The sequence below is a fragment of the Clavelina lepadiformis genome, chromosome 5, assembly GCF_947623445.1.
Source record: "Clavelina lepadiformis chromosome 5, kaClaLepa1.1, whole genome shotgun sequence".
In the NCBI taxonomy this organism is placed as follows: Eukaryota; Metazoa; Chordata; class Ascidiacea; order Aplousobranchia; family Clavelinidae; genus Clavelina; species Clavelina lepadiformis.
The window spans coordinates 13,569,457-13,853,994 of record NC_135244.1 but is presented as its reverse complement, the minus strand read 5'-3'; the positions used below and the strand labels follow the sequence as shown (position 1 = coordinate 13,853,994).

At 35.6% G+C, this 284,538-nt stretch overlaps 25 protein-coding genes and 2 long non-coding RNA genes across 42 annotated transcripts; 14 read left to right on the top strand and 13 right to left on the bottom strand.

Annotated features, from left to right (window-relative positions):
- Positions 1-897: 897 nt before the first annotated feature.
- On the top strand, positions 898-11,235 carry LOC143460757 (uncharacterized). Of its 2 annotated transcripts, none has more exons than XM_076958374.1 (8): positions 898-1,103; positions 3,818-3,950; positions 5,971-6,137; positions 7,790-7,935; positions 8,064-8,141; positions 8,505-8,612; positions 9,118-9,210; positions 9,460-11,235. In XM_076958374.1, the coding sequence occupies exons 1-8, from the start codon at positions 1,058-1,060 to the stop codon at positions 9,877-9,879; spliced, it is 1,191 nt and encodes a 396-aa protein (XP_076814489.1). In that variant the 5' UTR covers positions 898-1,057; the 3' UTR covers positions 9,880-11,235. The 2 variants fall into 2 exon arrangements, with proteins under 2 accessions (XP_076814489.1, XP_076814490.1); XM_076958375.1 differs by having other exon boundaries at positions 952-2,646.
- Positions 11,236-19,845: 8,610 nt separating this feature from the next.
- On the top strand, positions 19,846-23,410 carry LOC143459208 (transcription factor Jun-like). Its single transcript, XM_076956249.1, has one exon. The coding sequence runs from the start codon at positions 21,472-21,474 to the stop codon at positions 22,684-22,686; it is 1,215 nt and encodes a 404-aa protein (XP_076812364.1). The 5' UTR covers positions 19,846-21,471; the 3' UTR covers positions 22,687-23,410.
- A 3,555-nt stretch (positions 23,411-26,965) lies between these two features.
- On the top strand, positions 26,966-27,997 carry LOC143460703 (uncharacterized). The gene is made up of 3 exons (XR_013117938.1): positions 26,966-27,101; positions 27,321-27,422; positions 27,591-27,997. It is a non-coding gene; the product is annotated as an uncharacterized LOC143460703 (long non-coding RNA).
- A 3,455-nt stretch (positions 27,998-31,452) lies between these two features.
- Positions 31,453-43,301, top strand: LOC143460149 (acyl-coenzyme A thioesterase 11-like). 4 transcript variants are annotated; one of them, XM_076957552.1, is made up of 15 exons: positions 31,453-31,495; positions 36,011-36,103; positions 36,411-36,498; positions 37,996-38,126; positions 38,204-38,308; positions 38,715-38,789; positions 38,895-39,022; positions 39,094-39,201; positions 39,310-39,429; positions 39,556-39,694; positions 40,034-40,237; positions 40,929-41,068; positions 41,219-41,353; positions 41,432-41,558; positions 41,935-43,301. In XM_076957552.1, the coding sequence occupies exons 2-15, from the start codon at positions 36,095-36,097 to the stop codon at positions 42,070-42,072; spliced, it is 1,647 nt and encodes a 548-aa protein (XP_076813667.1). In that variant the 5' UTR covers positions 31,453-31,495; positions 36,011-36,094; the 3' UTR covers positions 42,073-43,301. The 4 variants fall into 4 exon arrangements, with proteins under 4 accessions (XP_076813667.1, XP_076813664.1, XP_076813663.1 ...); XM_076957549.1 differs by lacking the exon at positions 31,453-31,495 and adding an exon at positions 32,667-32,820 and having other exon boundaries at positions 41,219-41,349; positions 41,428-41,558; XM_076957548.1 differs by lacking the exon at positions 31,453-31,495 and adding an exon at positions 32,667-32,820.
- A 380-nt stretch (positions 43,302-43,681) lies between these two features.
- On the bottom strand, positions 43,682-49,420 carry LOC143461126 (uncharacterized). 2 transcript variants are annotated; one of them, XM_076958918.1, is made up of 12 exons: positions 49,057-49,420; positions 48,697-48,846; positions 48,300-48,460; positions 48,025-48,204; positions 47,785-47,894; positions 47,209-47,624; positions 47,038-47,112; positions 45,950-46,149; positions 45,767-45,872; positions 45,384-45,620; positions 45,082-45,260; positions 43,682-45,002 (listed from the first exon to the last, which is right to left on the bottom strand). In XM_076958918.1, the coding sequence occupies exons 1-12, from the start codon at positions 49,192-49,194 to the stop codon at positions 44,327-44,329; spliced, it is 2,628 nt and encodes an 875-aa protein (XP_076815033.1). In that variant the 5' UTR covers positions 49,195-49,420; the 3' UTR covers positions 43,682-44,326. The 2 variants fall into 2 exon arrangements, with proteins under 2 accessions (XP_076815033.1, XP_076815032.1); XM_076958917.1 differs by having other exon boundaries at positions 48,025-48,216; positions 49,057-49,419.
- A 2,469-nt stretch (positions 49,421-51,889) lies between these two features.
- LOC143461325 (uncharacterized) lies at positions 51,890-64,022 on the bottom strand. Its single transcript, XM_076959214.1, has 12 exons — positions 63,514-64,022; positions 62,919-63,008; positions 62,778-62,836; positions 62,411-62,508; positions 62,061-62,134; positions 59,948-60,100; positions 55,420-55,509; positions 55,289-55,347; positions 54,991-55,091; positions 54,787-54,860; positions 53,469-53,621; positions 51,890-53,182 (listed from the first exon to the last, which is right to left on the bottom strand). Exons 1-12 carry the CDS (start codon positions 63,648-63,650, stop codon positions 52,951-52,953), a joined length of 1,320 nt encoding a protein of 439 aa, XP_076815329.1. The 5' UTR covers positions 63,651-64,022; the 3' UTR covers positions 51,890-52,950.
- A 2,116-nt stretch (positions 64,023-66,138) lies between these two features.
- On the top strand, positions 66,139-76,455 carry LOC143461326 (trafficking protein particle complex subunit 5-like). The gene is made up of 5 exons (XM_076959215.1): positions 66,139-66,414; positions 67,342-67,458; positions 74,291-74,422; positions 75,624-75,698; positions 75,917-76,455. Exons 1-5 carry the CDS (start codon positions 66,265-66,267, stop codon positions 75,998-76,000), a joined length of 558 nt encoding a protein of 185 aa, XP_076815330.1. The 5' UTR covers positions 66,139-66,264; the 3' UTR covers positions 76,001-76,455.
- Positions 76,456-78,450: 1,995 nt separating this feature from the next.
- On the top strand, positions 78,451-80,809 carry LOC143460089 (calreticulin-like). The gene is made up of 8 exons (XM_076957472.1): positions 78,451-78,612; positions 78,718-78,844; positions 79,095-79,273; positions 79,343-79,437; positions 79,517-79,726; positions 79,808-80,065; positions 80,150-80,377; positions 80,451-80,809. The coding sequence occupies exons 1-8, from the start codon at positions 78,525-78,527 to the stop codon at positions 80,538-80,540; spliced, it is 1,275 nt and encodes a 424-aa protein (XP_076813587.1). The 5' UTR covers positions 78,451-78,524; the 3' UTR covers positions 80,541-80,809.
- Positions 80,810-82,673: 1,864 nt separating this feature from the next.
- LOC143459102 (exosome RNA helicase MTR4-like) lies at positions 82,674-91,006 on the top strand. The gene is made up of 19 exons (XM_076956075.1): positions 82,674-82,883; positions 83,423-83,514; positions 83,636-83,708; positions 83,806-84,051; positions 84,149-84,323; positions 84,400-84,714; positions 84,787-84,894; positions 84,954-85,086; positions 85,183-85,475; positions 85,550-85,675; positions 85,766-85,916; positions 86,050-86,222; positions 86,312-86,632; positions 86,763-86,951; positions 87,099-87,237; positions 87,301-87,431; positions 90,421-90,501; positions 90,575-90,713; positions 90,804-91,006. Exons 1-19 carry the CDS (start codon positions 82,810-82,812, stop codon positions 90,959-90,961), a joined length of 3,117 nt encoding a protein of 1,038 aa, XP_076812190.1. The 5' UTR covers positions 82,674-82,809; the 3' UTR covers positions 90,962-91,006.
- Positions 90,707-94,522, bottom strand: LOC143459103 (pre-mRNA-splicing factor 38A-like). The gene is made up of 8 exons (XM_076956076.1): positions 92,539-94,522; positions 92,217-92,376; positions 91,973-92,094; positions 91,774-91,859; positions 91,516-91,682; positions 91,372-91,446; positions 91,189-91,293; positions 90,707-91,118 (listed from the first exon to the last, which is right to left on the bottom strand). Exons 1-8 carry the CDS (start codon positions 92,666-92,668, stop codon positions 91,004-91,006), a joined length of 960 nt encoding a protein of 319 aa, XP_076812191.1. The 5' UTR covers positions 92,669-94,522; the 3' UTR covers positions 90,707-91,003.
- Positions 94,523-103,358: 8,836 nt separating this feature from the next.
- On the bottom strand, positions 103,359-105,897 carry LOC143460810 (uncharacterized). The gene is made up of 6 exons (XM_076958444.1): positions 105,580-105,897; positions 105,381-105,466; positions 105,200-105,281; positions 104,956-105,098; positions 104,754-104,866; positions 103,359-104,566 (listed from the first exon to the last, which is right to left on the bottom strand). Exons 1-6 carry the CDS (start codon positions 105,749-105,751, stop codon positions 103,528-103,530), a joined length of 1,635 nt encoding a protein of 544 aa, XP_076814559.1. The 5' UTR covers positions 105,752-105,897; the 3' UTR covers positions 103,359-103,527.
- A 1,994-nt stretch (positions 105,898-107,891) lies between these two features.
- LOC143460932 (3-oxoacyl-[acyl-carrier-protein] reductase FabG-like) lies at positions 107,892-113,800 on the bottom strand. The gene is made up of 9 exons (XM_076958625.1): positions 111,270-113,800; positions 111,097-111,130; positions 110,769-110,899; positions 109,659-109,837; positions 109,322-109,415; positions 108,891-108,960; positions 108,764-108,800; positions 108,537-108,600; positions 107,892-108,380 (listed from the first exon to the last, which is right to left on the bottom strand). The coding sequence occupies exons 1-9, from the start codon at positions 111,276-111,278 to the stop codon at positions 108,222-108,224; spliced, it is 777 nt and encodes a 258-aa protein (XP_076814740.1). The 5' UTR covers positions 111,279-113,800; the 3' UTR covers positions 107,892-108,221.
- Positions 113,801-115,784: 1,984 nt separating this feature from the next.
- LOC143459708 (DNA excision repair protein ERCC-8-like) lies at positions 115,785-126,568 on the bottom strand. Its single transcript, XM_076956952.1, has 11 exons — positions 126,404-126,568; positions 126,228-126,311; positions 122,581-122,682; positions 122,303-122,426; positions 121,932-122,013; positions 121,793-121,858; positions 120,411-120,477; positions 117,253-117,353; positions 116,791-116,901; positions 116,475-116,692; positions 115,785-116,322 (listed from the first exon to the last, which is right to left on the bottom strand). Exons 1-11 carry the CDS (start codon positions 126,493-126,495, stop codon positions 116,152-116,154), a joined length of 1,218 nt encoding a protein of 405 aa, XP_076813067.1. The 5' UTR covers positions 126,496-126,568; the 3' UTR covers positions 115,785-116,151.
- Positions 126,569-130,343: 3,775 nt separating this feature from the next.
- On the top strand, positions 130,344-133,503 carry LOC143460871 (uncharacterized). The gene is made up of 4 exons (XM_076958533.1): positions 130,344-130,716; positions 131,000-131,483; positions 132,226-132,344; positions 132,482-133,503. Exons 1-4 carry the CDS (start codon positions 130,491-130,493, stop codon positions 133,153-133,155), a joined length of 1,503 nt encoding a protein of 500 aa, XP_076814648.1. The 5' UTR covers positions 130,344-130,490; the 3' UTR covers positions 133,156-133,503.
- Positions 133,410-134,083, bottom strand: LOC143460872 (uncharacterized). Its single transcript, XR_013117969.1, has 3 exons — positions 133,736-134,083; positions 133,585-133,652; positions 133,410-133,481 (listed from the first exon to the last, which is right to left on the bottom strand). It is a non-coding gene; the product is annotated as an uncharacterized LOC143460872 (long non-coding RNA).
- A 1,560-nt stretch (positions 134,084-135,643) lies between these two features.
- Positions 135,644-145,298, top strand: LOC143459674 (TLC domain-containing protein 4-like). Of its 2 annotated transcripts, XM_076956903.1 has the most exons (8): positions 135,644-137,594; positions 137,851-139,092; positions 139,308-139,397; positions 140,860-140,918; positions 141,004-141,104; positions 142,649-142,722; positions 142,801-142,959; positions 143,167-145,298. In XM_076956903.1, the coding sequence occupies exons 2-8, from the start codon at positions 138,944-138,946 to the stop codon at positions 143,297-143,299; spliced, it is 765 nt and encodes a 254-aa protein (XP_076813018.1). In that variant the 5' UTR covers positions 135,644-137,594; positions 137,851-138,943; the 3' UTR covers positions 143,300-145,298. The 2 variants fall into 2 exon arrangements, with proteins under 2 accessions (XP_076813018.1, XP_076813017.1); XM_076956902.1 differs by having other exon boundaries at positions 135,644-139,092.
- A 6,307-nt stretch (positions 145,299-151,605) lies between these two features.
- On the top strand, positions 151,606-155,247 carry LOC143460861 (dnaJ homolog subfamily C member 25-like). The gene is made up of 4 exons (XM_076958518.1): positions 151,606-152,935; positions 154,138-154,311; positions 154,521-154,707; positions 154,928-155,247. Exons 1-4 carry the CDS (start codon positions 152,394-152,396, stop codon positions 155,045-155,047), a joined length of 1,023 nt encoding a protein of 340 aa, XP_076814633.1. The 5' UTR covers positions 151,606-152,393; the 3' UTR covers positions 155,048-155,247.
- Positions 155,248-161,591: 6,344 nt separating this feature from the next.
- LOC143459484 (FAS-associated factor 1-like) lies at positions 161,592-171,716 on the top strand. Its single transcript, XM_076956669.1, has 13 exons — positions 161,592-163,899; positions 164,947-165,178; positions 165,458-165,695; positions 165,994-166,195; positions 168,599-168,830; positions 169,052-169,207; positions 169,347-169,488; positions 169,609-169,745; positions 169,887-169,975; positions 170,079-170,159; positions 170,424-170,564; positions 170,824-170,976; positions 171,090-171,716. The coding sequence occupies exons 1-13, from the start codon at positions 163,867-163,869 to the stop codon at positions 171,183-171,185; spliced, it is 1,932 nt and encodes a 643-aa protein (XP_076812784.1). The 5' UTR covers positions 161,592-163,866; the 3' UTR covers positions 171,186-171,716.
- Positions 171,717-174,620: 2,904 nt separating this feature from the next.
- LOC143460090 (uncharacterized) lies at positions 174,621-195,301 on the top strand. 2 transcript variants are annotated; one of them, XM_076957474.1, is made up of 31 exons: positions 174,621-174,731; positions 175,139-175,280; positions 175,550-175,721; positions 175,859-176,046; positions 176,222-176,374; positions 176,498-176,644; positions 176,797-176,974; positions 177,130-177,253; positions 177,325-177,517; positions 177,728-177,970; positions 178,078-178,252; positions 179,162-179,315; positions 179,443-179,539; positions 179,731-179,936; positions 180,622-180,785; positions 181,281-181,371; positions 181,479-181,585; positions 181,756-181,895; positions 182,269-182,404; positions 182,681-182,848; positions 190,469-190,583; positions 191,196-191,291; positions 191,400-191,500; positions 191,578-191,735; positions 192,039-192,170; positions 192,299-192,407; positions 192,966-193,088; positions 193,270-193,559; positions 193,912-194,100; positions 194,174-194,617; positions 194,870-195,301. In XM_076957474.1, the coding sequence occupies exons 2-30, from the start codon at positions 175,141-175,143 to the stop codon at positions 194,583-194,585; spliced, it is 4,701 nt and encodes a 1,566-aa protein (XP_076813589.1). In that variant the 5' UTR covers positions 174,621-174,731; positions 175,139-175,140; the 3' UTR covers positions 194,586-194,617; positions 194,870-195,301. The 2 variants fall into 2 exon arrangements, with proteins under 2 accessions (XP_076813589.1, XP_076813588.1); XM_076957473.1 differs by having other exon boundaries at positions 194,174-195,301.
- Positions 186,449-189,121, bottom strand: LOC143460091 (free fatty acid receptor 4-like). Its single transcript, XM_076957475.1, has 6 exons — positions 188,872-189,121; positions 188,192-188,363; positions 187,427-187,628; positions 187,168-187,348; positions 186,865-186,983; positions 186,449-186,759 (listed from the first exon to the last, which is right to left on the bottom strand). The coding sequence occupies exons 1-6, from the start codon at positions 189,092-189,094 to the stop codon at positions 186,478-186,480; spliced, it is 1,179 nt and encodes a 392-aa protein (XP_076813590.1). The 5' UTR covers positions 189,095-189,121; the 3' UTR covers positions 186,449-186,477.
- A 4,378-nt stretch (positions 195,302-199,679) lies between the features above and the next one.
- On the top strand, positions 199,680-205,940 carry LOC143460997 (coatomer subunit gamma-2-like). 2 transcript variants are annotated; one of them, XM_076958720.1, is made up of 20 exons: positions 199,680-199,838; positions 199,970-200,172; positions 200,381-200,460; positions 201,004-201,133; positions 201,243-201,368; positions 201,490-201,647; positions 201,733-201,866; positions 202,232-202,299; positions 202,554-202,664; positions 202,766-202,939; positions 203,046-203,153; positions 203,628-203,763; positions 203,861-204,040; positions 204,185-204,316; positions 204,395-204,454; positions 204,546-204,685; positions 204,757-204,880; positions 204,996-205,141; positions 205,303-205,441; positions 205,570-205,940. In XM_076958720.1, the coding sequence occupies exons 1-20, from the start codon at positions 199,805-199,807 to the stop codon at positions 205,797-205,799; spliced, it is 2,613 nt and encodes an 870-aa protein (XP_076814835.1). In that variant the 5' UTR covers positions 199,680-199,804; the 3' UTR covers positions 205,800-205,940. The 2 variants fall into 2 exon arrangements, with proteins under 2 accessions (XP_076814835.1, XP_076814836.1); XM_076958721.1 differs by lacking the exon at positions 202,232-202,299 and adding an exon at positions 201,944-202,011.
- Positions 205,941-206,739: 799 nt separating this feature from the next.
- Positions 206,740-223,259, bottom strand: LOC143461000 (B-cell linker protein-like). 6 transcript variants are annotated; one of them, XM_076958723.1, is made up of 16 exons: positions 223,226-223,259; positions 214,057-214,185; positions 213,763-213,890; positions 212,580-212,628; positions 210,582-210,641; positions 210,384-210,428; positions 210,228-210,307; positions 209,989-210,113; positions 209,823-209,848; positions 209,476-209,595; positions 209,268-209,391; positions 209,102-209,160; positions 208,667-208,957; positions 208,172-208,266; positions 207,952-208,080; positions 206,740-207,847 (listed from the first exon to the last, which is right to left on the bottom strand). In XM_076958723.1, the coding sequence occupies exons 1-16, from the start codon at positions 223,242-223,244 to the stop codon at positions 207,740-207,742; spliced, it is 1,587 nt and encodes a 528-aa protein (XP_076814838.1). In that variant the 5' UTR covers positions 223,245-223,259; the 3' UTR covers positions 206,740-207,739. The 6 variants fall into 6 exon arrangements, with proteins under 6 accessions (XP_076814838.1, XP_076814839.1, XP_076814840.1 ...); XM_076958724.1 differs by having other exon boundaries at positions 210,384-210,425; XM_076958725.1 differs by lacking the exon at positions 223,226-223,259 and adding an exon at positions 214,546-215,094.
- Positions 223,260-224,101: 842 nt separating this feature from the next.
- On the bottom strand, positions 224,102-230,572 carry LOC143460999 (proline-, glutamic acid- and leucine-rich protein 1-like). Its single transcript, XM_076958722.1, has 17 exons — positions 230,470-230,572; positions 230,213-230,371; positions 229,958-230,107; positions 229,376-229,518; positions 229,153-229,295; positions 228,921-229,011; positions 228,640-228,769; positions 227,825-227,913; positions 227,390-227,546; positions 227,202-227,306; positions 226,281-226,425; positions 225,904-226,033; positions 225,589-225,798; positions 225,281-225,459; positions 224,603-224,716; positions 224,249-224,415; positions 224,102-224,178 (listed from the first exon to the last, which is right to left on the bottom strand). Exons 1-17 carry the CDS (start codon positions 230,521-230,523, stop codon positions 224,113-224,115), a joined length of 2,232 nt encoding a protein of 743 aa, XP_076814837.1. The 5' UTR covers positions 230,524-230,572; the 3' UTR covers positions 224,102-224,112.
- Positions 230,573-233,984: 3,412 nt separating this feature from the next.
- LOC143459041 (uncharacterized) lies at positions 233,985-240,083 on the top strand. The gene is made up of 18 exons (XM_076956002.1): positions 233,985-234,164; positions 234,502-234,675; positions 235,099-235,190; positions 235,714-235,916; positions 236,040-236,265; positions 236,423-236,620; positions 236,806-237,046; positions 237,453-237,587; positions 237,859-238,048; positions 238,121-238,206; positions 238,283-238,496; positions 238,592-238,700; positions 238,770-238,922; positions 238,995-239,117; positions 239,201-239,381; positions 239,564-239,659; positions 239,817-239,884; positions 239,944-240,083. Exons 1-18 carry the CDS (start codon positions 234,113-234,115, stop codon positions 240,064-240,066), a joined length of 2,664 nt encoding a protein of 887 aa, XP_076812117.1. The 5' UTR covers positions 233,985-234,112; the 3' UTR covers positions 240,067-240,083.
- Positions 240,075-263,877, bottom strand: LOC143459040 (mediator of RNA polymerase II transcription subunit 12-like protein). Of its 3 annotated transcripts, none has more exons than XM_076956001.1 (45): positions 263,859-263,877; positions 261,257-262,401; positions 257,719-257,838; positions 257,491-257,595; positions 255,360-255,488; positions 255,078-255,201; positions 254,676-254,905; positions 254,427-254,543; positions 253,222-253,340; positions 252,857-253,144; positions 252,653-252,747; positions 252,337-252,467; positions 251,705-251,821; positions 251,342-251,543; positions 250,418-250,552; positions 250,055-250,194; positions 249,784-249,920; positions 249,348-249,519; positions 248,821-248,968; positions 248,342-248,519; positions 247,871-248,104; positions 247,639-247,746; positions 247,407-247,559; positions 247,123-247,287; positions 246,899-247,043; positions 246,583-246,733; positions 246,309-246,491; positions 245,981-246,129; positions 245,824-245,912; positions 245,611-245,716; positions 245,386-245,540; positions 244,403-244,535; positions 243,916-244,104; positions 243,659-243,835; positions 243,446-243,547; positions 243,244-243,375; positions 242,968-243,132; positions 242,685-242,848; positions 242,405-242,615; positions 241,432-241,672; positions 241,242-241,336; positions 241,013-241,151; positions 240,647-240,920; positions 240,383-240,494; positions 240,075-240,312 (listed from the first exon to the last, which is right to left on the bottom strand). In XM_076956001.1, exons 2-45 carry the CDS (start codon positions 261,329-261,331, stop codon positions 240,223-240,225), a joined length of 6,624 nt encoding a protein of 2,207 aa, XP_076812116.1. In that variant the 5' UTR covers positions 261,332-262,401; positions 263,859-263,877; the 3' UTR covers positions 240,075-240,222. The 3 variants fall into 3 exon arrangements, with proteins under 3 accessions (XP_076812116.1, XP_076812115.1, XP_076812114.1); XM_076956000.1 differs by lacking the exon at positions 263,859-263,877 and adding an exon at positions 262,689-263,852; XM_076955999.1 differs by lacking the exon at positions 263,859-263,877 and having other exon boundaries at positions 261,257-263,852.
- Positions 263,878-269,124: 5,247 nt separating this feature from the next.
- On the bottom strand, positions 269,125-273,325 carry LOC143460489 (uncharacterized). Its single transcript, XM_076957998.1, has 6 exons — positions 272,804-273,325; positions 271,117-271,236; positions 270,688-270,880; positions 270,318-270,500; positions 269,900-270,010; positions 269,125-269,810 (listed from the first exon to the last, which is right to left on the bottom strand). The coding sequence occupies exons 1-6, from the start codon at positions 272,950-272,952 to the stop codon at positions 269,586-269,588; spliced, it is 981 nt and encodes a 326-aa protein (XP_076814113.1). The 5' UTR covers positions 272,953-273,325; the 3' UTR covers positions 269,125-269,585.
- A 5,272-nt stretch (positions 273,326-278,597) lies between these two features.
- Positions 278,598-284,222, bottom strand: LOC143458799 (uncharacterized). The gene is made up of 2 exons (XM_076955670.1): positions 283,089-284,222; positions 278,598-280,214 (listed from the first exon to the last, which is right to left on the bottom strand). Exons 1-2 carry the CDS (start codon positions 284,173-284,175, stop codon positions 279,403-279,405), a joined length of 1,899 nt encoding a protein of 632 aa, XP_076811785.1. The 5' UTR covers positions 284,176-284,222; the 3' UTR covers positions 278,598-279,402.
- Positions 284,223-284,538: the final 316 nt, after the last annotated feature.

The window sequence follows — 284,538 nt, the reverse complement described above, 5'->3', positions numbered from 1 at the left end:
GAGAGTTTATTTCACCATTCAAAACAAACTAAAAAGGATTATAACATAATTCCAACATAATTGATTGGTGTGGGGCAGCGGAAAGACCTCACGGTAATCTAGGTTATCTGCCCCAGATTCTATTGTAAAGAAAAATAATTAAAACGGATAGAAAAAAAACATTTTGTACTTATTTCTAAGATTTGTGCATATTTTCAAATACGTCTTAAAAAATACTAATATGCTTATTTTCACTTGTGAGCTTATTTTTGTCTTATTTTAAGGGCAGAGGTTCCTACTTTGGGCATTTCAACCCCTTTAGTATACCATTTTGTACCAAAGAGATACAAAAATTACGAACATGCAAATAATGTCTCGCTTCGTTTTTTAGGAACATTGGTTGTCTCCTCCTGTTGTGCCCTGTTTAAAGTGGTACAGTATTCTTCTTTTGTTTCCTAGTCGTGCTTATTTTTGAGTCAAGACCGATGGCAACCCTGACCATAGGTTATACTTACAGATATAAAATAACAACCATAACCTAGTCCTAGAGCTTTAAAAGTTTTTCAAGTTGTTCATAAATAAGAAGGGAAGGTGCCTTCACTGGGCTGTATGCACCCATAGGCAGTAGTAACATTAAGGCAAAAGAAGCACTTGCTTTCATAATTTGTAAAAATCTGGCACTAAACAATCCTGAGTGCCAAACTTCATTTAACAACATACCTAATCGGGGACTAAATAACATATTTGCCTCCGAAAAAGTTCAACCTGGCTATTTCCAAATTGTGGAAAACGGAAAAACATATACTGTATGTACTGTTTTTAGAAATCAAGTGCACTACATGAAAGTCTTAAGATATCTTTGCTTTTTGCCCGAGATGTCTTATTTACAAGATATCTAAGTCTATGCTGACATTGATATATTTAGGTCTTGTGCTCTTGTACCTCTGTATCTCAAGTATTGTCTTGATCTTGAGTATAATCCGATATAATCCTGATTCGGATCTGGTAGGCTATTCAAGTGCGGCAAATGTTTCGCAATTAAACTGAGCTGTGTTTTTTTAATGATGACGGCGAAAATATGTGTGTTAAGCTTACCTTGGCGCGGATTGACTTTGGATCTCGAGGTAACTATATACGGAAATACCGCAGCAGGCATCATCAGACAGTATACCCTGAAATGTGTGTAGGCTATAAGGACATGTTGCAGTACGATCAATATGGAATTAAAGTTTTTGTGTACCGAAAAACATACTTTTGAAAGACTGGTGTAGCCTACACGAGTAAGCAACAAAAAGTGTGCACCGGTATGGCGGTGCCGGTGTGTGCGAAATATGACTGTTGGGGAAATACTTATAGCCTAGCTTATAAAATAGCTTTTTTGACCCATTTTGTGCTCCAAATAGCTACGTTGTGCACCAGGTGGTTACGTTGTGTATCGGACATCGGTGCACAACGCTTTCCCCCCATACTTGCAGTACGTTATGACGGTATGATGTTTTGTGGGTTTGGACACATAATTTGGACAATTTCAATGCAAATAACGGCTTGCGAGCAGTGAGAACCAAAGACAAAACGGCAATTAGTTTGAATATGAAATCAAAAGTAATACCAGCAAATATAGGCTAACAATTTTTAATCTCTGCTTCGCTTAAAGTCAAGCCGCTTAATTTGATGTGTGCTTTGACCCTTTTCAATGCAAGTGATCGTTTGCAAGAGTGGTGAGGACCAAAGTTAAGTCGCTAAGAGTATTAAATGAAAAATAATGCCTGCAAATTTTCTATTTTTCTCTTTTAGAATGATGGAGAAGCATGTGGAAAAATTTTATGTTTGGTCAATGCGGAATCGTATTTAATTAGCAATTAAATTTAGCGGAATACTGAACATACTATGCGAAATATTTTTATAAAATTGAAGAATAACTGGCAAGATAAGCCGTATATGTTTGATTTAAGATGTTTTGTTGCCATTTGATGCATATTTTACCGTTTTTTTTTCATTTCCAACTTTGTTTGAAGTAATTTTGCTACACGCCAAAAATTGTAGATGCCACAAACGAAAAAAAGCTTTGTCTTCTTTGCCATATGTTCATGCACTTGTATACTAGACCCAAAAATGAAAGATACAATCTGTGGCGATTGATGCATGCAATTAGCCACTTACTGAATTAGGGACATGACGAGAATTAGTTACAAACCTTCCACATTTGCTGCCGGTATTTGTTTTATGTTTTTGAGCAATTCAAGCATTAAAAGTTAAAGTTGTAAAATATATTGATTGTAGCTTGCAGGCCAAATTAGAAAGTTTACTGTTTTTTGGGTGAAAAATCCCTCGTGCAAAAAGATGAAACAATAGCCAATATATGCGCAATTAATTTTAATTCCCTGCACACTTAGCAAACTTTCCAATCTGGCTTGTATGCAGTCTAGTCTAGCTTATAGTCTTCGCTCATTTGCGTGTCCATTTTTGTAAGTTTACTGCACTTGAGGTACAGTATAAATTAAATGTAACTTAAAGTTAATTAAAAATAAGAACACCAGAGTCATATTTTTTGGTTTGAATTGAAAGTTATTGCAATCCTGGATCAAACACGATCAAACGCTCCAAATGTTCGAGTTTATCATCAGGGAAAACGGATGAAAAAACGCAAAGAATTAGATGCATTATTGGGTTAGAATATATGTAATTTATCAATTTTAGTGAATAAGAGATAACTCAAAGTATTTTGATGATTGTTTTTAAACCTGTAAACAGTGTGTATGACATATCTATATATTGTACAACCTCTTAAGTGTTATTATTCTTTACCAGCAACATTTACGTTATTTCATAATAGAAAAATTTTGTATATTTTCAACACTTTTTCTTGGCTAATTGTTAACCCAACCTGAAAATTGATCAATTATATTAACCTTAATTCAACCCTAATCTTTTAACTAAACGTTAGGTGGGATTCCTAAACTAATTCAAACCTTGGTTCGATTGATAATAACAAAATTTGACTACTTGCATGTTTTTTTCTTCAAGCATAACTGTCTATCTCTAACTATGCATCCTGTTTTCAAAACAGTCACACTGTTTTGCACGTATTATAATCTTAAATTTACTTGTTCAAGTGTCGAAAATTGTTAAAGCTGCTTATCTTATGAGAAGATACTTTAGAGCAGTGGTTCTCAACCTTCTGATCTTGGCGGACCCCTTTTGCTGCTGTCAAAGCAGTGGCGGACCCCTGAAGTTTAAGCAAACTAAGGGTTCTGAGACTGCACTTAAATGTTTCTTTGCTTAGTTTTACTTAATAGTCTTGGTGCACAACTGCGCTATTCATTCAAAATAACATCAAACTATGCGGATATTTTTACTTAAAATCACTGTATCCAGCTGTCTTCTCGTATAATCCGCAATCTAGTGCATCACAATAGGCCTTCCCTGCGGGTGATAAATCTCAATAAGCTTTTGTATTGTCCCATCACAATAGGCAATTAAGCAAATGTTCAAGCCTATTTCAAAAAGCAATGATAAACAGCAAAAAATTTTTAAAAACTCGTACTTTATGTTGCAAATTTCGAAGTTCTCACGGACCAACTGAAAACGTTTCGCGGACCACCGGTTGAGAACCACTGCTTTAGAGCATACTTTAGAACTTCCTTTCCACAAAGTTTTCAAGTTAATTCTGCATTAATTTTGTGTATGTGTATACTTCATAATTTATATAATTAAGTCAAAAATTATTGTGATACCCCCCTCCCAGAAAATTCGTCATGGCCCCAAAGACGGTCATAAGCCCTAGCTGTTGAAAAACAATGGTTTTTAGAAGTTAATTTTCCATTTCCTATTTTCACAGGGAGACGTGATCGTGTGGATTACGAGAAGATTAAACAGCAATCGCAAAATTCTGACATCATTTATAGTACTTCTTCTCGTGATGGTGAAAAGTACTTTACATCTGGAATAATGTTGAAGAAGAATACAAAAAGGTTTTGAAGCGAATTTATTTTGTAAATTGAGCAAAAATTGAAGTGAATGAGTATTAAGTTCTAAAAGTTTTGAAATCTTTGTAAAGCAGAGGTACCCAGACTTTTTTGTCTCAAGATCTACTTTTCAAGTAACCTACCTCTTGTAGTCTACCAGTTCAGTTTCAACATTTAGCAAATCCACACACATTGTTTCCAGTAGTTTTTCATATTTCTCCCTTACTAATCGCATTGTTATAACATGAGCTTAACATTGTGATGTCACATTGACACAATTCATAAAGTAAACTTAACTAGGATGCAAAACGCAAATGATTGAAAATGCATTCGAAACCCGAAGGAAAAATTTAAACTGTTTCACCTGGTAAAAATATTTGTTTATTTGTTAATAAAATGATATTGGAGCCGAAACAATAAAATCGGAATCCACTCATTTCCGTCCTTGCATAAATTCCTTCTCAAAATTTAAGATTCCTCCCTTGATGAGGGTAAACATCACAAAACAAAGTTTTATAAGTTGTTTTAGAGTTGGAAATATCGCTTTATGATTATAACTCAGCCCTTAAAAAAAGAAAAGAAAGCAATCCATTTCATCATTCCAAGCGCTTGGTTTATTTGAGTCTACAGACCAACAACATAGAAAAAATAGATTATTCAAACAACTAATGCAAGAGTGTCCAACCAGTAAATCACGGTCTACCAGTAGTCCGCAGACAGATCCCAAGTTGACCGCTAGGCCATTAGAAAAAAATGAAGTTTTTTTATGTGTAACTGTTAGTTTTGTGGCTTGGGGCAACTATATGCCTACCAAATAATCGAGTAAATGTCAAATAAATTGTTTTATTCAATTTAGTGCTTTGTGGACTAGTGTTTTGTTACTTTGACGACGTTACGTTACTGTTGTTACTTTGATGGTATGACCAACACAACTATCTATTATTTGCTGTGTCAAACAGAAGAGTAGTAAAACTTAAAAATTGAATAATAATTAATCAACCAATTACTTTGTCTTTGGTACCTAAACAATCCATTTATCAATCGAGTACCAATTGCAAATCCTGATTAATTTATTCGAATAAAATTTGGTTACCAAAAAATGCTAACAATTGACTATACTTAACGAAACCTTTACTCTGTGTATGTATGTGCTTGAGAGAAGGTGGGTTTGTGATGTGATGTCTACCTACACCAACGGAGAAATATAGAAATTTTGGGAAAAAGTTCAACGCAAATGTGCAATAAAGAAAATGGGGAGGATTTCAGTTTTATTGCTTCTGCGTTTATGCCATTTTAACAATAAAATTTGTTTACTCGATAAGCCACTTACGCAGTGATTACATTTTTAAATAGGCTGATTGTCTCTTTGTTTCGTGAAGAAATATAAACCTTTCTTTAGGGCATTTTTATTCATTTGATTTTTGTGCCAGAGTTAAGTTTGCTAGACAAATTTCATTGTGACATCACAATGTATTTTACATTATGTGCAAAGTTATGTTGGGGAAACCTGAAAATGTTTGAGATTAGCAAGTAAGAAATATGAAGATACACCGGAAATGATGTGTGTAGATTTTTGATGTTGACATTGGACTGGTAGACTGCAGGAGGTTGGTTACTTGAAAAGTAGACCTTGGGTTAAAAAATGTTATGCATAGTATAATGTTGAAATGTTAGCATAGTATACGATTTATTCCCAACAATAGTCCTAAAAGCTGGTTAAAAATTTAATAAAACCATTTAAGTTAACATTTACTTGCTTACTTGGTAGCTGGTAGACGTAACTACCCAAACTCTACTCACAAAACAAACAGTTATGCTATATGCGCATTCAATAACTTTACATTTTCTAATGCTCTCGCCGTTGACTTAAGGTTTGTCTGTGCTAAACTGGTAGACCGCGATTGACGGGCGAGGCACTCCTTTCATAAAGTGATGAAACAAATCACATACCATTACTTGCAATGATAAGACCAATTTTAACGATGCTGCATTCTTTACATATTGCTTCAAGTATGGTTATCTGCAGGTTTGAAAAAAAGAAAAGTTGCACTGCAAGGCGGATATTTTTTATATGTATACCAGCTTGTCTTCTTGCTTTGGTTGCTGCTTGTGTAACTAGTTCAATTGGAATAGTCTGGATGCAAGTACAACTTAAGCGTGACATGGATGATGTGAAAGATCGTCTTACAAAATGTTAGTAATGTACTTTTCTTAGATAGTGATTTGAATGTCAAGATAGAGTCACATTTTAAATGTACTTAACTGAATCAGACTTATAATTTCTAAGTATTGTATTTATTACTGGCACACTTAAGTGTTCTTTGCAACTTGAATATATTGAAGGAAGTACCGACAGCAGTGAAGGAAACAATAAATTATTACTGCTGTCGGATGAGTAGTATGAATAAAATGCTTCGAAAATCAATGGAAAAAGTTCTGCCGAATTAAAAAACAGCCCAAACCCCTTGCATCATGTATTTATTTACATAGGTGGGCAGTATCGCAGTACTATAGTACCGAATTACTGTACCGTGATACTTTTTCAGTACCGAGACCGTCGGTACTTTTGAAAAAAAGTAACGAATCCCTGTACCAAATTACTGTTTTCAAGACATTTCATTCAGTCCCGGTACTCGGTACTTTTCACCTGATAATTTCAAAATTTTAACAAGTATGTTTTCAAAAATACATGTTCCTTAATACTAATTTTACCATCTGTTGATCTTATTTAATCTAGAAATTTCAAGGAAAATCGCAAGCGATTAACGTCACATATGTTTTGACCTGGAGTAACCTTTAACAAAGGCATAATAGTGGCAAAAATTGCAATTATAGCAGTATCTTTTACACAAAAAGTACCGACAAAGTACCGACCTACTTTTTAAAAATAGTACGAAATACCAGACCTGTCAGTACATTTTTTGCCAAGTACCGGTACCGTTACCGACGCCACTTCATAGTTCCGACTGCCCACCTTTGTTTATTTATCAAATGACAATGATATTATTCATCTGAAACCACACGTTTTCATTATACAGCCAAACCACATATCCCATGCATTGATGCAAACATGTATTTGAGTAAACAATATTAATGACCATAAGTTTTATGAAGAAAACTAGGATTAAAATCATTAAATTATGTTGCTTTGACAATTTCTATGCAATCTACTCAAATGAAGGGGGGTGTACATGTATGAGTAACACATATGGGTTGCAACGAAAAGATTAAGCGACCCAACAGATAATGCCCGGTGACCCAATTTCGGGTTGTGGCCCATAGATTGAGAGCCTATGCACTAAGTGATCATTACCTGGATAAACTTCTTCAGCCATATCGCTTAAGATATGTGTAGTGTGACTTGGCTTAATTCAGTCTTTTCGGGGATTTTCAATATTCTAGTTGTTTAGGTTTTGGTATCTCTTGCTTTCGACATAAAAATTGAAAAAAATATTTTGAAACTGAGCTCTCTAAGCAGTTAGCTAGCAAATACTAATCAATACTTTAAGTTCCAGTCTAGTCCCGGTTGCCACTTTAACTGAACAATCTGTCATGTCAGTTTTAAATGTCATGGATTGGTAATTTGCATGTAAAACATCAAGTAAAATGGTGAACAATACCTTTTTGCCAAAATGCCAGAATGACTACAGTTGTTGTTAGCAGTAGAAGCAAATCTGTTTTTTAAAGTTGGTGGATAATATGCTAAGGCAGTGCTGCTCAAATTGGGGCTTATATCCCAATGGAAATGTGAATGAACAAACAAAGAATTAAAAAGTTGGTGTGCAAGGAATGAAAAATTAACTGGGAATTTATTGTTATATAACCTATTTTGTTAAATCATTCAGTAGAGCAATGGAAAGCTGACGAACCCGCGTCTCTTGCAAATGTGCAAGAGCTTGTCACTTCACTGGAAAAGGAAATGATGCAGATGCGAGAAGGAGATATGGGCATCCGAACATTGAATACTAAAATAGCCAAAGTGCAGCATCAGGTACAATACATATTTTTCCATGCTTTCGATTGCTGGAAATGGAAAGTGTTTTGACATGGGGATTTCATGTTTAAGCTTCGTATCAATAGAGTCCATTTAATCTCATCCTTGAGTTGCTTGTTTTTTAGCTTGACAGTGATCAAGGAAAGGAAGATGCCACTATAAAGTTCGCTGCAGCACTCGATGATATAGGAACACTGCAGCAGGTATTCTTTTCAACTGCCAGTTGACTGACGAGCAATAGTTTTAGTTGCTTTTATAAACACTGTCGTTTCTAAATTTGATAAGCAGATACTTTTTATGCATGTGTTAACAATTATGCATGTATGTATGCAATGTGCATGTGGTCAACTGGTCATCTATTACACCGCTGAGCATTTGCCCTCTAATGGCATGAGATGCCTATGTGAACTGTGTTTAATGTTTGAAGTTAAACCTTACATTTTTTGCATAGTTTTGTTATTCATTGTTTTCCTACATAAACATTTGAAAAGCATAAAGCAGTTACAGTACCATCACTTTTGTTGAACATAAACAGTTTAAAAACTTCCAATTTGCCGAACCTTCAGAAACTAAAAGACAACAACGAACGTCAAGAGATCTTTGAGGCGGCTTCGAAGAAACATGACCATGACTTCAACTCTAGATTGGAAGACATTCAACAAAAAGTATCTGAGGTGACTAAAACAAAATATGTAATTTGGGCACTTGCGGATTTAGGGGAGAGGCCATTGAGCCATAACCCGCTCACAAACCCAATTTCTTGGGTGATAGGCCGTTTTTCATCTTCATTCTGTATTATCGCATTTCCTTGTTTGTGACTACTTACCAGCTATAACCTATAGGAAAACATAAGTGGGTATACGGCATTTCAAAATCTTTGTAAATATCCTTACAAAATCAATGTGTACTGCATTTCAAAAGTGTACACCCTAAATTGGCAGCTGTTATGCGAATAAGTATAAAATTTCATTTCAATTCAGTTCATTTTAAAGTGTTTTTTGAAGTGTGAAAGCCAAAAAAATTTTGAAATTTGAAATGAAATTTTAGATACACCTTTTAAAAACTTTGCCCCCCCCCCCTCCCCCCGTCCTCAACGCAATCCTAAATAGGCCACTGAACTTGGGGATAGTTAATTGAACATTTGAACGCTATTTGTGAAAATAAAATTTATTTTTGTAGGTTGATGCAAAATCCAGTATCATATCATTGCAAGTGAATCCATTAGTAGAAAAATATCCAACTTTTGGAAAAGATATCGTTGATCTCATAGAGGTAATTTTACTTGCGTTTAACCCATGATTCATGAATATTATTGATTAGACTTGGGAAGTAATTTACTTTGTTCAAATATGCAATATGATGTACAGTTAGTGGAATGCACAACCATGATGACAACATTCTCAAATCATGAAAAAATTAAATATTATCAACTTAGATGACAATTCTCATATCAGTCACATACAATACACCAATTTATACATCTTTCGTTAAGCTAATCTAGCCTTGTTCTTAATTTCACAGAAAATGAATATTTTGAACAAAACCATTAGTGCAATGCAAGAAGAGCATTTGTCTTCAGAAACAAAATCCCTTTCACAAAACCAGAATTTAATAGATCAAAACGGCAAAAATCTTCGTCCCGTAGACTTACCAGTTCCATCTGACATGAGACTTGATTCAACGCCAATTCCGGAAAGCGGTAAAGATGAAATAATTAATAGCAAACCCTTTGAAGGCAACATTGCAAAACAAAGAGTACCCTCGGTAGGCACTGATTCAGCAAACGTTGCTCTTAACGTGGACAATAAAAGTGCCAATCACGTAAGTGATGATGAGGAAGAAGTTTTATCGACATCACACGACACAGACCGACAAGTTGGCGACACCACAACCTCGTTTACTCAAATTCCAAAAGAAAAAGAATCATACATCGAAGACTAATCGCAAATAACGAACTACATGAACAAGTTTTGTAGGGCGTATAGTTCATTGTTTTCTTGTTGGCAAGACATCTGCCGCATTACGTGATCATATTGTGTTTTTATTTTACCTGTGCAGCATTTCCGTTATGAGTTGTTAGTGTTTTGTTGTCCTTTGAAAAGGTGTAAGTGATGAATTACAGTGTCCTACGTTGTATGCATATCACTGCGTATTCCAGTTCACAATTTGAATTGAAGCAGTCAGCATATGTGCTAGGTATGTGAAACATTTGAACAAAACTGTACATTGCTTTTCTTGTTTAATTCATAGTCACACGGTGGCGCTATGCAGTCGTTAAATGTAATTTCTTTCCAAGTTTTGTGTCGGTTTGTCCTGCATAGTGCACACTTTACGTAATCATCGTGATTGCGGATATTTTTACTTGTTTGAAAACAGTAATTTTCACAAAACGATCGATTTTTTTCCGCTTGCTATCGAAGTATGTAAATAATAACTCGTAATAGTACAGCATAATTCTGCTATGCTATCGGTGATGTACTAAATCCAACATAATATCACTTTCATATTTCTTCAGAATTTTCAAACAGTAAAGCAACTATGTTAAAATAAAGGCAAAAGTGTTTTGTTTTTAAATTTTGTGATTTTCATCTGGCTTCGCAGAACGACATTTAAGTTGAACGACATCTTGGTGTTAATTTCACAATTCCTATTTCTTGGAAGAGATTAGTATTGTTTACCGGCTTTGCTTTCTATCTGTAAATCTGCCATTTGGGATTCTGTGTAAATACAGTCGTAACAGTTTTTACTCGATAGGTTTGATGATAGCATCTTATTGTTTTAAAATCTCCACTGGGAATAAGTATTTCAGTGTTTATATCTTGCATAGCAAAGTAGGCAATTTGTTGTAATCAACCTTATCCGAGTTTTATCACGAACCGTTTTGATATTTGTTATCTGTTAAGTACAATGCCGCTTGAAGTAGCCCGTTAGGAGTGGATGTTTATGCCATATCAGTATTATCTGCACTCATGTTTGTCCCCACTGATTATTATCATTTTTTATCTGCGACCATGTCTGCCTACTTTATTTTCCCATTTAGACTCTTTTCTCACTGCAAATCGTACTAAAGTCCAATCGTTTGTTTATGTTTGCAACTTTTTACAATTGGCGCACTTTTCTCACCGGTCCACTCATTGTACTGTAATCAAGCGGTTGTCGGTATACGTGTGGTATTTTTACTAAGACATTTTAAGGTTTCCCAAAACCGTGTCGTACCAGTTTGTTTTTATGGCGTTTTTCTCTTGGGTGATGTTTTTCACCTGTCGGAATAAATATGCCGAGTTGTTTGTACCTGTACCTGCTCGTGTGTTCTTGATACCAGCAGCAAAAACCGTAATTCGCTTGTGAAATTCGTTTGCACATATGACTGCTCGTACACATGTAATTACAAGCTCTTCACATCCTTCAGCAAATATTTGGTCAACAACATTGCGCACCAACCGGGCTGTCTCGTCGGAGGAGACCTAATATTTTCTCCTGTACTATGTTGTACGATGTAGAATTCAAAGTCACATGGCGCAAAATTTTATTGCTCGAAGCAGTTATTACGGTTACGTAATGGTAACAGATGCGATTTCGTAATATTCGGTCAAGTAGTATTAAGATTGCTTCCTGCATTTCACCTCAGGTTACTTTGAACGACACAGAAGTAGTAAGTGCGAAAGTAGCTCGTGCCACGCACACCGTTGTCCGAAATTGGCGCCATCGATTGAGCTTTAGTTAATGTCGTAATGATTACGATTTAATGTTGCTGACTCTATAACGCATTTTTAGTTTGCTTCAAAACAAATTTTCAACCGAACATAATTGGGCTATCGACTTTTTAGTCTAACCTCGGGTAACAACCTTTACAAGCCATCAACTTATCTTGTCACTCAAAGAACCAAGCTTTATCATCTTCATGCTTGACTGGTCAGTGGTAGTCGGGTGTGTCGAACGTTCGACAACAAACAAGTGGGTTTGGCAGCCAGTGGACTCCAAGTCAACAACATGTTGTTTTGAACGCTTTCTTTGAACCTGTTTAAACGAGTTTTCGCCGGCAAACGATCTTTGGCAATTTTTTCATTTGGAAAATAAGACGAAATTATCGCCGTTAACTCAAAAACAACGCCGTAAAACTTTGAAATCGTCATTATATCAACAAAGCGACACTAAACCTATAACTTGGGTTGTATACATAAACCAATGGAAAAAAAATAAAAATGTTTTCTGTGTAAGTTTCTACAAAATTTAAGCTTTGCTGAGCTCGGGTTTGTAAATCTGTTTTCTTGTTCATGAACGTCATCGTTGTGTGGTATGGCGTACTTATATTATTATCAAACAATATTCGATATGATAAATTGTACGTCGCTGGTTTAGCTTCGAGCTAATGTTTAACAAGCGAAAGACGCGCCAACTATAATACTATACAATGCGCACTGGTAAACAGTTGCGCAATTGAAGTGGGTGAGGAGAAATTTCCATTCCTTTCAACTTTGTCCACAGCTTTGTCGCGTTTTATCGAAAACGTCGTAAAAAGTACCCATATTTGTCCTGGTCCACTTAAAAGGGAGTTTTGTGACAAGATAAATGCTTCGGGAAAATATACAGAAGCTTTGGAAATGCTGTTGGATAATATTATATTGCATTGACGCGATACGTTTACCAAGCTTTCAAAGACATTGATGAATTATTTACAGCGCTTTACTGGAAATGGTGCTACTGAGGGTAGATATAAAAACGTGAAGTAAACATCCGTTCCCCAAGATCACGACTTTTAATGAAAATAAGTTTTCTGAAAAAAACTTTCCAGAAAAAGTCAACGTGAAATTATTCACAGCATGCATTTTTCAGAGAGACCCTTTCTAAAATATCACTGTAGATAACAAAAAAACAAAAACTCCAATCACAGTAGGGATGTTGACGTCAAGGAATACTACCCTCTCCCTGTTATATTCTTTATGAATATAAGTGACGTTTAAACAACATAAGATCCATTTCCGCTTTTCCTAAAAGTCGTAGTAGTGCCACCTTTTCTAAGTGTAAACAGATGGGAGTATAGTAAGTGATGAAAGGGCACAATGTGAATCACCACAAGCCGAAAGCCTCCGTCTGACTAATGATGATACCCCCAATGGTGTCAAACGCGGTTCCGGCTTGTCTATTCTCATGCAAATTGTTGTGTATCCAAACAACAGTATTATTTGTCTTTGGTAATCATACACGCGGTTTCAAATGCGTGAAATGCCCAACTGAATATCGGATTAGGATCGTTTGTGTGAAATGTTACCCAAACGCTCTTGCCCTTATCGGAAGCGTGACGAATAACATCCGCTTTTGAAGTGCTATAAACTGGTTTGGTGGTTTTTACTGACCGGAATCGTCTAGACTGACTCTTGGCTAAGACTGTCCATTAGCTTTTTGCCGTGGTACTACGTCGGAAAGCCCCGCTGAAAACAATGTTTGTTACGACATAATGCACGAACTTTGCAACTGCAACCCCTACCAGGCATGTAGTTTTTTAAACATGCTCCTTTTGTGACATTTCTGGGAGCGTGTCATGAGTGTGTTGGGTTTTGGACTAAGTTTTTTTTTAACTCAAGATCGTCCTTTTATAATATATGGAAATATTTTTTCGGTCTTCCTTTCAAAGCTTGCTGTCATATTTCCGTTTTCTGAAAATAGCATATCGACTTTTTTCTCCTTTTTTGTACATAAAGTTTTACATGCATTACGTACGTTGAGAATTTTTGAGTGACGTTCAGCTGTACTTAGTTTGTAATGATGTCAACATGGTGCAACAAATGTTTACTTGCATTTTCGTATTTTTGTGGGTTTTGGATTCATGGCCTTTCAAAATATATTTTACTTAAAAAGTTGTTTAAATATTTTGGCGTCACTGCTCGATAAAACAAAATTTAAAAAATAGCCCCTACTTAATGTGTTATATGATTTAAAATTGTTTAAATCTGTGACTCCAGCTATTTGACGATTTTATCGTAACATTCTTTAGGTAGTCGAAGTACAGTATGTACTGTTACACGTGAAACTCTCTAAACATTGTTATACACCTGGTCAGTTTCGATGTGACTTCTTCTCGACAAATTAAAAAACTTACGCAACTTTTCGCAATTTTATAGGATATAGGTTATTATTTTCATTAACAATACTTTTATGTATAACCTGAAATGAACCTCGTATGAAGATTGACCATGAAATAATTATTTAATATTGAAGCAACTCATCATAAATATAATTGAGGCTTCAACAGCGTTAATAAATTATTTGTGTTTAGCTCATGAGAAATAGAAATTTTATTTTTCAATTTTAATTTTGTTTTTCTACCAGGGTTTAAGGTCATTGACGTTGTTTTCGAAGAAGTATGATTCACAGTTGGATTAGTACCAGCTTCTAACTTGTCTTTTTGCATCTGTTTTACCTGTTTTGCAAGCTCCGTAGACCGGTACCTACTTGCATTTGGTTATGGGAAACTACCACGCAACCTTCACTGCCAAGCACAGATATAGAGTAAGATGATAAATTTAGCGATACATATAAAAGTAACACTTACTTATAAACATCTTAGAAAATTTACAAAACTCGAAACTCGTCGGAAAAAAGCCAATTGGTATAGTATTTGTGTCACAGAGCACGTATACGCTGGAATCGGCGTAGTTTACGTCGCAATGACTACATACGTCAAAGACTTTAGTGCTGAGACGCAAGGTGTTTTTGCTTTGCGTCATTTGACGTTGTGGGAGATCGCTTTTCTCTGCTGGATGGTGTGCATAGCGATCGACTTACTTCGTAGAGCTATTCTCTCGTCTGCTTTGCACATTCCGTACAAGGTAAAATAGCGTACATTGGCTTCAAGAGCAAGCTACGGTTGCTACACTTAGAATGTTTGATTGATTTTCATACAACTAGTCTATAGTAAATGCTGTCAAATAAACGTGCTATACGTGTTTATAGGGACGTTGTTTTTGACAAATAGATAGATCCTGCTAGACACAATCGCTTTAGTGGGCAACCGTACAACTATAAATCAATACTGTCGTCTGGTGCCTTAGCACGGTGGAAAAACATGACCATATAAGGAGAATTCAGGCCAGGGTTGGGCCATAATCCTGTATCGGCTGACTACTTTTACGGTATCGTGGAAAAATAGGCGTGGGGCCGATGACATGTATATGTTGCAAACCACAAAGTAAGTGCAAAAATATACAAGAAAGAAATACTTTTGGCAATGAATTTTTGCATTTCTTAAAATAACAAGAACCCGCTCTCAATTCCAAAAGTAAAACAATCATTCCTTGCGTCAAAGCGATATTTTTTGACGTAAAAAGTTTTACAAGTCAGATCAGTGTTGTAATTTTGCCAGAAATAGCGTGATGGCTATAAGCAGTTGGTCAAGTACGTCATATGCCCCCAAGCTAAGCTTAAGATATCGAAACATGCGTTTAGGAAACGTCAAGCCGTGCGCAGCTTAAAACACAAAAATTATCAGAAACTTCGAGATGACTGCAAACATTCATAACTTCGAAGGTCAAAGATTAATTATTTGTGTTGTGCTCAATGTCTTGCGTCTTGAAAAAACAACTGCGTAAGCTCAAGTTGCCGTCCGGGTTTCTTCGGGGTCAAATGAGTGCCCTTCCAGGTCGTACTGGCAACCTCACTCATGATCAATATTAATGAATTTGTATTGTTCCCCAAGAATGCATTAAACAGATGATTCACCAGTTTTAGTTCAGATATAAGAAAAAATGCCGGCGCAACACATATCGCAATCCCCATGCCGTTTTCTAAATGAAATTATGTGTTTTTAATGGTTGACTTAGACTTTCTGGAAAATAAGCAGTGGCGCCTTGATCCTAGCTTGTAACAACTACTAATCGTTATCACATATTACACACATCGCCCCTATCAATTTTGCAAAAGAAATTCGCAATTGTTTGGATCGCTGAATCCGCAAATGACTAAGATTTTATTCCCAAAAGTCACTGGGTTTACGCCGCCTCTGCTGATCAAAAAGCCACTTATGTGTATCTTGTTTATGCAACGTGTGTAGCTGTGCATATTCGTTGTGTGTATTTTGCTTAATGTGGATCGCAAGCCGTTTAATAAGCGGAATGGCTAATTGCAGTTATTTAGGCAATTGCTGTTTTTCTTGACATTTTTGTAATTTTATGTAACAGTTTTAGAGAAAATCGTACGGTTTAGCTCAAAAAAGCTGTAAACAGCTTCTTTTTGCTGGATTTTTGAACCACTAATCGATATATTTTTCAAAAACACAAACCTTTCATTTTTCTTGTCTTCAATAAGCGCATTGTCCACAATGTGTGGTCATAATAAACGTGATTACCAACATAAGAAAGGCCTCTATAGAACAACAAGATAATTGGAGAGCATAATTGAATTATTGGTCGGCCGGTTTGATGTAGGAAACAAGATAAAAGATGGAAACTTTAACGCTGCGGGGTTTACAGAACCAGTGGGAAGTACGTATAAAGGCTGTTTACGTCATTTTATGAAAACTAAAAGGTTGTTTTCACAAAATTATTTTCTAACTTCTAACGATCCATTTAACGTTAGGCTCTAAAAAACTTATGGACCGCTTAGCTCAAAAAGTCAACTGTGGTCAAACGATCTCACCGGGTTAGCAAAAATGTTTGAACAAACAGAATAAAGTGTAACACAATACGAAGAGGGGAGATAAATGAAAGAAACAAGCCGGAGAGAGCGTTAAAGCTTTGACGCGAAAGGTCACGTGATCGGGAAGTCCCATAATTGTGTTTTCGAGGCACTTGTCTCTGTTCAATAATACGTCAGTGGAAAGGAGGTCGAAATGACATGCCTTGAGCACCCCTAGCTCTTACCACAACGTTTGGGAAAGGCACAATAAAATCCACATCCGGTAATAAGAACAAAAACCCGGTAAAACGACGCAGAAAACAGTATGTGAGCTTGCCGCTCTCGGTGAAATGATAAACCGAGCCATAAAAACAGAAAAGCTATTTTCTGAGAAAACTTGCATAACAACGCCCGATATCAGGGCCTTCGTTTACACAATAGCTCCCGACTCTCGTAAACAGATTTTAAGGGCAGGAAACCGAAGGCGTGCTTACCGCATCCAAGCTAAAGTTAACAAAAGATTTCAAACCTATGCCAACTACTTCGAAGTCTTGTGCCATGCTCGATGCATTAACAATCAGCTCTCGAGTGCATGAAGTGTGGCTCGCAAACAACAAGGGAAACAATTATCCACTACGTGAACAGTTATAGTATACGTGGGTGTTATTCTGAAAAAAACTGTAATCTTTTACAATCAGACTATCCGAGCCACAGTAAAAATGAGATATTTTTTGCATATCAGTTTACCTCTTTATTCATACAGTAAACAACCTATTGCTAGAAGCTCAAACATGCGTTCGCAAGCATCAGTCAAATACAAAGGTATTTCACCAACTCGTCTGATAGGTAAAGGTTAGGAATACGAATAGTAGCGAAGGAGTATCGAATATAGACATACGATGTCTAAATATAGGTGCAGTACTGCAGTTTGAAGAACATGCCAGTCGTCAAGACCTTGTTTTTCGTCAGCGGTTGCGACATAGCACCGCATTTCTTCTCACCACGTTCTTGGCAATTCATCCGTAGTCTGTTTGCGTATCTGGCGTTTCGCCGGCCGCCAAAATATTTACGGAATTTCTTCTGTCAATTTGCCAATGGATATTTTCCCTTCGTTTCCGCTTTTCTCCTTATTTTTATGGCGTGGTTAGAGTTTAACAGCCGAAGTGTATTTCAGGAGAATATTTTGACATTGACAATGCATCAACGCTAAATTTTGTTTGCAGTCTAAAATAAGCCACGTAAAAATAAAGGCAGTTTCAACATAAAAGAGCAACGAACTCTCTTTGTAATATTATTCATGACAGCTACAAAATGTTCCGGTCAGTGAAATTAAAGTCATAATGACCGCTCTTAAACGATCAACTTTGTGGTGTGAGTAAATCTTCACACAAGTTAATATGTTATTCTAGTCATGTTATTTTAACGCACAGGCCATCTAAGGGCGTGTATAAGTGGAGTGAAGAAAAATGAGCGGTGTGTATAGGATGTTGTTTACGACTTCTTAAAACCTGAGCCGGTGTACAGGTCAGCTATCGGTTTACGTGTTTGTTTCAACTGTTCGCCGCAAACTTTGTGCGCCCTCGTAGAATTCTCCGGTTACCGGTTTGTTCCGCGGCGCAGTTAACGGTATTGGCAGTGAAGGCAAGTCGTGGCAACCTTGTTTTTTCCCTTTGCCAAGCGGCGAGTGTCTCCTTTTTATGAGTCATAGTCTCACAAACTAAACTCTAATCGACATCAAACGGGCCCCTTGTCGCAATATTTGTCTTTTAAGTCGTTCGCGGCTTTCCCTTACGATTGTGTCCCGCATACGATACCGCGCTAATTGTACTATACGCTCTAACGTGTCTCGGTGCCAGACCGCCGGAAATCGTCAGTTTATTTTGCTTGACCACCGACATCGACAATGCGCCATCAGTTGTTTACTCGTGGTAGATAAACGAAATGGACAAGTGATATCGAGGTATTTACCTATCTTCATTGGTTGTATAATTTTGCGATTAGATTTTACAAGAAATGTGTGAAAGTTCCCCAAATATTTATTCAACAGCAAAATTTCACATTCCAACGCTGTGATAGCCTGTTGGAATTGCGCTGGTGTGCATGGGAATGAACCTGAAATATATGGACAGTTGTTTGCGCCGTTTTACTCAAATATCTCTACCGTAAATGGAAACCCCCAGCTTTTTGGTTATCAATCATCCATTGAAACCTCGTAGGTATTGTGTTTGGGTCACCTGGGTTCGGGTATACTTGATGACTTCATCTATGTGGAATCTGTGCGTGGAATAAAATGTGTTGTTTTTCTGTCAATTCAGGAAATACGGGGTTTAAATATTACTTGACCGCCTTGGGCTTTACGCTGTGGTGGCTGAAAGGTAAAACCAGATCGAGCTTAAATCATTATTTTTGGGGTCATGACAAATTTGTTGACTGTTACTCTGAACTTTACATTGTGGCAATAGTTGTAGGTAGGGCATACTCTGCATAAAAATTGTTTATTTTATTGAAAGGGAAAGTCCACACGGATGATGCTATGTAAGGTGCTACGCCCATGTAAGATCATCAATGAAATGGTGACTAATAAAATTTTCATCAAGCGGCTCTAATCAAACCAGCAAATTTTACAAGGGAAACATTTTTTCCAATTTCCCTGGTGCGTGGGGAAACCAAAGCAATGAAGCCGTGTCATTTAGGGTTATGAACTTTAGACAAAAGAATTGCACGTTGTTTACACGGAAATGTAGTGGTAGTCCAAACTGTTGCTGTTAAATTTGTGTATGTCTGTAAATAACACTATATAGTAACCATACATACGGAAATAAAACAAAAAAAATATCAGACAATTGTACAATAAAAAAGAATAACGTAACATCGTTCTAAGCAAATGTATAGTATATGAACGTTAATGAGAGAGCTTTATTAGAGGTTCTTTAGATTAGTAAAAAAAGGAATGCCTAAAATTACTGTTCTTGTTAGTTGTATGACGGGACAATTTTTACAATTGTAAAATACTTCCAAAAATAATTTTCTACCACCTCGCAGTAAAGCGCGTATGTTTCAAACGCGGTCAACCTTATGATTTAGACAAGTACGGTTTTGCGCACGTGTCGTGCGGAAAAAAACGAAAATAGTTACGTGAAACCAGACGAAGCGTACTTTTTGCCCAGGGCTCAATAGCCTGCCTGCGCAAACAAGATGGCAATCGAAGCCTTCTCCTAAAATACGAGACAGGTGCTTTTTTTCGTTCACGTATATAAACTGATTCCGACCTCTCACCAACATGTTCGTCTGTTGCAGCCAAACAGAGCGGAATGTTTTCGAATGAAAGTTAAGTTATTTTTCAAGAATTTTAGTAACATAACTAGCAGTAGCAGCAAAAAAGTAAGACTAAGAAGCACAGTTTTGGATATGACATATGCCTAGTTTTGAACTATCCTTATTCAGATAAACACGAAAGATTTTATTTCATTAAACTACAGTTTTATTTATAAGATATAGTTAGAAAAGCGAAGGTTGAATGCATGCATTTAACTCAAAGAGATGTAAGCTTAAAACGCATTTCTAATAAGCGTCAATTAAATATAAAAATTTAGATTTGAGATACAGTAACCAGAAACCTATGGAAAATTCCCCCGATTTATTGTATACAGTAACTAAACAGTTGTAAGGACAATGCCGTTCAAAATAATCTATTAATAAATTATTTGCGAAGTACAACTCTATTTAAAGGTGTATGTATAGTATTTGTGGATCTTTGATCGTCCTTAGTTACTTCGGTTTCCACAATACTCAGACTTAGGGTAGCATATTTCATTCGAGCACTTGTTTGTCAAGCATCGTGTTCAATGGAGCCGATTCTCCTAACGCAGCCTGACGTAGGTTGAAGAAAAAGGTTTGTCACCACTCGTCCTAGTTTCTCTTATGCGCCCGGAGCCCATCATATGACTTAAATGACGTAATCTGTAACCAATAACAGGGCGCTACGGAGACGTCACTCTTCAAAAATAATTTCGTTTTTTTCTTCGCGCATGATATTCAAGGCCGAAAAAGGCCCGTGTACTAATTCTCGTAGCACTATGGACGTGTTGATCAGAGTCGGTAAGGACATTGTACGTGACGTATCAAAGAGCATGTTTATCCCTTTTTGAAGGCAGACCACAAAGGGGTTAGAATTGCGAACGTTTATGGAAAATGAGAAAGTGTTTACAGTGTTGCAGAGAAACTGGAAAAACCTTAAAATTAAAAGATAGTTTTTGATATGACGTGGTATTGTTAGAGAGTTTTTAACTTACCAAGGTTAAGGGAAAGTGACGTTATTGATGTGTTGTGTCTACATAACAATACTTAAGGTTAATTTTTATCTTTTTATGTTCAGAACATTACTAGTGATTTAAAAAGCTTGTGCTTTAAGCGGAAGTTGCTTCAGTGACTCAACCATCAAAGCAGTTTGTGACAAGCCACGAGTCTGAACGTTTTGGACCGAAGTTATAATTCGTGTTTCCGTGTCGTGATAACGGACATTTACCCAACCCAAGCTATCTATCTATTCACGTTAGTAGAAGATCAGTGCAATACTTGGTGGAAATTCTACATTTCTGTGTTTCACAAAGACCTTTTGAAAGTTTCAACCCACTGCTTGGATCTTGTTTTGGTTGGCGGAGAAAAGTAGCCGTTTGTTCCTCCAATACACCCACGACTGTTACCAGTGTTGATATCTGCTAAAACTGAGTCATAACTCACAACCAACCGTTCTGTAAAGAATAAACGCAAACACATAGGAAGAGAGCCCGTCATTGCCCACTTTTTGCCTCCTCTCTCCTCTTTGTTTGTTTCTTCTAATACTCTGCGCCGTGCGAACAAAGTCCCGCTATTGTTTAGTACATCGTTGTATACCTATAGAGCTGTGCACGCTGTGACGCCGTTATGGAAGTGGCGTTTTATCACGACGACCCAAGCAACAGAATATCTGCCGCATACGACTCGCAGTCATCTCCTGGCTCAGTGGACAGCATTAATAGCACGGACGCAGGTCCAGTAACAGCTATACCACCGTACAGAGATCAGAGATTTGGTCAGGACTACGACAAGACAGCTGCCCTTAAGGGTATGAACTTGCAAGTTCATAGTAACCCAGCGTTTTCACCCCCACAGCACCCAGGTTGTAATTCGGATTCAAGATTTAACAACGTACTTTTAAACAGTGTTACCCGACCAAACTCAGTCCCTGGCAGTGGATATAACCCGAGCAACGTTTACGCTCCTGTGAGTCAACCAACGCCCCCTGCTAACTGCGTCGTTTCTACAAATAATCTGTCTTTAGCTATCCCCGAGAGCAGTGCCGCCAACACGTCTACATTGTCAACACCAGATATCGTCAACATGATGAAAGGAGCGTCAGAATTCGACCAGATGCTGCCACATTACAGTCAGAACAATCCACATTTAGCTCCCCACATTTATTCAAGGGAGCCGGAGATGTACGGGCAAGTTTATCACCGTGATCTTCTACGACAGAAGACTCACAACGGCAGTAACTCTGATCTTGCTACATCCAGTGGCCTTCCCACGGGAGCTCCTGGACTGGAAGGATCGCCATGTTCTGCGGTTACCTCAGGGACTAATGTTGTTCATCAACAGCCTCACCACTTTGCCTCGCCGGATCCTTATTTCGCCAGAGAAGGCCATCTCGAAGGACCCTCGACTAGCGTGTATGGAGCAGCTGTTGGATCAACTATCCATCACATGGGTAACCCTGCAGCTTTGCACCCGGGTCACCCTCTACTCATGTCTCCCCACAGTTCGGTTGTCGGTCATCTGAAAGAAGAGATGCCTCAGACTGTGCCGGTTATTTCGAAAACGCCCCCTTTGTCACCGATTGACATGGAGCACCAAGAGCTGATAAAAACCGAACGGAAGCGCATGCGCAACCGACTTGCCGCCAGCAAGTGCCGCAAACGTAAACTGGAGAGAATTTCCCGACTGGAAGAGAAAGTGAACAATTTAAAAACGCAAAATCTTGAACTGTCCACGAATGCCAATTTACTTCGTCAACAAGTCGCCGACCTTAAGTCTAAAGTAATGACCCATGTCAATTCAGGGTGCCAGTTAATGATGTCGCAGCAGCAGGTGACGTTCTGAGTGGCGCATAACAATGACAAGTTGCCTGTTAAGATTAAAAGCCATTCGAGGCGTGAAATTGCATTTGTGGCGGGGCGAGCGGTTGATGTGGTGAAAAGTGGCACGAAGAACACTGTTTTACTCCTTTATTTCAAATCCTGTGAGCAAACTAAAGTAACAATATGTGTTAATCTTTTCTACGTAAGTTATTTTTTTGCAATTTACAAAACGCACGTCATGACTAAAAATTCTATAGTAAACCATTTTCTCTGTCAAAAAATGGGTTATGCGATTTTTCCTCAGATTAATATCAGCCACTATTAAGTTATTTGCACGATATTCTTTGTTATCGTTATCTGTATGTTCATGTCTATGCTGTACCCCCTATTTTATTTATTTTACGTGCCTTTGTAATGCTACTCCAACTGAATATTCTTCTGTTGAATTCTCTTAAAATTGTACTCATTACTCAAGAGCCATGATTTATTTATTAATGTTTTAGCGTTATTATCTGGTTCCTTCTATTATGAATAGTATCTTCGATATACCTATTTATGGCTATTGTGTACACTACATTGTTATTAGTCGTATAATCATTGCCCTTTCTGGAGGTATAATTAAAACTGACATTCATTTTATGATTGGATGAAGTGCACTACTATTGCTTCGCTGTTGCTTTATTTGTTTCTCGTTCCGTTCCTTCTTTTTCTAAAAAAAAACACGAATGAAAAACATTTTGCTAAAACATTTGTTCTGTACTCTCAGTAGAGACTTTCAGCTCTTCCGAGCATTTCAGGTCACTGAACTGAAGAAAATCAGGTTAAAAACTAGGTCAATAAGAAACTAAAACTATAGCTTTATGACGTCAGTTTATCTTGCATGATGGGGTCACGAAAGGCCAAAACTGCGATGACGAATTACCAGTGCACAACACAAGAGCCCCTGTTTTGAACTATGACAATTTGCATTAAGTTTGCGTCATAAAAGTGATCCTTTGTGTGGGTCTTGTTTTGGCCGTCAAGCGACTTACATGCGTTGGAAATTTATAAGCAAGCATAAGCTGAACAAATGCAAATCATTGTACAGACATAATCGAGCAAATACAAATCAGCTCTACATCGAACAATGCAATCTTTTATAACATAATTAAGCTGGTTGGCTGCTTGGAACTATCACTACTAAACGAAAAGAATTATTAAAAGTAAGCAGACCTTAAGACTTGTCAATACACGGCCAGGATGGTTACAGATCGATGTAAAGTAGATCAGGTTTCTAGCAAATTCAAACGAATTGCTAAAGTTTATTTTGCAATTGCAATTGGTGATGCCCACACACACATTGGAAATCAATTCAAATTTTGCGTCTGTTCTTTTGCCCTTTATCAACTGCAAAGCAACGTTATGAAATCAATGACGAGTTAACATTCGAAAGATAAGTTATGCAATGCTGGTATACAAGTAGAATAGCGTTTCTCAACCAAATTCAACAGGATTATGTGCGACATCAAAGATAATAACAGGTGTATACTACAGCCCATAGCTATACTACAATAGCTCAGTCTGCTTGTAGACAAAACATAATCGCGATCCATCACCACAATGCTACCGAAGCGTACTGTGAGAAATGCTGTTTTACAATGTAACTGACAATACGATGTTGACATTGATATAAGTATAGCTTATTCATTCAATATATTTTTCGATACTGGCGCGATGGGGGCAAAAAACAGCGCTAGTTAATAATAACATGCGCTATTGAACGGATATGGGAAACACCGAGAATGCCGAGAAGGCTTAAAACGTGCATCAAAATGATGGTGGTATTAACTTGTTGTTGACAACTTTAGCACGGCCTCCAAATCCAAACACGCTGAAAGTTTGCTTTAATTTTCAGTAAAACTAACCAGCCAGACAGACTTTGTGAGAACCATTTTCATTAATAATAAATGAACTTCAAACACCAGTTGTAAAACCGCTGGGAGTTTACTTACATGATGGCAGGCAATTGAATTCTTTACTGTGGCCCTCGCTTATCGAATTATCGCCATGTGTAAGGCGGGTTAGTGTTGAGACATATGCTTTGGCATATGGATCATTCAAGCTGATAGAAAGGGAATGTAAGCTTGCATGTCAGGAGTAATGGACACTGGCTAGTTATATACAATACATACAAATTCGCTTTACCGTTAGAAGACAATACATCCAGGTTGTGTTTTAACTATATACCTGCAAACTGTCGCGCTTAGGATAACAACCAGCTGCGATTTTCTAGCGGAAGTGTTTGAAACTCTGTTGTCTTGTTTACAGTTTACCATAAAAAACGTGACAGGCTGCGATCACCATCCTTTAAAGCATTCCTTAAGTGGATAAGGTGTTTGCGACGGCTTTCAACTCTGGCAACACGTTTTCGATTCTTTTACGCTGAAATGCGGATGTAGCTGGTCTGAGCGTGCCGGAGCCGTATTATTTGTAAACAATTTTGAAGTAAATCTGACAGAAAAGCATCGCAGGTAAGGCACGATCATCACAGCACCGCAATATCGGTGTGACATAACATTAACACAAATTGCTCGCTGTGACGTAAAGATCAGAAAATGTGCTCTACTTCCGCAAAAATCCAACGCTTGAGAGAATAGTATAATGCAAGTTTTTCCTCAACGGGTTATAAAGATGTAATTTTTTTAAATGTATTTCCAGCTTGACAATTTTTGCCTTTAGCAACGCAAGGAATTTTATGCTGGTAGTTTTCCATACTTTTTTTTATATATTATTCACTCTTTTCTTTGCTTGCTTGATTGCTTCCCTTCGCATTACATACAGCAGCATAACTAAATGCCTTTTTTGTCGATAATAGCGCTTATCCGTCATTTTCTTAGCATAAAGAGGTATTGCGCGTATCATCGAATGACCACGAAAGCGATGCACAAAAAATCATTGGTATCATGCTTGGTTTGCTTATTGTGGTTTGTACACTCACCAATAAAAGAACATCGAAATTCAACGTTATAGCATTTTTGAGTAAATCTTGTACAGCACGAGCAAGCTGTTTTAGCATATATACGAGCTTAGTTTTTATAGCTTGAACACCAAGCCATATACTACGATATCAAAAACGATAGTTCTTACGTTGTTAGGCGATTGTCAAAGCATACAGTTTTGTTTTATGTGAAACAAAATTTTGAAGCCTTTTGCTCGCTTTGTGGGGGAAAATTTTCAATATTAGTTAGTTCAAGTTTTTTCTGGCCTACTGTAAATTAGAATATGTATTTTACCGATACTGTAAACCAAACTTGAAAATCTGGAATGGTTTTCACAAAAGCGATACTCAAGACGCGCAAATTTTACTGACATAAGCTCAGTTATATTTACGTAATAAAACTTGGTGCCGCGGGCTTAATAAAAGAAACTTTAATTTGTAAGGTTGTTGGAATTTTCCAAAATATATCGGTTTCAATATCTTTTTAGAATATCTTCAAACCGAACGAAGATATAGTAATACCTCCTTCATATGTTAACCTCAAACGAAAAGCGGTAAACAAGTCAAAAAGTAATTCTAACGAATTTAAAGACGCTCCAGTAATAAAACTGTTGTTAAGATCAAAAACATCAAACGTTTGGCCGTGGTAGAAATGTCAAACAAACACGAATCACGCTTAACTTAGGATTGTGTTACTGAAAAAAATATTAAAATTGCCAAAAGCGTCCCACGTATAAAACGCTCGCCAAATGAAGCAAAGGAAGTAAGACAAATAGATATCTAAGGTATTTTTGTAAACAAATACCGATTTTAAATGACTAATTTTTTTCAAAGAAAGCAACCCTTAAATTTTGCACAAAGTAAAGGAGCTCGTCTTCGTATATGCGATGAAATCGTCACAGTTCGCTTGTGTAGATCTTAAACTGTTTTTGTAACGCAAGTTCCTACGTAAAGAGAACACGTGTGTGTGGCAACCGTTGCGATCACGTAAGCAACAGACCTGGTAAACACCACGAAAAAAGCTGTCAATTTGGAGAATTACGAACAACTTGAAATAAATAATTTAAGCCCCTTCTTGTCGTTTTGAAAAACAGGGTGTGGTAAAAAGAATTTATAGTCAAAAAGTTTTAATAAAAATCAGCATATTCATTACATCCACTATCTGATCGTATGTGACAAATGACTTAAAATTTAATTGAAGTTTAAAAAGTTAAAAACAAACTTATACTGTAATTAAGTTTTCTAATAAGATAAATGGACGCTTGAAAGACTATAAAAATACGTTTTTGATCAACTAAATACAGTATATCTATCACGTCATGCTCTTGAATTTCGTAAAAGTTAGTAAGTACATTTCACTTTAAAAGGGAAAATGGAAGCACGTTAATCTATGAGTGTAATTTTAAAGTGATAGTTTTTATGAAGCATCTCCTTGAAGATGTTGTAAATCTGTTGTTATGGTAAGAAAATATTGCAATTCTCGAATTTTGTAGGGAATTTAATTAAAATTTAAATCTCTATCTAAACGCTCCTTACATTGATAACAATCACCAGATCAATGATTGGCAAGCTGGAAACTGATCAAGGTCACGAAAAACGAGATATATTAAAAACTGGTTATAAAGTGTGTGCCCAATATACGGTTCAAAAAAACAGCTCTTTGAAAATTGTTTTCGCAGAAACCTATAAGCTCGAACGAAAGATCAGTTAAGCATAAAATGTTTCAAAACATCTCTCTGAAAGAGTGCGAAATTGGTAAACAGGACGGATAAAGCCATTAGGTAACTTGTCTTTGTCTTGTCTTGAAAGCATCTGTTGGAAAACTAGTAATTATGATGGACTAAAATCTGGTGCACTTAAATAGCATTTAAACGTATAAAAGCGTTTTATCACAACAGCAATAAACAAACATATTTTCAAATGAATATTCACTAAATCGGTATTTGCAGTGTGGAAAAAAACCCAAATATCTTAATCAAGAACGTTAAAGTGACAACAAATGAAAAGTTTTCAGTAAATCCAAAAATTGCATTAAGTTTTGCGATAATTTTGCTCTTCGTAATATGACACATTTGTCAGCAAATTTTTGTTGATTACGTAGAGCGTGCAGTTGTTGCTGTTGACATAGGATGGCTGTGTTAATGTTTGTTCATGCAAAATATTTTTTGTGTTATTTGCTCGCATATCGGCCACTTTAATGGGCCCTTATGAAAGCTGCAGCGCCTTAAATTTTTACTGTTGTGGTGTTAGCGGTATACTTACGGAGCCAAACTGCGCCAACCAAACAATCTTTGGTTTCTATTTCTGACTTTTTCGTGGCCGGTTACGTTGTACTCTAAATAAAAGATACCTCTTTATCTCACAGGTTAAAAATTAATTTATCAAGAAAAGTTAAAATTATGTGTAATCAAGTATATAATTAATATTTATTTTCTGATGGCAAAAAGAGCTAAGTTTAAATGATAGCTTCAGATCTTTCTTCAAAATCGATATACTTATAGGAATGCTCCAAACTCTTGGCAGGAGTATGTAATAATTTACTCGAAATGTAATTTTGAAAGACATACGAGATCCAGCTCGCCTACTAAAGGCAAAAACCGCATTTCTTGTTTAAGTCATTCCTTATTATAAATCAAAATCAGTCGGGAGAAAAGAAACTTAAAATTTACATGGTGTTTCGTCATCATTAATAGCAGAAATGTAGGCCTAAGCCAATAAATCAAAGATAAGTTTAGCTTGTTTAAATGCAATTATCCAGAATTAAAGCTCGTTGAGGTTTAATGATTTTTTTGTTTAAATCATAAGATGGAACGGGGAAAATGACTTATAAATTAATTATGAATTACTGGATATACTATTTTATATAATTCTATTTAAGGCAAACAGCAAGCTGAAAGTGTCGTAGCAGAAGTTACTTTAACTAATGTAGTTAATTGTCAACTTTTAGTTTTGTTTGAAAAGCAAATGCTAAAACCAGCAAAATTACAGCAGTTTGATAATTCACATGCAGATTTCAATTCTAACTAGACTTTAAGACTTTGAACAACTCAAATTCGATTCCTGCAGAAGTTTGTATAACTTTTTTCATTTGTTCGTTAGCGTCGTTTAGTGATAAGTTTCATTTCTAACAAGCCAGTAGCTTTTTATCGCTTTGTACAAGAGCAGAAGACATTGGTGGACAGATGTTTGTTTGTGCGACCCAAGCATATTACTTATACTGTAAATATTGGCAAAAATACGCTTTATTTTTTACCGAAGTTACGATATATCCTGTATCCGTAGTTGCAGAACCGAGGTTAACAAAATAGACAACGACGAAAATTAAAATTACGCCAAACGATTATGACAGGAGAAGTAATGATGCTCCTTTAATTATCCTACTCTAAATAAATATGATTATGAGCCTGTATAACATTCGATGATTTATAGCCTATGCTACTTTTAGGAACTGCAGTGAAATGTTTGTTTGCTCCATAACATATTCGTTTTGTATAGGCTATATAACTGTCACTACAGGCACACAACGCCACAGTAAGGCCCAAGCACACCTTTGCTTAAATCATTTACCGTTTATGCAGTAGCATACTTATGGTAATATTTGCATTAAACAACTGTTAAGAATTGTGCGGGTGATAGTCATGTTTAGAGCGTCAATGACAGAAATACTTCAACATGTATTATTCAATCAAGTAGAAAAGAAATAAAATTTTATTGAGCTTTCTCTAGGAAGCTTATGTGAGCCCACTTGGGATATTACCATCAGTCTTACCAGTAACGTGTAACATAAAATAAATGCAATAAAGTTTCAGTGCGCTGATTGCAAAAAACGCACTCGTTAACCTACTCTCCAAAACGCCGAACGTTTCCAGAGCTTCGTTGATTATTTCTACCATGGGATTAATTTTATTTGAAAAAGACCAGAGTTAGGATTCAATGGTACATCGGTAAGTTTCCAAGTAGGCTCCACACCTTTCCTATAGTAGTTAAAATACTCTGATTAGCGAAAGTCAAGAAAGTATGTTTCGACATAGCTCATGTAATAGACAGTTTGTTATCTCTCGCGCCCCCCTTATGAATGTTACACGCCCCCCAGTTTAAGAACCACTGCGAATTATACACAAACTACAAAGTTGCTTAAGAGCGCCAACCAGCGACAAAATATTAATACTTTTTAGGCCGCTACAAGTCTACTATCATTTGCATTGCAAAGGTTTGCAAGTGCCGTGATTTTACTTCTCCCCAATTTATCATGGAATTAGCATGGGTAACAAAACAATCATACAAAATGAAGATGTTGCAACCGCATAATATCATGTTTTACTAAAATAATTGATTTTCCAATAGCAATTTCTATTATGTATACCTATTCCTATCGGATGTCAAAGTTGAACACAGTTGGCTAAGGAATAAGGTACCTGTACCGAATAAGGCCCGGTCCCTAATAAGGCCCATTGCTCATATTTCGCAAACCCGTGCAAATAAATGAAAGATTTTGTCCCTACATAAAAACTAATATAAATTCATGATGGTTTACCAGATTTCATCCTTGTCACGTGATCAACCGATTCGCTAGAGCACAACAAAAATTTGATATTTGCAGTTAAGGTGGTTTTGTTAATTTAGAAAAAAAGTAAGTGAGAATTTGGCCGGTTAAATGAACTGTTGTCAGCCGGCTGAAGTTTTCATGTAACAACCAACTTAGTATTGAAAAGGATAATGCACTTTTTTTTGCTGAAATTTTTCTGATGATAAAAATGTGACATTTTTTTCGTGGATGCCACATGCGCCTAATAAGGCCCATACAAGATGCTTGGCTAATTGATGTCCAGACTTCAAGAGTGGTTCCAGTCATCAGTTGGCAAATTGTTGCAGTTACTTTGATGCGCCTAGTGGAATCTTTTTAAATGTTTGTACAACTTAAAATGTGAAATTTCTAATAATGTTATATGTTGTCTATTACTATGTTTTGAATCAAAATACTCACAAAATTGGTGGGCCTTATTAGGAGCCTATGCTCCTAATAAGGCCCATTTTTTGGAATTTTTAATTTCTTTATAAAAATTTTTTGGGGGGTTGTCAGGTATTGTGGTTTTAATATGTTGTAGTCATATACCCTCACTAATAGAATACGATTTTTCAGTCTATTCTCATTTATGGTTGTTGAGTTATTTTCAAAAAAGTGTTAGGTGGGCCTTATTCGGTACAGGTACCTTACTACGGATTTAACGCAACACACTGTTTACCTTTGTCTTTGATCACCAAGCATGTTGATGCATTTGCTTGATATTTTCTTGATCGCTTGCTGGGAAAGACATAGGCCTACAAGCTTAAGAAGCAAATTCTACAGCGGACATGTATGATCGTTATTCCGCGCGCCCCAAACTTATCCATAGGCTACCAGCAGCATTAAACTTGGTTCGTGGCATGAACTCTGATCCCCAATTTTTTTTTAAAGTTTTACATATATAGCCTACTAAAAACCTATAGCGCAACGAAAGACATTACCCTATATATATATGTGTTTGTTTTTAAGCTGCTCCTAATCTACGACTGCGGCTAACTTGATATTATTTTATTGGCAAATAACATGTGCCGAAGCACAGTCATAACTTGAATCGGAGAGACGTCTCAAAAAAGGGCATCTGTGTGTCTCCTTGTCGTAAAGACGAATTGCAGGAGATGCGAAATGCGAACAGGGAATAAAGAGAAAAACAACAATTCTTTGGGCAATTGAATGTGGTATCCAGCCGCTATCTAGCGGAGAGGGTGGTGAACGCTACAAGCCAATCGAAATATACACATCAGCAACAGATTGGAGTTTAACATAATAATTTAAGAATGCTGCACGCGTTTGGTAAGCTAAAACTACTTATTTCTATAAACACTGATAGAGATTAGTGGCTAAAGCAAGGAAAAATTAAAAAAAAAACTTCCAAAAAAATAAGTAAAGATCTAGGGGAGACCCCCATACTGAATAATTGAACTTAAATTATTTTCTTATTTACTTAAGCTATCTGCCCATTTAAGCTAAGCTGTTTATGTGTGCAATTAAGTGCAGATATGTGTGGCTATCTACTGACTACTATATGTATAGACAAGATAACAGAAGGTTATTGCTCATTGGCATAGCCGCATTACGTTGTTAGAGCGCTTGATCCTAAAAATACGACCAGTATTCTGATTTTCAACCCCGTTGTAATAGGCCTAGCCCTAGCCTACCCCAAAAATCTTGTTGTTTGAACGCCAATTTATAATAAATAAACTAAGAACTAAGGCTTCAGTGAACGCATTCACGCCAAAGTTTGCGTCTTTGCACAATTTCTTATCGAAAACTGCCGTATACTTTCCAGTAAGGGATACATCTTTTTGGGTGCATGTAGCAAGCGGCAGACCTCATTCGCTACATCACCAGACAGAGAAAATTAGCACTTGTACAATACATCATGTAAAAGTAGAATAGCGCAGTTCGAATATTTGGGTCTAGTATACAAGTGCACAACTAGATGACGTCACAATTTTAGTAGCTGGGATCTAGTAAGTTACAAAGGCATGCTGTGGTTGTGCACTTGTATACTAGTCCCAAACCCGGAAAAATATTGAGGACTATGAGAATATGTGCAAATTAAAAGGTTAGATAAAAATATCTTTCAGATGTAATGTATCACACTTCTTTTAAAGTCCAGATGTACCACACTAAGTCTTGTACCCCAGTTTGGAAACCCTGCGCTAGCTAGAGCAAGGTATGTTTCAACAGTTCCAAATTCAGGCAATAGGAAAAGAAAAGAAAACAATTGTGCACATGGCTTTTGGAACTAGCAAAAAAATAAACTTTTGAATCCTCTCTTGAGTCCTCTCCTCTTTTGATTCATGCAAAATCTTTCTTCAGCGGCTCAACATGAGGAAAAAATCTAAAAAAATTAATACAAATACATAATTATGTGTTATTTTCTCCGTTTTATTTTAACATATTGCTTATGGCTATATAAGCTGCAGTTTTCTAATTAGGCTACAATGTAAGTCTATTATTTTGTTATGTGTGTTTTCATCAGATTGTATGGAGTTTTTAAGAGCATGTTGCTTAACTGCTTCTAAATAGCAAGGATGTTAACTTTAGCATCCCTAAAGGAGGCTTTTAAAAAGCTTTTTAATTTTGTCAAATTTTATATTAAACTACTTTTGGTAAGTTAGTGTTGAGTTATGATTTATTTACCGAATATTGTTAATTTAATTATATCTTTAGTATATAAGTTGAAGATGAAAATAAAAGAATTCATTGACAAACTATACTTCATATGAAGAGCTACCATATTTGGAGTATAGTATCAATTCTACATGCATATAAATCATACGTGTCAAACTCCCGGCCCGCTTTACAATAAAACGTGGCCCGCAATGCTATTTTATACATTGAACTATTTTCGGCCCGTGAGCTCATTGTACAGTATAACTTACTTTTTTCAAGCAAGAAACAAGATTATAACAAATCGCACAATACAGCATTTGCCCCATTATACAATAGAATAAATCGATTTGTTCTAATGCTTGTAATCTGGGCTGCTTTTTTGTATTGTTTGTTAATTCTTTAATGCTTTTGCAAGGAGATGAATGAAACATAATGATGTAAGAGAAGAATAATCAAAAATAGCCCAGTCAAAAATCGTCAAAAACATCAAAAATTTGGTGTTGTTTTGCTGCCTGTTCCAATTCATGTACTCGTGTCATGAAACGTTAAATCAAGTTTTATCCTTACGGCCCGCGGCGTTAAATAAGTTTTGAGTTTTGGCCCCTGGTGCGATCGAGTTTGACACCACTGATATAAATGGATGTATTCTATTGTATATACCAGGGATGGGTAGAATTTTTGACACACAGTGTATATTGAATTCTCACAGGTGGGCCAAGTCATAAGCATTTATTACCACTGGCTCTAACTTTGTGATAAATTAAAGTTCCATGGGTTCTGAATCTGAAAGATTACTTTTTTAGTTATATATTCTTGTATATATCCGGCCATGGTACGCAAGGCAGGCTAGAAACTTTGACTGAGAACAGTGAGAAATTATCGCTAACTTTAAGTTATGCAACTTGGAATTTTTTCAGTTTATATATTCTGAAAAATTTAGGTTCTGGATCAGAAACACTGTTTTTTGAGTTGTCATTTTTTGTTGATAATATGGTAGGGATCCCTGTTGTAACTTACTAGGCTTACCAGACACTACCTTTTACTCGATAGCACATAACTGCACAAATGCGATAAAGGCTTTTACACGAACATGGCTACTACACGAACATAGATATCATATTTTATCAACAAAAAGCATCTTGCTTATGCTTAACAATTTCGCCTATCACTGATCTACACACCCAAAACTACAATGCATAACTTATGTAAAAACAGTGTTTGTTCATATACAAGAAAAATGTGAATTGATGTCTTGTCAGTGGTACTAGTACCTTAAAATCTGGACATATCTGCGAGTTGGTTCAGGTATATTCCTGATGATTTAAATGTCTTGTTCTAGTTTGGTCAACATTCTTTTAACAAATTGAGAAGTCATCACTTATTCTAAGTTGTGCAACTTATGACTTTTGTCAGCTCATATGTACACATGTGACAATGTTCGAATGAAGTTATTATTTTAGTCATGAAATTGTTGACCAATGAAACGGTTAGTTCATTCATGTTATTTTATTAGAATTGTTATTTCCTTCATTCCTAACCGGCACACCACCTAATAGGGAAACAGTATGCTTTACTTTAATTGCCGTTAATTACTATTATTTAATTTAATTACTATTCCCTTTAATTTTTTGTCGTTTCGTGTTATTCTGATTACCTTACGAGGTCATTCGATTGTACTAGCTGTTGTGTTTGCATACTCTGTGTGAGCGCTTGTTAAATCACATACTTGCAAGGAACATCAGTTTATTACAACACATAATGATTTATATATATCAGGGGTGGCCAGACCTGCTTCATGTTCGAGCCGCATATAACAAAATCCAGTTTTAAAAGAGCCACAAGACAAACACAATAAAAAACACGAATTTATTCACTCACAACGAAGTGTAGCTATTGTTTAATATTAGTGCTGCATGGTGATACTATGAGTCTCCACCTGGGCTGTAAGATGTTTGAAATTAGGCTGATATGATGTTAAAGCAGTTCGGAGCAGTTCCTTCAAGTGTTGATTTGTCAAAACTGAGTGGTATTTTGACTTTACAAATTACAAACATCAGTAATATGACCCACAACAGTATGTTGTGCTGAAAATAGAAATCAGCCGGATAGCTGTTTTCTTTAGGTTCGGATATTTTGCTTCTGGGACTTGTTTCCAGAACTCAACTGTACTCAGAGATTTATGGACCATTTTCAAAGCGAGATCTTCCTGCAGTTCCATTTCATTTCATTTTAGAATTTTATTTCCCATTCTGTTTCAAAAGTTCTATTCTGCTCTTCATACTTTCCCTTTTTGCAATTATTCCTCAACGACATTTCTTGGCTAAACTCTTTTTGCAATTATTAATATAACCGTAACCAAGACTTAAAACTAGGTCATCCCTGACGTACAGCTTCAATCTGACAGTTTACTTAACTACAGTGTACAAGTTAGCACACTTCTGTACAATAATGTGCTTTTCGGAGTGTAGTTTGATTATTACTAACAATCAGCCCATTGTTACTACCTGTGATACAACGTATTGTTTCATAATCTGATCAAACAACTCGTCTAGACAGGAAAAATGCATGTCTAATTCATCAATGCTAATTCATTAAAGAGCCACAATCAAAGGCTCGAAGAGCCACAATCAAAGGCTCGAAGAGCCGCAGTTTGGCCACCCCTGATATATATGAATCAAACTTGATGAGACTAATACCTTAACCTTTTTCTTAACCTCTGCGTTGACTTTAAATTTAGTTGTTGCAAATATTGGAAAGAGGTACACACTGTGTAACAATTGGAGATGTCATAAGAGGTAATACATTACTTTCAAGTTGATTGCTGCCATGGTGTGTGAACAAATACTTTGAAGTATTTCTTTTCCGCTTGCTCCCTGTTGTCTTTCAATGAAAGAATTAATGAATTGGCACTGCCCAAAGTCCCATACACATTGAAAAAATAAAGTAAGCAAATTAAAATTATACAATATTCAAAGATTAAATAAAACACTTTGTGCTTAAAAATATTCTTGAAACTCAACAAGCGGCTCCAAAAGATTTGACATGATGCCCACAGGCCTTAGTTTGCCCACCTCTGGTATATACATTTATATGAAAGTTTCATAGAGCAGAATAATTATAATGCTTTGGTAAAGAAAAACATATATATATATATATAAATTTTTATACTTTTTACCATTTGTACAGGGCGTAACCTCAGGCAGCATTGTCAATAGTAAGACCACATGTGAACCAAGTGATGCGATAACCGCTTCTTCTACTCTCATTCAAATGAATCAGGTAATAGATCAACATCCCGTTAACTGGAAAATTTTAATCTGTTTTGACATCTTTAAAAACCTGGTGGAGAGGATAAAATCAGTAACGCAACTATATTAACTTTTACATGTCTAAAATACAAGAATAAGCTTATAAGTTATAATACTTAATTTAGATGCTTTTTCCTGGTATGTTACCAGTAGCAGTTATGTGTGGAATGTCTTGTATTGCTTGACTGATTTAGTGTAGTTAACAATTATTATAAAATTCATTACTAAAACTTTTATTCATTACTGCTTTCAATACACTTCTGTTAATTTCTTTTGAGGTCATTCATTCGGAGCATGTGAACAAATGCAGTGTTTTAGATGGAGGTCAATTGCTGAAATGGGTAGATATATGTGCTTGCTTATCAGGTATGACATCATACCACTGCCAGGTTTTATTTTGTGGGTTACATGTTTGTTTTGTCATTTTATCATTATGCCAGTGCCGCTCACAGCATTATTAGTTATTCATTATACAATATATAAACATAAAATGCTAGTACTGTACTTAGTTAGTGGAAGGGAGTTACCACAGTATAATAATAAAACTTGATGATTTTAATATATGACATGGATGCTCATCCTGCAGATGACGACCCAAAGTTGGATTTGTACTGTAGCTGCGGATAAACATGTTTTAGTCATCAAAAAAGCAATTCTTTATTGACCAATATAATTAAAAAATTGACATTATTTTAACCAAATTTGACTTTATCCAACAAAATATAAAAGAATAACCAGAAATAACTTAAATTTCTACACCTTAAATGTGATGTAGAAACAATTGCCAAAAATCATCCATTATATTATTACAATCATTATTTTTTGTGTTAAAATAGGCTGTTTGAGGCTTAGGTTGCGAGATGTTCACCAAACTCAGATTTTGGTCGCGCTAGAAAAAGTTTGAGAACCGCTGCATTAATGTGTAATAAATACACGATAGCAAATATTCTGTAGTGGACATTAATGCATATTGTTCTGTCCAATCAGCTGCAATATAAACCTTGCCTTAACTTTACTTCCATGAGAACAGAAAAGTGTAGGAAAGTAATCTGTAACTAAATATGCGGGAACATTAATTAACGTAACAAAATAAAATTGACGTGAAAACAGGAATATGAACTTTTAAAAAAATAATTGACTTTATTGACCATAAATTGCTCTAGTAATCAATCTTGATAAAGCAATAACCTTTACGTAGTGGGTATGAATATAGGTAGAATGTTGATTATTGTTTTAGAATGCTTAGTGAGTGTTTGATGTTTCATTTGCAATACATTTTAGAATCATGTTATATGGTTTATAGCTTTTTAGGGCTAGAAGACTACCACTTTATTTTCTGTATATTTGGAGAAATGTGATTACTTATACCAGGGTTTCTCAACCAGGGACCATGGAGGCGTTCTCTAGGGGCCACGAGCAGATGCCTCAATAGTGAGCTATGGTGTAGTAGTAGGGGAAGACAAGGCCATGCGGGACATAACTTTCTCACGTTTTTGTGGTTACTGTGCAAAATTAGTGGCGCGAAGGTTACTGCACATGCAGTAGTGAAGTAAAAAGTGCTTTGCCATCAACAATCTACATTTTTTATTGATGAGGCCACAGATTTTGTGGGTCACTGTAAGGGGGACACGAACCATAAAAGGTTGAGAACCACTGACTTGTATACTATACATGGTTCATTATTTACTAATATGTCATGATAAAATATTGGGTCACCACTCACAAGCATCTAAAATGATTAGTAATTTGGTCATCTTTAAACTGATTAAGAACCTCCGCTATATGGCATTAGTTTTATTTTATCTACTTCATAGATGAAACAAATCTTTGTCATGTCACATGATAACTATTGTTTTTATTAAGCGGAAAGGCTGGCCGGTCGCCCTTGTGTCACCGTATCCGTAGATGATTTGCATTTTGAATGCGAAGTCAATATTGGTCAGGTTATAACATTAAAAGCACTCGTGAACCGAACATTCAATACCAGCATGGAGGTGGGTATGACCTATTAATGTGACAAATTCTTAGACTAAAAGCATTTTCAAGATTCTGCTATTAAAATTAATTCTAGGTTGGCGTCAAAGTGATATGTGGAGATCTTGACAAAGCCACAGGGCAGAAGACAGTCTGTGATGCATTTATGACCTTTGTTGCACTTGATACAAGCGGTAAGAAGGTGAGTGAGGTAGTCTTGTGTGTTTTATGTTGACCAATATTTTCTTGACAAACTATCCACATTTTTTGAAGTCATGCTGGCAATCTATTTATTCCATGTAATGATGCATCTTGTTGCAGTGAAATATTTGTCTCTTTTTGATGATTATGTCATTGTAGCTTTGTTTATATTTCCCAACCAGTCTGTACTGGCTCAACTGGCTGGTTATGTAATTACGCATTTAGTCATTAGTGCAATTTCTACAGCTTTACACATCCAACCACTTTCCACAAAAACTTTCATTTCTCAGTTATTATTTTATGAGTCTTTGGAAGCTTGAAGCAGCTCAGTTATGTTTGTGTGAGCATTTAAAAGTTTAAACCATCATGTCACAAACTTGTCCATGTGATAAAATGATTGTTGGCAGATCCGACTTCCACAGCTTCTATGCAGCTCGAGTGAACAAAATCTTTGCTACTCACTCGCAAGTGAAAGAAGAAAGGTAAGATATGTTATAACGATTGAAATATAGGTTTTATAATGGTGTAGTATTCAGTCCACTCAGTTGTGTTATTGTTGATAATTCATGATTGCCAACTTATTGTAGGTTCGCATCAGCTATTCCAAAACATTAAAATCCTTGCTCAGCAATTACAAGTTAAATTCACTTCTCTCTCCTTCTGAAAAGACCCAAGACGATTTTTTTCAGGAGATTGTGGACGGTGAAGCAACTAGGTTAGTGATAGAAAGCTAATCTTCTGGTTTCAGTTCTCTCTTGGAAGCTGAAATCGAATTTCTTTCAACAGAGTGCAAAGTGTTGAGCTTGTTCTTCCATCTCATGCAAATCACCATGGTAACACATTTGGAGGACAAATCATGGCTTGGATGGAAAACGTCGCCTCCATTTCTGCAGGGTAAATGTTTTTGTTATTTCTTTTCCAAGATTGTGCACTAATATTTTGTGATCTGGGCCATGTGGTTAGTTTTACTTCATTTTTTGGCTGTTGTTTTACACTTTCTAGGCGATTGCTCCTTGGTGTTGCATCTTTACGTTCGGTTGACATGGTATATTTCCGGGGTCCAAGTACAGTTGGAGATCGAGTGGTGTTGAATTCCATTGTCAACAATGTCTTTCGTGATAGGTACACTGGCACACCTATGGATTTCTGGCCATAATAGTTTAGGCAGAGCATTTATGACTGTGATTAATGATTTGTTATGAGCTGTTCAAAGTAGGGTCGTAAAGGTTTAATTGCTACTATTAATAGTTTGGAGGTTGGTGTGCGGGTTGAGGCTTATCGATATGAAAATGGGTTCATTGGTTCATCTCGCCATATCAACAGTGCATTTTTTACTTACGACATACCCAGTGACGCTCATGTGCCAGAATATATTCCAGAAGCCATGGTTGGTATTTTTTCAATATTAGACGTGTTCTGGCTATCCACTTTGAAGTTTGTGTGTTGGACAACCGTCACTGATTGCTTAATTGTTTTTACAAACACGAAAAACTTTGGCATTTACTTGCAACCGTACACAACAAAATTATCATGTTACTTTTATAAAAACTTACGGAATTAATAGCAGCTTATACCTTACAATCACCGTGAATTTTAGTCTCCTAAGTATTGTTTGTGGTCCGATGTCGTCCGACGTCCAATACTATAAACAGCGAATACGTAAGTCTTCATTTAAATTCTAAAATGCAGTATACAAAATTGAGATTACCTGATCGTGTTTCTTCAGGATGGAGAACGGAGACAGAGAGAAGCTGCAGCCAGGAGGAAGATGCGTCTCGATCGACGCTACATCTTATCAAAACGACGTCAGGATCGGTTATCGGTCACTTGGAACGATGTCAACGCTGTATTTCTTTGCTACGGCAATATTCAGTATTTGCAACGCCTCGCCGCATTTAACGATTGGCAGACTGTGTCCACTACAGACACTGTGAGTTGGTCATCTTGTTAATATTGATCGTGTAATTAAAAGACGTTACTTTGTAAAGTTGAAAACCTTGGTTATATGTTTTCATACATTAATTGTTTGGAACGGTAATAATTTACTTGGTACTTATCTGGTAAAGAGGTGGCAAAGACGGAGACATATATAGAGCTTTCTCGCAGTACCTCTATGTTGATATCATCGATAACGTAGCAACGTATGGAAATTATTTCCTTAATTGCCTTGGTTTGCATGACAAGTATACATGACGTGTTATGATTTATCACTGGAAGTGTAAGACAAGACAACCACTCATTAGACTGTATAGGCGTGAAATGAATCATTGATAACTGTGAGCGCTATCGTATCGTCAATTTAAGTGTAAACCGACTGTACGTATGACACCGCGCCCTGTAGGCCTATATTGACCTGTCGTAATATTTCCGATTGAAATATTCACCTTTAGGATACTTGGACCACCCCATAGTAAGTAGTCTGTAACATTGCTGAATCTATTTAAAAGCTTCCCTCTGTTTATAAATCGTGTGAGATCATTCAACCTAGAGCATATACTTTGCTTTACGGTCTTTTTTGCAGTTGAATTTACCGCTGTGCCTTGAATACATTCCAAATCATTGCGTCACGCATGTGAATGTTCCTGCTTTGCATCCACGAAATTAATTTAATTCCTCTTCAGATGCTGCTCTGCATTCGTGAAGAGGATGATGTGCTGTCGTTTAAAGCTACTTTAAAAATGGCAGAAAAATACAAAGCCGAGAAGATTTTTGAAATTTTGAAAGATCCGCGAAAACGCGCGAAATGGGACCCTATTATGATGTAATTTTATGATTTTGAAAAATTTTTAATGTTTAAATTTGAAGTAAAGTTTGTAAATTTTACTCTTTATTGCCAAACTTAGATACCCATGTTCATTAATTGTAGAAAAGAAGTTATTACAAGTAATAAAGTATTTATGTCTTTTTGCAGCTCCTGCAGGCTCGTCAAGAAAGTTAGTGATGAGGATTCATTATATCACAGTGTCATGCATTCCAAAGCTGAAGCATCTGCTCTTCCTAATGATTTTGTTCTTCTCGTTTCCGACAGGCGGCCTTCCTCAGATAAGTAAATTAATTGTCTTGTATCATGTCCTGTGACCTGAATGGTCGTCCCGAAGTAACCTTAATTTACGTTTTTACGCAGTGAACCGTATCGTGTTGCCATCCGTTCCGTCACGCTTGATCAAATTCCGCCGACAGATTTATGCTCTCGGACTGAGGTTGCGTGCGCGGGATTCATGATTCTTCAGGAAGATGGAATATGCACAGAGGTAAGAGCTTGAAATCTTAGTCTTAATCTTAGTCTTTGTCTTAATCTTTATCTAATCTTGAAATCTTGGCTTGAAGCCGCGCTTTATCGGCTTTCAGTTGAAATTCATTTTCTCCCTAATGCTTTTAAAACATGTGCTACCAAAATACTCATGTTAGCTCAGATCGCTTAAACTTAATGGGCCGCAGAAAGGCAAAGTCTTCGTAAATTAGCAATCGAGATTGCCACCGATGTTATCCCAAACGATTCTTGCGGTGATTCAAGTGAACCTGAATATTTTGGTGACACCCAGTTATTATTTGCCTGTTTTCTGCGAATACCCCAATAAATGAAACCAAGTCGATATAGATATTATTTAATTAGATTTGTTATTATAGGTTGTTTACTACAACGAAACCAATCCCAAATTGGTTAGTTACGTCACTTGTGACGTGGCCGGGTTGAGTGGCCTCTATTCTCATGTGTTGGGGTGCATGCAAAATTATTTTAACAAAAGATCAGCAGAATTAAAGTGATGTTTGCAAGACAATATATCCGCGTTGAAACGCCTATTACAGTGTTGTGATTAGTATTTTTTGTATAATTAATTTTTAATCTGTATATTTAATATAATTTTCTGTACATGTATATTGGTTCATATATTTGTACCATGTTTATCTTTTTGTACGGTTAGACATTTTTATGTAGGCACGAAATTCTAATCTGTCTATTTCACATCTATTGCTCTTGCTTTATGTCGTTTTAAAATGCATTTTAGTATTTATACTTTTCCTTCCACTTCCATTTGGATCAATTTTTTTTAAATTGTTTGTATTCTTTGGAAACGTTCTGCATTATAGACGTAACTTTTACATATACTTCACTTAGTATCAAAACACACAAAATAGTAAATTTTAAATTACTACCGATTGGTTTTGCTTAATTTATTTCCTTAAACTAATTTAATTTTGGTACTCTGCAATCCTGGAAGTTCTTTGTGTTAAGGTTAGTTCTGGCAAAATTGTATTTGTTGATTGTTTTTTATTATATCTCATTACTTTTGAACTTAAGCGTCGCGAACACAATCCACTTCAAATATTTCACTTATGCAATGTTCATAATACGTGATATCCATTGCCATGTTAAGTTTTTATCAATAACAGCTCAACGATATTTCTCTACCAGCGTATTTTAACTTTATTGTTTGATTTCTCTTCTCTGCAATTTATACACACTGCAAATTGATTTCCTCTTACGAACAACGATTCTATTGATGATTTTATAGCAGAGGTATGGTAATTACCCGAAATCGAAGATCAATGTTGCCTTTTTCACAAATATTGTTTACATTAAGACAAAGCATTAAACGTAACAAATCTATAATAACGGTTATGCCGCTTTCATGAAGCAATCTTTCTCCATATGAGAGCTTTTCTAAAACTAGAACTTTACCCTCACCACCGATCATGACCAGCATGGCAGGCTACGACGCTTCAAAAACGGCGCTGAGCAAAGATTAGCCGTGGTGTCCCTCCTCTTCAACATCTACATCCATGACCTATACCGAATACGACTACGCTGAAGACCTGGCCATCATATGCTTGGGACGGATATGAAAAGCAGTGTAGGAGGTTTTTAGTCTGGATAGGACTGTGACGTACAGTGTCACCGCTTGGAAGTTTTTATTGTAGCAATTTCTGTTGTAATCATGTGACGTATTTTCGGTATGCGCGTTTTCGCGGATTCTATGTACCGACTCAAGTGCTGTTGAATTTTGGTTAATCGCGCCTGTAGCATTTTAGCCGCCTGTGAGACTGGGGTAGACACTCCCTTCAAGGATTTAGATCATATCAGAGTTATAGAAGATACATCAGATTCAGAAAAGAACATCGAAATTTTGAAAAAATAGAAAGGTATCGACAGCCTTCTACCTTAACAACGAAGAAGCACATCTTGAGCTAAAGGTTTCCGTTAATAGAGCGCTTTTGTCCTTTACCCAAATATGTTGGGGTAATCTTTGTCAGGCCGCTCACGTACACCGACACTTGAAGTCATTTGGCAAGAAAGTTTCATTCACTGACTCGCGCCGCGCTGATAAGGCGACCTATCGGCTCAGACTGGCAAAAATTACACTTCATGACATTCTATTAGAGGTACTAAAACATTATACACGATTAAAATTAAAGTTTTTGCGTACAAATATGTCACGGTTTCTTACGATACTACTTGATATTTTAAGTCGTAAATTGTGATTTGGGTAAATTGTGGTCATTTCTGGAATGCACGAAGAAAGTAGACAATGACACCACTACTTTGCTTGTGGCGAGGAAAACTATAGGCGCTTGCAACAACAATCGGAGTCAATAGAAGAACTAGGCCTATAAGCCTTGGGTCTTAGCTGATTCCAATAAATAATTTATAGCGCCCACACCACGCCATACAGTAAAAGCTAACTTTCGTAACCAGCTTTCTTGATTTAACTGTACTTTTTTAGAAGTAGGCCTATAGGCCTACATCCTTAATTGACCGTTATAAAGTCGCCGTCATTCGGGTCTGTATTTGTTAATTACAACTGCTTTGAATTCTGTTGCAGTATGTTTATGATGGTAGACTCTCCAGAACTAAAAGAGCAGCGGTCAACAAACAGCTTTTTGACGCTGAGTCATTAAACGTATTTATGGATATTTTTGTGATGAAATTGTATAACTGTTTACCACAAATAAAAGAGTCACAAAATATGGCGCAAAAAGTTAAAGAAATTCCTAATTAACTTCCACAAATTTAGCCTTACTACTTTGTCCCTTGGGAGAAAGCATTCACTTCCTTTTCAACAGATTTACGAGTTTTCGAATCTGATGACGACTTTTTACCAGCTTTGCTTGAGGAACTCTGAGTCTGATCACCAGAAGTTTTGTTACAATTACCGTCATTACTGGATTGTTTACTGACACTTGATTGCTCTTTTGAGTCATTTGTGACACTACCATTAATTTTTGTAGAAGTAGATTGAGAAGAGCTTAACTTAATTGAAGCAATTTTTGTGTTTGTGGATGAAGAATTGCTCGTGGAGGATTTTGTATTAGTTGCACCCTGGGATTTGGAGGAAGAGTCTGATTTGGTACCTTCACTGGCAGATTTATCATTCTTCATGTCTGTACCTGCCCCACTTCCACTGTTGCCATTAGGCTTGCCGGTACTGAAAGTAACGGTTTTCTTTCCCAACGAAGCTGTTGATTTATCAGTGGGCTGCTGTCGTGCTTTGGTTTGTTTCACAGTACTTGACCTGCTGGCACGTGACTGGGAACGTCCGCTTTCGTCTAGATCTGTTCCCACATCTTTATCATGGTGATGACTACCTCCACCAGATGTCGCCACTGATTTTACGAGAACGTGTCTTCCGCTGGCACATCTCTGAACTTTTATTTCTTTCTTTTCTTGAGAATGTCTTTTCGAAGACCCCTTGCCCCTGTAACCATATAATTTGTTTCAAAGAAGTTAAAATTACAATTGGTTACACACCCGGATTCTTGGTTAAGAGATCTCACTTTGGATCTATTAATCCTTTATAATATTCCATTTGTTCAGTGATTTTTTTCAGTTTAACTTCCATGGCATCACGTTCACGGGATACAATCCTCATCTGATCTTCATCCTTTTTGCTCTTTCGTTCTCGTTTGTTGATTTCTCGACCCTTTATATTCACTTGTTTCTTCAATTCCTCGACCTTTAATAATTCAACTAGGCTAAATCAGTGAAAGAGGTTTGGCATTTATGACCCATAATGGATCCAGGAGAAGTGATGCGCTCATGAACAGCATTGCATACAGCTTTGATTATGCCGAAATACCTCCTGTTGAGCTGTCTTCAGTTTAGCTGAAGATGTGCTGAGTTCTGATTGTGTAACAGACAATGATTCTTCCGCAATTCTTAGCGCTACGTGCACGTCCTTGTCCATGTGATCATCGGTCTGAGTGCCTCTGCGGATAGTAACCTTGTCCATTGATTTTATTTTTGACTCAAGTTTGGCGATTTTTTTCTTCATTTCTTGGTGAAGTTTGTTGTTTTTCTTGTTATTTAGCTGAATCTGTAACATATATTTCATAGATAATGTTGTTAAACCTTTCTTGGGTATTGGGTCATATTCATGGTTAGGAACACAAAGTTGTTGAACATTTTTTTGGACATTAGTTTACTAAGAAAAAAAAAACAAAGAAGAGAAAAAAGGCTAACCTGATGATTGCCCTGCTTTAGTGCTTCGTGATCTTCTCGAAGATTTCGATGCTTTTGAGTTAAATCTTGCAGCTTCTGTTGCAATTCAAATTCCTTGAAGACGAACCTGAGGAGACCGAAAAATTAATTTATGGAAGTCTGTTTGTTTGTCAAACAAACAAACACACAGTTCACTCAGTTCACTTGTCTTTTTCTTTTTGCATCAGTTCCCTTTCTTCGGAAATAGCTTTTGTTTCCTCTTTTAACTGAAGAATTATGGAATCTTTGCCATTGCAATCTTGCCTTTGTTCTTCCTTCTCTTTTCGAAGAATTCTCCACTCGCTGATCACTTCGTCGATGGAACTTTGCTTCAATGATCTGGCATCAATTTCGCTTAGATAAAGCTGTTAAAAAATATATGGTATCAGATCTAATTGCAAGTTGTACTTGCTATTATTGTCTATAACGTAACTGCACCATAATACAGTACATGTTATAGACTAGTGGTTAGAATATAGTATCACAGCGGACACAGCGACACTATACTGGGGTACTACACTATACCTTACAGGTGGGGTTCGCTAACTCCTATTTTGGCGTATAAAAAGTTAGTTACATATTTGCTTAGTAATATGAGGTCGTATTTGGCACATTCTTAGTGTCACTCAGGACTAGTTCTATTGAAATAGTATGATGTTTAACGATCATGAAACCTGTTACCGATTCCTTAGTTACTTATTCAACACGTGAATTTTGGTACCCGCTTTGTTGCTGCTCACGATGCTCTTTTATTCTCACATGAAGCCAACAGCTTGCTACAATTCGTTACTTATTCATATACTTATTCGTAGATGAAGTTATTTACAGATAATAAATAAGCAAATAGGAACGCGGTATTGTGGCGCTTAGCGCTTGTATGAATGCTTGATTCTCCGGAGATTCGCCCGAAATCCGATCAAGCGTGGCAACAGATTGATTCATTCTTACATGTGGTGTTCTGCGGAGCAGTTTTTCATTTTATACACTAGCTTATTCTATTTGAATGAGGCGACTGATTGATTGATCCGACAGGGTTTTAAGAACCTGAGCAAACGTAACAGCATAACCAACACCACGCCGGTTAGTTGCTATTCCGGATGTACGGGCAGAACAGTGATATATCATCCATGCACAAGACAGCTTAGTTAGTTTTTTTACCACATAAAAGTACATGTACAGATTTACTTTAAAATAAATTCATAAATTTCATTTAAAATTTGCTGTAACTTTATATTTTCTTAATTGTTACTTACTTGAAGCAGCACACTCTCAACGGATGAGCTCTGAACTTTATGCAAATCAGGTGAACTTGACATTTCCAAACTTTTCTGAATTGAAATTCTCAAAGTTGTTTCGCGATGGATATTTTAGGATAAATTTAATCTATTTTACACAAAATTGAAAATTTTAGTAGTTTTAAATACCGTAGACACGGGGGAACTCGGATTGAATTCTGTTTGAATATTAGTCGAATCTTGCTTCTTCAAAGATTGTGATAACGGTATTTCAGGGATATCTGGAATACGAGGGCTAAAAGGATCAATCTCGCTGCTGTCGACAACGTTGTCTGCACTGTCCACATTTTGTGGAAGACCTTTTTCTGGTGCCTCTATTACAAGTTCTTCCTTTCCTTTACAGTCTCCATCATCGATATCAAGTGAATCTTCTCTGAGAAAACTGCTCCGTTTGTTGGCCCCTTCTTTATGACGGGTAAAGTCGTTTAAGGCTTTTGGGACAGGGGCTGCTTCCCCTTTCGATGGGTTTTGTTTCATCACCAATTTGTTTGTTTCCTTGTCTGCAGTTTCATCAGATACTGACGTTGGTTTTTCGGTTATAGTTTCTAGAAAAAGTAATAGGTTTCACGGCTACTGCGAGGTGGTTAGGCTTATACACGATGATAGCCAGATTGATTGTTTACAAAAGGCATCATAAATTTAATGTAACACTATATCATTGTTAGTTCACGTTATGCTTACAAACAGAACAAAAATGTGCCTTACCTGTGCTTTTTGGTGCTTTTCTGTTTGATGATTCAGTTTTTGAAGATGTAGCTGTTTCAGGTTTTCCTGCTGGCGAAGGCGTGGTTCTAGGGCTTCCACTAGATCGTGCACTGGAAATCAAATTAAAAGAATTTCAATTTTATGAATTCCTCGAGGTTAGAGTATTTGTGTGTTGCGTTTTGCTTAAAGTCGATAGATACCTAATTCGCTTTAGTCTTTATTGCTGAGTTGTAAAAATACCTGCGGCCTGAGAGATTTCCTCCAGATTCAATTCCTTCCCTTGCAGCAAGTTGATGTCTAAAAGCGTTGATTCTTTTCTTCTCTTTTACTTGACGTTCCGCCTCCTCTAAAGTCCGTGCTGCCTCCGCCAACAAAGGATCATCTTTATCTTCACTCTTGGCGGTGGATAAAGACGATCTTCTGTTTTTACCACTTAATTAAAAAAGTGAATTGTACTTACAAGCTTTCCGCGACTCAAATTATTAAGATTTTATGGAGGAAATTAGAATCAGTACCTCGACGTGCTGCTGTGATGCTGCGGTGCGGGAGGTTGCTGAGCACGCTTCTTGTTCATCTGGGCGCGTAATTTATTTTTCATACTAGAACCCGCGGCACTTGCACGCTGTTGATTAGTGCTTCGTTTTGTTTCTACTGGTTGTTGTTGAGCCAATTGCTCCTACCAAAAATAAATTAATATTTCTGGACATCTGGTAGATGCTGCGTAGAGTCAAACTTTTTAGTACAAAGTACAAACTTTAGTACAAACTTTTTAGAGTACAAAATTCAACGTTTTGTAACCACAGTATATAGATACAGTATATAGATGTCCCTTTGATTCAAATACAAAGTTGATAATAAAAAGCAAACAAGCAAATCACAGTGGTAAATATACATTTTTGGAATAAGTGTTACCTGTCTTAATTTTTCCTGTTCTTCTTGCATTTTGATTTGTTCTTCGTGAACCTTGGCAAGTTCATAGAGGGCTCCGAACGCCCGTTTTCCTTCTGGGGAAACGAGAAAACCCAAAAGTGCTACTCGCTTTTCGTAATCTGTTTCCCATTCCTGTAGATTGTGGAAAAATGTAAACATCAGTAACACGCTTTGGGTAAACAACCAGCAAGTGTTTTTCTATATCCGTCCCGTTATAATTCCGTTAAATCAACATAAAATTGTAAAGTAACACACAAAACCCATAAATTCGGCTCTTATATTGTATGGAGATAATGATGACTATGTACGAAAGGGTATTTTATGATATGAAGGTTGCCAAACCTTCATATCATCTAGAACTTCCTTGCTCATCATCTTCGTTTGTCGAAGGCGAGAAAGCACCCTGTCTACTCCGAGCTGCTCCACTAGGTTCATGATGTTTTCCAATTTTTCCTGTTTTTGCTTTGAAAGGCGAACCATGACTTATACCTGGTGTCTACTCATCTATCATATAAATTCTTTCAATATAAGCTGGAGTGAAGTTTCTAAAATCTTAACGAAAATCCAATAAGCTATTGATTTAGGTTATACTGTAGCTGTTTAATCATTTTTTCATTCTCTTCATTAAACACTATAAGTTGCCCTGAAGGAAATTACTAATCAAAATCTTCAAAACACGGTATTTTACCATTTTGTTATATTGGTATTACTACACACCAGTAAAGTATAGGCGACTGAAAGAAATAGAATCAAGTTGTGTTTTACAGAACCTGGAACTCGATATGTAAATGTACACTTCAGTGAATCGCACAAACATCATGTATAGGGGTAGGGTATCACTGCTGTGTCAATTATCTGTATTCTTTCGCAGTATGGAGGAACAGTCACTGGCGTTTATTGTTCGAAGCAAAATGCTTTGTTTCGAGGTTTTAACTTTTCCTATTGTCTCCTTACCGATTGAAATGTTATGTATCTATCTGCGGGCATTGTCATTCTGACGTAATGGGCGTAAAGTTTTCTCGTATTGCAGAATCGTATTCTTATTGTGGCAATACAGTGGATTCGTTTGTGATATGGTCAACATTTTTTGTTCTAATATTTAAACCACGCTATAGAAATACCCGCATATATACAGTCAAGAATGCTAGCAATGTTTCATAACTATATATACACGAAGTGTTTTCTAAGATAAAAGCACGTATTTAATTAAATGAATGTTGTTGTTGGAGAAAACGGAGGGGAGGGGAAGGTCGAATGTTATTATCTTTTGCCATTCTCTCGTTGTTTCTCCTGATCAAGCAACGAATGAATTATTTACAACGAAAACATAGAAGAATTTCGATGATATAGATCAGCGTGGTCCAACTGCAGGCCCGCGGGCCAAAGTTGGCCCGCGAGCACCGATTTTTTGGCCCGCGAACTGATAGTCAGCTTTGATAGTCGCTATTGTTGAGGATCGAAGAACCTCGATCGCAGATGTCACATTGATCAGTATTTAATAGCTAAATTTTGAACTATTCTAATTTCAGTTTTAATAAAAAAAGAGAACTTTTTTCAGTTCTAATTTCAGTTCTAATATCAATGTCACATTGTTTTTCAGTTCTAATTTCAGTTCTAATATCAATGTCACATTGTTTTTCAGTTCTAATTTCACATTTCTTCAGTTCTAATTTAAAAAAAATGGCCCGCAATATAAAAAAATTTTCTGATTTTGGCCCGCGATGAAAAGAAGTTGGACCACGCTGATATAGATCATAATGAAAATTGAAATTTACCTAAATCTAAAGTTGCTTACACGTTGTGAACCGCAATAGTTTTAACAAAGTCATTGAATGATGCACAACTCTTTCATTATTTCAACATGTACAGGGAATGTGAGCCTATAAAACTGAACGTCCCACTTTCTAGAATTTTCTATTCTTCAAGCATAACTTTTCCATTCAGCTCTATTGGTTTTATTATTGAATTTATAGGGATAAAAGTCAATTTTTTCCTCGGGGCAATAAATTTTTATTAATTATTTTCAATATTTAACTATCACTATCCTTGACCATGTAACCACAACAGCAACAACCTCCGCTTCTGCATTAACTTGGTTCCTCCTTTTTTAACGGAAAGCGCAAAGTTACTCTCCGCTAAAAGGCAATGTAGCCTATGACAAAGTTACTCGTAGTTGGGGAAACCGCAGAAATCAGCCCAATGAAGGCTCAGGAAGAGATCCCGCTCTGAGTCCACCACCAACGTAATCGTGGTGGAGACATTTGTCAGAAAGTATTTGCTTCGTTCTTTCCACAAAGTAACCGAAATTTGTTTTTTTCCCTGTTGTTGACATCGTTTTGATTTGGTTAATTAGCAGATGTTATTACACACAAGCACTGTTGTTTATATACTACAACTGTGTGAACTTAGTTGAGCTGATTACCATCACCACTTTACCTCACAAAGGTACAACTTTCAGTGTAATCGGAAAAAATTGCGACCCCTGCCGAGAAACTGATTGTGAGCGATAGCGATTGTGGGTGTAATTTCGATTATTACATTAATGAGACAGAGACAAACAGGTCATGTATGTTTGCTTAAGTTTAACTTAAGTTTAGTTACTTAATTCATCAGCTTTAAGTAAATTTAAGTTTATGTTTTGCAGATTGTATACTTTCAACTGTATAACTTCATGCTTTAAACTTATTTTCGTTGTACGCCTATATAAGTAGAAATACAAAATAAATGACTTTAATTTTGGGTTTCTAGGCTGAGTTTTACGCACACTGTATCATCAATCATCATCATCATCATTAAGTCCTTGTGTAGTCTTTTGGATACATAGGGCAGTAAAAGATTTTTTACGCAGTTCAATTCAATGCGACATCTTTCGCTTAATGGGCGAACCGTCATAATTGTGCCGAGTTTGTTTGGTTTCTTTTACTGTTTCTGTTAGCAGTTAGGTATTTTGACAGGGTCGCAGTGCTAAACCGACGCCAAACCCTCCTGTTACAGTCGGAGTTTGGCATACTGTGTAGCACACAGAAATTAATTTCTCAACCCAACTTTACCGGTACGATTTGTTACATTGATTAATTATCATAATATATTATGTTTACCGTTACGATTTACACAGCTGTATGCTCCTTAAAGCTGGAAAACAATGCTTTCATTTTCATGAACAGTAACAATGAAATGACAACTATATGCAAAATACTTTTATATAATAGCTGATTTACAGTACATATTACAGCTGATTTACAGTACAACTCGGTGAAAAGTTTTGGTTTGCTCGGGCGCAAGTCGTCAAATTGAAAAAATATATTCATCACAATTATATTTTATAGAACTGCACAAAGAATGATTGCACACCCATACAATATACAGGCAGTGCATAGAAAAATACCACTTAAAATGAACGTAAATTAAATTTATAAATAACACTGCTTATTAGTAAGTAAATATAAATATAGGCAAATCAGATTAATAGCAGTTAGGTGATTTACACATATAAATGGTATTTTGCTTCAAACTGTATTTATGTATATTGGAAAAACTACAAAAACTGCTCTAAATCTAGAATCGTTATTGCGAAAGAGGGTACAGTTAGCACTTGTAGAGCCAGCATGCACATCGCACAGCTGAAAACGTAAGCAAATTACTAAAAATGTAATGGAAATCAAGTAGAACATATACAAAAGTAAAAATCGGCCAAATTAACGGTTAAATAAAAATATGCTTTAGATAAAATCAATTTACTTGACTACAACATGCATTATAGGCTGGTTGTAGTACTGGGCAACTCACAATGAAGACAGGGAAATTAATTTACCAGCTTGCTTACGAGGTTAACTTATACTAACGACAAATAACTTCACTAAATGAGATTGCACTGGCGTTTTGCAACTAGAAGCACAATTAATCATTAAACTCAGTGACTTTATGTCGCTAAAGAGAGGTGTAGGTGCACGAACTATCGATAAAATGCAATCTTTAGTGTTCGTTAACATAGAAAATGTATTGAGGTAGACTACTGGTAACTGAAACCTTTATATCACATTCTTACAGCGGTTGAGATACTTTTGTCTGAAGCCACACTAAAAACCATAAACTATATTCAAACAATCGTTTCCATCTGCCATTAAATTTTACTTAAATATAAATTCAACCTCCATATCACATTGCAAACGTAGAAACCTACTGACGTAGCACTTTAATCGGTACGGCTGCTGGAGTCGAAAGGCAGAAAAGCAGTTTTCAATCATTTTTGCTGTCGTCGTGTTGACTTGTTTTGCCCAGTCCTTTGACTTTTGCGCCATTCACAACACTGTACACGTCATTTGCCGCGACTTTGGAAGGCGTGGAATGACTTTCTGCATAGTTCATGTGCTTGAACGCACCTCTAATCATTTTTACAAACCATATGCAGTTGAAAACGTCCAACATAAGGCACACGCCAATCCATGAAACGTGCAATAGAAAACTGACACTGCGGAAACAGTAACACAGATTCAGAAATTAGTTTGAATCGGATTTAGCTTTCCATGATCACGCAATTGATGAACGCTGAAACTCATTTTAAAGTAAATAACTACGGCGTAGGTTATTTATGTTTACAGTATTATAGGCTAATGGCAATATAAACTACATTAGCCTACGGCGTGTCCCATCACTCTCATGGCATTATTATTATTACCTTATTTAAGTTATATGTAGTGTGATAGTAAATTGTTGCAACAATCAATTGTTTGCAAGAGACGAATGCAGTTATATACCTTTCATACGATTTGCTGTTTATCACTTGCCAAGCCATGTAATAAAAATATGGCATGATCGCAATTCGACATAAAAAAAATGCAAAGGTCATCAATACTCCATTTATAAAGTAAAGCTTATTATCCTTCAAGTCGAGGCTGGCAAGACACCACCTGAAAGTAACAAAGAAGTAAGTTACGCTCCGAAGGTAAATAAGTATGGTCAGCAATTTTGCTGAGCATAGTGAAGGTTGTGAACCATTTTACCTGCGACCATACGGCGTTTTGAATTTCTATTTGTGCTGTTTGTTTTGTTACTTTAACGATTCTTATAATATTTATGGCCTATATAATATGGCCTATAAAAAAAACAAGAAATGAGCATTTGTTACGGAAAGATCTAAACAGGTACGGGTTTGCTTTAATGAAAGCTGATGAAAAACTTGTCTGCCTTGCACAGCAGTGCGTTTGCTTTTTAAACAAAGTGGTTTTCAAGTCAACAAAATACTTCACATCTACGACCTTTGTACCGTTGTTTGATGTAAATCAGGCTTAACGAGGAAATTCATAATACGCGTTAACTTCATCAGTTGCCACGACGTTAAATATACCACCTACAGGTTGTAAACTGTTGAAATCATAGCGCTCTGAGTCTGATGGGATCAGTTGCGTTATATTTCAAGGTCTAAACTTAAAATCACCCAATCAGTGTTTATCGTATGTTGGATTTCGATGCAGTCAAGAAATCAATACATCTACATGTATAATTCCCACATGTTGCATTTTACTTGTACAAGTTTTGAACCTCTTATTCTCTTCGGGCCTACAAATTACCCTGAGGAACAACTGTCAAAATAGCACCAAATGCACTGTTGTATCACCCAACAAGAAAAACGTTTTTAGCAGATGGAAAAAGTACGCCTTTTTATGAAAAATCTGTTGAACCTGACGCAGATACATCAACTGACATACATCAGCAGATACACTTTAGGACGGACACTAACCTTGTCTAGGTTGGGGTTTATCAGACCTGAATGATCATTGATGATGCTTTTGGCATTAAACCGAAGAGAATAAAAAGGGATAAACAATTGCCAAAATCTTAGGGAGCTATTTTGAGGTTACTGTTGTCTTATAAAAATAAATATAAAAATTTATAAATAAAGAAACCTTAGAGAAATGAGATTAAATTGTTTGCAAAGTATGTAATATGTACTTACTTATGTAAAGTCTATTTATAAGAAGCGTGCTTTTAAAATTAAATTGCGAGGTCACATATAAACTGACGAAAATGCATGCATTAACACGCGTCTTATACTACAATAACACGATGATATACCTTGCATTAACAAACAGTGTTGAGAACTCTGCTAGAAGTCGAATATTGGCAACACGCAGCAAGAAACTATGGCTCTGGAAAAATCCATAAGGCTATGTTTTAATTTTAGATGAACCACTTGCTTATGGAACTCGTAATGTAATGAAACTTTACACGACTTAATGAACTCCTTTAATGAACAATTAACAGTCAAACAAAGCTTACAATTGCAAGATAATAGGCATAAAATGAACCAATGTGATGAAAGCAATACGCCCATGACCCGCCGCTTACTTCGAAGCCGAACCACATCATCAAGCAAAAATCTGATTCGTTTTAAAAGTATAAAACATGTCATTATATACATTGTGTCACTTGCCCTAACTTACCCACAAATGTTCTCGTGACTTTCACAAAGTAAATCGATAAAGGTGTTTCGAATAACAACTGCATGGCGTATGACAAATGCCATGTGACATATGGTCTGAAGCGGTGCTTCTGGGTTAATTATAATTATAATTACCTGCAAGGAGATAACCCATTGTATTTGCTAAACTGTTTCCGGCTGCTTCTGAATAACCCCTGTGAATTAACCAGATCAGAAATATTGAAAACTATTGCGCAAACGAAATCATAAATATTGTTAGTGCGTACCACACAAAATCTTTGCAAATTTCTGTATCAAACAGAACAACATAAATGGAAAAAATCGACGCTATGACTCCATGAACAGTTGAGGCCATCCTGCAAAATACAGAAAAATTTAAAATCCAGTAAACAACTGGGACAAAGCAAATGTACAAAGGCTTGCTGACCTATTGGTAATTGTATATCATATACGGAACAAAACGTAAGGCAAGTATGTTGTTCACAATTTAACCAGAATTTACAACGCAATACCTCACAGCAGCTTCAATCTTTTTGTTTTCAGACAATTTTTTAAACACTGGATACAACTGAAAGATTTTGGGGGTGATGACTTGCACCAGAATCAGAAAACTACACGCACTTAAAATAACGCAGGTCACCGGGTCCATTTTGTTCAAAACAATTAACATTTGCTTGTGATTCTAAAGTGCTGAAAACTGGGAATATAAACACATTTTTCATTCAGCACATTCATAAATAAACCTATGCTATACTATAGGGCGTATAGGCAGTCTAAACCCCGAATGTCCATATTCACTTTTTAAATTGCTTTGCTTGAATTACACGAATTAACCAAAAAGTGAAAAAATTGCTAGTTTGCTGTAATAAGACCAACAAAAACCCAAAATCCTTAAACTTGTATACCTGGAATCAAACTAAACAAAATACTAAAAGTTTACGATATTGGTTGGCTTTTTCCACAACGTTCTACAAGAAGTTAGAGAATTTTGAAAAAAATTACAGTTTATTTTTTAATTAATTTTTTAAGTAAGCATTTCCAATGAAAGCTAAGTATATGTACGTAGCGTGTATAAGTCTATACGGTATAAATTTTATCGAGGTGAAAATTGAACAAAACTTGAGAAAAGCCTACTATATGAGCGTTGAGTATATTTTTATTACACTAATCTAAGTGCATATGTTTTAGGCTACATTGGGTATCCACCCCATCTACTGTAAACCAGCTAGAGTTCTCCTTCTAAACTTTAAATCCGTCTTTGAGTGAGAACTACTTAAATTCTGTATCCAGCATATCCTATTATTCTATTCTCACAAGCAATCCCACTACGAATCACAGTGCAATTGTCTTGCTATATAGGCTATCCGTCAGACAAAAAGCAAACAAAGCAGATTTTGTTTGTCTAACCACAGTTCTCCCTTTCAGCAAAGAAGGGTGACTTGGTTCCCAAGCACCTTTAGTGACAAACTCTATACGAAATGTTGTTCTGCGTGATGGCGCTATATATACAGTAAGATTACACAGAAACGTATTTTGGTATCCCTTACATGTAATATGAATGCGACATAGACGGGTGCATCGCCATTACACGCAACAGAATTTTCGTTGTAACTTAACCTCATCAAAATATGAATGGCTTGTGTTTTGGCTGCCACTATTTTATTGGAAAAAATTGTGCGTTTGAAGCTATTTTTTACGGTTTATAGCTAAAATCAACTCTTCACAAACCCATTCTCCTAATCTAATCGCGTATCTTTAAGGACAGGCTGCGTGACCTACACAAGGTGAAATAGTCTCTTTGTAGTGTTTAACGGTTGCCAACGTTGAAGTTCCTCAGGGACTATATTTATCATTTTGTGGATCACTGGTATGAATTTCAGAATGAGAAACAATGTTTGAAAGCTTTAATAGGCATTTAAAACATTGATACTACATTAACACATTGTTAACGTATAATAATTATGCAAAAAGTTGACTTAAAACAAAACACAGTATGTAAAATTTTGAAAGTTCAATACAATAAAGCGACTTCTTCACTTCCAGAACATTTGTTTACTTACTGTAGAAAACACATAAAAAGTATGGGATTTTTAGGGCAGCATGAAATATTTTAGTCATCACGAGCAGATGGTCACAATTGGCGAACGCTGGTTTGAAAGCGTGTGATTGGCACCGTGTTGAAAGCGATTGCTCTTTGGTTGGAGTAATAGGAAATATAGAGCGAATACAATCGCTTGGCTACACAACAACACAACCCTCATACAGAAAAATCTTTTCAATCGCATTATACTACATATGGCCTACACTTGCGGCACAGAATTTTGAGTCAATTGAAAAATTAATTTTTTTTAAATAATTGGGCACCATCAGTTAGCGCAATTATAACTTATCAGGATCTTTTTTAGGCAAAGCTACATTTTCAGATAAACTCGTTTTACGATTTTTGAAACATTAAACGTAAAATGCGCCGCAATTTAGTTACCCAGTATTCCGTCAAAGTATAACTTATTAAAAAGCCTTTTCATCAAGTCTTTTCTCTATCAGCCTACCTACTATACAACTAGGTGAAAGACTATTTCTTGCATATAGTTGATCGTAACTTGGCAGTCTTGACACACTGGAAAGACATAATGAGCTCACAACGTACATATAGGCCTAGTTACAAATATTTTTGTTATATTTTAAATTATAACTAAGATCAACAAAAAGCAACATAGCGAACTAACCAAAAACGCCAAAGTAACAAACGTAAAACGGACACTATATTGACACCAAAACTGACATTTTGAAATCATATCTTAGTTGCATCAATATTTGATGGAAATTACGACATCAATTTCATGATTTACAGAATTGTCCTCAAGCAGAAAATGCAATACACAGTGTTTCTAAGCATGACAGCATGTCACCAATTCTTTGCATTATATCATTGATTTTTGGGATTCCGGTCATTTGGATTAAATTTTGTGTTCTGTAGTCAGAATTGACCGACTGTAACCTTGAAACAGACTAAAACTGCCAAAAAACAAATGAAAAGCTGTTATTAAACCTCAAGAAAAATAACGTCTTTCTTCAGATGTTTTAGGTTTCGAACAAACAAAACTTAAGGCAAAATATTGAAACTGTAAAGGTTGTTTGCAATATTGAAAAATAAATCACAGGTTGAAATACAGAATTTCCTACACAGTGGTTGATGAAAATGTCAGTGTATTCGCATTCCAATATCAAACAAAAAAGCTTTTAACAAAATTTTGATGCTCTTAAATAAGAATTCACAATAATAGCATGACGTAAGAAGTAAGGGTGTTTGCTGTAACTTTACTTAATATCCGAATCTATGGAACTTGCATTCGTACAGCAAAGATGGGTTCTATCTAACCTTTGCAGACCTACATGTTCCAGAAAAAAGGACTGTATGCAAAGGACAAAAGGCTTATCGCCACAAATGCCATGCAAACATAAACCGCTTGCATAAACATCAAATCTATGCTGAGGCAGTAGAAATACTATAAATAATATTATAAACAAAGGTAAAATAATATTATTAAAAGGGAAAGTAACAAAAGCCCGAAATGCTACACGGGCAATCAACAACTAATATACTCTAAACGTTGTAAAAGTAATTGTGTGAAAAACTTAACTTAAAAACAGTATCAAACTACGAAAAACGCAGAAATTTTACGCAAGCATTTAGTACGTCAAATAATACAATTATATTAGACAGCTATGCGCATACGAACACTAACTTTTTATTCGCTTTTTATACCACTATGTTGAAAAGCACCATTCAGTCCCTTAGCTTGCTCGCCATTCCGATTGCAATGCACATCTCTTCCATTTGTCACTAAACTCATTGACGTGGAACGACCTTTTACATAGTTTAAGTGCTTGAGTGCGCCTCTAACCATTTTATCAAACCATATGCAGTTGAAAACGTCCAACATAAGGCAGATGCCAAGCCATGAAACATGAATCGGAAAACTGACACTGTCAAAAAAGTAATATGCATATTACTTATGAAGGCATCTACACCAATATGTTATAATCGCACGAAACACAACTTGGTAATGATTGTATAAGAATCGCTGTAATATAAAAATGACACTGGGGTATCAGCACTTATTTCATAAGTAGATTCAAAATAAATCTGATGTTGAATAGTTATTGAGGCTCCACTCATAAACGTTCTGAAAAGCTTGCGATTATATTTAACTTTGTTTCTTTCCTTATTTCTGTACCTACATATGTTTTAACTGTTAACTAGACACAATATTCAAAGCAGGTCAAAAATAATCAATAGACTTAGAAATCAATAAACTAATCAATAGTCTAGAATAACATTCAATCAAGAACTGTTCGTCAAACACTTATTTGTTGGATGCTGTTATATCTGATAAATGTTATGCCTGCGAAGTGGTCATTATGATTACTGCCAAGAGGACTAATGCGCAATGCGCTACCCAATCTTTTTCACCACAAATTGATAAATGGCGTAATCCGTTTAAAACGTAAAGATACAGAAACTGCAAATATAATCGTTATTAATTATATTGTGTATGATCGATTTTGAAGGGAAAGATATATCAGAAATAGCCACAAACATTACAGAATGGATATGTTTAAGCTTGTAGTAATGATTCAACATCAAATTCGCTTTGAATTCACTTTTTACAACAACTAGAGATTTAAACTAATAAGTACAACGTCTAGACTCTAGAATGATGTAGAAGCTTGTACTTGTGGCGACACATAAAAAGTAAAGTGTAAATAAACCTTCCGTTATGGTGAGCTTACCGTTGATACGATTCTGTGCTTATCACTTGCCAAGCCATGTAGTAAAAGAACGGCATGATCGCAATTCGACATAAGAAGAAAACAGCGGCCATCAACACTCCGTTAATAAAGTAAAGTTTGTTGTCCTTCATGTTTAGAGTCGCTAGGCACCACCTGAAAACAAAAACAGCTTTAAAATGTGCTAATTAAGAGATGCCAAGTTCAAGGCTGTTGTTGGTTCTTTTTCATTTAATTCTTTAACTGGAGCTATTTGAAGTGCTGCATTTCGTCATTAGTTTTTCCAGACTTCCATTCTCAATGGCGGCCTTTACGCAAAAATGTATTTTTTGTTGGTAAAATCTTTGGGTTGTGAACTTGAGCAAAATTCAGCATTTACAGTCAACAGATTTAGGCAATCCTCTGAATTGAAGTGAATTCGGTTCGATAGACGTAAATTAAAACTTCTTTCGACACCGGAATCAATATTAACAAACCATTATTTACAAACGGGTAAAACAAAATAGTTTGTAAAATCTTGCCGCCTTTGCCGCAAGCTTTGTAAATCTTGCCGCAAGCAGGGGAAGCAACCGCAAGGGTGCCTTTAATGTGGTGACGATATCGCGTGTCAATGTCACTAGGTATTGCATGCTTCGGAAATGATACTGAGCATCTCTGCATTGCTGAAAAGATCGCTCAGGTATGTGACTATCGACGAAGCCTACCGTATTATTCACATCACTTAAAAGGACACGTCCCGTTGTCAAACGCTTGCAGCATTAATTGCCTGAAAAACGTATGATGCAGTTGTTCACTAGGCAAAGGAATAAATGTGTCATCGTAATTACAAAATGGTTTTAAATCCTTGCCTAAAAGGTTACGTCTTCACCAACGATAGTTCGTGTTTTGTCTGAATTACTTAAAGTAAAATTTTCATAATTGTTTTTGAAAAAATTGAAAATAACTCAAGAAACACCTAATTAAATTTAGGAATTGAATAACTCCCAACCGCCATGCAAGTCGAGACAAGCCGTTTTATCCTTTACTGCAAAAGAAACTGGATAAAGAAAGTGTATATAAATGACAGCATCCTGTTTTCTGAACACAGATTACCTAAGTCATGGTTTAAAATTTCCAACACAGCAAAATATTCAAACTTTTTATTTGACAATTTGCTTTTCTTAGAACCACAGCAGTAATTTAAAAAAAAGTTTATCTGGGTATATCTTCCAAAACTACCGCATCAAGCAAGCATCGTCAGATCTTTTGGAAAAACTTTTGTAAAAAAAGTGTTAGTGACAACTGACAACACAATGCCATCTTTATGATAACATAAATATCACATGCTAGAACAGGGGTGTCAAACTCAATCGCACCAGGGGCCAAAACTCAAAACTTATTTAACGCCGCGGGCCGTAAGGATAAAACTTGATTGAACGTTTCGTGACACGAGTATATGAATTGGAACAGTCAGCGAAACAGCACCAAATTTTTTTTTTTTTTTACGGTTTTGGCTGGGAATAAATCGATTTATGCTATCGTATGATGAGGCAACTGTTGTGCTGCTGTATTGTGCGATTTGTTATAATCTTGTTTCTTGCTTGAAAAAAGTAAGTTATACTGCACAATGATCTCGCGGGCCGGAAATAGTTCAATGTATAAAATAGCATTGCGGGCCAAGTTTTATTGTAAAGCGGGCCGGATGTGGCCCGCGGGCCGGGAGTTTGACACCTATGTGCTAGAATGATAAAAATCACTGCTTTGGTGCAGTGATGCAGTTAATGGTTTAAATTTAAAATCTAAACACTTTTTCGCTTCAACATAACATAGACGTAAAATGCATATAAAACAATACGCAACTTAAATCATTGACCAATTTTATTTTAAAAAACCTAAAAAGGAAGACATTATAGGATTTTAATGCATCTTCTGAAGACAATTTATTTATTATGAAAAAGGAGGGTGTATCTATACCAGTAGCAGCCCTTCTACAAACCACCAAAATATCTTCACCGTCTAACGACAATTAGTGATTCATTACACCAATGATGAAATTAAGAATTTAAATTTTTTTATTGCACTAAAAATAAATTTTCCAATGGATAATAATAATCAATATGTATAAAATTTCATTTACCTTGCATTGACAAAAGGTGTGGAAATCTCTGCAAGAAGTCGAAAATTGGCAAAATACAATAAAACTCCATTTCTCTGGGAAATCAAGAAACGTTTAGGGCGATTGCAATAAAGCTGGATAAGCTATAAACAAACTAAATACCAACTAACAAACATTTAACACAGAGCGTCAAAAGGAAAATGGATAAAGTCAACTGCTCTTTGACAAGCTACATTTTTCCGGTTTCAGAAATCCAATAAGTCAACTGGCATATATAATACAAAAGAATTTGGAAAATAAAGATATCGCTTTAAAGAAAGATTTTTGATTTTACACAATTTGGAGTTAATTATTGTAAACTGGCAACTTACAATTGCAAGGCTATAAGCGTAAATGGAACCAACATGATGAAAGCACAGTGTCCATGACCCACCAGCTGCTTCGAAGCTTGAACTCATCACCAAAAGATCTAATTATTTTTCACAAAATAGTAAAGCAACTTCCTCACAAAAAACAACACAATGAAAGTTAAACCAAGAAAACACATATGATAAACACATAGCGTGTTTATCACATAGAAAACACATAGCGTGTTTATCACATAGAAAACACATATGATAAACAAATATGTCACAGTTTATACACAGTACTGTGTATAGTAAGTAATAGCCATACCACAATAAGCCTGTAGCCATTTAACCAGCCACTACAGCTTGTATCAAATCAACAGTGCACTACCTGCCAGAAGAAATCCCACTGTAATTGTCAAATTGGTTGCGACAAGTTCAGAATAGCCCCTGCATATTTTCAAAACAAGCAACTTTAACATTGCTTTGCAAACAAAATGCAGCATTGTGTTATGTTTACCAAAGCACTTACCACACAGGATCCGTCCGAATTGTTTCATCAAATAAAATCAGGTAAAGGCAAATGCAAGATACAAGGATTGCATGAAAATTCGAAGACATCCTGCATAAATATAAGACAAATTCGCACTGAAAACCAGTTATATATATTCATTTGGTTGTTCCACATGATGTAACTTTATGCTGGAGCTCATGGTATTGCATAATTTCTTTTGTGGTTATGATTTCTAACCATTTTAGTTGTAATTACTACCTTATAAGGTTGATTATTTTCATCAAAATAAAGGTTTTTGAGTCTCTTTTACTTATACACTCCAATATCAGGATAGGATATTTGCGAGGAATTAGGTTCTAGTGTACAACCACATAATGTCACAATTTGAGTAGCAGGGGTCTAGTTGACAAATTCATCACGCGGTTGTACACTTCTGCACTAGACCCAGGAATTTTATAATTACAAAATTATTTTTTCTCTATTTTTCCTCATAACTCCTGAATTCAATATTCTCATGTGGAAGTGCAGAAGTGGGAGAGAAATATGTTTCTTTAACTAAGTTATATAACTTACAACTGGTGCAACTGTGTGTGAGTGTCTTACAAAGTCTTACCTCAAAGCAAATTCTGATTTTTGGTTTTCTGAAAGTTTTTCATGTTTTAAATACTGTGAACAAGTTTTTGGTATGATAACTTTCGTCAGCAAAATAAAAAAGGATTTACTTGCAATAACATAAAATAATAGGTTCATTTTTGAAACAAATTAACCCAATGAAAATGCTTTAACATGCTAGTCCCAGAAAGCCTTGAAACAGAGAACAACGTTTAAATACAGAAAACAATTATAATACGGTACAATACAAATACGCTAATTGCAAATACCAACACACTAGAAAGCAATATAGGAAGTTAAACCAGGCAGTGAATGATGACCTTGACCCTATTTCTACTATCGACCAAACTCTGCTGAATTAGCTTGTCAGTAGAACGCTGAGACTAGAAATTCAGTATAAAAACCTTAACATCCTGCTCGCAGACCGGGAATTCAGTATGAAAGTATTTACAAGATACAACCAAAATAAAGACACCAGAAAGCTGGCGAAGCGCCAACAGCTGAACACGCTTCACCCTGGCAGCAAATGAGGTCAAATGAGTTAATCCATAGCTTCATTATGGTTCCATACCGCCGTCGGCGGCAATTTAGATGTTTTTGTGATATGCTGTTGGGCTGTAGGCTATTGTGTTTCTGTTGGAGACGAGATCATATTTTTAAACGGAATAATGTCACCAACAGAATATAATTCAAATAAACGCTTTCACTTTTAAGCATATACGTTGCAGAGTAAAGACTGTTGTTTAATATTCCAATATAAATGGTTTTCTTTCTATTATTCTATTATCTTATTCTTTAATAGTTTTAATATGGGCAACCATATGTTGTTGTTTTGATGTAATGATTGCAATGCATGTTGATTACGCTCTAACCTAGATATACGAAAGAAAGGTCGAAATTATAAGGCACGGTGGTCAAACTCAAATTGCAGCTTCGACTGCATTGAAAATTACTAGTAGGCTAAATCAAAGATTAGCTTGGCCTAGTTATTTTACAAAAATATACAAAATGTAGTGTTTTACAAATAATGTCGTCGTCAGCGACCTGTACTCGTAGCACTTTTTCTGCTTTTCTTTACCAAATATGACGTAATATTACTGCACTTGCTGAGCATCAGGTAAACTCATTTAACATCAAACTAATGTTACGTCTATTTAGGTGTGCTAACTCAACAGGTTTTTGGGGTTGATTAATTAATTATCTGAGGTGGGCAGTCGGTACTTTGAAAGTACCGTAAGTAATGGTACCGAGACTAGGCAAAAAATGTACCTGCGGTTTCGATATTCGATACTATTTTAAAAAAGTAGTACGGTACTTTGTCGGTACTCGGTACCGGTACTTTTTGTGTAAAAGATGCTGCTACAAATGCAATGTTTGCCGCAATTATGCTCCCGGTAAAGGCTACTCCATCAGGTCAAAACATATATAACGTTACTCGTTTGCAATTTAACCTGACATTTCTAGATTAAAAAAGATCAACAGATGCTAAAATTGGTATTAAGGATTAATTAACAAGCATTTTTGAAAACATTCTTGTTAAAATTCACGTGAAAAGTACCGAGTACCGGGACCGACTGAAATTTCTTGAAAAAAGTAATTCCTTACCATTCAAATGGGAAAATATTACCGCACTCTGGCCCATTCTAATGGGCGAAAAGTAGACGAATGGGGTGCGGCATCGGTACTGAAAAAGTATCGCGGTACTGCCCACCTATGTTGATTGCTTGATCGATTGTTCGCTAATCTAACTCCATTGGTAGCGCGTTCAATAACCCCTGATAGCCTAGTTAAGCATCACAGTACAGTACTAGTAAAAACCAAACTGACAATGTCTTGAATATTGATATATTATGTAATATATGTACATAATTATATATGTATGTATAATATAATTCACCATGTAACAAAAATATAGTTGTAACGATTTTGGAATATTTTCTAAAATATTCACACTGCAGCTTACTAATAGTTACGACTATTTCAAAATAAAACGATAGTGGTGGTTATTAATAATGGTTTATATGATTTTAAACACTGAGAGTTGGATTAATTATTAATATTGATTTTAATATTCTTCATTATTACTTCAAACAACACTAAAATTTACAACAATATTATTATTCACCCCATTATATAAAAAGAATGTAAACAGTGTTTAAATCTCTTTGCTCCCTTAAAGTAAAATGTTTACTGCCCAAACTTTTAGAATTATGTTGCACAATGACAGTTTTAAGAAAACAATAAGTTTTACTCTAATTTAAAACAGATAAAGTATGTACAAAACACATTAACAAAACAAGCAAAATTGTTCTTGTTAATTGCACTGAAATGCGTACTGTGCTAAACATTAAAAGTATTCAAAGGAACAAATTTTTAAGCGCTATAAACTGTCAAACAGCAAATGGCAACGCCACTAACATTGTCCACATAGGGACTAATGCATATAGACTAGACTACTAGAGCACACAGTGCACAAACACGAATTAGATTAGAGGAATCCTTGCAGAAACGCAAGCTTTCTATATATAGGTAATGTTCTAACATACGATTTTTACCAGAGAAAAATCGGTAGTGACAGCTGCCATTCAGCCTATATTAAACGAGGCTAATGTTTGTCGTATTTTAACAATTCCTATTAATACACAGAGCAATTCTATTCATAAGGCACACGTAGGTACGGTACCGGTAGTACATAAATAAGAGGTCATCAAGATTTACAAACAAGCAAGTGAGCTAATAAAAGCAGAAAGACATGGAGATCAGTAAAAGATCAAGAATTACCATCTTAGATAAACCCTTAAGCCGTGGGAAGCAAGAGGTTTCCTTGAGTGCATTTTCACTTTTATTCAGTGAGATGATACAATATTCACAGAACAGAGTGAAATCAGTTGCGGAATTGCAGGTATGCTTTGTTTATGAACCAATTGTGGTAGCTTTCATAGTTTCCTCGAATTGCTTAAAACTAATACAGTATTTGCGTTCGGTATATGTCTGTATATCATTTACAGATTTTAAATACCTAATGTAAAATCCAAAACATTTCAAGCAAATTTATTAGCCTAGCACATTCACAACATATTTTAAGTGTATTTCACATTTGCACGTTTGAATTAAACTGGTCTCGGCATTTCTAAGTTTGTTTGTATGCTTATGTTGGAAATAGACTATATATATTTCAAAGGTGTAAAGTGAGCTAAATATTTGAACTTTTGTGACCTACATAATTAAATGTTATGAAATATCACACTTTTTTAAGTTAGTCTGTTCATTGAAAGGTGATTTTAAACATTACGTATATGTTAAAAATTAAATTAAAACATACAAAAACTGCTTGTAATTTTATATGAAGTTGTTCTGTAAAATCAAGCTGTAGTCATTGGCAAATTAGAGAACTTGATCAGTTTTAAACCAAAAAATATGTTACTAAACCAGAAAAAAATTCATGTATACTTTTCAAAAGTCTGTGCACAAAGGATTTTATGGACAATATTAATGTAATACAGATAGTTCTATCTGAATGATAATTTATTTGCAATTTGTTCTTAAACTTTGTGTTACACATAGCATTTCATTTGTTGAAGTATGAAGATTTTTTTTACCTTGAAAATCTTGCCCCAATTCATTTCTAGCTTCCTATTAATCTAACTTTCCTAAATTTAATTATTTATGCAATATAATAGACTGTTTAAACTTTTGCCATTTACAGTATAATACTGAGCCATGGCTTGAAACTTTTACTGGCAGCATTTTAGTTTTCAGCAGACCAGTGTGGTCATTTAAGATAAGATAGTTTGTTTATATATATAAGTAAGAACCCTTTTGTGTTTAGACCAAGTTATCTGACTTTGGCTACAGTGTTGGATCAAGGCTGGTGGATCTATTGTTTGTGAGAGAGAAAGGTGGTAAAAGAGAAATCAAAGTATTAAATATTCTTCTTTTTGTGAAGGTATGTACAGTAACTTGTAAGCCACTCATGAAATTTATAGCATAGTCTACGCCTAACTGCATATTGTAACCTAAATAAGAGACTTATCTGCATTGAAAACTGGAAAGTCTGATACATGTGTATGCATGTTAAGGCGCCATCCAACACCAAAAAATAACATAAGAGTTTTGTTTGTTTTATTATACGATGAATTTGCTAAACAACTGATTACTCGAAAAATCCTTCATGGGGTTCTCCGAAATTTTGCATGACACTTTAGTATACTTTGGAATAACATTCCATAAAATGCCAACAAAAAACATGATTCAAACTTTCTTAACATAGGTGCAAAACCAACACCAAGATTTTTGCCCTAAACAAACAATTTTTGCTACTTTAATGACAATTTTTAGCCTAAATCTGCACACAACCTAGGACATTCAAGCACGCCAACTGGCAAGATAATTCCCAGGCTAAAAAACAACACCAACCATACTGCCATAAGTGAACAATACCAATACCGGTACCATTGTTACTTTTGAAAAAAGTACCGAATCTCTGTACCGAATTACTTTTTTCAAGAAATTTCAGTCGGTCCCGGTACTCGGTACTTTTCACCTGATAATTTCAAAAGGTTTAACAATTATGTTTTCAAAAATACATGCTAATTAAGTCTTAATACCAATTTTAGCATCTGTTGATCTTTTTTCATCTAGAAATATCAAGTAAAATTGCAAGTGAGTAATGTCACATATGTTTTGACCTGGAGTAACTTTTCCGGGGGCATAATAGCAGCAAACATTGCACAGCAGCATCTTTTACACAAAAAGTACCGGTACCCACAAAGTACCGAACTGCTTTTTTAAAATAGTACTGAATACTTACCATAACATCAAAAAATGATCATAATATCAGAAGACTGGTCATAGTAAATTGAAAATATTATATGGCAAAAAACGGGTCTGTACCAAAATGGTCAAGTAAAGCAGGTGGTCATATTAAGCAGATTGTACTATATTGTGATAATGTTCAAATGAAATTGTTTTTATATTCATGAAATTGTTGACCAATGATTTAACTGTTAGTTCATTCATTTCATTTTATGTGATTTCCTTCTTTCCTAACTGGCACATCACCTAATGGGGAAACAGTATACTTAACTTTAATTTCCGATAATTGCTATTGTTTCCATTTAATTACTATTCCCTTTAAGTTTGTGTTGTACCGATGTCATTCGCGTTACCAGACGAGGTCATTCGATTGTACTAGCCGTCGTGTGTGCACGCTCTGTGTGAGCAGATATAGAATCGCATCAATCTATTACATGGTGTCAGAATAAACCTTCTTCTTCATGGAGAAAAGTATACCTACGCGAGCGCCAATGAGATGGAGTGGAAACGTCCATGAGAACTGGATTCGATTCATCCAAAGCTTCAAGCTTTACATGACAGCTATAGGACACGACTCAAAAGCGGACAAAGCCAAGTCCTCTCTGCTGCTTTGTGTCATGGGGGAAGAAGTTCTCCAAGTCTATAACTCTTTCAAGTTTGAAACCGGACATGAGCTTAAGTTTGACAACGTTGTAGCGAAATTCGAAGCTTACTGCTGTCCGAAAAAGAACATAACATTTGAACGCTACAAGTTTCACACTTGCACTCAGAAAGAAGACCAAAGCATTGACGAGTATTTAACTCAGTTAAAAGTCATTGCAAAAAACTGTGAATTTGCAGACCTCGTCGAATCTCTTATTCGTGACCGAGTAATATGCGGTATTTTCGACCACAATCTTCAAGAAGCTCTGTTACGAGAAAATACATTGACCCTTGACAAGGCCATGTCAATCTGCCGAGCAAAGGAACTAAGCAAGTCACAGGCTTCTGCTATCGGCGAGAACTCAACAACGTCGATGTCCATCGACATGGTGGCGTCAAAGAGCGCAAATGGTCAGCGTCGACGCAACTCCAACTGTGCAAAGTGTGGCAGAAATAATCAACTTGGACGATGTCTGGCTTTCGGAAAATCATGCTACCACTGCGGAGGGCGAAACCACTTTGCAAGGTTCTGCAAATCGTCTCGAACGAGTCAAATTGTAACTAACCGCAGACCAAGAACTGTCCGCGAGGTCCGAGTAGACGATATACAAGAAGATATTCCACTGCATATCGACTCAGTGAGTGAAAATAGTTGGTGTATTAATGTAATAGCTAACGAGACCCCTCTTTGTCTAAAGATAGATACGGGTGCAGAGGTGAACTTAATAACCGTTTCCGACTATAAAAAATTACGTTATGCATTACGTTATGCATTACGTTATAAAAATTACGTTATACACCTAAAGTTAAGAAAACCTCTATTGCACTTACGGGCTATGGAAACCACAAAATTCCTGTCCTGGGTACGTGTACGGTACAAATGAATGTTGGTCCCAAGTCAGAACACGTAGAGTTTGTTATTGTTAACTGCAAAGACTCACAATCGATTATAGGATTGAAATCTTCTAAGCTTCTTGGCCTGATACAGCGGGTGTCCTCCGTCCACAAGACAAGTCCCTATTCCACTCTCCTGCACGAATTCAAAGATCTTTTTAATTGTCTTGGTTGTCTTCCAGGTGAGCATGTCATAAGAGTCGACGCAGAAGCTGTTCCGGTAGTCCACCCCTCAAGAAAAGTTTCATTTGCCATGAGAGAAAAACTAAGAAACGAGTTAATACGTCTCAAAGAGCTCAATGTAATTGCAAAAGTAAACGAACCTACTTCTTGGGTTAACTCGTTAGTAGTGGTAAATAAAAAGAATGGCAACTTACGCCTGTGTCTTGATCCGCGCAATTTAAACAGGGCAATATTGAGAGAACATTTCAACCTGCCAACAAGAGAGGAATTGACGTCCTAGTTTGCCAATGCAAAATACTTCTCTAAGTTAGATGCTTTGTCAGGATTTTGGAAAATGAAGCTAGATGAAAGTAGTTCGAAGCTGTGTACGTTTAACGTTTGGGCGATATCGCTTTTTAAGACTGCCATTTGGCATTTCTTCAGCTCCTGAAGTGTTTCACAAAGCCGTCCACCTAATATATGCACATCTGCCTGGTGTCGACACTTCAATGGACGACATTATTGTATGGGGTGCTACCAAAGAAGAAAATGACAAGCGACTTCGAAACGTACTGCAAGCAACACGTGATGCCAATCTTAGACTAAAAAAAGACAAATGCATACTAGGAGTTCAGCAATTGACTTTTATGGGTGATGTGTTAAGTAAGGAAGGCCTGAAACCTGATCCACTAAAGGTTGATGCTGTCAACAACATGCAAAGGCCTTCTAACAAAAAGGATGTACAACGATTCTTGGGTATGATAAATTATCTCGGAAGATTCTTACCCTCACTCTCAATCAAAACTGCATCTTTGCGCGCATTGACCCACTCCAAAAGTGATTGGAACTGGGACTCCACACATAAAAGTGCATGGAATGAGCTCAAACGATTAGTCTCGGAAGCACCTGTCTTGAAGTTCTTTGATCCCAAGGTACCAATCAAAATATCTGCAGATGCGTCCAAGGAGGGCATCGGAGCAGTACTCCTGCAGTGGCATGATTCGGATTGGCATCCAGTCGCGTATGCTGCAAGAGCAATGGTACCTGCAGAAACAAGATACGCACAAATTGAAAAAGAACTCTTAGCAACTGTATATGCCTGTGAGCGCTTTCATCAGTATATCTATGGACAGTCCATTGAAGTTGAAAGTGACCATAAGCCATTAATGCACTTGTTCAAAAAGCAACTGAACAACTGCCCCTTAAGAGTGCGACGACTAATGATTAGGTTGCAAATTTATGACATAACACTAGTCTTTAAACCTGGAAAGTTCATGCACACAGCTGACGCGCTATCAAGAAGTGCCACCAAGCTACAGACATCTTCCACAGTCTCGTTGGTTGAAGCTCATGAAGATATGGTAATAAGAACTCTACCAGTAACCGACAAATTCCGAATTCAACTGAGAGAAGAAACAGCCAAAGATGAACAGCTGACAACCCTGATCCAATACGTACAGCAAGGTTGGCCATCTTGCAAGGCAAGCTGTAAAACATTAATTTCAGAGTATTGGAATTACTGAGATGAGCTTGCAGTAAAGGATGGCATCATTCTGCAGGGTGACCGTCTTGTAATGCCAAAAATACTAAGGAAATCCATTCTTGATATAATACATGAAGGACACCTGGGTGAGGAGAAATGCAAGAGGCGAGCAAGAGAAGCGGTGTTTTGGCCAAGGATCAACAAGGACATAGTCAACAAGGTCTCCGGCTGCGCAACTTGCGTAGTATACAGAAACCAGCACCAGAAGGAGCCTCTTTTACCACATGAACCAACAATGCTACCGTTTTAAAGGGTTGGAATCGACCTCTTTCAATGGTGTAACACTACGTACCTGGTTGTTGGTGACTATTATTCAAATTACCCGGAAGTATGTGCATTACCGTCAACTTGTTCAAAACAAGTTATAATGAGTTTAAAACAAATCTTCTCCCGCCACGGAATACAACAAGTCGTCTTCAGCGATAACGGTCCCCCTTTTAACTCCAACGAATTCAAAGTGTTTGCAGAAACCTGGCGTTTCCATTACAAAACATCAAGCCCTCACTATCCTAAGTCAAATGGCCTGGCTGAGAAAATTGTACACACAGTAAAAGACCTACTGAGAAAAAGCCATGCCTCAGGACAAGACTTCAATCTAGCGCTGCTGGTGTATAGGAGTACACCATTGAAATGCGGTTACTCTCCAGCACAACTCTTGATGGGCCGTCGTATTAGAAACAATCTCTCTCTGTAACACGTTGTACAATCCTGAACCAGGTGATGAACAGCCAGTTCGTACAGAAAAGCTGGAACAAAAACACTATTATGACAAAGGAGTAAAAAGTCTTTGTGAGCTGCACGTAAATGATGTCTTATACACATATGACCATAAGTACAAGCTCTGGGGAGAAAAAGGAAAAATATTGCGAAAGGTCGGTTTAAGGTCTTACCTCGTTCAGTTGGACAACGGGGCAATACTTCGTCGAAACAGGTCCCACCTGCATAAAAGTAGGAATGTCATGGTTACCTGCAAGGAAGCTCCTACAACAGAGAAAGCATCACCACCAGTGGTCAGTAGTGAACTGAATACCATAGTTCCCTTCACTTCAAACAATTTTGTGGGTGGATCGCCGCCTACTAACGTGGTGTTGCCTCGACGGTCTCGGCGAACTCCAAAACATTCTCATCGACTCATTGAAGAAATATAGTTTTAGTTGTGTTGCAATTACTCCCAGTAGTGTGACGGCAGCTTGCATAAGGCTTTTCTGTTCCTTGTGTGAGGGGAGATGTGATAATGTTCAAATGAAATTGTTTTTATATTCATGAAATTGTTGACCAATGAAACTGTTAGTTCATTCATTTCATTTTATGTGATTTCCTTCTTTCCTAACTGGCACACCACCTAATGGGGAAACAGTATACTAAACTTTAATTTCCTTTAATTGCTATTGTTTCCATTTAATTACTATTCCCTTTAAGTTTGTGTTGTACCGATGTCATTCGCATTACCAGACGAGGTCATTCGATTGTACTAGCCGTCGTGTGTGCACGCTCTGTGTGAGCGGATATAGAATCGCATCAATCTATTACATATATAAAGATATTATAATAATTTTGCTGCTTATGATTTGCACAAATACTTTATAGTTGTGTACACATAATTATGTTGGTATGCAGTATTTGCTCAATTAAAAAGTTGTTTCTAGAGCCAACATTTTACACAAATCATGCTATTGAAAAAAACTTACTACAAACCCACATCAGTTAAAAACTAAAACCTGCTTGACTGAAGGCATTACAGTCAATCAAGCTTCATTTGTTCGAACCCATAAAAACGTAATCCCTGTTCCTGTTATCTGAGATGAAACTGCTTAGCACAGATTTCTTCATATGCATTTCATCCCTTTAATCCAGAAACGTCGCTGTCCGACGTTGGCATAAGAATTTGGAAGCAGTTATGCCAAATCAATAAAGAAGCACATCTGCTAATTTGTAATTTGTATTACAATAAGTGTCACATATTTATAAATTAAAGTTTCATAATTGTCTTACTTCAATATTTGTTTCAGGTGCAGTCGTTGGCTAATTTTCCTTTAAGACTTAAATCATTTATTTTGGACTCAATTAGATCTTCAATACAGTTCTCTTTTCGCATCTTAATCTAGCGTAGTCTTAAATGCATGCTATCTGACGGAATACAGTAAACAAACAAGCAAAAACTATGAATGCTTCAATCAATGCAATTGAGACAGAACACAATTGCAATCCAAGTCAGCAATTTTATCTGTTCCTTTCTGGGTGTCAGCTGAGTCAAGTTCTACTTAATTCTGCTCATCGTTACACTCTCTAAGAATGTCACTAATATTCTTTCAATTATCTGGATACCTCGCTAAACCGACATTTTTTGACAAAACAAAGTGGTTTGAATTTACGAGGTTTGACTGTATTGGGAAAGTTTATCAAGTAAAAAACCAAAACTCTGATCAAGTTCAAGTACATTTGTACTGTCATTTTTGGCTATTAATATAACAATTTGCAATGCGGACAGCTACACTAAGGTCATAGGTGGGTAGTACCACGTTACTATAGTACCGAATTACTGTACTGCAGTACTTCTTCAGTACCGGTACCAACTGCCTACCTATGACTAAGATACCTATTATATAATTATAATTTATAAAATTTTTACATTTTTTGAAATACATTACGTTCACTTTTATTTTTTGGGAATTTTTAGGTAACACTTTCATAAATACTCAAACCCTTATAAATCCTAAAACAGGTAAATCTTTGGAAAGCATTGTTCGGGAAAGAAGCAGATAAACTGGAACAAGCCAGCGATGATGAAAAGATTTACTACATTATTGAAAAAGAACCTATTATTAGCACATTTATTTGTGTTCCAAAAGACAAGGTTTGTGACGCATGTGAACTAATCTATGGAAAATCTTTTAGGTTCGATTCCTTGCTGAATAATTTTCAAATTTAATTTGGAATGTTGCAGTAATAGCCTATAAGACAAGTGCGTATGTAATTACCAATTAATTATTATTTGCAACTATTATGTGTTGCAATAAATTACTGATGCTGAATGGTCAAGAAAGGACATGACGAGGAAGATCCATATAAACTTCTAATTAATTTCGTGCATGTAACAAACAAAGTTACTAGAAACTTTATCATAAATTTAATTACTGTAGAACAGATTATGTGATACTCAAAGCAGGTTAAGTTACTTTGAACGAAACTTTGTTTCTGCCAATGACAAATGAACAGACTTATCCTCTGGTAAACATGCTTCAAAATTATTTTATTTGTAGAAAGCAGTTATTGCGCTTGATATGAAGAATCTAATCCATGTATTGCTTTTAGCATCTTTCTGAATATTATGATAGCAGATTACAGTCGCAATAAACATGTCAAAGCAACCCATACAAATATTTTTATCCAAACATTTAATAGAAGCCTTTGTTTGTGGATGTACCAATACACCAGTATGGTTCACTTTGTTATTGTTTGACCAGTTTATGGCATACTTTCCTACCTTGAAGTCCCTTTAAAGCAGTGGTTTTTGACATTTTTCATCGCACGTATCCTTCTTGTGAATTGTATTGAAGTTTAGTATTTCTTCACTAAATCGGTGATAGGTTGTGGACATATTTTGGCTATTCCAGTCCAGGTTTTAAAAGTAAACAAAGATGCAATGCCTTGGCAAGCGTTGTACTTAAACAATTACTATACTGGTGTACTTTTAACATTTCCATAATTGGAGCTTTTCTTAGCTACGATCCGAACAATGTTTTGACTGGATAGCCCTGCGAAGAAACGCTTTCCTCGGCCCAAGTTAAAACATTATGTTGCTATACCAACTATAATTTTGTTATGGTGCACAAGCACAAGTATTTTTCCTGAAATAAAAATTTTTTGCGTTACACTGTATAACTATATGTTATAACTATATGTTTCTTTAGTCACTGCAAATAAGCACTGATCGAAAAGATTTCCCTCTGTCATAGTTATTTATGATATTTAATTTTATAGCCAATATTATTTTACTGTTAATTTGGTGCATTTTGCAAGTTTTATTGAAAATACTAATATAAACAATTTTACAGGGGTCATTAAACTGTGCAGCATTTGCAGCTGGTATTGTGGAAGCTGTCCTTAATTCGTCAAACTTTCCAGCCAAAGTATGTTCTTGGAGTTTTTGACAGTACTAATCATGTATAAAAATTTACTTCTTAAACTTAGGCATTGCACTATGTTAAGTGAGTATGTACAAAATCCACATTATTTATTATTTGCTCCATTATGAAGTCATGTCAGTGTTGTAATGAAGCAGTGAAATATGTTATCAGAAAAATGCAGAATACGTGATGTTAATTTTACGTTTTGTGCTTTGCTTTAGGTTTCTTCACACTGGCACAAAGGAACAACTTTAATGATAAAATTTGATGAATCTGTGATTACCCGCGATAAGTCCTTAACATAAAGACGCCGAGTTTACAGCCTTGCTTGAACATGAAGTGCAATAGTTTTGGTGCAACTGATATCACATTAATAGCAATCGATGTATGTTGCCGTGTTATATCAACTCCTTGGCGGAGAAAAACCACAGTTCTTATTTAATGCATGGCAATGATGTAATTCCTGCCACCATTACTGTGCGCTATGTCTCCACTCTTTGTATGTTATTTGAACTAGCCCGGGTGTATTCAAATTCTTTCTGTCAGACGTAGAGGAGAGAAAGACGAAGTGCTGGCCGCATAACCCTTTTCCGTATTTATATGCTTCAGTAAAAAACTTTACATTATATAGTCGAGTGTAATAACTTACAAAGTTTTATCCTAAAAAGCGACGTTTCAGCAAAAAAAGTTGCCGTAAAATCAAAAATTACTCTGAGACGCGTTTCTAGCAACATTTCTGAAATAAAATTCCTGGCTTTGATGACTTTCACGTTAATCACACATGTCTTAGTTCGAAGTGAGGCACAATATTTTCAGAAAACGTGAATTTCAACGATAAGCATATACAGTAGGCCTACTTCAATTACTTTTCCATTTGAATAAAACTAAGCATTATAATGTTCGATATGATGTCACCGCAACAACCGAAGTAGCCCATTCTGTTTTTTTTTTGCCCCAAAAATAACTTTGCTTGACTTACGGGCCTGTATCCAGCTTGACTCAGATTTGAGTTAGTATGGATCTAGTAGACCCTAGTTCAGGGGCGGGCCTGATATGAGAAAATGAAGTACTTGGCGGGCCGGATTCCTGAATAGATTGGAACGCAGCTTTGTCTTATTAATGTTCATGGTCGAAAATGTTTGCTCATAAATGTATGTAGACCCGAACAGAACAAGTAGATTTATGGCCATCTTTCTCAGGTTGGCAAACATGGACTTATTCAGTGACGCAATACAGGGATTGCGGCAGAATGTGGCCGCAGGCCACATTATCATGTAAGACCGGAAACTGTCTGCGGGCCGCTCAAAATCCCGTCGCGGGCCGTATGTTGCCCACCCCTGCCCTAGTTGAAAGCTTTCGTTTTTAAATGTACAAATTTTTAAATTGAAACAGGAATAGAACAGTAGTGGTTTTAGGGTGAGGCCCCTCTTGTTTGAGTAGACGCGCTTTAAAAGAACAAACGTTGCATACGAGTACTATTCTTAGCTATTCGCAATTTTTCATGACAGCAGTCATTCTCTGGTTAATGCTAATTAACTGTATTTAGAATAGCGGGAAACTTGTATAAATTGGCCCCTCCTGCTTTGAGATTACTTCCATATAGCTTGGTGCTTAAACGTTCACCTGATTTAAAACATTATGCCAAGACGAAAAGAAGTGTTATGAGCTGGCAAATCTCTGAGGAATTAGGCGCCCAATAGCAACAAAGAAATGAAGGGTGTGAGATCTTGGGGGCGATAAAGCGAAAAACTGAGAAAGAATAAATGCACAAAAAATTATTCTTGGACACTTTTTTTTTGAAAGAAAAGCAAAGTTTTATGTATTTTGGACATAAATTCAAAACTTGTGGGGGAGCATGCCCTCGTATCCCTGGGATAGATTGCTACGTCTCCCAAAAGTTACGCCATACCTCACCAAACAATGTTAACACAGATTTAAAAACCTGCGCTGAAAACAAAACATTTCTATTTCTATTCAAATAGCGCTTGTTCATTTAAACAACACGGATTCTGTTTGCGGAATTAGTTGACACAGAATTCGGCCAAGCATGTCCTTTTGTGGCGCGATCTGATTGGTCTATTATTTGGCAGCACGACCAACCAGGTGAAGCCAACAAAGCATGACACCACTGCAGCGGGTAACGTGGAAAATGTGGATTTGTACTAGCCTACAAGAAAATCGAGCAACGCAGTTCTACTTGTTACAAAGCTTTGACGGGTGTGCTGGCTGGCTGGCGTTACTAAGCATAACGATTGTCGCTTATTATCACAACTTAAAAGCTTCGGCGTTGGTCGGGTATTTTTGGTAATTGTTTGGTATCGGAATAGCCTAGACCGGTTGTCATCAGTTCGTTTTTAATTTGCAACTGTCAGACTGTACTTCAGGTATGGTGAAACTTTGGTTCAAACCAAAACATTAAAAACATTCAATCGTTTGTTAAAACGTTATTAGGTGTAAATACAATGATTTCGTGAACAAAACATAATATGTTAAATCAGAACTGGAAGCCGTACCATTTTTTGGATCATACTGCGCCAGGCAAGCCTGCTTGCAATGTGAAGTTCTTACATTGGCCTACTGTAGCCTAGTAGTGTACATTAACCAACCAGATAACCGGCTACAGACAGAATTCAAAAGTATTTAATGTTAATTCAAATAAATTGTTGGACAAAACAATTCTAAAGATAGCATTGTTCTGACTAAAAATATGAATTTTATATGAATTAGTATTGGCCTTATTCGTAAACTATAATATTTCTTAAAAAACTTATTTTTCCAGAATTCGTGGAAGAGTCTTTTTATCTTGACTAAGTTGTAAAATTGCCAGCAATGCTAAAGTTATTATTACTAGGTTGTTTAGCTGCCTACACTGTAGCAGAGCCAACAGTTTATTTCAAGGAATATTTTACTGATGGAGGTGAGTTGCATGTAGGGTGTTGCAAATGATAAGATTTCCTTGCTTTCGCATTTTTTCTTCTGTTTATGATTGACAGTTCATCATTTCACAAAATTTCATTTTTAGACGAATGGGAATCAAGATGGTCAAATTCAAAAAGCAAAAATGACTTCGGTAAATTTGTTTTAACTGCTGGCAAATTCTACAACGACCCTGAACAAGACAAGGGCCTGCAAACTAGTCAAGATGCCAGGTTAATACAAAGAAATAAGTTACTGAAGGCGGAGTGTTATGTGAGATTTGTCCACGTATGATTAATATATATACAGTAGTTTAAGTTCTAATATTTATGCATTACAAAAACTATTTATTTCACTTTCTCAGCTGTTTTTTGCTGAAATGTTAAATGCATAGTGCAGTGTTATCTTGTATGTATGTGTTCTTGGTGGTCTAGGGTTATTTAGCTTGTAGCTATGCATTCTAAGAATTACATTCTGTGGCAGGTTTTATGCTCTTTCTACGAGTTTCGACAAATTCTCTAACAAAGATAAGACGTTGGTGGTACAGTTCTCTATCAAACACGAGCAATCAATAGATTGTGGTGGTGGCTACGTAAAGCTGTTCCCATCAACAGTAGAACCAGAAAAGATGACAGGAGATTCAGAATATAACATCATGTTTGGTGCGAATTGAATATCAAAATATCTTCGATTTTAAGCTTTTAAATTTTATTGACATTTTTTTATCACAGGCCCAGATATTTGTGGACCAGGTACCAAGAAGGTGCATGTTATTTTCCAATACAAGGGGAAAAACTTGCTTATTAATAAGGACATTCGATGCAAGGTATGCTGTCTTTGGTTTAATGAGGGTGCTGTCTTATTCTACCAGGTGTTTCTGTTTTTACCTACTATTTCTTGCTCAGGATGATGAAGCAACGCATGTGTACACCCTCATTGTTAAACCTGATAATACCTATGAGGTGTTAATTGACAACACAAAAGCTCAGTCTGGCTCACTCGAGGAAGATTGGGATTTCCTGCCAGCAAAGGAAATTAAAGACCCAGATGCGAAAAAACCAGAAGACTGGGATGAGCGTGAAAAAATTCCCGACCCAGAAGACGAAAAGCCAGAAGTATGTCATACTGGTTTAGATATATACACATTACTTTCCACATAAATAGACCAGTTTGACCTATTATAAATCATTTCAAAGGGTTGGGACAAGCCAGAACATATTCCAGATCCAGATGCCAGTCAACCAGAAGATTGGGATCCAGAGATGGATGGGGAGTGGGAACCACCAATGATTGACAATCCTGAATATCAAGGTGAATGGACCCCCAAACAGATTGACAACCCTAATTATAGCGGGAAATGGGTCCATCCTATGATTGCAAACCCAGAATATTCTGCGGATGATCAACTTTACGCATATGAAGATTTTGGTCTACTTGGTCTTGACCTGTGGCAGGTAACTTTCCTTACAAATTTTGATGTCATTGTTGACATGTATTTATCTTTGTGTACGCTGTTATAACCATTTTCCATGTAATAGGTGAAGTCTGGCAGCATTTTTGATAACTTCTTGATCACCGATGATCCTGAACTTGCCAAAACTGAATGTGAGAACATTTTATCAACCACTGTGAAAGGAGAGAAGAAAATGCGCGATGAACATGAGGAAGAAGAGAAGAAAAAACGTGAAGCAGAAGCCAAGGAAAATGACGACAATGATGAAGACGACGATGATGAGGATGATGATGATATGGGAGAGCTAGAAGATGTAAATTTTATTTATATTAGTGCGTTCAACTGTCGGTGAAGCGATATCTTTATGAGTATTCTTTTTAACCCAGGAGGATATGCCAGAATTGGATGGCGATGGTGTTGAAGACGATGATGATGATGATGAAGCAGAACCTGATATTGTCAAGGATGAGCTATGAAGAGGATGCTGCAGTTGTTTTCGCAAAGAGTTATTGGTCTTCAATCCCATTTAAACGAATGTTCCGATCCGCTATGTCAATAGATCTTCTATGCTCCAAGTAATATCCTAATGTTTATAGGTCATGCAGTATATCTTGTTGCCTGTATTTGATTGAAGGTTTGAAGCTCTAAGTATTTATTGCGGTCATAATGAAGCAACAAAATCGTGATCCTATTTCCTGATGTTTACGTTATACGTGCTTAAAACAATAAATAAGAGTTTATGTTAGCTTTACTTTGATCTGCAAAGTACAGTTAGATACAGTAGACAAAGGGGGCTGTTTCATATATTCGTTGAAGTGAAATAGAACTAGTTATTTTAGCATGAACAAGCTATGATTCTGTTGATGGAAGGCGGGAGTGTTAAAAGCATACGTAGTAGTTATCCTTTCGAAATTGTTAAGGTCAGTTTCAGTTACCAATCGCGGACAACTCGTGAGAACTAAAAGCAATTATTCAGTTAACGTTGTAACGACTAACGAACGTATCCGCAATACGGATCATCAGATCCATCCTTGATCAGTAGTGGCTTTAGGGTGATGCGGTCGCCTAAGCCCGTTCCTGCAAGGGGCCCCCTATTTTTGTATACGCGCTCAAATAAACAAACATTGCATACGAATATTATTGCTATCTGGTCGAACTGCTTCAGGACAGTAACCATTCACTGATTCATGCTAATTGGCTGTATGAACTGTATTCAGAATATGGGAAAGTTGTGTAAATGAACCTCCGTGTGAATTGTTCACTTCGAGGTTACTTTAATATAGCTTGATGGTCAAGCGCTCACATGATTAAAGACGAAGAAAAAGTTGTTCTGCTAGCAAACCTCTGAGGTATTACGCGCTCGCTACATTTTTAGGGAGCAAAAACTTTAAAAAAATGCACAAACAAATCTTAGGCAGTTTGATTTTTGAAAAAATCTAAATAAATTTTAGGTCATGTAAATTCACAATTAAGTCATAGTACACCTAAAGAAGCAAGGTTAAGCTTGCAAAAGCTCGTGTCGAAAAATGTAAAGTTAACCTTAAGAGTGCCAAAGTATATCTTGTTTTTTATTTTACATCACATACCCAGTTATTAAGCCTATTATTCTCACATTGTGACGTCATTATGACCGGATCCTTCATCATCATAGGGAGCCAATTTTGCTAAACAATTTCGGCAATTACTGCTTAACCACTACATGTTATTAAAAATCTTTTCACCAGTACATTTACTGGCAACTGCTCTTTAATTTAAGGCCAACTTGTTTTTGGGCTTGCCTCTAACTTTAATGATGAAAATTTTCCTAAAATTTTTGAAAGTTTTGATTCAAATTGTTTAAAACTATTGTATTATTCACTTATTCAAAATACGATTTACCTATAACTTGTCGACAGCTACAGGCGCGGTAAGATCCCTGGCCTTGCAATAATAGGCCCCATGTGTTTGATATCCAGTGGCGCTACTACCGTAACCTGGACACGAGCGATGAGGAATCATCGCCGAGTTTAAGTTGAGTTTAAGGACTTTCTGCCCTCCGGGACTAAAAGTAAAAACTATGAGACCAAATAAAATTTTGATAAACCCTACACTTACCAAAACAGGGTTCGAATGATTTTAACCAAAAATATTGAAATTTCTCTTTTTACATACCTAAAAGCTGATTTAGCAAATAAAAATAGCAGAAGATTACGCCAAAATGTGACATATTTATTTTTGTGGGCGTTATATCACATAGCCATAAGATTCCTTAAAAATTAACGTAAAACACGTTCTTTGCATCTATATTAATGTTTATAACGCATTTATAAACGATTGTAAATATATTTGTTGCTTATAAACGTTTAATTATAGTGTTGTAATTTCCAAACAAACAGATTTTTACTAAACCCCGGCTTTTGATATATATGATTATGTATTTTTTGTATTATGATCATAGAAATGTTATACAGTTAATAGAGAAACTTTGACTACAAGCATGCAAAAAACAGATGAATGTGGGAAATGGGATGTAGGAGATGTAACCTCCTCGCCCTCCTGTTGGTGTTGTTAGTTATCTAGCCTATGTGTTGCTTCCTGTCAACAGTATCGTTGCACAGTTAGATTTTTTACTTTTGTTGTATTTCCTAGAACTAGAAGGCTAATGTACTGTACTGTGCTCAGCTGGTCTGACTAAAAGGTGCTGAAAACATAAATAGATTGATTTGAGACTTATCAACAACCTGGATAAACCCATCCATCACTGCAATGACCGATTTCAGAGATGACTTGTTTAATGTTTTTGAAGAAGAAACTGAACAACTTTCAAAGAAAAATACAAGGTTCGCATAGCATACATGTATTTCTAAACTAGTTATCAATGTGTATAGCTGCAACAATTTTTAAACTGCAGCTTAGCCTAACAGTACGTCATAATGGACCATTGTCAAAGTTGTTGCGCTTGCACACAGGAGCTTAATCAGTGTGGACGCTAAACTTTTTTATCTTAACATCAAGTTATAATAAATAAACTGGTCTAGTGCAGAAGTGCACAAGCACAACCAGATGATATCACAATTTGATTAGCTGGGGTCTAGTATACAATTGCATCCTGTGAAAGACATTCAATCTTGAAGTAATAAAAGTTATGGTGTTGGTTTTTTCAAATAATTTTGAAACATTATTGTAGAAAGTAGAATGTCTCAAAATTTGTAATGTTGTAAAGTTTACGAAATCTGCTAAACCAAAACGGAGATAAAGTTGTTGAAAGTTGCGTGAAAATGTTGATATTGCAATTTATTGCAAATGATTATTTACAAGAATATTTATATTGAGTGTTTGTTACATGTATATATAATTGCACGATGCACATTACTTTTAGTAAATTGTCAAAGCGTGGAAAAACTCCAGACGCATCAGAGAGCTCAAAGAAACAAAAACTTGATAGCCATGAAAATGTTAAAGATTTTCCTAGTGAGTTTGAACTGCATGCCATGTGATTTTTATTCTAAGACATTGTTAAACCCTATAAGCAGAAGAAGGAATCCTATATACCTTGAGTTATATTTGGAAAGTTGATTGTTTTTTATTACAGGTAATAAAATAAAATCACAAGAAAACAATGAAGGTCTTCAGTTGCAGAAAGAAGAGCATGAGGATTTGTCAAAGTATGGTTTCTTTTCAGAGAGCAATTTTATACAATTACTTGCATATTTTCTATTGTCATTTACAATTTCACCAGTTCTGCATTTTTATGTATTGCAGTGTTTTGGAGTCTTTGCCAAAGGTTCAAACTTCGTCAATGGATTCTTTGATATCTGGTTGTACTCATGAAGTGGCATATGTAACCGGAACTGATTTGCCCCAACTACGCCCGCGTATCGGAAAACAAGCAAAAGAGTATAAATTTATTCTTGATCCCTTTCAGCAAGAAGCTCTCCTCTGTTTGGACAATCAGCAGTCAGTCTTGGTATCTGCTCACACATCTGCTGGCAAAACAGTTGTTGCAGAGTAAGTTAGTCAGGGTTGGAGATGTGAGCATTTTACTGCTGTTCCATATGTATACACATATGCAAACTGTACGATGTATATGTTTGAACGGTTACAGATATGCAATTGCAATGTCACTTCGAGACAAACAAAGAGTGATATACACAACTCCAATCAAGGCTTTGAGTAATCAAAAATATCGTGATTTATATGAAGAGTTTTCAGACGTTGGTTTGATGACTGGTGACGTCACTATAAATCCAACAGCTTCCTGTCTTGTTATGACAACAGAGGTATGACCTTTTTTCAAACATTATCCTACAATTTTATGTGCATACATATGCAAACCTGATGGAGCTTTTATCTTAGATTTTGAGGAGCATGTTGTATCGTGGATCAGAAGTAATGCGTGAAGTTGCTTGGGTCGTTTTTGATGAGATACATTACATGAGAAACAAAGAACGTGGTGTAGTATGGGAGGAGACAATTATTTTGTTGCCTGACAATGTCCACTATGTTTTTCTTTCTGCTACAATACCAAATGCTCGGCAGTTTGCATCGTGGATTTGTCATCTGCACAAGCAGCCCTGCCATGTTGTTTACACAGATTACAGGCCAGTGCCTTTAGAGCATTACATATTTCCCACAGGCGGTAATGGATTACATCTGGTGGTGGATGATCATGTATGTGTTTTTGATCAATTTTGCAAAATCCTTCTTTGAACACTTGCCAAACTTAATTGTTTGTGTTTTCAGGGCGACTTTCGGGAAGATAACTTCAATATGGCCATGGCTGTGTTAAGAGATGCGGGGGACAACGCCAAAAGTGATTTTTCGAGGAAAGGAAAGAAAGGAGGAATGCAGGTATTAACTAAGAATAATCTTACCATGTACTATGAATCATCTAAGTTATTTTTGTTTAGGGAAAAAGTGCTTGCGTCCAAATTGTTGAGCTGGTAATGGAAAGAAAATTTCTCCCAGCCATCGTATTTTCATTTAGTAAAAAGGAATGTGAATTTTATGCTAAACAAGTCTCAAAGTTGGCCTTCAACTCTGGTATAGTATTCAGCAAATGTGTTGATGTTATTAGAAATTTTTTTCCTATTGTTGTTGTGAGCCAATTAGTTCACTTCATTCTCTTTGCATTCCCAGGAGAAGAGAGGAAGCTGGTTCAAGAAGTTTTCAACAACGCAATGGATTCGTTATCAGATGAAGATAGACTTCTACCTCAAGTTGAAGCCGTGCTCCCATTTTTGTTGAACGGCATTGGTATTCACCATGGTGGCCTTCTCCCAATAATCAAAGAAACCATCGAAATTCTATTCTCAGAAGGTTTAATAAAAGTCTTGTTTGCCACTGAAACATTTTCCATGGGAGTAAATATGCCAGCCCACACTGTTGTCTTTACAAGTATAAGGAAATTTGACGGAAAAGATTTTCGATGGGTATGTGAATTGCCTGATAGGTTTTAACATTTTGTTTTACTTTCGTCAATATAGTGTAATCTTTTATTTGTTAGATTACTGGTGGGGAGTACATACAGATGAGTGGCAGAGCAGGCCGTAGAGGTATGGATGAAAGAGGTATTGTCATCATGATGGTTGATGAAAAACTATCTCCCAGTGTTGGAAAAGCACTTGTTAAAGTAAGAACCAAATCTGAAACAGACAAAGTTTTCTTCTATGATTGAGTGACTTTTAAAGATCTTGTCTTTTATACTTTTGTTGTTGTTTAGGGTTCATCAGATCCGTTGGATTCAGCTTTCCGTTTAACGTACAACATGGTGCTGAACCTGCTTCGTGTGGAAGAAATAAATCCAGAGTATATGTTAGAAAAGTCTTTCTATCAGTTTCAGCATTACACTGCTATTCCAGAAATGATGAAAAGTATGTAGTTTTTGGTATTATTGTTGTCCAATTCAATAATCGCAATTTAACCTGCACAACTTGCAGTGCATGTTGTGCATTTAATGTAGTATTCCAATTCATTTGTGTGTGCCCTTATTATTTTCACGAAAAGATATCGCAAAATTGGAGAAAGAACACACTGAAGTGAAAATTAAAGATGAGGAAGATTGTATGACATACTATCGTATTCGTCAGCAGCTTGATAAACTTGCCAAGCAACTGGAAGACTTTGTGCACATGCCGAAGTACTGTCTATCTTTTCTTCAACCTGGTAGACTTGTCAAGGTATAACACTCTACACATTATGACATTACAGTTACATAATTGAATATATGTTGTCCATTGGCAGAGTTGTTAACAATCACCTTTTGCAGGTTAGAAATTCTGATCAGGAGTTTGGCTGGGGTATTGTGGTTAACTTTCAGAAGAAACAACCTAAACCCGTTGGACTTAAAAAAGCTGAAGACATTGAACCAGAATTCATTGTTGATGTTTTGCTCAATTGTGACAAGGATAGCATACATTCCACTGCCATCAGACTGCCGAGACCTGCCAAAGGCAATCCTAGACAAAATGAGATGGCAGTCATACCCGTGATGATTCAGCTCATAACGGCCATTAGTAGTGTTCGTCTCTTCCTACCAAAAGACCTTCGACCTCTAGATAACCGACAATCTCTCCTCCTTTCACTTGAGGTAACGCTTTGGTTTTAGAGCCAGTTCTACTGATGTTGTTCTCTTAAAACTGAGTAGTTTTGAAAATATGTCTTTGCCGTGAATATTTCTGTTAAATATTATTATCAACAATGTATTTATGAAAATATAGGAAGTTAATAAGCGCTTCCCTGATGGAATTCCTCTGCTTGATCCAGTTGAAGATATGAACATAAAAGATGAACGCATGAAGTCGATCGTTCGAAAGATTGAGGCGTTTGAGAAGAGGATGTACAAACATTCTTTGCATAAACGTGACGACATGTCAGATGTGTATAAGCTGTGTGAAAAGAAAATGAAGGTGTTGATATTGAATAAATGTTATTGATTGTTACGAGTTATACTTGTTGATTTTGTTTGTGGTGTTTGATGTAGTTAATGTCAATGCTTGATTTAATTCTTTTTTTTTTAAATTGATACTTGTAAAACTTGTAGTTGATGTTTTTAGTTGGCCAATGATGTGAAGGAAGCTAAACGTGCCCTGAAAAGGGCCAGGACAATTTTGCAGATGGATGAACTAAAATGTAGGAAAAGAGTTTTGAGGAGACTGGGTTATGCAACTGTAGCAGATGTGATTGAAACAAAAGGTAAAACAGTTACCACTTAAAAAACTTTCCTACCGCTTTCAATGAAATCTGTCTTTTTTGCAGGTCGTGTGGCGTGTGAGATAAGTGCTGCTGACGAACTATTGCTCACAGAGCTTGTGTTTAATGGTGTTTTCAATCCGTTAACGCCCGGCCAGTGCGCAGCATTATTGTCATGTTTTGTCTTTGATGAAAAGGTTGGTAAATTTTCTTGGGATGTGCTGAACTAAAATATTTATAGGATTTTGGTTGCACAAATGTTTTGATTTAGTACATACAACATGCACAGTTGCACACATTTGCATACTTTTTCGTTTTGTTTTAATTCCGGCTGTTTCCCTTAATTCTGCTTATTTTGTCAAGTTTAGAATTGTCATATGTCAATTTCGCCACAAGTTTTTTACCCTTAGACTAGAAGAAAAAATAAATAACTTTTAAATAAATAATAAAAAACTTTGTATTATCGTATAAATCCAAGACTAGATTGAGCCAAGTATAAAAAAGATGCTATTCATGCAGTTTTGAACTTAATCTTTTAATGGTATGAGATGAAAACGAGGCCCATTACAACGATGTAATGATAACAACGGATAGGTTTACATATGAAAGTTTTAATAAAATAAGTTCATGTCTTATCCGCATAGTTTGACCTGAAAAACTCATCTTTTAACAATTATTTGATAATTCACTATGTAACAAAAAAAAAAAAATTCTTTGTCCTTGGGAAATAATTGCTATATTCTATTTGCTTATGCCGAAAAAACATGAAAAATCTTAGTTATACCACCATAACTTCGGTTGTTGAATCTTTACAGATTTTTTAATTCTATCGCCATTATTAAAAGTGTGGTATGGCTTGCCGTGGTTGCAAGTACTCAGCAGATTCCTTCTGCTATGTGTGTGGTGAGTTCTTTGCAAAAAAAGCAAAAAAGCACTGTCTGGAGAGTTGCAGGCGTGCGAAAGAAGCCTATCATGCATACTTTCGCATGCCAGTCGGTGACCAAGATAAACATTGGGCACCACACGTCATATGCGAATACTGCCGTCGTACTCTAGAAGGTTGGTTTAGGGGAGAGAAGAGGGCAATGCGTTTTGCTATCCCCCGTGTCTGGCGTGAGCCTACAAACCATCTCACAGATTGTTACTTCTGTATGGTGGATCCAAGCAAACGACGGAAGGGAAAGAATGCACCTTCCATCAATTACCCTGACATTCCATCATCTATTGCACCAGTACCCCATAACACGACTGACATGCCTGTGCCACAACCACCCTTGAGAGATGAACATTTCGTAGCAGATGCACTCTCTACAGATTCAGAAACGGATACATCAGTTGCTTATCTTCAACACCGAGTTGGCGGTGAAAGGTGTCCCTACTACCCCAACCAAGAAGACATGAACGATCTTGTCAGGGAACTGTCATTGACAAAGTCGAATGCTGAGCTACTCATTTCCAGACTAAAGCAATGGGACTTACTGGATGACAGTGTTCGAATTACTTCACAGAGAAAGCGACATCGTGGCTTCTCAGTGTTCTACATGTTTAAAGATGATTTATGCTACTGCCATGATATAGAAGGACTCTTTCAGGCTATGGGAATTTCTTGCAATCCTTCTGAGTGGAGGCTCTTTATCGACAGCTCATCTAGAAGCCTCAAAGCCGTTTTGCTGCACAACACAAACAAGTGTCCCTCCATTCCTCTGGCTCACTCAGTTTACATGAAAGAAGAGTATCAGAACATCAAAATCCTGATGAGTGCATTAAAGTATGACCACTACAATTGGGAGGTTATTGGTGATTTCAAGATGGTGGCTTTCTTGATGGGCCTTCAGGGTGGCTATATTAAATTTCAATGCTATCTTTGTCTCTGGGACAGCAGAAATAAAGCTTTCCACTACAAGAAGAGGAATTGGCCTCTAAGAACCAGCTATGAGATTGGAACTTATAATGTGAAGCAACAACCACTGGTAGATGCAGCGAAAATACTGATGCCACCTCTGCACATAAAACTAGGTCTAATTAAGCAGTTTGTTAAGCAACTCGACACAGAGGGTGACGCATTCAAGCACATTGAAGAGCAGTTTCCAAAATTGTCAGAAGCAAAAATCAAAGCTGGAGTATTTGTGGGACCTGAAGTGAAGCGACTGATAAATTCCATCAATTTTCCAGAGATGCTGTCTGAGGTTGAACGGAGAGCTTGGACTTCTTTCGTTTCTGTAGTTAACAGGTTCCTGGGCAATCACAAGGCAGAGAATTACAGGGAACTTGTCGATGAACTTGTGGATGCGTATTGGAAGATGGGATGCAGGATGTCGCTGAAACTACACGTACTACATGCTCATCTTGATGAATTTAAGGGTAACATGGGGGACTACTCAGAAGAACAAGGTGAAAGATTTCATCAAGATATCAGGTCTTTTGAGGAACGCTATCAAGGACAGTACAACGAAAATATGATGGGGGACTATATATGGAACCTTTTACGTGAAAGTGAACTCACATATCGTCGCCAATCTCGAAAAAATGTTTCTTTGTGATTAAGTTATAAGTTTTGAGTGCTTTAAGTGACAGCGTAGGTTTGCTCTGTAACAGTTTTGAATAAATACCTATAGCACCAGGCCTTAAGGCTTTTGTCTCGTGTTTGTGTAGCAAAATCGCCTTGCATACATGTGTTTTTCTTCTTTACGTAATTTTTTAGAAATAGATTCTGGAAACAACATTTTCCGTTATTATTTCATTATGACAAAGCCAACAACAACAACTAAAATTAGATTTAACTCCATTCTATTGATTCAAAAAAATATAGTGGGAGCAAAGGCATTAAAAAAGCAAAACTAGTCAAAAAATTCCAATAAATTAATCTCATAAAGTCAGAACCAAAGTTTGAACTTTTTGAATGCTCATTTTTATTGATTTAGACCATACTAAATCAGAAAATAATAGTTTTAACCCATGGACAAATTTTGTGTTACATGGTGATAATAATTAATTAATCATTCAGTAATGATTTTCACAAGCGAATATTGCATGTTATACATAACAGTTAGAATTACCGATAATTTACTTACATTTCTTGAATATATTCAGAACACTTGCTAGTGTCTGTCCACTGTTGTGATCATACAGAATCTTAACACGTAACCTTATTTAAAATTGTTGAAGTATGGTTGTTTATGTATATAGTCTAAAAGCGTACCAAAGTTGAGCGAAGCACTGGCTGGACCGTTGAGACAAATGCACAAAGCCGCAAGAAGGATAGCAAAGGTACTCGGTGTTGATCACTATCTTTCTTTTGCTCATGATGTTTTGTTTTCACTGTCTCATTTAATCACTTAAGGTTTCAACTGAAGCAAAATTACCATTGGATGAGGAAGAATATGTTCAATCTTTTAAAACAATGTTGATGGATGTGGTGCATGCTTGGTGCAATGGGTCAACATTCTCCCAGATTGCAGAAATGACAGAAGCATACGAGGGTAAAAATGTTTTATTACGAGAAAAACACGACTTCATACAAATGAAAGTGACAGGCTTTCAAAATGTAATTTATGTTTTCTCTCCTGCAGGGAGTATAATTCGATGCATGCGAAGACTAGAAGAGCTTCTTCGTGAAATGTGTCATGCAGCAAAAGCAATTGGAAACACGGAACTGGAGAATAAGTTTGCCGAGGGAATTCGTTTAATAAAAAGGGACATTATATTTGCTGCCAGCTTATATCTTTGAGTTGTATTTTCTTATTTCTCTGCGCAATACATGAGGATTTGGTTACTTTAGTGGTTTTAATCCAAGTTTAGCCCTCAGTTCATTGGCTTCTTTTATTTCAAAGTCTCTTGCTTTATCTCCTTTGTCTTTCTTGCTACGTTTGCTCTTTTTACTTGACCTAAAAAAATTAAAGCATGAGGCAAAAGTATCACAACAGTTAACACCCCTAAAGTGGGGCATCTACTTACCTGCTGTCATCATCGTGATGTTTGGAATGATGGTGGTGATGCGATCTTGGAGGCGAACGCGGCCGATCTCGCTCACGTGATCGGTGTCTTCGCGGGGGTGTGCGGCTATAACAAGATTGCAAACAAAAAAATCTGTTAACATGGATATCCCAAATCTTGAGGATGAAGTGCTCATTAAACAACCTTCGCCTTCTTCTTTTAGGTGATCGACTTCGAGATCGTCTGTACTTAGGTGAAGGAGAACGACGATACCTGTCACTAGACATTCACAGAAACATCATATTAGATTTTCACTGGAAGTGTGTTTAATCAGTCACCATCACAGACCGTATAGGAGAGGGACTCCTCCTTCTATGAGATGATGAGTAGCGACTTGGTACTTCCACAGGCATGGGCTCCTCTTCATCTGAAGATTCACCCAAGTCATCTAAATCATCATCCAATGCAGATATTCTAGGTTCCAGCTGTTCTATTTCTTCTAGAACTTGCCGTTTCTTCAATTAAATTGAAAAAAGAAAATATGCAGCTATAGATGAAATGCCAATCAATGATGTCTGCACAGCAAATATTAATTATTAACAAAACCTGTATGCGAGGTAAAATGACATCGCAGTAACGTTCTTCTCTTAAAAGATCATCCACGTATTCATCCATGTGTTTGATGAAAAATGCTGTTTACATAATTAGATAAGTCATTTAGAATCAATTCTAGCCACTGATATCAAAAGAAAAAACAGCCTTTCATTAGCGTTTGCTAACGGCAATAAATAATATATATACTTACAACCATCTCTGTTTTGCAGTTTTATTTTTCGAAAATCATTTAGTAAAGGTTCAAGATATTTATAGCTGTCCAGAGAAGTTCCAGTTAATCGCATATAAAATGCACCCAAACATCGAACATACCTGAAATACAAATAGTAAACTGCTTATAAATAACAGTACTTTGATTTCCATCGTTACAAAATTGTACCGTAAGACTGTGGGTACGTGGTCACCTCCATACAAAACAAAAACGTGGTTCATACTTAAAATCTTCATTTCGTATAAATTCTACAATAATGTCTTTGTCTGGTTGAATCTGTAACATCTTCAGGATGAGACAGAGAAAAGGTGTTGGCTTTATATTCCCACCATAAACTCCTCCAGCATACTTCAGTTCCATAGCCTTATCTACCAACAGCTCCGCTACAAAATTGATCCAAAATTATTTTAACTTCTAAAGTTTCCACACAGTTTCTGTCACACCAAAGTTGAACTGACAGGCTATTTACATAAAATGGGTAATTGCCTGGAGTTTAATGTAATTATCATGAAGCATAATAATACATTAAACATAACAATACTTACCAGAAAGGGCAAAACATTCCTCTTTCCAGTAGCGACTATCATAAATTCGTGAACGAATAATTTTTTCCACAAGATATTGGGGATTGGTTCCCTTTATAGTGTGCGCATCCTTTACTGTTCGATTTGCCATAGTTATCAAGCAAACGGGAAGAACCACTAAGTAAGTATAGTATGCTAGCCTATCGGAAACACATCAGGTCTCTGTAGTTAAACATTACACTTCACGAAGAACTGAAAAAGTAAGGCAACGTCAATGTAATTATGCAATGACAGCATTTCGAGTTTCAAGTTCTGCAAAAACTACTTTGTAGTGTATTTTCAATCTAGAATATTTTGCTTTCTTGTAGTTTACACAAAGCATTGATAAAAACTGCACTGAAGTGCTGTACTGCAATGAATAGTTATGAGAACAGTACCATAATTAGTCTCATACACATGAATATTGTGTTGCTAGCGAAGTTAAGGGAGCTCTGCTTTAAATGTAACAGAAATAAGTAAAACCTAACTTTAGGGCCATTACTTTATCACAACAGCAATTTTAACGTCACAATGGCATCAAAGAAACATGGTCATCACTTGCACTCTGGCATTCAGTTTCTGTGGCCAGGGTGTGGGCATGATATTTGAGCTCTCAGTCGCACCCTTACTGGAAATTTTCCTTTCAGTGCGCCAGATTAATGCGCCAATAAATATATACTAAAATTTCAGCCTTACCAATGTAATACTTATAATATAAAAGATAAGGTAAAACTGTAATTCTGTGCCGGAGAAATCCAGCACATCATAATCATACAGACTCTCCAGAAGGGAGTTGTACAAGAACATTTTTCAATTGAATAAAACTCTCTAAAACGGCACACCTGAATGTTTCCATAAAACAGCTGCAATTAATAAACAAAGACAATATGCTGACTGACAAGATTAAAACTGTGATTAAAACACATGCAACTGAGAACTATGCTGCAATAATATTGAAAATTAGGGCCTCTTTTACTTTTGCACTCCCATATCAAGATCAAGTGTCGAGGAATTGTCAGGTCATAATTTATTTTCTATTACCTCATACCTCCTTCCATTCATGCGTTCAATTCGAAGTGAAAGAGTATTAGACACCCGAAAATTAGAGTTAGTCATCAAAAAGCTGTTGACGTTATCATATGCCCAGCGAACGTCCTATGCGAGTGGAAGTAATAATCCAATACTGACGAATACTTCTGCAGTTCAGTTGTCCTGGTGGATAGTTCCAAATTCATGCAATTCGATACACAAACAAATCAAAAAACTGCTGAAAATTGTACACGTTGTATGTCAATATCAATAGGCTAGGAACCTGCACAATGTCTAAAAGACGAGTCTCTGACTCTTCTTTACTTTTGCACTGCTATGCCAAGGCCAGAGTTGAAATTATTTCATGATAATAGACCCTTTCCAAGTTATTGCCGCAATTCTTTCGGTAGCAAAATTTTTTCAATCGCCTATAGCCTACTAAACAATGGAAATTGTTGACCTACTTTGATTCTTTTTGCAAATTACAAGCATTCTGGGTATTCGATTGCAAGGATTTCAACCAGATGATTAGAACATGAATTTGAGATAAAAAAATTGAAAATATGTTGCTATGTTATTTTGCAGTGGTTTGAATCCTTCGATCTGTACTTGGGCGATATGACGTCTGTAGGCCTAGATTCGAGGGCAACGAAGCATGCGACGTAAAATATGCAAGAGTATGCTTGTTATCTGCGTCGATTTATAATAAACAAACAAAGAAAACTTTGGTTGTTTGAACGCTAATTTATTATAAGTAAACAAAGAATTGACAATTGAGGTTTCAGTAAACGCCAAAATTTGCGTCTCTGAACGCACGATTTCTTGTCAAAAACTGCCGCACTTTCCAGTCGGGCTGTTAGGTTGGTGAGCAAAAGCACAACGGATCCTAAAACACTAAGGTTTTAGCAATGAGATTTGAGAAACAAGTTAAATAAACGCCGAATGGAAGCTTAGAAATCTAACAGCAGTTATGACCACACGTCACATACTTACATGGCGTGTAAAAATTATTTACTTCGTATAAAGGTATCAGTGTTGCCACTCAAAAAAAGAAATTAACCCTACCAGCACACCTAAAAAAACCTACATCTCCCTACGCAGTTTGAACAAAAAAAAAAGAAATTTTGGCAGTTTTATGGCACTTTATAACTAATTTAGTTTCAGTTCAAAAGCACCAGAACTAAAGTAGTTCAACATTTACTGACGTTTGTGTTTCCACTAATTGTGTTTCCCTTTTTAGCCTAATGAGTTGGTATAACTGTAATTGATATATCTGATGCTTTATCACAGAGAATTGAAAAGCCTTTAGCTTCTTGTAGCTCTTGAATTAACCTTTCATGAGCATCAACAGCTAGACATTCTGTTAGTAGATATGTTGTTTTTGTCCGACCAGAGGTCATATCTTTTATTGCTTTGGAATCACTAGCAATATGCTTCAGGGTTGGTACCATGTATGACATGAAATTGAAAGAAATATTGCGTCTTGCAATTAAGGCCACAGTATTTAATTCAGCTTTGATGCAGCCTTGACTACTTGTGACATATTGCTCCATCGATGTGCTTCCAAGAACTTGTGCAGCATTTTGACAATGTTGAGCAGTTTTTACATGCCTCATTAGTTCTGATTTCCCAGCAAGAATGTTCTTGTCACAAAATTGACAAAATGCTTTTGATGCTCCCTGAGACGAAACTTTTAACCATCCTTGTGCCCAGTTTTCCTTTTCCCATTCTTTTCTGTAGCTTAGCGACCGAAACCTAGAATTTTTGGATCTCACCTCTTTGGGCATTACCGTTGTCAACTTGTCAACAACCAGAATAATTGTAATTTAATGATAAAAGTATCATATTCAAGATCACTTGACTTGATTAAAACAAGATCACTTGATTCCTGTAATCCTGTCTGTTCAATCTGCTGATTCTGCTCATCTGCTGTCTCACAGTCTCACTCTCCAGTCTCCACCTGCTGGGCTTCTCCAACTCTTTTTGCAATTTACAATTATTAGTATAACCATAACCAAGACTTAAAACTAGGTCATCCCTGACGTACAGCTTCAATCTGACAATTTACTTAACTAAAGTGTCCATTGTTACAACAATGAGTCCATTGTTACTACATGAGGTAGAACGCATTGTTTCATAATCTGATCAAACAACTCGTCTAGACCGGGAAAATGCATGTCTAATTCAACAATGCTAATTCATTAAAGAGCCGCAGTTTGGCCACCCCTGGCTTAGACTATGTTTTTGTCATTATTCAGTAAATTTATTATTTGAATTAATTTTTATTTTACTTTAAACAAAAGGAAATCTATGAATAAAGGTGAAAAACCCGTAGGGTCACCCTACACCCTACAAGGGGCCAAAAAACCCTACCGTAGGGTAAAATCCCTACGAGTGGCAGCCTTGAAAGGTATATTTAGTAACATATGGTTCATTTTTCGTTATCAACTTTGGAAGCTAAGTTATGTAGACCCACCCTGGTCGAAGCTTTGTTGCAGCAAAATTAAACGGAAGTATCTCATATGATGATATTTTAACCCTCTAAGACAGGGGTGGGCAAACTTTTTGTACTGAGGGCCACATTTGAAAAAATGTTGCAGCCGGCGGGCCGCACACTCTCATTACAAAGTAGGAAAATTTACCCGGTGTGTAAATAAACGCATATTCATATTAAACACAATTTTTGCATTTCACACTCAGTTACGTTTAAAGCTACGCAATCTTCATCACAAAGGCCTACGGTAGCCGCCGCTACCGTATTTGTATTTTATGATCAAACAATTGAATCAAACAATGCGTGAGAAGTGTACGGCTAGTTGCTGAAAGCATGTTGCAATACATGCGCGACTGACGTGTGTGTGTTTAACGCACTGAAAGTGAAGAGAAAAACACACTCGTAAAGGGAATAATATTTTGTCATGTAACCTGTTTAATTAAAACAATAAGTGATGAGTAGGGCAACCAGTTTTTTGACCTTAAAATTTGCAAATTTTGACCTCATTTTGACCTAAAAAGTTTACATTTTGACCTTATTTTGACCTAAAAAGTTTACATTTTGACCTTATTTTGACCTAAAACGTTTAAATTTTTACCTTATTTTGAAAAACGCTATACTGATAGTCTCTACACTGTCTACAGCAACTTTCTAATCTAAAGCTGCATTTAAAAATGACAAAATGCTTTTCTAGTGTTGACTTTTTTTTCGTTTCTGCGTATTAAGATTGACAACTTGCAGTTTCAAATGCAATGCTGTCACATCGTGACGTCACCAAACGCGCTGAAAAGCCTTCCCTCTCTTTGTGTCTTTGGTTCTAAGTAAAATTTGCGGGACTGGAATTGTTTGCGGTACAAGAAAAGAGAAAAACGGAAGAATAATATTACAAAATGGTTACAAAATTACAAGTTTAATAGATTTTGACCTAAAAAAAAGACCTAACGAAACAATTTGACCGTATTTTGACCTAACGTAACATTTTGACTTTATCTGACCTAATAACTTCTATACCACACGTCGTAGAAAGCTGAAATTTGTTTTGTGCTTGTTTCATAGCATTCTGAGCAGGTAAAAAAAAATTGACCATATTGACTTTTGGTTGCCCTAGTGATGAGTAGGAGTTTCTGCAAGTGCCGGCGGGCCGCATAAAATGGGACCGCGGGCCGTAGTTTGCCCACCCCTGCTCTAAGAGTCTGAGGTGTTTGGCGCCGTTAGGCAAAAAATAAGTTTTCGTCAGAACATGTTTTCCTGTAGGCCAATATTTGTTAAGTCAGGATGATTTACATTAAATCGAACTTATTTAGTTATATCGGAATCTTTTCTTTTCGATTCAAAAAAATCGCCCTGATTTAAACAAAATTGTATCGAAAGGATTTATGTTAAATCAAAACGATTTAATTATATTGGAACGATTTATTTTAAATCAAATCAATTCAATGTAAATCATGCTGATTTGAAAACTGTTGGCTTAGGAAAACGTGCTTTAACAAAAAATTCTTCTTTATTTAACGGCGCCTCATAGTCGGGACCAAATTAACTTTCAGCGGTAGGAAAAATCTAATATATTAAAAATATTATCACTCTGTGTGATAATATTATAAATTAATGTAACATAAGATTGTGTAAGACATAGAATTCTCGTCTATCGAATCAGCGAAGCATAACACTTTGTGACGTAATCGATTACTTCCTGCTTAATGTGCGTGCATTATGAGTTATCACTTATCAGTCTTCTTGTTATTACGATCAACGCCGCAACATGTACGTCTTTATGCTGTTGCTGTCACAATGTTTTATCTAAATGTATTCGTTCAAAGAAGCTTCAATATAATCAGTATATACAGTTGTCATTCCTGTGTAACCATTCTTGAATTCAATTTGAAGAAGTTCAGTGTCTAGTTAGACAAATTTGTTGTCACCTTCACAAGACAATAATTCGTTAAGGTGAACAATTAATTATAAGATTGAGAAAAGCAGACAACGACCTTATGACACTCATATACCATCGAGCGCAATAAACAATTCTACTAACAAACATTGTAGTGAAGTGGTGAACCTTACAGGTTAAGGCGCCATTTCATTTCATTTCATTACACTCTGGATGGTTATAAAGGAATTTTGGGCAGGAGGTCATAGAATGTTGCAAATTTGCAACATAGCCCCTCAAAGCATAGATACTATATTAAAAATTAACGTGTTAATATAGCGGGACCGGGTTTAGGGCCCACAATTTTGGGACTTCCACCAATTTTCTGGCAGGCTACATTGTGCCACAAATGACCATAAATGCTTTTTTTAAACTAAAACTAATCAAAAGTCGCCTCCACACGTCGATGACCCAAAAAGGACTTGCTAAGGCTAACTTATTTACGGAGGAGACCAAAATTGGGACAATGCTCCTCTATGACGAAGTCAATTTTTGGGGACCATAGGTGTTTCCACGTCTCTTTCTTCATTCCATCTTTATAACCTTTGCGACTCCTCATCGCCTATGTTGTTACAATAACCACTGCAATACTGCCTATTAATTATCTATACGATGTTATGACGTGAACGCTCCAGACAGCCAGTTAAATACCAATGATCAAAGTCAAGAACATAATTGTCTGATCGTGAAACACGACAGGTTGCTTGTCGTTCTCGTGGTTATAAAGCATCGAGTGAAAGATTCTAAAGATCCTACTGCCAACAATAAAAATTAAGCACTGCAGTTGCTGATACAGAGTTGTTCACTTCTTGTTTGAGTTATAAAAGCAAAATAAGGTTATCCACGTTGTCTAAAGTAGATGTTCAAAGTAAATAGGCCTAGTATTACAAAGCTCATTGTGAAGTGAGTAAGGGCCACGGTTCCTAAGACAAGCATTAGAATTTCGTTGATGTCACTAATCGTAGTGTAGCCTACTATTGCATTGTATAGATTTTTTCTGCATATTTTTGGGACAAATCTATTTCAGCAATTGACGTAAAAATGCTGTTCAGAAAAACGTTGAAGTCTTAAAACATTTTCAGAGATTCTGTCGTTTACCCTCTTAAATACTATTTCATCCTCACACTAGCGTATTCGTTTGGGAGGGGGCATTGGGCCATAACCCTCACGAGCCTAACGTTTTCTTTTTCATTTGTTGCATTTCCTTGTTTGCTACTACTTATCATCTACATTCTACAACTTACACAGAAAAATGCAAAAGATTAAAAGATGGGTTTATGGTGTTTCAAATTCAATGTATACGACCTTACAAGTTGTACAAGGTGTGTCAAATGTGAAAACTATTATTCGGCTGCTGTGTTGTCCACATAAACATGAATATACATTTCGTTTAAGGCGTTTTAAAACGATATTTGAGGGGCAGAAATATTAAATTTTTGCGTTTGGCGCATTTTGGGTAGCGTAGACAAGGTCGGGAATTTTAAAACCAAGTTTTAAAGCTTTTTGGCTCCCCTCAACGCAACCCTAAACAAAATAGTGTTGGAGTTCATAAAGCTAAATTTGGCACATATGCGCTTAAAATACAATATTATTAATAAAATAACCCCCGCAAGTACTGGACCGCAGAGTACTCTACCATGTAAATATGGCAGTGTAGTGTAGTGTCTATGCCCAAAGAATGAAGAATACATCAAAATATCACAGCTTTAACGAACTAAACTACTAAAGAATATGTATATTACGAACGATAACTGTATCGAATGGTCGTTCATGCAAATGTTTGCACCATCTTTACTCTGCCATAAAAGTCAAGTCATAAAAGTCAGTTTCTTATTATTTTGGAATTTATTTTGATTACTGAAGCTTAGTTGCTACAACGATGAAAATGACGATGTTCCATATTATAACCTATAACACTGTAGCGTTCGCCAACCTGTCCGCTATGATGCGGTAGAACACAACGCTAATTCCTAAAATGTCATCATCATTGTGTTTTTTTCCTTTCATTTGCATTCATTAACACTTGTAAAAGTCTTGCAAACTGCTTTCTTCTTGTTTTCTTTTGTATACAGATGAAGTTTGCAAATCAATAGTCTCCATTTACAAGTGTGGAGGGGCTTCTTCGGGATCTATTGCAAATGGGTTTTCGATGATATTTAGCTGTAGTTTTTCTTCATTAGAAAGAGAAAGCCTGTTGTTAAAATCTTCAGTAAGGTGTTAAATTTGTTCAGGGTATTTAATTCCTGCTGATGCCTCTCTTGCGAAATACGCTTTGAACATTTTAGGAAATGTACCAATGTTCCTTTTAGAAGTTTACTTTTGAAAAGTCTTAACTTTGCTTTGAATCCATTTATTGCAGCAAGAAGATCGAAAATAAGATCCTTTTTCTTGAAGCTTAATATTGAGGTGGCTTAATTGTGAATTAATGTCACAAAGAAAAATAAATCTTCATTCCAAGATGAATCATCTAGCTCGGAAAACTTTTGTGGCTCTGTTGCCAAAAAATATATTATTTCGTCTTTTTAAGTAATAAATCAATCGTTTTAGTACTTTTGCTCGACTTAACCATTTTACATCGGTATGGTACACTACCTCTATTCTGCACTATGGTATACTACTACTATTCTGCACCCGCTTCTTCAAGAAACGATTTGAATAGGTGATACTTGGTTTCTTAGACCTGTGAATGATGAATGTAGTTTACAATCGAAACGACATAACATGGTCATATTTTATCACCTTGCTGCATAAAACCTGTTGGTGTATAATGTAGTGATGAGTGATTACTTTTTTGCCGGTTAACTCCTGTAGCAAACACATTGCTCCATTCCTTTTTTCGCCCATAGCTGGAGCACCGTCAGTACATAGTCCAACTAAATTACTGAAATCACTGAATAGTTTTGTAGTGACACAATCAACAATTGCGCTGCAGATATCTTTTCCAGTTATCCGACCTTTCATAGATTGCATACCAGTAAGCTCTTCAGTTGCGTTAAAATTATCATCCATGCTCTTTATAAACGCCAAAAGCTGTGATGTATCAGTTCAATCTGTACTTTCGTCGACTGCCCAAAAATAAAACGAAAATTCCTTTAATTTTTGATGTAGCTGAATGGTTAATTTCTCTGCAATATTTTCAACACTTCGTTGTACAGTTGCAAGTGAAAGGCTGACGTTTTTAAAATTTTCCATTTCTCTTGGGAAAATGAAAGAAACTACACGCAACATGCATTTCTTAATGAACTCTCCCTCAGTAAAACTTTTTCCAGCAGCAAAAATTTCCCTTGGTAGTTCGAAACTAGCGAAATCGTTACAATCCAATGCCTAAAGCGTTTGCAATTTCGAAATGGATCGACAATTTCCATTGTTAAGTATAGGTGATCGAAAAAATCCTGCCACCCAGACTGTAGACCTAACTAGGAAAGGAACTATAAGTTGCGTCACTAAGCAATGATTGCTTCATTAGCAACGCCTTCCCTTGCTTGTTGCTTACTGTTGAGTGACTGACAGACTTCTGTTGGTGACGTACAACCAGACCACCGGTTCGTGTGTAGTGTAAGTTTGGTAATTTGGTGGTGGTGATATAGCCTACTTTGAGGGTTTAGTTGCCGTGCATAACCTACGATCTTATAGCACACTTGTATTGTGTGGATGGCGATGTTGATTGTTTTAGGTTGGCCTAAAGCCAAATGCTTTAGGTCTTTCTTTTAGAACTCCTTGACTATTTTATCTTTGACTCCGGTGCATATGCTATCTCTGATTGTTTCTTTAAGTCAACACAACATTTATAAAGTCTAAATTGTTATATTTTCCAAAATATAGTCACATCAGAAACAATTTCGTATCCATTATCTCATCCGAATAGAGCTATCAATTGAATTGAATGATGAATAAGCGAGAAGGTAAAAACCGAGAGGAAGAGGAACCAAAGCGATTTTAACCAAGCCTAATCTTTTATATCCTATATGAGCCAATCAGCGAAAGACATGTTATTTGCATAGCTATGTATAGAATATGTAACATATTCTACGCCACCGAGGTTTTTGGCCACAAACACTATCTAACTTCATACACTCTAAAATGCGAAGCTACTTGAAAACACTCATGTACTAGGTTAGTATGTCGGTTTAGGGATTCAATGTTTGAATAACAGGATTAACCAAGGATCATACACCTGTCTAACTATTACATTTCATCTAACTGGAGAACACACAATCGCTTATTAAAATGCCAATTATATGACTTTGTGATAATTATATCAATTAATGTAATATAAAATTGTGTAAAACATAGAATTCTCGTCTATCGAATCAGCGAAGCATAACACTTTGTGACGTAATGGATTGCTTCCCTGTTACTGTGCGTGCATTATGAGTTATCACTTATCAGTGTCTTTTTGCTATTACATTCAACGCCGCAACATGTCTTTATGCTGTTGCTGTCACAATGTTTTATCTTGATGTATTCGTTCAATGAAGCTTCAATATAATCAGAATATACAGTTGTCGAGGTGTACAATTAATTCTAAGATTAAGAAAAGCAGAACAACGACCTTGAGACTCATTTACATCGAGGACAATAAACTATTCAACAGACAAACGTTGTAGTGATTTGGTCGCCCTTACAGACTAAGGAACGATAAACAACCATTTCATTACAACTTATTACAATACATTGTTACAATCGCCATAGTAGGCTATTATGCCATCTTGCATGTTTTAGGCCCTTGAGGCTTTGCCACTTTTTCCTGTTAATTAATTGTTCGTGAGCATACTTAATTTTTTATTGTGCTACAAATATAACTGTTAGCATCGCAATTTTCGCTACGCCAGTTAATGACGGAAAATAAACGATACGATCAAAAAGTTTTTTATTTTGTAACCTTTTGGCTATTTGTTATGTGAACCTCCCCTTCGAAATAACTTATATAAGAAGAGAAAATGTTCTCGTGTTTCTGTTCAGGAATCATAGTTTATACTTTCAGGTATAGTCCCTCATTGCCCTTGCCTTTTTATTATGACAAGCATTTAGGCCTATTGCGGCAAGATTGACAATAACTCATGTCACATATATCATCATATGTATAGCAAGAGGACAGCATACATAATAGCTAATAGACATTAGTTGTTTGAAAATTGTTGAAATATTTATCCATGTCAAGTTTTATCTTGCTCCGAACAGAGTCAGTACGTTTAGCCTATCCAGCATGCCCATGCATGCAGCAGCATACCCACCCAATTATATACAGTACAGCAAATCTGATGTTTTCAATATTTTAATCTTTTCTGTTACAGTATTTGCCAAATCCGCTTTTTATAATTTATTAGCCTATGCTAACCATGAAAAATCAGACGAGTTAGACATAACTTTTATATATCACATAAAAATCATAAAAAAACAAATGAAGCAAAGCAATGCAAGGTAGTGGGTTAAACTTTAGCTAAACCAAGAACAAACCTTCAGAAAAAGTGGACGCAATAAAAAGTTAAATGATAGTAAGTATACCCAGCATATCATTATGTTAATTCCACGATAAGATGTGCTTTACAGCTGGAGTGACTACAAAGGGTTTGTGAGCATTTGGAGATCTAGCGTTCATGATGGTCGTTTGGCGAGGAATAGCAATAATGTCTGCACTGTCACTTTCAGAGTCATTGGCATTTCCAGATGAAGCTTTATGTGCCGTGGACATTTTCTCAGAGAAGTTATCAGTTTGATGACCATCTTCTGAAAAGTTATTTTTATTCGGTTTGTTTTTTTGATCTTGAGATTTCTTTGCTTTAGAAGAAAGTTTCGTTTTTGGTGCCACAGGGGGCGGCAGCACTTTTTCATTTTTTCTATTGGAATGACGATCCTTTGCAACTAATCCAGCAATTTTGATTTGATTTCCGTTGTTCAAGTGGTTCCGGTTTGTTACATTTTCCCAAAACGCCCGACTGTTCTTTGCCGTTATTTGGTTATCATCAGTTTTGTCTTTTTTTATCAACTTATCCGGCTTGGGTTCCTCCTGTGGATTAAAATTCTTGCCTCTCTTGTTAGGCTTCTTAACAACAGCATATGTTGCCTCGGGCGCTATTGATTGATCTACGGCATTGTTTGGTTGGTTAAAATCTTGTAACGGTTTTTTGTCGAACATCTGAGTGTCTTTAAAATCATTGCTAGATTCCCGAGGAGAATGGTCCTCTCGATCAACTTGTTGCGTGACATTGTACTTGCCATAAAAATGTTTGAAATCAGGCTGCTTAAGATAATCGTCTTCTGGTATTGACCCTATTTCGTCATAAACTGTGCTCCGTGAAACGTACTTAGGGTAATTTACCTCGCCTTTTCCACATATTTCCGTGTTAGACCCTGCATGAATAAGCTCCAATTCTTTATAATTTTGCGGGAAAGGCTGGGTGCTTTTTGGTGATGTTGTTGACGACGAAGAAAAGTCGGACAAGTTTCCAACCATATCGATGATACTTTCAACATCGCTTTCATCATCATTCTGTGCAATATCTTTCTGAACAGCAGGTTTTTCGGTGCCAAATACTTCATCATCGCAATCTTCCTTGTCACTGTACAATATGTACATTTCAATGTTTATCAAAATGTGTCATGAATCGACTAGGCAATAAACTAGACACACTTGGTTTGAAATACTTATAGAATTTTACGCAATTTAGCCTACAATAAAAGTTAGTAAACGACGAATCGATGCTAACTTTGAAGCTGCATTAGAACCAACGAAAAACGAAAGAGTACCTGGCATTGTTTGCTGCGTGGTGTTTGAGCACTTCTTCTAAGCACATTATGCTTTCTCGTTCTCGTGGAGTAAGTGCGCGCATGCTTTTGGTAATATCGCTTTCTCGATGTGCCTAAGAGTGAACTTTTAGGTTGTTCGGCCGTCTCTACACCACTGCAGTGTAGTGACTATACACTATATTTACAAACATTGTAAACTTGCCTTTCTTTGTTCTTTTATGTTATGCAAGTTTCGTCCTTTATTTTTGTCCCCCCTGGGTTGTACGCGAGGTTTTGGCTTGGTATGGTTTGGATTCTGACAGGAGCTACTGTTCCTGCTAAGGATGTCGGAGATAACATCACTGCCTATACGAAATGCAAAAAAGTTAGTCATGAAATTGATTACACCGAGTTAGCTTTATTTCCTAATTAGAATGAATTTTAGGTGTGGTTTTCTCTGCACATACCTATTTCCTCTTTCTCTTTGTTTAGTTCCGGTTCCCTTGATCCAGTGTCAAGTTGTGCTGACGCCAACACATCGGGCGTATTCTGTATATATAATTGAATGTAAATACAGTATATTATGTAAATGCATGTACAAGTGCATGCCGCTCATTATCCTGTATGCCCTTCTGCTGTAATTCGTACTTGTTTCGTCATTTGCAGTAAATCGGGCTGTTCTCCAATGTACTTCATTTCTTTGACGTTAGAGAACACCCCAGTTCTTTCAAATTCTAAAACAATGATACATTTAGATAACAATAGGATGCGAAGATTTTCTTTTCAAATTAGCAACTCAAACATATCCCTTCAACTAACTCTATTCAATGTTTGATGAATCTCTCACCATTCAACGGAGGTGGAGGGTTTTCAAATTTTGGAAGGTGCACCCAAATGTTGTTTTCCTGCTGCTGTCTTTTCGAAGATCTCATTTGCTTTAAAGCCGGCATACCCCGAAGCACGCCCACCTTCGATCTGTCGTATGTCTCAGATTGACTCCTTCTCAGTTTTGACAACATACTGTTTGGTTTGTAAGTCAACACAATAGTCGAAATTAATGGCCTGCGGTTATATTATTATTTTGCATATGTATAAGGTTATAATTCAACTAATAACCTGCGTTGCCAAAATACGGTAAGTCAGAAACTATATCTACTAAAGTAGTATTAGTGCTATAAAGTGCTCTTAGTCAAAGTGGTTCTTATACATAGATTTTTTTCTTTATTCGACTTTTCATCATTTAAATCACTTCACAAATAATGATTAAACTATTACCAGGCAATTTTAGCTAAGTTTATATTGCTTGAAACATGAAAGAGATTTTGAGTAAAAATACTGTAAACTCAAAACAAACGATCAAACGCCCGAGGCATGTTAACCGGCACTTGTAAAGCAACTTTCTAATCTCGCAAAACATGCAGTAAACCAGAGTTTGATAAATAAGTAAATTTTTGACCTTTAAAAGTTAATTGATTTTTAAAGACTCTCCGTAAATGCCATCACTATATCGACTGCCCTAAAGCGAATTACTACCAAGTTACCACTACTGCAAGCACCTTCGCGTGCTTGTTGCTCGCGTTCAGGTTATTGCCAAAGTAGCCTTGTTGTCATTTCTCACAGTACACGTCAAGTAATCAAATTTGTCATTTAAAAGCTGGTTAGCTAGTTTCAGATGTGTGTGTCTGCTGTAACCCTGTAACGCAATAATTAATTCCCTGCCTGACATAGCAACTCTTGTTTTCCAAGCGCTTCTTCAAGGTGATTGACCGTTCCGCATTCAACCGCCCGCTAAAATGATGCTGACGTCACCTAACATAATACACCTTTGAGTGACAATTATTTGAATTTCGTAGCGTAGAGTAAATGTGGAACGAGATACAAAAGCAGCAAAACCGACTAAAAATTTTATTTTTATTGAATAATTATGTTAAAAGCTAATACCATTTCGCATGAACTTACAAAAATAATATTAAAAGTAGCGAAACAAAATTCTGCTTTACTAACTCAACTCTGTTTGCTCTGAAACTATACGAAATGCTTTTTATCGGTTTCACTTTTTAAATAACGATGTCTACGTTCGTATTTGTTAACCACAATCGCCAGAATGTCTTTTTTCTGAACAAGCGATTAAAATCTGTTGAACGATTTTCGTGCGGGTATTAGCATCATCACTTTTGAAATTACCTTACCAGAATCACGTAAACTAGCTAACACAAAGACACTCTGCAAAAATCCACAACTGTAAATAACAACGCTTTCTTTCATCGTCATGGCCGCGGTCTGCTGCTCACGCGTAGAATGCACTGACTGCGTTTAGCCACATCAGAGTCATGGGTACCTATTTAGAGACTACAATTTTCACCGAAGTCACGTTATCTCTATTTTACAAAGGGTCAGTGTTACGCTTACGGAACTTGACAATCCGTTGAATATCTAGCTTCATAAGAACGCATACTTTGAGCATGACAATGATCCGATAGTTAACTTCTTATAACTCTAAACCTAAAATGTAGGTTTTACACTGTAATATTGCTGGCACAGTGCAGGCTTGCGTATTTGTAGCAAAAGCTACACAGATCAAGAACGTGCAGCGAATATACATTTGTGAGCTTTAAATAGCATGTTTAAAGAAGTTTTCAGAGCTCATTCACGAAAACGGAAATTTCCTGTTCTGGCATATTACTATAATTATAGAAACGTTAAATATGACAAATTGCAATTAGAACGCGCTTTCTAAAACAGCCTAACACAGTTTTAAACCAGCGATATAACACGTTACCAACTATTTCATCATTTCAGTTTAAATTCAAGGCATTTTGCATCGAAATACCACCTGTAAGCTTCGTCATATTGCATAATGCAAGATCAACGTTAAAAGGTTTTGAAAGTTCCAAGATGTTTGTTATTCCTAAAATGTGATTTTAGAAATCCAACAGTGGCAAAAAGGTAAAAATTTGTCATCAACTTCTCGCAAACGCATGAAATAATTTTGATTTTTTAACGGAAAAAGCTCACATGAAAATCTATTTTAGTTCATCCTCGAAATCGTTACTGATCAAATTTACACACTTCTACGTAACCTACATTGATAAGTTTTAAAGTAAATTTCGGGAACTTGTCTTCTAACTTAGGACGTGTGCTGTTGTGAACAAACATTACTGTTGATGTTGAAGGTTTATTTGTTAGATTGCGATGTTGAACTTACCTCATTATTACAAGCACAGTAAATAATTCCTTAAGTTTAAAATTGAAAAAGTGACGTTTGGTTCTCACTAACTAAATGAAAATCGTTTGCATAGACGCAAATAAAAGTTTGCTGTAACGTGATTATTGATATTCCAAAGAAACCGAGCAAAATCACTCAATGCGTAATTCACATAAATTTATACGTAAAGGCTCAAGTGAATGAATTTGTAGCGAAAAAAATGATTATAGGTCACAACAATCATATTACTGTAATGTGAAAACTTTGACACAACAGTTAACTGCTTATCTGGGAGACACAGCATGGCGACCTCCATCAACGGGAACGGTTACTCCGGTTATAAATGACGACGCATCTGACGCCAGAAACGCAATGGTTTGGGCAATCTCGTCCGCCATTCCTGGACGACCAAGTGGATGGGCTAATTTTGCTTTTTCCAGGAACTAAAAATTGAACGTTTAAGCGCTTTTTATAGCAGTATCAAAAGAAATGCATCAAAGTAGCCAATGTTTATAAACTTATACTGTAATCACAGTTTTATTCTTAAGCCAAAAACAGACATCTTTAGATCTTAAAATCGTTCTCACTATCATGGCTACCTCACGATAAGCTTGCTCATTTAGACCACCGCGTTTATGGAGCTCAGTTACAATTGTACCAGGACTAAACAGAAAATACTGATGTTAGCAAAGCAACACTCATTGTAAACATGAAATATATCTGTAGCCACGTTTTAATTATAGTTGTTCAAATTAAACATTTTCCCCAAGTACCAAGTATTGTGTTTAAGGCGTAAATATTTTAAGTCCATGTAACGCTCACTCACTTGACACAATTTACTCTTATTTTCTTTTCAGCCAGTTCTGCAATTTAAAAACAAGGTATCGATGACCAGGTATAAGTAAACTCAGCGCAGTTAGCCAGAATAAATGCATTGGACATGATAGCCTTACCTAACGCAACACATTTTGTAAACTGGTCAACCGCAGCTTTTGACACACAATAGGCTAAAACCCCCGGAAACTAGGAAAGAAGCAAGATAATGAGTTAGTTTTAGTAACAAGAACATAGTAAAAACAGTTGTAATCCGATATCAGGCTTTCGTTAGTCGTCATTGTAAAGATATCTAAAATTAATGCCACTTGGTGCAAAAGAAATCAAAAGTGTGTTATATTTCTTCTTCATTGAGTCAAAGTAAACATTATTTATAAACACGACATGCTAATTAGGAGATTTTTGGATGAAATGACAGTTAAGAGCGGACTTAGATTGTGAATAAAACATTTTTTTCTGTGGGGCATTTCAACCAAGGAAAAGAGTAAAGGCTTGCTCATATAACATTGTAGTATATCGCCAGTAATCATCACCACAAGTCACAACTTACTGATTTTGAACCACATATACTTGATATATTCACAACATTTCCTTGTGTTTTAGTAAGGTGTGGCACTGCAAGTTGGGTAAGTTGAAACAGTGACCTAAAATACCAAAAAATAGAAGTTTCTGTAGGCTTCAATAAAATCAAACGTGATTTTTTAGTTTTTCCAGCTCACATATACTATCTGTCACTAAAGCAATAGTACTAATATAAATAAACTGCAACAGTAAGAGTAGACACTGGAGCCCAGTGACACAAGCATACCATGCTCTTGGTCTTTAACTGCAAGTGACGTTGAAATAAACTTCAATGACTTGGTCATTAGAAATCTTTAAAAACCTACCTTAAATTAATATCCATCATATCATCAAGGTCACAGAGTTTTGTTGTCTCAATAGTTCCTGTTGCAATTCTTCCTGCATTATTTACTAAAGAATCAAGACGGTTGAATTTATTCAAAGTCTTATCCATGAACATGTTTATGGAATCTGTGTTTGTCACATCTCCTTGTAAAGTTAACACCTAAAAGCAGTACAAAATTTCAGATTTAAGCATAGGCCGATAGAATATTTTAGATTTCAGAATATATAGTGGCAATTCACTTGTATCAACACGATCGTGTTGGATCTTGACATTCTCGTTTGTTTCACAACCATTTAATGTAAGGTTGCTTACATCAGCATCTTACAGAGTAGTCATTTGCTTATATCAACATCATTCTGTCTCTTCCTATGTTATTCTGTTAGTTTACGGTGGCACTTGCAGACAAAATAGTACAGTCATTTTAATGTAGTGCTAACCAAATAGTTGAACATGAGCAAAAATTCCAGAAAAAAAGAAAAATATTAAATTATTTACAAGTTCAAACACGATTGTTCTGGAGTACTTCATTGCCATGGTAGCCGAATGGTTCGAGCACTGGCCACGCAATAAATGCAGTGAGTTCCGTGTTCAATACCCAGCGGCGCTATACTGTTGCAATGCGCTTGGGCAAGGCATTAATGACGCTTGTTCCTGTTCAGTGAACAGTTCTAAATTCTAGCAAGACTATATAAAAAAGTCAAAAAAACATGTGACAATCGAAACTTGAACAAAGGTTAGCTCGGTAATCGGGGCTTGAGCTGGAATCATCACCGGATTTAAGTCGTACAAAGACTTTACTCAGTCCGAGGATAAAGATTATCATACCATATCATATTTACCATTATGTTTGACTACTTTTTTAATGCCACACGAAATGAAGCACCCTAGCCATTCAACTTTAATAAAAGTTCACACATATTGGCACTTATTCAAATACCCATAGAGGCAAATTTTGCTGAACCTATTGACTAACAAGTTCAAATATAAATATTATCAATGTTTCGACATGATTGTCTTCAAAAATAGGACATCTATAAACTAGAAAAGAAGGGCAAGTAAAGTTAAATTTCTAAAATTCATTAATAAATACCTGAACATCATTTTGTCTACACTGCTCAGCTGTTTCATTCAAGTTTTCTGCATTCCTCCCACAGAGAGCCAAGTTTGCACCAAGATTTGAAAACAAAATGCTAGTAGCCCGGCCGATCCCTGAACTTGCCCCTAAAGTAAATTTTTCTAAAAATTTTTATTTCGCTTAAGTTTTTAGTTGTCTCATGAATAAAAACATAGATTTAAATTTTTAACATGTATACGCCATATACTTTATCAAAAACTACCAATCAACGGCTCTAAATAGTATATAACATATTTACCACTAGCTCACACAAATTATATACAACACGAAGTAGGTACCTAACCTGTTATAAGCGCCACCTTTCCTAACAAAGAAATCTGGAAAAAAACAAACGAAGTATAACCAGTTTATGATGAAAATTTTTTAACAGAAATAATAATAAGTATTTACAGTTCAAAATCCAGATTGCAATGCATGCAAGTACAGATGTCAAAATAGTTTATTTTACCGATTTACCTTTGTCATTACGAAGGGTTACTTTCAGAAAAAAGAATTATGATAAATGTTATGTCAAGTTTTATCTTATTTTAAAAACTTATGCACAATTTCTACAAAAATAAGGCCTTACAATTTCAACTATAAATAGGAACTACCAGTATGAAAAAACATCTCACATATTACAAAGTTAAAAGCTGAATATCATGACACAAAAAATTAATTTGGAACATAGCCTTAGAATTTCCACAAAATAGATTCCTGAAGATTGATTCCTAAAAAGTACATTAAAATGTTGTAAACAAGTACTACAAAACTTTCATATCCACGCAGTTGAGTAGGTTTTGTACATTTAATGCATTTCTAGAAAAAGTTTGTAAGTTAGAAACATAACTTATCCTAAAACTAATACTTCAACAGCACTAAATGTAAATAAACATATATCACATAGAAATCTTTTATCATATTTTGAAATCTCCAGACTTCCCTGGCTTGCTACGCTTTTTTACTTTCTGGTGTTGCAAATGCTTTAGTTTTTCAGACATTTTCTAAATCCAGACACACCCAAAATATTGAGTTAAGTAATTATCATGAAGGAGCATCTTACATATCGACGCTTTACTGAATACCTTTCAACGTCATGTTGCAATTTACTAGTCACAGTTAGACTCTCCTAACCTTATTCAAATAATGACTGAGAACTAAAATGTTTTATCACAAAACATGCAAAGAGATTAAAAATGTTCCATATACTATCCTATATTGTTTAACAGTGTTGAATGTATATTTGCACTTTAGAAGTTCAGTGTTATCTGTAATGATTGAGGTTCCTATCTTTAGTAGCATCCACTTAATATGACCATGGATAATAACACCACATGCTTTATATAACCATTTTGGTACGATCCCGATTTTTGCTATATAAAATTCTTCATTTACTATGACCAGCAGTCTTCAGATATTCTGACCACTTTTTCCATCTCTTTCAAGATTTTCTCTCAATTTTTCATGTCAAGTATGCAACGTGACAGTTACAACTGTGCTAAATGTATTCCCACATGTGCAATGTAACAATTGCCATCATAATCCACTTGTTTTATTTTGTTTTAAGTCAATTAAACATTCATTTTAGGAAATTTCTTTTCCAAAACTGACTGACTGGCAATACCTTTAATGTTGTTGTGTAATATTAATGAAATAAATGATAAGAATTCGATGTGTTTTGTCATTTTGTGCTTAACTGCATCAAACCTGGTGTGATGATATGATACTCTAGCACAGGGTGGTCCACGACTGCGAGCATGAAGACCACATTATGGTTTGAGGAGAACATTGGGGAAACTCCAGTGTTAGCAAAGGACTGAGTTTACTGTTATAATCGACCTGATGTTTTGCTGCATGACTAATAACGCACTCCTTGATACTTTCTACTTGTTTGCGATTGTGCTTGGAACAAAAAGCTAAAATCGTCGCACGTATGTATCGCCACACAATATTGTGTCAGCCATAAAAAGGCTTTATCACCCCATAATAATCATATATTCACATATGCCTTGCACCTCAATGATGTGCGACTTATCTTAAGCTGTTGCTAATGCAACCTATTTCAATAAAACGTAGAAGTATTTTAACAACTGAAACGGATTTTGCACTGAAAAATAAAGCATACTAAAACTCCGAAAGTATTTTCAGGCCACACAAAATCTGTCCATGGGACACATGCGGCCCGTGTGCCAGGGTTTGGGCCATCCTGCTCTAGCAGCTTCAGCTATAGTAACCATTTGTATGTTGTGACCAAAATGGTCTGGTGCCAAGGTGATCATAATAAGCACAGTTCACTATTTTAACCGCCAATAATGTCTATAACATCGTATATCATGATACATGTTTAAAAGCAATCATGAGAATATGATTGTTTTGTAACCCTTGGTAGTGTAATTGTTGTGCCAGTTATTCATGTACACCAATGTTGATATTCAATGGTGCAATGTTATTATTCTAAGGTCCTTAGGTAAAGCAATAATAAGAAAATCTTGGTAACTTGGGCTTGAGCACTGATAAATTTTCACCCACTTTAAGTTGTGCAAAGGCTTTCCTCAATTTCTGCAAACGTAGCAAATCATAGCCTATGTGATATGTGATAATAAATGATGTTTTATTCGAACTGTTGGAAGTTAATTTTTTGTACATGGCTCAGTTGGAAAGTTTGCTTTTTGTCCTGCTAACCCCGTGGTAATACCTCTAACAAAGATAATGTGGCATAAAGGCAAATTTGCCTAAGTAAGTTGCCTTAACAAGTCAGCATCATGCAATTTTCCAGGACATGGCGTTTCTAGGACTTAAAACTCGGCACAAAGTACTGTAAGGAAATCAATATGAGTAGCCTAACCGGAAGTTTTTAATAGAACTAAGGTCCATTTAGACAGTAAGACTTTGATATAACTCACTTTATTGTCATGGTTTACTTTTAGTAAAACTATCAATTCTAAATTTTAGCTCTGAGTAAACACGACCGGGCCAATTACTTCAAGTATATTTTAAGCACGTTTTCACTTGCAAAACGATCCATTACCTAATGCATGCACTCCAAACGTGCAACGTGCAACACCACTTTCAAAATGATCGTTTTTGTCAGGGATTCCGTTGTTGGGAAATTCCCCCATAGGCTTATGTTGGGCAAAACATGTTTCTCAGTTTTCGAGGCAAAAGGTTTTGATATTAGGCCTAGAGGCAACTGATTAACTGAGCAATAACTAATAAAAGGATAAGTAAAAGTGAAGTACAACTAGCAATTGAACTATTTGTAGGTTTCTATGAAATTTCGATCAAATATTCCAAAGATATGTAGGGAAAATATAAGAGCTTTGAGACCATGTGATCTATCGAAAAATGCAAATTATAATGTTCGTAAAGCATATTTTAAAGCACAAGAATGAGTGAATGAAAGCGAACTTTTAGCAAACAGCAATTGCAACAACGAATCCACAAATATGGTAAGTCTACTGCAAAATTTAGCTTTGAACTCAGTCTATCAGCGCCGTAGGTTTTTGCTATGGCGATTCTCGCAAGGTGTCTTGTTGTGATATAGAATCTATCACGTCAGGGAAAATGAATCCATTTTTTATTGATTAATCGAGGGTTGATTTTAATTTGAATGCAAAAAAGAATGAATGAATGAATGAATGAATGAATGAATAGATTAGAATTTTCCATTAATTGTGTTAGGAATAACCCATGCACAGAACGGTGTTGTCTCATTGCTCCCGTATGTCTATTTTTTAGAAATGACTATGAAGTTTTGTTAAAGTTCAAGTTAAACTGGTATTTAATTAGACCGTAGAAATCTAACAACTACAAAAAAACAGTTGTAAGTATTCTATGATTAGACCTATTGCGCAGTTTTAGTCTGGAAGCAGTAGATTTATTTTTACAGAGTTTAAAATTACGTTCTTAACTTTAGTGTTCCATTGTATCGCAGATCGAAGAGACAAAAAACAAAATTTTAATTTTTTAAAAATTTTTTAAGGGTTTTTTTATTAAGTGTTGAGACAAAAAAATGAGCCCGCTAATATACTCCTAACCAAGTGGTCTACACATTTTAACAAAACAAAACTAAATATTGAAAAGTTTTTCAAAATTGGTTTAGCAATTTGTTAGGAAATGAAAAGAAAGTTATTTGTTTCGTATGTCCCACACTTGCCCCAGGGAACATGCATTTTTACATTAGGTATCGGCCTTTCGTACACCATATCCATATCATATCAAATTAGTGCTAATGCCGTTTACAAAACCACAACGTTTTCTATACGCATCATTTTGCTGAATTATCAAAAGGAAAGTATGAACTTTGGGACCAGACTATTAATTGCATCGTCAACCTTATGAATTTAATTAGGCCTGCCTTTATCAGCGCCAAATTTCATAAGCTAATGTTAAATGTTTGTGGTTGTTTCATCGACAGGTGTTGCTTTCAATATTCATTGTTTTTTCAATTCCTTGGGAAATCAATATTTTGAAAGTAGTTCGACGAACGGCGACCGAAATAAAACGTTTTAGCCCTAAAATCTTTGACAAACCAGTTTCACTACCATTGGCAGATTTATACAGTGCTCATGCAACTTTTAAGCTAGTTTAAATTTAATTTCAACTTTTAAATTGAGTTGTCACTTTACTCACAATAACTTCGTTTGTAAGTTAGTTGAACTACAGGTTATCCTGCATCTATACATCTACGCATATTGGTTTTGAAGACAGACGTTGATCAGGTTATGAAAACGTAGCTCTTATAGGTTCAATTGATTTTTGATATAGCTATTAACAGCACGTTTTCAGCTTTAGAAAGTCTATGTTGACGAAAGCAATGAATTAACCTTAGTCAGCTTTATATTACAACAACAGAATCCGACCATTTTTGTTGAATCATCACTACAACAAAGCTGCCACCAAATTGCATCATTGCAAGTAAGGAATTAATTCAAGCAGAATACTAGCCCTTGCATTCTATCCATATTTTGCTGGCATTTATAGGATGCTCACTTGGCGAAAAACAACTGTTTTATTACTAGTTCTACACTTCATTATTTCATACTTTCACCATTATATTTCTATTTTTGACAACATGTTTCTGAACAAAAAATGATCTAAGTATAAATCAATCCAATAGAACAATGCACAGATATAACTGAATGGTCAATATGTGGGGTCATGAACCAAAAGACGCGATCATTACTGTAAATAAGGAAACTTTCGCTTTAAGGACGATGTTCGCGTCCTTATTAGGACATTTGGGGTTAAATGATCATCTGCGCCAATTTCGATGCTGGTCACCATTGGACAAGACGGCATCAATCAATCAGCATAGCAGAGTTGGTAGAACATGACGTCATCACTGTTGCAAGGCTGGTTAGTCACTGTCACTCCACGTGTCTTGCAATAATCGCGAGACACGATCGGTTTCCGACGTGCCATTTCGACCAGTTTCGAATTTGGCCTCGTCGATTCCGGAATTGTCAGCAATGGCGATCTCAGGCGACCAAATAAGGATTTTGGACTTTTCGGCGGCGGTAAATAGATCCTAAATTACCATGAGGATAAAAATTAAAAATTTGGCCCAAAAGCAACACAAAGTAATGTAATTGTTACACGCTGAATATAAGTATAGCAATTCAAAACCAATTTTTTCAATGAAAATTAATAAATTGTCTACCAGGAAGCATAACAGCTCACCAGGGTATTCTTGTTGTGTTCACAGCAGCGGACCTGGCTGAAATGTTCGCTTAAACGTCCCAAACAAGAACCGGTGTACAGATCGCAAAGAAAAACCTGGCGACCAGCAGGAACGAAAACTACGGAAGCGGAAGCACCAGAATGATGGATTGCCATGTGCAGAGGTCGGTGTATTGAGTTGTTATCGATGCGACCGTAATTAACTAACGTGTTCGCGCCTGAAAAGTGAGCATTCAGGCATTAAGCATTGGCTGACATTTTTCGACTTCAAGTAATAATTATAACAAACAGGAAGAATAAAAGTGGTAGCTTCTACCGCTTTCGCAGTTCCATAATCTCATCCGTTCATCACTGCCAAATGATAGTAAATAGCGACCATCTTCATTAAAAAGAAGGCTGTTTACCGACCCGCTGTGAGCCTTGGTGCCTGAGCAAAAATAAGATACGCGGCTTTCCGTGTCAGCTAGATAATGCTTAGACGAAGCAAACGATGAACGCATAAAAATGCACGTATAAGAATTTTCACAGGTGTTTGTAAGTTTGACTGGTAATAGCAACAATCCTAATCCTTCATATGGCGCATTTTTAACAAAGTTTGAGTTTAAAATTAATACAGCATCAGTCTAATGCGTTTTTGCAAACCGCGCACTATTTAATTTGGTAATCTATACGAGAATTAACGCAGTAGTTTCCTAAACTAAGCACCGGATGAAATAAATCATCGATCTAATAAATCGTCCTTAAATATCCGTAAGAGCATATACAGATAAGGAGGTACCTCTCGCATCGTTGCCGCCGATATCTCCGTTGTGTTGATCAAGACTTAGTAAAATCGCCTTAGCTTGTCTCACATCCCACATTAGGAGCCTGCCATCCTCGCTGTGATTCAATAAAAAGCACAAAAATAAAATTTGATTTTGGGTGCCTTTGTTGCTTCACTTACGAGTGATGTAGGTTTCTCGCCAACCTTGAGGCAAAACCCACAGCTTCTAGCATACAAAGCTCATACACTACTGGATGAGCCGCAACAAGCTGAAAGATTTACCTGCGGGATGACGCGACAGAGTACGACCGCTACAAGGGAGTTAAGTAACAGAAAAAAGTGACTAGTATTCACAGCACGACATAATGACACGCGTTTTGACTCATATAGATAACAATACTCGTGTCGGACGACTGCGACGTGGCCCGTAAAGTCAATCATTGACCAAGTCTTATGACCAACTATTTACGGTCGACCTTTACGAGAGCTGGCTTTACCAGGTTATGGAAGATGATAAAAGCGAAGGCAAAGATAAGCGCCTCGCCTTAGTTACACAAAACTGACCTACATGGAAACGAGGGAAATGTGGAAAAATATATCACTAAACTCGATCACCGCCTACACATGTTTGAATTCAAACAGACCAATGGCAAAGAAAAATGACTTGGGCCAAAAAGCCAAATAAAGATTTCTTCAAAATACACAAAGAATTTATCCATTTGCCTAGTCATGTTTGAAGAACACTATATCAAAGTAGGCAAATACAAAAAGAGAAAGTATTCCTGAACATCTAGCAGGTTGGAGAAGCTGAAAGTTCGCTTTACGAAGCGAAACTTGTCGAGAACCCCTGCAATATTAATCTAGGCACTGAGCATTTGATATAATAGTGAACTCATATCCTGAATAGCTTGCGCTGCGCGGTCTCAAATTGCGCAAGGAGTGTGTGCATAGCGGAAGCGCTATATGGGCCGCTTTACTTCCTTGTATGCGGGAAATATTAAAACTAATCTCCTTTCGCGACCACGTCTTAGAGCAAGTTAGCAAACAAAATTTACACGTCGCATCAACTAGGCGATTTTGCACCTGCATGTCAATTATTATCATCATATCGATCAGACACAAGGGATATATTACAAATCGTGTATTTATTCTAAAGCCGTTGTGTTCAATAGTGTACTTCGTTTAAGCGCCGTCGCAAATAATTTTCTTGTGTGGAAAGAACTCCACGTATCTTAAGAAATGTTATAATTAACTAATTCACAACCACTTTGTCTTTTTAAACGTTTAGAAGGTTATAATTCAAAGCATTTCAATACTTTCCATATGACCATTCATTGCTGCTTGCTGGTAGTGGTAACTGCGGGCTGGAAGTTTTTCGAGCAAGCAATGAATGCGTTCCAATGACTTCCCTTTTAAAACTAGCCTGCCTTTGTATGTGACGATTGTGGATAAACCAAACGCAGGTAACAAATTCAAGCTGTTAGAGCATAAACAGCCTGAAATTTGATTTACCTAATACTGGTCATCCATTTCTACCCACCTCTTAACTAGAAAGTAAGAACTACCCAGTTACCTACAGCAGTTTGAGCTTCCGCATTGCATGTGGTTATCTCTATACAAATTTGCCTTTATAAAACAATGGTTCCGCTGGTATGCAAACAGGCTTCCGCTATAAAGCTTACAATGGTTTCTGATCAATTCCTTCACTCTCATACCATACCTAAAGACAAAGAAGCGGCAGGCAACAGAGAGACAATGCGATAAAAACTCTAAAATGCTAATGATGCAATTCTTAAGCCTTGCGCAACTTCAAGCTTTCTGGCCTACGAAAAACATAACGACACTTGCAAACTAAGCCCGCGCTCGTCAGACTCTGTTAAAAAACAACCAGACTAATGCCAAACACGGTTTCATTTCCTTGAGAATGAAGGCGGCTGATACACTACATGATTTCTCCAAGTGAAGTTTGCCTATTCTCAACTCGAACAGCACCATCCCACGAGGGCGGTATACATCGCGGCAACTAAACGCAACCGATATATTCAGCAAGACAGGAAGTGCGTAACTTTAGAAATACCTTATTCAGCTCGCCTTAGTTTTCATAGTTCATCTATAACACACTTTTCACCAAGTTATTTCACTGCTAACGCCGCCCAGCGGCAAGACTGAAATTAATTATAGAAATAACAACAGCGTAATCAATAAACTTGAGCTTCTACTCTTTCCAACTTACGTTGACTTTATATTGCCCCATAAACGCATAAAATGGTTAAGAGCCGCTCCACATTACAGTGATACATTCAGCTGGCAGGAAAGCACGCACACGGCACTGCCCTCATTGCGCCAGGCTGCACCGCAATTGTTCCTGCTTATACTGTTGGTCCATCTATAAATGGCGACGATAAGGGAATGAGGAAAAGGTCCGTGAGCAAACACACCGGCAAGCCTAGCGTTTAGTAGGAGAAAACGAGACCTGTTCGTTAACGGTTTAGCGCGAGCGAGCAAGTTAACTATTAACATGGAACGATTTGCAGCCGGATAGGACAATATGTAGTGTACTTAGAATAAGTACACACTGCTAAAGCGAATAAGGCAAACAACAAGTCTATGGAATCACTCAACCGTTTGTAACTTTGACTAACTAACTTTTTACTTTGTTGGTGAAAAATCACTGCTTTCGTTGTCATCCTCAGAACTTCCTTGCAATTAAAAGCGGTTAACTAAAAATACTGACGAAGTTGGTGAGCAACTGGCAGAAGTGTTTTATTTCCCTGGTTCCCACATTGAAGTAAGCCGCATGAGTAAGGGTGAGGTCCTTATCGCTTACCGGTTATTGCAAGTACGATTAGAGCTTTCGAAATTTATACGCACTTGTTCATTTAAAGTGACAGCTACGGTCGAGTCACTAACACATCACAACAAAAATATAGAAAAAATTGGAGTAATGTGCGATAAATGTCATTTCGCTAGTATGTATTATCGTGACGTTACGCTTAATTTGCTTGTGGCGTTATCAACAGTAAAACTTTCCCATGCTTTATCATTTGACAAAAGACTATCAAGACAAACTGGCATCACTAGAAGTGAAAAGCAATTGTCACACAGAACCAAAGTTTTGTTGAGCAAATGCAACCGATGTCATTACTAATATAATCTACTGTCACTAAACGTACCTACCAGTGGCGAGAAGAAATTCATCTTTTGGCGACCACTTCACATACAAGACGTTGTCTCGATGGCCTACACATTTAAATAAAAATTTGGCATTACACAATAGCCCTTCTATACATATTAAAAAGAAAATTGGGCCAGCTTCGAAATCACAGTTAATCGCAACAAGATATTGGAAAATGCAGCCGCAAAACAAGAAATCAAATAATGCCAAATAGCAGTTTTCTGAAACTTCTGGGCGGAAAAATGTCGCTGCTGGTAGCAAGCCACACCCATGTTTACTTTGCGATGCGCGGATTCATGTTAGCCAGATAGAGCATATTTTGTCACTCTAACAAGACGAGATCGAAGGCTGCCAGGACAACGCAGTTTTTACGAGGTGATTCACAGCAATGTAAACAGCCTGGTCAAGCATTTCTTTACATAGCGGTCACATGCCTTCTTTGAAAAAAGCAGTTAGCAACGACTAACATGCCAATGTGAGCCATAAGACGAACATTAAAGTCATAAAACGAAGCGCTGTAACCGTAAAACCCTGAGCGTTATGAATGTTTGATCAGTTACCATAAAGTCTTTTATTTTACTTTGTTGCTATCTTGTCCGTTGGTTTGAAAAAGTTCCATTGTTAATGATTAGCGCGTACAAGGCGGTACTGGCATACCAATTGGCTATTTCTAAATGCTGAAAAATTTTATGACACACAGTCAAGCAGAATGTTTGCATACTTCCACCAAACTGGAAGTGAATACGATGATATACAACTCAGAAACTACCATGACACAAGAGGGCTTCTAACGGGTGTTTTGCCAGTAAATTTTGCATGACCCCAACAGGTATTGTTCATTCATTTGTGCTAATCAATGGTGTCTATAACCATAAGAATGAAAGTGGCTGCACAAATCGAAACTTTGCATAGGTTCAGCTTAAACTAACATGCAAAATGTAAATATTTTTTTACATTATGACTACTTATTAGTTCGCCTGCATTAACTGTAGTTTCGTTTCCATTTTAAACAAACATTTAACTTGTCTAAATCATGCAAACGGCTGCCTCTGTCTCTCTCAGATTTGCTGCTACAGCCAAATGCACAAGCAACGATATGTTTTAACACATTGTGTTTGGTAAAACGTTAAAAAGCATGTCTCATCTTGCCAAAGTATTGATTGATCTCTGAACCGCCGCGCACAGACAAAAAAGTAATTGAAAACGTTACAGAATAGTTGTTCATTTTTGTGCTACATTGGCTAAGCTATTTTCCAATTACAAAACTCAAATCATCAAACGAAGTCCTTCGCAAAACAAGGAAAATACCAGGTACCATAAAAAGTAATACCAAAGCAACCATGTGCACAATCTACATAGTACTCATGTAACACACAGCACCTTTCAGGAGATGGGCAGTAGAGCCAGTCCTCATGTCTGCTAGCCTGACATGAACTGAAGATGCAGCTTAAAAAAAATACGGAATGTCAGTGTTGAAATGACTTTTAAGTCGTGTTAACAAATTATTTTTTCAGCTTACCTGCAATAAGTGAATGGCTTGCTGATATTGGAGAAATATGGTGGTTATACACAGCATGTTTGATGTCCATAGTTTCAACTGGCTGAAAAAAAAATTGTTTTAATTTGATATCACTATTTATTGCTTTACATTGATTTATTGCTAAAAGCAACTAGCAAACATAACCTTAGAGGCGTGAGTACAACAAAATGTTAACTCTAATATAAAAACAACATCCCTTCTGTGCTGATGACTCGATTCAAAATCATAGTATTCTGACAAAGTATAGCGGTTGACAAGCTATTACAAATTGAGATCAACTTAAATTTTCGTTTCAAGCACTACACCGAAACAGTATGCAGGCTCAGGCTGAGGTAGATCCTTGACCTTACTTTCATATGATTTGTATCCCATATCTTTATTGTCCCGTCAAAAGCGCTGGTCACAAACATCCCAGTATCATGTGGATACCATTGAACATAATTGATTGTTTTCTTATGCTGATGCTTTCGTTGCCTACAAACAAATAATTCAGACAACAGAGGCAGGAGAAACATAAGAATAAAATACCAAAATTAGGGCATTAATGAAAACATGATGGTAAAAACATGTCAGTTGGCTTGACACAAAATACATCTTAAAAATTTTGCATTAAAAACATCCAACCAACCCATCAACAGATGCTACTTCTGGCAAACAGCTAATAGAACAATCCGATGAAGTCCATGTGTTATGAATTGTTATTTTCCTCTGAGCACCAACTGCAATCAAACTAAAATTTAAAATTATAGATGGAAAAAAATAAGTGCATAAAAATGATAATAACAAAACACGGTGAACATCAACCTGTTTTTCGCTTATAATACAAAATTACTAAACATTTTCGAAAACATTCCATCATCTTTAAGGTCATTTACCAACAGAAAATGTTAAATTTTCACCGACTTTTTACTTCATGTTCATGCAACATAAAGTCCACCTAACAGATTTAGGTTTGTGAGAATAACAAACTGGTTGATAATTGTGCGTAATATTCACATTCATGTTTAATTCAATCCATCCCTTATATTTCGTAACAGCTGGAGCAGAGCTACAGGCTAATTTTTATACTTACTAATTGCTTTTTGCAAACTTTGTTTTTTAAACCAGGCTGCATAGAGCTATAAGACGCTAGAATAGGGTTGCCATACGTCCGGATTTCCCCGGACATGTCCGGAATTTTAGTGTTCAAACTGCGTCCGGGGGGAAATGCTAAAATATGCTTAAATGTCCGGAATTTTTTTAAATTGTTTCTTGCGTTACGGGTAATAATTTCATTGTTACGTCATAAACGACAATACAGCGCTCTATTTGGGATACAATGATGCATGGATGAGTTGAGCTGGGCTAGTAGCTGAAGGCCTTCTATCTTGGTCGATATTGCAAAATTTAGAACATGTCTGAAACGATAAGAGCGTATATTCACTGAAGAAAATTATAAAGCAGTGAAAGCAGTAGAAAATTAGCGCAACAAGAAGTCTGTTGCAGACCAAATGAGAATACCAAGGAAATTGTCGTTTGTTTAATGCTTAATGATTTCGAAGTGGGGCGCAGGTTTTGTTCGCACCGTCAAGGTGGGGCGCCTCTCCATAAGTTTTAGAACCCCTGTTCTAGTTGAAGATGCGAGCCGAATATGTTAAGTGCTAAAATTTAATTTTGTTATTGTTTTACTGTAGAATATGGCTAAGCGAAAATGTAAATTCACGGATGAAATGCAAGCAAAACATCCATGCTTCAGAAAGGGTAGAAATGAATGGGAAGCAGAGTGTTTATTTTGCAAACCGGGAACATACATCTCAGTTTCACACAAAGGTAGTGGAGATTTAAAATTACATCTCAGTTCTGATAAACAAGGCAAAGCAGTAAGAGAAGCTTCAGGATCAACTCAAGTGACAAACTATTTTGCCACAACAGGAAGTAAAGCGGAAGATCAAGTCACTTCTGCCGAGAGTACATATGCTTTTCACACAGTTAAGCATCACAATAGCTTTTTATCAACTTGCACCGTATTCGATAGATTCTGCCTTGAAAAGTTTTGAAGAAAATGATATTGCATATTGTGCAGTTGCTACAGACAGCAGCAATCACGATGGATCAAAGTTATTTCCAGTACTTGTGCAGTACTTTGACTGGAAGAATGGTGGTATACAACCTAAACTGATCGAATTTAAGAACAGGCATAATGAGACCGCTGATACAATTGCTGGATATGTAAAAGAAACTTTGGAAAAAAGTGGACTCTCTGAAAAGTGTGTGGCGTTCACAGGGGACAATTGCAATACAATGTTTGGAGGATTGAGGCGTAATGAGCTTGGTAACAATGTGTTTGCGAAATTAAAGAAAACATTAAGCGCATCGTTAATTGGAGTAGGCTGTCCAGCGCATGTTTTTAACAACTGTATCCATTATGGTGCATAACGAATGAGCATCGATATTGAAACTATAATCAACAAAATATATCAATATTTTTCCATTTACACAGTCAGAACTGATAAGCTGAAAGGATACTGTGTATTTGCAGAAGTCGAATACAGAAAACTTCTTTCTCAAAGCAAGACTCGCTGGCTCTCTATCTCCTGGAATCACAAGATTGATAGAAATGTTTTTACCGTTAAGATCCTTCTTTTTGTCACAAGAACATCCACCTACAATCATCAAACAATTCTTTGAGAATAAAATGAGTGAGATATACATGTGGCATCTGCACACACTAATGTCTGTTTTTCACACACATATTCAAACCGTGGAAAGGGCAAGCAACTCTGTTGTAGAAGTGTTGACAAGTTTGGAATCAATTCAAAAACTACTTGAAGAAAGGAAAAATCAAAACTTAAAGTTAAAGAGCTTCTTTCTCAAAAACGCACAGAGGGATACGAAATTGAAGGTAAAAACTTCCTTTCCGAAGTTGCAAATCTTTATGAAAGATGCTTGAAATATTTGAACAAGTGGACGAAACCATTAGAAGAGTTTACTTGTTTCAAGTGGATGTCCTTGAGGGAGACACCAAGTTGGGATGCCGTTGAAGTTTGTCTAAAATATCTGATAACCAAAGGAATACTTGTGGATGATGCAAAATGTTTTGACCAAGTTTGCAATTTGAAGTCGTTTATGGAATTTTGCATCAGTGATGAACAATTTACTGCACTGCCAGCACATAAAAAATGGTGCAGGTATTTTCAAAAGTCAAAAAACGCTGAATGTCACTCAGAATTACTAAGGGTTGCCCAGTTTTTCTTTGCTATAGCGCCACACAACGCAAATGTTGAGCGGGTGTTTTCACTGATGCAGAGTCAGTGGGCAAAAGATAGAAATAAGATGACCGTGGAGACAAGTATTGAGAGTAGAGTATTGTTTATACGTTTATTACTTTTAATTACCTTGGAGCGTATTTTGTAAAAAATTCTATGCTAATTTTCGTTTTCATAAATGTTACTGTTTAGAAGAGAACTTGCATTCGTGTATTGCAATACAACCTTTCTTTGCTGTTTGTGTATAGTTTCGTGTTTATCCTTCTTTCACAAAAAAGCAGTGGCGGCAATGTACTTTGGTAATATTCTAAAGTTGGTCAATGCAACTGAGGTAATTTGTTATGGATTGCGCATTATCAAATATAGTAACCCTAGCCTAGAGATCACCAGAGGTCAAATCAGAGATGGCCCAATAGCCTAGTGAATTCATGACACTATGTTCAAAAATCCACTCCGGTATACAATGGATAGGCAAAGCATTGCTAGTGTGACGTCATATTGACAGACAATGTGTTCATACCTCGTTTTAAAAACCGCTAGTGGGCACTAAAGAGTGTCCGGATTTTAGACCACGAAAATATGGTAACCCTATGCTAGAACAGCAGTAATAATGATAATTTTCCTATTTTTTTCACTTACTTACCAAGCACATTTTGGGAAGCAAACAAGTTTAGAAATAATAGGTGTATAATTTTCATGTCAATAACTTTATGTGAAAGCAAACTTAAGAGCTGTTTTATCAATTCAGAAAGTGCATAGCCTTGTTCCAGTTCAGTCAAAAGTAGAGTATTCTAGCCGCTAAACTTGCTTAGTTTCTTCAATAATTATCAAGTTGGTGTGTAATGTGTATAGGAAAAATGCAGAGTGCATATTAAGGTTTCTGAAACGATCGGGTGCGTGTCAGTGAAATGTCAACGGTGATTTATGAATTATATTTACTTATCCATTGTTTTGATCAATGTTGCAGATTTTGTGGAAATATAAATTAATTCATATACACAATCACTGTTAAATTGATATATTAACTTACTATCGAAAATCTACTGGATCCAACTCCATGGCAGAAGTACTAGCAACATTGTTATGTTGAATTTCTTTATCAGTTGCGACAAGACTAAAAAGTAAATAAATAACTCCAGTAAGTGTAAAACTTTTATAATTCCTTTAAATAAACATAACACGTATGCTACAATTATTTTAACTTACCTCAAAATTTGTTTATGTTCAATCACAGTCCTAAAAAATCTTGGATGACATTCTCCAATTTGACATGCTTGCAGCAATGGCAAGAAAGACATATCTTAATGATATTTAATTGGAAAAGTTTGCAGGAACATGTGTGTATAGTTATACATTGCATATACTGATCTATAGGGCATAAAAATTGCATGTTATCTTTAAATTATTTGAAAAATGATTCATTGTAATTTGTAATGTAATGTAATACAATTTGTAATGTAAACAGCAGTTTCGAGCTTTAGCAAGTACCCAAATGCCATGGCACATAGCTGCAAAATTCCACTGGATGCAGACAATAACATTCAGATAAAACATAACTCAGTAAATAGACAGCAATTAAAAACTAACATGCTTCACCACAAACTGTTTATAATAGAGGTACCAAATAAATTCGACTTAATTGATAAAAAGCCTAAATTTTTTTTTCGTCCAAATTTATTTTCAAATTTTTCTTTCAGGTTCCTTTTTCTGAAACAACATATTCGGCGGTTTCCAAAAAACACATGTCGTCATAGCTGGGCAACATTCATTAAAAATTTTGATGCTTACGCTCTTCAAGCAAAAACCAAACGCCACTTCCACTCAAGCTCTTGAATATAAAATCAGTGCACTCATTGTACACATCATTGTAGTTGAAACAAAGCTAATGTTGTCATTTCTAAGCATTTTCAAAAAACAATGGCATTTGCATGCTGTAATGCAAAACTTGTTTTCCATTGTACATCATGGTCATCATTTCCTAAAGGTTTAAGATTTTCAGGGACAGCGCAAGCAGATTAATAGAAGCAAAAAGTGAGCTAGCTGATGCAATAAAGAATTGTCCTACGTCCGGGAGGTTTTACTTGAAATATAATTCTGGTATCACACAATAGATGCTAAAGTTAATCATTAATCATCATGCTTATGCATTCACAGATTCTACTTTTGTTGAAGTACCGAACTTTTTCTCAGCCCTTACAGATGGGAGGTAAGCAGCGAATGCCACTAGCAGTATGTTACGACCTATCCTACTAATGGTGAATTACGCCAGGCCTCTACTTTCTACACCACCACAACATAATAACTAATCTCAAAACAGACAAACTCTTATGATTTATCAAAACAAAGCATGTTCAGAGTGTTTTTTGTCAGTGATATTGAACGGAAAACAAAAATCACCGGTGTTGTATCGGTATGCAAGGACAGCACGTGGTAGTGGACTTTTGCAACAGACGATGCCAACAATTAATAATGTACAACTTAGTTACATTAGGCATTCCAACATACCATAAACTTAGACTGCAGAGTTCGGCATAGGCACACTCAATACTGCTATTCACGAGCCTCAGTGCTGCACTTAAGGTGCGTTATTTTGCATTTAACGATTTGGACAGAACTTATTGTGCACTCAATTTTCAATTGATTTAAAAATTCAATCAGTCAAACTGTGTACAAGCTGTATTACAGCATAATTGCCTCCAAAATACACAGGTTCACTTGGACTGTAAAACTGAATTAAAAGTTTTTTCAAGTTGTGCATCTACTTAGGTGATAGTATTTCAAACATATTTTTTAAAAATTGCTGCAAATAAATCACAAATTTTCACATTAATCTTCAATGGGCAGATGGTTTTATTTTACATTATTATGGACATTGTCATGTGATAATAAAGTAAAACATACTCTCTACATATCCACTGGGTATCGAACATAAAACTTGCATTATTGTGTGTCCAAAACTCTTACCATTCGGCTACCGAACCGACGAATACCGGTATGTCAGACATTGCAACAAAATGTCATAGAAATGTCCTACATTATAAAAAGTTTAGTCAATTTCTGCTAAATGGTATCCTGTCGTTTATAGGCTATTTTGCAATTGCTTGTGGAGGAATAAAAAATGAAATGTTTACTGTTTATATAATTGTCGATGGAGGCTGAAACACGTAAAGCAAAAACAACACACAATGCCAAGCTTTTTTGTCTTCACGCCGATTTATAATAAATAAATAAACAAAGAAAAGTTGGCTGTTTTGAAACCAATTCATAATAAATAAAAAAACAGTTGAGGCTGCAGTAGTTTAGTGCATGCCATCACGGTCTGTATTTCATGGCAGGATTCGCCGAGATCTCGGTTGTGCAGACGCACTAACACAATTGTGCAGATATGCGACGGCTAGCTAAGTGTTCACCTATTCAAAGAGATTTAAACACATAAGTAGAAACTTCTCTTTTGCGCATGACGTCATGTTTGTTTCTTTTATTCTCTTGGAGCATATTCTACTTTCTCCACGGTCACGGTTCACTACATAACAATAAACATGCAGACGACGACAATGATTTTCAGATCTGTTTGCTGCTGGAACAGATTAGTCTTATTATTACGGTGCAGTTGTTGGGATCCAATAGGTGTTAATTTTAATTGAAATTAATTAATGAAATCAGGTGAGAGTTTTAGGTTCAGCAATTAACTTAGTTTCAGTTCCTTGAACTGATAATGCTGCTGTTTTGTATCAAGGCATGGCTTAGCCTACTTGAGTTGCGCGGAAAGATTTTTTCGTTCACCACATTTAACACTAGAAGGACGGGGCGCGTCAATTGACGCATTTTCAACCTAAGTTCATCTGTAACTTTTAAGTGGTGCGTCGCACAACCGTGATATTTCCTGACTTTTCCTACATTAGTGTTAGGTAACTAACCCATGAATATGAAGTTTTTATTTTACCGGTAGATATAATTAACGTGGTCACTACCTAGAAGGACGGGGTGCGTCAATTGACGCATTGTTACTTCACACTACAAAAACCAGTTCTCGCAATAGAGAGCATTGTTTTCTTTCTGCTGATAATTACAGGTTTATCGAATTAGGTCACAGTTGCCAGCACAGGGGTGAAACAAACGTGTTGACAAACTATGCAAGTCGACTTTTCCGCAAAACAGAGTAGTTTCGTCACAAGCGCAGCCTAATATCGGAATTTTTGAAGTTTATCGAAGCGTAAGTGTAGTAAGAGTTTCTTAGTTAGATAAATTCGTCGGGTCGGTGGTTGCTCGTGGCGTGACAGGAGGGCGCAATTTCCCTGTGAAGAGTTTGTGGGGGAATTCGTGGGGATGTCCGATGTTTTCCCAAACCATGGCAAGAGACAGGTTTCTGGAGCTCATACGATTCCTTCGCTTCGATCTGAAGACGGAAAGGCGTAGGAATCTATTGCATGATAAATTTGCACTCGCTTCACAACTTTGGAACAGTTTTATATCAATCTGCCAAAAAGCACTCATTCCACAGTGGAAGATAACTTTGGATGAGCAACTATTGCCGTGTAAGGCACGCTACAAGTTCATCCAATATATGGCCAATAAACCAGACAAGTTTGGTCTAAAGTTCTGGCTGGCTGGCTGGCTGGTCGGTGGCTGACGTCGAAAACAAATATTTATTCAACGGTTTTCCTTACGTTGGAAAATATGACGCAAGGAGCCCCCAAGGGAGTGTGCCCACCGACGTTGTACTAAAACTCATGGCTCCGCTTTTTCAAGGAGGTTACAACGTCACTTGCGATAATTTTTTCACCTCACTTGACCTGGCGTTGCGACTTGCGGAAAAGAAGTGCAGCCTCGTAGGGACAATGCGCCAGAACAGGAGAGAAGTCCCGAAAGAGTGCAAGAAGAAAAAGGAGTTATGTGAAACAGAAGTGTTTAGGCACAACGGCTTGTATTTTCAATGCGATTGCTTTTGTTAATTAAAATGGACATAGCGGACATGCGATAGAAGTAGTTTTTTCGGAGCAACAGCACAGTTTTCTCAACAAAAAACGTTAGATTTGCGCCGTTTTGACCTTTTGCGTCAATTGACGCACTCCGTCCTTCTAGGTATACGAAAATTGCCGTCCTTCTAGTGTTAAGGTAAAAATAAAATGAATGGATGAAAAATTTAGATAGACCGAGTCATATTGTATTGTTTCATCTGCGCATAAAATTACGCTCCACGCGCAGAATAAAAACTTTACAGATTAAGACTCAATAGTACAGGTCTTATGTTGCAGGCTTTGAGTTATTGAAATAAGCTAAATAGTCTGAAATAATGGCAAACTTGTGCTGTTTACCAATGTGCAACAACAGGTCACCTGCCGTGACTCTGTTTAAGATACCTTCGAGAAAATTTGTAAAAAAGGAGAAGGAAAGCTGGGCAGAAAGGTTGGAGTGTATCGTGCTGGCTTGCAGAAGCGACGAGCACATAAAAAATCTATTTGCTCGAGATGCTGTGAAAATGTGTGAAGTGCATTTTGAAAGATCTGACATTGTTTTAAGTAAAATTTGTTTTACATACACTTACATGTAGTGTAACTAGTGTATTGAGGAAAGATATTTAATGTAATGGCATATCTAGCGTTTGATGCAGTGTTTGTTTTCCATGAGATGGTTTGATGCAGAACTTCATTAAATTTACTAGCGAGTGAGCACAGCATAACACTGCATCTGTAACAAGCTATTAGTGCAAACCTTCACTGTGGTTTCAGATTAATATATGTACCATTGCAAGTATCAAAATTGAAAATGTTCATGTATGCACAAATAAGAGTTTTTTTGCAGAGGGTTCCCGTAAAGAATTACGTGAAGGAGCAGTACCCACTTTGTCTTTGCCTAAGCTGACTTTAGCGCAGGTACATTCAAGAAAGCCGCTGAAGAAGCGTATCTTTGAAACAAAAGTACATTTCAAATCTGTTGCGTCCTTGAAATCTGCTCGCTTGCCGGAAGGTTGGCAGAGGTCATTTGAAAACAAAAATCTTGTTTTTTCTTTTTATGATGGCTGTGATCAACCTAAATACTCGATTGGAGTATTATATGACATGTCATTAAGGATATGCTATTATGGCTGGAAAGCACCTCGCTCAAGTTGTATTTACTCCCTGGACATAACTACTCAAACACTACACGGCACCATAAAAGATATTGAATCGTTTTCAATATGTTCTGGATTGTATAATTCTGGAAGTGGCCTGCCACACATGACCACCAAATCTATGACACCATTCAGTTCTGAAAATGCACCAACAGTTAGGAAACTTGCATACAGGTGAAACTAGTTTTTCAATTGTGCCTATTGCATTTGTTACATAAATGAAATTCATCATTATTTAACATTGAATGAATCATATAGAGTGGTGGGATTCAGCCGGTTCGTGCGAACCGGTTCTTGGAATTTTAATGACATCTGCGAACTGGTTGTTAACAAGCATATGTATAAGCTTATGTGTATGTCGGTAACGGGTCAATATGGCATGCTGCTAGTGAGAAAAGGAAATTTTAACATATTTCAATCCCACCGCTGACCATATACTTATTTTTGGTAACACTGATAATGCATTGCACTTAAAGTGTACAATGTATCTTAGGCATATTTTGTGACTTTTCTTGTTAAATAAACCAAATTTCTTGTTGTTAGAAATGCAAGTTGTGAACTTTTTCTCAAGGAAAGTGGTCAGTGCAGGAGTTGTTGTAATGTAGATGAAAAGGAGGGACGGCTCAACCAGAAAAGGCTAAATTATTACCATATGGTTAAAGATCAACCTTTAAAACGATCAGCACAGCCAACATTTAACCTACCATCTCGAATTACCTCCACCTTTACTGCTAATGAAATTTGGTGATATTGCAAGCGCCTATGAAGAATTACGACAAAGTGGCATTTTACGACTACCAAGCTCACGCACCCTAAATGACTATCGGTAGCGTATGGGTTCTGTTCTCTGCAATTTGGCTACTACTAGCTACCTACGAGCAATTGTTTTACTTGCTCACTTTTGTACTGTTTTCAGAAACGTTTACTGCACTGCACCTGGCATTCAAGATAATGTTTTAGAAGAACTGAAATCCAAAAGTCTCAGTCTAGCATCACATGAACGATTTCTTGTTATATCAATCGATGAAATGAAAGGTGAAACTTTTCTTGGTATTTTTAACACTATTAATCACACTGTGTAAGATTCTTATTCATGCTTTATGACAAAACAATGACACAAGTTATTAACTGTATATGCACGAGATATAGCCTGTTGCTTATTTTGTTTACAGTGAAAGAAAATATTGTGTATAATGCAGCAACAGACCGAATAATAGGATTTGTTGATCTGGGTGTCGACAGACAATACAATAATGAAGCTCCTGCCACACATGCCCTACAATTTTATGGTAGGAGTATCCTCAGCAATTTTTCCCGGCCTATTGTCTTTTATGCCACCAAGAATACAAAGGCATTTCACTTGGTTAGCATGTTCTGGGAAGTGGTTGAATCCTTGGCCGGATGTGGTTTTACAGTCTTAGCACTTGTTGCTGATGGTGCATCCTGCAATCGAAAATTGTTCCAATTGCTCAATAATTCCAATTTGACCGTCCCCTACAAGTGCATTAATATTTATCAGCCAGAAATGCCTATTTATTTGATTGGTGACCCTCCACACTTGCTTAAGACAGCCTGTAACTGTGTGAGATCCAGCCGTCCAGGTGGAGCTAGAATGATGAAGTACAATCAACATTTCATTTTGTGGGAGCATTTTTGCCATGTTCCCTACCTATTTGAAAGTTCAGAGTTGAGAAGTTGCAAGTTGACTGATGGCCATTTTTCCCATAAGAGTTACGCAAAAATGCGGGTTTGCTATGCCGCACAATTGCTCTCTGGAACTGTCTCCAGTTTAATGAAGAGTCGTGGTGGAGAAGAAATGAAGATGAGTGCGTGGTTTGATGAATAAGATGAATTCTTCGTCTCGGGTTAACTTGTGTAATGTCAAGTGTTTCCCCTTTTTGTTGTGTGCAACAGTGGTAACGTGTGATAAAAATACATCAAACAATTTTCGTGTTAAACATAGTGACAATTTTCTTGGCAAGAAAAATAGTGATGGGATGCACGTAATTCCATCACAGGAGAATTTATGAAACAGTTCATCCGGTGAACTGTACGAAGAAAATAGCTTCATAAAATAGTTAACCGCATCTGCAGTTAGATCTGTTTTAACGCCACCCACTGTTTCCCACCATTCCATCAGCTTTTCTCTTGTAACATTATTGCAAGAAGATTCTGCAAGACAAGTGTAAAATTAAGTTTGTTTGATTTTTTTAATCGGAATCTGCCAATGATAGAGCTCCAAATGAAATAAGTTTCAAACAAAAAACAAATATACCGTGAGCAGTTTTTTGATGAGCCAGCAAAGTTTCATTACTTGTGCAGTTATGCAAACATTGTCCACATCTGCAAATAAATATTTTCATTATCAGATTAAATGACATCAATATATCAGTACAGCATTTCTTCAAATATTCATTACGACTTACATTAATTTGTTGTTTTGCTTGGCTGTTTATTATAAATTGGCGAGAACGTACGCTCTGGGTGACCGCCATACAGGACAAGCTCAACAGCAGTTGGCTAATTGATTAATAGGCATATCGTATCTTACATGAAGTTTGCTGCATCGTCTTCTGGGTCACAATCTATTTCAATAATTAACTTCAAATTGACATCCATTAGATCTCAACAACTGCACCACAATAACAAGATCTGAAATCAGACTTCCAGTAGCCTATTTTAATGACACAACACCTGCAACATAAGGCCTATGCTAATGAGTTTAGTTGCTAATTGCCTGGTCGAAGAGAAATGTGGGGAACGAAAAAATCTTCCCGCGCAACTAGTAGGCTAAGCCATGCCTTGATACAAAACAGCAGCATTATCAGTTCAAGGAACTGAAACTAAGTTAATTGCTGAACCTAAAACTCTCACCTGATTTCATTAATTAATTTCAATTAAATTTAACACCCAATGGATCCCAATAACTGCACCGTAATAATAAGACTAATCTGTTCCAGCAGCAAACAGATCTGAAAATCATTGTCGTCGTCTGCATGTTTATTGTTATGTAGTGAACCGTGACCGTGGAGAAAGTAGAATATGCTCCAAGAGAATAAAAGAAACAAACATGACGTCATGCGCAAAAGAGAAGTTTCTACTCATGTGTTTAAATCTCTTTGACCTATTCAACCTTTCTTCGGTGCATTTCTTAGCTAACACAGTTTGTAAGTAGGCTAGGCTTTACAGATTTTATAATCCATCTATATAGGATCTGGCTATATAGGCCGGATAAATTTTCCTAATCGGAATCCAGATATGGGCAATCGTTAAAGCTTGGTTGAATCCAGCTTTAGTTATTCGTCACGCTTCGATTATTTTAAACATATTCACATTTGTGCTTGTGACCTTTTCACTGCTATGATAATGTCCTTACTTTACTTTGCGTCTTTTGTGCAAAGCGTTGTAGCAATTGGACTAGCCGGCCACTTGATAATATCCAAAGAGTTGTGACTCAATAACACCGCCTTGAAAGAAACTTAATCTAACCATTGTTCATTTTTATCATATGGATAGGCCTACATTATTCTTGCACGTTTTAAGCCTTTGGACCTTGATTGCTTTTTCCAGCTCATTGTTTGCGAGTGGAATTAATAATTGTTATTTTATGTTATTTAATGTTAGCATTTTTTCGTTCTTCCACAGACAACGACAAAAAATAAAAATACAATACAGCACGAACCTGCCTCTCTTAATCACTAGACTGGACAAGACGAACGTAGATTGCGAAGTTTCTTTTTGCTTTCTTTTGTCAAATGTCTTTCATCGAACCTGCTAAGAATTCATTTGGGATGACATCACTTGTGTTCTCAAGCTGGCACGGCATTTTCGCTATCATCAGTATAATTTAACATGACCATCATATCGGGTCTTTCTCATTAATGTTAGCATTGCACGTTCCCAATTGCACTAAAAAACAACAGGCTATAATAATTGGTGATGTCACGAGAAAGTGTTAGCAGGTGCTTAGTTAATATTGCCCTTGAAAAGTCTGCTGCTATTTTGTTGTGGACTAAACAAGAAATACGCTAACAAACAATCAATGAACGTGATCTGTGATTGTTTTCCTTGAATTGTATATATTGTGTGTCTGTTCGGAAAAGAGAAAATGAAAGTAGTTCAAACAAAAATTTTTTATAAGATATAGGGAGAATCTTTGTTAAACCACAACACCATTATGTGAATAATAGCTTTAGTAATAATAGCATAGCAGCATTGTACAATATACATCTGTGAAAGTAATAAAATTGTGGTTTTGTATTAGGGGATTTATCCGTTAAGGTAAACGTTGCTGGTTCCTTGTCAATTCAGTAGTTACTGAATTTAGTATGGAATATGTTATTTTACAGGTTGTCACAATTTCACCGGAAAAAATCGTATGTCAAAGATATTTTTCAGGGTTTGTTGTAAACTTAACTTAACTTAAATTTTATAACATAGTAACCTAAACCTAACGTAAATTTTTCTTTTAATCTAAATTTAACATTATTTGAACTTAACCCTATATAAATACTGAACTAAATTAAATCAAATTTTTGCATACCCATTCTCCTAACCTAACCGCCTATCTTTTTAAAGTGAGTATTTCATCGTAAGTAGGTCGCACAGCTCATAGCTAAAAAAATTAAATCCTTGCGACATGGAGGTCAAACATAGAACAATCTTGAAAGTTGTTTTTACCAAGGGCACCTTCTATTTCACTTTCAGCCGGTTACCGAATTTGGAAAAACGCTATTTTGGTAAACGGCTAACCAGCTACACAATTGGTATTTTCTTACTTAAACTAAACACTTAATTTAACGACGTTGTTTAATGAAGTAGGTAAAAGGAATACGATAAACAGCAATTATGCTATTCTGCAAATTGAAATGTATGCTAATTTCAACTTAGAACCACATACTAATTTTCCCAAAGTGTAAATTACCCTAAAACTAATCCCCTCTGACGCAAACTCTCATTTCTCTTCTTTAAATGACTAAGCTAGTTTTCGAATTGAAATAAATGCTAGTTTACAATTAAAAATCACAGCTTTTTCCAAAGTCTAAATTAATTTAAAACTTATCCCCTCAGACCCAAAATCTCACTTCTCATGACTCAAGTAATTAAAAAAAACTTTGGAAAAACAATAATAAAATAACGGCAAGAATCAAACCTGAAACCTCTAGCATACAAGCCCCAACATTAACCACTACTCCACCGCAATACCTACCACATTACTGAAAATCTGCCGGTCACCATATTGTGATTCTGCAACTTTGGTGAATGGATGCCGGTGAAATAGCCACTTCTTTCACTAAATTGTGAACGTTAAATTGTTGAAAACGCAAACACCTGTCGCTAAATTGTGTACACTGTTGAAAAAGCCTTGTAATGCCTTTGGCAACTTTCTGCTGTACCGTAGTGTGCCGCGGGGAACCATTTGGGAACCACTATACTAGACAACATATTTTTGAATTAGCTTGTATTATAGTATTATCGTTTGCTTGTCAGATAATTTTTGCTGGTAATTGCAAATAAGTAAATAGGGTATTGGTGGGTCAGCTAGCTGATTAGTTACAATTAGAAGTATGTTAGCCAACTCAAACCTCAACAGCTGTATAGAGACCTGAAAAGTGATTTTAAAAAGTTAAATTGAAAAGTAATTCTCATTTACAGTAGCAATCGAAGTTGCAGCACAAGTGGGTTACTACTTGCTACTCTGTACAAATTCAAAATACTGAATATAAATAAATAATTAAAGTTGTTTGTTCAAAAATAACATGTGTTCAAAACAAAGAAAACGTTAATTTGAATGATAAAATATGCGATAGCAAGGAAAGAAATCGTTAAATGTGGTTTTATAGATATATTTCTGCTCAGATTGTCTAATTTGTTTCAATAGACCATTGCTTGTTTGTGGGTTGCTTGGTTTTTGCAGTTCTATACTTTTTCTAGACTTACGTTATTATTTTGGTGAGCTGAGGGCTGCAGGTCCCACCTTAATCCACTACGGCTCACATAAAGTATTTATTACTGGTATTGCAAAAATCATGAGTTGACTTGACCGAATTTCCCAAACTTTGGAATTCCTTGCCATCGATAATATTTCATAGAAAAATTTGCTGATTGCCGGAGTACTTTTTCAGAATCTTTTTTTGGCTAAATTGCTTTTTCTGATTATTGCTTTTTATTTTGCAGAGCTGTATGCAAGTACTAATTTTATTACTCCAGTACAAGTACTTAGTTTAAAAAAACATTCAAGTAAAAGCACCAGGCCAGGTTGCAAGTACGAAGTACTCAGCATAGGTACTCAAATACTTTATTGTAATATAAAAGCTACAGAAGACTTGTTTAATTCCTTCATTTTTAGACATAGTTGCCTAATATAATGATCAAAAGGGTAACAGTGTAAAAAATTTCGGATAGATGACTATGTGATGAGAACTGCACAGTGTTTATTAAAAACCTTTTTAACTAAAAAACTGTTAAGTAAAATTTAAATAACACAAGTTTCAAGCATTTCATTCTCGGTTGTAAACTGTATGTTCTTGCTCATATTCAGTGTTTAGGAAAAAAGAATTGGTCAGATTTTGACTGTTTTACTTTTTTGCGTGATTCACCGTGCAATCAAGCTCAGCCAACAAGGACCACTCTTTGACTTTGATTAATCCCTTCCTCAAGTTTCTATGGCCATCAGCATATTGTGGCTAGTTTGGTCTGCCACCTAGTCCTCCATAACAGTGTATTGCCATGTGTCAAGCTGTTGCAATAATTTGGGTGCATTTATAGAGAGAAAAGTGTTATTTTTTTGTTTCAATCAATATGCTCTAATAAGCTGTTTCATCTTTAAACTAATATACTACTAAACAAAATTGATTGTATTTAACTTTCTTTTTTGAGTAATTTGCTTTATTTAGCTTGTTACATATCCATTGATTTCCTCACTCTCAGAGACCTACAAAAGTTGTAATTGTACAAAAAATATTAAAATAAATCCCCACTGGCGTCATACAACACGATTTTAAAAGCTATCTAAATAATGTATAATATTATTTCATCATAAAAAGTTGCAAATTCGCACTGGTGCCAAGCTGTGGTTCTATATTATATAATTAGTAAGCAACTTGTTGCTTGTTAACTGTGAATTAAATGATTATGAAAATATGGGCCTACGCCCTACAGTAAAATGTTTATTTGAGTATCAATTTATGAAGCAAACCGCATATTGTACATGGACATGGACCATGCAACCAAAAGTCAAAAAGACAAGTGTCCAAAAATTGACCATTGCTTTTTTCTTGAAAACTGTATAAGGCAGGAGTATTCAGTAAAGGAGAATAAATGTCTATACTTGCATGACTTACCTATAACGCACCCAATTCAGTAGTATAAACATATCTCATCGCACAATAGAGAAACTGCTCTTGTGTTGGAGTTTGCCATTCTCGAGGGTGCTCTACTAAACGGTTTTTACTGTATACTGTAACTCAGTGTAGATCTGTTTTTGGCTTAATTTGTTGTATTAATTTTACTTGTATTATTACTTCAGTTTGCTGAGCTTTGATTTAACTTGATTTGATTTGTACAGCCTTAAATGATGTATGAACAAAGACAATAGGTGTATTTTTTGAGATCACATTCAGCTTAGACTGAAAATGATTGACAAATATTCTGCTAGCTTAGTATTTGCAAGTTTCGTTGTTTTCTTTGTTGTTTTTCGAAAAATAAGTGCAGTCTTATCACAACGGTACTTTCCAACATACAAAAGATTCACTGACATTGAAAAATTGGAGTGGAATGACAGGTTAGTAAGTTGGATCTGATACGTGCAAAATTTTACCTCCATAGTAAAAGGTCAATGTGCCTTGCGTTATTTTATATGAAATGCTTATACACTGTTTAAAATTTTAAATTATCTATGCTATATGAATAACAATCAAACTAAAAATAAAAATTGTTAATTAAGTTTGATTGATTAGTTAATTAAGTTTGTTTAATGTATAAATTTCTTGTTTGCAGGAATAATTCAACAGCACACGCAATTATTTCATTTACCCTCAGCAGTGCAGCTTTTATTTATGATGAGGAAGCTTACAATGACCCCTTGTGGTAATATAATTTGTAGATAACTTTATATCTAGCTAAGCTAGGGCCATTGAATTAAAGTGATGTTGGGTTGTATGCACAACTAGAATATCCTTAATTTGATTTCAGAAGTACAGTACAAAAAATGTCATTGATGTTAAAGCAGTAGAGATTTTTGATGTTTAGCAGTATTGATAATGTATAGATGTTTTAAAATCAGGACTTTGACTTGCTTTAACAGATATTTGGCAATTCTTAATCTTAGAATAATCTGATTTTACCATAGAATGTGATGAACTAGGACTTCTTGAGGGGGTATTCCCTAATAAACAACCAAAATAAACCGTTGAATATTAGGTATGTGCTAAATCACATTTGAATCCAATTACAAAATATGTCTATCAATCATTTTTGTTATTTTCTTGAATCCAAATTGTGCAAGCAGCTTTTAGCAGAGTCATTTATTTTGTATGCAGTAAGAAATCAAAAGTAAAATGTTCAAGATTTTGGTTGCATGTTTAACGGTTGAGAAAATTTTTAACAATTTGGTTTAAACTAAAAGTGGGTTGATTAATTACTTTCCATCATCAGCAAGGAAACATTCATACCAAGCATGTTTCTTTGGCTCGTGAGGAAATTTGATAAAATGAAATGAGCATAGTTTGTTAATTTTGACTGTATTTGGTTTTGCACGAATATCAAAAAAATGTTTGATTTAATTTTCACATATTGAAATCTTTTTCAACTTGGCAGCATCTATTGAACACCGCGCATGCATTAATAAAATGTTAGACAATGATTAAGTGTTGAAGAAAAACAATGTTGTTTAGTTCACACTTCACAGACTTTGTTTGAAATTTTCTGCATACACTTTTTATCTTGTATCCCTGGAACTGTCAAAGATAATATCGCACCCTCTGTTTCGTATAGATGACTAGTTTTAGATGGGTTACCTGAACCTCATATAATCTTTGACTCGGTAACATCGGAAACTTTATGTGTCTTATTTATTTTTATAATAATTTAATTAGTGCATGTGTTTTCTGATTAAAAATAATTTATTTTTACCATCTATATCAGGGGTGGCCAAACTGCGGCTCTCGAGCCGCATGCGGCTCTTTGAGCCTTTGATTGCGGCTCTTTAATGAATTATCATTGTTGAATTAGACATGCATTTTCCCGGTCAAGACGAGTTGTTTGATCAGATTATGGAACAATACGTTCTGTCACACGTAGTAACAATGGACTCATTGTTAGTAATAAACAAATTACACACCAAAAAGTACATTATTGTACAGAAGTGTGCTAACTTGTACACTGTAGTTAAGTAAACTGTCAGATTGAATCTGTATGTCAAATTCGTGTTTTTTATTGTGTTTGTGTTGTGGCTCTTTTAAAACTGGAATTTGTTATATGCGGCTCGAGCATGAAGCAGGTCTGGCCACCCCTGATCTATATACTTCTATAATCTGGGTATTTTTTTTAGGTCAAAATCGTGGCAAAGTCATGCAGTTTTGTCCATAAGTGTTGGTTATTGTTTAGCAGGTAGCATGATAATTGATACAATTTGATTTCCTGGTGGTTGCAAATGATTCACATATGTTATCTTATTTTATTTCCCTAATTACAGATGCAGTTTTCATGCTATTGTATTTACCTACAACGCTGGATGGATATTGGGGTTCTCTTTTACATCATTTCTGCATGCTTGTGACTTATGGCACTGCTTTGGTATGTTGCTGTGGTCAATGTATATCACTGCCCTAGTACTGTTTAAAATATTTTACTGACCAATGGACACAAAACTATTACATTAAAAATGCTTACTACGTTATATACGTACAAATTACGCATCACTACCACAACAAAACTTTAATATTTTAATATCAATATTATCCCAGTTTACTAATTTTACCTAATATTTTTCTTGTGTATGTCAGTAATTGCCAAGGTAAGTTTCTCAGAACCCTTCGCCAAAAGTTCTGCGTGACAGAGACAAATCTTGGGGTAATCATGCTTTAGTAAAAATCCCATTAATTAGCCAAGTTATGTGGTTTTATACAAATTGTATTAGATCTCATAAACTTGGCCAGGTTGTATTATAGCTGTCACTTATTATTATATTTTTAGTAAATTTCATTTGCTAAATGTTTAATTGTCCGTTTTGGCGGGTTCGTTGAATGCCCAAAGTATCTTGGGGAGTTCTGTAAATGAAAACGTTTGAGAAACTCTGGCATATACAATTGGTTTTAGGTGCAAGTTTAGATTGATAACAATATGAAATAGAGATCTGGAAATAAGTTTACTATCTTGTCCCTGCCCATACGATTTACTATGAATAAAACCTGAATTTATAAAAGTGTGTAGCTCAGGGGTGTCCAACCTTTTTGGCCAAAGGGCCACATGCGATTTACGAATGATTGCGCGGGGCCACTTGAGTGTTTACTGCTAATTTCTAATTAAAACCCTTACACCAAAATTCTAATATTAGTAATACGTATTATCCTCTTTTACAATTATAAGAACAATAAACATACCAAGATATAGTAAATTCAATAAAGTTTTTACTACACGTCGACATTTCAATGTGAAGTTTAGCACTGTTTTTCTCTAACAAATTTGGCAATATTCGGTGAGATGGACGATGTAGCATTGCGAAGCGAGTTTTCCATATGGCTGTTAGAAGTTAGTAAACAAACAATAAATGCAAATTTCTCGGAATGTAAGTTCGCCATAAATTACGTAGGCGATTCAGTTGATAATAATATAAGTCATTTCGACAAATAACTGCGCGGGCCACTCACAACCTTCCCACGGGCCAAATGTGGCCCGCGAGCCACGGGTTGGACACCCCTGGTGTAGCTAATGCCCAAAATTGGCACTTTTAATTTGTGGTTTGCAAACAATCTTGCCCAAAATTTAAAAGTAACCGCCTTGAAATTTGAAATTCACCCTTTTTGTCTTTGTTCGGCGTTTTTTTGTTGTTAGTGTTCAATATTGTCACATTTGAGCAGCAGTGTTTGTGTTGGAGCGAGGATTTGTAATTCTGAAGAGCTGTTTGATATTATTTTCAAACTTTTACTATGTTTTATTTGCATATTACTATTAATTTCTTTCATTTTTCTTTCATTATGAAGACATTTAAAGAACATTAAGTTTTACAACTTACTTCCCTGTTTATGCTGAGTTTATATTAGTATTAGATATATGCTAAACTTACAAGTTATCTTTATACAGATTTATAAAATGTTAAAATTTTTTATTATTTCTGTTAGGTATATAGTGTGTATGTTCATTTTTGCATTGCAAGAACTATAGCAGAGTTTTCTACTCCATTTGTAAATACCCGGTAAGTTTTTAAGCTGCAAAATCATACTGCAAATCTTCGACCCTTATTAACAGATAATTTTATTTTTGTTTGACGTAGATGGATGCTTTATATGTGTAAACAACAAAATTCTAAGGTTTACCTTGTCAATGGCATTATGATGGCTCTAGCTTTCCTGATTTTTCGAATTTTGGCAATGCCATATTGTTATGGGAGAATGTATGAACAGTACTATTACCACCCTATTGATTTTGCAAGGTAAAGTTAATCAACATCTCTTGCTTTAAATCTTTCTTTAGCATAGAACTTACTGAAAAACTTAGCAATATTCATCGTCATGAACGAGCAATTAATTAATAAATTACTTTTTGTTTTCTACTGCAATATTACAGTTATTGAGTCAATTCTAGATCTAGTTAAATTTGATTGGCCTTTAGCTGTTTACTAAACATATTTTCTTTTTAGGCTTGGTATCTTTCCACTGTTGCTGGTTTTTGCAATCATTGTGGATTTCTTAAACATTTTCTGGTTTAAAAAAATTATGAAGGGAATTATGAAATATATGATGGTACCCAATTTAAAATCAAAGGAAACTTAGTGAAGAATGTTATTTTTTTTCCATGTTCAACCAGCCATTGACTTGTATTGATAACTACAGTAATTAGAAAAAAGTAGTTCATATGTCTTGGAATGTGGATATAATCTTTTCCCTTTATCTAATCTTTGTAGGACAATTGAATAATGCAGCCTACATTGTCAATTTCCAGGTCGCTAATTTCTTTAGCCGATACATAAGATTTAACATGTAAAAGCATTTTAGGATTATTGTTTTCATTAGCTTGACATCAGCGAAACGAAAGTCATGTAATGCGCCAAGTGCTTTGTGTGCGCCCTTATTAAACCATAGGCCATTCTTATCATCTTTTTAGGTTTCAAAATGTTTTTTACGGATTAATTATGCACTACTGTGTAAAACGGTTAAAATTAGTTTTTATGCCGCTAAACATTTCTTCTCTCAAGAGAAAAAACGTAAGTGTGCATGCATACCGTATTTTACAGAGCTGCATACAAATACTAATTTTAGTACTCGAGTAAGTACTGTTAAACAAACATTCGAGTGCAAGTACTAGGCTAGATGGCAACTACCAAGTACTCAACATAAGTACTCGAGTACTTTACTGTAATTTCTTAAAATATTCATTTTTGAACATAGTAGGCGAATACAATGATTAAAGTGTAACAGTATAAAACAAAACTTTGGATATATGACCGTACATAACAGACTATAACTTAAGCTTATATATTGATAAACCTGTTTAAGAAAGATCATTACGCAATAACCAATTAACTTCAAAAATTAACGAACAAGTGCCAATTCAAGTATATTAAAAAGAATCAAGTACATCCGCTGGTAGATTTGTATTAGAGTACCACAAAAATGGTGCTACATCCGAGTCAAGCAAAGCAGCTCTGCTATTGTATTCTTTATCTTAGAAGATACATAACGATAATCAGGATAAAGTAATCAAGTAATAGTAATTTTCAATCCTACATAGCTCGAAAGCTTGCCGTTTTGTTAATCTATGGAATGAATCATAATTTTGCTGTTGATGTCTATTGTTCAAATGTGCAATTTTACTTCATTATCTTAGTTTAGTGTATGGTTTATGGCCTCTCTTTAGAATGATATCCTTTAGAAAAATATGATTTGTTACTTTAAAATAGCTGTGATTTTCTTCATTTACTCGTATTGATAAATCATCTTGTGTATGTTCTATCTTTTATTTTAACCTAGTAAAATCACTCTTGAAAACAACTGTGATAAAGCAGGCTTTCAAAACAAGTATTCAATAGTGGTTGTTTCGCCAAAAACCTTTGCTTCAAATGTTTGTGAAATCGTATTAGTATATTCTCGAATGTAACCCATTCTATCATACATGTGTGATTGTGGTGAAGTTTACACATGCTTGTCAATATGCAGTGGCGAAGAAGTGACAGTCGGACAAGACTTTTCTGGTTTAAATTTGTGAAAATCCTACCAGGCCTTAACTTTTAAAAAAGTTAATGCAATATTACACTATACTGTTATCAGTATCAACAGTCAATTAATTATTATTATTTACTCGTGTTTATTGTGTTGCGCTTGTACTTCATACCTTTGAATCATTCCGTAAATTTAACGTTCGGGCCTAAATCGGAATTCAAAAATTATTGTTAGTTTCGTGCCATAGATAAATGTTTTTGTCCCTATTCCATCTTTACAGTGATGTATTTCAGCGAAATTAGAAAATAGCAAGGGCTTTTTTTCACTTTGCTTTTGGAATTTACGGTGTAACTATCACCTCAGTACTATCTCTGTAATTTATAATGTCACAGGTTATATTTTTCAAAACAGAGTTTTGTGAAATATTTAAGATGTATTTTTCCCAGCTCTGCTTGCAAGACCATATGCTTCGATGACCAAATTTAAAAGCGAAATATCAATTTCGTATAAGCAAAAGAACTTCCGGATTGAGTTTTAATTTATTGTTATATTCAGAGCCATTCCTGACCAGGAAGATTCTCGCCATACCTATAAATTATTATTGCACAATTTATTAGTCAAAACTGTGCTACTTTTCGTGCAAACCCAAGTTAGGCCTATTTCATAGAAATTTGTCAGCTTATCGAGCTCATTTCGACAGTCGATCTACTGCAAACTGTCGCTTCAAAAAACTCAAAACATGGTCATTGTATATACAGAGCAAATTTAAAATGATGAACTAATCGAAACAGATACAACAGATTGAAAGACCTACTTAAATGTGTACAAATATTACGAGGTGTTAGTTAAACAAGCACAGCAAATTTGTGTTACGTGCTTTGTGCATCTTGGTTTCAAAATTTTGGTCACGATTTCCAAAGCAGGTAACTTTATGCGTAGTCGGTCGGTTTTGGCATGGCAAATATTGCGTTCTCATTTCTAGCAATGTTTTTACTTTAGTTTGCTACCCTTTTTTATTTATTTGCAGTGGTCGTCGTACTATTTTAATATTTTGTATAAGGAGCCTCCAAGCTAAAGAAATACTGGTGAAAAACTGGTCGTACGTAATATTTAGGCCCCTCAGTGAGGTTTCTTTTGTTAGTTTGTTACCGAAGGTTTCACTATAGACGATTTTCTCTTCCAAAGGTATATAGCCGACTGTTTGTTAGATTAAAAATTCGGCGGAGGTCCAACCTAGTAAAATCGGTTACGCAATTTGTATTTTCCTACTTCGGTAAATGGTGACCTGTGAAGAAGACACTTATTTTACCGGTCGCCGTTTAGCAAAGTAGGTAGCCTAATTACGAATACCGTAAACGGTAACTACGCTATTCAGTGAATTGAAATGTATAACTTATAAATTTTCAACTTAGACCGATGTAGGATATTAATTTTTTCAAAGCGTAGGTGAACCTAAAACTACCCAAACTTTCACTTCTGTTGATTAAATAACTAAGTTAGGCTGTGAATTCAAACACACGCTATTTTCAACTTAAAAAAATATTTTTCCCCTAAGCCCAAACAAAATTAAAAATAATCGCCTCCAGCCCAAACTCTCACCTGTCATGACTAAATTAGGTCAAAAAGAAAATTTAAACAAAAAAGAAGTCAAACAGTAGCAAGATGCAAAACCAAGACCCCCAGCATACGAGCAGATTGTTAACCGCAACGCTTTCTTCTCTCATCTAAAACGAGAGCCATAAACCCATCAAAGAAAATCTGCTGTTCACCATATTGTGATTCAGCAACTTCGGAGGTTCCATGACATTTGACCGCGGGAAATCGACCGCGAACAAACTCACCGGGGACAACTGAACGTGACGTAAATTGACCGCGAACAAACTGACCGTGATGTAAATTGACCGCGAACAAACTAACCGGGAACAGACTGACCGGAATGAAAATTGACCGGGAGGTAAATTGACCGTGCAAGTGCTGAATTGTTTCATAATTTCATCAAACAACTCGTCTAGACCGGGAAAATGCATGTAACAATAGGAAATCTATGAATAAAGGTGAAAAACCCGTAGGGTCACCCTACACCCTACAAGGGGCCAACAAACCCTACGAGTGGCAACCTTGACTGCAATACACATACTAAATTGGCTGGGATTAAAGCTGATGCGCGACTAGATAGTGAATTAGAATTTTGACCTTTTGACGGCCAATTTGTCGCCGGTTAATTTGATCGACGGTTAATTTGATCGCCGGCCAATTTGTTGCCGGTCAGTTGACCACTACCAGTTGTTGCCGGTGAATTTGTTCACGGTCAATTCACGTGATCCCAACTTCGGACGGCAGTGAAATAGTTACTTAAAATTTTTTATGGTAAACTTTTCCTTTAGCCTATCATGTTTGAGTAATTCGGTCTAGTGCAGAAGTATGCTAATGTCACAGTTTTTATCCTCTCACTTTGGAAAGCTTTTGCATGACTTTAACTTTAAAATGATTCTTCAACGCACGAGTCCTTCGTCTGGAAAGTAGGGCAGTTCCAACCAGAGATCGTGCGTGCAAAGACTCAAAATTTGTTATGCATTGAAGCTTCAAGTTTTTATTTGTTTGGTTTAAATCCTAATTGGAAAGTTTTTTTTATTGTGCCGGATAAATCCGCCAATAAATGTAATAGTGAAACCTACAAAACTTAGGTTAAAAAAACGAATTTAAGCAGACGAACAGGTGGTGTGTTCCAGCAACAGATGGTTGAAAGTTGCTTCAATGCTGTCCATCAGTGGATGGAAAAAGCCAACCCACCGTAAAGAAACTTCATCCCAGACAGGAGCCCGTTTTCTGGTGGCCTTAACACTATTGAATTGCGTTGTTGATGAGCCGGAGTTTGTACAGCAAACATCTACAGTAATGATGATTTTTGGAAGATGTGATGACAATGCTACTCGTTGAAAGATGGAATGGAACATCGACAGTGATATACGAAGATAGATACCAATTTACTTATTTTGTTCCGTAGTCTGATAAAATCACATTTACGGTATTATATTTCTGTCTGGTGTCATTGGCAAATTACTTTGATAAATCATATGCAAAAGATATGTTATTATAACAAAATATCGAGTTATAATTGTTTTAATTCACAATTGAGAATGCTTCATAGAAAGCGTATTATCTTGAGCTATATTAATCAAGACTGTTTTTGGGAACGTTGAGATAGCCTATTCTGTTTTAGCTGGTTTCTTTCGTTTTAATGTTATTGTGCTGATAAAGTGTAGATTAGATCACAAAATAATGCTCTCAACCAGGCAACAGAAACGGGATTTTGATAGGCCTACTTGGAATGGTGTTTCTTTTTGTGGGGTTTTATTTTTCCCATCCAATGTGCACAATAACAACTCCTAACTATGCCCTCGACGTTTCCCTTAATTTAGCGTTTTGATGTAAATACTTATAGCTTGTGTGTTTTCTGGTTTAATGTGGTTTCGTTTAATTTTGATATAATTACATTCTGAGTTTGGTGGTCTCCTTTCATCGTTTTAGCACCACTATTAATCACACGTATTGCACGTTTTAAAAGTTTAGGGTTTTTCCGCTTTTTCCCGCTTTTGTGACTGTGTGTGTAGTGTACACTACTTACTGTTTGACCATTCTACAACGAGGTTGGAAATACAATTACAATACTGTATAATAGACCTACCGCATTTTATTCTACAGTTATTTTATCTGATCTGCAGGAGAAAATTCCTACGGCTAATTAATTGCTTCAGAATAAAAATAAAACGTTGGTGTGCGAACTGGTGTCTACAACGGTTTTTCTAAGGTTGCATTGTGATAAATCTGATAATTTGCGTTGGCCAACTTTTTGTCAAATGTTTCGCATAAGCTGGAACCTGTTCTTTGCGCAAGCCAAACTTTACAATCAGCTGTAATGAATCGTGAATGTATACTACAGGTATGCTACTTGACACATAACAGTAACACCCATTAATGTTGCATGCCGGCTTTGTGGCTATCAACCCAAAAGCTTAGCAAGGTGACTGGAGAAGTTGATGCTGTTTTGCGGCTATTCCTCGATACTGACGAATCATATCTTAACGGGTGAATAATTGCTGGTTAATAATTGTGCTATGAAGTATGAATGACTTTCATAGGGTCAGATAAACACAAATTAAATTCCGGTTGTTTTATTAATTCAACCGTCTGGGGTTAAAACCCGATATCTACGTGGTCACTACGAACTAACTTACTACATCTTTCACTGTATAAAAAAATAAATAACGACGAATTTTTCGTTAACAACTTGGTACAGTACAATGACAAAACTTGGTAGGCCTAATTATAATTATAACTGGCATTGACACACTAGTGACTAGTCCCTTGACATACAAAACAAGTGAGACAAGAGTATTCGGACGTGTCGCAATCATACGTTTCTTTTTCAGCCATAGACCAAGGTAAAAAAAGTAACGACCGTTCTGCCCTTTCCCGTGGTGACAGCACGACTTTGATGCCCCCGAAAAGTTAAATGAGTTTGGAAGTCTGTCGGCTATAGTTGCTGCTATATTGAATGTCATGTTTGCTCATGCTCGTGTAAATGCATAGCAATAGCGATCAGAATTCTATTACAACACCTAGCTGTCAACGTTGGTACATTCTTGTTGTCTTTTAGATCAATCCAGCTTAGATTTTGTCGTTAATTTCGGCACAAAGTCGGCTGTTCTTACTATCTTGATGTTGATGTCGGCATTAGAACTTCAAAAACACTTGGTAACTTCCTTTCTCGCTCAAAAATCTCAGCGATTCCGATCGATCCTCACTCGGGGCACTTTTTATAATGAATCTTAATGTATAGCCTACTGCATTACTTGACATATAATAATAACAGCCATCAATGTTAGATGCCGGCTTTGCGGCTGTCATTCCAAAAGCTGAGCGAAATGGATGGTGAAGTTGATGCTGTTTCGCGGATATTCACCCTTACTGACGAATGCCGCCTAGGACAACCGCATTGGTGGATGGCACTGTAATATTTCAAGTGGCACAGTCTACATTCACGATGCGTTACATAATAATTGCTAATTAGTAGTTGTCCTAGAATGGACTTATACATGGTCAGATAAACATATATTAATTTCTAGTTGTTTTATTAGCTCAACCGTCTGGGCTAAAAACCCGACATATACAAGGTCACCAACAATTACTACATCCTTCACTGTTGAAAATTTAGGTATCTAAGACGAAGATAAAATACCTCTTAAATATCGAGGGTAAACAGTTATGTGAGTAACTTAATAACTGTGACCGTTACGTCACACAGCCTAGTCAGTTGGGAAATACTGGCTTTACTTTTGCACTCTCACGGTTTGACTGGGAAAGAATTATAACTTAAGGCAGGGCTTCTCAAATTTTTTTCGCAAAATGTAATTTTGAGGTTGTGAAACAAATTCAATTTTAATAAATTGAATTGTTTTTTGTTAATTTTTGATTCGCTTTGTTTTTTTCATTATGCGGTTCTTTTATTACTGCAGGCTACATCTACTGTACTTTGATGGATTGTATGCATTTGTAGGATTTTGCCAGAGATAAAAACACCACTTCTGGTTTTTAATTAGAAGTTTATTATTTTATTGTCTTTAAAGTGTAGTCTACCCATTAAGGGGTCGCATAGAAATTTCTTTTCTAGAATGGGATCGCAGAACTAAAACGTTTGAGAAACCCTGGCTTAACCCTATCCATACCGGGCTCGCGACTTTGCCATTTTCACTAGGTGTGGCCGACACCGCACACACATTTTCAATCGTTAGTTACTCGAAAACTATACGTCGTAAACTGATCGAATTTTGACAGGTTTGTAGCAAAAACATCTGGCTTCCTGTATACATCATAATTGTAAAGTAAAAGAAAGTGAATTTAGTGTAAATTAAGTATTTCCACAAGTGATACATTTCTAGAAATGTTTCTTGTTACGCCGCCCCACCGCTGTGCGGAAAACCAGCTGACCGCGAGAAGAGAACGCAAGAGAATAGTTAGTCGAGTTAGTGGTGATTAAATGAGTTAACGAAAACGATTCGCTTCAATGCGGAAAGAGAGAAAATTTATGAAAATATGACAATATCTCAAAAATTACAAACTCAAACTTTATAAAACAAACATGGACAGATAGCTGAACATTTTTTAGGAAAAGTCACCAAATTTCAAGTTTCTACGGCAAACAATGCAACTGTACGCCACGTTTTTCTGTGACTGTGTGCGGGAGAAGCCAAGTCTAGTGTAAATAGGGTTAAAGTATCACTGAATAACTCTGTGCACGACTTAATCTAGACCTACAGCAGTTCAGCCTAGTGTGCAGAAGGAACGATGGCTCAGCATCGCTCAATATCTGAATTATTATTAAGCCAGGCTCGTCTTCTTGCAGGTTTTGCTTAACGATAATGGTGTCATATGTTAAAGACCTAACACAAAACAACATTGCTAATAGACCTAGCTGAGTACTGTCCTCCATAATCGAATTCAACAAGCTGACCTGACGTAACCTATCAAAAACTTAATAGAAAAGAGGTGTTTTCTATTAACTTTGGCCTACTCAGTCTCCTGTCATCGCAGAATCGCGCTCTTTTGAAGAGACCCTTTTTGACATATGAAAGCATCTTTACTTAATTTATCTGTTGAATTATTTGACTCTATTTTTGTGTGCAGTTGGAATACACTAACCTTTTCTCTGTTGTAAGATTTTAATATTTCAACAGAAATAGTTTGCAAGAAAAGGTTTTATTTTAGACGCTTCACACTTTCTCAATACCTGTAATGCGATAAACTAAAAACAATAATACTGTTTATAAGATGTCTTCTGAATTGCAATCACCATGTCTAGCTTAGACAACTCATCTGTTGGTTTTTTTCAGTTTTCAGTTTATTTTTCGTCAAAAGCGCGGTAGGGACGAAAAATCAAGCCGGTTGTTACTAATACGCGCCAATGTACAGGAAAAAGTGAAAAAGCCGAAAAGGCTTAAAACGTGCTCAAGAAAAATAACGTTAATCATCATCATCGTCGTATGGTCTTCACAGGTTCACCGTCATATTGTCAATCCAGTTTTTGAAGTTATGGCCGCATTGCTTGACGGAGCTGTAGCCTCCAGTCAATTTTGTATTGGGGCATTTTAATACGCATTTTAAAAATTAAGCAGACAATCAGGTGGTGTGTTCAAGCAACTGATGATTGAAAATGGCTTCAACGCTGTACATCAGTGGATAGGAAAAGAAATCCACCATAAAAGAAACCCCATCCCGGCAAGAACCCAGTTTCTGGTGGTCATAGTACTAAAGAAAGAAGTTGTTGGTTAGCCCGAGTTTGTACAGCAAGAATGCACACCAATGATAAATAATCTTTGCAAGATGTGATGATAATACTGCTTGTTGCAAGATGGAATTTTCTCTGGTACGTCGACAGTGATGTACGGATTTTTGGTGACTCACTCACTCACTCACTAGAATTATTTAGTTGTCCAAATCTGATTGAGACATGAATAAATAAACGGTATTAAGATAAAGAAGCAGGCATTTCCAATGACGACTTCTAATCACAATAGATGCTGGAAAAAGGAACACGAAAAAGCTATCATAGTTTCTTTTTGACTTTCTTACATTCAGTAATAATTCAGTGCATGAGTTATATACTAGCTAGTTTAATAACATTTGAATTCTTTAAATATCTCATTCTAGTATGTGGAAAAAATGGACCATAGGATGGTTTATTGCTGCAATGCTCTGCACCTGCATTGCAGGTCAACAGCTTGTTCCAGGCATGTACTGTGGACTAGAAAACTGCTATGATGTGCTTGGTGTTGTTTCGTCTTCAAGCAAGTCAGAGATTTCTAGAGTTTACAGAAAACTTGCTAGAAACAGCCATCCAGATTATTTGAGATCTCATGGAGCAAGCAAACAAGAGATAGAAGCTGGTGTGGAAAAATTTCATCGTTTATCTGCAGCTTATGAAACTTTAAAAGACTCCAGAGAAGAGTATGATTATTACCTTCAGCATCCAGAGGAATATTATTATAACTATTACCGCTATTATAAACATAAAATGCCAAACGTTGATGTTCGAGTTGTACTTTTCGGAACAATTACTGCAATTTCAATTTTTCAATACATAAGCTGGATGACTTCTTACAATACTGCAATCACCTACATGATGCATCAATCAAAATATAGAAATGCTGCTAAGGAAGAAGCAAAAGCTCGAGGCTTGTGGATTGACAAAAGGTACTTACTTACTTACTTACTACTCTTACTTACTTTCTCTTGTTATGAATACATGAATACTTACTCTTTGTTATTTCCAATTGTTTAGCTTTCCCACTTTTTAGGACAAACTCATTTGTTTTCGACTAGTATTTATTACACAGTTATAATTAATAGAAAGCATTTTTTGTCTTTAAATAGGCTACAATTGCCCATTTTAAGCATGATGTGTGAGGAATTAGGATTTTAATGCAAGATTTAGAATCATCCAGTTTTGAAATTGTATGATATATATGTAAGTGTAATTTATATCTGACGTGATATATGTACAGTAAAAACAGGAAATGAAGTTTTTAAGATTTATTTAATTTTGGAAGCTTTGTAAATGCATTAAGGAGGTGTATGGGTTTCAAAATGGGTCAATTTCTTTGTTTATTTCTATATGTAGTAAAATAATTAAAAATGTAAATACCGGTACTTGAAAATTGCTGCATGTAGATTCTTGAAATTTTGCATGTGAACTAGGCTTGCCTAATACCATCTCATACTAGGATTTGGCGAAAATCACGTATATCTACATAGGCGCAAAGTCAGAAGTGGATTTTTGGCCAAAGAACATACATTTCCCACTTTTTCATTCGAATTTCTATTCGTTTTCTGCGCAACCGTACCAAATGCTAGGGTAATTCCCAGGCTACAAAATAACACCAACCATGCTGCCTTCTGATTGGTCCAAACAGGTTTTTTAACGCCGTACGTAAGAGTCTGATAAAATCAGAGAAATATTATTTTTTTGAGCCATTTACCTTCATAAAAAAACTGGTAAAAACATCACCACAGATTTTTTATTCACAATGACCAAGCCTTGTTTTTCAGCCGTACAAGCAATAAAGCATGAGAATTGCATATACTGTTACAAGGATATAACAAATGCACTCTTAGAATTTCACTGTACAATTTACTCGAACTACTCTTCAGGCATAGATGGGTTTCACTTCAGAGTTCAGACATAAACTAAGAACCTTTTCGCACAGCTGAAGGATAGGCCAGTTTCTTCTCCTTTGTGGAAAGATGATAGAAAAGTGTTATTTTACTGTTTTTTTTATACACTTGGGTGTAATTTTTAGATATCTTTTTCGTTTTTACATGTCAGTGTATATGATGTTCTACAAACAAGAATTGCTTTCTTCCGCTTTAAAAAAGTTCTCTGATTTTATTTGCAGCGAACAAAAGAAGCAAAAGCGGTTTAAATCAAAAGAGGAGTTAAAGCAAGATGAAGATAATTTATTACGAAATATAATTGAGGAAAAAATGGACATTCGTGGTGGTTACCAAAAACCACAATATACAGATGTTCTTTGGATGCAGTTGTTTTTGTTTCCCTATTACCTATTTAAGTAATAATTTGTTGTTATAGTTTAAGTAAAAGTGTTCACACAGTAACATAATTAGCATTAATTTCTGACAACAATAAAGAAAACCTCAGGATAATCTGTTACTTAACATGCAGTTTTTACAATGGTTTACTACTACTGTGCTAGTAACAATTTGAAATGTGCTAGGGAAGAAGACATTGCATGTAACTGATTTGTATTTGATTTTGCAGGTTTATGTCTTTTCATTCTCTTTGGATTTACAACTACACACTGATGAAAAAAGATTATTCAGACGACGCCAAAATTTACTTGATATGTAAAAATATTGGCATAAAAAGCGTGCAGTGGGATATCCATACAGATGCCGAAAAACGAGTTTATATGCAACGAAAATTGTGGGTGAAAGCAAATGCTCAGGTATTCATTATTGCTGCTGTGGGTATCCATCCAGTTTTATTTGATAGGAACTGTTTCATTTGAACACATTTTCGCTTGGTATTTGTATGTTATGCAAGCTAAACTGATGTAATTTTTGTGACGCTCTAAGTTTAACTTCAATGGGTGATGGTTATAAAGAATTATATAAAGTCACTTGCAAGCTCGAGATTGGCATTTTATGACCCGAAAATTTCTTTAGGAGTACATTCACGAAAAGCAGGAAGAAGCAAAAGTTAAAATGGCTGAAGACCCAAAGATGAAAAGGTACAGAAGATGGATGAACAAAGGGGGTCCAGGTCGAATGACTTTCGAAGACTGATTGCTTTTAATTAATTTTTAGTTCAATTATATCACCGGCATAAACGTGTACTTGAAATGGTACACGTTTTCCAGATATGGAGCTTGTGGTTATAAAAATACATTTATAGGCAAGATGAAATATTATGTACCGTAACTGCCAGAAATTGTTTTTTGAATTGTATTAAATCATAATGAAATAAAAACTTATTCACAATGGTATATTATTATTGTATGGGGCAAAGAAAAATGTTTGTACAAAGCAACTTAAATTTCTTTAGTAATTGCGTCACACGCGAACGACGTGCTACCGCTTATACATGTAAGCAACGAATATTATTTCACTTGAGTCCAATCAATAGGATACAGTAGGCTAAGTTATGATTCAAAATGAAATGAAACCAATGTTTTTCATTAATATAGTTTGCTGACGTCAGTGATTGCGACAATTTGCTAACCGACAAGAGTATCGGTATACATTTCATCCCAAGGCGTTTGAAAAGAATTTTTGAGGCATATTAGGCCAAAAACCCAATATTTTTGCGTTACGTGTATTTCACTCTGCGTAGTCGGAATGCGGGAGTTACAGCCTATAAGACCAGCCATTAAAGATTTTAGGTTTTCTAAAAAACTATAAACGGCACATAATAAAGTGTAACGCAATAAGCAAGTTCTTGACGTTAGCTGCTCCAACGCTTATAGCAGAAATTCACCCATGACGGGACATTGCCAAAGATAGGACAGCGCAATTATTTCGTTACACCACTAAGAAGCATATAATGATTTTTGTTTTAGTCTATTACCTTACCGCATTGTTTTTACATTTTAACAAAAAAAATGGATTATTTTGTGTTTAAAGGCCATGTTTGTCGATGGGAGTTTGGAGGAAAGTCACCCAAGATGGGATAGCGAGATAATTTATTTCAGTCACAATATGGCTCAAACTTTTTTTTCAAGTCCATTACATTGCCGCGTTCTATTTAACATATTGAAAAAAACTAGCTTACTTTGCGTTTTAAGCAATTTTTACCTAAAGAAAAAGAAGCAAAATTTTAAATTTTTTCCTTTATTTTGTTGTTCTATATAACTATGTGTTAGTTTGACGTTGCAATTGATTTTTTGTTCCTCGGCCAATCAAAAGACATGAGTTACTATGCGATGAGTTAAAGCTGGTAAACTTTGCGTTTTGTCATTCAGAAACGATTTATTGACTGTTGAATGGTTACTCCAAGATAGCCTGATAGGACATATTGCCCCGACCAAACTTTCGTTTCAATGGTAAACTTTCTTACATTATTATTGCTTAACTAAGCAAAGTTTTACTGCTAAGGATTATATGTAGGCCTACTGTCCCATCCTGGTTTACCATGGTTATCTAAGACGGGACAAAAGTGTCATTTTTGTTTTGTAAATCGCTCAATAGCTAACAAGGAAATTTTTGTTTAATTTATGCGCTTAATTTTAAGCTATGCCATATCTTAATATCTAACATAGGCCTAGTCCATAAAAAGATGAAACAAAGAAAATCGCGTTTTGGGGTGAAAGCACTTTTTCCCTAAAGTGTCTCATCATCGGTGGCTTTCCCCTATAGGAGCCTAAATTTTAAACTCATTGCACCGATTTTGTTGTTCCATAACTAACTTTAAGTTTGATATTAGTAGGCCTATTACATTTATTTTCTGCTAGTGTGTGTATACGCTATGCAGTAATAAGTAAAAATCAAATTACGAGGGTTATAATACGTGATAATGCAAAAATTCACAGATATAGAGCTGGTTTTCATCCTGAATCTGCATATCGACGAAGAGTGCAATACAGCTATTCCAAAACAGGACACATTGTCCCGACTTTGCGTCACTAACAACATTTCGTGTATAATAAGTTTGACTTAATTTATGAACCAGAAAGTTTGCATGATATATTTGTAATACCTGTAGGCTTAAATTGAACTTTCGTGATATGGATTACATGCGCTAATGCCTAATGAGTATATAAAAACGTGCTGTTTTTGTCATGGGAAGTAAACTTGTTGAAAAGAGTTTATGTGTGAACCTCCTGAATTTATAATATTGTATATCCTTTGTTTTAAATATCTTATTTATCGTATAGCATATTTTTTCACCAGCCTCACAACTCCTATGAAATTTTCTGGCGCCGCCATATTTTGGCAAGCCAAGTTTGAGAGACCAATCCGTATTTATTTTAATTGCTAAGCCTTTCTATTAGATCGTCGGTTCTACCAAGTGCTGAGATATTGGGTTTATTGCGCAGTCACAAAATGTAACAACATACCTACGTTCAATACGAAGCTTATTTTAAGGAGATATCTCACAAAGCACACAAGAGTCCCAGATAATCCAAGTGCCTTCGTGCTTTAACAACATTGTTACCAACGATTATAATAACAATATCTATTTTGGTTTGGAAGCTATAAATTGTGGGCATACTTGGTTTGTAGGCCCGGCGTAGCCATCTAGACCAAATGAATAACGGCAACAACAGAAAAAAGGAAGACTAATTATATTGCAATGAACAGCTGCGCCGTAAAATAAATTTAGTTTAGTCCTGTAGTAGAATTACCACTATTTTCCAGCGTTTGATGCCTTCGAAGCAATTGTCACAACTTGTGCTGACCCATAAAAAGATCACCCAGCAAACATGGTTACGTGAATTGTTACAAGATAGGTCATGCGAACAAAGAATTGTTGGAAGAGGAAAATCAGTTGAAGATTTTTTGCTGAATTAACATAGCGATAAATTGACTGCGCTATCGCACTGTATATAGATTATGCCTACGTTCCCTACATTAGTAGGTTGTAGCCCGTTCTTGGCAATGTTGTAAACTAAAGAAGAATCAAAATAGATTTATGTCGTAGACGAAACTGGATTAGAACCCGCATGCTCGCGATGATCTTCTGCTAATTTAGCGAAAATGATTTAATGTTGGTGTTTACCGTTTAGAAAACCTTGCACACATAACCTACACAAGCATGAAAACATGTTATTTTATACGTCAATGTCATTATCGTCGGTTTGGGATATGCTTTGTTAACCTGTCTGCGTGCGTAGGTCTTTAAAGGGGAAATTATAGCAATTGCAAGGCGACAGATTAAACTTCTTCAAACTGTTAGTCTGCTTTTAGCCTACCTTATTGACTCTTGAAAAACAGCTTGGAAAGAAACATTTTTCTGTGTCCAAAAATATTTATTTTTTTGTTTGTTTATACTATAGTATGGCTATACTATACTATTATAATACCTGGTTTGGTAAAACAAAGCATTACTATAGCATTAACTATTGAGTGTTACTCACAACTATCGTTGGCAAGTTTTGGAGCGTAAAGCTTTAAATGTGAAAAACCAGACGCTTAAAAATGACTAATTGTTTATTTTAATGTAAGCTACTGGTCATGGAAGAAGCAATTGAAAACTTACAATCTACCAAAATCGGTTGGCTCCAAGCGCTTGCTATCTTATCTGAATTGGGAGGAAGATCATTGATGGCGATAGAGCTTAATTGCTTCGGCTTGCTTATATGCTGCTGGTGAATAAGTCACCCCTTATATGCTGCTGGTGAATACCAAAGCTGGTGCTATCACCGGCTTTGTGTCAATCCAGACCATTTGAGTTTGGAGTCAGCCGAAATGAACAACGTTTGAAAGCATTGCAGGCAAAATCAGTTTTGTTTTGGCCATGGAATTTTTAAAAGCTGCATATTCTGGCCTTAGTTTTCGTTACTGCACTCAGCTCATGTTCTTTGAATCTTCTACCTTTGCAGAATTTCCGTTGCCTACGAACCGCCGCAGATTTTCTCTTCAAATCAGCATGACTTGTTCCGCTTGCAGACCAGCTAAACGTTTTGTTTCTGGAGAACCCTGTTGCAAATCAATGCCGGAAACAGTATAAGCCGTACCTATACTAAATTACTGCCTAGTTCATTATTTCCGAACATCAGAGGCGCTTGCCCAGAGATTGTTCTTTGAAAATGTCCGCCTTTTGGCAAGGTCTTTGACAACGTTGCACTGACATTTTCAACTTTATTTGTATTTCTACCAAGACTTATTCTTGACAGAAGTGTTCTATTGAAGTGTTTGGGTATTTCCCGCTTACGTGTTCTTTGTGCTTGCTTATCAAGCACAACTTGCACCCTGCGGCTGTCCCAGGTTACTGGCTGCTCCTTATCGCGACTGACGAATGACAACCGCTTGCAGTCGCTGTGGTCACCTTGTAGAGTAGACAGTCTAGCATAGCGTCAGAATAGCGTAGAGAAAACGAAGTTTTTTTCATTTTTACATTTGAATTCTGACTAGTTTATTTCTCGAAATGTGCAAGTTTTATAAAGAATTGAAGGTAAACTATCCATTTTTGCAAAACATTAAAAGCCCCCCTTACCAGATGGACTATTCCATTTCAGTGTCCATTCCGCTGAGCTGCTTTCAACTGGTCCTTTCTTTGTTAAAAACAATTTCCCTTGGAAAAATCTATGTCGCCTAGGACAATCTTTAAATGGTACTTTTAACGCTCGTAAATGCAAGTTTGATATGAAACATTTTGTGTAAAGTTGTTGTTTTATGAAGGACGCACTTTTACCACCATGGCAACAATTGCTTGTGTTTGATTCCATGGCTATCAGCCGGTGTGCAGTCGATGTCTGTAGCAATGCCTTTATTCCGGTTAACACCAACTTAGCGTGAAGTTATTTCTTTTGTGGTAAGCGTAATTTCTCACAAGAATTTCTTACCGTTGCCAGAAGATTTCTTTGTTGGCGTTTGTCTCGTGTCTGTATTCTTGCAACTTTTTTGTTAGGTTGTCGCCAATATCTTTGCGAAAGTTCCTTTCCAATTGTTTCAATTTTCGGCTTGTCGAGCATTTCGGCAGAGCTCCTGTATGGCCTGACACAATAAGTTTTTAAAACGTAAACAGCGGGTGCTGCAGCTTGCTATATTTCAATAGCACCCCGCCAATGCTTTGCTGCTCAGTGACTGAGAACTTGCTGTTGATGACGTAACACCAGGCTGCTGTTGGTTACGTAATTAATAACAATTTAGTTTTTCAGCAAACTGAGCTGTTGATGTGGATTTTTTCGAAGAAAAGTGTGCATTGAGTTTTAGTAAAGAATATATTTAAAGATAGGTTGTGTAGGTGAGCATAGCAAAAGTTACGTATAATTTCGCGTTGAACACCTTTGATGTAGGCTAACTGATGTCCAGTTTTCAGCAGGAAACTAACAGCAGGGTGCTATTCGAGCAATCACCGTCTGCTGTTCATTACGTCACCAACAGCCGTCGGATTGACCATTGACGTCGCGTGTTTCCATTAAAAATACATAATTTAAAGGGACAGAAATAGTCTAGAAATTATCCAGTTTTTCTTGTTGATTGATCTGGGTTGATCAGGTTTAAAAACGTATGCGTTTGTTTTTGAACGTAGTTTGTTTCCTGTTTATTCACTAAAATCCCATCATTATTTCAAATCTGTTTTGTTAGTCTTGTCCAGTATATTATAGCCTATATTTATTTCGGCTCATATGCATTTATTTAATAGTTGAAATAAATATAAGTTGAACGAATCTTATGCCACGACTAACCACACAGTAGTTTAAATCAAACTAATAAAATTACTTTCACATAAAGTTTAATATTGTCAATGTTTGTAGGCCTATTGGATTTTACTGAGTAAGCACGAATGTGGTATCCAAGGCGGATTGTCAATTTTACATAGTTTGCCACAGATGAGCTTTTCATTCAATCGAATGTAGTCTTGTCCCTATATAGCCTTAATCAGATCGTTATTTGCTGCGAGGCGTTAATCATCATAATCATTTCTTTCCTTATTTGCGCTTTGTGGACGTAAAAACAATGCCTGTTGCTGCTAAGTTTGGTTACCTTCGATAACAAATTCGCATCCTAAAATCAACCCAAAATAAATGATGTAGGCTATTAATTATTAATGAAAACACTGGTTACCGTTAATTTCCATTATCAATTCCATTATTGCAATGTATGCATATTCAAGCAAACTGATCAAACCATCTGGCTAGACATGAGTGACGTAGCTGACCATCTTCTACTTACACTCATTACCGACCTGTGTAAAAGATTCTTACCGCGTATGTCTACATAGGCCACCTGAACGGGACTCCCATTGATGGAGTTTATTTCAGTACGGTTTTTCTTTCATCCAGACACTCAGGTTGGTTCCATCTTGATGGTGACAAAAAGCTTATGTCCTACCAAATTATCAGTGTAAATTTTTTTATATTAAATGTTTTTAAATAGGCCTAACGTGTTTTTGTGTTAAATTGTGTGTCTGAAATTGCATCTCTCTAAACCGCTAATAAAAAACTGCATGCTATCACCAATAGTGGGGTGCTATACCGATCAGATCAGTCACTACAGTATGTGAAGTAACTACAAGTAATTGTATAGGTCGCTGTTCAAAAACAGCAGGCTGCCATCAGTGGGAGAACACTTTGACATGTGCTCAGTTAAAACTATTATTATATTTCATGACAATGACAGTTCGTTTTATGGGAAAGGTTTCTTTGATACTGTCGTTATGATTTTACTTAGAACAAAGAGCTAGCTCACGAATCATGATACTAATGATCGTCTGGCTAAGGACCGTGCGGTATTCCTACCTGGACAATTTCTGACATCTTTTTCGTTAACCCGTTTCCATGTCCACTTTTCAAGCGTAGTACTAGACTTCACTTTCCAAAACCTATGCCTATACCTACACGGAAGTGACTCAACTTAGGCTACGCAATACGCATAGGCCACCTAATAGGCTATAGAAGCGAGTTGCGCCCGTCATCTCCAATCGGGCGTTATACAAAAATCGGTGGCCCAACGGTAAGACCTACTGACCCAGTATTCGCCGCTAAGCCGTAGAGAAATTTCAGATCAATAGACTTAAGTCATCTATGTTACTAGGTATCCATAGTTTCCGTACACTGGGAAGTGTATAGCCTATAGGACCTAGGTCAACTGCTGTGCATAGCAGTGAGTTATTGTGGTCTTGTGCTGTGAGTGTGAGATATTCCGGGCAAGTAAACTAAATTAGTACGTTAAACGGTACTCTAACAATTGACTCATTAATCCTGGTTGGTGAATCTTAGCTTGACCCACATCAATTGCACTGTGACGTTTGGCGTTACAATGGGTGACAACAGTTTTTTTTCTCTAACTTTTTATGCTTGGCCAATCTCAAAATGACTATAGAAATGCATGCCTCACTAAGTCTTGAACTACCGAACTACAAGTTAGCCTATCTGCTTATGCTTGCATGTCGTGAGTCGGCTATAAGCCATTTCTTGGACATGGTAACAGAGTGAAATAACCCAAACATATTTCGGCTTTTAATGATTGGGTACAGACTGTACAGCTAGGCCTACTATATAAATTGGAAATGGAAGTGAAATGAGCTGCCAGATGGATGATATCTTGAACTCTTAGCCTATATGCAGTAGCGTACTGCCATAGACCGCAGGGTAAAGCAGGAGCACACCTGAGATTTTTTGCTCAAAACGGCATTGCAAGCCGGCACACCATTAGGTTTTGCCGAGGAAGGACGGTCTCTAAAAAAAAGGCAGTGCTTTTTCTCCAATTCTTTTTTTCTGATATAAAAGGCCGCAGTTACCATTCGACGGCTGCCAGTCACGCTTCGGTCACAAGCTGAATTTGCATATTGGTATTTTGCTTCTGCATCCCCAAAATCTTGGCGAAAACTACCATGTACTCTGCAGACAGGTCAGACAGTATGTGGATTTATGCAGAGCAAAAAATTTTAAGTTTATTGACAGCTGAAAGACTAATTTTATGTCAATAAAAAGTGCCTACTTTGAGACTGATTTCGCCCACAATTTTCGCTCCGCAAAATGAATGGCGAAAATTTAACAACACAACATGCAACACTAAGCATGTCAGAACCATGTGATGGCAGTTCGGAATAAATGTTTATTTTTTTAAGCATTTTGTTTTTACATTGTGACATCATTCACATCATTGACCCTCTCTGTCATATTAGGAACCCAAATTTTCAATACAATTTTAGCTATAACTTCTTAGCCACTATGTTTTATTAGAAATACTTTCTCCAGTATATTTACAGGCAAGTACTCTTTGAGTTAAGGCTAACTTATTTTTAGACTTGCATCTCACTTCATTGTTTTGTTCTTATGATAAAGCATGAATCACCATTAAAACATTAAATTTTGTGTTTAGCATGTTATCTTGTGGTGTATGGCACACTTATGCAACAGTTGCATCTGTACATTGTAGGTTGGCAGTAATAAACTATTTTAAAAGGAGAATTAAGTTCCGTTATTCTGCGAAAGTTTGCAATCGTGTGACCGCAAAGTTAAAATGTTCTTCATCAATGGAAAAATATTTTGCATGTATGGCTTACCCATACCTAAATACATTACGTTAAATAACATGTTGGTAGCCCGTTGATCACCCTACAAAAGCACCATTATAACTTACATACCGTAGTTAACAATTCTTTGCCAATTGTTATGTTATGTCCCACTTTGTTTTGTATTTAGTGCTTTCACGTTTTGTGCATGTAGCATACAGTGTTGTTTTATCAGAAAAATAAAACATTATCCTAAGTATTATTGTTTAATTATGACATCTTTCAGTAAACTTTTAAATAGACAGGCCTGTGTGTATTTCCTGTTTCAGCGGATATGTCTTAGTTTCCTGTTATATGTTTTGTAGTTCTTTGTGTATGTCTGCTCATTTATAATAAAGCGTCTTTGTACCAAGTGAATTGCTGCTATATATGAACTGCATTTGTCTGTATTGCATAACTTTGAAATATAGTCTTGAAGCAAAAAATGGACAAAAATGAAATTTTGGCCAATTTTCAGGTATGATTTACACAATATCATAGTTGTGTTAATTTATATTATGCTACAATGACGATACAACAGGTAATGTACAATCCAAGTTTTTACACAGTATGGTAACACATATGTGTAATTTATAGAATATCAATAAAGTCATTTTACGCTTTACACCTGGCTAAAAACCAAAATATAAATTAATTTTTACAGAAATGCTAATTACGTTTATACTAGTACTGGTTTTGTGTAAAATGTTTTGTCAAGTTTTTTTTTACATCAGTACAGTATCTATTCATGTAATGTTATAAATAACTGGTGTATTAACTGCCAAGTATAAAAGTAACCATTTTAGTTGAATTTTGTTGTTGTGTTATTGCAAGCAGGACCTAACCTCTATTTCACTCAATAGTTTATGCGTGAATTTGCAATTCCAGGTAGCTAAAATAGAAACTAAAAATGAAGCTGGCATTCTAGATACAAGCCTAAAATTTAGTTGGGCCCTAATTCAGAGCTGCAACAGTTTTTCGTCAAAAATGCAAACATTGATAATTAGTAGGGAGGTGCCGCGAAGAAGATTATTTGGGTTCGTGCGAACCCGAATATCATGAAGGTCGACACGAACGAATCCCGAATCTATTCGTATTAGAACCAAACAATAAAATTTCATCCAAAATTTGTCAAGTCTTGCTTGTAACATGATGTAATCGATAAACAAATCGCTTTCTTTCGAAAATTAGCGTGTAAAAAACGATTGAAAAATCAAAATCGTTAGGAAAACGACCTTCATTATAAGTACTGCTGACTCTAGTTTAGCTTTGTCGGGAAACTAGATCATCAATTTTTACGAAAGTCAGTAAATTTATAAGTAATATTGTATTTGGGTTCGCCATTGTTGGTACAGTATTCGTGTTCGCCCGAATCTTCCATAAAGGTGATATTCGGCGAATCTATTCGGGTTTGAGTTCGTATCGGCCCATCCCTAATAATTAGTATTGTCTTAAGCAAGATTGGCAATCAACAATTCAACCTCCAACATTCGATATATATAGTAAATGCTTAACTTTATTTTAGGCCTGCACTGGTATCGATGACATTGGACAGTGCTTAGTCATTCTAGAAGAGTATGAATGGAACTTGCAAAAGGCTGTATCAGCATCACTTGCTCAAGGTAGTAATGGAGGTGCTGTTGCAAATGGTAGACTTCAAGAACGTGGACAAGCTTCAGCACCAATCATGCTAACCTTTTCATGTAAACTTGGAGGAATAGCAAAAAATATTACCTTGGACGACTCTAGCACTATTGGTAAGTTATATCTTAACATAAGGTTACTCATTTACTATGTTTGTTACCAGGTATATTCTCAAATAACAAAGCATGCTCTTTTGCTGCTAGTACTTTCTTTCATTTGATCATAAATTGAAAAAGCCATACACCACAAGAGCAGCCTTTGTTCAAAAGATTAGACATTTCAAAATGAAAGCATTCAAATAAGAAAAGTCTTTTCGGTACAAACCATTAAAATCAGAAGTTCAAAATTAATTTTGAATGTTACTATCTAACTGTTGTTAATGTTAACTTTAGGTGACTTGAAGGAAATAGCTTCTATCGAGCTGGGTATTCCATTGTCTGAAACAAAGTTTGAGGACTGGCCTGAAGAATGCTCTGTTTCTGATCCGCCCAATAACGCTGTGTTGTCGTCACTTAACCTGCCACATTTTGTTTCCCTCCATGTCAAAGCTCAAACTTCAGTTCCTGGTATAACTGTCGGATTAGACGCCCCAGATGCTGCTGATTTTGCAGTCTCATGTTCTGCTTTAAAGTAAGTCAGCATAAAAAATAATTGTACTGACTGTAGTTTGTTGATTGCGATAGGTTAAGACTTTAAATTTATGGCTTGTAAAGCTCACAGGATGCATTGATCACATAATTTTTCTGTGAAACCTCTTTTACTTTACCAATGCTTAGAACTGTCATGATTTAATTTTTTTCTGCAATTTCTTTTCAGGGTACCAGTGTAGCCTTTATTTAGCTTGCTGTTAGTTCATCTAAAAGGGATTGCTGTACATAGTGAAGTATGTATGTTTAGCTATAGGACTAAACACTTCGTTTTTTAACAGGTGGTCTTCTGAAGTTGAAAATTTGACAAAGATGTTTGAACTACAAATAACAAATAAAGATAACAACCATGTACAAGTTCTATCCTGTGAAGGATCAAAGACTGTTCTCGAACTAAGGCAAGAAATAATAGGACTTTTTGATATACCGTACAGAAAGCAGGAATGGAATGGGTTTCCTGGTACCAACCCACCTGATGATGACGTAAGTGCGCTTTTAAATGATGAGTATGACTTTGGAACTATCCCAGTAATGGGATTAATAAAAGCAAAGGCAGAGTAAGGTAGCACCTCAAAGCCAACTTAGGTTCTTTTTAGTTTATTAAATACGAGCTTTCACAAGATTGAACTTGGTTTTTCAGGTATATATGTTGTTGGTTTAAAATAACTGTTTTATCTCATGTGTTAACTATTCATACCAATTGCTGATAGTTACATCTGAAAAAGCAAGCTCAAGTTTGTGTTAATAAGTGAAAGTTAGTTTTTGAGGTGTTATCATCTTCTGCTTTTGCATTTAATATGCTACTAACTATTGAAGTTATTAGGGTTTTATCACTATCAGTATTAAAATTAGTATATAGTAAAATAAAAAAGCAGGATATTGGATGGCACTCTAGTGTTAACTTTTATTTTTAATTTCTCTACACAAGATTTAGAGGCATCAACTTGCTTCATCAGGTGTGCAAAGAGGTTCAGGTGTTTTCTTAGTATACCTGATGAAGCAAGTTGATGCTTACGAAAGCTTGTGTAGAGAAATTAAAAATAAAAGTTAATCCTAAAGTGCCATCCCATGTCCTACTTTTTTGTTTTCTTATATACTGATTATACTGGGTTCGCAGGGTTTAGTCACCAGAAACATTGAAATTTTAATGCTTTATTAAACTTTATAAAAGCAACAATCATAACTGTTGTATAATAGGCTTATTGTTACATCACACTGATTTTTTATAACTTGTGATCAGTTTTATAAAATGTTGAAGTTAATGGTTTTTGTGAATCAATTTTATGACCTGAAAATAAATATGAAAACTTCACAAAAAAGGCATGGCAGGGATACTGACTTTAAGGGTAATACAAGTAAAAAAATTCCTAAAAAACAAACTGCATTACACTGCAGTAGAAACTTGAGAGGTGAAAGCAATGTGATGTGTAAAAGGCAAAGTTATCGTATCCAACTCCAGAAAAGAAAAGGAATAAGTAAGTTGTTTGTACATAACCATTGTTTTGAAAGGTAAAAAATTATGAAATTGTTGCCAACTTTGCTGCTGTGTGATCAGTCATTTTGACAATAATTTTAGGCATGTAATCTTTAAACTTGCAGGTTGAAGTCACTTTCCAGGGCTTTTATTATATACAGCAGCGTGGTCCAACTACAGGCCCGCGGCCCACCGATAAAATTTTTGCGGCCCGCGAGCTTTCACAGTATTGATTTAATTTATTTCAATTAGAACAAGTATAGCATTTGGATAAAAAGTGTCAAAATATTAATTCAAAATTGTAGACAGCAGGGCCTATACTGTTTCAACCTATCAGGTCTCGTTAGTACAGCTGGGCTTCTTAAAGGCTGATATGCACCAAGTGTTCCGGACGTTTTTGTTTCCTTTAAATATTCCACAGTTTTCATGTTAAATGTATCTTTTAAATTGGAACCCTAATACTGGCTATTGCGCAACAGTCAGAAATTTGGCATAATCCAATAATTGCGACAGCATCATTGCATCGCATCTTCCATTTGTTTGTTACGTCATAATAGTCTGTTACGTCATGTAATAGTATTGGAAATGGCCCGCAAGTTGTCACGTTTTTGTAAAGTGGCCCGTAAGTCAAAAGTAGTTGGACCACGCTGATATACAGTACAGTACCTGGTCATCTTTAAACTTTTAAAATGATTATCAGCATTTGTTTGGTGTGCTTCATGTTGATTCACCGGATTCAATTTCAATATAAGTGTTGATTTATATATCTGTTTTAAATTTTCAAAATTCAGTGATCATCGAGAAGATAAATTGTAGTAAAAATTTATAACTCTTTTCAACTGCTATAAAATCTCTTTCAGGGAGCTGCTTTTACTCACCCGACACACTTTGGGCACCCTAAGCAACTGTCGGTTCTAACTTGGGTTTTTAGCAACTGTTCCTACTACCCAATAATATTTTACATTTTTACAATAATTTCACCTGCAATGTTATGATCATATCACTATTGACAGTCGGACATGTCTACAAAAAATCTATATAATTATTGCTTGTAACTGAACGCAGTGATTGTTTCATTGTAAGACACAAATGAAACAAAACTAGTTGGCTACAGTTGTTTGATTGATCGGCCATCATGCTATATTTTAGCACAAAGGTTTATAGTGCAATCCTAGGCCTGCAAAATGTAGTCATGCAGCTGTTTTTGTTAGTATGCAATGTCTCTTCACTATGTGCAGTGAAAAGTGTGTCAGTTAAAATACTGCGCATTTGCATATTATGATATGTTTTCAAATGCAGCAACCTATGAGGCTGCAAGTTCACATCCCTAACACTTCAACATTTCATAAAACGGTTATTTTTGTTTGAACTTACGCATTTGTTGTCATTCTTTCATCCTTTTCCTATTCCAGCAAACAATGGCAAGTTTAAACCTTTGTCAGCCTGTGCACAAGTTAATAGTTAGCACGACTGATATCAGTTTACCCCAACCATCCAGCCCGACCGATTCAAAACCCACTAGCTCACTGTCTAAATATACTAGTGATGATAGCAGTGTGGATGGTGATGAGCCAATGGATGTGGATGATGATGATGATATCTTTAATAATAAACACTTTTCTACTAAGTCTAGGAGTGACCTGAGTAAGTCATAGATTACTGCAGGATACTGACTGCTGTTTAGGCTGTATGCAGAATCATTTTGAATTCTTTGTTATGATACCTAATTAGCCCAAGTGATTTTAAGTATATTATGGTTCAAGTGCAACTATGAAGATAAATATCTTGAAATTGGTTTTATTTGCATAGTGCCGTTAAGTTAAGAATTATCAAGTATGTTTAGCTCCGCTTGTATGAATATTTAGTGCCGGAACAAGTCGACGATGTCGGCGGTGCTCTGCTGCAGTTTCAATCCGAATTTTCTGCACGGTATGGCGCAGGACCAAATTTTGTTGCCTCCCCTTTGCAAACTGCTGTTCAGGCAGCCTTTGGTCCAGATGCAAGAAAGCGAAAATTGCTTGGTAAGATATTCTTATGAAGTAGAAGTCTCATCCGTGGTGGAAAGGAATAAGTTTGATGTTGGTATTTTAAAAATATCTGGGTTAAAATATTTTCGAATCTGCGCCTAAACGAGGACTTCAATTTTGTGTTATGTTTCAGCTGTTTATATTCACCATGATAAGAGCATTCAAAGCAACGTCTTCTGCAGTCAGCTGCTATCAAGAGAATCCATTATATCGTATTTAAATGAACATTACATCTGCTGGCCGTGGGATGTAACTTCAAACTCGAATCGAGAAAGGTTTGCAAGCCGACAGATGGTCTAACTCTAAATGCTAACAAGCATTCACTTCGAATTCTTTTTTAGTAGATCTTGATCGAATATTAAGTTATTACTTTTGTTACTAACAATAACTTGCAGGTTTCTTCAAGAATGTAAACAATATATGGGTTCTGGCATTACGGATACATTACGAAAATTAAAAAAAGATGAATTTCCTGTTCTTATTCTTGCTCAAGGGAGAGGTCGATCATGTGACGTTACTGCTATTATTCAGGGTTAGTAGCGCACAAGTTCAATCATATTTAGCCCTTTCTTGAACTATTGCCTTGGCAAATCTATGGTTGTGGTTTGTTATGACTTTTCATTATAGACTTCTATCTTTGTATATTGTTTCTAGTTAGCTTTTTTCAATTTAGGTAATTCTGAGGTAAATGAGCTAATGGCTAAGCTGATTCATGCTGTTGAAGCTGCAGAAGAGCAAAAGCAACTTGACATAAAAGAAGAGGTAACGTGATCGTATGGGTATAATTTTTCATTTTCTGTTGTTTTATCAATGGAAGTTGGAAAATTGAGATAACATTATCTATAGATTCATTATTTCTCTTAAGGATGCTCGAAAAGCCAGGGAGGGGATAAAGCTGGAGCAGGAGGAAGCATACCGGCAGTCTTTGGAAGCTGACAGGGCAAAAGTATGACTCTTATATCTATAGTCTTAAATTCCATGTACAAAGATAAGCAGCTATTGCCAATTTTCCTTTTTGTATTTTCTTGCTTTGGGGTATTAAACTTAAGGTTCTACTTTAAATATCAATCTTGACTCCTGGATCCCTGGTACTATTTGAGTTTATCAGCATATATTTCAAGAAGACTACTACACCACAAGATAAAGTTTTTCTTCTGTAACTCCAGTCCTGGGTAAGATTGCACAGAGTTTATTTTTTCTTCATTTTTAGATGCTTGTGGAACAAGAAGCAATTTTGAAACAAGAAGAAGAAGAACGCCAGAAGAAGAAAGAAGAAGATGAAAAACATGAAGCTGCTGAACAATTAAAGAATCAGCTACCCGCTGAACCAAAGCCAGACTGTGGTTCACCAGTAAGATACCTACCTCATTTTCATTCTGCCGTTTTTACGTGATGCACTGCAAATAACTAGCTTGAGTGCTTCATGTCTAATAACGATTTCATTAATTTTGCGTTGTGTTTTTATTTGAAAGCCCTAAACGCTGTTCATTGTCATAAGTAATTAAGTCCAGTAATTGTATTGTCCGAAGCTTGTTTGGATAGAGTTTTGTTTATTAATATTGAAATAGAATATAATGTTTGTATAGTTAAAAGAAACTTTTGTAAAACAGATAAGTCAAGTGAGATTTCGAGCTCCAGATGGTTCAACATTTATGCGTTCTTTTCTTGCATCCGAATCCCTTCAAACACTTGTAAATTTTGTTGGGTCAAAAGGTTTTTCTTCAAATGAGTATCGAATATTAAAACCTTGGCCAAAAACGAATGTAAGCCTCAATTCAATATTTCCACATAAATATTATTGTTAATATTTCTGTATATTACTAATTCTTTGTTGGTTAGTATTATGGATCGCATTTTATGACATTTTCTTTTACAGCTCCTGGCTTTAGATCTCAGCGCCTCACTTGAAAGTCACAAAATTTTTCCTCAAGAAACATTAATCATTGAAGAAAAACCTGACTTTGATTCCTAGTGACTTTTATTACTTTGAAATTTTGGATGTTGCCTATGGTGGGCGTTCTTTTGTCTATTTAAGCATTGTTTTAAAGTGTTTTCACACTGCAAAGTATTAGGCAATTATTGTTTTGTGATATTGTGTTGTTTGCGTATTTTGTAAAATATGAATCGTTTTTCTGATCTATGGTATATTTTTAAAAAGCTAACAGTGTAAAAATACGATCTTAAACAAAATACTTGACGACGGTGAGTTCGTATGTAGTCAACTGGTAACTTATTACTTAAATTCCTATAAGTTACCATCTGTGGAAGAATGGATTTGAGAGTGAAATCACAAGCTACCTAAACCACAATTTTCCGAAAATTGTTTCAAGCTTTTCCTATGAAAATGGCTGTGAATGGCCCGAATGTTATGCTGACTGGTGTCTTAGGATACTTTTTCATGTTCTTGTGTCAAATGTAAACTTTCTGTGTGCAGTTTTATTTCGGGATTCATCGCCGTGTATCATCAACATTGTTGGCTTATTAAAAGATGTCATTACCATAATATCGATTTGCGAAGCGTGCAAGCTCCGGCATGTAGGTGTTCTGACATTCCGGAGTCGAATTCAATTTTTTTGCCCCCCCCCCTCGTTAATATAAACGATAAGAGCGAATCACGGGGGTGAGTGCTATAGTGAAGTTTTTTCCTTAATTCACCACCCAAGCCAAAATGCGCCAATATTTTTGGTTTCTGCGCCTCAAAAACGCTCTCAATGAAATATCTACTAATATTTTTACGTACAATAGCTGGTAATGTTTGGTATACAATTTTGAAACGCAGCGGAAAGCGATTTTGTAACGCCAACGTCATATAACCTACCTATTATATATACTGTAGAATCCGCCCGTTGGTATAACGACCGCTGGGCGAATTATACTGGAGCTATATGATTTTTGCCACTACCGCTTATGAGTCCCTGAGCTCATCAACTTGTTTTTACCCAATCTATTTTTCGACACAAGGTTACTTCACGAACGAAACTCTGACAGGCTTTGAACAATGCCTACTCCATCGAAAACATCAGTAGAATGAACTAAGGATTTCTACAAACAAAAAACACTGACCAGTTGCATACATCTTTTATTAACAGGTTCGCCGCACACGCAGCGTCTTTGAGGGAAAATGACCATAAAGAAATTCATAACCATAAACACGCAAGCAAGCATTGCACAATGCACACTAGACCCGGAAGCTAAGGAATCGGATAGCATTTAACTTATATGTTTTCCTAGGTTATAGCTGAAAACAACAACCTATAAATCAATTCCTTTCAGTCTAAATCTAACTTCAATTAAACCGTAATTAATTAAAACCAACTATTGGCTCAATGGGCTGCGTGACCTACTTTCGGTGAAATAATTACTCTCTAATAAAATTAAACCCAACGAAGAGAAACACCATCTCAAGAATCGAAGTTTTGTTTCTAAAGGCAGGTAGAGGGGACTGTATCAGAACCCTCAGGTGAAAAAAACAACATGTCAATGGATGCGATACTTTAAATTAGAAAAACTCAATGTTACCATTAAAAAAATTATATAGGTATAATGACAAACATAACTATGCTGACCTTAACGGATATAGCTTTAGGCCCACTTTACTATAATACTAAACGAGAAAATCATTCTTCAATTCACATTTATAACTATTGCAACGAATCGCTTACCGTTAAAACTCTCAAAAGTACCACAAGAGTAAAATTTACCCAGGTCAGTAATATATGACCTACAGTAAGACTCGAATGCTACTATTATCATTTGGTGCCTCCGTATATACTGTAGCTGCGCCGCGGGGACAGATGCTCTTGTAGCTAATTGATTGATGTAAACGTGTCTTCAGAAACGTTTGGCCAGGGGGGCAAAATATGAAATTAATCATTTTGCAATTACAGTACTTCAGTAAAATTGCGTAAAATAAATGGAACGATAGAATATTTTACGACTTGCAACCCTATCCGCGAGGTAGTGGCAGGGCATAATGTTTTTATGGCAAAAACAGTTTTTCGTTTTTATTGTGCCTGTCGTTTTTCGGTTTGAATTTCAGGCAGGTTTTAGAACTATCATAACGAATTTGGACATTTTTACTGTACTCAGTCCAATTAATTTGGCCTGCTGAATATTCTGTGCACCACTAATTTTTACCAACAAGGACCTCGATTTGGTTACAACTTACAACTTCCTGGTAAGCAATTTAACTTATGCATATGCAATTTTTACCCACGCCCTCATAATCGCAATTTTTGAGCTCCATAATCAAAAAATCAATCATAATCAAAGTAACGAAAGTGGTCAAATCAAATACCTAATTTATTAGATTAACGTAAATCGTTACTGGCGGAGATCAGATAGCCTATATAGGCTACGCCATACTGCACTACAAGTAGAAAAACTATTATTCAAAAATCAAAAATAATTGAGTAAAAAGTCGCCTAGGAAGTAAAGAATTTTTTGAATTACTCGAGCAACTCAATTAGTTTGAAAAGCAATTATTCCGAAGTATGTCGTGTAGGACTGTAGGCTACACACAAATACAAGATCAGGTTGAAGCAATCGCTGGTTGGTAGGTCACATGTCTTTCTACGCCAATTAAAACTCCCCTGGATCTGGCTTCCATGAAAGCAGCGTGTCATTTACTGCAAGCACAAATTGCAGACAAAACACATCGACATTTTGCCTTTTCCGGTACAGCACAAAGGGCTTATAAAACACACTAACGTTATAAAATTTGAGGATTGCACCCACAACTGCGAAAATTTAAAGAGAAAGTGTCATGTGGCATATAACTGTGCAGCGGTAAACGTAACAAGGTTACAGAAAATCGTTTTACGTGCCCGTTCAGAGGGTGATAAAAAGGGTCTTTTATTCCGAATTATGGAGAAGCTCTACCATATTTTTGAGACTATAGGCCTAAAAGTTAAAAATTACTCCAGCAAAACGATTTTATTTTAGTCTTCTCAGTAGGCCTAATAAGAAACTTCATCAGAAAACTTGATAGCGTCACAACAAAATTCTCATACCAATAACTTTGGATTTATTTCAAATTTCATTTCAAAAACTTGCTATTCTAACCAAAGTTTCTGAGCGAACTTTTAAAAACCTTCAAATCAACTTGATTGGACTAAAATATTAAAACTACTTTGATGCAGTTACTGATTAGTGATTACCACTTGGCAGCAGAAATTGAACGCTTCAGCCATCATTTTAACTTGTGATAAGATTTCTTAATAATCCATGCTTTAGTTGTTTTCACTATTAGAAAACTTTATCTAATCTCAGTTTGACAACATAACCAGAAATTCTTTGCCGTAAATCGTAAGCTTCATCCTGCTTTGTATGATAGTAAATTGACTTGACCGCACGGGAGCGCTCGTTATTTGGTATCTTAGATACAATGAAGCGTAAAAACGTGTCAGGCCAGTAGGACTACGCAACAACTCCAACAAGTTTCAACAACGTGCTAAATTTTAAAATTCCTGCCGATTTTCACAAGGCGATAGCCTTTCTCAGGCTTTATTTTGTTTAGGTAGTTCAAATTCTTGATTAGTGTTAAAAATAATCTCATAAGTTATTGGTTCTTCTTACTATTAATAATTATTACTGGCCATCTTTTAGTATTCACCTGATGAAGCAAAGTTTGTGTGGAGAAATTAAAAATGAAACTTAACTTTAGAGTGCTATCTTATATCTTGCTTTTTTATTTTACTGCATACTGATTGTATTTGGTTAAAATGGATCAGCCACCATCAACTTTGTAATTATTACTGGTTAGCTTACCTAGCATTTTACCTTCTTGATGTGTGAATAGCTATAAGTTACTTTGTTTTCTCTGAACTTGTTTTGATCGTTTTCATATTTGCGAAAATCTTCATTTTAGTGGATCTTTGAATATTTTCTTATGTAATTTAACATCACACTTATACATACTATCAGAAATGGAGTCGTTTATAGAGGAAGAACATACTTTTCAAAATTGCAAGAGTTTCACCTTTGGATTTCAATTGCAAAACCAATATGACCATCACAGAAAGCTTACAGATATGATTCACATAACTTATAATTCCAGATTACACAAGTAAGCAGGATATAATGAAGTAAAACTTTATACAGAAAATGTTCTTCGTATTTTTATTTAAACTACCTTGAACTTATAAAAACTTCATCACATAACTTGTTAACGATCGGGACAGTGCGATGAATATGTCTGTTTGATTAAGGGTATATAGGTCTATTTAGTGGTTAAAAATTAACTTACTTGTTGTTTTAGTTATCTTTCCACATGTAGGGATATATAAAATATTGTTTTATTTCAGTTTTACCAATCAATTTTTATTTTATTGATAGATTTATTATTTTGGACTCAAGAGGAATACTATCTTGGAGTTTTGAAAATGCAGCATTGACTACATCTAGAGAACTGAACTTCCCAAAATACCAGAATCGTTTGCTACGCACTATATTGTATTGTGATAAATATAATGTATACTTTTCTATATGCCAAGATTTTACGCTTGAGGCAAGTTTTAAAAGAATTTGGTTATATTTACATTTTTTTCAGAACGTAAATTATAATATATAATAATTTATTACATCGACTTATAAGAATAACTTATCACATTTCAATAAATCCATGCCTTATTATTGAAATTATAGGTTTTCAACAAGGACTTTAAGCGAACATGCAAAGCCGAAAACCCAAACATGCGATCTGTGTTGCATTTAGTATTTAATCCAGTGACAGATGAATTAATAACCGCTGGAATGTCAGGAACTGTTGTTTGGAAATACCAGCATCTTAAAAGTAGCAAATTCGATGAGATAAAGTCAATGGCCAACTATAGGTGTGTTTTATCATTAGTGTCAACTGTCTAGATTTTTGTATATTGTTATTGGTATATTTTGCTTTATAACAAGCATGCAATTTTTACCTCACCTTGGATATCGAGCATACCCTAAATAGCATTATAAACTTTAGTTGTTTGCAGTTTTTTATAATATATTATTAATTTTTTTCAGTTTGGTGCAGTTGGCTCAATACAAAAACATGGGTGGAAGCTGGTGTACAAAAGTTGATTTGATAGTAACTTTGCAGCAATTTTTTTATTGTTCAAATAATGATCTTTATGTGTATAATGCAGATGGAATGAAGCTTTTATTTAAAATTAACAAGTATTATCATCTTTTCTTTTTTTTGGTTTCTTTTATCATTTTTGGATTCATGAAAGAATTTATGTATTACTATAGATATTTTCTTACAATTTTGCAAAAAAATCTTTTTGTCTAATATAACAGTGCCCATTCTAGCACTCTTACTTGTACTGGATGTTGGACTGCTCAAAAATTAATCATAACAGGAGGCATGGACACTGAAGTAAAAGTTTGGGGCTCAAATGGTGCCCACATTCATACTTTTCGTGGCCATTCAAGACCAATTACATGGTGAATATATATTTGAAATTTTATTGCTTATAAAAATCACATTATTTTCAAATGGTACCTTGGAACATAGAAGTTAGCTAGACTACTGCTAACTTTATTTGCACTTATAACAACCGACTACTATCATTATTAACATTTACTTGAACACTCAGCTTGGCCCTACACCCTGACCACAATGGGATAGTGATGACATCGTCTTTAGATGGTTCCATCAAGGTATGGTCATTGCATGTAATGGAGATGCTGTTGAGTTTGAATGTGTTTTCTGATGGAATTGATTGGATGAATATTACTGATGATGGTTCGATTTGGTGTGCTACTATTAGAGAGGTAAAAGAAATAGCTTTCAATTTTTTTTTAAATTACCAAGTCGATTAAAACAAGAATATTGTGCTTGAAAGCAAAGGAATTAAAGAAACTGAGACTATCGTACAAATAAAGTTTCATTATAGTATTAATTTCTATTTAGCAATTATGTTTTCCAGATTATGGTGTATAAATTTCATTCTCTTGCCACATTTTGGGGACATGCCCAATGTAAAATACGATCACTATACATGCTTGATGATCCAGCGAAATCAAGACGAGTTATGGCTGTAGGCAATGACAGTAAGTAAAGCCTGGAACCTGACATTGAGTGAAAAGTTACTAATTTACTGCATTTGCAATTGTTTATCCAGATTGTGTGCGCTTTTTCAGTCCATCTAACATTAGCAGTGTTGCAATGTGCACTGTTCTTCCTCCTCCAATTATATCTTTGAATACTGATACTGTGATGAAAGTAGCTTATAGTCGGCATACAAATCTAATTTATCTGTCAATCGATCCTTGTGTACTATGGGTATACACTGCAAAAACAGATCCTGCATGTCGGTAAGAGTCTTATTGTTAGAGTGGTACCACCAAATTTAGCCAGGTAATGCCTATTTCTTTTGCCAAATATTTATTATTGTCAGATCAGCAAATTTTTATGTGTATCTGTCTGTCATGTGCATCTGTCAGATCAGCCCAATTTTTATGTGTAATACTATGTTATAATGTGACATGAAAAATATTTATTTTTATGTGAACTAACTTTTATAGAATAGCAGAGTTGAATATTTTGGACTTTCTTAAGCCCAAAGTTCTGCGTGAAGTTGAAGAAAAAAGTGAATCAAAACTTCAGATAAGACATAAGTCTCTACCTTCTAAATTTATCATGCACCAAGCTATTTTCTCTTTGTCTGATTCTATTCAAGTGAGCAGTTGTTCTTCTATTGCAACTGCATATTCTGCAGCTGGATTTCAATTTTTAGGTGAAAATGGTCTCTGTTCAGCTGCTTCCAGGTATCCTACATCTGACCAAGTCTTTTCATAAGAAATGGTTATTTCTATAAATTTGTTTGTTGTAATTTGCATGTTAATTTAAATCATAAATATAGAGTAAATTTCAGACATATGCTGTTATTGGGACTTGAAGATGGGAGAATTATTTTTTCTGACCAGAAAGTTGAAATTTCAAAATTGTTTGAGCTTGCCGTCTCAAAGGATGTTATATGTGACATAAAATTCTCATCTGAAGATCAACGGATAATTACTCAATCAGGGTTTTCACATTCTGTTGTTCAGGTATACAAATTTAGGGTTTCAAAACAACTACTTTTTAGATCTCTCATATTTCTTTATATATATTCACTTTTGTAAATTTATGTTGCTTTGTCATATTTGTAACAGAACTTGATACAAAATTTTGCTGAAAAGTAGCTTTATACTAGATAATCTATTGAGTAAAAACCAGGTCAAATTTTGGTTAAAGAATATCTTTACCTGTACAGGCAATTTTTGCATGTTTAGATCATACGGTATTTTTCTTCCAAGCCTTATATTGTTATGAGTTATTAATTATTATTATATGTTCACATGTAATGCAAGATATGTTACATTAACTTTTTCTTAATACATCCTGACTAATACAAATTTTTCTACCACTTATCAGAGATGGAAAGACTCAAGTCAGGTTTTTGGAAAGACTGGACTTGTGTTTTATTCCTTAAAAGACTCGGCTTGACTTGTGTTAATGTGGAAATTTTGGTTAACTTAACTTGAGTTTGAAAACAATTTATTTCAAATCGTTGTAAAACGGGTTTTTATATTTGTGAAAGATTTTATTTAAAATTCACTACGCTATAAATTCTATTGAATGCACAAAAGTGTCAGAAATGGATAAAATTAGATTTTATGCTAATATTTATGTTATGAGTAAGGTATTCAAAACGCTGTTTATTGATCTAAAATGAAAATTAAATCGTAAATAGTGACTTTGCATGTGTTAAGACTTGGAGTTTGACTTGATTAAAGTTACTGATTCGACTTGACTTGAGAATGTAAATAAATGACTCGACTGGGCTTGGACTTGAGCTGATAGTGACTTGACTTATTTCATTACCATTAAGACTTGTTTCCATCACTGTAACCTCTTGCCAATGTATAGCATTTAAACATGCACAATATTATTCACATATGTTATCATGCTTTTAGATATGGAGTCTACCTCAGCTTAAACAAGTATATAAATTGGATTTGCCAAATCAATTTTCAACTTATTGTCTTGCCAATGAAATTTTTATAACAGGCCATACTGATGGTGTATTGACTGTTAAAGATCTTGCTTCTCAACCAACAAATGGTTTAGGTACAGAAATATTATTCTTGACTAAATATGATGAATTTACTTAAAACCTTTTTGATTTATTTTAACAATAATTATGTTTGTGTATGTTGTGTGCCAAAAGTGATGCGTTTTATTCTGTATTAAACAGAGAGTGAATTGAATAAGTTGCCTCAATCACCAGATCACAACTTGACCATTTTTTCAATTGAAGCCTGCATTCCACGAAAAATATTTTGCTCATGCAGGTATAGATATTTCTTGTGTTCAAAGTTCATTTTTGTAATCTGGTTTTTAAGTCAATGCATGTTAAATTTTGCAATCTTATCCTTTTAATTATGTGCTTATTTAGAATCATATACAACAGTAACATATTTATGACTGCATTGATTGTAAAATTTCTTTGATGTATGCTTGACTTCTTCATTATAATGATCAGTTTTGATGGCATGGTAAAGATTTGGACATTTGATAAAGTGCTTCTCTCTAAATTGTGCCTAGATGATTCACTATCTAGCTGTCTTTTTCTTAATTCTTTTGGTGATTTACTTATTGGTTGGAAACGTCATATTTTTCACATTAATTACACCCTGATCTCCTCTGAAGTTGAAATCTTTGAGGATGATTTGGAATCATTTGAACAGGGTATGCTTAAACCTACAGCATCTTCTCTATTATTGTAAAGTCATTAATTGATTTTAAGTTGCTGTAATTGGTTGCTTAGGTTACTTTAATCAAATTACGTAATCCGATATGGTCTTTGAATATATTGTTTTTCTTAAGTGGTTATTGGTTTTACAATGCTGAAGCAATGTATGACCCCATAAATACAAACAAGATGATAACTCGTTCATAAAAATTCTGAATTTTTCTTGCTTGAGAAATATGCATGGACTAAAACTCTCCATATACATACATTACTTAAGTCTTGTTAATAATTTCAAGTTTTTATTTCATCTTCTTGGACAATTAATTAATCAATTAAACATGGTTTTTTTACAAACTATGATGAGAGAAATCGAAATTCATGTCAATAATTAGACAATGTTAAATGCAGTTGCATGAATATAATATACACTGTTTTGTGCTTTTTCTTTTGTTGGAGTTTGTTATAAGTATTAAGTTAACTATTCATACTCAACAAATCTCTTTTAAATCAGAATATTGATGTAACATCTTTATGGTTATAAAAGAATGAAAGATTTTTATAAATACTGTTTAACAATTTATTATTTAAGACAATAAACTGATTTAGGTGTTTGTTACTCACAACCTTTTAAGTACACATCATTGCTTGTATATGATAAATTACAGAAATATTCTTTAATAGAATCCCAGGTTTACGAGGATCCAGCAATTCAATCTGATGCTGTTTATTTTAGAAGAGATACTGAGCCAATAAATATGCAAAAATATCTTGCACCCTATAGTTTCTTTGTTCATGGTAGTTCAGAGTATGCTGAAATAGACGAAGAGAAACCCAACGATGATCTGGTATTTATTTTAATATACAATCAGACCTCTTTAATCCGGGCCCCAAAAAACGGAACTCCGACTAAAATCTTGAAACCTTGCTGTCGGACTCCGACATGGCAATTTAAAAACAAATACGCCAAATTCCTAATAATTTGCTAGTCTGGAATGCAACAAGTACGACATGTTTGTGCAGTACAATTTCTTTCTTTATGTTGCTATCAATTTCTTTAAACCTGCACTTTAATCTGTTCCCATTTTTGTTTCGATTAAAGTCAGTTCTACTTTAAACTTTTGCTCCAAGCGCTCTATAAAAAGTTTCATTGTAGTATTGTTACAAATTCCATAATTCGGATACCTCGCTAAGCCATCATCTTTTCGATGAAACAAAGTAGCTCGAATTAACAATGTCTGGCTTTTCTACTGTATACTACATGTTAAAAACTAAATTTATTTTTGGGATTTTTATTGAAATGTTGCTTTGTTTTTGCATTTTAAAGTATTAATTTATTACAGGAGTCAACTGAAAAAAGTGATATTTCAATTCATGCACCTACTGAGACATATTTTTCCTCTGCTTCTTCCATTCATTCGGTGGATGTGGAATGTAAGCTATGCAATTTAGCATAATAATCATGCTGCTTATAAAAATAAGGTTGTAGTGGTTGTTTTCCAATGTTCCATATCCAATTATAAATATTTTTTGTTGTTAAGTTTTTCCGAGTTTTGGGGAGTCACCAGGACCATCCCCACCATCAAGCACTCAAAGTGAATCTGAGTTGGGGTTTGAAGAGCTTGCAAATGGCAGAGAAAATTACCTGGTATCGCTTGTATTGACATTCACAAAAAATCTTTCTGCTTTCTTTACTGCTGGCTAAATTGGGCAAACGTTTTCATACATTATGGATAAACTCTATTGTTACCTAAAATTTCTCTATCATGGAGTCTAAACACTTTGGTGGATTTTTAATGTTACTTTTACATGAGCTAGGAAGAAACTTCAAAACCTGATGATAAGCAACAGCTAAGAACTACATTATGTGCAGCGGTTGCAATAGCTAAAATGAAAGGAAAAGCTACAATCATGACTGAGACCAAAAACGATGATGATGAAATACCTGCGACACAAGAGTTAGTCATATATTCTGATAAGTTAAACTATTCAATTTTTCCGTCCATCGGTTTGTAACTACATATTTTGTAGTACAATCTATAAAGTACTGTTACGCCTATTGCACAGTCTTTATTGGCTTTTCCTTTTTTGATCTAAAACTATCACTAATCATCAGCAATTTTCATGTAAGCTTGGCCTTATTACTGCTTGATTAGCGGACACTGTGTTCTAATTCTTTAAATGATAACGATCTATCTACTATCTATGTCTGTTGTTTGACTTCTGATTTTCCAATTTTATGATTTGTTCCATTAACTAACACATAAATTGAAAACATTTGGTATAAGGATTAATTTATGAAAGATGAAGAAGAGTGATTCCTGCATTTAGGTTGTCAGTGGAAAATGGCGTGTTACAAGTTAAAACAACACAAACAAAAAACATTGTGGCAAAATCGTCTGAAAAACTTGAGAGTCCACATGAGAATGCCCCCGATATACCACATAAAGTTAAAGTTCCAAGAAAGGTAGTTTTTAAAACACTAAGAAAAATCTTAATTATTAGTCAAAGCTATTTAAAAAGCAATTTTAGGCTCAAAATAACAGTTTATATTATTTTTTCCTCCGTTCTGTACTAGTTAAGTTAATATTGTCTCACTTTTTTCTAAGCCTTTCTACTGTTTTAGCTTCTGGTAACATATAGGTTATCTGTATTAAAGTTTCCAACATAAAGTACGGAAATGATTTTCAACTATTTTTCTATTTCATAGTGTTTAAAACAATTGTAATGTTCTATAATGCAGGAAATAGCTAAAAAGGTCAGAAAAGAATCTGTTAGAAACTTGGTTCGCAAAAGCATTGCACCTGAATCAGGTACTGTGCGCATAGAAGTCTCCAACACATTAAACAAAGAAGTCTCAGTACCTGAAGAATCCTCTACTTCAGCCAAGTCTAAATTAGTTACATTGATGGTATGCAGCTTATCCTTCTAGAATCTAGAGTATATATTGAATAAATTTTCTAACTTTATGTTTTAGTTAACTAACCGTGATTTTACATAAAGGAAAAACAAGAAAAAAATCAACTGCAAAATTTTAGACATAAGGCAGGGAATTTTTAGCACAATGAAGGATATTACAAATGTTTTGTTAATTTTGGGATTATAGGTTTTAGAAGTTTGCAGCCAATTTCGGATGTTGTACAATGTTATGATAAAAATCATTACAAAAATAGAAAAAAAGGAACACAAACTAGGGAACAAATGCTGAAGTGCTTTGTTTAAGTTGCGAATATACATGGTTGAGGCAAAGAGTAATGCAATTTTTGTCACAGGAGTCACATTTTCATAATTATGTTTGAAACTTCACTAAATGATTACGCTCATTTAATAACTTGAGTCAGTTTTTCAGTTTCATTGTAATTTTTGGTGATTGACACCATGTTACCACCACCATGAACCATTAATTTCTATACTGTTCCAGGCTCTTGATATTCTTTTCTGTTAATTAATGTTGATTAACTTGCTTTATAATACTGTTTCGTGTTTGATACGTTCTTTCATTTTTTTCTTCTATTCATTGATTTTTGAATTTTTTTTTCCTTTTCTACCAGTTGGTTGATCTATTTTTGCAAAGGTGTTGCGTGAAAGACACACAACCTAACCCAAACTCAGACGACTAGTTTTTCTCTGAAGTCTACTCCGTTGAACGGCAAGGACAACCAAAAATTGTGTTTTTTTAGGTATAATTATGGGTATATCAACGTCTAGCTGAGCTTAATTTATATTGGCAGCTTTAGACTACTGCAATGTGTAGCATCCCACCATCTAGAAATTCAGAAATAGGAAATGAAAGCTTAAAAGACATACCACGGAAACCAATGACAATATCTTTTAAACACTCAACCAATTCAACAATTTTATGATCTCTACCATGGCTAACTTTGAGCTCTGAAACCAACTCGTCAACAATTCTGTATCTATTACCTCTGATTAAAGTGTCTGGTTTTGTTAACAAGGTTAACAGAAGTTGATGTGTTGATAGCGCAGAGCATGCCTCTTAATCAGCGTTGTTTCCCAATATTGAGGAATGTTTCTGAATTTTTATCAGACAATGGGCCGTAATTGTAGAGGATGCAATACGCAGAAGCTGCTTGAGATGGTTGTCAGTCAATCGATTACGATATTCGCTTTTGATTCAGGCCATTTTGCTGAGACGTGCTTCACGTACCTAAGTTGAACCAAATACAGAAATATTCATCAGGGCATTGGCAATCAGGTTGGGATATTTTCCTTCTGGAATTGGATTCTAAAAGTCAAGCAAGTGTGTACTATGAAATATTTGTTCCAGCTTGACATCTGATTGCACATCTATCAGCTTCAAATGAAGAATATCAAAAGTCGTGGTAATGTCTACTGCCGTAGGTGTTGCAAAAATCTTCATTAGAGGCAAGAAAGAATTCATTCCTTCAAGGCGACGCTTGAATTCATCAATTAAATTGCTAATGTGCATGATATACGTTTCTAATGATCTTTTGACCTGATGGTTTGAAAGTGTTGGAAAATGAGTTGTGACACCACTCAAAAACTGTGTCTTCCAAGACAAAGCTTTTTAATAAAAGCAGAAACTGTGCTAAATAAATCGTGATAGAGTTTGTTTTTTCCTTGTAACGCTCGATTGAGAGATGAAAAGTGTGTGGTGATATGAACCATGAATCCCAAATCAGCAACCCATTCTTCGTGGTCCAGCTGAGGCGTTTCTTTTTTTCATTCGGAAAACGTCTTAATTTCTGGAAGAAGGTCATAGAATCTTTTGAGACATGTAGTGCAACTTAACCATCGAACTGCATCGAACCACCATACTGCAGTGAACATGACCAGGTCACCATAATCGGCAGCAATACCAGTGGGAAATTTCTTGAATTTACGATGGTTGAGTGCCTTTGCTCGAATCCATCTTACTGTAGCTGTTACTACTTCTGTCACATTAGACAGGTTCAAGGACATAGCAACAAGACTTTTCTGGTGAAAAATGCAATGATGCCATCTAACAGGCAAAAGATTATCCTCATTACGACAGTTGGTACAAATCTTTCAATAGTTCCAAGCATGGAGTCCGTTGCAACTGCAAACATCTTTGATGGGTCTAAATTTGCTTCTACAAGAATAGCTTGCAATTCACAGAATATATCTGTTCCTTTTGTTGTTCCATGAATAGAACGTAAAGTGAGGTATTCCTCGTAAATCTTAAATTCTGTTGTGACTCCCCTGACAAACACAGTTAATTGTTCTGTGTCGGTCAAATCTTTTTTAGTGTTAAGTGCAACCGAGTAGTAAACAAAATTTCTCGACTTATCAAGAAATTATTCATGTTGGTCGTTAGATATGTATTCAACTCAACGAGTCACGGTATCATTGCTAAGCTGTAATTTTTTAGCTTTAAGTTGAATGTTTGTAGAACATCATTCTTCAGCAAATATAACAACAGCTTGTTTCATAATTTCTCCTTCTTCAGACTGGTTACCGCTCTTGAACATATTTGTTTGCTTGGTACATGCTGATTTGAGAGATTCTAATTTTCTGTTTTTTGATTCTCCTTTGTAACAATCATATTGTGCAGCATGAATTTCGTAGTGCCTCTCAAGATTGAATGATTTCACACAAATTTTAACCGCAGGACAAAGAAGGCAATGTGCTTTTTATCTGTTTAAATTTGGAAATATTTCTCTTCCGATTCATTCTGAAAAGTGCTATTTTCTTGCTAAAGAATGCGATCTTTCTTTGAAAGTTTTTTTGACATTGCAGTATGTTATAGGCTACTAAACTGAACAGTAAGTTAACCGTAAACGATAGTATAGCCGTTGGACACCGAGTCCTATTGCATTAATTTGTTCTGATGTCATGGAGGGTTAGTATGTTGACTAGAGCGTTTCATTGGTTACTGTATTACATCATGTGTATGAATTGCAGACATATTAATTATTAGCTGTTTAACAGTAAAACAAGTAAGTTTAAATTTCATCAAGATTCAAGATGAAAATAATTTCAGTATAATGGAATATGAAGTCATTTACAAATAGCAATGATTTATTTTTCAAATTCTATAGGGAGTCGCAACAAAAGATAGTTGAGAGCTGCAGTTGAGAACCACTGCAATAAGCTCATATCAAAACATTGCTATAGCCTAGGGTTTTCTCTTTGTACACACTATGTAGCACTATGCAGTTTTTTGTGACTGTTAACAGTAGATGGATTTTTGCAACAAGGAGTTGTTCACTTACTGCTATTTGCTTCAGATAAACTTTTAAACAATTGCTCCTATAAAACTAGCTCAGCTAAACAAATACCTGCAAATACAGCAACATGTGAAAAATCGCAATTCAGCACTTAAATCTTAAATATAATGAGTTTAATGTTTATATCAAATTTTAACAATAAATATCAAAAATTGTGCCTTCTGTCACAATAATTACATTAATTTTTCACTCGTCTTCTTATTGTCACCATTGTCAATAATATGGATGTATGACATGAAGTACTTCTTATGATATTAGCAGTTATGCAATATAAAACAGTCTTTTGTATCGGTGACACCAGCTAATGCTATAAATCAGGTGGTGTCACTACAACTTTCACTGAGGCTCCCATTATGGTAGATATGCGGTTAATTTTGTGCTGTTTACTTTTGGTTTTCATAGTGTGAGTTAGCGGAAAAATTTTTTTTGTGTTCAATTTAATTGCAAACCATTCCTTTAATCTTCTTACTTCCTGTTTAGCAGCTTTGTTAAACTTTTTGTTCATCAGTCCATATACAAGTGGGTTGATTACAGTGTTTGCCATCGTCATTAGGAAGATCCAAAAAAATGTTGTTGATGTCATGATATTCTGCAAAGTTATTAAATCATTTTATGTTGATTTGATTTCTGTATACCTCAATGTTTTTACAGCTTATGGTAAGTGCCATGTAGGGAATTTTCTAGTTGCTTTTACATCTGTGGCTTGTATGATAGTGAGCACTGCAAATATTGGAGTCCACATCAAGATAAATAGCACTGTCATAACCACAGATACTTGAATAACTCGCAGCTGCACTTTTGCAAATCTTTTTCCTGAAACATACTGTATTGTATTCACAACTTTTAGTTGTATGTTAACTTCAATTATTGTTACACATCAGTGTCAAAATTATATTTATTCAAAAGATTTCGAAATTTTACACCAACTCAGCATATTTTTGCACTGTCAACTAACTTATTAACATGTTTACTTTTCTTGACATAGTAGTTACAACACCTGCAGGTGATTTAAATCTTCTTGTATGAACCTTATTTCCAACCCTTTTGATCATATTCACCATTTTTAATGAGTTGAGTGCAACTGCTGTCAGTGGAAGCAAATAAGCACCCAAGATTGTCAAAGCAAACCATCCTGCTGAAGCAGCATACGTAGGCCAACTGACAGTGCATATTTTAATCTGTACTCAAACGAAAACAATGATAATAAACTCTGCAAACTTTGAATTTTTTAATATGAGATTGACAACTCCACTTACCTTATTTTCATAATTTGAGTAGTTCCTTAGGTTAGTGCAGTTTGTATCAACAACATCATAAACGTTGAAATACAACAGCATAGGAATATAAAATATGGAACAAATTGTGATAACAAATATGATAGATAGTACTGTCTTTGTTTTATGGTGCATCTCAAATTTTTTCTTGCTGTGCCTCATAAAGTCCATTATGTATGTGTACCTATTAAAAACAGATTTATCTGTTACTTGTGTTATCTTGCTTAAATTTGGTACTGTTAGAACAATTGAACAGGAGCAACCATCGTTAATTTTTTGTTCAATGGGCATTTCAATGACACTGCAGTGGTATCAAGTATAAAAATGGAGCATGATACAAATAAAAAATAGATTTTTTTCATTAAAACCCCTTTTTAACTTTGGAAATGATGTTGTTACCCAATAAGATCCTTTTACCTTAAATTTAAATCAATATAGTAGCTTAGCTTTTAATCTTCTTCAGTATTGGCCACTTACTAGTCGAAACCTTTGCAGGTTTTACCGTACTAATTAATTACACCATATTAGTGACACAATTGCATGTTGTAAGTAACAATTCATAAGTAATAATTCATAAGTAACGATTAATTCATAAGTAACAATTCAATAAGTCTCAATTCATGTACCTGGCTACATAAGTTGTTATTTGGTTGCCAGTTTACACAGCATGGCATATATACTTTGTTATGTTGCTGATAATAATGAATAACCAAAGATGATGAAAATTTTTTAAGCCAATGAGCAAACCTGTCATAACTTTCCAATGCAAGTAAACAAGTAGATAGTGATCCAGCTATGGAGAAAAGGTATATTGACAGTTTGCATAAGAGTGAACCCATATTCCATGTCTCTGCTTTGCGGCTAACTGCTAAGATTGGTGAAATGCACACGAATCCAGTGTATTCCAACGACAAAGCAGCTAAAAAAAGCCATTAACAAAATTAAGCTTGTAAATATCAATAATAAATCCTTGTTTTAATACCAACTTAAAATTACATGTCTTTTGAGATACAGATTAAGAAATTATTACTATCTTCCTGATTGTAAAGTATTTAGCATATTTATTTGTGTTAGTTATATCTGTTTGACTGTTTTCAAACAGTTCGTTTTTAAAACTATTACCATCGGAATGTAATGAAGTTTTTAGGATATGTTGGAAATGGTTAAAATATAATCAGTTGAATTATGGGCCTGGTCCAGATCACTATCTGGATTCAGGAAGTTTTTTTTTGAACAACTCATTATCATTTGAAAATAAGGTTATTTTAACATTTTTGCAAGTAATACCCTTTCAACGTTGAATTGTTACAAACAGAGTGTGAGAAAACAATTCTATACTTTTGTAATCAGTATAATATTTACATAAAGGTCATTATGAAGAGCTGCCTTGGCCGACGTCTACACTTTCTGAGTGCTTTTCTATTTACCTATGTAATGATGTCTTGTGGCATTTCGTAGGCTTTTGCTTGCTAATGTAATAAACAAAATACTTGAATTGACCAGTATTGCTGAAATGAAAATCACATACAACAAAGCAATTTCTACAGATTCTTCTATTTCACTTAATTTCTCCAATGCCATAAACCATGTAAAAACGGAAACATTTTTCTTCCCATTCCAGATCTTGACATATGAACACTCAGATGCCATTATGACTTTTAATGGATAGTTTGGGCACTGTTCAAGTCTTATTAGGGTAGCAGGATATTGATCCTACTGTTTTCATTGATGAAATGAAAGGTCGAGTGTTTGTGCCCTGATTGGGCTTATTTGTTTAATGAGGTCCATGCTATTGTAAATATGTCCATCTTCTAGGCATATGACAGATGGATGATATTAAGGAAATATTAGCTTAAATTCCCATGGAGATTTGAATGTGTGTATATATATTATCTTCTTTGCTCATCATGAATTGTTTACCTAATCAATAAGGACATATGGAACCCACAATTATCATGTGTTTGATACCAGCTTTCTTGAAAGTATGATATATTCATGCAACATAATAATATGGAATCAATAGAAAGTATTTTATAAGTGAGGCCACAAAAACGTGTCACTTTTACTGGTGTTCAGTTAAAGTTTTTAGACTTACTATTTACCATAATAATATCTACGCCTTAAATGTGTCTCGTTTGCTGGTTTCATAGGCTTCATTATTATTGTGCAATTGATCTCGTTTTGATTACAGTCTCTTTAAATTCACGCATTTCAGTTTTCACATTGTAAATGTTTATGTTAAACAATACGCAGTTGTGTCATCATAGGTATTTTAAGTATCATTCACTTTTAAATACAATATCATGTTTATACTAAGCATTTGGTTTTTTTGTGCTGAATAAACAACATGTTGTTTCTTTAACATCTTTGAAAAGAAATACTGATAGACTTTACTTTTGAAGAGTCACTGAAGTAGCTGCTCTGGTTTAAGAATAAAGCAAAGCACTTTGAAGTACCATACAATTGAAATTTTTACCACCATTGTAAAAGTGTGTTTGCTAGAATAACGACCTAGAAGATTGTTCTAGTACTTCATGGTAACAATGCGAAGTTAATCTTTAAACTATGAGAGTAAATCTAGATAACCCCCCAAAGTTTGCCCAGGAGTATAAATGTAAAATCTTTGGAAATATTAAATCAGATAGCATTTTTCAGCGGTTTGCTCACCTTCCAGTTCCTTCAAATTTGCCAGAGTTACGGGTGACTTGATTAGTTATTTCGCTAGACATAGCAGGTTTTCTTGTAATTTAACATTAATTTACTTTCATAGACCTGGAAGGTTATTTTTGAAAGTATTGTTTGATGATTGCAATGTCTTAAACTCTTCTTGCCAAATTTTACATATTTCAAATATTGTTTTATTTATTCCTAAATCTATGTGTTATCTTAGACATTTTGAGGGTAACAAACAATGCTTTATGTGTGTATACAAAGTTTGTAGAAAGTTATTAAAGCCGCAAACATTGGTATTACAGTGGTTCTATTTTTAGCTTAGTTAAAAGAAATTTATTTTGACGTTCACAGGGCACTAGAGCTCCTTTTGGGAAGAGTGTATCTATTCCTAGCAAAGAACCTCAGAAGAAATTTCCATTTACTGCAATAAGAAGACCTTTCAAGGAACCTTTGCAAAAATCTAAAGGTTGGTTTATATTTTTACCGAAAAAATGATGTCAGTTTGTTAAGTTGCAAAGACTGAATAGATTAATATTTTAAAAAACTTATAATTTATCATAGCTAGTATTAGTCATTCATTTTCCACATAAAGTACAATGTAAAAGTGTTTTAACTGGACTCTGTGATTTCCTTTCTATCATTTTGTAACTTAGTGTCACAATGATTGTCAGAAGTTCTTGATACCAAATGTATTTTAGATACGCCTCAGTAATTAAAAAAGAAACAATAGCATTGTGCTTACTATTGTGTTATATTGATACTTTGTAACCATTTGTTAAGTGAATGTATCAAATTTTTTGAGTTGTATGGAAGATGCTTTTTCATTTTGTGCTTATGGCAATTTTTCGGCTACCACTTTATTGATGAAACAAATGACAAACAGTTTCTTAAAAGGTTTCAAACAGGCCCAAAGCATGTATATGTTTAAAATGTAAACATTTGTTTCAACTACGTTTTGTTATTCAGTTATTGTTTTAAGTGTTGTATATGGGATTTGGGAAGGAGCTTTGTTACATTACAAAGGTATTTAAAAAACCTGTAGCATGTTACAAATGTTGCAGTGTACTGTTTTCCACAGCAAGTGGAAAACACAAGCACAGTGCACCAAAGTCCAGACCTTCTAGAAGAAAGTTTATAAAAGAAAGGAAAAGTGTACCAAGTGTTCTATGTTCAGGTCAGTAATGAGATATTTTCTTATTTTTGGATATAGTTAAAATAAGTAAGTTTAATATTAGCTGCCAAATCAGTATTGAATTGTATTGTTGTTTGCACTCGCTCCCAGATATTGTAGTGAAAGCAAATGAATCGTGCACCAGATATGTAGAGAAGCAACAAGAAGCAAAAACCTATTTCAAAAAAGACACAATATCAGGACTTGAAAATGTAAAGTACTTTTTCAATGAAATACTATGTTTTGTCTCTTTCATTTTGTAAAAAACGATTTCTTGAACTTCTAATAGCCCAGTATCAGTGTCAATGGAAGCATACAGCCAGTTACCCAAGTGTGTATGTCTTATAAGGATGCTGGTTTAGCTAAGCCAACAACTTCATATGAAGAAGTAAATACTAACACTAAACCAAATATTGAAGATTTTGTGAAAGGAAGTACAGAAGCTGTGTAAGCACAAGAAATATGTATACAGTAGTGGCTTGATAATTTAGTTTTGCTGAACCAAAAAAATTTGATAACACAAAGTATTTTCAACTGATTCCTATGAAATAACTATTTAGCAAAACTAATTACATTAAGTAAAAAAACTTGAATAAATTTTTTCATTGATCCGTTCAACTTCGAGTTAACAAGCTTCCACTATAAATCATTTCTTTATACATACAGTAAATCTTTTTGTAGAGTTTACGCCTTGCACTCTTTGTATGAAAGTTTATGAAACATCCACCACTTTTTGTTGATTTGTTGCAGGAAACCAGAGGTCAATCATACAAAGCCTGACGACAAAAAAGGGGAAGACGAGAATAAATCAATAAAGTTTGTTGCAGAATTCGCAGCAAAACTGCTCAATAAACAAAAATCACATTCAGCAACAAATATGAAGTAATAAACTTGTTGTAATACATTCTGTGGTTAAGGTTACCGTACAAAGTTTACTGTTTATTTGATAACTTTGTGTGCTGTGGCAATGCAGGTGCTTTTAGCTAGTCATTTTTTGTTATCTGTTGCAGTAACGAAGACGTGTATGACTATGACGAAAACAAGATGCCGGATTTGTTCGACTTTGACTTTCAAGCAATCTACAAAAATGATGGTTTGCAGTTTGATGAAAAGTGGCAGGTAGCTTTTTTTACCAGAATCTTTGTTAATTTTAGTTAACGGTACAACACTGTGATTTTATCTTTTGTGACGAAATAGGAACTCATGTCAGTTGGAATGATATTTTGCTGCTTCACCCTCTGGTGCATTAAAACAAAACAAAATTGAAAGAATTTCTTATGCTAAAACTCAGAGCTACTTTACTTGAGTGAAATACTTGTTTCGAGTACTATTTTTGTGGTACTCAATAGTACTCGAGTACTAGTTTCCCTGTACTTGGATGTACTTAATTGTTTTAGAAATACTTGAAGTGGTGGTACTAGTTTATGAATTTTTAGAGTTAATTTGCTATGCACATAAATCTTTCTTAAACTATTCCGTAATAACTATATTACAACAAAGTGCTCCAGTACCCTGTATGGCTATACTGTGTACTTGGTACTTGCCACCTGTCATGGTACTTGTACTCAAATGTTTTTTTAATTAAGTATTTATACTCAAGTACTAAAATTAGCACTTGTATAAAGCTCTGCAAGAAATATCTGAAAATAAAGTACAGTATCTTGAATTTTGCTGCAGGAAAGAATGCTCGATCGTTATTTGCTCTTGAAGCTTCAAAGGGATCAAAGGAGAGTTGCTTCTGCAAATAAACGTGACAAGTTAATCAGAGAACGCCAATACAAAATCTTCTCACACAATCCGGTATTAACTTACGATGCAGTTTATTTTTCTAATGTAAATCGTTGATTAAGTTTTGTTGAACTAAATTGAGCATATTGAAGAATTGATAATGACTGCAGCATCGGCCGAGATATCAACGTAATAAATATGTTTTTATTTCTTTTGTTGTTGTGTACGATTCTTAACTCCCAAAACTCTCTAGGAATTAGCGTATCACGATGCCTACGCGTGGTATGAGGATCACAACAGGTGGGCAGACTACATACTCAAATCTCCACTTCTCACTGGCAACTACGATTCAGAATATGACGTCAAGTCAAGAAAGGCGTTGAAGTCGCCTTTTTCTGTTCTGCCAAGCAGTAGAGTTGACACTGAACCTCCTTGTGCCCGACCACCCAGTGCCATTGAAAGTTCTCACAGAGGTTTGTCTAGACAAGAAAGTCGACCTACAGGCGAAGATGCATCGGGCGCCCCGTTTTCAAGCCAATACAGGTGAATATTTTCACGTGGTTAATGCAGAAGTTACTTATCAACATTTCTAAAGGGCGTCCAGCGTCCATTGGCACATCTGGTTGTATTGATGTTAATGTATTATTTGCCACCGATTGTTGAGTGACTAAAAATAATTGATCCTGAAAATTCCGTTACAAGTGGCAAGTTTAGTCATGACCCATGGGTGCCATATATCATTACAGTCTTACAGATGTTTTTTTATTCTAGATGCTAAGTGATTTTCAAGAAATTTTGCTCACGTTACTTCACAGATATGCCTGGCCCTCAAAAATGTTCAAAGTTCTTTTGCCCTCAAAGAATTGACGTTTAAAGACTCATTTCTGAATCGTAGGTTTTGCATTCGACAATCGTCAAATGGATCAGCTACCAGGAAAAACGAAACAAGCCATTGTCAACCAACTACTTCGAAAGCGTCCGCAGTCTCCAACAAACCTGCTTTAAGCTCCTCTTCATCAAAATCTTCGCAACCGCTTATTCTTGAAAGACCCCGATCCAGTACGTCTATTCCTGGAAAAACGAGGTAAAATATTGCCTTTTACTTTCACGATTACGGGTTATTCTATATTGTTTAGCAATGACTTTAAATTGTTTAGGTACGTGTTGGTTAAAACTGAATCTCGTTCTTCACTGAAAAAGCGGACTCCTACTCCAAACAGAATGGAAGATAATTTAATGAGGAAGCGTTTTCCAACGCAACATCAAACCTTAATGCGATCCCTCCACAAGTCTGAGCTGAAAGATGGCTTTGGTGAAGATCCAAAAGATCCGTCATCTCCAAGAAAATCTTGTAATCACAGCTCCTCCGCTGATTTAGTCTCCAGACAACCATCTTGGAGTCGGATGAGCCCTGAAATTTCGACTAGATTGTCAAGTGCTAAAGACAGAGCACCTGGAACTCTAAAGAGCATGCCTTCTCTTCCAGTTGTTGAGGTTTTAGACAACTCACCTATCTCTGTCTTACATCGCAAAAGTTCGAGTTATGTTCCCACCTCATTTAAAGTTTGATTTCGTTTGCGAAAAGACAATGCTAATGAAAGGTATGACTATAAATTGAACTGTTCGATTTTTGTAATAGTTGTTTTTTAATAACATCGCTATTGTTATACTGATGTTATCTTGCAGTTTTGTTTCTATTTTAAATAAAAGTTGTGCATTTCGTAGACTGACATCTGTAGCGTATATTTCATGGTGTTTGGTCATCTTTTACTTGTTAGGTCGTTAATTTTTTAGTTGTTGTTTTGCTCCAGGTTACGTTTACATGCGGTGGCAATATCATTTGTTTTATATAGATAGTGACATGTGGAGTTATGAATTTAACAATGGTGAGACAGTGATGGGATCTGGAACAGATCAGTGACGAATGTTTAGCGGGTTACGTTATACCAACATAGTGTTTCGCCTAATGAAGAACGCTTAACGTTGTTGTAGCTGTTCTATGCTAATCTTGCACTCCATTCCGTATGATACTGTTGTTGTTATTGCAGTGTGTTAGGTTTGTTCTTTCGAATTATTTGATATTTACCTACTTCACACTCGTCTTTTTTGTATAATTAATTATAACATAGTCGGTAAGTTTTCAGAAGTTTTTATGTGGATGTATGCTTTATTTTTTTGAAGCGAAGTTTTTGGAATCTTTAAAAGTTGTGTGATGTAGTTTGATGCAGCAAGTACCGAAAAAATCGAATTTGACGTCATTTATCACAGCTATTCCAAAAGATTAATAGTGATGCTACAGCAACTAACTCTGCGCTGGCGAAGTCTTTCTAAATTCTTTGCCGGTATTGTTTTAAGTTAGAGATAAGTGGCACACGTGTCTTCATCAATTCATTTAAAATATTAGCAACTGTTATCAAAACTAATCATTACGTTTAGTTATGACAACAGACGTATCTCACATACAGGATGTGCTTCTCTTGATTTCGTATGACGGAAGCCTATTTTCGGCAACTATAGAGGTCTGAAGACTCGGAGTAGCCGACAGAGTAGTTTTATTACGGCTATACAAGTATTAAGATCTTGCAGACCGTAGGCAGATACCTGTGTCAAAGCAACAACGCTCAAATTTTCAATCGTTATACTCAATTAAACAGAAAAATTAGCCTATACGCAGTTCTTAACCTTATATAATTGTTCTGCTTCTGGCCCATAGCTTCAGTGTTCCCTACGTCTGAGGCTCTGAGCTCACGATATTTGTGACAAAATGAGCAACTACTGGTCGGCCAAAAAGGAAAAAATTGAAGATTTTTTGTTTTCTGAAAGCGAGCCCCAACAGATGTTTAGTTCCACGGCCGCTGTACCGACAATGGATAATGACCAACGTGATCTTCTTCGAGAAAAAGGAATATATAAGTTGTATATAGTTGGAAACGGTTAGTCCCATATCTCTATAATTATATTTCTGAAAAATATGTCTCTTGCCATAACATAAAAGCAAATAGCTTACGATAAAAGGTTTCTGTATAAGTTAATTTTAATCAGTTGTATTTCGCATTTATCGACGACGTAATGAAGCCCATAGTTTGTAACGTTTTTTCCTGGTTAGCTGGAATTGGCATAGGCCTATCCTGAAAATCAGAAAAGTGATGACTGATGACACCACTGAAATATGGCGATGAGTTGTCATCTAAACCATAGTATTGTAACCAAGACACTTTATCTGACTGGAATCAAACTAAATTGAAACTTGAGTCAAGCCAAGTTAAGTTAATGCATTCAACATTCCTGACGTCACACTATATTCGTTGCGTTAAATTGTCAAATTAGTCGTGTCATAACGTCGTGGCTGTCTCCAAATTAGTCTAGTTAACAACATTTTCAGAAATTACAAGAGTAATTTAAATAAATAATTCATTTCTTTACCCAAACTTCCATTTTTGCAGTCACGATTGTCATAACGTAACTTGAGAGTCATCTGGCGTCAGCTAGGTCATTTGATCGTCTGACTCAAGTCAAGTCAAGTCATTTAAGACGTTTGACTTGAATTGAGTCAACAGTCAAGTCATGCTGAAATATGACTGTAGTCGTTAACAAACTGCACTGTGCCTTGGTTAGCAAACTTTTCCACCATGCATTTTCCAATAGGTGCGTGTTTAATTGTCAAACCGGGATCGCAATTACAATTCAGACAATCAGACACTGCAACCACTACAGTGACTACACCAACGAGTTCTTAGTAACTGCTTATAACCAACAATAATTAGGTTTTTAAGCAAGACATAACATTTTTGTATAAGCTGTAGTCAGGGCATGCTACGAAATGGAGTGGAATAGAAATTTTCCATATTCCATGTCCTGCAAATGTTTCCATTCGATACCTAAATGTATTCCATTCCATCGCAAAAATCTTCCATTCCATATTCCATACATTGTACGATATTAACACCGTCAAAAATGGAAGAAACAACAATATTAAAAATTTTAAAGTTTGTGGTGAACGTACGTGATTGTGTGAAAGAGCGTGTTCGTATCATAAACATCAGAAATATAAACACTAGCCTACATGCCTGACTAGATTGCGTTGCTAAGGGAAAAAAATGAAGAAAACATGCGATTGACAAAAAAGCCCAAAAATGACAGTGGACACATATTATCAAGTGGTATTTTTGTGCAGTTTACTTTGATGTAGGAATTCCTATCGTAGGTAAATTACAAAGACGCGGCACAATGCATAATATCAACAGTTAAATGTTATTTAAACACATACAAAATAACAATATTGTTTTACAATTCTTTGTCTGCATTTAGAAACATTACACGTAAGCTCTTGTAATGAAAACAACAACAACTTGCAATTGTATTATAGTCCTTTGGTACATATTTCACACATTCTTAAAAAACAAATGTTTCTTGGCATGTTGTCGGTAGCCAATTTTATTTATGTTTTTATTTTATTTTATTTGTTCTGTGTTAATACTTCCGATGTCTATGATGTATATACTGCTTGGGGAGTGCATGAACTTAGTTCAATTGTGTAAATGTGCATTCAAGTTTTGTATGAAAAATGTATGGAAAGTATGGAAGACTCATTCCATTGCACAAATGAAGTCTACCATTCCACTGCGTACTTTAACAATTCCATATTCCACACTGAGTTTATCACTCCATTTCACGGTATGCCCTGCCTATAGTAGCAAATCACACAATTTATCAACAAACACCAGTTCTGCATTTTTTAGGTTTGCATTTTATGTCTGATGCGATTTAGTAATACCCCTTTGCAAGGTAAAATCTTGGTCTACGTGTAAACTTCTCTGTAAGTGTTTTTTGCTCAACCTATGTAGTTGTTAGGTGCTTTTGCTCCTTTTTCTGGTATGATATAATAACCTTAATCCTCAAACTAAGGGAAGTCTTTTTAGCCGGGTGTTGATTACCTAATGTCAGCCTAATTCCATATCTTAGGCATTATCCATAGTGGAAAGTGTGGCAGCTGCATGCACGCAGAAGCTTCATCAAAGCTTACGCGGAATTGTTTTTATCTTTACTCCGCTTAATAATAAACAAACAAAAAAATTGGTCATTTGAACCCCAATTTATAATAAATAAACGACGAGTTCAGGCCTCAGTGCACGGCATCATGCCAAAATTTGCGTTTTTTTAGTCTTGGCCATTAGGCTAACCTATCAGGTGCTTTTTGGAGTGTTTTTCCACTGGTGTGTAATAAATGTACCAAAACAAGTGATGTGAGGGAAGCAACACCACTGAAATAAACCTGTGCACTACGTGCGCTAAGCTAAGTTTTTAACAACTTTCTTGTGCAAAAAGACATTTTTATCTGTTATAGCAATCAAAACTCAGCTCTTTTTACTTCATACCATGAAATTTAAGCGGCTCTCCAGTTAGTGGTAACATCCTCACATCACTGCAGACAAGTATCCCTAGGCTAATTTCAGACTGGCAGCGAGAACAAGCGTCTCACTAAATGAGCAAAATGTGTGGCATTTAAATTGGGTCTAGTAAAGGCAAACAAGGTATTATAAGTTCTTGACGGCCAAACTTTTTATCTTCATACCGATATATGGTAAAGAAACAAAAAAGCTGTTGAACGCCACGTTGAACAAAGTTGTTTGAACGCCAATTTGTAATAAATAAATAAAGAATCGAAGCTTCAGTGCACGCCAATATTTGCATCTTTGAACACATAATTTCTTGTCGAAAACTACTGTATTTTTAGTCGTGCTTATGTGGCACAAAATTATTTTTTCCAAAATTCAGACAAGTGGTTCATGAACATAAAATGATAAATTTAGTGGTTTGCAAAGGCAAAAACCTTGACACTGGTGGACTAGATATTCTTAGAATTGTCCAATTAAAAAATAAAAAAGTAGCATCAAGTTTTCAACGTTTTCAACTATTTTGTAAATTGCAATTATTTGCCATTTTCATTGGCCGTAGCAATAAACATATAACCTATCATATAGTTTTCGAAGCAATTTTAAATTGTACATAGATAATATAATCTATGGTTATGTCAGGCAGCATCCAAGTTGATGAAGTGGTTATAACGGTGATCCTAGTGAACTTGAATACTTTGGAGGTACCTAACCTTTTGTGTTAGTACCTTATGTTAGCACAAAAGGAAAGTGTGATAGGCAATTGAACCATGCAAATGTATCTACCAGTGAATTTACTCATTGTTATTGGCTGATTATCATTTTGGCATAACTACCATCTTGCTAAATGAAGCAGAAATAAATAATGTGAAAAGCTCTTCTACTGCTAAAACAAAAAGAGACACCCGCAGGTTTATAATAAGTGTTCGTTGATATGGTTGTAACAATATTGAGGTAAGATTAGAATGTTGGAAAGTCGATGGATACCAACTTAATTACATGTACACAAACAAACTGCTGCATGACCTACTTTTGGTAAAACCATCCCCTTTTTGAAATAGTTGATAGATAGTATAGAGTTTTTTCATAACAAACTCAGCTAAATGACATTTCTTCCAGTCTATTGTCAGTAAGATCCATAGTCATGTTAGATTTTACGCAAATGAATGCGATAATGGAAACGGAGGATTTGTGTGGACTTGAATTATACGATAGGTGTTTGTTTGAACTTGGATTGTATAATTTGATAGATGGTGTTTCTGTTCTGAGTTATCAACGGTTAATAGTTTGCTTATACTATTGATCAGCTTTTTAGATAAAAAGTGGCGCAGATATCAAAAACCTGAAAATAAACGGTGTTTTTGAACTAGTTTGTTAAAATTTACAACTGCAAAAATGCCAATAGGTCGCAAAGATAAGGATGAAGAAGGTGATTTAAAACAATAAAGCGGATAATTATGGTCTTGTTTTGTAATTGATGTTATTTGTTTCAGTTTGCAATTTGCATGTAGTTTGGTGCATTATATGACTAACGAAATAATCGATGTACTATATTTGCAGGTGGAGGAAATCCATTTTCTTATATTGAACGGACAGCAGTCCTACAAGAAGCTCGTATCTTTCAACAAACTCCAATCAATCCAAGAAAATGTTGTGAGATTTTAACAAAAATCATATATCTCATAAACCAAGGAGAAGTGATCTCAACAACAGAAGCCACTGAAACATTCTTTGCTATGACTAAGCTATTTCAATCCAGCGATGTTAGTGAATATTTTAAACAGAAAAATTTTCCCGCAGGAGTCTTGGCACACTGGCTACAGACAGCGGCATTTCCTTTTACCTTCATTGCTAATTTTATGCTCACAATGCTAATTATGTCTGTCCCCGATACATGCTTTATAATCTCTAACTTGCTATCTATTTGTCACATTCTTTAATTATTTTGTATTAACATGGCATATGATTTAGGTGATCATGAGAAGAATGTGCTATCTTACGATCAAGGAAATGTCCAAAATGACAGAAAATGCTTTTATTGTCACCCAAAGGTATATAACTAAGTCAGTTCATTCTTTTGCAGAAATAATGGCTCTGTAGTTTTATATATAGTCTCTTTATACCAGAGTTATTATCCGAAATTCTCATCATCCAACACAACTTTATTATCAAGAAATAGATTTCTTATCTCCAGCACAACGCTCAGGGCACTATATGGTTTTGATTAATGAGATCCCACTGTATATCATAGTTTACTGTTGGCAACAGTGGTGGGGCTAGAGTTTACTTTACTTGTAATGTCCATTTCAAAGTTGTATGAACCAACCTAAAAGGTGCAGAAAGTTTATAAAAAATTTCACACCATCTTGGACTTAACAATTATTGTAAGCAATGCAGGTTACCATGCTTGCAGTACCAAATGGGAGACTATTTACAGTAGATCAAGTATTGAACACCTGAACTGCTAATCAATAAAAATTATATGTGCAAAACTGCTTTGGCTTTAGTCAAAACATCTAGAATAGAATGTTCCCACTGTCCTCGCATTTGATTGGCAATCATAGTGATCATGTTTACAAATTTCACTGTTACAGTTTGACAAAAGACATGAACGGTCGTGAAGATATTTTTCGTGCAGCAGCAGTTCGCGCCTTGTGTGCTATAACTGATTCAAGTACTCTCCAGGGCATTGAACGTTACATGAAACAAGCTATTGTTGATAAGGTAATAAACTATTTCAATATACTTTTTTTGTAAAACATGCTGAACGGTTAATGAATGTCTTTGCATTTTCCCCTTTACTTCACCAAGCTTTTCATTATCATTTTACCAGGTCCCATCTGTATCCAGTGCTGCTCTGGTTTCATCTTTTCATCTTTCAAAGGGTGCTCATGATGTGGTGAAGCGTTGGATCAATGAAGTGCAAGAATCTTGTTCTAATGATAATATTATGGTGCAGGTAGCTTGATAACTATCTATTGACAACTATTCAAAGTTCAAACTGAAAATTACATCAACAATTTCAACTCTAAAAGATTGATTAACTTTGTCAGTTGTGATTCTAATAAAAATATGTGCAGTATCATGCCCTTGGACTCCTATATCACCTACGCAAAAAAGACAGACTTGCAACTTCAAAGATGGTAGCAAAGTTTATGAAGTCGGGTTTGAAGTCTCCATTTGCTTATTGCATGCTTATTCGAATTGCGAGTAAACTCTTGGAAGAGGAAGATTCTGGGTAGGTGCATTGTTCACCTTTGCCATTTACACTGAGTGGATTGCTGTTTTATGGTAATAATATTTTTCTGCTATTACTATTTTAGGCATGACTCTCCGGCATTTGATTTCATTGAGAGCTGTTTGCGCAACAAACATGAACTTGTTATATATGAAGCAGCATCAGCGATTGTGAACATGCCAAACTGTACTGCTCGTGAACTTGCACCTGCCGTTTCTGGTAGGACGATTATGAATGCCCAGATTGATAATATTTGTCTACTTGAGCTATGAGTATAATTTAGCTTATTTCTTTAGTCCTACAGGGTTTTATTTCTTCCCCAAAACCGTCTATGCGATATGCCGGTGCAAAAACTTTGAGCAAGGTAGAAAAGCACCCATAATCGTTTTGTTTTCTGGTGCTTGACACTTTGCAATTACAACTGGTGCATTCAGCATGCAAAGTTTCTCATTATTTTTGTAAATTCTGCTTTGGTGCAAATAATTGATTAATCCTAATAAAACACGTTTTTGCTCTCCTTTTTCTACGATGGAGAAAAAATGTATCTTGTTTTGGTGGTAAAATATCTTGCCCATGTTTTACAGTGCTTCAGCTATTTCTCAGTTCACCAAAACCTTCATTTAGATATGCTGGTGTAAGAACACTTAACAAGGTACAACTGTACTTGTTTATCTTTCTGCTTGCACTGTTACTTTTTGTAGCTCCCAATACAGTGGCCATCATTTTAAAATGCATTGGTCATTTTCTGCATGATATGTTAGATAAATGCAATGCAAACTTGGTGTGCATGGTTGATAATTTAGATTGCTGCATTGCTTGCCTTTGCAGTTTTTGAATATCTGTGGACATGTTATATCCCATCAAGTTTTACATTCTATTTCCGTTCTTTAAAATGATGCAAATTAGGTTGCTATGAAACATCCGTCTGCGGTCACAGCATGCAACCTGGATTTGGAGAATTTGATCACAGATGTTAACCGAAGCATTGCCACACTGGCAATTACCACATTGCTCAAGGTACAGAGTATTCCAATAAAAGCTGAAAATGTTACTTCATACATCTATAATATACAGAGTAATTAATAATCCAAACAATTACATTGATTTTGTTGCAACAGACTGGAAGTGAAAGCAGCGTGGACCGCTTAATGAAGCAGATTACTTCATTTATGTCTGAAATATCAGATGAATTTAAAGTGGTTGTCGTTCGTGCAATATCTGCACTTTGCCAAAAGTACCCACGCAAACATGCTGTAATGATGAATTACTTGTCTTCAATGTTGCGTGATGAGGTAAACAAGATTTATTAATCTCAAATAACATTTGACTACATATAGATTTGTTGCTGATGAAATTGTATATAGATAAAAATGCTAATTGCTAAGTTTTGTATAACAGGGTGGCTTTGACTATAAAAAAGCGATTGTTGAGTGCATAATTGCAATACTTGAAGAGTCCCCAGAATCAAAGGAGAGTGGCTTGTCTCATCTCTGTGAATTTATTGAGGTATTGTTTAGTTTATTTCTCTTATTCGTTGTGTGAGATTACAAGTTACTGTTGGTCAGTGTTGATGTTATCGTAGGGACCTCTATTTCATGTGGTTATGCTGTGTGTATTGCGATCTATCGCTAACAAAGCAGAGTGTATTTCCCTGACAAAAATTATTATTCATTAAGAGCAATTTTCTTGCTTAATAAATTTCCTACTAATCCTAATCCAACCTTAAGCTCTTTATCATGTCTATTAAAACCTTATTTTACCCCAGTGATTCACAACTTAGAGTTTGTGGGTGTCAGTGAATGTCTTGTTGGACTTTGGAAAATTGATTAAAAGGATTATTAATTGTATTGCTTTACTTTTAGAAAAACAGTTGCAGTTACACACAAGTGTACCCAGGACACATAAACCAATTAAATTATAGTTAAGGAGCACGAGCACCAACTAGTGCAACCGTATAACTGTTCCTTCATGCTTGTTCAGGATTGTGAACACACTGTCCTGGCAACCAAAATCATTCATCTGCTTGGAAGAGAAGGTCCAAAAACCCTAAACCCATCAAAATACATTCGATTTATCTACAACAGGGTCATCTTAGAAGATGAGGCCGTGAGAGCAGGTAATAAATAAATTCAAAAGTAATTACTGCAAATAAGTTGTAAAATATTATTTTAGTTGATTCACATCAAACTGATGAAGATTGAATTATGTTGTAGCTGCTGTGTCTGCTCTTGCTCGATTCGGAGCTCAGTGCGAGGATCTTCTTCCCAGCATCCTCTCCCTGCTCCACCACTCTATGATGGATGAAGATGATGAAGTGAGAGATCGTGCAACTTTTTATTATCACACGCTTGCACAGAAGCAGAAAGTACTCAATTCAGCTTACATACTCAACGGTTAGATTAATAAAAATTAAAGTATTGATAATTTCTAATTTAACAAGTTTTAAGGGTAAGTAACGCGTTAGGTGTTGGCTCTCACATTTGGAAGTCATTTTTGATAGATTAGTCCTCTGATGGTTGTAATGTTGTTCTGGACAGGCTTAACTGTGTCACTTTCTGGGTTGGAAAGATGTTTGCAAAATTACTTGAAGGAAGTGAGTGAAGAACCGTTCAACATGAAATCTGTGCCACTTCAAGCTATAGCTACAGAAGAAACTAAAACTGCTATTGGTAAGGACTTTGCAAAATGCGTGCTTGTTTAAATTGGTCTAATTTAAATATGGTATTGTAAATACTCAATTTTTGCAGCTCCAACTGTACGGAAAACTAAGGAAAAAACGCCAGCGTCTCGGCAAGAAATGTATGCAGGTATGGGTTGACGTTCTAAATGTGTAATAAATCGTTTTCTCCGTTTGGCTACAACGTTTGCTTGATGGAAGCAATTTATTACGTTTTGAAGAGCAACTTTCAAGAATTCCAGAATTTAAAGTACTTGGAAATCTGTTTAAATCTTCTGAAGCTCTGGAACTGACAGAAACAGAGACAGAATACGTCGTTCGTTGCGTGAAACACACATTCGACAAACACATTGTACTCCAGGTATCCATCATTTACCTTCATTTGCAAACTCATCAAGGTGCAACCATAAAATACGTAGTTTCTTTTCTCAGTTCGACTGCACCAACACGTTGAATGACCAAATATTGGAAAACGTGACAGTTCAAGTGGAGGCCGGCGATGGTTTTGAAGTAATCGCTTATGTTCCCTGCCTGTGTTTGAAGTATAACCAACCAGGTTCGTGCTAACCACTCCGATTTAGATCGCTGTAGCTCACTCCAACGCCCATTGTTGTACGAATGGGTATGTTATGATTTTCATCAAATTAAGCGCATGTCGTAACCTCATGCAGGAGTCACGTACGCTTGCGTCGCCATCCCCGAGGAGGATCCAACGGAGGTGACTACCACCCTCTCTTGCGTCATGAAGTTTGTTGTGAAAGATTGTGACCCGAACACGGGCGAAGCCGATGACGATGGATACGAAGATGAATATCCTGTGAGTTGTGCTGCTTATGCAATTGGTTGAACGTAAAATATTGTCGATGTAAAAGTTATGGAAAAGTTGTAATTACTTGATATTGTAGGATATCCTTGTACACCCTTGTCATTTGTTCAATTAAATTATTTTCGTAACGATTATCCTGACTGTGTTGTCAGTTGGAAGACGTGGACATAACGGTGGCCGACCACGTCCATAAAGTGATTAAACCGAATTTCGGGGCAGCCTGGGAGGAAGTGGGAGACGAGAATGAACTGGAAGACACGTACGCTCTGTCGACAGTCAATACATTGCAAGGTAATGACTATGTTCTCAATCTTCTCGAAATTGATATAAGTGAGAAATTTCGCATGTTGTTATTATTGCTAACACTGTCCTTTAAATAACATACTAAAACTGAGATGTTAACCATAAAATTTTCTCAGACGCAGTTAAGAATATCGTTAAATACTTGGGTATGCAAGCATGTGACCGATCGGACAACGTACCTGAGGGGAAGTCGGCTCACACGCTCACCTTGGCCGGAGTTTACAGGGGTGGACATAGTGTCCTGGCTCGCGCAAAGCTGGTTTTGAAGGACGGTGTCACCATGCAGCTGACCGTACGAAGTTCTGACGACGTTGCCGCTCAAGTTATAACGTCTGCAGTTGGGTAACACAAAGTTCTTTGGCGTGTCACCGTAAATCAACTCAACACTGGGAATTTTTGACCCGGTTCTGGAACATTCTATTAGATTATAATCGGTTGTTAAATTTCTAGCAATATGTTTTTACTGAAATAAATCATATCAGTCTTACATCTTTGAGTGGTTGGCTGACATCACATTTATTGAAAGTTTAATATGTCTACGAGCCAGGGTTAAACAAAAGTAAAAATTATAAACAAAACTGGTCTCTCAGGTAACATTTGACCCAAGTAACGTGACCATTTTTTTGCGGACAAACACGTTTCACAACGCAAACGCATAATTAATTGTTGTCTGTCAACTTAATGGATTTTCAATGCAACCCGGAACGGTTTACACTTTGCATAACTCGGTTTTAAAACACACAACGCTAAAGCTATGTTCACTGACAACACCACCCATATCTACCTGCAGTGCATCGTTCGTGTAAATCGTGTTAGTACAGGCTCATTCACCTGGCTTACCAATGAAGTTAATAAACTGCGGTATTAATTAAAGTTAGTTTAGGATACACTTTAATTTTTTATAAACGAAAATGATCATCAATTAATTACCACTTTAGCCATACTCAGTCATATTACCGCGGCGCAGAAAAAAAGCTTTGAAGTTAAAATTTATCAGGAAGATCTCCATCATAATGCTACCACGCAACTGAACATATGACGTCAAAGTATTGAAACTAAATATAGATAAATGTTGCACAAATTAACTAACACGTCATTACCGCAGTGAGCAATGTAATTATTGCTAATTACACGCTTCGTCATTGATATGTCTCAAAGCGAAATAACGCTAAAGATATACCATATACATACGCATCTGTTTCTGAGATCATCTTTTTCACACGGAACAATAGGGAACTTGTGTTATCGCCATCTACTGCAAGTTACTGTTTTCGTTTGAAAAGTAGTAGAAATTCAATACATGTTTATTACTGGAACTCAACGATTGCACAACACTTCTAAATTTGAAGAAAAAATACTGCAGGGCAAAAATACCAGCAACAAGTTACTGAAAACAAACACATAATGAAACAAAATCGAAAAAGAATGTACAATTATACATGTATAAAATGATACAAGAACAAAAAGAAAGCCAAAGGGCTTCACTGAAAAAAAATATCGTAAAGAGCGTTGTTTTGCACACCAGGTGCACGACGATTTCCCCTTATCCTTATTGACATAAACAATAAATACACGGACCACACACGGTGAAAGTACTGCACGTCATGTAGACTTCCGCCTTCTCGCCAACTCACAAAGCTTACCAAACATAAGTCCTTCGTCTGCATTATGGCTATTACATGGCACAAAAAAAACTTTTTGCACGTTTACAGCGACACGTATTAGAGAAACGAAACTCTCAAACGTCCCAAAAATCAAGATTGTCAAGAATTGTCTGGCAGGCATTACGACGGGCAATTTTGTATAATCAAGCATAAAAATATTGCAAAGTAATCGAATATTCACGCATACAGTGATTTACAATAAATCAGTTGAGAAGAAGTTTATTTCATCGCTAGTCTCAGATTAAAACTATTCATTTTAAAACAAGCAGGATACCGGAAATGGACTGGTAAAAACACGATGCACAAACAGTATAATAAAGCTGTTGATACGATACGATGCCCTGTTGTCACGCAACTTAAAAACCAGCATTGATCAATGTCAAAAAACTTTTAAATAATCAACTGTTAAATGTTAAAAGACAACTAAGTTGACATGAAGCATTTTAAAAAAACTAAAACATTTATGTGCCTGCTGACTGTACCCAATAACAACATTTTATTGGAGTAAAACATATTTACAGGCACTTTCTGCTGTTTCTTCCGGAAGTAAAATTTACCATTTAAAAACAGGTCGATATTTTCACGCTAGCACAACGTTAAAACAAACAGAAGCTAGACGAGTTCATATGCAAACAAGTTTTACTGATCCTTCCCCTTCGGCTAGCACTAAAGGAGATTGCATGTGATGTTCCACCAATTCAATAACCGATGGGAAGCTAAGCTCATGCGGCTTTAAAATAAACAATTGAACTGGTTAAAAAGTTTTCAAAGCAAATAAAAATCATGTCTTGTCGTCCAGAAGAACAACCAGATAAAATGTAGAATTAGACATACCTTTTCGTTGCCTAGCGCATATTGACCGTCCTTTCTTTGTCTTACGCGGAGATTAAATAACTTATTGCGTGCAAGTACGGTCAATGAGTATGGAGTACTACGACCAGGACGAACAATGAAGCATCCTTCCTGTATGTCAGATAAGAGAACAACGGTAAAAATTTCAATAAGTCTGCTATAATCGGAAAGCGATAGAATCGCTGATGACATTATTTCCTACCGGTTGAAGTTTTAACAGTCCTTGAGCTTGATCTCTTGGAATGTTCTGAAACCAAGATTGATCTTCCACTTGTCTTAATATTTGCGATGGTCGTCCTACACACAATAAACATTTCATCGATCGTTAAGATAAGGATCGACAATAAAGGATTTTCTTGAACGACAGGTAGCAAATAAATTTCAAACATCGGTGTCTTTAGTACACAATAAAACATGGCTTGTTTGTACCTAATACCAAAACACATGTCTATAACATAAGTCAAACTGAAACACAATCTACGATTAATCAAAAAACAAGCAAAAAAGGCCTCATAATTCCAACGTCAGGTTGAATTATGGCGAAATTTATGGACAACACAACACCCAAACTAATTTCAACAAGTTGTATAGTATACATTTTACAACTTTGCAAACGCTTTATGTCTAATTTCACCATATATACAGAAAAGCATTGAAAAAAAATTTAAAATCGTGCAAATAAATCAATTATGCAAACCAGTAATAGGCGGTGCACTGCGGGGGAACTCTTTCTCCCCGCTAGGAGATGTAACAGGCAGCTTAGGTGGAGGTTTGGGTCGATTGTCCGTATCTGAAGCTCTTCGCAACGGAACTTCAGCAAAACTGTTTTTCATAACGTTGGCTAAATTACTCTGCAACGAAGTCCTTGAAGGTGTGCAGTTTCCTGCTGACAAACGCCTCGTATCTGGGCCCAGCTTGCTAAAGGAAACTGGTGGAATTCGATTCGGATTCTCAGCAACGGGCCTTGGCAACATTGCTGGAGGCGAATCTGACAGGTAACATACATGCAACGTACAAGGCAAATTATTGGAATGGCAAGCGTTAATAGAAATCACAAAATCACGATTTTGTGTTAGCAAAACGTAAAAGAACCACAAAAAATCCATGCAGTCCAAGAAAACGATTTACCCACCAGTTACGGGTGCGGACGTGGGTGGCTTTATTGGAGGCATTTTTTTGTCAGAAATAGTCCTGCAATAAAATTGTCATCAGTAAGAAATATCTTGGCAAAGAGACGTTCGACATGTTATCAAAACAAGAATCAAATCAATAAAATTGATAATTAATAGATAGCTTACACACGATCCATCCTGAACATGTCTGCAGAGTTGTTCAGCTTTGGTTGTGGACGTGGACGTGGTGTAATAACTATCGGGACTCTTGCTGATGAGTTATCTCCAGTATCACTGGAACCAGAACTTCCTAAAAGCATGGAACAGGGTCTCACAAGGATGTTTTGTGGTTGTGGCAAAGTACTGCTTTTTAAAATTAGAAAGACATTATTACCTATGCTATTTAGGCTGCCATCACGGCTAAAATTGCCCTTTTCAAAGCTTCTACGCATTGGCGGAGGTTTACTAGAAGACTTTAAGCTGGAACTTGGTGAAGGTTGCGGAGAAGGGACAACTGTTTGAAAAACACCACATTTAAACGGATGGCTGCACAGAATGTGAAAAAATAAATGTTATTAGGTTCATACTATATTTGTATTGACTACTATGAATTAAAAAGTACATATCAATCATTGCTACAGCAGATAAAGTCAGAAAAAAGTGAAGATTAACAAAGGTGCTTTTAAAAACTGACAACAGCTGCATATACTGCAGGGTAGGCGCTAAAAAATCCAGTCTTACTTGGTCTTTGAGTGGGTTGATATGCACTGCAAAACCAAAATAATATTTTATTACGCCTGTACTAATAGTAAACCAAGATAATAAACATCAAGTCTTGGTCGCTGTAATTCTATAGAAAAAATCTCTGCCAATGCATGGCATGATCTTTTAAACTGCTAAACATTACCGCTTTGGATCAACAACAGGAGGTTCATAGACATCTTCCTCGTCTTCTTGTAATGGCCGTGGTGGTGGTGGTTGAAACCGAGCCTGATTTGGTAGGGGAGCTGGTGCACGATCAGGGCGATTGGGCTGTGCACACATACGCCATAAAAAGTAATTAACATTATTTTTCTCTAAACTTCCTTCAGTTTTTTTCCTTGAATGAAATCTATTTAGGGTGACTCACATGTTAACAAATCTTACCGTAAATGGTGGTCTGGATGGAAATGAAAAAGGAGTTGGATGTTGTGTTTGAATGATACCTCTGCCAATCTCTCCATTTCCTGCATATTGGAATGGTAAACTTAAAATTCGCTTGTGTTAAGGTAAACAGCATTTACATATTTGTAAAAAACCCACTAGTGTTGTCGATTGGCAAGTAGGTATTGTCATTGGCCATTGCTGCTGTTGATAGATAATTTGGTATTGTTATTCTTTCTACAACAGCTCTGTCACTACCAACTAAATGCACATAAAGTTAACAAACAAAGAATTACACTTTAATCTTAAGTTTATCACTGTATAATTATAACAAACTTTTAGTCAATTGTTACATACACGAAGGTGATCTCGGTGGAATGGGTGGTTGGTGGGAACTTTGTGATTCTGGCCAGTGACCTGAAACAAAAATACAGTTTCAATAATACATGCAATTCATTTTCAATTCAGTCATGGTGTTCAGAAAGGACTGTAATGCATTTAGAGTACTTTCTTCTATTGATCTATTCACCTTGCTCTCTCATATTTCGTGGCATGCATTGTGCATAGTTCGGACGTAAACGGGTAGGATGTTTTGAAGGGGAACTCTGCTTTTGTAAGTCATGATTATGGTTGGCTGAGCTTAACTGGGATGCATTTCCATTACCCCAACTTTGTGACTCGTGTTGATAATTGTATTGTGGACTTTCTTTAAATCCATCCATTTGCAAGTATAACTCTCCATCATCCATTTTAATTTTGGCCCAATAAACATACCAACACTACTATGCTGCCAATGTTTTAGAACTGTTTACATCAGTACATTCTGTTTCATAATTTAAGTTCTGTTGACTAAATCAGTGATTCTCCACTTTTTTTCTCAGTAGACCCTTTTCGGTGCCACCAACAAATTCACGCAACCCCCTACTGTTTCTAAACTTAAGAAAAATTTGCCAGTTTTTGGCAAAGCGAAAAAAAACATCTAACACAATGCAAAAGGCAAGGGCCACGACTAACTGAATAAACTAAAAACAGATTTTTGAAAAACTTTTTAACAATTATGTAGGTGTTCATTGTCAAAAGTATGTTGCAAATTGAATGGCAATTCAGACATGTACAAATGAGATTGTGATGTCATGCAAGAAAGTACCCGCTGTATGCTTAAAAATGGAATTTAAGAACCAGATATCTATGTATAAATATCAACTGGCAACTGCACTGCTTATTAGAGGAAAAATCACTTTTGTTGACCTCTAAAAATACTTCACAGACCGCCGGTTGAATACCACTGTTCAACTAAATTATTTTGTTTTAAAAAATTAATTGCTTCCTTTATCTGTTTAGTTTAGTACTTTTCATTCTCCAAGTATTTCCACCAAAACTGCTGATGGTTTGTAATATTTTGAACCTACTCTTCTCATAATATCACTTTAATGATTTCAAACAAACTGATTTGTGTTCAGAACCACTCCTCAGTAGGTAGGTTTCTGTTATCAATAGAAAATATACCAAATCCTAAATTAACTTAAAATTGTTTCCAAAATATGTTAATAAAAAGCTAATCTATCTACAATGCACAAGTTTGACGTTTCAAAATTTTAAACTCTATAAAGATTACCAGGTATGCTAAATGTCTCCTAAGTATGGCTTACTTGCTGCCCAATTCATACACTTTACTACTTCAGTGACTTTACTAGTTTGCTTTAATTATGACCACTTTCATTCTTAAATTGAGACATTCCTGGAAGAATGCTAACTGGCAACATACTCATTCCTATGCTAGAGTACCTACAATGGTCTCATGGCTATAGACGACAAGCGATTATTTAACTAGGGATAACAGCCAATATTGATCTTTCCGCATGCGCTATTTTAATGTTCTGAAGCAAACAGCAACATATGCCAAAAACGTTAGTACAAGGAAGTAGAAAGAGATGATGTCAGTTATAAGATTGATACAAAGCATACAGGAAGCGTGCAAAGAATGACCATAGTTTTTTTTGTAGCAAAGTGAAACTACGTACATTGAATGTAGTTTGACTCCTGACAAAAATTTATATTGCACTACATTTTCATCAATCAATGAAAAATATTAACGTTTAGTCTGGTTGAAAATTGAAATCAATTAAAAAAAACAATTGTTTGTTTTCTATAATTCTTTTTAACTGGTTATCCAATTCATAACTGCAAATTAAATTAATACAAGGCCACATTGCGAGAATAAAAAATGAATTCAAGAAGCAATCACACTATTGCACACCTCATCAAACAATAACATTATTGCTCCACTGTTAACTGGCCTTGTAGGTAATGCAAGTTTTCGATATAACCACCATTAACCAAGTTTAAATCACTTACCATGTTGATGACGATTAGGTCTCCTTAGTATGTTGTCGTTCATGTAGGTCTGTAAAATGCAATAAAATGAAAAATTTAAATTCAAATGTGATAATTTTCATTAGAATCGTAAAAGAGGTTATTAATTTTGAAACCAAACACCTGCAGCTGCTTTTGCACAGCTCTCATTAAACCAGCTATGCCTAACCCACAAACTGCAAGCTGCCTGTGGCCTAGCTGAAAGTTTTCATTGTTATGTATACATGTATATTTGTACAGAATAATGACAACTTGTTTAGACAATAAGTGATGCCAGTTTTGGCCCTGTAAGCATTTCATTTGGACATACTTGGCCTAAAGTCTTGTCAGAGGTAAGAAAGTCTTGTCACAATAGCCCCAAATACTAAGATATAATTTATTACAAGAAGTTCACTTCAATTTTTTTTTCAGTACTTCAATTCATTTACAAAATAAACTTGATGCTAATAAAGACACCATTGCTATCAACAAAATGGCCAATTTTTGAAAGTAGTTAAAGTAGTTTGCATGTTTTCTGCAAGAAAATTTGTTGTTAATTTTTTGTATATACTATTTATGCCAATTAATACATTTTTTGCAATGTTTGCAATGTTTTTTGCCTGTTATGTACATCATAATCTGACTGGAGAAGTGTGAAAAGTACAGTGCTTCCTCGATTATCAAGTTTAGAGCGGATAAGCAAAAAAGAAACAGATAATAGAGTTTTTACATCTAAGAGATAAAACAATTCATTATGTCTTACGCTACCTTTCGATTAAGAAGCCATCTCAAAATTTTAAGATCTAGTATAGGATTCAGTATCTAACAATGAATTGCAAGTACAGTAACAGTAATGAGAATAGGCTATATCAGACACTCTACATAGTTATAGCTGCAAAAGCCTTCACAGTTCATTTATTTTACTGTATTGTTACATCATAAAGCCACTTTGACCGGATAATCGAATGCCAGTTAATTGAAGTACGAATAATCGAGGAAGCACTGCACTAAAATGAGCATGGATTAAATTTGTAACAAAAGCAAATGCAGCCCGGTAAATAAAAAATCATTGTCACAGTCTTTACAATTTTAAAGTTCTTTCTCAGGTGTAAATAACAATAGTTCATGTTCAAGTGCTCCAATAACTTTGTACACAACGATATAAAGTAGTAAACATAGTTAGCACCTGATCATCTGAATCATCAGACAACCACTCATCGTCATCAGAGAAATCTTCAACTGGTTGCTGATAAGTTTTAGGAGGAGGAGCTTTCATAGGTCGATGCATTGGATAATTACCAGCATTTGAAAATTCTGAAAAGTATGGTAAAGGCAACTTGCTTTTACTAAATTGTCTTTAAACCCTATTTTTTTGCGCTTCATTTAGTTTCATGTTAAGTTTTTATCATTGTTAATAAACTACATTGTTTTAAATATGGTGTGTTATAAAAATAGCCAAAAATATTTAAAACAAAATTACGTGAAAATGAATTTCCATGTCCTTGAACAGTTGATGAATTATAATTGAAATGGGAAGGTACAGTAGGTTTTTCACGATAATTACCGAAATTCTGCGGAAACCGTTTACCAGACATTTTCAAAATAAAAGCTGCAAATAACATAAAAGCTTCCAGGTCATTTCAAAAACAAGAAAAAATAACTTATAATTTCATATGTGCACTGTAATGCTAATCATAACACATAAACAACAGTTATAATATACATGTATTATGGGTGGTTTAAAGGTAATTAATATGACATAGTGAGAAGTACTAATGATGGCTCAATTACTTTTAATAATAAAGAAAATTAAAGTAGGAAATATATTCTAAAATTTCAATAGTTATTAATTAATCCCCATAATGATGCCTAGCAGAGGTACCTTAGTATATCACTAACCAGCACACTAACAGACTAAGTGATTAATTGACATGCAAATAAGTGATTAGTAGTCCTGTGCATGACATACCTTCCTACTATTGTCCATTGTTTTAAAACCATTCATTAATGAGAATCTAAAGCATCATATTTCTCAGCATTTTTTTAAAAGCTGGTCTAACTGCATTTTTACATATGCCACAAAAATAATACTACCTGCACTGTATGTGAAACTTAAGACATGCAAAATGCCTGTTGCCCTTTACTGCTTTCCTATCTCTTGCAGAAAGTGAGCTGTTGAGGCAGGCATGCTTTTTTTGAAAAGTAAAACTAACAGTTGTGCTTCCTTGTTACTGGAGTAACTAAAAATTTAAGCAGGAAATGACGTCAGACGACAATGGTATCGAAATATGTGCCATACCAGTTTCGATACTATTATGATCTACCATTGACAACACTCCTGTTTTTCCTGTCTTTATATTTTTGCTTTAAAACATTTTCAAGAAAACTAGTGACAAGCAAGAAATGTAAAATATGCACATATGCTGCCAATGGTAGATTTCAACACAGATCACAACAAATATGTTTTTCAAATTATCTCAGACAACTCAGAAAGACTGCTATTGGCAAAGCTAATCCATTGTCATTCCATTGCGATTATGCAGTGGAGATATTTTGACATTAGGATAAAATCAATTCTTTTAACCACTCTATCTCTGAAAAGAAATATCTAGCAGCTGTAAAATACCAATACTGCTTTTATGAAAAACACTTCGCATGACATAATCTTAAAAGAATGTTTTCTTTCTTAAGTAGAACCTAAACGTTTCTGTTGCAGTTTACTGAAATAAATACATACTGCCTAAACTAGGGCTGACATGGAGCAGTGCTGCCCTATCTTGGCCCTGGCATTTTTTTTTAATTCTGCAAAGAATGTTGCTTTTATTTTTCATCTGTGCTAGGTAACAGTTTGATCCAGTTTTTATGGAATACAAACAGGTTGTAAAAAAGAGCACTAATGAAGCACTTCATAAACTTCACAGAGCACTTGATAAAGTTACAGTTACTTACAACCTTTGAGGTGTGAGCTGGCCACATCTCTTTGGTTGTAACTTGCCAGCCGCAGGCAAGGACCACCTCAGCCAGAGTACATTTAATGTAACCATTTTCGCTTGGTGTGGACAAATAAAGCTAACCGCAAATGTGTAAGCAAAACCCAAGAGTTGTATGTACATATTTTGCACTTGTCAAAAATTCATACTGTTTCTTAAAAAACATTTATACAAAAATGAATCTCTTTATTGTTGACTAAGCCCTACCAGTTCCCGTTTTAGACACAGCACTAAAAGGGTATTGTATTGAAGATGTTTGTTACTATTTGACTAACTATTTAACATAACTATCTAACGGAAGAAAGAAATTGACATATATGTATATTGTCATAAACAGGAAGCATGGAAGTACTATAAATACACATTAAGAAATCCACAGCTCTTATGCTAACACAATATATACCAATATACCACCGCATACTGTTTTTGCTATTCTGCTTTTGATTACACCGTTACTCGCATTAGTTCCTCAAACTGCTTCTTAGTCATTAGAAAATTTATGAATCAATTTGAGTAATGTCATTAGTTGAAAGGCTACTTCTGCCAGCCTAAGACCTAAGCTGATATATGGTATAGTTTGAATTTAAAATGTTGAAGAGCAGAACCAACGCATGAAACAAAACAATACAAAATATTCCATGCTCTTGTATTCATTCTGCCTTAATAATGTAATGCTCTGCGTCTGAGTCATAACTCTCAACAGAAAGCCCTACAATGATGTATCATTTCTTCATTCTATTTTCACAACATAAACACACTTTTGTTAGCTCACTAGCAGAGTAATTCGAGCATCGGACTCAAAATAATGCAACATGTGTTTGATACCCAGGGGAGCCACTATTGTAATACTCTTGGGCAAGACATTAACCGCACTTGCTCCTGTTCAGTGGTCCTGGTGGACAGTTCCAAACGCACAAAAAATCAAGAACTTACTAGAAAATCTTTGTGACAAACAGGAACTTGCACAAAGGCTTGCCCGATAACCGAGGCTCAAGTCTTGAAAAACCTTTTTTCAGTCCAAGTATAAAAATTTTCCTAACATACCATAAAATTACCAACAAACTTTACAATTAGACCTACCATCTAGCTCATAAATGCTATGAAACGTGTGTCAAATCCTCAACCAAATCACTTCAACATGATAGAATTAAGCTAAAACCAGATGAATACAGCTAAGGCTATAAACAACATCAAACTATCAAAAGAAATGCCTGTAAATAGTCCACCTAATCAGAGTTATTGATGCACAAATCTTTTTGTAATGGATTACAACTTGGAGGTGCCAATGTGTCGCTCTTTACTGCCTACTTAAAAATACTTGTTCACCATGACATAAGCCAGTAATCAGAATTTAGACATTGGAAATTCTCAGCAAATACCGCTAAATCAAAAAATTCTTGTCACTGTTTTATGTCTCTAGTATTGGTAACAAGTAGGCTCTTAGTATCAGACACTGGTTTAATAGTAGGCTTATTGAAATGCAAATCTTTATTAGTGTTTCTTAAATTTTAAAATCTTCAATCATTCAAATCATTTTATGTAACATTGGAAACAGAGACAGATATCATTGTGAAGGTTATTTTCCAATAAAAACTTAGTAGAAAAAAGCTTGAGCTGTGTGTAACAATACACAGAAAAATGTCTATTACATTCTTTTTCAAACCAAGCCGAACCAATAAGGTTTCAAAGATCAATATTATTAATTATTATCATTATCAGTATTACTGATTTTTAGCACCATTAACACTGACAGACTTGCATGTTACATATATTTTAGTAAAAATGCTTCTCAGTGCCAGGCGTTCATGCTCAGAGTAGCGCTCACGCTTGTCGAAGAAAAAACGAGCGCCGCTTCCACTCATGTTCTTGAATAAAAAATTAAGCTGTCATCACAAGGTTTAAAAAACAAGTTTCATATTTCTAAGGGCAGCGCAAGCAGATTACTAGTTGTCGCTGAATCGCTTAAGTCCAGGACGTATTGGAATTACAGTATTTTTTGGAATTATTTGTTGAGCGTTGCTCACACAATTGCTCACTCATGCCCATGCCGTCTAGTATTCACTAAACGAAAGAAAAGAAGGCAAAATGTGTTGCTAATTCAGACTGGAATTTAAGGCTTTTTCACGGATAATCTACAGCAGAAAATGGATTGCAATTTTTACGCCAAAGGGTACTTTTAGGTCAGCAGGTTTTTGAAATAAACTATTTAATGATGTTGGCATAAACTATGTGAACTACTGGTGTCAAAATTAGGCAAATTTAAGTTTTTGATTTGACTCTGGGTGCTAATCAAGGTTATACAAGATGTTAAATACAATGGTGCCATTACAATGAAATTTTAGGATGACTTCTGAAACCAAAATATTCTTGTAACCATTTGGCAAATAGGCTACAGGTATTAATACATTTCATGACATTATAGTAAGCCTATTATATGACCATCATTATAAAAGTTTAATCAATAGAGGTATAAAATCATACTGTAAATAACAATGAAATGCAGTTGCACAGATAAATTATCATAAAATGACCACTTGATATCAAAAATATTTATATATATATATATAAGTTATACAGATACCAGATTGGAAAGCTTGCTGAGAACGCAAGGGATAAAAGTTAATTGCGTGTATAAAGGATGTTGTTTCAGCTTGATTGCGTGGTGATTTTTCACCCAAAAACAGTAAACTTTAGAATCTGGTATCTTGCAGCAAAATAAAAAAATTAAACTAATACAGAAGTTTTCGTAGGATGCAGAGTTGCAAAAATTTGAAAAATGATTAAGCTTACTTTTTATTACAAGATACTCTACTGTATGAATAATAGCGTGGTGACTCTGATTCATCTCATAGGCTTAGTTAGACCTATATCACTGCATTACCATATCTTTATCCTAGGACTGAATGAAGTCTTTGAACGACTTAAACTCTGCGATTTTTCTTCATCACTGAGCCCCAGCTAATTTTTTCAAGTTATAATGGACACACATATTTTTAATTTGTTTTCTTTAACTTTTTATATCGTGTTGATGAATTTGGAACTGTCCATCTGGAGATTGTTTATCCACTTTTCTTTACGGAAAAAAGATTTCAAATAACTTTTAGCAAGCTTAGAAAATATCGTTATACAAAATATGACTAACTATTTGCGGTTTGGCTTCATCTTTTTATTACAACTGTTGTAGAAAAATACAACACAATGTACACTATTGTACATTGTGTATGACATATTCTGCTCGAGTTTCATGTGGGGTACTTTCCCCAATTGAAAGTTGGTTTTTTATTCTCATTCACTGATGTACAGTATTGAAACAATTTTCAACCCTCTGTTGCTTGAACACACACCACTTGCTCGTCGGCTTAAATTGGCTTTTTTAACTTATGTTTTGTAGGTTTAACTAATTATGTAGGGTTGCCATGTGTCCTCACTTTTGGAGGATTTGTCCTCTTTTTTATAACAAATGAATTGTCCTCGAAGGACGCGCTAAATGCCAAAACGTCCTCCTTTTTGGCAATAAGATTTTTGTACTTGTCATTCGAATTGGCAACACCTGGCTAACAAATGTAGACGCATGTTGTGTTTTTTTGGATATATTGTGGTTTATATCGAACTTGAAAAGCATTCAGAAAGCGTAAACCTCTGTTGACGTTAGGGCAATGGGTTTAGTGTCCCAACATGTGGCATGATCAAAAAGGTTGCATGTTGTTGTCACAACTGCTTTGTTACAATTTTTCAAGAGTACGAATGATGTTTGTTTGATCTATTAGTTTTGAAACAAAGAGCAGAACGAATATCTTATTTTTTTTAAATTACCACTGCGATTATAAGAAACGCAAGCAGTTAAATGAAAAATCGAATATTTTACAGTGTTGGAAGTTACAATCATCATCGCAATTCAACGAAATCATTTTCAAAAATCAGAAAATCGTTGCTTGTTTCCAGTATTTCTAGTAGTGAAGAATAAAAGGTTGGCTCGGCTACCATGTTCCCTTGGAACTTTTGGAAATTAATAAGTTACTCGGACGTTCCTTGTATTGTTACGGAGATATTCCAAATTTTATTCTAATAATCTGACTTTAGGAATACAACCGACAATGATCAAGAACTAAGTTCCTTTTTTGATTACAATACCAGTGTTATTTCGTTTGCATAGAAAGTAAATTCATGTCACGTATTTCAGACAATTAATGCTACAAGTACATTGATGAATTTAGCGAGGGCCGTGGTCCTCCTTATGAATCATTTTTTTGGCTATAGGCGTTTTTAAGTCTTCATTACTTTTCGTTTATCAAATTTTCTTGCTTGCTACTCCTTATCAGCTTTTATCTAGGAAATTATATACCAAGCGGATAAACGGCGTTTTAAAATCGTTGTTGATGGCGTTTCAAAATTGTACACCATAAATTGCCGCTACTGTTGTTTAAACATGAAAATACAATTCATTGCGAGGTGTAAAAACTCAAACATTTTGCGCTCTGTGCCTTTTCGATGAGGTTAGCAATGTGGTTGGTTTAGGTATTGTTTTAAAAGATATTTGTCTCTCCTCAACGCAATCCTAAATACGCCACTGACCACTGTGCAAGCGTGGCATTACGTTTCCTTCTTTTGGGTGATGAAAGTATGTTAACCCTAATTTATTTGTTTAGTGGCTTTGCTAGTTGTTAACAGCAATTATTACCTTAATTATTTTTGAGCATGTTTTAAGTGTTTTCGGCTTTGGCACTTTCTCCAGTTCATTTTTTCGTCCCGACCACGTTTTTAACGAAAAATAAAAGGATTGTTTGACTGGTTGTTGTGCTGGCTAGGAGCTGCCTTTGCTCGTTAAGTAAGTCTGCACTTACAGTATTAAAGTGTCAGGGACTTTTCTAAGGCATCAAACAAAAACAAGGCGTAATTTTGTTGCAAAAATTAGTCGTTGAAGGGTAGAGTAACTATCAATAACCGTCGTGTATTTAAAATACCACGATTAGCAATAGCTACAACAATTGGATTTGAAAACATATTTTATTTATATAGGGGATCTCGTCCATGATGGGACATTGCCGCAGACGGGTCAGTGCGATAATTTTGCTGCTCTTTAACTTGGTACCAGTTTGATGATTTTTGTAACTTTTGACGTATATCGCATTTTTAAGTGAGAGAAATTATCCTAAAAGTGTCCCATCATGCACGACTTTACCCTAATGCTGACTACAGCTTCAGATATAAAAATCAAATCATTCTTGAAAGCGTCGGTCGAATTAAATGAAATTTAGAAATATATACACTACAAAGAACTGCTCAATTTGAAAGCTAGTATAGTCATATTGGTCGTTGGTACTAATGTAGGCTACATATATAATCATTAATTAATTTTTATATAATTAATGATTAATTTTTAAAAGAAGAGACCCTCTATTCTCAAAAGCGAGTTTGTTAAGGGGTGGATTAGTTTGTTTTATTACTGAAACTTTGTGAATTTTGGGCTCAATTTGTTGCACACTTTTTTAACTTAGTGGAAGTGTTTGAAAATTATTGATTTCTGATATTGTGCATTTGAAGCATTGACGTATGCAGCGTTTTTAAGGTTTGACTTTGGCGACCGCTAAGAAGTTTTAAGAGACCGCAGTTATGTTATCTGGGTATGTGGAATTAACTAGAATTAATAGCATTGCCTGTTCTGATACGTCATCGATTTATTATTTTATGTTCCTTGTGTATCCAAAACTCTGAACAGAAGTTAAGCTTGACGTACGTGCATAATAATTAGTTGTCACGGAAAAATGCGCGTGATCATAATACCAAATCACCAATACCGTACATTTAATTAGAACAAGAAGTGAGCTTATACGCCAGCATATACGGTAATTGCTAATTTTCTGCTGTAGTTGCAGAAAAGCAATTTTTGGGAGACAGTTGGAGAGATTCAAAAGAAGAACCGTTTCGGTCCCTCAAAACGCCTTGAAAAAACACTGGACGTATGTAGTTTTTGATAGCCGATTTGCAGTTTTTGTCAACGTAATACGTTCAGTGACCTCCCTAATAAAGTGACGCGTAGTTTTACGAACGTAATTTAGTCTATGTCATATGCATATGTGATAACTGCGCTTGCTGTACTTGCAAGTAAGCTATGTAGCTGCAATAAACCCTGATGCTGCAGCGTAGAAATAGCATAGGGCATGAAATTTGGCTTGTTATAGAGATGTCACCCTATCGAAACGCCATGCAATTTTTAAGTTAATTCCGATCGGCTATATATTTTCATGCCTGAAAGTGGTTGTAAATTGGATACGAATTATACGATTAAGTTATTCGATTAAAAGACACCCTGGCATTTGTTTAATTAAGTCACAGCTGGGATTGACCTCCTTGTAGTGTCAAGTATCCTAGTTATTGTGGCATAAAACACGCTACAACCTTAATTACAGGATATACATAACATATCCATTACAACTTCATGGGTATCTGCAAAATTCTACTAAAATCAGTTGATGGCAAATCACAGACGGACATTATCTCACCAAAAATTTACTTACCCTTCACGTCTTTTCCCAAGCTACATTCATACAATAATTTTCATGAGGAAAAATTGGCTTAAACCATTATTGTAGGTTTATAACCTTTAGTTGGTAAAAACTATAACTAATTTGGGAATTGTGCTGCAGTGCAAACCAAAAACAATCTTGTTTGATTTAATGTTAATCGATTAATGCCTGTCTGCCTTCTGCAGCATTTTGTGAGGCACACCAGATCATTGCTACCGTAGTTTGTTTTGTCATTCTTGCTTGTAGGCTACCATTTTCTCGGCCGCTGTCCCTAATTCTGTCTCGTGAAGCTATAGTAGCTACAGTCAGGTCAAGCATTCTTAATTATCTTTTGTATAGAGGTCTGGTTACCTCTTTTGTTTTACTCTGCTGAGTAAACTACTTGTTTTTTTTCTGGCAAGCAAAAATAATTCGATCTACCTTATACAATCTGCGTTTTTTTTCGATAAGCTTCTGTGTCTTGCTACCTCGTCGTTAAACTTAAGAAACCGTGTCGGCTTCTTCATGTTGAATTGGTAGGCGACTGCGCGCCCTTCCCTTCAGACAAGATTGTGCTTTACAGATTACACTTGTAGAAAGCAATGCTGGCCGAATTGCTTTGAACCGAAATTAGAAAATACAGCATGGTAACTGGGAACCAACTCCCGGGCATTACCTCGACCTCTTGTAATTTCCCTTTGGTAGTTAGGGGTAGCCCTGGGTCGATACAGAGATTTTTCACGAAGGGAATTTAGATTTGTACTTATGTAGTCAAGCGTATAAGAGAGGTTTATACCAAAAAAAGGCAAACCATGGTCAATTAAGCGTAAAATGCTCAAAATTCCCGTTTAGTCCCGACGAAGGACTTAAGTCAACTTGGTGGCGGACGAGGAATTGCCCTTGGCCTCGCAAAAATGTAAACGCTGTTCGATGTTAAGGCAAGATCTTAACGACACTTGTCCCTATTCAATAGTGTTGGTAAACAGTTCAAAATTTGGGAAATACTCTATGTAAGTACATGAGAAAAAAATGTGTGTATCATAACTTGTACAAAGAAAAACTCGGTGACCGGGACTCGAGCGGTGATGAATTATCGCCGAGTTAAAATTGTGCAGAGACTCCAGTCAGTACGCAGATAGAGATTCTAAGTCCATACCTTGCACTTGATCAAGCATGAATTACGGGAAGCTGATACCGCATTGTCCAATTTTGGTTTCGGTATGCGTTGACGATACCTTCCTTACACACTGCGTCTCTTTGTAGATCTGGATTAATCTTTGAGTTTTCTGAAACAAAGACCCGCTTCTTCACGTCGCAACTACTGCATAAGAGTATACACTTTTATTTTTTGGCATCAGCACCACTTCGTCAAAAAATAAAATAAATAAAACGAAGCTGGGCGATGATGGCCCAAAAATTATTAACTTTGTGCGAGAGTCGATACTACCCTGGTTGCCCCAACTTGGTTCGTATACAACTTTCTTTGACCTGGAATTTGGTCAAAAATCAGTATTTCTAGTTTTGTTATTCAAAACCGTTTGTATTCCATACCAATCACATCTAAAGCAAATAGGATACAGAACACTGTGCATAAGATATGCAAAAATATGGTATCAAGTGACAATGACATGTTGAATTTCATACCAGATAGCAATCCAACAAACACAAAAGTATTTGTCCAAGGTCAAGACGATAGAAATATAAAATGTCCATATTAATTTTCATCAAAAAAGTCTCTACAAGATGCCATTCAGAATTCATATCTAGGATCCAACAAGTGTCAATGAACATCTAGTTGCAGACAGATGGTTTCCATTTCCTTTTCGCTTTTTTCTCTATTTAAGAAGAGTTTTTGTGCGCTTATTACCAATCAAAGGTTTCACTTCTAGTCATCCATATGCAAGATACGACTAGTTGGATACTTTGAAAAGATTGAAAGATGTAGGCAACCGTTTCTCCTGTATGACACCACCAAGATTGTTTGAAAAAAACACAAGTTAAAGTGGAGCATTAAGACTATCCCAAAACTCACCAAAAGTGTGCTTATACATCATCTGGTCCAGCATCAACGAAGTCATCGAACATTTTTGCAACATCTTCAGCAGATTTCTTAAACAAACAGTTTAAATTTATAAATGCACATTACATTTGTACTGCACAAAAATATAAGACTGTCTACCATATCTATGCTTGGTGGAGAACTCTGGTGGTCTTGGTTGAAATCCTCTGTGGAGGAAGTACTTGTTCCTCCTGGCATCACTTCCATTGATGAAATTTTTCGCTTTAAACCTCTTCTGTCAACAGGATCAGCTTCTTTATTTTCTTCATCACTAAGTTCTTTGCAAACTTCAGTTAAAAAACATAGGAATAAATGAGATTAACACAGCTGAGATTGGAGTATTACATATATTGGTTACATGTCAGGGAAAACATTGCAGTGTATTTTCACGTTGACTAATGTCAATGCATTTTCTTTACGTGTACACTGTTCTTGATGTAGTGGTAAACTGTTGTAACAAATAATTAAACTAACCTTCGGTTTCATTATAACCTGAAACTAGGTCATTTGAATTCTCATAAACTTCCTCATCTGGGACATTTTCTGACATGTCATGGTCAGATGACACTTTAGATTCCTCATTGTTATCTATTATATTAAAGTGTTAAAACATTTTGAGCTGTAGCCATATAATTATATATCATACTATTATATTATATGGAGGTTTATCCGTACTCGTTTGTAAATGGATGTTCTTTTTATTTGCTTTCGTAAGTTTTTTGTACTCTTGCCTAAATTTAACCTGGTCACGAGAACAATTAAACAGTAGCAAGCGTCATTAGCACACTGGCCAAGAACATAACAATGACAGTGTAATACCAACAAGTTTAGAATCCAATACTGTAAATACTTTAGTCCTAAATAACCAGTGTAGGAGAGCCACCTTTATGCTTTAGTCATGTATATGGCTGCATCAAGTGATAAACATGCACTACAGTAGAAAATACGGCATTGGTATAGCTGTTAAAAAAGAACCATGGCCTTTTCAATTTGTAATGGGCAGTTAATAGGCCTACCTAATTATGATGAGTAAGTAACTTGACATTATCTTATTATTGTCTTCTTATAAATAATAATACTAATCTTTTCTATGCTCAAAAGCACTTGAAGATACATAAGAACAGCAAGCTTAATGTTGAAAATCAAACTAACTTTGCAAAGCAAAGTTGGAACTTTCATTGGAACGACTGTCAACCACATCGGGATCTAGGTTGATACTCTGGTTTTTGGTTGATGTTAAATCTTTGTTCTCCACAATACCATTTGTCGTTGTGCTGCCATAATGCTTTTGCATTGCCTTCTTCACATTATTTATGTAATCAATGGAACATCTGCAAGATATTTAGTTGATCATACATAAGTATTTGAAATCGCTATTCAAGACAAGAACAAAAACAATCATTTGAAATAACAATCACTTTTAAAGTACAAATCATTTTGATGCACTTTGTATTAAGAACCTGTGAAGGGTCGGCAAACGTGGACGTATTATATTTGCAACAATAACACTTGACTCCTTGCAAAATGATCGTATTTCCATGCAACACTCATGGGCAGATCCATGTGCAAACGCCAGCACGGCAAATTGTGTTGGAGGTGGCCAGTGTGGATGATAAGAGAGTGTGAGTGCAAGTAACAGGTGATAGAGTTCCTTGCGACAAACTGTACATCTGCAAAAATATCAAAACTCTTCACAGTTTATACGTAATGTTTTTTCAGACACTTTTTGGGTGAAATCAATTGAAAAAACTAAAATCTGAAAAGTTTTTGCTTACTTTGAATACGGCATAACAGTATCTCTATCCTCCATTAGTTGCAATAAAGCAAACACTACTACCTCTTGAAAGGTTTTGTGTACATTAAGTGGTAATTTGAACCCGAATGTGTACACACAAAGCCTTGCCACTATCAGACAAAAAACAGTTAACACATAAATAAGTATGTTTTATAAAGACAATAAGTATAGTTAGGATCACCCTGGTAAAGAGCCACTAATTCCGATGATTCATACACATTTAATATATACATACAGAAATTTGAAATAAGTTTTCCAATCAACCAGAAAGCTCTTCAATTTAGGAACTATTAATTTCAAACCCTAAAGCATTGCGTGTTATATTTTAAGTCATATCGTAGCAAGCTGACAGATAACCTTTCAGTGCCTGTGAGCATAGAAGACTTGCAGATTTCCAGTTAAACATATTTCCATTAACAGTGCTTATTCCATCTGTGGTAATCTTTTCAGTTTTGCTTGTTCCTTTGGCAGAAACCTGTTGCTTTGAAACAACGCCCACCGACTAGTAAAAGCAACAAAGCAGGTGTATTATGTTCTGTGCTACCAGCATACAGAAGCCTAGAAAACTAATTTTTACTTGTACTTTTCCTTATTTTTTTATGGTGTCATAACTATTTAACCCTGGTCAATTAACCACAAAGGCTAACAAAATTTTATTCAACCTAGGTGAGTTGACTGGGATTAAGTGAACAAGATTAAAGTTGAATTAAAGTGAATCAAGATGGTTTAACCGACCACCATTTTTTTGCATCCTTAGCAACTACGCATCAAAGTGATTGGTGAATAAATTGTCCATATAATAGGGGCTAATGTAAACATAAACAATAGTTTATGTTACATTTCAAGCCATGTTGCAAGCCACGTTTCCCATGATAACTACAGACATAAACTATGAAAGCCAGAATTCCAATAAAGCTCTGCTTTGTGCATAGCTGCCACAGCACTAATGGATCATATTTACCAACAACATTTTGAATTCGATTCAAGGAACAATCTAAATTTTATATACTGAATTCATTGTGCACCAGCAGTATGATAAATAGCTTAAATACAATTTTCATGTGGCGTATACATGAAGTTGAACTATAAGCAATGCTTCAGTTGAAATATCTTCAGAAATGACTGCAAAAACACATTCACTCAACTCAGTTTAACTAAAGAAACTAATATGACATTGTCATGTGAAAAACTATGACTAACGCTATATTGTATATTCGGCAAAAACATACTGTATCATATAATTAAAAAATTCCACATTTTTTCATGTTAAAATTATACCTGAGTATCTTTTGAAATAATTGAAATGTCCTTGACAAAATGATCCAAAAAAGATTCTGGTAAAGAAGGCTGACCACATAGAAACCTGCTTTTTGTCCCACAACACTAACAATTTAAATGAAAATACCAATACTGATATATATTATTTCAGTTATTGCACACGTAGTGGTTTAGTAGTTTTCTCATACCTGAATCCAATCTGACATCACAGTATAAACTGAAACTCGAACATCAATGCTTTGTATTGATTGTTTAAATGTATGGGATGTATTGCTCCATAAGTTTAGTAGATTTCCAAAAATGTGATTGATCAAGGTAGAATGCCGACAAATATACTGGCTACAACTAGAAATTCAACGTATTGATCAGAAATAATTGACTCTAATATATGCAGTGATGAATACAATACAGTGTAAGCTCATTAACTCAGCTTCTCTTGGTATGAATTTTGAGATAACACTAACCAACTTCACCAGTCACTGTGATTAATTAACTAATTTAATCAACTTTAGATAACCCGAAGTTATTTGATCAGCCACTTTAACTTCAAGTCAATAAGGTTCCACTGTATTTCATTTCAAAACAAGCATCAGTATTATAGTAGTGCACTTGCTAGTGCTAACCTTTTGATTAAAGAACTGAACAGTTGTAAACAGCTTTCATGAATATTGCTGAGATATCCCAAGCGTAATAACTTCTCACTTGTAAAACCCTGCCAAATGTGGTTAAGTAATGCAGTTGGTATTTTTTTAGCTTTAAAATAAAACAGACTATCTTTAAGTTAAAAGTGATGTTATAATAATATATATTATATAATATAATATACAGTGAGACCTCGTTAATCGGGATCACTTTGTTTCGTCATAAAATGTCGGTTTAGCGGGGTATCCGGATTATCGAAAAGCGAAAAATCAATCAATCTTGCAAATGCAGCACCGTGTTCAAAATGCAGTATGCACCTTACTCCAATTCAAAGTACTGAGCTTATTATGACATTATTATGCGTAGATAATCGGCTATTGTTTTCATCAACTATTTACTGTATCTAGGACAATCTTGAATCATTTCCCTTTTACTCTTAATAATCCGGTTTATCGGATTTCGCTATTGATTTAGCACATTTCTTCTAAAACAATTGTGTCGGAATCGGACAGCGGGGTTTCCGGATTAAAGGGGTAAAATATATAGGAAGAAATCCGTTTCCGGCAGTTTTGTGTCGAATTGCGGGGATTCTGGTTGTTCGGATTAACGAGGTCTCACTGTATTTATGATAAAGTCTAATATAGGTAGATTTCTATTGCTATTTCAATTTAAATATATTCAAAACAAATTTTCATGTCATGATATACTCTGGAAAATTGGGATAGTATTTGCTTTTCAATCATACCTTCAATTAAATTTTACAAAATATGTAATAACCAAATTGATGTTGACCTACCAATGCCTTAGGAACAATATCACAGCAGGTTTCTATTGTTTGCAAAAGTAAATCAACAGGCACGTTAACAAAAACTGGCAAGCAACTTGTTTCCAGGAGTGTTGTCAAACATTTACATAATGCAATAAATCTATAAATACGATAAAAAAAGTGATATAAACGGTTATAGCGATAATTATTATCAATAAAATCAATATTTAAGGACTAAAATAAAACTTTTCAGAATACGGCATTCAAACAAATTTTAGCTTATGTAATCTGATCTATTACCAGGAACTAACCTTTTTATTAAAGCGAATGACAATTCAGGTTCACTTTCTGGAAGATTTTGAAAATTTATTGAAAGTGAATTTAATGATGGATCCAATACATCTGCCATAAATAACATCACATCACCCATGGTCTATTAAATAGCATTCCTTTTTGAACAAAATACTTCTACTAATTTCACTAAAACACATTTTATGAGATCAAGCAAACCAAGAAATTGCAAGGTTTGAAATAAATCAGCACCTTCCCTTTGATTAAGATCAAACAGCTTGCCAATGACAAACATAAGGCAATCGATAGTCTCTTTGCACTGCGTTTCCCACTGCATGGTATGAATTTTCCTGCCAGTCCCACCACCCCCCAACACAGGAATGTAACACCAGCATCTAAAATCAAATAATAGTATAAGCTGACAAAAAATTGTATTTTTAATCTTCAAATATGTAAGCATTGGTTTGATACGTACTGAATAGCAAGGTTTTGAGTTTTCATATTAAAGCTTGTAATATGTGCTGACAAAAAGCTTGCTACTTTTCCCTTAAGAGCTCCACAGGATCCAGGAAAATATTTCAAAGCAGCTTTTAAGCACCTTAGACAAGGTAAAGGATCCTAAAATAAAATTCCTTAGGTTGATTAAATAAGCAAAAAGCATACAAATTTCAAAGCAAAGTAACTGTTTTACCATCTAAGTGCTTACAGAATACATTGTTTGAGATAAGGAAATAACTAAATGTCATTAATAATGGTTGTATGTACTGTTTTAAGGTTTGTATTTTATTAGTTAGAATATAGTATATTTTAGGTTATTATATTATAACTTCCAAGTTAAGTTCACATTTAAATAAGAAAAATCCTTTGAAATTAAACTTCTAGTTGGTGAATTGAAACTGCCAAGTGCATAAAAAGTTTAATTCTGCTGTTCTGTTTCTGAATATATATGTACATGCATTTTATGAATGCTATTGACATAAATGCAGAAAAATTACCCCAAAACTCAATTTTTTTCGACATTAATTGCTAAAAATAAGTTTAAAAGTAAAATATTTACAGAAAAGTCTGACTGCAAGACATCTTGAATAATTGAACTTAATGTGCTGGAAGACAATTCCCTTGCAATTTCTGGAATATGTGATGAATATCGGAGTAATGTTGAGAAATTTTCAGCAGCTAACTGTCTAATGCCATCATCTTCATATTTCTGCAAAATGTATTACATAATGACTGTTACTTCCTTACATAAGCAGAAACAGTTAGTGGGGATACATTTTGTAAACACTAATACCAATTAAAATATAATACATACAAGGGTTACTATTTGAGCTGTAGCTTTTATCCAAGCTATTCCATAGCTTAAAATGAGGCTTTGTTGGCATTGGGACAATACTCGACCCATAAGGGAAAGCCCAATCCACTTGGTGGAAGTCACTTGAATGCATTTGTTTATGTTTGAAGCTTCTTCGTCCTACAAGGTTTGTTGCATTAAAGTAAAATACTCCAATGAATAAAACAGCCTCTGATTGAAAATCATAAACAAACACAAAACACCAACACCATACTCACAGCATCCAAAGTTTTCTTTAAAAGCAAGGGGAAAATGGTATTTATGCTATCCATCAGAGTTCACTGCAACGATACTTACACAAGTTTTCAAACAACACTAAAATGAGCAAAAAAGGAAATATATATATACCTTTTCAAACTTAAATAACTTATACCAGTAAAAATTTTGTAAAGATAAAATTTTTAAACACATTTCAATATTAATTAATAATTACACTGCCCAACAATTGAGGTGCCAGCGATGTTTCAACGGATTTAGGGTAATTTGAGGTCGCTGATTCCGAATTTGGCATTGGTTTTGCTGAATTGGTTCTAGTTTTCGAGATATGGTTATTTTCTTTATTTCAGCATTTTTCACTATTTCTGGCATTAGTGACAGTGTTTTAGCTATCACGTCATCGTTTGTGTTTAGGTTGAAACCTCAGAATAGACTCAATTATTACTCTCATTAAATAGACCTGCCTTATTTGTCGATGTACTGATAAAAATGCGTTAATTTCTCATGATTTCTTGAAATATTTAATGCACTGAAGGAAAGAATCGCTGACCTTGATCAAGTTTGCTTCTTTCGAGTTGCAGGTGAATAAAACGTTACTCTTCTTAAAACTAGTTAGTAAGGCGACCGGTTGAGCACTGCAAAAGCATTCCCTTACCTGCGTTTACATCAGTACCAGATTTGCAAGAAACAGATATTGAGGAAAAGCATGAAATGAAACATTTACGAAGAAAGCTCTTTCACTCCCGAACAGTTCACACAAAAGGAGCTTAATGATCTTATCAGAGACTTTAACTTATCAAAAGAAGCATCTGAGGTTTTAGCTTCCAGACTGAAGGAGAAGAACTGTCTAAAGGCGGATGCAAAGATAACAGCTTACCTGACTGGAGAAGAGGAACTCTTTCCCTTCTTCAGTCAAGATGCAGACCTTGAATATTGAAATGATATAACTGGATTTCTCCTCAAAATGAAAGTCCTAGACTACAAACAAGAAGACTGGCGATTGTTTATAGACAGCTCTACCAGAAGTTTAAAATGCATTCTGTTGCATAATGGCAACTGCTATTCATCTCTGCCAATTGCTCATTCAACAAAACTGAAAGAAGAGTATGAAAATGTGAAATTAGTTTTACGGAAGATCTGCTATGCCGAGCACCAGTGGTCAATTTGTGTTGACTTAAAGATGGTGAACTTTTTGCTTGGACAGCAAAGTGGATACACTAAGTATCCCTGCTTTATGTGCTTGTGGGAGAGCAGGGCAAAGACCCAGCACAGGGTAAAAAAGGCATGGTTCACAAGAGATAATGTGGAAGTAGGCAAAGCAAATGTGATTAAAGAACCTTTGTTTCAAAGAAAGAAGATCATTTTACCACCTCTCTATGTCAGGCTGGGGCTCATGAAACAATTTGTAAAGGCTTTATATAAAGATGGTGATTGTTTTAAATGTTTTTGTAGATGTTTTCCAAAACTGACAACCGAAAATTTGAAAGCAGGCCTTTTTGATGGGCCTCAAATTCGCAAATTAATCAATGACTCAAGTTTGGAACAAGCATGAACAATGTGGAATTCCAAGCTTGGTCTTGTTTTGTGTCTGTGGTAAAGAACTTTTTTGGAAACCACAAGGCAGAAAACTATGCAGAGCTGGTAGAAAATATGCTCGAGACCTACCAACAGGTAGGGGCAAATATGAGCATTTAAGTGCACTATCTCCACAGCCATTTGGAAAAATTTCCTGACAAATTGGGTAATTTTTCTGAAGAACAAGGGGAGAGATTTCATCAGGACATAAAGGTGATGGAAGAATGATACCAGGGCAGATGGGAGAAAAACTTGATGGCAGACTAATGTTGGTGTTTTCAGCACGATTGTACTGACGTCCGCCATAAAATAAAGTCATACAAAAAGTGATTCACCATCAATTATATATAAAAACAGACTTATTAGTTATTACGCACTGATTGATTTAGTATTGTGATATTTAAGCATTTGACTATATTACTGACTATTGTCCAAGTGTATTACAGTTGGCTGAGACCTGAAACCTAGTATTGCGTTATGTGTGACATGAGTGGAATTTCCGAAAGTTAAAAATCTAAATATCTCAAAAACTAGAGCCAATTGAGAAAAATGATTGTCATTTTCGAAATCAGCGACTCCAAATTAGCCTAAAATCGTTGTCAAATCCTTGGCGCAAAAAATCGTGTTGACCAGTGTTATCTAACATTGGAAGGAATGAACAAAAATACTTATGATATGTTTGTATTTATTATTTCACCGGCGGCCATTTATTGAAGGTAAAGATCACAATATAGTAACTGGCTAACTTCCTCCTATTACCTTTAAAACACCCAATCTTGGCATTCCCATTGGCATTTAAATGATTTTATTAAATTTTCTAAAAAGAATGGCAAAAATTGACGAAAATCGGATTAGTCTTTTTCGGGTTATGGGCAAAAACGTTTTTGACCACTAGGTGACTTCAAATGCAGGAGCAACGAACAAACTGTAATATCTCGAGATCTGTTCATTGTATTTGGATAATTAATTTTTTGATCTAGCCTACTCCTCTGTCTTTAGGTGTAGGCTTTCTGTTTATCTACATGAAAATGAGCTACAACCTTTACTTTTTTAAAAATTTTTGATGTCCTAACTTTGAATGACAATCTAACAATGATGCAGAACTTTTTTCGAAAATATATTTTGTACTGTCTACCCGGTTAACATTTTCCAAATTCGGTCGCTTAAGGTTATTAGATGCTAGCAGTCGTTTACCTATTAAAGGAAGGACTATTTCACCGTAAGTAGGTCATACAGCTGTTAAAGATAGTTAGTTAAAGATAGTTGTACAAGAAGTTGATTTTACCTATTTGAAGTTTTATTGGAATTAGATTAGAAGGTAAAATTACATCAAGTTTACGTTGGTGTGTTATAAGACTTAAGTTAGTTTAACAAGAAACTGTAAAAATAGTTTTAAACTCACAATTTTTTCAGTTGTTTTTGGTGAAATAACCTAGTGGCAGGCTGGCAGCCTTATCTAAACCCTATTTTCCTACTTATGCAACCATGAAATGAAATATAAATTTATTTTAACGGATGCCAGTTAAAATACCAACTGAGAAACTGACTAGCCGTCTAGGCAAACTGGGTTTTCCAACTTATGTACAAGGCCAATGGTGAAATAAACCAGCAGCTGCCCTCTTTCCGCTGGGATAATTGGCTACAGTACATAAATTCGTTATGGACTTCTAAACTGTAAAATTATCTACCTATTCGTGTTAGGCTACAGCAGACCTTAAAACATTCACTGAAGTCTTTATGATTTGAGCCAAGATCATGGACATGATTGTTTTAACTCTACTGCTCTAACAACACTTTTTTGGTAACACACACAGATATTCACCACGTTGTGCGTTGTGATGCTGGGCTTGGGGAAGCCCCGATCCAGGTTTCATAGCATAGACACTGTATAAAAGTGATGTGTTGTTATAGCGACAAAAATGCTAGAAATGGTGAAGTGCTGGGTGTCTGGAGAAGTGGATAGTGGATGCTGTCTACTTTTGACTTATTCATTCGGTGTACTTTTTGAAACCTTGTTTAAGTTTAATTTTAGTTCTTTATTTAACCTAGATGAAATTTACATGAACTGCTATGTACGGAAAACGCCAAAATAAGATTTCTTTAAAGGATAACAGTTCACCAGGTTGGTTGAAATTTGCATGTGGAATTTCGAATCTGGCATACAAGTGCACAACCTCAGGATGTCTTTGTATACTAGACCTCAGCTACTAAAATTGTGACGTTATCTGGTTGTGCACTTATATACTACGCCCGGAATTTTATTAGTCTAGCCTATAATAGAACCAGATTCATTTAAGAATATTGATAAAATAGACTATTTTATTACTTAATTTAACTACTCACTACTGTACTTAATAATAATTACCAAATGTTACTGCACTTTGTTGCAAGTAAAGTATCCTATCTAATAACATTTCATGTCAGTCATAAAATTATGTTTAATATTTGTCAATTATCAGCTACGTCATATCTTTTATCTGTGCTTGAAAAGAAGACCAGAGGGGACACGTTTGGGTCTTCAGCAGATAGTGCAGTTTCTCGTATGTCTGCAGCTTTTGCTGCATTTGATGAAATATTACCGCACTGTGGTATCTATACTCCTGTGCTGAGACTTATACGAGAAGAACTAACAGGTAGACACGTAGACCTATAATCTTAATTTGTAATATTGATGTAATGGTTACCTAAAAGTCCATTGTGAAATTGCATAAGAACTGTTGAATTTATGATTGGGCGATGCAGTTTCCAAGCAAAGTGAAACTTCCTTTACTGATTTTAAAAATTATTAAGTGCTGTTATTTGTAAGCTGTTAACGTCAAAGTAAATCAATGTGGTACTGGCGGTTAGCTGACATTTGTCATCAACAAGTGCTCTACAATATATTTAGATTTAGGTTTATTTTCCCATATGCGATGCGGCAAAACTATTCATGCAGTTTCAAATGAATTATTTTAAAGTGAAAACGGATATTTCATAAAACACATTAAATACAAATACATGTATGTAGAAAGTACAGGTACTATACTTTCTTTAATCACAGCGGCGTGTTGTTGCAGACGGAGTTTACAGTGAAACATACACTACTTCAATACATGATGGCAGTTCCCCAACTTCATTGGAAAGAGTGCCATTTTTTATTTTACTACAGGTGATGGTTTTTCTAAGACAATAGGTTTCATTGCTTATCAAATTAAGTTAGTAACAACAGTATCCACTGTCTTAAAGATGATATTAACTTCTGAACAAAATAAAGGTGTTCATTTAAATTGTCTTGGGAATGTACCAAAATATGGTTTTTAATTTCCTCTTTAGTTAAGCTTAGCTATGAAGCAAATGTGCCCTGCATTACAAACTCAGTTGTCTTAATGTAATACATGTTTTTATAAGGATATATTACAAATTTAGAGATCAGGCTGGGATATGCATAGCAGTCTGCAAATTTGAAGCTAAAATTAAATGCTAATGTAAGCTAAATCCAATATGCTCAAATGTCAAATTACCAAATGTCTAAAAAAAGTGTGAATTTATAAGACTAAAGAGCACAATGAAGCAAAGTGAACCGTGTCACACAGTAGTACACACAATAAAAAAGCTGAGTATGCTTATAAATCTTATCCTTACAAAAACATATGTTTTACCTGGTATATTGCCATTATTTTGCATTATTGCAGAGACTGCATGATCAACGAACTGATAATGATGATCTGATGAAGGAAAAAATTGAAACTCATAAAAAAGAAGTCCAAGAGACCAAGAAATTAATCAAAGAAAAGGATGAAGAAATATTTCATCTGAAGGCAGAACATGAAATTATTCTGAATCAAGTGCAGGCACTTTCAAAGCAATTAAATGGAAAAGATGATGAAATTATGAAGTTTGTAATGCTTGTTAAATGTGAATATGGAACGACTTGTTTTGCTCAATGTATTTAATTGTGAATTCCAAATGTTCAACAACTTTCATTGATAATTAATAATTATTATTTTTTTACTTATAGGCTTGAAATGAAAATGGTGGCCGACAAGCATGCATCTGAAAATGAGGCAAAAAAGCTAGAAGAAAACATTTCTGAAATATTGGCAAGGCAAAAAGAGTTGCAAAATGAAATGGAAGATTTGAGGCGGTACAAGGTTTCATATGATACACTGAAGGACACATTTGATTTACCACCAGATAAACGACCAAAAAGAGGATTTCGAAGACCTGTAATATCCACTAAAAAGGTTAAATTTGAAAGCACTAGTACTTTACAAAGTGTAGTAGTGGAGTGAAAAGCACTGTGAGATGGTGACATCAATTAATTATGTTTAATGCTTTAGCTGTTTTGTTTTTTACCGCCATTTAAGTATAGTGTTTTAGATATCTTATGTTCTGATTTAGACACAGTTATTGTCAAGCATTGAAGCTGCCTCAAAGCTTGAACAACAAATCATAGAAGTGCAAACTCGATGTCTTGAAGAATATGACCAATACTTGGAAGAGGTCAAGCAGGAATTGACTAATAAGCGATTTTCAGACAACGAAGACAACCGTGATTTCTACACAGAAGAAATACAGCTTGAAAGCCTTGGAGATGAGGTTGATATTTTCTCATTTAAGATCGCAGGAATTGAAATATTTGAATTTTCTTTTAAATTGAGATCAAAATTAAAGGTTTTCAATATTAAGTTAAATAGAATAGAATCCATTATATCTCTACAAGAGCAGTTTACGTCACCTTTCATTTTGCAATATTACAATTTAATGCAATAATTTTTTAATAGATGAACTCAAAGCTAAAAAACTTCCAGCGGCTAATATCAGGTGCAGTTGTTGAGCTTGAGCTAGTTCGTCAGCATCGTGACTCATTACAAAGTCAATTGACCCAAATGGAGCAGGCCGAGAATCTTGCCGCTGGTGATGCAGCCAGCAATGCTGGAACTCTTCCTCCTTCATCCATGGCTGGTGGGCCAGGAAGCAGCAGAATGATGACACGAGATGATACCGACAAGAAGACAAGTATAGGTGATCAAACATTTGTATAATGTGATGCAAAGAATTAACAACTTTATAGTAGTTGGAGCAAAATTCATTGCTTGTTTGGGGTCCTTTTTAAATAAACTTGACCAAAGATGATATTTGTGAAAAAGTTAATTCGTAAAAGACATTTAATCACCGGCCAATGTGATATGAGTAGCTAGGTGTTATTGTTAAAAGACGTAGGTGAAAAGTAGCAAAATATCGTGGAATTATCAATTAGGTGAGAATATATAATAATTATTGCTTGGTAACATCTCCCTCTATATCCTGCAATTTCTCATTTTTATTGTTTACACTGGGCCTTCAATTTTCTGCCAAAGCATTTAAATGTGATTTTATTCTGAAAATTATAATTTTAATCTTTGTTTTTTTGTACTTCCTTCCTACTTAGGATCACAAATTTCTCTTGAAAGTGGTTTAGAAGAAGACACTACTCCTCTTGTTGATCCCAGTAGCGATCCATTCAACCCACAGGAAAAATTGCTCAGTAAATATTCAGCGATGATCTACACATCTGTCAATTCTGGTTCGGCAAAAAGATATACTGTTAAATACTGTTATTTGATACTATTAAATAGTGATATAAATAGCCTACTGTTATTTTGATAACTTTTAAAAAATTCTCTCAATAAACAAATTTTCTTTATTTTAGAATTTAGAATTAGATCAACTCAAATTTAATTATTATTATTGAATGTAAGCTAAACGATAAAAGTCTTTAATGTAGGCCTACATTGTACAGTTTAACTATGTATGTTATATTTCATGTTTACACAGCTTTGCATTCACACTTTCAGGGAAAACGTTTGACGAAATAACTTCTGCGAAATTTTGCGTGAGTTGTGGTGAAAAAACCGCAGTTTGTCCGCACAAAGTGACAAAAAGCGACATGTTACTTCCACTACCACATGGATGTACTCATATCAAGGTTTCGAGACCGATGGTCCGCGTGGCTGTTCCAAATCTTGCAGCAACCGTTGGCGCAGGGTAGGCTATGCAGCGTTGGGGATTAAAATTTTTACGTTTACCGGTTTAAATGTCTGCTTTTCCATCGTTCAGAATGCACGAACCGGACAGTTTTACCCAGCATGATCACAGCAAATGGTACGATACAATCGCTCAAGGTCATAGATGGGACGATTCAGGTTGGTGGTGATATATTTTCTTGTCTGAGAAACATAACCGCAATAGTTGTAATACACCTGGAGCTTAAAACTTTAGCCTCATCGGAAGATTTGTCGATTCGTCGTCAGCTTGCGCCGCTTTGGCAAGATGCCAAGCGCCGAGCTGGAATCGACACTTCGAGTTCTTCTGCTGTTTGTGGAACAAGAGACCTCACACTAGACCGCATCTTCTCTCTTTTGGAACAATTTTACGCGAGTATCGTTTGGAAAGACAACCATTTTGCTCCTGGTGATGAGGTTTCAACCGTGAGGTAGTTATATCGTTGTATCTGCAGTTAAAACTTGCAGTAATAACACAGTAGTTTCCCAAACGTGAAGTAACGGGGACCATTATATTTTTTTGCAGAGAATATTTATACGATTTTATGAGCGAACGTTACCAAGAGGATGAAATAGCACCAACGGCTTCATATGATTTTATTAACGCTGTAGTAAAATATGCTCCACACGATAAGGTATGCTGGTAACCATAGTTTCTAGTTGATTTAATCTATTTGCCTATTGAATCGCTTGTCTGGTTTTAGATCATTTTAATCTTGGGCTTAACATTAGTTGGGCTAGTTGATGGTACCGTGGCTCGTTATGTTCATCTCATGGCTGACCTGGTTGATCTTGTAAGCTGGAAGGAGGTGCAAGATTTTCACGCATTTGCCGAAGCCATCTACCCGAGCATGCATGTAAATGAAAATCTAAATACTTCGCAATTATTTTATATAGCATATGTCTCGTTTTCAATGTTTCTGTCACAGGAAGATGACTTAGAACAATTTGTAATGGAATATACCGCATTTAGCGAGAATAAAATTTCCAAGACGCTTGTGCTTAACTATATCATACATATGATAACAAAAAGCAAGGAGCCAAGAATTTTAGTAAGTCTGCAAGCACTCTTTGCATTGAATTAAGTATGGATGGGAGATACCCGTTTGGTAATGACTCTGTTTAATTAAAAAAGGATGCAGAGTCAAAACTTTCAAAGATGCCCGCGAAAGAAAAAGGATTGATGTCGAAGGAGGAGTTTGTGAACGCCATGGAATCAGTGTCACCATTGGCTAATGATACCTTGCTTGAGAAGTTGGTGCAGGAATGCCTACTCTCTGTAGGATCAAGCCTGGCTGCCATAAAGAAGTTATCGTGTATCCTTTAACTGAAAACTTTCGAAGGATTTATAATCTTATTCTTTCAGTGAAGGTTTTCATTAGGGGCTAATAATAATTTATAGTGGCACAACATGTTAGGGCTATTTTTTAAAAATATCTTTCGTCGCATTGACATGCAAATTCCAAGATAAAATATCGTCCTTAACAACAGTCTTCAGGTATTACGGCCTACATCTCGTTGTCGCAAGTTTGGCAACTTTTGAGATCTCAGATTGAAGAGAAAGTGATCCAAGCACGCATGAGAAACAATGAGGGTGAGGAAAATGATCCCAATTCTTAGTTATTTTCTCGCATTGACCATCACCTGGTATATATGACCATGTAGTATACCATAAAAGGTTACACGTTTTAATGAACCCATGATACTGACTACCTCCATTATATAACACGAACCATTCTGTTCTAACACAGTTTTTACCAAACTTCAAACATCACGGAGTTTGGTTCCAGAGGCAGGCACGATAATCACAATGACCCAGGTACGCATTGCATACTTCGATAATAACTGAGCTTACCTTAATTACTACATAACCTACAGATAAAGCTCCTTGCTGGAAATATTTCTCGCCTTCGAAACACAGGCAACAAACCGGCACAACCCCTGGTCGAAGAGGATTTCTACTGGCATTCTAGATCAAACACCAGAGATAGCATTTTCTGAAGCCAACATGTTTTTCAAATTTAAGATTTATTTTTAAAACAAATGAACAATGTTTTTGCATAGGTTGTTACTGAGTTGGCGCTATTCACGATACGTTTCGCGTGTCGACGCATGACACACTGTGAGAGTTAAGAGTTTCTCAATAAACGGTCTACATTAATATTGTGGTGGCTGTATCATGTTCTGTCGCATTCCCATCATGCCACTGGCTTGTTGCTGGTTGGTCTGCATCTGTTGTCCATATTGCTGCAAAAATTATCACCAAAAATAAATCGGCATAAATGCAAAGAAAAATAAGGAGACGGAATGGTCTTACCGGGGTGTTCATCATTTGTTGATGATCTATCATCTGTCTCTGGCCCATTCCTCCGCCTTGTATTGTCTGGCTGCTGTTTATTTGATGAACACCCATCTGTTGTTGTCCCAACCTGAACAATACACACATAACACACAATTAATTAAGCCCGGTTGATTCCCACTGTATAAGTTCACTTTTTTCAAAATAATTTACCATTGTTTTGCTTAAAATCAAATAGATTAAGTTTATGACTAAGTTTACAAACTCAATGATATCCATTACCTGTTCAGTTGTGCCGACCTATTCTGGAGCTGATTCATTCCATATTGAGTTTGTTGTTGTGCTTGTTGCGTTTGCATTCCCATCATCTGTTGTTGTTGTTGTTGTTGTTGTTGACCAGCATAAGTTTGTTGTATATTGTAGCTTGGATTACGCAACTGACGTTGTTGTTGACTGATGTATTGCGGATTTGGCTGCCTTCCACCGACGTTAGTGTGCTGGTAACCCATCGGGCCACTTGGGGCGTTTGTATTTCTGTATATTGATTGGTTGTAATCTGTAACAATGACAGAAGTGAGCGATAATACTGGAAACACCATCCCACCACCCAAAATCTCGCAAGTCTAAAGACTCGATGGACTAACATACTTTGCACCATCCCAGTTTGTTGATTCTGCTGATGGCCGTAGGTTGTGTAGGACTGATTAGATTGTGGTTGATTGACAATGTGCTGTCGTGGTATGCCTTGGCGTTGTTGTAAATTGTACACCTTGTGCACGCCAGTTTTCTACGCAGTTTCAAGAGACTAAGATTAAACAGCTTACTTAACCAGCACAACAAACTGTAAGCACAGAAACTATGAAAAGTCGGTAGCTACCACAGGTTCAGCTCTCTGCCGAATTCTAGTATCGTTGAAAGCGTTATTTGCAATACGGTTTCTGACGTGATTCACCAAAGCCTCTTTTGCTGGAGCTGCAAGAAAAATAGTACAAATGAGACGCACCTATAAGGACAAATAAATAAAAACATTAACAAGTGAAAAGGATCAAGTTATCATAAGTACATACTAGCAGTAAGATTTCTCTGCTGAGCTGAAAACCCAGACGCTGGAAAAGGATTTGCTAAGTTTGTGTGCTGCTGGAATGAAACATATGACGGAGGATTCGGTGTAGTAAAACCAGTAAAATTACTGGTTTGAACCTGTGCCATCTGGTTAATAATATTTCCTGCTGGATTACCAGGTCCTGATAGACCAGGAGTGTTTGTTATTGGTCTACTAAAGGCTGGCCCCAGTGGAGGTTCAGGTCCCTGTAAAAGAAAACATCCGAGGTTATTAACAAAATGCTTTCAACGCCAACATTACACATACCAGTGGTATGATACCATTATAAAGTACAGTAAAGGCTTGTTAATCAAGTTTCGTTTAATTCGAAATTCCTGATAACTTAGACTCTTAGAGCAAGTTTACTGTTTTTGGCAAATTACTTATTACAATGCGGTTAAACAACTATCTATAACTTGAAACCCTTAAATTTGAAATTTCGGTTAACTCGGAAGTGTTTTTGTGATTATACAGAGAAAATAAACTCTTGTCATCTCGTTCACTGTGACATAAACGCCATGATCATTTGTTTTGATAGTTTCGTAGGCTAAACTATAAGTGAATCCGTGGACACTTGGCTTAAACAATTCAACAGATGGACATTACCGGTAGTAAGTTTTTCGTTTGATGCCATTGTCACACACAATGGATGGTACTGCTTTTAGTAGATCAAATAAGCTTTCATCTTTTTATCAAAAAGAAAATACAAGTACAACTGGAGTTATTGCAAAACGTGAATTTATTATTCAAAGTCAGTTTTTTGGTTATTATATTTAATAAATAACTCTAACGTAATCGCTCCCTTTAACTGCAAGTTGATGAGCTTCCACTGTACATGAACAATTGAACATTTTGCATTAAAATATCATCCACAACAATTTAAAACGATTAAAATTTTGTTTTGAAATAAATAGAACAAGGAGAGAAAATTTTAGCACCTTTGAACGTGATCTTGATGGGCGTTTTCTTGGATTCTTCACTGGAGGCCGTTTCATTTCATTCTGTGTCGAAGTGTTTGTTCCAGAACCAGAGGCCGCTATTTTAGATATAGAGGTTTTTCGTTCGGAGGTTTTAGGTGGAGGTGGAGTTTTTGCTATTATTTCTTCTTCTGGAGGAAGCTGAGGAGGTTTCAGAAATTCGTCTAAACTTCTGCAAACCCAAGATGACCAGGGTGAAGAGAAAAGTTTTGAGGTATTTAACACAAAGAGCTCACACTACCTTTTATTTCCATGTTCATGATAGAGGAGAAGAGCTTGTTCTTGCTCATAAAATAAAACTTTTCGTTCAGTTTTTCGAGCTCCAAACCAAGCTAAGCAAAGCGGGGCAGGATTTTTCAGTCCTTCTATTATTTCCCAGACATTAAGCTTCTGTTTTGATGCAACCTGCAAGGCAATTTCGTTTAAGAGTTTCACATCAAAATACGGTAAATATAAACAAATACACAAGAACAATTGTGAAACGATAACAAAACGAGTGTTTACAGCTGCTCGCTTTCACATACTTGCAAGCCATGGTTGCCATCGACTGGTACAGGAACCTTATTTCCTTTCACATCCATTAGTGGTCCGATGGGTTCACAACAAACTATGTAAACATCGGTTCGGTGGATAGGAAGCAACTGACGAAGTTGTTTGATGCTTTCAGTCTGATTCTCACCAATTTCTTTCTATTAGCAAATAATTCAAATGGAAAATGAAACATTAGACACAGTGGTCGTCGGTATCAATCTCATGCAAAAGCTGAACACACTTTTTATGATTTTAAATTTACAGATTACCTTCATTTTTTTTACAATGTTCATATATTCGCGTTTGCTGCCTTCTGCCCTACTAGGTTCGTCTCCACCCAAAGTATGATGCAAGAGAACAGCGATCATATCATAAACAGTGTTAAAGAGGTCAGCATTGATCTGGTATAATATGCTTTGTTAGAACAGCTATGTACAGTTGCACATACAAGATGCTTGGGTATCCACTTACCTGAACGTCAACCATACCAGAATTGATTAGAGTTGTAAGTAGAACGACAACGTCACTTGTCCATTGTGAGTTGCTCTGCACCGTATCAAACATACCGCCGACCTGAGATAAAAGAAGAAATTATTTTACTTCAAATGTATTTAATCACTGCATTAAAAGTAAAACCAATATCCATCAATGTTAATAAAGTGCAATATACAAAAGAAAACCAACTAGACTGAGACGAAGTTGCAAAGCATCGTGAACGCCGTTCTGTGAGGAGCTCAGCAATGGCATATCTTTTCCAATGTCACGTTGATTCCACGCACTGTGCCATTCGGTGTGAAGCATGACTATTTGCGACTGAAGCGACTCCAACAATGAATCTCGTTGTTCATCTTGGTCTTTTGCCTTAATCATGTTCATTGGTCATGCAATCAACTAGTGTAAATGGTGAGTTAAGTCTGTGCTTATTATTGTGTTTTGCCCACCTTTAAACTGTTCAGACAAGTTAAAATTAAAGTTAGAAAGGGTTGATGGTTCAACAGGGATGAACCGCTACAATGCTGCTCTCCATCATGATCGGCCCTCACATTCACAGCACTACGTGTCGAACTGGTTGGCCAGTTCTTTCGAGCTTCAAGAATGTCACTTGCCTCTTGCAGTACTCTTCCCTGCACCTGATAAAGAGGGGACAAATATTAACAATAAGTTCATACCAAAAGATGATGCAAAGATTGCCAACAGACATAATGACAAGTACACAATAGCCGCAGTGTGTGAAAATTCTTTTATACAAATGGCGTTTCTGTGGCATCATAAAATAAATTCAGCAACATCACTGCTTGCTAGAAATAAAAACAAATTCCAAAATCAACATACCAGTGACATGAAATATAATTTAATGCAATTTTGTGCGGAATCATGACTATTGCATAGTGCCATACTATGCAACACATACAACTAACAATTACCAACCTGAGTTGAAAGCTTGCTCACTAGTGGCGCAACCAACCACACATTACATCGATCAAGCTCTGGCCCAGTAAGATATTTCCTTTCCCTTGTAGCCTCCATGAATTGTTGTTGCTGAAAAACTTCGATTGTGGCTCTAAACATTAACATTGTCCATTGAAACATAACAAAACAATTCTTCTATGACAAGTTCTAAGTTTCGCTCTATTTACTCAGAACCCACAGTATTATCTTAAAACAGTTGTGGGGGCAGCATCTCTAAGAGTTTCCTAAACAATTCGTAGTCTTTTGCAACATCTGCTCCGGCTAAAGGGACGCCCAGACGTGACTAAGCCTAGTCAGTGATGCAGTTGTACCAGCTGGATTTTAGTGGACCCGTTGGTTGTTTACCAGTTATAGTTACAACATGACTTGAAACCTCTCAATTAAAAAAATTGGGGCTCGACATTTTGAAATTTAGTTATATGCATTTGATCCAGTAGCATTACACCAGGAAGAATTGTAAAAAGTTCTCTTTCTGAAACTTGCACCTATGAGCGCCATCTTTTCATCCTTAACCAAAAACCATGATAATATTTGAGGAATGGAAAGAAAATTGACTTAAAAATTGAAAGCTTAGTGAAATTGAAAAGTTTTCTTTTCATAACAAGTTAACGTCGATCCCCACACATAGCTGCACTTGCTTTCCAATTTTATCTTCTGCCTTCCTTCACTAGTGAATTGCACTCCCACATACTTGAACTTCTCCAGCTGTTAATGCAGTTATTCTTAACCGTCAAGACAAACAATAAGGTATTATTGCTATACTTGTGCACGTTCATAGTTGTTGTTTTTGGACCAGTTTTAATACGACCTCTTAGTTTTGTCCCATCTTATGGAAAGGGTATCCCTTAGAAAAGAAAGTTTCTTCTTGCGTAACTCAAAAGTTCATCAAGGCAATAATCCACATAGGAGAGTTATGTGGTTGCGTTATTTAAAAAACTTACTTTGCAATATGCTCTGGTAAGCTCTTTTCTTGAGGGGATTCATGCAGCATGGCTTGTAATTCCAGCATGCGTTGGCGCAATGTCCATCTTGTCATACTGGCCAATATGTCAACAACATAACTGCGTGGATCACCACTCAATGAGGAAAGCCTTTGCTGGAAACGAGCCATATTGTTAGTAACAGGATCTTATCACAATATTCTTTAAACTTAAGACAATACCAACCTTAACATCTTCCTCTGGGTACAATATTAATTGTATTAAGTTCTGTCTTTGCTCTCTCGTCAAAATCTGGTCCATTAAATGGTCCAAGAAACTCTCTTTCAAACATCTGGCAATGGAATTATTTCATGCAATTGGTGATTGATGTAATGTAACCACGCACGTCGCACAGTAACCACACAATACTGATAATAATGGATGTATAAAGCAGTTTACCTTTCTCTAACCCACTGTTGGGCACAAATGACCCTCAGGGTGTGTTTTGCAAATTCGCTTAAGCTTGCCCCATCCAGTGAGTTTTGATTCTGAAAAATATTCAAATTTATTTGCGTTAACATGCAACTTGTTCTGGAGAAGAGTCATTCAACTCTACCTTGTCCACACTGTGATCAATTGTGTTAGTGTCCATTCGGATGTCAAAATCATCGAAATCATGAATAGGAGCGAGAAAGCTTGTGACTCCATCATTGTCATCACCATCGAGTTTGTATATATTCCTCTCGCTGGAACGACTTGTGTCACCTGCAATGAAATGGATTAAGTATTTTATTTGTATTCTATATAATCCAAGATTCAGTGTTCAATTTTTCTCACATGTAAGAATTGCTATCATTTAAAATACAATTCGCACATCGCATTTCTGTAACCAGCAGTTTCTTGGAGCTATGGCTACATTTGCAAACTACAGTATTGCAATTCACCTAGCTTGAGAACTGATTTCAGCACGGCAACTACTGCACCAACTTCAATGTTGTGTTGAGCTGTTGCAAGAAGATGTCTGTCTGACGAAGATGGCAAGTAAAACGAGTACTTCGTATTGCTCGTGTTTGTTGCGTTTGGTGCTTTGAAAAGTTGCAACAAAAGATGACAAGTCAAACGGGCCCCTGCATAGTAATGACGACATATTCGCGTTGCAATGTCATGGAAAATATTTGTTGGTTTAAAACACAAATATGATAAATAACCCTACTTCACCTGTATCTAATGTGGACGCATTGGACTGACACCTGCGCAAAAGAGATGGAATTGCAACATGTTTTATAACATCAGAAAAAGACAAGCAGCCTCTTGCAATCAACACAGCTGTAAATAATGCTAAGGGATTGCGTATTTGTGCATCACTTGCCTAAAAATGTAACAGAAAAAATGGTCCAGTATCAAAAAGTTTCACTGCAGTAATTGGGAAAAACTGTTAGCAATATTGACCAGATTACAACAGATAATAATTTTAACAAGAACTTAGAAACCTTAAGTTACTTCAAACATTTTCATCACTATGTAGTTTACATACATCTACATTAAGCAAGACATCATTAAAAGAAGACGTAGCACAAGAGGAGGAGGAACACAGAGCTTTTAAGACTCCCAACCATTCTGCACTGAGTTCGTTGCAGCGAGCATTCATTTCAGCACAAAAAGAAGCAAGTGCGTTCACCCTGCGCACAATAACAAATCGTTTTGTGCAAATCACAAATGGCAAGGTGGATAAACTTTAATCGATATTTTTTGTCATACTTTTTGAGGTTTTGCTGTCCACAGCAAACTGAAATAATAGCCGTGCATACAAAGCTGTAACGACACGTCATGTCACGTAGTTTATCTCCATAGCATTCTGCTACTGACAATGGGGATTCAGCATCTGGATTCTCAAGGAAATCACGCATAAATGTTGTGTCGTATCTGTGGTAATGAAGAATTATTATTTACCAGTGATCCGTTAATGATATATGATACCCTCTGTCATCTTTCACATAACATATTAACTTTACACACAAAAGAGCTTGCAAGTATCAACTAACCTGTAATTAGATGCTGCTGGCTTTTTCGTATTAAACAAAGTTTGTTTTACTGGCAAAGCATAATTACCAAATGCTGCCAAGGATTCAGAGAGAGGAGTGTGACTTTTTACTGACAGCAGGCAATATATCTCATACATGAATGTTAGGATAATCCTGGAACAGAGAAACTCAGACGTTTAATTATAGCAGTCTAGTTGTAAGCATAATCCTACAAATAAACAGATATAATCACCTATCAGAGGATGTACACTGTGCTGGACTATATAGAAAAGATTCTTTTGCTAGTGAAAAAAATCCATCAAATGCTTCTACTGTTAAGTCCGTATAAAGATTGAGGTAACTAGAAGAAAGCGTTGGATGATATTCATATTATATGACACATTTACAACAAATTAGTAACATGATGCAACTACAAAGTGCAGTTGAAAAACCTGAACTGAAAAAGTGCAGTGAAAAAACCTTACCTTTGATAATTCCATACAATTGCAACTACTATATGAGAAAGTTCAGTGCAGTACCAAGCATCAGTTGTTTTAAAAGATTTCATGTCATGTTTTTTCTGCTTTATAGCCGAGGACAAAGACGCCAGTGCAGTACAGATAGACACAGCAGTTTGCACCATTCCACTAATGTTTAAGGCTTCTTGCATTAGATCAAACAATAACATGACCACATTGAGATTTGGCAGAATCATTGATCTGTTTCAAATACAACCAGTGAGTAAAAATATTTACTTCATGAAAAGCAAACTGGTTACGACAATGTTTTCATGGGTGAAAAAGTGAATAAAGATTGGTATCTACTGAAAGAAAAAATATGTTTACTTAGAAGTACCTCACATTATCCTAAGCACACTGAGTTACTGCACACTTATCTGAGCTCTTTAGAACTAATTGTAGTTCGGAAATCTATGCTGTTGATAGTGTTAAATTTACCTTCCAGATGTATAATTACCCAAGCACGCAAGAAGCGCTTTGGCAACATGTGCAGTAACCATATGCTGATCGAAATATGACAGCGCTCGATATCTGGAAAGAAGTTCAGCATGTGATGAAGTGGACTTGACCTTTCCCTTTTTTCCAGGTGGACCCCACGACACAGGCTGAATATAATCTGAGAAAATTGCAATACAATCAATTTAAGTTCTAAATAAAAAAAATAGGATTGTCTTCATTTTTTCACCCCATAAAAATTATTATAATTATTTAATTAACTAATTTGCACTCAAAACAACATGCTACCGATTTTTAACAACTAACATTGCGAGTTAACATGATAGTAACTATTATAGTTAGATATGTAACTAAGCTTACGTGTAACTAAAACCAAAATGCAATTACAAATTTGCCTTCTTAGAAATGATGCTGATCTTGCAGCTATTGTAATAGCTATGCAGTAATAATAATAATAATACCTTTTTCATCTACACCACGTTTATTTTGAATAAGCTTGATCAAATGACGAGTAATTTTCCTAACAGCTTTCTTCACAAACGTTTTCTGACGTCCAGCCCCATATAGTGCTACTAGCCGTTGGTTCCACTCGTATGTTATGTCATCATCCTTCATATCAATTAATAAAATGATTACATCAGATTATTACAAAATAATGCAAGCGGTACGATAATTCATTTAATCACCTAAAAGAAAAACAAGAAGCGAAACATAACCAGCAAAGTGTACCATGTCTTCACATTTTATTTACATTCAAAATTCAAATTTTTAAACATAATTACTAACTAAAACCAATTAATATAAAAAGTAATCTTAATTCAGTAAAATTATAACATTTCACAAATAACAATGAACAGAAGCAAAGCTCAGGTGCAACCAATTAACAACCAACCATGCAGGCACAACAAAACACAACTCAACATACATGCAAAAAGGTGAACTTAGTTTCATTCACAACTAAAAAAGCCTGAAAATTCAGAACACAAACCTGATATGGCAGAGGAAAATGCATTATATACTGGACGTGACGAGGCTGGTGATATCCCCACAAGCTACCTAGCTGTGTCAGTGATGACGAAGAATTAGACAAGCCATTGCCAGCTGTTACTTTTGAAGAGTTAGATTTCTTATCAATTGGCCTTACTGCATCTAAGAAATGCCTTTGACAAATACACAAAGATGAAACAAACTACTTCACAAAACGTTTCATGTAATATCAGTATTAAGTCAGCTAAACCAATGCAACCCTTAGTATTAAGGAATCTAAATCAGCTACATAACAGAGAATAATAATTGCTACTGATCTGATCACCAGTTGATTATAATCAACATTTTTTGAATGGTTGCTCTTACAACTTTTTAACCTGAATAATATGAGCTGAGAAACCCATCACTGCTGACTAACTACAGTCGCTTTCACTCACCGATCACTTCTCTGGTCAGGGTTGAACATACTATCATGTCCTGGTAAGAACTCATGTTCGGATGGATCCATTTTTGATGAATGTACCATAAGCATGCTGTTAGAAGGATCATGACTTCCATCCATGCGTAATCCGTCCTATAAATTTAAAGCAAGGAATTCATGATAAAAACATAAATCATTTAAAAAAAATCCCAGAAATAATGTCATTTAACAGATCCTAAAACATGTTAAATTTAATTTAAAACAATTTATGTTCAGTAAAAAGCTACCAGATGTCGATTTTCGAGCAAGCCAGAGCTTAGCATGCCAGGATTTGAAGAGATACTCCGATCCAAGTTCGAATTAGAGCTAAGATTTAAGTCAGACTGTGGAGTGGGCACAGCGTAAGATGGTAGTGAAGCTATTTGTCCTGAAAGAAAACAGCTTTTAAATCTCCTTCCAGAAGAAACAGAAATTTTAGTCTTCGTTAAATAAATATTTTTGATTTATGCATTTGATGCATTTACAAATTAAATACTGACAATACTCAAAAACATTGAAGATGTCAAGTATGCTGTAACTTCTCACCTATAACCTATAAGATTTATTTATATATGATAAAAAAGCGCAGCATTTTGCGGAAACAAACTTGCCTGGACAAATATCGCCACGAGATATAAGCATATTTAAGTATTGGTCATATGCAAAAACATCATGCTCTATCAATTCTGAAAAGAGCAACACCAGGTTCTTGAATTCTTGTAATTGCTCTGCATTGTTGGGATCATCTGCATTAACAGATAATCAGTTAGTTATCATTTGAGCTATTTGGAAGCCATAATCTTCCAAACAAAATTCAAAAAATTTTCAATCATTAGCATGAAAATCAATATTACTTTGTAACTTACTTGAGTGGGAAAACAAATTAACTTTGATCCAATGAAAAGTTGTTAGAGAGTATACCAGAAAAAAAATATTTCAGTAAATTTTAGTAGTCAAGAAATCATTGCCAAAACTATGCCAAAAAATGGATTTGTTTGGCTAATGATGATGGAGGTGGTAGGCAGACAGCATTTGTGATATCACAATGTAAAAGACTGCGGGGGGGGGGGGGGGGGGGGGATGGCCTTTTGGTCATGTTATGCTTAAAACATCTTAGCTGGCCTACACCGGCAACTAAACTTAAATCAAACAAACATCATCATGCATGTTGATTTCTTATAGTGACATCATAATCGCCACTATCTGTTATAATAACCGGCAAATTTGCAATACATTGTAGGCAAAAATTATGTAAGGACTAAACTTTTATTAAAAAAATCTTGAGTATACAGGTACTTTCAGACAACTCTTCTTTAATTCAAGGTTAACTTCTTTTAACCCTTGCCCCTAACATTAATCAAAAGCCAACTGCAATTAATTAAATTATTGTAATAATCACTATACTAACTGATATATAATATCAATTAATTAATTAGTATTAAAATAAATCAATCATATTAAATATTGTTAAACTGAGCAGAAAAAAAACTTGGAAAAATCATTTTCAATAGCCATAAATATTTAACAAATCTTACTTAATTCTGGTGCTTGTGTATCCAAGAATGTAAACAAGAGACTTTGAAAACGTGGCATTGGTCTGGAAGCTTGGTTTTGTGACACTGATGTTTCCATAAAAGAACTCATGTCTGGTGCAGAACCAGGCTGTTGACTGCTATTTGAACTAGTGGATTCATTGATGTTAGCACCAGTTGGTTGTTGCTCACGCTCATAAAATGCCTGTAAAAACAAATTCCTGATCCTTTAAAATACTTCTATGGCTAATGAAAAGGGACCTTGGATACAAATATAAATAATACGGTGTTTTAATATTCATATATTTGTATAATATAATTGCATACACTGCATATGGTGATATACACTAAAAAAAGACACTGCACCTGACGCAAATCCAACAACTTGGCAACCACTGCAGCTCGATGTTCTCCTAACCTCTTTGCAGTGATGGCCCATTCACAAAGCAGGCCAATCACAGCCTCTTCACTTGACTTGGAAACCTACCGTACATAAAACCATGATTTTTCTGCACCAATCAGTAGTCACACAAAGATTTCTTGCAATTCAAATGTTTTGTGCATTTTACATTTGGGTTATCCCACTGAAGTGGCACCAGCTGTTGCACAGGAAAATCCTAAAACTTGAAATTTTGTTAATTTTTGACTATTCTTCTGATTTTGAAATCAGTAATTTTTTTTGACGATTGATCAATTGGTTCTGGAGTTAGAATTGTTTCAAAATCACACTTTTGTCTCATGCCGATGAAAAACTCAACATTCTCTCAGAATTCTATTTGAATTCTAAATTGTGCTCATCCCACACCTAATGTCTTTGACACTAGTGTAAATTTTTTTACTGATTCTAAAATGAGAAGCACTGTCAGAAACTAACAAAATGTCAGGTTTTAAACTTATCATTGTAACTGTGCAACTTTAATGTGATGACCCATTCATGATAACTAAAACCCTACAAGCCTACACCGATACATCACAGTAATCTTCTGTATGTCACATACTTGCATGTCAAGATCTTTGCCAAGTGTTTGGTCAAAAATCTTGTGGTAGAGAGACATCAGCGAATCTCTGTGACTAAATCGATGTTTGTCCAGGGCTTCAAGTGAGGTTAGGACTCTATTGATTGTATGACCTGGAAAATATATTCATCACTAAGATATCATCTGGTAAGTTTGTGAACTTATAGCACAATAATCGGTTCATTAACTTATATCTAGGATCAAGTGATTTTAATTCAAAGTAGTATGTCGTAGTATGTAGTATGTATGTCTGCAAGTAGTAAAATAAAACCTGTCGTTTTGATAAATTCAACCTCACCTGCATTTGATTCTTGGCACTTAGCAGAAGACCATCTCAATTCTGCAGCAGTTGATCGTTGAACAATTTCCACCTCTTTTTCATACAGAACATTTCTACAAAATTTTCCAAAACAACTGTCAGCCAAATAGGGTTTATTTTAATTCCAATTAAAAACTTGAACCAAATGTTATGAAATAAAAGTATTTCATGTTTGCCAAATACCTAGTTGTTGTATCTTCATGGTGTCCAACCTCATCATTTTTATCAAGATCGGGAAGAAGAAGAGCAGATGGAGCACATGGAAGAAGGTCCATCGGAGAGCCACATGTTCTAGGATCAACAGGAGGATACCAAACCAAAGCTCCAGGACAAGACAAGGTAGTGCATTGGATAACAGAAGCAAGTGTGTGAGCTATTGAATGCAAATGAGCTGGACACTGCTGTTGAAGCTGCTGCTGAGCTGGATAAATACCATTTTGTGCCGACTGGGATAGATTGGATGCATGCAACCTGATACATATAATTGATACTGGTATTAAAGCTATAGACATGATAATATATTATAAAAATAATGACATGATGTTTACCCAGATTGCATTGATGGTGAATCTGATCTTAAACTGTAGTTATCCAAAAATATCCAGTTCAAATGGTGAGCAGCTGTAAAACACATTCTCCTTGCTAACAACTGATTCTTCACAACTTCCTTTAAAAGATAAAAATTATTCAAAAATTTTGAGATGAGTACATGAAACATAACCAAACAACCAAAATAGACAAACGCACAACAATAATAAAAATACTTATTAATAAGGCGATTATTTTTTGACCTAAAAATTGAAAATTTTGATAAATTTTGACATTAAAAAATTTTTTTTTGACAAATTTTGACGTATGAATATTTCAAGTAGTTAAATTACCCATTATTGTACAAAAAGTTGAAATTTATTGTAGTAAAGAAGGGTAAAAATCTGAACACAGACCTAGCCTATTCAGAAAAGGGAAATGAGCTAATTACAAATCACTGCCAAAAAAACTGCAACTAAAACACAACAAAAACAGTTCAATACATTTGTTTAAACCAGTGATTCCCAACCGCGGCTCTTAGAGCCGCATGCGGTACCAAGCTAGCCTTCTTGTGGCTCTTATTGACCCCTGAAAATCTCTCAAAAATTATAAAAAATCTATTTATAATAATTAGGGCGATTATTTTTTGACTTGTCAGTTGGAGTTGGAGTCAAGTTGGACATTAAATTGATTTGTGTTATTTTTCTTGATAGTGTTGCTATTCGTTGGTACATGCTTTCATGTTTTAAAATTTTCGTTCTAATTACTTGAGTGTTTTCATGTGGCTCCATACTTACTCTGAAGTTTGAAATACGGACCCGACACCAAAAAAGGTTGGGAACCACTGGTCTAAACTAAAGATACATGAAGTATCTAAAGCAAAACCGAAGCAAGAGCTGATTCACAATAAGCAGACAATGGGCCATTTACAACAGTATAAAGTAGGCTGCAAGGCGTACAGTGTAAAATGACAAGTTCACCTACAGTGCAACCTCTATGACACCACGAAAATGCAGTTTGTAAGCAATTTTGACTTGGTAAAAAATTTTGACTTTTTAAACAATTTTGACAATTTTTGACCTAACGCTGTAAATTTGACAAATTTTTGACTTTTTTTGACAAGTCAAAAAGTAATCGCGCTACTTATTAATAATGACAGCCTGGTAATATCATAGAAAGAAACTAATATATCTTAAAAGCCTCAAATATCACTGGATTTACTTACTTCAATATACTGCAGAACAAATGGCATAAAGTAGCTCAGTGCAATTTCATCATAAAGTGGTATAAGTTCAAACTCTTCCACCAGCCATGTTAAAAACTCATGTTTATCCAATAAATCCTGAGCAAAAATGTTTATTTAACTTGCAGCATTGCACCTTGTCTCTGTTTAAGTTTCGCCTGTCAATAACTGAAGCGGACCTATATAGGAAACTTAACAACATGCAGTAAATGATTTCAGTTACAAAATCACCTCGGAGTACATGTGATGAGCAAGATTAGAAATATACTGTGACTGCTTTTCAAAGTCATCTCTTGCAATGACTGTTGGTGGATTCAAATATGCTACAGTTCCAGATCCAACCGAACCAGGCAATAAAGAAATGTGTTGTGAAAGTGTACCGTTGGTTTTGGCAAAAGCATTGCCTTCATTCAACTTGGTGAGCTGTTCTCTCATGAACTTGCAGATTGCCTGAGTCCAGTCTATAAAACATTTTCATTACATTGTTTTACACACACACACACACAAATGTATAAAGGCACAGCCATGTAATAGCTCTATGTAATGTCTTTAACCAAAGACAGATTTGGTTCCAGAACATTTCCAGTATTAAATTGAAATATTAATAAGGAAACCTACACACTCCTAATTTACCACTATTTGGGTCATTTGCAGCTCGTTTTTTGTTCTTCACATCAGTCTGAGTTAAATGATAAGCAGCAGACATCTTGATGAACCATGTTGAACGTACAAGTGGAACATCATATTCTGCTAAGCTCTAAATTCAAATTACCAACATAATTTGACAGAAATAAGAAACAGGTATCACTTGGTAAATTGTGCTTCAAATAACATACAAGTACCCAACATTGTGATATATACATTTAAAACAAATATTTTGTTCATTAAAAAACATTAAAAAGACAAGACTGCTACTTGAAAAATATCTTCCTTTTTGCTGAAAACGGGCACTCTTTTTGAAAGGAGAGACAAAGACTTGCTTGAGGACAAGTCTTTAAACCAGTTTTGCAAATGATTACGCACTTTTGGGTTTATCACAGGAACCTAAATAGTAAACACCAATAGTAAGAGTCAGCATAACAATGCATAAGTTTATATTATTAATATGTCTGCATACAGTCAGACACCATTTATTTGAACCCCAAAAAACAAAACCCCCACTATCCTACATAAAACTGCCACTCATGGATCTTTCCCATTTAATCCAGATATCTTGTTGTCCGTCTCCGAAACAGCAATTCAGAAACGCATATAACAAATCAATAAAAAAACACTCAATAATCCGTTACTTGTCACCAGGCTTGAGGGAAATACAGCAAGAAAGTATTCGAATGCAAATACTTTCATTTTTCTCGACTACGAATACTTCGCCAACTGTATTCGTGAATACATTCAAAAATACAATCTTAAAATTTCACAGTAATGCTATATAACAATAGAATCTTGAAAAACTAACAGACTGGCATATTCTATAACGGATACGTATATTTGGGATAACTTTTCCAGTCCCAATGAGAAGTAGCAAATATCTCGGGTTGTTAATACTTCACCGGAAAAAATTGTACTTTCAAAGCTACTTTTTACTGTTTCTTGTTAAACTTACTTCAATATTATAACATGATAACGAGGACCTAACCTAAATCCACCTTCAATTAATCCTAAACAACTACAATCAACTTTTTTCATGTATAATCTCCTAACCTAATCGCCTATCTTTAATAGCGGGATGCTTGACCTACTTAAGGTAAAATAGTCACTTCCAATACCGCGTGCTTGAATATTACAGACCTATTACTTTTGCAAACAAATCGATTGTAGACAATTTGCCGTCGTCGATTGTGCTGTCGCTATCAAAATGGACTTTACTTCAAGCATAATTCACTGAATACAAGCGACGGTGTCCCTGGCGCAGAGTCCTCAGTTTTTGTGTTTCCTCTCCTGCATATGCCGAAATAGCCTATGTGACGTCATAGAATATATGAAATTAAGGGGATCACGTCAATTGACCGTGAACAAATTAACCGGCGACAATTGGTCGTGATCAACTGACCGGCAATCAAATTAACCCGGCGATCAAATTAACCCGGCAACAAATTGGCCGGCGATCAAATTAACCGGCGACAATTGGTCTTCATCAACTGATCGGCAACAAATTGGCCGGCGATCAAATGTGTAGTAGTGTAGTGTCATATGTGTTTTGCAGCGAAGTTCTTTTAACGTATAACTCGTATTTCCGGTGTTTTTGTTTATTTAAATAAATGTTTTAATTTGTATTGAAATAAAAATAAATTTTGTTAAAAAAAGGAAATAATTACAAACAAATATTTACTTTACATATCATATACTACCATCAACTTAAACACAATAATTCAGCACTTGCACGGTCAATTTACCTCCCGGTCAGTTGGTTCTAGGTCTAGGTCAATTTACGTCACGGTTAGTTTGTTCGCGGTCAATTTCCCACGGTTAATTGTCGTGGAACCGAAATTAAGGTCTGCATTTTTTTACGTTTCATTCAATATTTCACTCTGGTGTTAAACACTGTGGCAAAAAGAAAAGGCAGATCATACGATAAAAATCGAAAATACTTTGTGAATGTAGTCGAATATGAATACAAATTCTTTACATCTTTATGTAAATATGAATACGTGTATTTGAATATGAATACTCTCCCAACTGTATTCATTTGTATTTGAATACCCCAAACCTGCTTGTCACACATCTATGTTTGTTTTAGGCAGAATCAATAACCAATTTTCTAACTTCTTTCACTTGAATTATTTGTTTCGGACACAGTTGGATGTTCAATTCAGTTTTTTGTTTTGCGTCTCAACCTATTGCAGTTCCAAATACATACTATTTTACAAAAATTGATTCCACTGTGATATTTTTTTGATTTTGATAATCCAGATACTAAAACGAATTTTTCGATGAAACAAACTGGTTCGAAATAATGAGGACCGACTGTATTCATTATTCTACCCTTAGAAATTCCCAAGAAAACTAGCAACATTCCAACCACAAAAACAGTTGATTAATTTGTTACCAAATAGAAGTTTTCTTTGCCAACTTGTGGCCTTCTTTTAGCAGCATCATTGTATGTATTGAAGATCTGTTTTTGGGTCAATAAATGGCTAAAGCTCTGGCTTATCTGCAATTAAAAATGGAATTAAGAATATAAAACAATTATAATGTGAAAATAAAAGGTCTAAATATACAACCAAACTAGGTTTGAAAATTTAAAACTGAAACATTTGTTTCTCCTGCTCAAAACCTTATTTGAATCAATGTTGTACGAATGTGCGCTCGAGTACTCATCATTAAAAAGAGTTGGGTTAATAAATCCTTGTTTAACGTTGACAGAAGTGAGTTCATCCTCTTTTTGTTTGGGATCCTGAAATCAAAATGAAGAAAGTAAGTCAATGTTCTAAACTTAGTAGATAGTAGCAATTTAGAAGTAGTAGTAAGTACTTCAAAGTACCGAGTTTAAAATATGATTGCTCGGAGTTGAACAGTAGAATGTGAAACAAACTGAAAAATACAGCAAAAGACATACCAAGCAGTGCCACAAATTGGAGAAAAACGATAAACACGATAAAGTATTTTCACGTGGTGTAATGATAGCAAATCATTAGGATATTAACTTTTTCTCTTAATTTTGCCGAATTTTATTGGCCCACACTTTTAATCAGCTATGTGCAACCCATGGACCACATGTTAAGTAGCAGGCAGTTGACAAAAACACTCTGGCCAGCGCAAATTGACTTAAACAAACCATTATTCACCTAGATAGCACAACGTAGCAATTGGGCTCGCTTGCCATTCACCGTCAACACCCAACGGCAGTGGTTCCCAAACAGTGCACTGCCGCAAGTTGCCAGGGGCACTACAAAACTTGTCTATAAACTTAAGTTTTATTCGGAAAAGCACACAATTTAGCAGCAAGCTTTAGTGAAATTTATTTCCAGGATTGTTTTGTGCTACAGAGCACTTATATAGGTAGCACATCAAATTTTTTTGGAAACACCTGCTCAAAAGGTTATGGACAACTTTAAACTTCACAAGTGTTAAGAGATTTCGAGTGTTGTATGCTTTTGAGCTGAGTAGATTTTTGTATTTGTGGAACATTTCAGAGCTGTAGCGTCAAGCGGATTGCTGTGCAACAAACTGGTGACACAATTTGCTTCAGAGTTGCACATTTTAAATATGCTTAATTATGAGTGATGATTTTTTCCTTACTTACACATATTTTGTATTAAACTTAATCAAGTACAATAAGTTATTCAATGTGCGTTCCTCTTTAAAAAAGATGTTATTTTCAGCCGAGTAAAACATTTTGGTGGGACAATGGTGCTTTAAAAGAATAAAAGCTAACACCTTCAATCTTTCTGAAGAGTGAAAACTTTTTGACTTATTATCCCTTTTTCTCTCAAACCTTCTACCTCAAAATCATGTATGTATGGAAAAAGATTGTCATTCACTGCCATACAAAACTAACCTATCGATGAACAATTGTTTGTGATGCAACTATGATGTTTATATTGAGTCAGAAAACGATGAAGCAAGTTTTAGAATTTAATGTGAGCATTTAATTTGCATGCAACAGAAGACGAAGGAATTTGAGAAAGTGGTCAGTAAAAAAATGCACGTGATGCCATTTCTGTCAGTTGTTGGCTCACGGATGTGGATTGTTGTAAACATTATAAATTCAGTATGTATCATACAGTAAAATCCAGAAACTCAATTTTTTATCGTAAAACTTCTTAAATCCTAGTCCTACAATCAATGTTCCCTCTAATTTTTCACGAGTCTGAGCAAACACACTAACTCCCTGAGCGGTCCCTTGGACCACTGTGAGCAACATCAGATGTGCCACGTGCGCACTGTGGCCATTATTATGCGTTTATTTTATTTTCAATTCAGGTTGGATTTTTTCTTGTGGCCAGCACAGATTTTCTGTGCGCGGAGAACGTGTCAGCAGTGGCGCAGCTTAGAGGGAACATTGCCTACAATCATTACCTGACCCTATCATACCCAATTGTGCACACAAGTGTGTAATTCCTGCTATTTTTGAATAGGTTAACACATTATATGTTATACACCATTGCGTTTCAGTAAAGTAATTGTAAAATACAAAAATCGAATTGGCAAGCAGAATTAGCTGACCCTCAACTGATTCTTCAGTTTCAGCTGACTCATAGCATCCTTTTTCAGTAAAAAAACACTGAGGCACGCTACATTGAGTCATTGTTTCTGCATTGTTTATGAATAAGCTGACAAAAGGTCTGCTTTGGGGCTTTTGAAACAAAACAAAATTATTGATGATTAAATGATTATACTGCAAATCAATTATTTTGTCTGAAATCTCATGGCACTGTTGGTTTATTTTGCATTTCCAATACCAAATTTGAGTAGATCTATTAGTAATATATGCCTCTTACCGATTATCTGATTCAGTTTCATCACATTCTAATTCTGAAATTTGTGGCTTGCTAAATCGTTTTTTCTTTCTTTTTTCTAAATTGTTGATAGATTTTTTCAAAGCCAATACTTTACTTTTTTCTTTACTTTCATCTGCAAATGTTCTCTTTAGTTGCACAATGTATCTATAAATTTTTTCTAGAATATCTTTTTGGAAATGACTAGTAGAGTATTGCTTTCTCGAGACTCTTCTCTGGAGTTAAACCCCCAACTACTCATCATTGTGATTTCCTTGACTGTCCAGGTCAGTGGTAAGCAATCTTTCATGGTTCGTGGCCCCTTACACTGACCCTCAAAATCTGTGGCCTCCCGCTCAACAATAAAAATTGTGGATTTTAAAATACTTTTTACTTCACTACAGCATGTGTAGTAGCCTTCGCACCACTAATTTTTCAAAGCAAGCACAAAAACATGAGAAACTTGTGTGTCCCTCTGCCACGTCTTCTTCTACTACCTTACTACAGCTCATTAGTGAGGCATCTGCTCGTGGTCTCCGTAGCAAGCCTCCAGGAGGACCCCGGTTGAAAAACCCTAGTCTAGATGTACGGTATCATTTTGCCTTTCTCTATGAAATTCTCCTTATTAGCACATTTTACCTAAAACTATATAATGTGAACAATTTCCTAAAGGTGTTAGATTGTTTAATTTTACATGTGATAACTATATGCTTTATGATATAACAATAATATTTATGCTTTATTAAATTAAAAACACCATGTCCTTACTAGAATCTTCTTTCATCAAAAAATATATAATCAAAAAAACTTGTGTTTGTGGTAGTTTACTTACATTAGCACTTATTAATAATAGCGCTAGTGAAGAACTGCAATCTTCTGCCAATGCTATCCTGCTGTCAACAGAACCCTATGTTACCTTAATTAATTTAGTTTCAGTACTTATATTTTTATGCTAGTGTTGATACTGTTGCTGTCATAATTTAAACAGAAGGTGGTTTCCAACTTTTCTAAACATTTACTGCATTATGATGCAATAAGGAGTAAATATTCCACTCATGCATTGTACATCAGATTTAAAACTTTTGAATTTATGTAATGCCGGCTTATAGCTTCAAAGCTGATATTTGTTATAAATGCAGAGTTGTGGACATCACATACATTTTAATGCTTCAGAAACTGGACCATAAAGCATGTCTTGGTTTTAAAGTCAGTGAGCATGGAAGAACCACTGATTTTAAAGTGTTATTGTAATGTAACAAAATTTTATTTAAAAATAATATTTTCATGAACCACTAAATGTTTAAACTTGGTGCAGTGATGCATGGTTTGAAATAACTTGAGAACCACTAGCGTAAAACCAAATTATCTTTTTACCTGTGGATACACGTCAGGAGGTCCGAGCTTTTGACGTTTGAGCCATCTTGTTTCTAGAAAATTTGCTGTTGCCATCTTAGTACGTCAAAAGATGGCCATCATTAGAAACATTATTAAACTACTGCCTATAAAACACTGATATTGAAACACAATACCGTAGCAAGAGTTCTAATGCAGTGGCTCAAACATATAAGCTATTAGCATCATAATGCACTGCATCAATTGATACCACATATTAACAAAAAGGTGTCTCTGCGCTGTTTTATCAATAAAAATACAGGAATGTTACAGGAAAAATACAGGAATACTCAGGAATGTTTTAATACATACAATAAAAACAGTAGAAAACATTTTATTAGTTAGATGTTTCAATAGAAACTACAACCATTTTTAATGTACTAAAAACTTAACCTCTAAAAGTAAATATGTACTATTGTTACACTTTAAGACTATATTCACATATTAGGTTTTCACTACATTAAACTGGGGTTACTTGGAATACTTTTTTAACATTTTTGTCATTGTTTTTTATACATACTGCTAAGTTCTTTAATTATTACATATTTACTAAGTTATTATATGTATACACCTTCTTTTCATATGTAAATATTTCTGATATTCCTTGTACATTGTTTTGCAGCTCACTGTGTAATGTTATCCAGAGAAGGGGTAACTTTGCACACTCAATGAAACTTTAGTTAAATTAAATTAGATTTGATGGTAAAACATGTTTTGAGTAAAGTTAGCTAGCTACCTTAGGGGTTACTTTGCACACAGGAAATGTTTTTAAAAACAGAAGAGATTTTGATAATCTGATTTAAAGTGTATTTGACAAATTAAAGGTCCAATGCAATCAATTTGAAAAATACTTGTGGGTACATACACACGACTAATAAAATGCTACAGATTAAAAAATGATGTGGACTAGTGCACACTTTTCGGCATCAGAGAATGCTTTCGGACTTTCAACATTTTGCAAATGTCATTTATCAGGCTTGTTTTTGATACTTTGCATTGGAAGTTCAATTTCATTTCATCTGCAGCTTTTTCTCAGAGAGTTCACTGCCTTCCGTACATTTTCTTCATTGTAGTTATTGTATCTTCTTGATCCAAGCACTTTTTTATGCTTTCCAGGCAGTGTCTGTCTAAAATAATAGGCTATAACTATTTCACTTGCAAAAAATTATACATTCGAAGCTATGTTTCTTAATAGGCTAAAGTAAATTCTACAACATACTAAGCTAAATTTCACTTCCCGAGTAAATCTAACTTCAATTAAACCTTTATTAACTAAATCAATTTTTTGCATACCCATTCTGCTACCTTCACTACCTATCTTTAATAAAATATGCTGTGCAAAGTAACCCCTGTAAACATTTAATTATGACATACTAATTTAAAACAAATATTTTGGCCAGAAATGTAGACGTACCATCCTGCTCCAAAAGTTCTGTATTTGTGTTAACAATAGGGCACACTAAGCATAAGCTTATTTTATGCAAAATCATAAGCTAAATCATGTTTATTAATTTTTCACTGCATATAAGTTTTCAATGTTCAGTTTTTAGCAAAAAAATTTTTCAACACAATTACAGCTAACAACGGATAAGGAAAAAAACAGTAATGTTTAAAACTGAAAAAAGAGATATATGATTAATATGAAACAGTGCTTTTGAGATTATTTTATGTATAATGAACAAAGAATTCAATATAACAAAAATGAGAAGTGTGCAAAGTAACCCAGTTTACGATATCTAATTTCAACACATTTGATATGCAAACCTCTTAAAATAGCAGCTAAGGATTTTCATGGGTCAGAGTGGATGGTGTTAGTTTCAGAAAAACTACCGGTATACATATATACCGTTTACTAGGTAGTATGAAAATGACCTCACAATAATGTAAACAGACACACATGTATATATAAATGTAACGACTTCTTGCTAAAGTTTAACAATGTAAGTGTAAACAGCTAGTAAGTGGAGTCTTTCAAGCACCAAGCTTGCAATAATGCAACCTGTGTTCGATACCCAGTAGTGCTACAGGTGTAATGCCTTTGGCCAAAGCATTAACAATGATTGCTCTTGATGAATAGTTTCAACTTTGGGCAACACAAAAAAATAAACGTACACAAAAAAAATTCTATGTCAATCAGAACAATTGCACAAAAGCTAGCTCAGTAACCGAGGCTAGAATGATGAGGGACCATCCCCAAGTTTAAGTCGTACAAGGATAGAAGTATAAAGATCATGATGGCACGAGGAAAAAGATAACAATATAGATAATGACAACTAGTCCACCTGGCATCTGCTTATCTCAAGCAATACATCTTCTGGTGAAATAAGGCTACGTAAACCAGCTGAATTGGAAGCATACATGTATTTCAAATATTCAACAAAAAATCTTAACAAACTATTTTACGTTCAGACGTCTGTACGTGAAGCAAACTCCAGAAAAAAGCGGTCTTAGAGTCAATAACTGCTGATGACATTAAACACTGTAAACATGCTTTTGGATAAAAACTACTGAGCAAGACTACAACAAATAAGCTAGCCAAACGCATACATTTATAAAGTAAACAGATTCATCTATTTTTACTTACCACTGTCTAAATACAGTCTAACTCTAATTCTAATAGTTTCCGTAGTAGCCTACCAATAGAAGTTTTAACTAAGCACATGGTAAAATGTATTTGTGACGTCACGAATGGCAGCTTGCTGGTTTTCATTAACACCCTGCTATCAGTGACGTCACGTGGTTACCCATCGGTATACCATCATGCTGTTGGTGACGTCAGGAAGTTGGTGGTTAATGATTTAGAAAGGCAAAGGTTGTAATGAAAAGAACAATTCGTTTTTAAATAATATCCGGGTATTGGTTTGCGCTTAGTAGATGGCAGGCTGTTGTTTTGTATTGTTGAGTTATTAAATGACTACTTCGCCTCAACGTATTGGTATGTGAAACCAACGATATAAAGAAGTAGAAGTTCTTTATATCGTTGGTGAAACCGTTTGTTTTTGGAGATAGGGTTACTTTAGCCAGTTAAGGTTTTATTGGAGTTCGATGTACATCAGAAGGTAGATTTAAGTTTTAGTGTATAGCTGTATAGCAGGGGTGGCCAAACTGCGGCTCTCGAGCCGCATGCGGCTCTTTGAGCCTTTGATTGCGGCTCTTTAATGAATTAGCATTGTTGAATTAGACATGCATTTTCCCGGTCTAGAGGAGTTGTTTGATCAGATTATGAATCAATGCGTTCTATCACACGTAGTAACAATGGACTCATTGTTAGCAATAATGAAATTACACTCCAAAAAGTACATTATTGTACAGAAGTGTGCTAACTTGTACACTGTAATTAAGTAAACTGTCAGATTGAAGCTGTACGTCAGGGCTGACCTAGTTTTAAGTCTTGGTTACGGTTATACTAATACACTAATTGCAAAAAGAGTTGGTGAAGCCCAGGTATCATAGTATCACCACGCAGCACTAATGTTTATCAATAGCTACACTTCGTTGTAAGTGAATAAATTCGTGTTTTTTATTGTTTTGTGTTGTGGCTCTTTTAAAACTGGAATTTGTTATATGCGGCTCGAGCATGAAGCAGGTCTGGCCACCCCTGCTGTATAGTGTGTTATGGGCTTATATATGAGTTAGGTTAGCAAGAAACAGTGAAAAATAGCTTCCGATGCACAATTTTTTCCGGTGAAAGAGTGCGGCAGCCTTTATTTTTTATATTGTTTGTTTTTCGCCGTTGACTGTGGGGAGCGAAAAATATGGTTTCTTATATAGGCAGGGTTGCCATCAGTCTCAAGTCAAAAATAAGGACGACTAGAAAATGAACGAGGACTACCTCCTTAAACAGTGTACAACAAGAGAAAGCAACCAATGTTCCTAAAAAAAAAAAACAAGACACTATCTGCATGTTCATAATTTTGGTATCTCTTTGGTACAAAATGGTATACTAAAGGTGACAAAATGCCCAAAATAAGGACAAAAGTGCCTATCTCCACCCTAAAAATAAGGACGAAAGTGAAAATAAGGACATTTCTTAAAAAAAAGGACAAACATATTTTCTAAGACACGGACCTTTAAAATAAGGACAAATCTTAGAAATAAGGACGGTATGGCAACTCTGTATATAGGCCTAGGCTGAAATGACTTTAAATCCAAGTAATGATCAAGTGATTTCATCAAATGAGTTCGTGGTATAATTACGTACAAAGTAATGAAAACTGACTTTCTGTTAGTCTAATATCAGTAGCAATAGAAACGATCCTTGCTATCTAAATCACTAATCAGCATTACGTCACGTCGTGACGTCACCAATAGCACGTTATTATACCACTCAGCAACCAAGTGACGTCACCAATTGTAAGGTGCTACCATGGAGCTACTCAAAAACAGCAGGCTGCAATTGGTGACGCCTTAGAAGATTTTAGCATGTGCTCAGTTAAAACTGCTATTGTACTTGATGACAATAGATACTATTGCACTTATGCTTCTTCTGTCTGCTCGTCCTAGCAATGTAATAATCTAGCCCAGTGATTCCCAATCGCGGCTCCAAGCTAGCCTTCTTGCGGCTCTCATTGACCCCTGAAGATTCCACAAAAAATATAAAAAATCTTTTTTATAGTAATTAGAGTGATTATTTTTTGAATTGTCAAAAAAAACAAAAATTACTCATAATTTGTGTTATTTTTCTTGTTAGTGTTGCAATTCATTGGTACATGATTTCATGCTTTAAAATTTCCGTTATAAATACTTGAGTGTTTTCATGCGGCTCCATACGTACTCTGAAGTTTGAAATTCGGCCTCGACACCAAAAAAGGTTGGGAACCACTGATCTAGCTCTATAACCAAACGGTGCAGTGAACATCATGGACAAGTGCGATCTAATTTGTGAGGCAGTAGGCTATCTATACCTTATCTAGTTAAGTATAGCATCGATACGAGAACTATGATTTTTTGGAGTTGGTATGCGAGTTACATAATTTTACAAGTTGTCACTATTTCACCCAACAAAATCGTATGTTCGAAGCTATTTTTCACGTTTTTTTATTAACCTGTAGCCATACGTGGCTGTTTAATTGGCTCCATAAGGTAAGGTTGCGTATTCTTCTCTGTCGACACAGAAACCAAAAATAGTTATAACAAAATTCCAACTTGTACAATGAAGTAATTACGCACACAATGAAGTAATTAATAAAAGACGCACACAATGAAGTAATTAATAAAAGAATGCAGTAAGTACCTACTGTTTAATTAATGAAGACACGTGCGGTAGTCTCAGCAACAATGCGTAACTTAAAGGAACATGAAAAAGTGGCACTAAAATACTAGAAAACGTGGCGATGCTGCCACAATCCAACTTAAATGTTATAACCAGTGGTGGGATTCAAATATTTTATCATCCGGTTTTCTCACTAGTAGCATGCCATATTGACCCGGAGCCGATATACACATATGCCTATAGCCTACAATCCTACATACACTTGTTAACAGCCGGTTCATGGAGGTCATTAAAATTCCAAGAACCAGCTGAATCCCACCGCTAGTTATAACATAGTAAAATAAACCTTTGAAACTTAAACTAAAACTAGTAAACTCACCTTCTAATTCAAATTTAGAGTTAAAAATCCCTATAAAAAGTAAATAAAATCAACTTTTTGCGTACCCGTAACCATTCTCGTAACCAAATCGCCAAATTTGACTATTTCGGAGTGACTATATTATAAAAGTGGTCAAACTGCGGCTCGCCAACATGTTTTTTGTAGCTCTTCTAGCTGAAGTTATTTTATTTAAAACTTGCATTGTTTGCCGTATTTGTATTGACACTACTGATTTTGCGGCTCGCTGGTGTTTGTAAGTTAGTTTTCCATAATTGACTCTTTCATTGAAAAAGTTTACCCATCTTTGTTATATTACATCAAAACTAGGTCACGCAACCCGTTGTTAAAGATAGGCGATTGTAGGCCTACACCCAACGCAGCGCCACTTACCGAATGTTTAACTTGCCCCAAGCTGAGTGCATGATATCTCGGCATGAAATGTAAATTCTATTTGATAACAACGAAGGGCCGGGGCTACTCCTCATCTAAAATCCTGCTGAATTTAAAGAGTATGTGGTTATAAGTACCTAAGGTTTAGGACTTAATACGAAAGATACTGGAGATGTTTTTGATCAGCTCTCAGCGCTATCTAGAATGCATAGGATGTGTACCTAACCTAGTATAGCCTACAAATGCACAACCAACCCGAGTCCGATTTTGGAAACACAACTACGCTCACATTTCACCAACAAACTTTTGGTATCATTGAAGAAGATTTTTTTCGCTAGCAATGGCATTTATATTGGAAAGCACTTAACATAGCGTCATCTACCGAGTGTGGAAGTTACAAGTTACAACAAGTTTAAAGCGTAATATCTCGCCACGTGGTGTTGTAATTGATCACGGACAGAAGTCCTGGGACCTTTTTTTGTTTACATCCCTGTATGTTTTCGGACGTTTCAGTTAAGTTTCTTTTTCATAGTTTTAGTATCATATGGCTATATGCTATTATTTAGTCATAAAATACTGAAACTATGATAACTAATGATAGCATTTGTAAATTCAAACAAAGTTCTTAACGTAGCGACCATGCAATGGATTTTGTAACTTTCAGGATTTAGACTGTTATTGCTTATATCCTTACAAACATAACGAAGGTAGCGTAAGTCGTAAAATGCTTGATTAGTTTTTAGTAAGCATTGCTAAAGATGGATTTGCATTTTTTACTACATGGAAAAAAACGTAAAATAACTATGTAATAAATAATTAATAACCTTCGTTTCGAAATAACTTGAATTCACAAAAAAGTTAATGTTGATGCCATGCATATTGTGATAGTCGTGAGCCGACGGTCGCTCGCGTGTATGAGTCTTGAAAGAAAAAAGTTATGCTAGTTTGAAGCATATGGCTGTTGACTGGGGGCATTTGTCAAAGTCGCTCGAGCAAAGAAATTAATTGCGAAAGTTGTGTTTATCCATTTTCGTTTTATAACAAATTTAGTTTGTCAAGAGTTATCTCATATTATTTTGTGAGGTTTAAGTTTGCTTAATAACAGTGTTGTAATGACTAATCAAATATTTCGGTGACTTGACTTAAGGCACGTTATGCCGGGAAAAATAGAGTTTTAGATAATAAAAACAAATATTTTCTTTAAAAAAGGAAGTAGACTTTCCTAGTACTAATACGTGACTAAAATTAAGACAGCTATGGCAACCAATTTAAAACAACGCCTGGTCTGACCTCACATAAGTTTCCAAAGTTAAAAGGATTAACTTGAGTGTCAGTTTAAACCGACTCGCAACTCAAATAGGTTCGAGTAAAAAAATTATTTGTTTACAGCCCTTTCCCTTTCAATGTGACCTAACCCAACAATGCGATCAGGAAGCTTTTAAGTTTTAACAGCCGTTTGCTAGGGCAATCCACCGTAATGAAAAACAACACTGGCCTCTGATTGGTCTAACACACTTTTTTAAGCATTACCTAGGTCCCAGAACGTCCAACCAAATCAAGGAAATCGCAAAATTTTAGCATGTACGACAAACTTGCTTATTTCCATGATATCAATTTTGCAATAAATTCGTTTACTTTCACGTGACAGTTGTAGATCGGTTCAGGAAACTGTGTTATGCCCATATTTAACCAATTTCTTCAACCTACTACCAAATTTAAAATGGTTAACCAACCCAGAGCGAAATGGAATACTGTACTGATAGTTCGAGAGAGCATCCAACAAAATTAGTATTTCTTTTGAGAATGAAACATACACTAGGCATATTACATCTACCTATTACAAACATGTAACATAATACTGTATCTGTCTCAAAGTTACATAACATTATAATTGGCATTAAGCAAAACAGTTTCGGCACTTCGGATACGAAATCGGCCAAACGACTTATAACAATATTTTACAACATGTTTATGTGCAACTATAAATGAACTTCCATAAGCAAATGCATTCATAATTGTATAAAAGCAAGCGGTGCATTATCTGAACATTTATGTAAGTTCTGGAACACGTATCAATTGTGTATAGAGTAAACGTGATAATCACAATCTTAAATGTAGTATTAACATATTTCGAAACACGAAATTCACAAGCACAGTATAACCGAAATAAACATTTAGCAACGTTATCAAGCTTTACCAAAAAAATCGTTATGGTTACGTTTGCATATATTTTTGTGGTGAGAAACATTTGTGTATTAAAACATGGTAATTTTAAGACTGACAACGAATAAATAATTCTACAAACCTTCCACAGATTTAAAATTATTCTCCTAAGCGTATGTGTCATGAAATTGCGTTTGCAAGTACTCGCCAACAGTTAGCTGTTGCAACTGGTCATAAGTAAGGCCACGAAGCTTAGTATAATTTCCTGACAAATTATCATTGAACAATGTTCTTGATACAAGAAGATCTTCTGATGGGTGAACAAAGAATGCGACTGAACGACGAATGGTAAGTTTTTGGCTTTCCTCAGTTGGTGAAAGTATACGGTGAGGCTGCAAAAAATATAACATCTACAGTAAGTATGCAGGATTTAAGAAACATTTTAATCAAAGTACAAAACATTAAAATTCATTTTCCTAACAGTTGATCGGAGTCTTCCATTAGTCCAGTACTGAAGAAGATCCGCAACATTCAAAAGTATGGCATCTTTTATGGGCACCGCGTCAATGTAGGTTCCATCGCGCATCTTAATCTTTGATTAAAATGTTATCTTTTATAAAGAACTAATTATGATCTACTTACAATTTAAACCAAAAATATACATTCTATTGTTACAAATATACATTCTATTGTCCTTTGAAAAATTTATGGACTAACACTATATCATTGTTATGACAGGAAGTTACACATGACTACACGATGAGGGTAATCAATAGTATCACATCTTGTGTCATACCCAGACAGTAAATCATCACAAAATGTGAACAACAGAACTACAAACACAAGGTAGCAAAACAAGAATACCTAGCTTGGACAAAAAATACGGTTATGTTACCAACCTGCAGTCCTCCCACCATATCTTGAAAGAGTAAAGTCAAACTTCCATAGTCTGTGTGTTCTGCCAACCTTATCTGATCTTTTTCTAAGGGTTTCAGAATTGGTGGGTAGCGAAGACAACGCAAGGACGAACCATTGTTCGTTTCAAGCATGGATGAGTGTAATGTTGATAGAAGTGTAGGATTCTGAACACGATTTTGTTAAGGTTGTATATTGCAAACTCAAATAACAACATTTACATAAATAGAATAAATTTATATGCACAATAAGATGCATGATACTTCACTTTGACACTGATTAAATGTTTTTAACTGACGTACAGGTAACATTTTACTCCATAAAAAGTCATGAACAAAGCACTATTATTGCTACCTCTAGGTTAAGGCCAAATGACAATGCATCTAGCACTCTTAATGCTAATGCTTTGCATTTTTTCATGAAAGATTTGGCAGTTTTTGAAAATTCAGGTACGACATCATCAGGCCAAACAATATCTGGATTGTTAGTAGCTCCACATGTCATGTTAAACGATTCTTTGTAGTCACCAGGGTGTCCATCTACTAATCTAATAATCACGAAATTTTTTGCACTTTGTTAGAGGCTAAAAAGATGCATAAACACTGTTTAAGTTCTTGACATTTCTCTGAATGCAAATTGCAATGGTACATTTGCAACAAAATATAGTTTCAACACTTTTCATTCTCAAATTACATTTACCTATAACTGGTAACTGAGCACCAGAGAAAATGCAAAATAGTAATCTATACACTATTCACAGTTACATAAGAATTTATTGTTTACTTCTCTTTTCCAATGGCATCATATCCAAAGTTGTTAATTTTTCGAAAATATTTTGCTTTCACATCATCAGGCTGACTAAAGAATTCCTCTGTTACTTCATTTAACTCATCCACAGATGTACTGTTCATTTATTAAAATATCATCTATTCATTCACATTATTAAGTAGTTATAAATTTATACTGGCATTGATTAGGTGTAAAAAACTTAATGAACATAAATCTTTAAGTAAGTATTTATAAGTAAGATAACAGTAAACACTTAAATATATGTACTATACATTGTACACTAAATGAATCCTACCATATGAAAGATAACATAAACTAGCAGCAGTAACTTTAACAATTAAGCAATTTGCTGGTTTCCAAAGAAGTTAAACTATATATATATATATAATCCTATTTAATAGCCAGATTGGAATATTCGCTGTTTTGAGGGAGAAATTCCCGGCTCAACAAGATCATAAAATAACGATTAAATGCACAAATCATTCAGAAAAGCATGTCTGCACAACTTCGTTTATTTTGTGAAATAATTGTACAGGTAGTTTTTTCCTGGTCAATTGCGTTCACGCAAAGCAGTCCACAGATTTTTTTATCGAGACTGACTATTTCATCGTAAGTAGGTCACGCAGCCTGTTGTTAAAGATAGGTGGTTAGGTTTAGAGAAACGCCATGCAAAATGTCTATTTTAGCTATTTAAGGTCTTATTGGATTTAGATCAGGTTTAGGTTGCTATGTTATAACATTTAACTTAGATTAACAAGAAACGGTGAAAAATAACTTTTAACACACGATATTTTCCGGTGAAATAGTGGCAGCCTTTTTTCTCTCTCGCGTACTGAGCAAACTTTCCAATCTGGTTTACCACTTTTTACGCCTAGATGCCAGAGCTTCTCAAACACGGGATTGCAAATCATTGAACTTTTGAGGTATTGTGGTATTTTGGTTGGGTCACTCACTATATATCACTGTTCATGAGTTCATAATTGTTTTATATAATCATTTCATATCTTGGTTCACAACATGATTTGGTTCACAAACTTTGCTATATAATACTATAGATTACAACGTATACATATAAATAAAATCACTTGACACGTGTCTTCCTTGTTTATTACAAGTAAAAAACAAGCAATTATAAACAATGTTCTGCACCTTGCTAGTGTTTAGTCGTTTGCATAAGCAAAGAAAGATTTCCTAAAGGCTGCCACTAATTCAATGGAAAAAATCGTGCGATCAACAGTAATTTTCACAGTTTTTTGTTAACCTAACTTAAATTTTATAACATAGTTACTTAAATTTACTTCCTATAATTTGATTTTAACTACAATAAAACCTAAAACAGCTAAAATCAACTTTTTGCAAATTGTCTTCCCCCTAACTTAACCGCCTATCTTTAACAACAGGTTGCTTGACCTACTTATGGTGAAACAGTCACTCTCTTTCCTGAAGGCAAGCAAAACGTTTGTGTTAAGTTACTTACTTAGCCAAACATACATGTATGTTAAACTAATTTGCGGTAAGAAGATAGGTATGCGGAGGCAGAACATTTGTTGTGACAACAACGGTACGAGAAATCTTAATTTCTAATCATAAAATATCATTCCAACAGTCAAACCTGTCTTCATTATTGTAACTTGTCGTATAGGTCTAATACCTAGACACTTTTCGATCAAAATAGTCTTACCTGCTTATTCCAGTATTTTTTAAATACACGAAGCCATAGTCCATAAATGCTTCGTACGTTTTGTCTCCAACTGCTTTCAAGTCAACATCTGCAACAAGGCTATGGTGAATTCCACATGGCTCAAAATCCACGATTGGAATGCTTGGCATTTTTTTGGCAATCAACAATCTCAAATGAAAATGTCCACTTAAGCCAGTAACAGTTACAAGAGTTAAGCCAGTAAGAGTTACAAAGATAAAACTGCGGAAGTAAACACGGAACAACACCGATACTGAAGAAAGTGTTTACGGAACTAAACCAGTAGGCCTACCACCAATACTGGGTTTAGAAATCTATGAGGTGAAACTGCAATCTCGCTTTGCGTTAGCCACATTAATTCATATCCTTCGATTTTATTTGCCTACTACTACCAGTTTACCACCAAAGTCTTTATATTAACCCTTTCTATGGGATTTCTATGAGGAACCCCTAGCTTTAAACTATGTTACCTAACTAATTTATTATGTACATTATATAATACATGGTGTATGTATAGATATCTTATGTATATCTATAGTTATACATAGGATGTCTATGGGTGTATGACTACAAAGCATAGACATCGGAAAGATATACACTTAAACAATACAAACACTACATTTATAATTCCGCTTTATTCTACTTATGTTCATACTTCCATTGTCTATGATTTCGGTTTATTGTTTTTCTTCGACTCACAAAAGGGGAATTCCCTGTTAGCAATTCGAAGTTAGAAAAAATATATGTAGCTGGTAATTTGGGCTGTAGTAGAAGCAGCCAGAAGTCGTAAAAAACTACGCAGCAACTACCTGGCTTTCTGCCGGTTTAAAACACCCAGTTAACACTGCAGGTAGGTTAGTGTTATTGCATTGATATTGGATGACTTAACTACATGCTACTGCAACAGGATCTTCACTTGTAGGCTTGAATGGTTTTAAAGATGCAAAAGACTGAGTTAGTGCACGTAATAGAGGCCCAGGGCTTAAAGGTGTGCCCAAACAGGGTGGGCAGGGTTTATTCTGAACTGGGTTAGCTTGCAAGGAAAAAAACCTTTAAGAAATTAACATTATAAACTGCGAATATACGGTAACTTATGCAAAAGCTTTCGTTAGGTTAGCCACACCCCCTCACCTTTGTTTGAAATAAAGTTAGCCGGAAGAAATAAGCCTTTAGGTCTAGGTACATTTTGAATGTGAGAGCGTGAGTAGTGTTTTGTGATTGCATATATACTTAAATTTTGCTGTACGTTGCAGTTTCATTACTCAAGCGCAATATAAAACTTTGTCATAGTTCCAGCAGCGAATAGACCTTTTCCGAGTTACGCCGCCAGCTTGTTCTGGGTGACAAGATTTTTTCTATCACCCATACTAAGCAACAGAATTTTTCGACCCACTTTCATTCTTTTTTAAATTGCAAGCGTTCTGGGCATCGGCTTGTAATAATTCTGATCAGGTGGGTAGCGTATGAATTTTTTACACAGTAAAGAAACAAACTGGAAAAAGGTTGTCTAGTGTTTACTGTATTTTACAGTGCTTTGAATCCTACGCATTGGTTTTGTTAGACATGAGGTCACGTTACGTGGCCAGCATGGCATGAGACGGAAAATTTTTCGTGATATCTGCGGCGCGTTACTCATGCAATTTTGCCTTGCATTTCAAGCAAAGGTTAAAACAATAGACTAGCAGTAAATAGGAAATTAATTTCTGTGTTTACACGCGCTGCAGATAACACGCGAACTTTTACGCATTTCACGTCACATGTTTCGCTGAAGTCACGTATCTATAGGTCATACGGAACAAGTCCAGTGCGCAGGATTCAAACCGCTGTAAAATATGAACTTGGCAACATATTTTCAACAATTTTTTCTTTATCGCGTAAAGAAATTCATATGCTATTTACTTGTCCAAAATTGTTACGGTCCGTTACCAAAAATGCTTGCAATTTAAAAAGGAATCAAAGTAGGTCGAAAATTTCCGTTGTTAAATATAGGCGATCGAAAACACCTTGCTACTCAGACAGTAACTAGGAAAAGATCGACTCCTGTCAACATTTTTAATTCATTTATTTGAACACGAGAAAAATATAAGGTTTGAAAGTGCCTAACTAAGCCGCAGCCCTTCCATTTATAAAACTCACGAGCTACCTCTGGGTATAAGCCTTACTTGAAAATTTTCAAATTGTTGTAACCTTCCCTATTCGTTTCAGAAAAATTTAAGCATGATCTTCAACAAAAAACAAGCCCTTTTTTGAGTTTGTTAAAACGAATTAATTGACGCACAGGTCTATTGCTTAATAAATGCCAAAGATTACCGATCACAGTGAATAAAATCTCTATCTCATCGAAACACATTAATGCTGCAAAATCCTGATATATTTAAAAGCGCATACATCAGTCGTATTTACATATTAACCAATAGGTATCATTCAATACGCTCACTTTTGCAAACAGGCCATATAGTAAGTTGAAGGATCCTTCCCTGTCTAATTTATGTGTGATAAACTCATGTGTGTCCGGCTGCCATATTTTCTCAAAAGAGAATACATTCCGCCGCCAAACGCTTGCTAAATTGAATGTCTGAAAACGTGTTATTTTTTAGAACCAAAATCGTAACAGGTCATCAAACTAAAGTCACAAGTCCAGTTAAGTCATTTACATTTTAACACTCAACTATAAAGTCAAGGAAAAATTGCATTTGCAGCAAGACCTGTTATACAACAAGTACCGCGATGCCGAGAAATACTTTTTTGAACTTTTTTGAACCGTCACCGTCGGTGAATTTTTTGCCAAGGACCGGTACCGTTATTACGACGGCACTTTTTTAGTACGTACAATGTATTACCACTAACCAACTCTGATGATAACCAGAAGTATAAAAAATAACAGCCGGATCAGACGTCGTCTGGATCTACAAGGTTTGCCGTGCTCCACGAGCTCGGGAATCATGGTGAAAAACAAAGTGGGTTATTGACTTAAAACAACGGAGGAAGTCGTTACAAAAAACGACATCCAAGTCATGCTATGGTACCTGTTAGCAAATCCATCATAACGCGCCTACAAACAAAGAGTGCACTCCTTGTGGAAAGAAGCGCATCCAAATTGCAACATCATGTTACCAATACCGGAAGATCATAAAAGAATTATTGAAAAATATTACTTCTTAACTGTTACTGATATTAGAGCTATCGGGGACAAGCAGAAAAGTTTGCTACTATACTGATCTCTACCCAGTACTGTACAACGCAGGCAGCAGCATCTGTTGCAGAGACAAAGCAGGTGTAGGCAATATGAAGTTGACAAAGTATTGGAAGTACTCCGACGTTATTAGTATTGGTGTACTCCGACGAGAAGTGGAAGAAAATCATATCCCGCTGCAACACCATATATAGACCTACAAACTTCACCACTAAAGAGGCCAACCATGCACCTCTTTACGCCAGCGAGTGTACAAAGTTATTAAGACAAAATCAAAACTAGCAATCTTGGTGAAAAGAACCGGCTGATATACGCAGTGGAGAACCTCCATTATAGCAACATCAGCTGAAAAAATTACCATAATATTTCGGGAGGAAATCAGCCAACTGACACTCGACAGCAGAGAAAAACAAACTGCCATGAAAACCTTATAACTTACATGAAAAATACTGGCAATGTCAACAAACTATAGACACCTGAATATAAAATCAAAGTAAAGAAATACTGTACAAAGTCAAAGCTATCGAGATATAAAGCGCGGGTACAACAGCGTCACCTGACCTCACTTTTCTCGCAAAAGCCCGGTAAATATAACATGAATTCCGACAGATGAGCAACACTTTAACAGAAGTATTGAAGCCATACGCCTTTACGAAACAGTCAAGTTCTGGACGTTTCTGTGGGACAAAGAATAAAACTGCAAATTGCAAAGTGTCATGATTGAGATGTTTAAAGAGGTCAACATAAATCCCGAAAATACAGCCAACCAATGAAATAAAAACTGAAGACATCCACTGGAGGGCAGCAAAGGTGTTAAAGTGGAAAGCACATATAATCTTCGAACGATGCATGAAAGAAACTGCACAGCAGATGCGAACTTTGATCAAGATGTCAAATGAAATTCTCAGCTGATTCACCAATTGCAGAACAATGAACCATAACTTTTGTACGAAAGTATTTGCTTTAGTAGTTTTCTGTTTAGAATATTCATATAAGAGATTAATTTCTGTTCTGGCACATTTCAACTTTTTATTTCTTGTTTAGTATTATCAAATTTGACAAATTTTTTTTCTAAATTAATGCTGTTTGTTTATTTATTCATTTTTTTGGATATTTTCAATTTACCAAATTTCAGTGTAATTGTGTTCAACACTTTTTATCCTGTTTCGAAAATTCCAATTTGTTCAAATATGTATTGGGATTGGACAGCGCCCCATCACAGCTTCGTACACTTTGTTCCAAAATTACCAAGTTAGTTTAACATGTATACGTCGACTCGTTGAGCCTTGGTACCAATTGCACTTTGAGAAAAGAAATGTTTTAAATAAAAATCTGCATTTTCAAATAGCAGCAAGCAATTAAAAACGACCACACACATTCTACAAAATGCACCTCTTTACATACGATAGCGACAGGGTGTCGTTAGTGGTCAGTCATGAGAATTCGGCAAAACCACAAAAAGGCTGTAATCTACAAGCATGGTGAAAAACGTATAGGAGCTTGAGGTGAGTTGAATCGAATTAACAAACACAATATGCGGCTTGTTATTTCTAGGGACAAATATGTTTATGCACAAAAACGTCAATAAAAACTTGCCACCTACATTTGACAACCTAAAAACTAATAAAAGTTTAAATTCAAATGGCGCAAAGAGGCACAATAAACTATGTTTACCGTTGTGCAGTCATACTTAGCAAGCAGTAAATCTTTGGGGCCAAACTTTGGAATGTTCTGCCAGAACTAACGAGACCAATAAGAGATTATCATAAATTTGCTTCTATTTTAAAAAGGTACCAACCACTGTGATCACAAACCCAATTCTATTCAGCGTTTATTTGTATCCTACTTGACTTGTTTTGTTAATATCTGATAAAAAATCAATAAAGAAGAAAATTTTTTCGAACATAGACTGCCGCGTTTTTGTTTTTATTTTCTCAGTTTTCAGTCATTAGGACTTTATAAGACACTTTGAAAAAAGTCTATATACAAGATACTGTATATATGCTTCTTTATAAGCTGGCACGTCTAAGCCTACTTTAATTTCAATAACGTGTTCAATTCATTCGTATGGAAGTTAGGTGTTAGTTAGCTTGGTTTTGAATACGGCCCATTGCTTATTATACAGTATGCTCTACATGCCGAAAAGCCTTGAAGATGGGCAATGCGCTAAAAAAAGAAATTTAGGTAACGCATAATATCGTCACAAGCAATTAAAGGATATAGTCTTAAGTGTGAGGTGTAATTTAGGCCCATTTCCGACAACTCAAGTATAGAATGTAGTTTTACACTGTAAGCCTACAGTATTAATAAAAGTATTATTTAATTCGATTGACCTCCACATGGATTTCGACAAAATCAAAACCTGACTTTTACTTTAAATAAAGATACTATAAATTTGTTTTATCTGCCCATCAGTTTTTTACTGTTGGCAACCATTCAATTTATTTCTTGCACACAAGAATTGAGCTTGTGCTGTATGATTAAGCAAATCACAAAACCTGCACAAATAACACTGTATAGAATTTAAAGAAATCAATGTTAATTTACCTATTTAACCAAGCCGAAGTCATATTTGGATCTTGCTTTTGCTTTTTAACATGCTTTATTGCAAACTGTTCAGCAATAACCAGCAGCATCACGTCATGCAGCCGACAAAAATTGCACAACGTCCTAAAATATTAATTTCGAGACAGAATATATACCACATAAATAACAATCCATGCAAAAATAGTGTGAGTTTTTATCATAGAAAGTCTTCGTATCCACAGCCGAAACGGTAAGGCGTCAAGAAATATTGAGGTAAAATACACAGTATTATGATTTGGCAAGTTGGATGTAGAGTACTATCTTTATAGATGATACGACTGTTATTTGCAGGTAAAATAATTATCCTGTATGACCTTTCACAAGGCAACATAAGAACAACACTCTTTATGATGGTGGCGATGTTATCAATAACAGATTTATGTATTACGAGCAGGCATAGTGCACACTGCACATTGTCTTGCTGCTTAGGAGATAAAGAAACCTAAAACATTATTTGCAATATTTGCGCTTGACACATCTAAAATAACGTTTATAGAATCAGGAAGTTTGCGCCATAGTTATATAAGAGATATTGCTAAGAGTAATGATAGAATTGTACGCCATATCTTACAGTGCTGATTAAAATTATAAAGCGGCAGTGGGTTTTATACAAGATGATCCGATAGATCTATTTTTAAAAGCACACATGTAATTGTCGACAGCAATTTCGGCCAATGTATGGATTGTCTTGTCTTTAGTAGGCACACTGTATCAGTCAAACAAGTGCAAAAACAATTCATGCTTCTATAATGCGTATTCAAAAATAATAAAATATAAAAAAGTCGCTGCAATGCTAGTGCTCTTATGTGCACAGTCCAAATTTGTAAATGTAATCCGTAGGGTTCGGGTGGTGAAAGTTATTTTGTCCTACTTGTGAAGGGGCAATCGGAGGAGACCCGAATGATGTAGGGGCCGAACCAACCGAACCTACCGAACCTGGATGTTGGGGGTGCATTGTGGGGCCGGGGTAGCTATTCATGCTTACCCCTGTCGGGTTTCCAGCCATTCCTGCAGCAGACAAACCATTGTAAGTAGCAGAAGCTGCATTTCCGTAAGCAGCTGCTGCACCGGCAACCGCGACGGCTGCAGCAGCCGCACTTGGACCATAGGAGTTAGTGTTATGAGAGTAAGTATTGTAGCCGCACGAATTATAAGAATTTGGATAATTGTGATAGGGTGTAACAGTAACGTTGTAAGGGGCGGAATAAGGCGCGTTAGGATTTTGTGCCCCTGCAGGTGCCCCGCTCAGGCAAGGTTTCCCATCACGTACAAGTACGGGGACAGTAACTCGTCTTGGTGGTCCAATACTGGCCAGTTCGAGGGTTTTGTCTTGTCTCATACGCTTACATTTGTACCGTCTGTTTTGAAACCAAATCTTGACTTGAGTCGAAGTGAGCTTTAGAAGTTGTGCTAGGTGTTCTCTTTCTGGTGCTGACAGATAACGTTGTTGTTTGAAGCGTCTCTCGAGTTCAAAAACTTGTGCTTGTGAAAATAAAACCCTTGGTTTTCGTCGTGATCTGTGTCGCGATTTGAGGCTGTCTTCAGGGTTTTTCTTCTTGTTATCTCCATCTGGACTTGCGCTGCAGTTGCTCAAATTATCTGACTTTTCAGAGTCTGCAAAAAAGCAGACCTTGTATTATAACAATAGAAAATAAATTTGTTTGATTAAATCTTGTACAAAGCTACACTATTAAATAAACGTTTGCTATCGTGCATAATAGGTTTTACAAATCCTTATTTTTGTCCAACGCTTCAGTACTCCGAGACGTTTTCACAAAAGCGGCGGGACTGGCGCCGGTGTGACGTGATTTGATCATGACAAGACCAGCGTGGACACAATCGATCATTTGTTGGCAACAAAATCCCCGATCACGCATCGACAAGCGTGTAACATGTGTTTTTTAATACTTCTATCTCGTCGTTTGTTTGTTTTAATAAACAACATTACAACAGAGTTCGCGTCTGCGGTTGCTATTATGAAGTGACTCTGGGTTGGTTATAGACCAATGGCTTTTTATTGCAAGGCAAAATGGAAAAAAACAATTTACAGCCTTTCCATCATAAAACAGAGAAACGGCTTCCATTATAGAAAAACCAGAGGTAAAGCTATCAAAATGGCGACCTGTAGTTGCAGTGGTGTCGTGTTATTATGGTTTTCGCTTGCTGGCACGAAACAGCTGGCATGGCCTTAGTCGAATGTGATAATTAGCGTATTTTCTTCTGGTATCCTTTGTCACGACGCTATGCAGACAGATAATCGTACACTCCACTATACCTATATTTAGTTAAGTAGATTACAATGGCTCCGTGGACCGGCCGCCATTTATTATGCGTGCCATAAAACCCTAGTTAATTATGACTAAGGCGGACCGACAGCATTTTAATCTATACTAATCCAATATTACTAATTTCATACAAATTATAGAGACAAAGAAAAATATTTGTATCGTTTCATACCAACGATATTAATTCTATTACGGAAAAATACCATAACGCCGACAGTACCATGTATGATATTATGCGAATATTAATCGAGCATTACAGAAATAATTTCTACTTTTTAAACTTGAGTGTCTTTCTTTAACTTTATTAAGTTTCTGAAATTTCAATCAAGGTACATAGGGACCAAGTATTATTGCATGACAATGTACGGCAAAGCTTTACATTCACCCTTGCCTTGTATGAACAAGTTGTTCATAAATGATAGTTTTTGCCTTATTCTATAATGCTTAATGAAAGCTAATTTCGAAGAATTTCCCAGGTGATTAAGATAATCAATTATTTTGAATTTCAAAAAATATGGGCCCGATTTCGACATTCTGTTGCCAAAAATTATTTTGATTTCTGTCTAGTCCGCTCGGCGAGGACGTCGAAATAGGCCAGAATGTAATTGCAAGAAAAATGTTCTTGCGAAAACGGCATTTATCAGCGCTGTTTGTATATAAAACTAAACAGGCGAGTGTATAATCACCAAATAGATGACCTATAAAGTTTACATAAACGCATGAATAAGCTCAAAAATTATAGAACGAATGCACATCGTTTGCATTTTAAAAGAAAATTAAATTTCCAAAACTTGTTAAGTCTTCAAACGGTAAACTTTGACATTCTTTCTGAAACGTCCTATACATAAAAAGCTCATTGATGTGCGAATAAAACTTTCACGTATAATAATTTTCAAAACTTATTACAAAAGTTTTAAACAAATAGAATTTTGACAACATAATTTCAAATAAATTTTTCTTATTTGGTATATTTCTGAAAGTGCTAATTACGCGGTGTTTTCCAAACTGACAATGATCTCAGCGTTAATGCCTTAAACGTGACATGGACTTGGCTCAGATGACTCGCAGCTATCTCATCAGGCATACCAATGGTCGGCCAGCCCTCTTCGTAACCGGTCATTTTAGATGACAGAGAGTTGGTGAAAAGCAAAATAACAAGAGCAATTAAGTGAACGGCGAAAATTTTAAATAACTCACGTCGTGACGAAGCCTCACATAGGTCTTTGCTTCAGAATTTGACAAGTACTGATATATTGCAAAAACTAGCTATTAACATTAGGCTAAACACGGTCGTTTGGGTCGAGATTTAAACAAATGATATTCTTAAATGTGGCAACTCGCTCATATATTGCTACGTCACTATGATCGAAATTTGAAGTATTTCACCCAATCCATTAAACCATTAAATTATAATTGCTTTTGACATCTAATAAGTGATGTTATAAGTTATCAATTTTATAACAGTTATCGCTAATCGTTCTTTATTTAGGATTTTTTAGAAACTGCCAATCATTCTCGTTGACAAAATTAATGCGATTAGAATTTAATAAACAACTTTGTACCTTTGTTGTTAGTTGTTACTTAAGCGGATTTTGGCAGATTTTCTCCAACAGAAATTATTTTGATTTTGATTTTCCTGTGAAGTATATACTGGCCTACGAAAATTAACAAATAGAGCAACACCAGCAAGCAATGGCGCGGAATCCCGAGTAAATTTACGGTCGCCAAGATGTCGCGACCAAAGGCCGAGTCAACACAAAGATTAGAATTAATTGTGTCTATTTGTCTTGTCTTTTGTTAACGATCGATAATAACTTGTTATAGTTTGTTTGCTAACGTGTGCGATCCCCATGACTGACAAAGGATCTGTAGAGAAGTGTCGGCGTTTCCGATCCTAAGGAAAAGCGTCGAATACCGGCTAATTTGTTAAGAAGTGTGTTATTGTTTCGCTTTACTACAAATCTCTTGTTTCTATTAAAGAAACACGGTTTCGAAGCGACAGTGTTTTGTTTCTTGCATCACGACTGGCAGCGATAGGGCGGGTGGCGCCACTAAACGAAGTTCTGTCTGCAAGCCACAATGCATTGGCCCGTGACACAAATACGAATATAAACAAATAAATTGACAAAACCTATAAGTTCTGCCGGTCGATTTTTAATAATAATCAGCAATTTTCCTATAATAATTTTAAATCTTATTTTACCTGTAATTTGGGTGATGGATTCATCTGGGTGGCTTTCTCCCGTTCCACAAGAAAGTTGAGGAGAATCACGAATATCAGTGGAAACATCAACACTGGAACGATGATGAGATTCTGAATCAACCGGAGAGTGCATAACTGGTGATGCAATATCGATCATGCTGCCTCGGCCGTTTCTTTCGTCGTAAACTTGAACTTTATCGGACATTTCATCAAAGTTGTGAATCCCTGCTCCTATCCTGCTCTTTGATTCAGCAATTTCAGCCATCGCACGTGAATATGGAGGCTGACTTCGCCTTGGACTATAGGAAAAATCGTCCATGTGCCCGGCCGCAGAAACTGAACCGTAGAGGTTAGCAGAGTTTTCGTGCTGGGGAACTGAAGAGTTGATATTCACGTCGTTGGTCTGGTTGCTGACTTCCGTATTTTTATACGGAGGCTGGGGAAATTGAAGCCTACCACTTCCCGTAGAAGATGGGGTGTCATAAACAGCAGCGTTTTGCCTGTTGTAAGCAGCTGGGTTGTAGCATCCATTAGGAGCGTAATACTCGTTGCAAGGCGGGACATCGTACGCATGCTCGTGGAAGCCCTGAGAAAATCCAATCAAAGCATTGGCAGCATTAGACGTTTCCCGACTCAAAGAATTATCCATCGAACTTTTAAGGTATTTTTCGTTGATGATTTCTTTCCCACTTGAGTAAGTGCTGTGAGTTGATAAGTGCGTCGCCATATTGTTAAACATCACCGAGGCAGGTTCCTTGCTACCGTCGACGTTTGCGTTACCCGTGGAGTTTTTCTTGGATTCTGTGGATGTGAAAGCTACTGCTGAAGTCTTATTGCTGACCGCTTCTTGACCATTCAGCATATTGTCAGCTGACGCGACGTTGTGAGGAATTCCATTTCCTTTGTTTGGATCTGAGTAGGCTGGAGCTGAAATCGAGTTGCAGTAACTTAGTGCTGACTGTGACTCAGTTTTACAGTTTGTTTTAGAATGACAAGTTATTTGGTGGCCCTCCAGTTTAAGAATGTCTTTCACAGAGAACGGCGTAGATCCAACCGGACCTGAAATCATTATTTCGTCAACTGACATCACAGCAGTTTGCCACAGCTTGTTTGTACAGTGAATTCCTTTCTTATATGTCTGAAGAAAATAAATGTTATATGTTACGAAGCAAACAAATTTACTAAAACTTTAGGCTTTTCATTGTGAGCTAATATTTAGCAAGTTTCGCATGTTATGTAAATTTACGAAATTATTTATCAGAAAACAGCATAAATTCAATTTTTCACAAACTAATTATGTTTTTTCTTTTATGCTGTCCTTGTCCTCATTCCAGTGGATTTACATCAAGTAAATTTGTCACAATGTTAACTCCTGCATGTCTGCCACAAAACTTTGCAAATTACTACATATGTACGCAGAACAATTTAACATCTTTCTGCTCGGTAGAAG

Bases quoted from the DNA above. Each gene is read 5' to 3' on its own strand.
- LOC143460757 (XM_076958374.1), top strand. From the start codon at position 1,058: ATGTGTGTTAAGCTTACCTTGGCGCGGATTGACTTTGGATCTCGAG. The intron at 8,142-8,504 runs GTATTCTTTTCA...CCGAACCTTCAG, and splicing joins ATATAGGAACACTGCAGCAG to AAACTAAAAGACAACAACGA. The intron at 9,211-9,459 runs GTAATTTTACTT...TTAATTTCACAG, and splicing joins ATATCGTTGATCTCATAGAG to AAAATGAATATTTTGAACAA.
- LOC143459208 (XM_076956249.1), top strand. From the start codon at position 21,472: ATGGAAGTGGCGTTTTATCACGACGACCCAAGCAACAGAATATCTGCC.
- LOC143460149 (XM_076957549.1), top strand. From the start codon at position 32,743: ATGTTAACTTTAGCATCCCTAAAGGAGGCTTTTAAAAAGCTTTTTAAT. The intron at 32,821-36,010 runs GTAAGTTAGTGT...CCATTTGTACAG, and splicing joins TTTATATTAAACTACTTTTG to GGCGTAACCTCAGGCAGCAT. The intron at 39,430-39,555 runs GTACACTGGCAC...TACTATTAATAG, and splicing joins AACAATGTCTTTCGTGATAG to TTTGGAGGTTGGTGTGCGGG.
- LOC143461126 (XM_076958917.1), bottom strand. From the start codon at position 49,194: ATGGTTCGCCTTTCAAAGCAAAAACAGGAAAAATTGGAAAACATCATG. The intron at 47,625-47,784 runs GTAAGGCACATT...TACTTTTTCTAG, and splicing joins AAAAGCACCAAAAAGCACAG to AAACTATAACCGAAAAACCA. The intron at 45,873-45,949 runs GTGAACTGAGTG...CGGTCTCCTCAG, and splicing joins ATGCAAAAAGAAAAAGACAA to GTTCGTCTTCAAGGAATTTG.
- LOC143461325 (XM_076959214.1), bottom strand. From the start codon at position 63,650: ATGAACCTATTATTTTATGTTATTGCAAGTAAATCCTTTTTTATTTTG. The intron at 55,092-55,288 runs GTAATTATAATT...AAAACGAATCAG, and splicing joins AATGGGTTATCTCCTTGCAG to ATTTTTGCTTGATGATGTGG. The intron at 54,861-54,990 runs GTAAGCTTTGTT...GGATTTTTCCAG, and splicing joins ATGCCTATTATCTTGCAATT to AGCCATAGTTTCTTGCTGCG.
- LOC143461326 (XM_076959215.1), top strand. From the start codon at position 66,265: ATGGAGATCAGTAAAAGATCAAGAATTACCATCTTAGATAAACCCTTA. The intron at 74,423-75,623 runs GTTTGTGACGCA...ACAATTTTACAG, and splicing joins TTTGTGTTCCAAAAGACAAG to GGGTCATTAAACTGTGCAGC. The intron at 75,699-75,916 runs GTATGTTCTTGG...GCTTTGCTTTAG, and splicing joins CGTCAAACTTTCCAGCCAAA to GTTTCTTCACACTGGCACAA.
- LOC143460089 (XM_076957472.1), top strand. From the start codon at position 78,525: ATGCTAAAGTTATTATTACTAGGTTGTTTAGCTGCCTACACTGTAGCA. The intron at 79,438-79,516 runs GTATGCTGTCTT...TTTCTTGCTCAG, and splicing joins ATAAGGACATTCGATGCAAG to GATGATGAAGCAACGCATGT. The intron at 80,066-80,149 runs GTAACTTTCCTT...TCCATGTAATAG, and splicing joins TTGGTCTTGACCTGTGGCAG to GTGAAGTCTGGCAGCATTTT.
- LOC143459102 (XM_076956075.1), top strand. From the start codon at position 82,810: ATGACCGATTTCAGAGATGACTTGTTTAATGTTTTTGAAGAAGAAACT. The intron at 85,917-86,049 runs GTATGTAGTTTT...TTTCACGAAAAG, and splicing joins TATTCCAGAAATGATGAAAA to ATATCGCAAAATTGGAGAAA. The intron at 86,633-86,762 runs GTAACGCTTTGG...ATGAAAATATAG, and splicing joins CTCTCCTCCTTTCACTTGAG to GAAGTTAATAAGCGCTTCCC.
- LOC143459103 (XM_076956076.1), bottom strand. From the start codon at position 92,668: ATGGCAAATCGAACAGTAAAGGATGCGCACACTATAAAGGGAACCAAT. The intron at 91,860-91,972 runs GTAAGTATATAT...TTATGTAAACAG, and splicing joins ACTGCAAAACAGAGATGGTT to CATTTTTCATCAAACACATG. The intron at 91,683-91,773 runs GTTTTGTTAATA...ATTTAATTGAAG, and splicing joins TCATTTTACCTCGCATACAG to AAACGGCAAGTTCTAGAAGA.
- LOC143460810 (XM_076958444.1), bottom strand. From the start codon at position 105,751: ATGTTGTCAAAACTGAGAAGGAGTCAATCTGAGACATACGACAGATCG. The intron at 105,467-105,579 runs GTGAGAGATTCA...TCATTGTTTTAG, and splicing joins CCCTCCACCTCCGTTGAATG to AATTTGAAAGAACTGGGGTG. The intron at 104,867-104,955 runs GCAAGTTTACAA...GTTCACTCTTAG, and splicing joins ACATAAAAGAACAAAGAAAG to GCACATCGAGAAAGCGATAT.
- LOC143460932 (XM_076958625.1), bottom strand. The intron at 108,961-109,321 runs GTAAGTTGTGAC...CTTCTTTCCTAG, and splicing joins GTATATGTGGTTCAAAATCA to TTTCCGGGGGTTTTAGCCTA. The intron at 108,381-108,536 runs GTAGCCATGATA...TTCAATTTTTAG, and splicing joins ATGAGCAAGCTTATCGTGAG to TTCCTGGAAAAAGCAAAATT.
- LOC143459708 (XM_076956952.1), bottom strand. From the start codon at position 126,495: ATGTCTTTCTTGCCATTGCTGCAAGCATGTCAAATTGGAGAATGTCAT. The intron at 122,427-122,580 runs GTTGGTTGGATG...ATTTGTTTGTAG, and splicing joins GAAGTAGCATCTGTTGATGG to GCAACGAAAGCATCAGCATA. The intron at 116,323-116,474 runs GTGAGCTGTTAT...ATGGTAATTTAG, and splicing joins AACACAACAAGAATACCCTG to GATCTATTTACCGCCGCCGA.
- LOC143460871 (XM_076958533.1), top strand. From the start codon at position 130,491: ATGGCAAACTTGTGCTGTTTACCAATGTGCAACAACAGGTCACCTGCC. The intron at 130,717-130,999 runs GTAAAATTTGTT...GTTTTTTTGCAG, and splicing joins AAGATCTGACATTGTTTTAA to AGGGTTCCCGTAAAGAATTA. The intron at 131,484-132,225 runs GTGAAACTAGTT...TACTGTTTTCAG, and splicing joins GTTAGGAAACTTGCATACAG to AAACGTTTACTGCACTGCAC.
- LOC143459674 (XM_076956903.1), top strand. From the start codon at position 138,944: ATGATTGACAAATATTCTGCTAGCTTAGTATTTGCAAGTTTCGTTGTT. The intron at 139,398-140,859 runs GTAATATAATTT...TATTTTTTTTAG, and splicing joins GCTTACAATGACCCCTTGTG to GTCAAAATCGTGGCAAAGTC. The intron at 140,919-141,003 runs GTAGCATGATAA...CCCTAATTACAG, and splicing joins TGTTGGTTATTGTTTAGCAG to ATGCAGTTTTCATGCTATTG.
- LOC143460861 (XM_076958518.1), top strand. From the start codon at position 152,394: ATGTGGAAAAAATGGACCATAGGATGGTTTATTGCTGCAATGCTCTGC. The intron at 152,936-154,137 runs GTACTTACTTAC...TTTTATTTGCAG, and splicing joins GGCTTGTGGATTGACAAAAG to CGAACAAAAGAAGCAAAAGC. The intron at 154,312-154,520 runs GTAATAATTTGT...TTGATTTTGCAG, and splicing joins TTTCCCTATTACCTATTTAA to GTTTATGTCTTTTCATTCTC.
- LOC143459484 (XM_076956669.1), top strand. From the start codon at position 163,867: ATGGACAAAAATGAAATTTTGGCCAATTTTCAG. The intron at 165,179-165,457 runs GTAAGTTATATC...TGTTAACTTTAG, and splicing joins GGACGACTCTAGCACTATTG to GTGACTTGAAGGAAATAGCT. The intron at 165,696-165,993 runs GTAAGTCAGCAT...GTTTTTTAACAG, and splicing joins GTCTCATGTTCTGCTTTAAA to GTGGTCTTCTGAAGTTGAAA.
- LOC143460090 (XM_076957474.1), top strand. From the start codon at position 175,141: ATGGAGTCGTTTATAGAGGAAGAACATACTTTTCAAAATTGCAAGAGT. The intron at 176,645-176,796 runs GTGAATATATAT...TTGAACACTCAG, and splicing joins CATTCAAGACCAATTACATG to CTTGGCCCTACACCCTGACC. The intron at 193,089-193,269 runs GTATTAACTTAC...AAAACTCTCTAG, and splicing joins AAATCTTCTCACACAATCCG to GAATTAGCGTATCACGATGC.
- LOC143460091 (XM_076957475.1), bottom strand. From the start codon at position 189,094: ATGGCATCTGAGTGTTCATATGTCAAGATCTGGAATGGGAAGAAAAAT. The intron at 188,364-188,871 runs GTAAATAGAAAA...GGCTTTTTTTAG, and splicing joins CACAAGACATCATTACATAG to CTGCTTTGTCGTTGGAATAC. The intron at 186,760-186,864 runs GTAAAAGCAACT...ATAACTTTGCAG, and splicing joins CTATCATACAAGCCACAGAT to AATATCATGACATCAACAAC.
- LOC143460997 (XM_076958720.1), top strand. From the start codon at position 199,805: ATGCCAATAGGTCGCAAAGATAAGGATGAAGAAG. The intron at 202,300-202,553 runs GTACAACTGTAC...GATGCAAATTAG, and splicing joins GTGTAAGAACACTTAACAAG to GTTGCTATGAAACATCCGTC. The intron at 204,041-204,184 runs GTTAGATTAATA...TGTTCTGGACAG, and splicing joins TTCAGCTTACATACTCAACG to GCTTAACTGTGTCACTTTCT.
- LOC143461000 (XM_076958723.1), bottom strand. The intron at 209,596-209,822 runs GTAAGACTGGAT...TTTTTCAAACAG, and splicing joins TCAACCCACTCAAAGACCAA to TTGTCCCTTCTCCGCAACCT. The intron at 209,392-209,475 runs GTAATAATGTCT...CCATGCTTTTAG, and splicing joins TGGCAGCCTAAATAGCATAG to GAAGTTCTGGTTCCAGTGAT.
- LOC143460999 (XM_076958722.1), bottom strand. From the start codon at position 230,523: ATGGATAGCATAAATACCATTTTCCCCTTGCTTTTAAAGAAAACTTTG. The intron at 228,770-228,920 runs GTTAGTTCCTGG...TCGTATTTATAG, and splicing joins TCATTCGCTTTAATAAAAAG to ATTTATTGCATTATGTAAAT. The intron at 226,426-227,201 runs GTATAATTTTAA...TGCTTTTACTAG, and splicing joins TTATTTCAAAAGATACTCAG to TCGGTGGGCGTTGTTTCAAA.
- LOC143459041 (XM_076956002.1), top strand. From the start codon at position 234,113: ATGTACGGAAAACGCCAAAATAAGATTTCTTTAAAGGATAACAGTTCA. The intron at 234,676-235,098 runs GTAGACACGTAG...GTGTTGTTGCAG, and splicing joins TATACGAGAAGAACTAACAG to ACGGAGTTTACAGTGAAACA. The intron at 236,621-236,805 runs GTTGATATTTTC...ATTTTTTAATAG, and splicing joins TTGAAAGCCTTGGAGATGAG to ATGAACTCAAAGCTAAAAAA.
- LOC143459040 (XM_076956001.1), bottom strand. From the start codon at position 261,331: ATGGCAACAGCAAATTTTCTAGAAACAAGATGGCTCAAACGTCAAAAG. The intron at 242,616-242,684 runs GTAGTGTGAGCT...TTGGGTTTGCAG, and splicing joins CATGAACATGGAAATAAAAG to AAGTTTAGACGAATTTCTGA. The intron at 241,337-241,431 runs GTATGTACTTAT...TTTTTCTTGCAG, and splicing joins GCAGAGAAATCTTACTGCTA to CTCCAGCAAAAGAGGCTTTG.
- LOC143460489 (XM_076957998.1), bottom strand. From the start codon at position 272,952: ATGCCAAGCATTCCAATCGTGGATTTTGAGCCATGTGGAATTCACCAT. The intron at 270,881-271,116 runs GTAAACAATAAA...CGTGATTATTAG, and splicing joins GATGCCATTGGAAAAGAGAA to ATTAGTAGATGGACACCCTG. The intron at 270,011-270,317 runs GTTGGTAACATA...TTTTAATCAAAG, and splicing joins ATATGGTGGGAGGACTGCAG to ATTAAGATGCGCGATGGAAC.
- LOC143458799 (XM_076955670.1), bottom strand. From the start codon at position 284,175: ATGTCAGTTGACGAAATAATGATTTCAGGTCCGGTTGGATCTACGCCG. The intron at 280,215-283,088 runs GTAAAATAAGAT...GCTTTTTTGCAG, and splicing joins ATCCATCACCCAAATTACAG to ACTCTGAAAAGTCAGATAAT.